Source organism: Oryx dammah, unplaced genomic scaffold, assembly GCF_014754425.2.
Source record: "Oryx dammah isolate SB20612 unplaced genomic scaffold, SCBI_Odam_1.1 HiC_scaffold_17, whole genome shotgun sequence".
NCBI classification, from domain to species: Eukaryota; Metazoa; Chordata; class Mammalia; order Artiodactyla; family Bovidae; genus Oryx; species Oryx dammah.
The window spans coordinates 17,425,066-17,713,423 of NW_024070201.1; the positions used below are offsets into that span (position 1 = coordinate 17,425,066).

Genomic DNA, 288,358 nt, shown 5'->3' on the forward strand with positions numbered 1-288,358 from the left:
GACAGAAAGTGAAGAGGAACTAAAAAGCCTCTTGATGAAAGTGAATGAGGAGAGTGAAAATGTTGGCTTAAAGGCCAACATTCAGAAAACGAAGATCATGGCATCCGGTCCCATCACTTCATGGCAAATAGATGGGGAAACAGAGGAAACAGTGTCAGACTTTATTTTGGGTGGCTCCAAAATCACTCCAGATGTTGACTGCAGCCATGAAATTAAAAGATGCTTACTCCTTGGAAGGAAAGTTATGACCAACCTAGATAGCATATTGAAATGCAGAGACATTACTTTGCCAACAAAGGTCCGTCTAGTCAAGGCTATGGTTTTTCCAGTAGTCATGTATGGATATGAGAGTTGGATTGTGAAGAAAGCTGAGTGCCAAAGAATTGATGCTTTTGAACTGTGGTGTTGGAGAAGACTCTTGAGAGTCCCTTGGACTGCAAGGAGATCCAACTAGTCCATTCTAAAGGATATCAGCCCTGGGTGTTCTTTGGAAGGAATGATGTTAAAGCTGAAACTCCAGTACTTTGGCCACCTCATGCGTAGAGTTGACTCATTGGAAAAGACTCTGATGCTGGGAGGGTTTGGGGGCAGGAGGAGAATGGAACGACAGAGGATGAGATGGCTGGCATCACCGATTCAATGGACATGAATTTGAGTGAACTCTGGGAGACGGTGATGGACAGGGAGGCCTGGCATGCTGCAATTCATGGGGTTGCAAAGAGTTGGACATGACTGAGCAACTTAACTGAACTCAACTGCCCTATGGGTATCCTTTAAAAAGAAATGATAGTCTTTAAATATAGTATTTTCCTGGGTTCTATGAGTTGTTTTAGAGAATTATTGAACCTGAGGGCTATCATGGGCACCTCTGAATTAGCAGCCAGTTGGTCAGAAGTGTGGGTAGCCTGGGAACCTAACTTGTGACTGGTGTCTATAAAGACAGTCTTGTGGAACAATGAGCCCTAAATCTGTAGGATTTGATGCTAAATATGGGTGGTTAGCATCAAACTATATTTAAGTGTATGTCCAGTTGGGGGTGAAACAAAACAAGTAGCTCATGAAAATATTTCTTCTAACTCTCTTTTCTCATTTCTGACAGTTGTAACTCCCTCTACATAAGTGCCCCTACCCTTCCTGTGCACACTTCCAGGATTTGTGATTTCTTTCCATAGAATAAACAAACTCCAGCTGTTGTTTTTTTCCCCTGTGTTTAAGAAATGTTGCAGTGTTGCTTACCAGAGTTTAGTGTGGCTTCCTCTTCCACATAGCTCTATAGATAGAACTTAGCTTAAAAAAGAAAACTTTGATCTCGGTAACTGGAATGGTTCCATGAGAGGTTGGCAAAGTTAGGGGCAGCAGTGGTTGGGATAGGATAAACTCTGATTCTGTGCATAGAAGATCTGGTTCTGTTCATAGCAGAGGGATTTTTACTGTTTGGTTAATTTTTTCTCAACTAATGGAAATCAAACATAACTCACCACCACAAGGATGGTTTCATACCCCTCGATATAAGAAACTGATATTTCTTCTTACCTTGGCCTTATGTCTGGAGGGAATGTTTCCTCTCTCTGCCTGCTATGGACTGAAAGCTTGCCTGTACCCGACCCCCCAAATTAATATGTTGAAACCCTCGTACCTAATGTGATGGTATTTGGAGACAGAGCCTTTGAGAGGTAATTAGGTCATGAGGGTGGAGTCCTTGTGATGCAGTTAGTGCTCTTATAAGAGAGACAGGAGAGAGTTGTTTCCTCTCTCTCTGCTTTGTGCCAGGTGAGGATACAATGAGAAGCTATCAGTCTGCAAACCAGGAAATGGGCTCTCACCAGACTTCAGTCTGCTGGCAGTTTGATTTTGGACTGACTGCCTCCAGAACTGTGAGAAACAAATAATTTCTGTCAAAGCCACCCAGTCTACGGTAAATTTTTTATAATGGTAGCATGAACTAAGACACTACACTTACTATATTTTCACCTGAAATAACAGAAAATAATGGCGTCAAGCCCAAATATCTTTTCCTTCAGTATTAATTTCTACTCACTAGGGATTTAATGTCGGTGATAGAAGTTTTAATTCATTCATTCATGAAGACATAATAGAATTAAAACTAGACCAACCCAGTTACAGAAATACCAAAACTATAGGTGGTTCAATCCTCTTTCTTAATAAACAAAATTTATCTTTTTCAATTTCTTTAGAAAGTATACTTTATTTAAAAAGTGTAAATAATATATCCCAGGATACAAAATTCTAGACATAGTAAATTTTCAAATAGCACAAAGGAAATATAAATATTCATTTTATCTTCTTATATATATCTTTTATGTATTTCTTTTCTTTTCCTAGGTTCATATTTTTCATTGTTGCCCAATCTGACTCATACTTACAGTAAAAACATTTTAAATATCATAGACAGGTTTAAGGGAAAAGTAAAAATTCCCTTCTCTCCATCCCCTCCTCAGATATTGGTGAATATCCTTTCAACCTTATGGATACATTTTGTTTTTTACATATATGTTATCACATTATACATGTTGTTCTTATAACTTTTTTCACTGAACACTGTCATGAAAAGCTTTCATGATAGTGCATTTAGAGCTAATTCATTCTTTTTAATGGTTAAACTGCATTCCTTGATGTATAGATATCTATTTAGCTAGCTCCCTCATGATGACTAACATGTTTCCAACATTTTATTGGGGTTTCTCTGGTGGTTCAAATGGTAAAGAATCCACCTGTAATGCAGGAGACCTGGGTTTGATCCCTGGGTTGGGAAGATCCCCTGGAGAAAGGAATGGTTACCCACTCCAGTATTCTTGCCTGTAACAAAATGTTGGTAGCTTATTTTTGATAAATGTAGTTATTATATTAACTTACATACAGTCCATGGGGTCGCAAAGAGTTGGACACAACTGAGCAACTAACACTCTCACATATCCTCACACCCGTCTCCTGCACAGGATCCAGTCACTGCAGAGCTTGCCCTTTATTTTATACTTGTGCACTGGCACTTTTGAGCAGCTGGTGTGTAGTAGTATTTTCCATAGACAGATGCTACAGGGGCTCAGTCATGTCCAGCTCTTTGCAACCCCATGGACTGTAGACTGCCAGGCTCCTCTGTCCATGGGATTTTCCAGGCAAGAATACTGGGGTGGGTCACCATTTTGTCCTCCAGGGCATCTTCCTGACCCAGGGATAGAACGCACATCTCCTATATCTTCTGTATTACAGGCGGATTCTTTATCCTGCTGAACACCAGGGAGGCCTTGGTTTTGATTACACCATTACAAAATGTGCTTTTGCTTTCATCTTGTTAAAAAAAAAATTCTGCATCCCTATTGATGTTCAGTAAAGAATAAATATGGCTAATTTAAAGTGGTCACACTGTTTTACAGGTTAAGTAAATATTTCAATTAGAAGAGTAAATATTTTTAAATTGGGAGTGTGGATATTTCCTGTTTGGGGAGTGTGTTCTTTAATGAACTGAGTTTCAGATTGGTGATATTACAAGGAGTGTGTCATGAATTTCTGGGCTGCAAGTCTTAAGACTACACCCTGTCCTAAAAGGCAAAGTAAATTTCCAAAGTTTTTATCTTAGTAATACAGCACAGTGAAATACAGAAGGGGTACAGTGAAGAATAGATGCTTGCTTTTGTCATTAGCTTGTTAGTGAATCCCAAGATATCAGGCTTCCTGGAGCTTGTTGCAGAGGTACTCAAGCATCCCTTTTAAAGATTAAAAAGAATTAAAGATCCCTACCTGACTACAGTTATCGTTTATCTATTCAAATATACAGATAATGAAGGTACCCATAGGATGCTCTCATCTATTTTAAAAAATTGGGTGGTCCTTGATGGGTGTCCAACTCAGATCAACTGGGAATTATTAGCTTAAGGCACTATCTCTGATTAATGTTGTCTTGGACCTTGAGTAAAGCTTAGTTAAAAGGATATGAATGAGCTTTAAAATAATTTCCCTCCACAGTATCCAAGCTACCTCTAATAACAGAGTCATTCTCATCTTCCTTAATTATTCATATCAGATCTTCCAAGAGGAAACTTGCTATTACTAAATGCCAAAAGCAGCTTGTAGCACCCTGCAAAATATATTTTCTTCATAACTGGAAGGGGAAGAGGGAAAGTGAACAAGGGATGGAAGCAAACCAATAAATACAATGTACATAGTTTCACAGAAAGTTATTTATATTTTGGCAAGCCTCTCTATCTACTATGATCCCCAAGTTTTCTTTTTAGAGAAACTATGATGATGATAATAGCAATTTTTACTGAAAAGATATTGATATACTAAGATATTTGGTAATACTTACTCTAATATTGCCCTGTCCATCCACATAGCATGAAACCATCAAGAGAAGCAGTCCCCTGCATCCAGCCTTCCAGGCTGTCTTCACAGCTTAGATTCCATCTGTATGCTGCCATGAAAGTTGTTGCTGGCACACATAGGAGCATGAGTCTGGACTAACTTAAAGCTCTTGTCTTAAAGGCCTTTTCCTGTGGCATTGGCACAAAGATGCACTGTCATCTGGCTGAGGAACAAGTTCCATTCCATCACGTATTTCAGGTTTGCTCAACTGGCGTTCAGCGTATTTCTGGAATGTGGAAAGATTAGTCCAAACTTCATTCCACTGAATCATCCCCACTCATGCTATTGTCTCTAGTTGCTGTGTATCTTCAGACTAAAACCAAAGGTCTGATTTATCTCACTCCTAAAGTGACATTTTAACTTTAGTTATGATAGGTACTAGTGTGCTATTTCATAATCTTACAAAGAACCCCAATCCACTATTTTATGCATAGGTAAGAACCCTCTTGGAAAGGGACATCAAACAAAGTGTCCCTACTTGAACAGCAGCACTTCTTGAATTCATCCTCCACATGTAATAAATAATTAACATTGTTGAGTATTCAAATCAGTGAACAAAGATGATAAGCATCTCAAAGTAAAGTCTGTAGTTTTTATACATCCTTCCCTTTAGGCCTGTAGACATACAAGTTTTGCAAATGGTGATGAGACAGTGAAATATCCCTCCACTTTGGCCACTGACTGAAATATTCCTTTACATTGGATTTTTCAGTTCTGTGGTTCCTCAGTATGCATGGTTCCATGTCCTCAGATCGTGCAGTACTGTAGTGAGCATGTACATGCTCAGTTGTGTCTGACTCTTGTGACCCCGTGGACTATAGCCCACCAAGCTCCTCTGTCCATGGGATTCTCCAGAACAGTGGAGCAGGTTGCCATTTCCTTCTCCAGGGGATCTTTCTGATCCAGGGATCAAACCCACATCTCTTGCATCTCCTACATTGGCAGACGGATTATCACTGAGATACAAGGGAAGCCTCAGTACTGTAATATTTACTACTGAAAAAAAAATCCACATATAAATGGACCTGCATGGTTCAAACCCATTTTGTTTAAGGGTCAACTGTACTTTTCATGTTTGTTTTATACAACAAATTAAATATTTGCTTTCCACCCTGTACTGACAGCAAAAGCATGAATCCTAATTAGTAAGGAGAATGAAGAGGTGGATATTTTGAGCAGAAAGAGATGTAAATGATCTCTAGTCTAACCCTCCTGTTTTCCATATGAGGAAAAATGTTCTCTGAGGTTTAGAGCTTTTAATCTATATTTGTAAGGTCTCTATAAACATTGTTCTTCTAAAAACTGAATGGAGATAAAAATCTGGTGGCCACAAAAGTATTTAGCACTATCTTTCTATAGGTTGGTGCCTCAGTATAGCCAGAGTTCCACAGGCTGACTCTTGAGCCCCTTCAGGAAGCAAGGACTCAGGCCATTTTTTGGCCTGAGGACATTCAACCAAGCAGGATGGATCCTCTGAACTGACCTGTAATACTCTGTAATAGTAGCAGTAAAGCCGGTGTGGCTGTAGCAGATCTCTAGCAGTCAACTGTCCTTCTTTTGCAATCTTCTGGGCTTCTTCATCATTTTCCTGAAAAGTTTAAAAAGAAACAATGAATGAAAATTACTCCTGCAACCCACAGAGAAAGCTAAGAGGGAGGACAGATGTAGGGCTGAATGTGAGCATCATGGGAGAGATGAAACGTGATGAAAATATAACTTCAGAATGAGGCTATGGGAACAGACGAAGTACTTTCCTGGACATCTCTGCTATATATGGAAATAATCGTGCATGGTTGGGATCCCCCTAGTGCAACAGTCCACATACAGCCCCTATTGTGACCGTCTTGGTACTTTCCAAGCTACTCAGGGAATCTGGGGCTCATCATCTGTTCCCTCAATCTAACTCTCTCTGCTTGATATTAAAATACAAACTAGAATAGAACGAATTAGTTTTTATGCTATAACATCTTATTTGAATATTTAGCTTGAACCAAAAAGTTGTTCTAAAAGGGTACTCATGAAAGACTGTGTTATTGTTGTAATAAAAAATTCAGTTATTAGTACTCACAGGCTATTCCTTCAATACCAGGAATAGTCAATATTCCTAATTATACTTTTATAAAATATCTGATATTATATGATGCTGCTCCCAGAAAAAGCCATTTGCAAGCAATTCTGACTCTTTATAAAGGGTCACAAAAATATTCTGTGTCAGGTATCCAGTTGTTTCCATAGCCACAGTACTTCTCAGAAACAGAATAGACTTACAATGGAAAGGTAAATTTTATAATTTCACAATAAAATACAAGAGCTTTTTAGTATTCTTCCTTTAAAAGAAAGAATTCTTATTTTATGGAAAGCTTGTGATTGTTGGGATGTTGTATAGCATGCATTCATTAAGAACGTGTTATCCCGAGAAAACCATACAAAAAGATACATGCATCCCAATGTTCATTGCAGCAGTATTTTTAACAGCCAAGACAGGGAAGCAACCTAAGTGTCCACTGACAGATAAATGGATGAAGATGTGGTACATATACACAATTATGGCTGGAATATTACTCAGCCATAAAAAGTAGGAAATAATGCCATTTGCAGCTGCTGATACTGAGTGAAGTTAAATACTGAGTGAAGTTAAGACTTAGAAAGACAAATATATGATAGCACTTACATGTGGAATCTAAAAAAAAATGACACAAATGAATCTATTTGCAAAACAGAAATAGAGTCACAGATATAAAAAACGAATTATGGTTTCCAAGGGGGAAAGGGAAGGGATAAATTGGGAGATTAGGATTGACATAATAGGCACTATTATATATAAAACAGATAACTAATAAGAAACTACTGTATAGCACAGGGGGCTCTACTCAGTCCTCTGTAATGACCTATATGGGAATAGAATCTAAAAAAGAATGGATATGTGTGTATGTATAACTGATTCACTTTGCTGTTCAGCAGAAACTAACAACACTGTAAATCAACTTTACTCCAATAAAAATTAATTTAAAAACTTGTGCCTTTTTTTCTCGCTGGGGAAAACAAAAGGGTACCATAATTGCTTTAAATATTTTCTTGTGCATAAAGCACTTTAACCCTGGTCTTTTTAATCTGTAATTTGCATTTGGTGTGTGTTACTTGTATTTGGTGTGTGTGCATGAATAGTGATCCTTTAGAAAAACCTATATTCTATGTAACACTGTACTTCAAATCTTCTAAAAATCTTCAAACATACTGATAGGGGACATTCAAAATGGTCCTGATATTGATTCTTCCTGATGTTGATTTCAGGGAAACAAAAATTTCACAAAATAAAATTTCATTTGCCTAAATTACGTCAAATTGATGAAACTTGTGTAACTAAAAATAATGGTGAACTTGTTATTGCCTAAAGAAATTAAAATTATGGAAAGCATACCTTGGCCCAATTAACTTTCTCTAGTAGATCACTAAGATTTCTTTTAATTGGAATATAATGTTTCCACGGCTTCAGTGCCATATAGAAATGTTCATAATATGGTGAGTCCTGCTTCAGAACCAAACTGTCACCAAGCATGAGATATGGATATCTATAAGCAGCCACGGTCCCATCCACATTCACCTGATACTTGTACTAAAAGATTAAAACAAACATAAAAGTTTTGGCAGTCATTTGTTTCACTTTTGTGTTTGGTCAACATTGTAATATTAAATATAAAGAAATTATTTTCCAACTTAATATTTAGAAGCTTTACATTTTATTTTGTAACACACATCTTCTCTTTGTATTAAAATCATAAGCAGCATTCGTCAGGTCAATTTTAAGAAATACAACATATTTAAAGATAAGGTGATAAATAATTTTAGGAAATAGGAATGCCTATTTTAACTATGTCTACATAATGGGGAATTCAGATTTCTGTAACCAGGTAAGAAAACTATTTCCAAAGCTCTATATTTATTAAAGCTTAATATTGATAATAATTTACACTTTTATTTATACATTATTTCATTTGTTCCTTACACCCACGTAAGTATGAAAAGGGAAGGCATTATCTCAAAGTTCGGTTTTGGAGCTGAGGAAACAGAAACCTGGAGAAGACTAAGGACTAGTGTGATGCTGGCAACACAGTACGTATACTGTTGACATGTTTGTTGGATTAATAAACTTTGATTTACATTTCAAAATCATTTTTCATTCAATTATAATAATGTGAAGCAGATATTATCATCTCCTTTCTTATAAATGATAAAACTCATTTCAGAGATCTTTATAAACCTCTACTGTATGAGCCCAAATCCCATGCTCTCTTCATTATACCACACTGAGAGGGAGAGGATATACAGATTTGTTAATTATTTTTTCTTAAATAATGGGTACCAAGGGCTTTAGATTTTGTCACAGACAGTTAGTTTTTGTCACGGTGTTCACATCTCTATCTCCTTGAGCCTCATATACGGTGCTCTGAGGGAGCTGAGCAGGCTCACATGTGTTAGAGGCGAGAGGTGCTAAAGAGATGACAGCCCCAAAGTTAGTAGCAGAGGCACGACTAGAGGTGGGACCTGAACATCATTTTTACTAGCATGAAATTCAAACTCTTTTTATTTACAAGATCATTTTATGTAAGAGACATTTATATTCCCAGTTTATTAAAAAAATACAAAAAAGAGAAAAACATGGAAATATACCAAAATCCTAAATTAATCCTTGTACTATATTTTGAGTACTAAATACAGTTCTGAGCTATTTATAGACAAAGTTAACAACAAACAAAAAAGAAACTGCATGAGTTTTGTAATTCCCTGTGTCTGAAAAGAACGTGTGTGCTGGGTCATAAAATCTAGGTAGAAATCTGCCCAATCCCAGCTGTTTGTTTGACTTTTAACACAAGTTCACTTCATATCTATCCAGGAAGACCTAATCGCATACCTTAAAGAAGTCAAAGAAACCTATCAATTTAGCTTTTCCAAGCTCCTTTTCTTTCTCTTGGAAGAAGAAGTATCCTGTGATTCCTGCATCTAGCAGCTGTGGATTTTCCTTGGACAGCTGCACCAACTGGAGCCTCTCCTCTCGGCTATCTCTACCTCTGAAGAAAGCTTTCTCAGTTTTGTTGATCCAGGAAGGCCCTAGATGTTTGAGAGCATAAAAAAATACTGATATGAATTTGACATTTTTGTATTATGTTAAGTATAATCTTCTTTGATCTACCTTTGTTATTTAAGATGCTAAAGCTCTTTTACCATCAACACATCTTCTAAAGTAAGTGTAACTTCTGAAAAATATGCTCTAATTTTTATCCGTTTGTGTACTAATGATAGCTCCCTCAAAAGGTTGAGTTCCTATGGTATGACTTTAGGAATTATCCAAAACAATGCTGGATCAAGTTCAAAGCAAAAAGAGATTCCATGACTTGGTTCACATTAGTTTCTTCCATCTTTTGTACTTCATACACACATACACACACACAGACTAGACTGTCATTCTTAGAGTGACTATAACAAACTATACAACTAAGTAACACCCACACAACATTAATTCTTAGGTCACTCAGAATTTTGAGCACATCAATTTGAATACACTGAAGAATTTTTCTAATATGCTGTTCAATGAAAATACATATGTATAACTAAACTATGTATATATATTTATATTCTCTCTTTCCTGGGAGGGAAATAATCAGAAAGAATTAATTTAGATATCTTTCTATCATTCTAAAAAGAAGTCATTAGTTAACACTTCTCAGTGTTCTAAGGGATAAATCATAAATCACAGAAACTAGGGGGGTGGTCAACCTCTTTACTATTTTAGCACACTTTTCAGGAATTTACCAATATCAAATAAAAAGTAGGTCAGTTTTCATTTCCCATTATCTTTAGAGACTTTACAAGGAGTCTCTAGTCTTGTCTACAAAATAAGTCCACTTGAACTGCTCTAAATAGAAATGAAGCCTTGTAAAGACAGGCAGTGTTTTTTTTTCTACTCAGGGAGTTCAGTTTAATAAAATGGTGTGTATTACCATAAACCTAAGGCCATTAAGTAGGAGGGAAGGAATTCAGACTGTAAAGGATCAAAAGAGACAGAAACAGGGAAGAGAATTTATTACTGGAGGTTGTAATACCCAAATTATATCATAGTTCTCTTACATATGATATAACTTTATATTTTTCAGAATTCTCCCTTATTTCATCCAGCAATGTAAAGGCACTGGAATCACCATTGAGTGAAAGTTTTACCAAATACGTATTTTTACGGGACTTCTCTGGTGGTCCAGTGGTTAAGGATCCATCTTGCAATGCAGGGGAGGCAGGTTTGATCCCTGGTTGGGGAACTAAGGTCTCATGTGCCACGGAGCAACTTAGGCCACGCACGACAACTACTGAGCCTGCACATCACAACTAGAGAGTCTGAGTGGCAACAAAAAATCCTGCATGATCCAACGAAGATTCCCCATGTTGCAACTAAGACCCAGTGCAGCCAAATAAATAAATAATACAATTTTTAAAAGAAAATGAATAAAAAAATTTTTTTAATATATTTTAAAATGGTATTTACATGTGACCAACTCAAAAGAGACTCAGTTATAGTAGGTTTTGGACATTTCTAGCCCAGCTCATTTATCTTTGATTTTTGAATTAAAAGAATCCTAAACAAAAACCACTTTAGAGTTCAGACTGCTGTTTTTCTCTTTTCCTGGTTAGAAAAGAACAATGGTTATTTAAATATATAGACGTACTCTCTCTGAGTGAACATTCCTTTCACTTTTTTTACTTTTAAGCTTTTTCTTAGAGAATGACTTTTACCTGTATTTCCCTGAATAGATAGGAGATCATTTGTAACACCCCTCAAAGCTTCAAGTGTAGAGTGGGTGATGTCATATGTTGGAAGGATAACATCTTGTGAATCCAGAGAGCCACACCATGAAATGATAGGTAAAGGGCCAGGGGTTTCATTGACTTTTCGATGCTCCAAAGGCCAGTCTCCAAGATTAACATAAAATTCTAAATCTGGGAGAAGGACCTAAATAAACAAAAGAATGTTTATCAGTGTTGGGAAGACCTCAGTCTTTGATACTAAATGCTTTGGTTCTTTGACTTTTAAAAAATTTCTGATAAAACAAATTTGAAAATAGAAGAGAGAAGGATGCTTCTCAGTCATCAGTAGTATCAGATAATCAAGGGGCTTCCCCGGTGGCTCAGTGGTAAAGAATCCACCTACCAGTGCAGGAGACACGGGTTCAATGCCTGGGTAGGGAAGATCCCACATGCTGCAGGGCGACTAAGCCCATGTGCCACAACTACTGAACCCACGTGCTGCAACTACTGAAGCCTGCGTGCCCTGCGGCCCATGTTCGGCAACAGGAGAACCCACAGCCATGAGAAGCCTGCACACCACAGCTGGAAAGTAGCCCCCACTCACAGCAAATAGAGAAAAGCTGTGCAGCAACAAAGACCCAGCACAGCCAAAAATAAACAAATAATTTTTTTTTTTAAGAAAGAAGAAAATCAAGGGTGAGGATGATGCACGACAATTCACTTAAGCAGGAATTAGCCACCTCTCTTCAGAGCTGGCATTTAAAACTGTTGTGTTTATGTAATTATAGGTATGGAAACTTTGCAGAAAGGCGTGAATGAATGGCTTCAAGCACCCTTTCTGCCAGCAGCCTAAGTGAGAATCTATAAAGTTAGACCCAAGCCCTTGTTTTTCCTTCACTATCAAAACTCTTTAAAACAACCATGTTTGTTTTTGGAATCTGCTATCCATTTCCGTTATCACGCTCAATGCCTTAGTTTAGGCCTTTATCATCTCTTCCCTAGATTGTTCCAATATTTGTCCCTTACTAGATGTTCTGATTCTAGCCTCTCCTGCTGTCCACATTGTTGTTCAAATTTCTAAAACCCAAATTAATGTTACTGCTAAGCTTAACAATACCTTAATCCTATAGGACAAGGTCTAAACCCCCTAGCTGGAATTCAGGCCCTCACTATCTTGCTCCAGCTTAGCTTTGAATTTCATCTTCCATCTGCCCAAATACCAGAAAACTTTACTCTCTGAAAATCCCACCCATCTTGACATGTAATTCTCTTTACTTGGAATGCCCTTCTCCTACTTATTCACTCAGCAATCTCTTTTCATCCTCCACACCCAGAGCAAATGTTACCTCCTCTATGACTCGCCTTCCTTGGGCACTTTAACTCTGGGTACATACTTTTCTTATGTGCCTATCATGTTGTGGTATAATGTTGCTTGTATTCATATGCCATCCTCACTTCCAAATAACAAAAACAAGTTCCCCTAGAGTGAGCTGTTCAAAAACCAGAGGTGAGTTTCATTTATCTTAAATCCATTTTTAGTCACTGGGCAAAGAACTTGGAACAAAAGGGAAGGGCAAAATATGATTCTTCACCCTAGTGCTCCCCTACTATCATTTAGTAGCGTATTTAATAAGGTATCCCTTGGTGGCTCAAACCATAAAGAGCCTGCCTGCAATGCAGGAGACCCAGGTTCGATCCCTGGGTTGGGGAGATCCCCTGGAGAAGGAAGGAAATGGCAGTCCACTCCAGTATTCTTCCCTGGAGAATCCCATGGATGGAGGAGCCAGGTGGGCTACAGTCCATAAGCTCCACATCAGAAGTTCTCACTGTAGAGGAAGATTTCTCAATCTTGGCACCACTGATATTTTGGTCTGAGTAATTCTATTCTGCGGGCGTTGTCCTGCACATTGCAGAATTAGCAGAATCCCTGGCCTCTACCTACCAGGTGCAGTAGCAAGTCCCCAGTTGCAACATTGCCAAATTCCTCTCAGAGGCAAATCACTCCTAGTTGAAAAACACATAAGCACAGAGATATAGAAACACAGGGCAGAGTGGACTGGTGGTAGTCCAGCAAGAAGGAACTGCCTTTAGGATCAGATGCCCATAATATGCTCATATGATGGGCTGATGGGGAGGCAGGAGGGAACTGTTATTCAAAATAAGAATTGATTGCAGTCCGATATTTCATGTGCTTGGGAATATATAACTCAGATCAGGAAAGGTGGCTTTTGGGTCAGAAAACTACCTTCATGGTCTTTCTAGATGAGAGAGGTTAAAAAAAATGCCTATTCTTCTTCCTTTATTCTGCACGATTGGGAATAAGGAATAACAAAAGGTAGTTTGAATTGCTCTGCTTAGGAGGATTTATAGAAGTTTTGTAAATATGGAAAGAGGGGCTGAATAGAGGGATAGAAGGAGGAGGTACTGGGGATGTGAAATCTTTTGGAAGACAGAAGCTCCAGTCATGTTTCATAAGAAGCCTAGACATGAAGATCAAGGTCAGCCAGTGAGAAATTCCCAGAGGTAAGGATGATTCAGAGTCTGATTTTACACGGGGATGTCTATTTTTACATGTTAGGATTTTTGTTTTGCCTATTCTACATTGGCACAAAATAACCTCTCTCTGGTACCTCAACATTCAACAAAGTGTGCCATGCACACGATCTTTTAGAAGCACTTAGGATTAAAACAACGAAAATGTGTCCTAAGTTCAATTTATTTTGAGGTGACAAGAAGAAAACTGCTGCAGGAAGTGAAATCTGAATGGAAGGAGTATTCAGCAGGAAAGGGGAAGCTGAAGAATTCACCTTGCAACTATAAATGCCTGGGAGTTCACAGAAGACTTGGGAGAGTACTATATGGCCTACCTACCTGAGATGGGGCTCAAACTATTTAACTTAAATATTAAAGGAAAAAGAAATCCAACTGATCCATACTTAGGTGGTAGACAGACATACATTTTCAAGCCTGGAATCCATTTTCATGCTTTACCATTATTATTCTAAGAATTAAATGTTACAAATAAATATTTAAACTATTTTGGTTTTGGAATCAATGAATTCATTCTCATACCTTTCTTGCCAGTGACAGCAAAATCTCATCTGAGAACATTTTGAAGTCTGTATATTTCCCTAAAGATCTTCGGTAGATGTGGTTATTGAGAATCGTGTAATGAACAATAGCACCCCTCTCATCCCCAAACCTTTTCGGAACTTCAATTAGCATCTGTTGGAGATTAATGCTGGGGAAAGAAGCAAAATCTTTTTCAATCTGTGGTTCCTTGTCTGGACAAGACAGAGTTTTCTGCCAGGCCTGAGGATCCTCTTCTGGACACTCACAGTACTCATGGTATACTGGTCCTAAGGAAAGCAAAACATGTGGAATGCCAAGTTCCATTAACAAGCAAAGCAACACAAGGAGTTGTTTCTGCCACTGATGTGAGCATGGGATGACTTCTCGGTAAACTCTAAGATTATCCAGACAGGGACAATCTACTGTAAACAAATCAGTGGTAAAAGTAATGTCAGAGTCTTGTGCTCTTACCTCTGTCCCCTTTTCACGCCACTCTAGATAACCTAGTATAGCATATACTCCCTCAATGTAACATATAGCATATTATCTCCCAATGTAACCTACTCATTCAATTCACTGATAAATTTATTTCCAATGAGCTATAAATGGCTGATGAGCATAAAACTTACCTTTCAACAAGGAAAAAGAGAATGTATTCCTTTTTAGGCATGATTATGTAGTAAGGCTGGTAATTTTTAAAGACAAGATGAGGTCTCTTCCTCTGAATCCCTAAAACTACCTCCATCAGCACATCTCCAAAAGGAAATATGAAACTCAGGGACATCTTGAAGTGTAAGCTTAACATGGTCAGACATAAGTATGAAACTATTCTGAAAACTCATTTAAAAAAGAATTTGTGCAAAATTTATCTTATTTCACAATATAGCCATATTTAATATAAAAATAATTTTAAAAGCTATTTAATTTTCTTGAGGATTTCTACTTCAGACCAGCATAAGAAATAGGGGTCAATTTAGCTTCCTACTGAAAACTACCAAAATATGGATAAAATATATGAAACAATAGTTTTTTAAGACATTGGACATCAGGCAATGAATAGAGTTTGAGAGATGACAAACAAATGATGTAAACTCTATAGTTCCTCAAGTTTACTGCCCAAGGGAGTTTCTAGGTTGTGCAACAGGGAGGAACAATCTGGGCAGAGCCCAGAAGTCTCACTGAGTTGAGACAGAGCTGAAAGTCCAAGGCAGCTAGAAGTTGTAGAACATACTGCACAGAGACAGAACTCCAGAGATCTGTACAAGATTCCCCTCAAATATTTAAGGCATACTGATCAATATATATGTTTGAATAAACTGTCCAAAACAAAGAAAGAACTATCCATAAGGCCATAAAGATTAGAGGCAACAGTACCTATGGTTCATACAGGGCTGGAAAAAGTGCCTATTCATACAACCAAACAGGAAAGCATCCTAATTCATAGAGGTTGGATAGAATATGCATAGACGTATTGCCTGAGTAGTAAGGAATAATTAGTCTTAGACTAAACATGGCTCTGGGCCTGCCTAATAAATTGTAAAAGAAAATTTGAAGGATCAACTTACTTCCAAACAACTTAATTGGATCCTAGAGAAAAGCTCAAGAAGATGAGAAAGCATTGAGCAATGAGAAATACACTAGATAGAATTAATGACAAATTAAACATAATAGAAAGATTGTAAACTTAAACATACAGAAACTACACAAAATGAAATGGAGAAAAATATAATTTTACATGAAAAGAGCATAATTGAGTCATGGGATAATTTAAAGTCTAATGTATGGGTAATTAGAATTCTTGGAGGAGAGCTGAGATAGAACAGAAAAAATATTTGAAGAACTTATGGCCACTTATATGCTGGATTTGATGAAAGCTATAAACCCAAAGATCCACAAATCTCAAGCATAAGAAATATGAAGAAAACTACACAAAAGCACATAATAATAAAAGTGTTCAAAAAACTGATAAAGAGAAAAATATTTAGCAGAGGATCAAGGATATAGAAAATGGAAGATTTGTAACTGGAAATAATGCAAGTGAGCAGATATAGAAGACAGCAGAACAATATACTTCAAGTACTCAAAGAGGGAAAAAAAACTGTCAATCAAAAGCAAAGGAGAAAAGGAAAGAATAACCCATTTGAATGCAGAGTTCCAAAGAATAGCAAGGAGAGATAATAAAGTCTTCCTCAGTGATCAATGCAAGAAAACAGAGGAAAACAATAGAATGAGAAAGACTAGAGATCTCTTCAAGAAAATTAGAGATACCAAGGGAACATTTCATGCCAAGATGGGCAAAATAAAGGACAGAAATGATACAGACCTAACAGAAGAAGAAGATATCAAGAAGAGGTGGTAGGAATACACAGAAGAACTATAAAAAAAAAAATCTTAATGACCCAGATAACCATGATGGTGTGATCACTCACCTAGAGCTAGACAGCCTGGAATGCAAAGTCAAGTGGGCCTTAGGAAGCATCACTAGGAACAAAGCTAGTGGAGGTGATGGAATTTCAGTTAAGCTATTTCAAATCCTAAAAGATGATGCTATGAAAGTGCTACAAATATGCCAGCTAGTCTGGAAAACTCAGCAGTGGTCACAGGACTGGAAAAGGTCAGTTTTCATTCCAATCCCAAAGAAAGGCAGTGCCAACGAATGTTCAAGCTATTGCACAATTGCATTCATCTCACATGCTAGCAAAGTAATGCTCAAAATTCTCCAAGTCAGGCTTCAACAGTATGTGAACCAAGAACTTCCAGATGTTCAAGCTGGATTTACAAAAGGCAGAGGAATTAGAGATAAAATTGCCAACATACATTGGATCTTAGTAAAAGCAAGAGAGTCCCAGAAAAACATCTACTTTTGCTTCATTGACTACACTAAAGCCTTTGACTGTGTGGATCACAACAAACTGAGGAAAATTCAAGAGATAGTACCAGACCACTTTACCTGCCTCCTGAGAAACCTGTATGCAGATCAAGAAGAAATAGTTAGAACCATACATGGAACAACAGACTGGTTCCATATTGGGAAAGGAGTATGTCAAGGCTGTATATTGTCCCCCTGCTTATTTAACTTATATGCAAAGTACATCATGAGAAACGCTGGGCTGGATGAAGCACAAGCTGGAATCAAGATTGCTGGGAGAAACATCAATAACCTCAGATACGCAGATGACACTACCCTTATGGCAGAAAGTGAAGAGAAACTAAAGAGCTTCTTGATGAAAGTGAAAGAGGAGAGTGAAAAGCTGGTTTAAAAACTCAACATTCAAAAAACAAAGATCATGACATCTGGTCCCACCACTTCAGGGCAAATAGATGGGGAAACAATGGAAACAGTGACAGACTTTATTTTCTTGGGCTCCAAAATCATTGCAGATGCTGACTGCAGCCATGAAATTGAAAGTTGCTTGCTCCTTGGAAGAAAAGCTATGACCAACCTAAACAGCACGTTCAAAAGCAGAAACATTACTTTGCCGACAAAGGTCTGTCTGGTCAAAGCTACAGTTTTTCAAGTAGTCATGTATGGATGTGATAGTTGGACCATAAAGAAAGCTGAGCACTGAAGAACTGATGCTTCTGAATTGTGGTGTTGGAGAAGACTCTTGGGAGTTCCTTGGACAGCCAAGAGATCCAACCAGTCAATCCTAAAGGAAATCAGTCCTGAATATTCATTGGAAGGACTGATGTTGAAGCTGAAACTGTCATACTTTGGCCATGTGATGCGAAGAACTGACTCTTTAGAAAAGACCCTCATGCTGGGAAAGATTGAAGGCATGAGGAGAAAGGAATGACAGAGGATGAGATGGTTGGATGGCATCACTGGCTCGATGGACATGAGTTTGAGCAACCTCCGGGAGATGGTGATGGACAGGGAAGCCTGGCATGCTGCAGTCCACGGGGTTGTAAATAGTCAGATATGACTGAGCAACTGAACTGAACTGATAATTCTACCTGGCAAAATATCTCTCAAAAATAAAGACAAAATAAAGATATTATCAGATATCTAAAAGCTGGAAGAACTAATCACCATCATCCTCATATTAAATGAAAAGTTAATAGGAATTCTTTAGGTAGAAGGCAAATAGTACTAACTGAAAACATGTATCTATGCAAAAGAATGAAGAGTACTAAATATGGTAACTTCTTGGGTAAATACACAAGAATATTTTTGCTTGTCATTTAAATCTGTTTAAATTACTTAGTTTTTCTCTCCCCTAAGACATCAAGAGAATTGAATTCCAGGAGGTACATATATCACATTTATCCTTTTGCACATGTCTTTAACATCATCATAATGCAATCTGAAAGCCATGGGTTCTACACATAAGGCTGGCTCTGGTTTATGTAATAATTACTTACCTTTCAAAATATAGGGAGACTGAGCAACATGTTCATCACCATAAAGGACTTCTATCTTCAGCCCTTTACTGACAGTTTCATACATCCTATATCGCATCAAAAATGTTCCATCGTTCCTGTCCAAAGGTTTAGGGACATGAATCCGAACTAACTCTTTAGGTGACAGAGATTTGATTACTACTCTGAATAGTGTTTGACCTGAAAAAAAAAAAAAGTATAAGTAATTCTATTTCATGGTTCTGTTTCACAGAAGTTTATTTTTTCTATTTAACTTTCACAGAAGTTTATTATTTTTACCATTTCATCAATGGTAAACAAAATTATTTTAGTTTTGTAGATCTTTGACACCAGGAACTATATTTGGTTTAGGTCTTCTAAACCAAGCAACTGAGGCCTGCAGCTCAAGATAGCAGAATAGAAGGACATGTGCTCATCTCCTGTGAGAGCACCAGAATTGCAACTAGCTATTGAAGAATCACTAACAGAATGCTGGTACGCAATAAAATAAGATACCCCACACCAAAAGACAAAGAAGAAGGTGGAGTGAGATGGTAGGAAAGGTACAATCACGAAAAAATCAAATCCTATACTGACCAGATGGGTGACCGACAAACTGGAGAAAGATAATACCAAAGAAGTTCTCCCACATTGTGAAGGTTCTGAATCCCATGTCAGTCTTCCCAGCCTGGGGATCTGACAAGGCAACTGGGAATCCCCAGGGAATCTGACCCTGAAAGCCAGCAGGACTTGATTATAGGACTTCCACAGGCCTGGGGAAAAAGACTCCAGTATTGCAGGGCACAAACAAAATCTTGTGCACACCAAGACCCTGAGGAAAGGAGCACTGACCCCACAGAAGACTGAACCAAAACTACCTGCCAGTGTTTGAGCGTCTCCTACAGAGGTGTGGTTGGCAGAGGCTCACCACAGGGGTGGGGGAACTGGCGGCAGCAGACCTGGAAGGTTCCTCTTGGCATAAGCCCTCTTGGAGGTGGCCATTAACCCAACCACAGACCCCAGGGTTGGGTCGTCTCAGGCCAAACAACTAATAGGGATGGAGCACAATCCTACCCATCAGCAGATAATTGGGTTAAAGCTTTACTGAGCAAGGCCTTGCCCACCAGAGCAGGACCCAGTTTCTCCCACCACTAGTCACTCCTATCAGGAAGTTTACACAAGCCTCTCAGGCTCCTCCATCAGAGGGCAGGCAGAAGCAGCAAGAAGTACCACAATACCACAGATGTGAGAAAAAACCATATCACAGAAAGTTAATCAGGATGAAAAAACAGAAAGCTCTCTGCCAAATGAAGGGACAAGATAAAAGCCCTGAGAAAACAACTAAATGAACTGGAGATAGGCAACCTTCCAGAAAAAGAATTCAGAATAATGATAATGAAGATGATCCAGGATCTTGGGAAAACAATGGAGGAGACGCAAGAAATGCACACCAAAGATGGAGAAGAACTAGAGAACAAAAGACAGAGACTGAATAATACACTAGAAGGAACCAAGAGCAGAATAACTGAGGCAAAGAACAGATAAACGACCTGGAGGGCACAGTGGTATAAATCAACGCCACAGAACAGAATATAGAAAAAAAATATTTTAAAAAAAGGAAGACAGCCAAAGAGACCTGTGACACATTAAATGCATCAACATTCACATTATAGGGGTCCCATAAGGAGCAGAAAGAGAGAAAGGACCTGAGAAAATATTTGAAGAGATAATAGCTAAAAACTTTCCTAACATGGGAAAGGAAAGAGTCAGCAAAGTTCAGGAAGCACAGAGTCCCAAGGAGGAACACACCAAGACACATAGTAATCAAACTGACAAAAATTAAAGACAGAGATAAAATATTTTAAAGCAACAAGGAAAAAATGACACATAACATACAAGGGAACTCCTTTCAGGTTGTCAGCTGCTTTCTCAACAGAAACTCTACAAGCCAGAAGGGAATGGCATGATATATTCCAAGTGATGAAAGGGAAGAGCCGACAACCAAAAATACTCTACCCAGCAAGTCTGTCCTTCAGATTTGATGGAGAAATCAAATGCTTTCCAGACAAGCAAAAGTTAAGAGAATTCAGCACCACCAAACCAGTTTTATCACAAATGTTAAAGGAACTTCCCTAGGCAGGAAACACAAGAGAAGGAAAAAACCTACACAAAATGAACCCCAAATAATTAAGAAAATGGTAACAGGTTCATACATATTGATAGTTATCATAATATAAATGAATTAAATGCACCAACCAAAAGACATAGACTGGCTGGACAGATGAAAACACGTGCATGTATGCACTTGCACTCACCACATCACTCTGCTTGACCCCCCTCCCCAAATTGTATGTAATTATTTTCTATTGTTAGGTTAATCATGTTCCCCATATGGCTTGCAATTGTAATTATCTTTTATTTTGTGTTTGGTTATTGATTATGACCAACCTAGAGAGCATATTCAAAAGTAGAGACATTACTTTGCCGACTAAGGTCCGTCTAGTCAAGGCTATGGTTTTTCCAGTGGTCATGTATGGATGTGAGAGTTGGACTGTGAAGAAGGCTGAGTGCTGAAGAATTGATGCTTTTGAACTGTGGTGTTGGAGAAGACTCTTGAGAGTCCCTTGGACTGCAAGGAGATCCAACCAGTCCATTCTGAAGGAGATCAGCCCTGGGTGTTCTTTGGAAGGAATGATGCTAAAGCTGAAACTCTAGTACTTTGGCCACCTCATGCGTAGAGTTGACTCATTGGAAAAGACTCTGATTCTGGGAGGGATTGGGGGCAGGAGGAGAAGGGGACGACAGAGAATGAGATGGCTGCATGGCATCACTGACTTGATGGACATGAGTCTGAGTGAACTCCAGGAGTTGGTGATGGACAGGGAGGCCTGGCGTGCTGCGATTCATGGGGTCACAAAGAGTCAGACACGACTGAGCCACTGAACTGAACTGAACTGAACTGATTGATTGTGAAAACTGGTAAGCATCTTTTACTATTGTGATTATGTAACTGTTGCTCACTTAATACCATTGTATCATGATTGATCAACAGAAAAATAATAGAACTCTATATCACCCCAAACTAGGAACTAATAGAAAAACCTGTAATCATTTTTTGAAATCCAGATGTGTATCAGAATTATCTTGGTATTTTTTTGAAAAATACAAGTGTTCAGGTATTGCTTTTTTTCTCTAAAGCTCCAGGTATGTTTCTATTGAGCAGCCATGTTTAAAAACAAATGGACTATATGATGATCCTTTACTTTTATCTAGTTTGTTTTACTTTTGTCATTTCATATTCAGTGCTCCCATTTCATTTACTTATGTTTCCCAATTTCTCCATCTCTTCTTTTTTTTTTTCTGAAGTTCTTTTCAAGCCTTTATAAAGCAAAGTAGAAAAGGTTTTGTATACATATAAATAGTATGTATTATATATATTTTAGAAAACATGAATTTTTACCTAATTAAAAACTGTATGACATTTTGATTTCACTTGTTTGACTTAGTGTGAATAGAATGCTTGATTTCTAATTTAAAAAATTAGATATGCAATAAGCAGCAAAAATTTACTGTATAGCACAGGAACCTATAGTCAATATCTTATAATAATCTACAGTGGAAAATAATCTGAAAAATAATATATCTGTGTATGTATAACTGAATCACCTTCCTGTGGGCCTGAAACATTGTAAGTTAACTGTGAGTTCAGTTCAGTTCAGTCGCTCAGTCATGTCAGATTCTTTGTGACTCCATGGACTGCAGCACGCCAGGCCTCCCTGTCCTTCACCATCTCCCAGAGCTTGCTCAAACTCATGTCCATTGAGCTGGTGATGCCATCCAACCACCTCATCCTCTGTCATCCCCTTCTCCTCCTGCCTTCAATCTTTCCCAGAATCAGGATCTTTTCTAATGAATCAGCTCTTTACATCAGGTGGCCAAAGTACTGGAGGTTCAGCTTCAGCATCAGTCAACCCAATGAATATTCAGGACTGATTTCCTTTAGGATTGACTGGTTTAATCTATTTGCAGTGCAAAGGACTCTGAAGAGTCTTCTCCAACACCACATTTCAAAAGCATCAATTGTTCAGTGCTCAGCCTTCTTTATGATCCAGTCTCACATCCAAACATGACTACTGGAAAAACCATGGCTTTGACCATACAGAAGTCTTTTGCAAAGTAATGTCTCTGCTCTTTAATATGCTGTCTAGGTTGATTACAGCTTTTCTTCCAAGGGGCAAGCAACTTTTAATTTCATGGCTGCAGTCACCATCTGCAGTAATTTTAGAGCCCAAGAAAATAAAGTCTGTCACTGTTTCCATTGTTACCCCATCTATTTGCCATGAAGTGATGGGACCGGATGCCATGATCTTTGTTTTTTGAATGTTGAGTTTTAAGTCAGCTTTTTCACTCTTTTCTCTCACTTTCATCAAGAGGCTCTTTAGTTCCTCTTTGCTTTATGCCATTAGGGTGGTGTCATCTGCATATAGAGGTTACTGATATTTCTCTGGCAATCTTGATTGCAGCTTGTGCTTCATCCAGCCTGGCATTTCACATAATGTACTCTGCATATAAGTTAAATAAGCAAGGTGACAATATACAGCCTTGCCATACTCCTTTCCCAATTTGGAATCAGTACGTTGTTTCATGTTCAGTTCTAACTGTTGCTTCTTGACCTGCAAACAGATCTCTCAGGAGGTAGATAAGGTGGTCTGGTATTCCCATCTCTTGAAGAATTTTTCACATTTTATTGTGATCCACACAGTCAAAGGCTCTAGTGTAGTCACTGAAGCAAAAGTAGATGTTTTTCTGGAACTCTCTTGCTTTTTCTATGATCCAGTGTATGTTGGCAATTTGATCTCTGATTCCTCTGCCTTTTGTAAATCCAGCTTGAATATCTGGAAGTTCTCGGTTCATGCACTGCTAAAACCTAGCTTGGAGAATTTTGAGCATTACTTTGCTAGCATTTGGAATGAGTATAATAGTGCATAGTTTGAACATTCTTTGGCATTGCCTTTCTTTGGGATTGGAATGAAGACTGACCTTTTCCAGTCCTGTGGCCACTGCTGAGATTTCCAGATTAGCTGGCATATTGAGTGCAGCACTTTCACAACATCATCTTTTAGAATTTGAAATAGCTGAACTGGAATTCCATCACCTCCACTAGCTTTGTTCCTAGTGATGCTTCCTAAGGCCCACTTGACTTCACACTCCAGGACATCTATCTGGCTTTAGGTGAGTGACCACACCGTCGTGATCACCTGGGTCATTAAATATTTTTTGTATAGTTCTTCTGTGTATTCTTGCCACCTCTTAATATCGTCTTCTAAATCCATGCCATTTCTGTCCTTTGTTGTGCACATCTTTGCATGAAATGTTTCCTTGGAATCTCCAATTACCTTGAAGAGATCTCTAGTCTTTCCCATTCTATTGTTTTCCCTCCATTTCTTTGCACTGGTCAGTTAAGAAGGCTTTCTTACCTCTTCTTATTCTTTGGAATTACATTCAGATGGGTATATCTTTCTTTTTCTTCTCTGCCTTCTATTCTTTTCTCAGCTATTTGTAAGGCCTCCTCAGACATCCATTTTGCCTTTTTGCATTTCTTTTTTTGGGGGATGATTTTGATCACTGCTTCCTTTATAATGTTACTAACTTGTCCATAGTTCTTCAGGCATTCTGTCATCAGATCTAATGTGTTGAATTTATTTGTCACTTGTACTGTATAATTGAAAGGGATTTGATTTAGGTCATATGTGAATGGTCACACGGTTTTCCCTACTTTCTTTAATTTAAGTCTGAATTTTCTCCTTTGGGTAGGTTTAAAAACCCACTTCAGTTCAGTTGCTCAGTTGTGTCTGATTGTGACCCCATGGACTGCAGCATGCCAGGCTTCCCTCTCCTTTACCATCTCCCGGAGCTTGCTCAAACTCATGTTCACTAAGTCAGTGATGCCATCCTACCATCTCATTCTCTGTCATCCCCTTCTCCTGCCTCAGTCTTTCCCAGCATCAGGGTCTTTTCCAATGAGTCAGTTCTTCACATCAGGTGGCCAAAGTATTGGAGTTTCAGCTTCAGCATCAGTCCTTCCAATGAATAATCAGGACTGATTTCCTTTAGGATTTACTAGTTTGATCTCCTTGCAGTCTGAGGAACTCTCAAGAGTCTTCTCTAACACCACAGTTTAAAAGCATCCATAAACTTTCAGGATAGTGTAGCTCTAAGGAAATTCCACTTTCTCCTTATAAAGTATGCACAAGTCTTCTTTGTAGTCCATTTTAATACCTAATAGCCCTCAATTCTGAAGAAATTTCCCTTCCATTTCCTTAAGTAGAGAGAGATTATAGTTATTTATAGATTTGCACAAATACAACACACTCACCTACACACAAACTCACACATCTTATAAATACTAGATGTACCCCTCTAAGCTTCTTTCCTAGAATTGAAATGAAAGTTACATTAGGTTACTCTATCATTCCTTTAAACTTCAAAATTCTGTGGGTTTTCTGTTCCAGGATAGACAATACCTACTTAGTAAACTTTCCCTTCTCTTTTTGCAGTGTATTAGCAGACTTTTTTAGGCTGTGAAACAATACTGTTGCAGGAATAAACATTGGTACTTCTTTCTTCAGAGAGTATAGTGGACATACCTGCACTCAGCGCAGATCTGATCCTCAAGCACTTTGACAACAAGGAGCAGTCAATATCCTAATCACAGTTTATTACCATATCAAAGAAAAATGTTTAAAGAAAAGTGGTGAATCTTCTGAAATACACAGTCTTGGTAAACAGCAAATTGTGATCAAAGAAATCTTTTATATCATATCTATATTTAATAATATTCAAATATTAAACATATTTAACATATATTTTTGAAATTACTGAAGAAAAAAGTTTATTTTTCTTATTCTTAGTTTCTAAATCTAGTGAGTGCTGTTTCTACTCTTTTTGATCTTCAAAGGTTTTATTTTTTTCTTATGGGTTAGAAAAAATGTTTCTTAGTCTCTTCAGTTTAGCAATAGTAATGTAGTGTCTGATATGTTGCTAGTAAATAATTAAGTACCAAACACATACATTTTAGGATTTTTTAATAAGTGTGATAAAATTATGAAAGACATCTGCCTAAATAAATGAAATGAGATAACTGTAAGGGATGTTGTAAAAATAATAATAATAATGTGAAATTATTATAAATGTTGGTCAATTACCTGAAATGCTTAATGAAACGTATAAATCATTGCTTTGTGTTACTTCCCACTTAGTTTCAGAAACGCAAAGTGGTGTGGCAGACTGAAAATCAGGAAGGCAGAGCCTTGGGACTAAAAAGCCATTTCCACCATTCTCTCCGCAGATTGGAAACAGGACAGAAAAGCTTCTTGTGACCTATCAAATAGTTCTATCCTCCATAAGTTTATGATTTTAACTAAAACACAGATAGGACAAGCATATTAATGACTATGTGACATTTTGAAAGAAGCTTAGCTTACAGAAGAAATCTCCAGAACACTTCATTAATTTAAAATTGATCAGGACTAAATTAGAAATAAGCAATCCTACCCGCATAAAAGAGAAAACAAGAAGAGTGTCATTTCAAATTGCTTCATATAGAAGGAATGTGAATTTTCATTTGCTTCGGAGGCTAATGTAATAGAACAGAAATGAAGTCAGCTTGAGCTTTTCTGTTCTACAAAGTCACACTTCTTTATGAAAGATAGCAAACTGAGTAAGAATGCAGTGACTAAAGGAGACAAAAGGAGGTTGGCAGTATCAAAACTTTATATCATTAGACTTAGAAATTTTGAAAACTTTTGATTGGGAAAGAAAGCATTTTTTTTAAAAAATTCACTTACTTAGTCAGGGGGACTGTGCCTGTCCCTGAGCTTGAGATTTTCATATCTCTTATTTATTTCCTCCAAGAACTTGTGAGAAAGGTATTTGTCATCCCATATTACAGATCAGGAAGCCAAAGGCTATCATGAAGAAGTTCAGTAACTTCACCAAGGTCTCATATATATGAGTAGCAGAACCAAAATTTGCACACAGCTTGACTCTTTCTTCCTTCAAAGCCCATTTTGAATCCAATTTGTCACACTGTGTAAAGTTGACATATAGATTCCCCTTCATGGATCACAGTACTGTCGTGGTGTAGGGGCTCGTATAACTCAGTGATGCTCTGAAGCTGTGCCGTACAGGGCCACCTAAGACAGATGGGTCACAGTGAAGAACCTGATAAAACGTAGTCCACTGGAGAAGGAAATGGCAACCCACTCCAGTATTCTTGCCTGGAGAACACTATAGACAGTATGAAAAGGCTAAAAGATATAACACCAGAAGATGAGCCTCCCAGGTAAGAAGCTGTCCAATTTGCTACTAGGGAAGAGCAGATGGCAATTACTAGTAGCTCTAGTAAAAATGAAATAGTTGGGTCAAAGCAGAAACGACACTCAGTTGTGGATTCGTCTAGTGTTGAAAGTAAAGTCTGATGCTATAAAGAATATTGCATACGAACCTGGAATGCTAGATTCATGAATCAAGGTAAATTGGACGTGGTCAAACAGGAGATGGCAAGAATGAATATCAACATCTTAGGAATCGGTGAACTAAAATGGACAGGAATGAAAGTGAAAGAAAGTGATGAGGGACTTCCCTGGTTCAGTCTCTGGGTCAGGAAGATCGCCTGGAAAAAGGAATGGCTACCCACTCACTCCAGTATTCTTTTCTAGAGAATTCCATGGACACAGGACCCTGGCAGGCTACAGAATGGGAGAATTTAATTCAGACGACCATGATATCTACTACTGTGGGTGAGAATCTTTAGAAAAAATGGAGTAGCCCTCATAGTCAACAAAAAAGTCCAAAAGGCAGTACTTGGTACCTGGATGCTATCTCAAAAATGACAGAATAATCTCAGTTCAGTTAAGGCAAAGCATTCAATATCATAGTAACCCAAGTCTATGTCCCAACCACTGACACGGAAGAAGCTGAAGCTGACCAGTTATGAAGACCTACAAAACCTTCTAGAATTAACATCAAAAAAGATATCCATTTCATCTTAGGGGATTAGAATGCATAAGTAGGAAGTCAAGACTTGCCTGGAATAACAGGCAAGTTCGGCCTTGGAGTACAAAATGAAGCAGGGCAAAGGCTAACAGAATTTTGTCAAGAGAACACACTGGTCATAGCAAATGCTCTTTTCCAACAACTCAAGAGATGACTACACATATGAACATAACCCAGATGGTCAATAATGAAATCAGACTGTTTATATTCTTTGCAGTCAAAGATGGAAACACTCTATACAGTCAGCAAAAACAAGACCTGTTGCTGACTGTGGCCCAGATCAGTAAAATTCAGGCTCAAATTGAAGAAAATAGGGAAAACCACTAGACCATTCAAGTATGACCTAAATCAAATCCCTTATGATTATATGGTGGATGACAAATATGGTCAAGTGTTTAGATCTGGTAGACAGAATGCCTGAAGAACTAAGGATGGTGGTTCCTAACATTGTATAGTAGGCACTGACTAAAACTATCCCAAAGAAAAAGAAATGCAAAAAGGCAAAATGGTTGTCTGAGGAGGCTTTACAAAGAGCTGAGGAAAGAAGAGAAAAGAAGGGCAAGGGAGAAAGGGAAAGATATACCCAATTGAATACAGGGTTCCAGAGAATAGCAAGGAGAGATAAGAAGGCGTTCTTATGTGGACAATGCAAAGAAATAGAGGAAAACAATAAAATGGGAAAGACTAGAGATCTTTTCAAGAAAATTGGTGATATCAAGGGAACAATTCATACAAGGATGGGCAAGAGAAAGGACATAAACAGCAAGCAGACCTAACAGAAGTAGAAGAGATTAAAAAGAGGTAGCAAAAATACACCAAAGAACTATACAAGAAAGGTCTTAATAACCCAAATAACCAATGGTGTGGTCACTCACCTAGAGCCGGACATTCTGGAGTGTGAACTCAAGCGGGCCTTAGAAAGCATTGCTACAAACAAAGTTAGTGGAGGTGACAGAATACCAGCTGAACTATTTAAAATATTAAAAGATGATGCTGTTAAAGTGCTGCACTCAATATATCAGCAAATTTGGAAAACTCAGCAGTGGCCACAGGACTGGAAAAGGTCATCTTTCATTCCAATTCCACAGAAGGGCAATGCCAAAGAATATTCAAACTAACGTACAATTGTGCTCTTTTCACATGCTAACAAGGTTATGCTCAAAATCCTTCAAGCTAGGCTTTAGCAATATGTGAAGCAAGAAATTCCAGAGGTACAAGCTGGATTTACAAAGGGCAGAGGAACCAGAGATCAAATTGCCAACATTCATTTTACCATAGAGAAAGCAAGGGAATTCCAGAAAAATGACTTCCGCTTCATCGACTATGTTAAAGCCTTTGACTATATGCATCACAACAAACTGTGGAAAATTCTTCAAGAGATGGGAATGCCAGACCACCTTACCTGCCTCCTGAGAAATCTGTATGCAGGTCAAGAAGGAACAGTTAGAACCAGAACAATAGACTGGTTCAATAGACTGGTTCAACATTGGGAAAGGAGTACGTCAAGGCTGTATACTGTCATTCTGCTTATTTAACTTATATGCAGAGTACATCATGCAAAATGTCATGCTGGATGAATCACAAGCTGGAATCGATTGCCTGGACAAATATCAATAACTTCATGGACAAATATCAATAACTTCAGATATGCAGATGATACCGCTGTAATGGCAGAAAGTGAAAAGGAACTAAAGAGCTTCTCAATGAGGGTGAAATAGGAGAGTGAAAAAGCTGGCTTGAAACTCAACATTTAAAAAGCTAAGATTATAGATCAGGTCCCATCACTTCATGGCAAATAGAAGGGGGAAAAAGCTGAAGCAGGGACAGATTTTACTTTCCTGGGCTCCAAAATCACTGGAGACAGTGACTACAGCGATAAAATTTAAAGATACTTGCTCCTTGGAAGAAACGCTATGATAAACCTAGACAGCATGTTAAAAAGCAGAGACATCACTTTGCAAACAAAGGTCCGTATAGTCAAAGCTATGGTTTTTCCAGTAGTCATGTATGCATGTGAGAGCTGGACCATAAAGAATGCTGAGCATCAAAGACTTGATGCTTTTGAATTGTGCTGGAGAAGATTCTTGAGAGTCTCTTGGACTGCAAGGAGATTAAACCAGTCAATTCTAACGGAAATCAACCCTGAATATTTAATGGAAGGATTGATGCTGAAGCTGAAGCTCCAATACTTTGTTTTTGTTTCGATGCTCCAATACTTTGGCCACCCAATGTGAGAAGCCAGCTCATTGGATAAGACCTTGATGCTGGGAAATATTGAAGGCAAAAGAAGCGGGCAATAGAGGATGAGATGGTTAGATAGCATCACTGACTCAATGGATATGAATTTGGGCATACTCTGCCAGATAGTGGAGGACAAAGGAGCCTGGCGAGCTGCAGTTCATGGTGTCACAAAGAGTTGGACATGACTTAGTGACTGAGTAAGAACAAGGTTCTCAAAATTCATAGTTGGAAAAATAACCTTTGTCATTCCTGTTACAATGGAGTCTTCATCTCCCTTTTTGTTTAGGAACTTTATTAATGTTCTCTACAGCTGCAACAAAAGGGCTGACTCCACCTGGCCAAGGGAACAGTCCTGAAGGCCAACTTGGTACAACTCGAGGCTAAATGGAAATCCTCCCAAATGTATGACTGCCTGCTAATTGGGAATATTCTACAAGAACCTATTGAAAACAGAGATCTTATTAACAATACCAGTGATTTGATAAAAGGGAAAGACCATTGAACTAGGTATTGAAAGTGTTGGGAATCTGGACATGACTTTGACATTTATCCACTGTGAAACCACAGGAAAAATATTTATTTTCACTAAGCTTGTTTCTTACAGGAATAGTGAAGAGAATAATACCAGTCCTTCCTATCCTAGTGACTCAGACAGTAAAGAATCTGTCTGCGATGAAGGAGACCTGGGTTCAAACCCTTGACTGGGAAGATCCCCTGGAGAAGGGAATGGCTACCCACTCCATAACCTTGCCTGGAGAATTCCATGGACAGAGGAGCCTGGTGGGCTACAGTCCATGGGGTCGCAAAGAGTTGGACACGACTGAGTGACTAACACTCTTACTAACTCACAAGATGATTAAGGAGAGCATATGAAACAGGACACAATTCAAAATACTGAAGTGCTATATAACTAGGAGGTAAGATAATTTTATGGAGGTATTACTGATGAAGGTAGAGGATGACTGATAGAAAAGAGTCCTGGTATCTTGCTATCTAGACATACTCCAAACACCCTCTCTCCATCTCTTCTTTCTTTTCTTCTACAATAATTACTGAGCAACTCTGCCAGGCATTGTGTTAGATGCTGGGAATATAACAATGTCAACAGGTTTTGCCTACAATCATAATAGAAGGAAACACTCAATTTAAGTCAGAGGTTACTGAAAATAAAGATATAGATTGGTTTCTTCCTCATCCAAAATCACAGACCCCCAAATTTCTGTCTGTGAACTCCTGTTTGAAATCCCCCTGTTTTAGACCATTCAAGTTCACATGTTTGCTATCTAGGTTCCTGGAGATATGCGGCATAATAATAGTACTCAGATAAGTGTAACATTGTTAAATGAGAGTGCTAATTAATAAGGGAATCTTGGTAAGTCATGTAAGATTACAGTCTGAGAAAATTTTCCGTATTTTTCATTTAGTTCTTGGAGAAAGAAAATTTTCAGGACTTGTAAGTGAACCATGTTAGCAGAAAATGTAAAGACTGGTTGGGTGAGACTTCAGAAATAAAGGGCAGGTTTTTAAATGGAAGCTAGGAATCGTATCCTGAAAGGAGAATCTAAAGGAATAAAAGTGAGGTTGTCTGAAAGAACTTGGTGAAAGTCTTTAGTTTGTTTCCTTATGACTTTTCTCTTGATTATTAAAACATTATGATCATTTGGGGGTAAAAAAGAAGAGTGAAAAAAAATGTGTTACTCTCTTGCTGTGACCACCAATAATCCTGATGTATGAGGTACAGGTTCATTTATTTATTATGACTTGGAATAAAACTATATAATTTGTTTCCTGTTCCATCCTTAAACTTGTATAAGAATTACTAAATAATATTTTAAAACATCAAAAATTTTATTGTGATTTGAAACACACAAAACTGACCATCTTAACCATTTTTAACTGTACATTTCAGTAGTGTTAAGTATATTCACATTTTTTGTGCACAAACTCTAGACCTTTTTCATTTTGCAAAACTTGAAACTCTGTACCATTCAACAACTTCTCATTTCCCTCTTCCATCAGCCCTTGGCAGCCACCATTTACTTTCTCTTTCTTTGAATTTGACTACTTTAGATACCTCATAGTGGAATTGAAAGTGCTACTTTAAATAGCTGTTAAATATTCTGTCACATGAATGTACCATGCTTTGTTTAACAACTACCTTATAGCTGCTCTTTAAACTTTTTGTAATAAATAATCATAATGGGGCAAGAATATCCTTGCTCATAAGTCTTTGACTACATGATGATCATTTTTTAAGAAGTCTGATTATCAGATTAAAAGACATGGACATTTTTCATAAATGACTTTTTTCACGTTTACATATTCATTTTCATTACATTTCATTTTTACATTTTCTAACTGTTGAGACATATGTTTTGCACATTAGGTTTGTAAATGTTTAAGATTCTTCATGGAAAATTACTTTCTAGAAACATTTGACCAATTTGCTCCCACCAGCAAAGGATGAAGGTCATTGTCTAAGAGTATTTCATTAACAGCTTTTGAGTATTTGCAGTTAAAAAAAATTGCCATTATTTTTAGATTAAAAATGGAACGAAAATAGAATTTTATTTGAATTTATTCATGTGTGCTAGCTAAGTCCAACACTCTGTGATCCTATGGACTGTAGCCTTCCAGGATCCTCTGTCCATGGGATTCTCCAGGCAAGAATACTGGAGTGGGTTCCTACCTCTCCTCCAGGCGATTTCACCACCCAGGGATGGAACCCACTGTTTCCTAAGTCTCCTGCATTACCAGGTGGGTTCTTTACGACTAGTGCCATCTGGGAAGCCTATTTGAATTTATAGTTCTTTCATTAAAAGTAAGATTAACAGTATTTCATTTTGGATCATATAACTTCCCTTTTTCATGTATAAATTAATTTTTTCCTTAGTTTTCCATCTTTTTTCTAAACCACCCCCCGCCCCCATTTATAACATTACAAAATTATTTTTAGAAAACAAAGAAAACTATAAAGAAGAAAATAAACTCCGTGGTGAAAGACTACATCTGGGTTTGAGGATCTTCTGATCCTTAGGGCCATGGAGACTTCTTAAAACCAAAGTACTCAGTTTTCCACTGGCGGTGGAAGGGGCGCTGGGTATTCGGATTGTCTCTTTGTTGACAAAACCGGGTGCCAGTTGACAGGACATAAATCAGCAAATTCTGACTGGCAACAACTCGAAACTAGCAGGACAAGCTGTTAAGAAGTTGCAAACTTAAGATACTAAGGAGAACCTGGGAGGACGACGGGGCAGAAGGGATTCAGGACAGGACCAGAGGGAAAACCTAGTAAGTTCCGAGTTTCACTAATTCCTGCGATCCGCTTTCAAGAACTCGAAACTCTAAGAAAACAAAAAATCTAGCCTGCAAAACTGCCTCCTAAATTGCCTGCTTCTCTGACATCTGCTTTTTGTAGGATCAGGCCTAAACAACGCACCCCGATCCGATTCTCGGGCTGGATGACTCAACACGTAAAGGCACTCCCTGCAAGCTGTAACAGATCAGACAACTCGTCAGGCGGAGAAAGACCACCTCCAACTTGTGACTCACACTGCTTTCGTTAACACCCTGGGCTCCATCCGTACGGATTATCAGTCCCCGCACGTTAACTGCGGAAGGGAGCTCGGAGTTCATTCAGGAGACTTGCGTTGCAACTCCCTCCCGCCTTTGGGTCTGGGAGGGGAGGAGAAGAGGAGGTGACCAGAGCCGAGGGAAGGACGCCGCGCGGGCGGCGGGCGGCGGGCGGCGGGCGGGTTCCCGGGGAGGGGCGCGCGGTCGAGGCCGGGACGCGCGGAGGGGACGCGCGGAGCGGCCGCAGGGCGGGGGAGGCCCGCGGTCGAACACTACCTGGGGGCGAGCGGGTGAGATTTTGGCCCTCCGGGCTGACAGCCTGCAGGTAGAAATAGCGGACCGGCAGAACGACGCCCGCCTGCAGCCCGGGGCCCCACACCAGGCTCCGCGGCGCGCTGAGCGGCGCCTCCGGGGCCCCCGAGGCCACGAGCAGGGCGAGTTGCAGCGCCAGCAGCCGGGCCCGCGGCAGATGGCGCATGGTCTCAGGGCCACGGCGCCCCAGCTCGGAGGCGGCGGCGGGGAGGTGCCGGGCGCGCGGCGGGCGGGAGCGGGGCCCACTCCGGGGCGGGCTTCGCTCCGCCGCCCGCGGCTCCGCCCCCGGTTCCCACCCGGCCGGAAGGCGAGGGCGAGCCCGTCGCAGAGGGGCCGGGCGCGGCCGCGGGGCCGCAGTGGACTCGGCTCTCCCGCTCCAGGCCCAGCAACCGGCGGCGCGCGTCTGAAGACCAGGGCGGAGGGGGCGCTGCTGAGACCAGCGTGCTTGAGGCTGTGCCCTGCTGCCGCCTCTGCTGCTGGAGTTTGGCAACTCTTCAGAGGAAACTTATCTTTTTTAAAGGACGCACAGGATGATTGCTGTAGAGAAAAGGCCCAGTGGCGAAGAGCTTACGCGAACGCCTTCAAACAACGAATTTCACTGGGTTTAAAAGAGAGCAAAATGTCATTCCCGATTCCCGTCCAAGGCCAACTCTCCCAGCCCTTCCGTTCACAACAGCACCCACCAAACTGTATTACCTGTCTTGTTTTCTGCTGAGCAGTCTCCCTCACTGAACTGTAACTCCCTCCAGTCTCCCAAATCCCCTAAACCCTATACTTCCCTTCTTTCAACAAATGTTTGTTCAACCTTCGCTGAGTTGGAGCCAAGCCTCAAGCGAGGAACCAAAAGTTGCGCTCAGTAGCAGGAGATGGAGTTGAGGCTGGTGGGTGAGCATCACCTCAGAGTCAGAAACTGCTGTCCCCTGTAACCGATGGGGGTTGATTGGTCTTGAATGCTCCTCGGTCCTCAGATGCTGGACGTTGGATCTGGGGAAAGACTGACAAGGACCCTGGTAGCGGGAAGTCACTGTCTACCTTTCTCTTCCCACCATTTTGATCTTGGATGGGCAACAGTAAGTTTCAGTGTCCCAAAGAGAGATCTTAGTTCCTTCCACAGGAAATGAACCAGGGTAACCTAGATGAAAACCAGGAATCCTAGCTACTAGACCACCAGGTAGAAATAGACTTAAGTGCTCGTGCTCATAGAGGTAGAAAGGAGAGAGGACCCATCCCCCTACCAGCACCTTCTGGACTTCTTGTTAGGTGAAAATGACAAACCTACTTAATTTAGTAAAGTCACTCAGTCATGAGGGATTCTTTGCGACCCCATGGACTGTAGCCTGCCAGGCTCCTCCGTCCATGGGATTTTCCAGGCAAAAATACTGGAGTGGGTTGCCATTTCCTTCTCCAGGGTAATCTTCCCAACCCAGGGATCGAACCCTGGTCTCTGGCACTGCAGGCAAACTCTTTACTGTCTGAGACACCAGGGAAGCCCAGGATCTAGAAGCTAAAAGCAAAGTGGCTCTTACCCTAATCCGAAAGTTTCAATGAGGTAAAAACTAAAAGAGGTACAAAGTTTATTATTAAAGACACAGCACAACAAGTGGGAGAGCACACAGAGAAGCAGTTTAAGTCAGAAACTAGGCAGAAATATACACCCAAAGAGAGAAGGTATGGGCATCTCTCTAATGAGTAAACAGGTAAAGTAAATCACATATATAAGACAGTCCTTCTGGGTCTTTGTTGTTTAGTAGCTAAGTCTGACTTTTTGCAACGCCATGGGCTGCAGCACATCAGGCTTCCCTGTCTTCACCATCTCCTGGAGTTTGCTCAAACTCATGTCCATTGAGTCAATGATGCCATCCAACCATCTCATCCTTTGTCATCCTGTTCTCCTCCTGAGCTCAATCTTTCCCACCATCAGGGTCTTTTCCAATGAGTTGTTTCTTCGCATCAGGTGGCCAAAGTATTGTAGCTTCAGCTTCAGCATCAGTCCTTCAAATGAATATTCAGGGTTGATTTCCTTTAGGATTGACTGGTTTGATCTCCTTGCAGTCCAAAGGACTCGTAAGTTTCTTCTCCAGCACCACAATGTGAAAGCATCAATTCTTTGGTGCTCAAGCCTTCTTTATGGTCCAATTCTCACATCTGTACATGACTACTGGAAAAATCATAGCTTTGACTATGGACCTTTTTTGAAGTAATATCTCTGCTTTTTAATATGCTGTCTGGGTTGGTCATAGCTTTTCTTCCAAGGAGCAAGAATCTTTTAATTTCATGGCTACAGTCATAATCCCCAGTGATTTTGTGGTCCAAGAAAATAAAGTCTGTCACTGTTTCTATTGTTTCTCCATCTATTTGCCATGAAGTAACAGGGAGACCTGGCATGCTGCAGTCCATGGGGTCACAAAGAGTCGGACACCAATGAGTGACTGAACAGAACTGAACTGATGGAACCAGATGCCATGATCTTAGTCTTTTGAATGTTGAGTGTTAAGCAAGCTTTTCACTCTCCTCTTTCACCTTCATCAAGAAGCCCTTTAGTTCCTCTTCGCTTTCTGCCATTACAGTGGTATTATCTGCATATCTGAGGTTGTTGATATTTCTCCTGGCAAACTTGATTCCAGCTTGTGATTCTTCTAACCTGACATTTTGCATGATGTACTCTACATACAAGTTAAACAAGCAGGGTGACAATATATAGCCTTGATTTACTCCTTTGTTCCATGTCTGGTTCTAACTGTTGCTTCTTGACCTACATGCACACAGGTTTCTCAGGGTCTTGGTTTACTTTTGGCCAATTATCTTGTTTCTTCTCTCCTAACTGGTCCTAGGATCCTCCCCAACATGTGTGTGCAACTTTTTACTGAGATGGATCCTACCTCAGAAGCCTATAGGTATATGTCCACGTACTATGGGGTGGTTCCGCCTCCCTTTTTGACCCCCAAAGAGCCTTCCTGCACATGTGCAGACAGGGAAGTTCTCCTTGACTTCAGGAGTAGGCACCTTATCTAGTCATTCTAGTAGCACTCTGCTTTTGCCATTAGCTTTGTCCTTGGAGTGTCTGAGTGCAAACAAATCTTTAATTTTACTTCACTTTATTAATCCCAGCTGACTGGCCCAGGGGCCCATCTATCTCCTACCGCAATTTTATCTATATTAGTTAATTATATGTTCTTCTTTTATCTGCTTGTGGTTTTAATCTATACAAAGGAAAGAAAGTTCTTCACAGGCTGTGTGAGCCTGGAGAAACTCATGTCCTGGTATGGACACAGGATTTCTGCACTCTGCTGGCAGTTTCTTAAGCCAGAGTTGCCAGAATCAGGCCCTGAGAAGCCATCTGTTCATCTCCTGGCTTTACTTGGGCTCAGCATTCTTGCTATGACCAAGGTTTACCAGGGCAAAATCCTTACTGTATTTTTCCCATTTCTCTTGACCTGCTTTAGGAATGCTGAGCAGAGTTTATAGACAGTGTTCTTTATACTTTAGAAAGATTTTTAGGAACTGGTGGTAAATCACTGATAAATTGTAGAGCTAAAGTGTAGCATTACTTGGCACTACTTTCACTGCTAAATTTTATTTTGTGGGAGTGTCTGGATACTTTAAATGGAAAGCTTTGCTCTGCTCTAGCTATCACTTAAAAAGTTGTTTGGAACACATTTTGTTTGCATTCTTTCAAAATATTAAAGTCTTTTTTTTTCAGAGAAATAATCTGAGAGTTAGCTGGTACTGGATGATAGTAAAATATAGCTTAATAAATTATATAACACATGATAACACCTGGTATTTTGAGCACAGATCAGAGAAGTCATATAATTGTATCTGAACACTTGTTTAGCTGTATTGAATCCCTACCAATCTGTTTTCTTTCTCATCCTAACTCATATCTTAAAAAGTATATTTCTTCACATCATCCAATTCCTTGACTAGATTCTTTATAATAAATCAAATTTCATTCACTCAACAAACATTTATTCAATGCCTACTATGTTATAGACATTATACTTTGACTTCACAGCTCCTGTGGTTCACTGGACACGGAGGCAATGGACAAAGACAAAGAGGCAATATAAATAGTGTTATAGGTGCTAAAATATGGGTGTCAAGGACTGTATAGTGTCTAGGATGTTCTTATGTGAGCTTCCCTAGTGGCTCAGTGGTAAAAAAAAAAAAATATCTGCCTATCAATGCAAGAGACACAGGTTTGATCCCTGGTTGGGAAGATCTCCTAGAGAAGGAAATGGCCACCCACTCCAGTATTCTTGCCTGGAGAATCCCATGGACAGAGGAGCCTGGTGGGCTACAGTCCATGGGGTTGCAAGAGCTGGACACAACTTAGTGGCTAAGCAACAACAGCATACTTCATACAGAGATGCTAACCCCAGTACCTCAGAATATTACTGTATTTGGGATGGGTGGGCCCTAAACCAATCTAACTGCTGTTCTAAGAGAAAATTTGGGCACACAGAGACACCAGCAATGCTTGGGTACAGAAGAAAGACCATGTGAGGATGCTGTGAGAAGGTAGCCATCTGCAGTCCAAGGAGAGAGGGGTCAGGAGAAGTCAAATTTGTCAACATACTGATCTTGGACTTCTAGCCTCCAAAACTGTGAGAAAATAAATTCTGATATCTAAGCCAATCAGTTTCTGGAATTTTGCTGATAGCCCTAGCAACGGAGAAGGCGATGGCACCCCACTTCAGTACTCTTGCCTGGAAAATCCCATGGATGGAGGAGCCTGGTAGGCTGCAGTCCATGGGGTCCCAAAGAGTTGGACACAACTGAGCGACTTCACTTTCACTTTTCACTTTCGTGCATTGGAGAAGGAAATGGCAACCAACTCCAGTGTTCTTGCCTGGAGGATCCCAGGGACGGGGGAGCCTGGAGGGCTGCCATCTATGGGGTCGCACAGAGTCGGACACGACTGAAGTGACTTAGCAGCAGCAGCAGCCCTAGCAAACAAATACGTCTCCCCCTACCCATGCCCCGCCCCCACCCCCCAACCCCAGACCCCAGCCACCCACAAAGGTCCTGTAGGGACGATGCAAAATGCCTATCATAGATGTCTGGAGTGAGTTGCATTACAAGAGGTACACTCTAAGTTTAAGGGCTTACCATTTTTAGGGTAGGGGTAATTAAGTCTGCCCTTTGTCAGTGGGGAGATGTTATTTCATCCCTCTTGTGTTTGATGGCTGCATACACACCCTGAAAAATGGCATGAGTAAACAATGATCGAGAACTTACATTCTTGGCATACCCAGCAACACATGTCCAGGTATGGCCAGGCCCTTGGCAGATTGCCTCTACCAATATAAGTACACTGTATGAGGTCCAGTTAACCTAACCTTGAGAGATGCTTTCTGAAAGAGATGACATCTGTGCTAATCATGAAGATGGTCATCTATGCTGATCTATTTTTATCATGAAGGTCAGATAAGAATCTGCTGCAAGAAGAAGGGGAGAAGGCCATTCCAGGTAGGAAAAGGATTATATTGTCTACAACTAAAAACCCTAGCTCATCTAATGTATTTTAAATTTTAATAAAGGACAGTAAAAATATTTTGAATAACATACTACTCATATTCAAGCTGACAACACTCTCTTGTCCTTGGTAGAAAGATGGCTTTGAGTTCCTTTTCTAGAAAAGGTAAAGATTAGTACAAATCTACTCATTTGTTTAGCAGGAATTAACATTTCAATATTAACAGATCAATGCATGTCTAACATTTCAACTGGAAAGATCTGCTTATAATACTACTGGGAAGCAGATGACCCAATGCCACTGGGCTTCCTCTTCCTTTATAAATATGACAACTCTCAGAGAAAAGTTCCAGACCGTCCTCATTCCTTCTCTCTTATGCAGCTTATACAGCCAGGGACACTGACCTCCGTTTGTTGGTTGATTGCTTTTTGATACAAATGCAAGGAGAAGAGAGGAGTCATTTTCCAAAATCACTCAAATGGGTGATCTTATTCAATATCCACCAGAAAAATTTGTTTGAATAATTTTGTCCATACCACTCCCCTTTTTGTATTTTTCTGGAAACTTTCACACTTAAAGACAATCATTTGAGAATGGGAATAAAACTCAAGTCAAACAACGCATCCATTTAAATCATTTATTTCAACACTATTGTTTTAAATTTGTACCTTGTCTTGTAACATATTTCATACCTGAAGAAGAAGTTTGATACAAGTACATAAAAAGATTTGACAACATTTTAAACAATAGTTTTTAAGGCTTATTATATGTTTCAGAAACACAGAAATGCCAGTCACAAAGAGCCTCAAAGTAAAATATTTACATATTTACACTATACATGTAAATTGGATATTCTGAAGCATTATTACTATTATTGACAATAAACTCTTAGCAATAAGGCCTCCTTAATCTTCTGGCATTCAGTGGACTATATAACTTTTATATAGGTGTGGATTTTCCAATTTGATACCTATCTTCACCATAAACTTCAATGGACTTTCACCAACCCTAGGACGGGCACAGGTACCCATGTACTTCCTATACAAAGTAGTTTTTATTAGCTTATCATCAGCCAAAACCTTATTAGTAGCTGTTGGAGTTTTATTAACAGTAATGTATTGACAATGTAAGGGTATAAATTATTTAAAGGGAAGTCCCTGAATATTAATCTCATTGAGCCTTATTTTAAATGGAGTTCACACATAAAATTTATGGTTGTATAAGTCTATTATTTAAATGAACTAGTAATTTACCAGGTAATTATTTGCATTGATTCCCTCCTTAGTGACTCCATTTATGTGAATATTTACTTTAATGGTGATTATATATTAGAAAGCAAGTTATGAGTATAAAAAATGACTAGTATAAATTACTATAGCTATACCAAAAATGAATTTTAAAAAGCAGCACTTTGTATGTTAAAATACATAGGTATTTGCTATACTTCTTTAATGAAGTGTTTTATAAAGGTATAAAACTTTATAGAAGGTGCTATTTTCATAAATTTTCTGTTTTCTTGATTCTTGAGCCACACCAACAAGCAAACATTACAAATGGTGCAAGTGAACACTGGCCATCAATTACCTTTAAATTCAGGTGGTAGTTTCTAGTACAGAGAATCAGGGCCTGAAAGTAGTTGTTTTGCCTGATCTTAACTTACCTAACTGCTGATAAAGGCTAAATTCAGTGAAAAATAAGCTAACTTCATTTCATCTTTTGTAACATACACGTAGGCTCAGACTGTTTACCGAAATAGAACTTGCAAGCTGATCGTTTAAAAAACCAAGAATCTTAATATTAAAATATTAACTTTGAATATTTTAAAATTAAGTAGAAAACATAGGTTATGATTTATGAAGTTTTAATTAAATAATCAGATAAATAGAAAAAGGAAGGTAGAATTTACAAACATACATGAACAAAGAATAAAATATTACCTATACGTTACCATACAAATTTAAATGGAAATATTTAGAACAGTTCATTTAAAATTCTACTATCAGTCTTTGAGAATTGGTCAGAATTGGTCAGAACTTGAAGTTTAAGACAATTTATAGGTTTAAGAAGTACCTTTCATGTAGTTACTTCATTTTCATCAGTTTTGAGTTTCATGGGAACACTATAAACTAGCTCTGGCATTTAGCTTCTAGACAAGGCAGTATTTGAGAGGATAATAACAATGTGGTCCTTTTTTGCATTTCTATCAGTTCCAGATCTCTGTACATTTCCCCAACTCCTATCATTATCCTTAAATGGATGAAACAGACTAGGTGAGAAAAATGGAAACAAAATAGGCCAGGAAGTAAATATAGACCAAACAAGATAAAATCCACTCATGTTGACCCTCACAATATCAGAGCTAGGATGGTGTGTTTTCTGTAGTTCTATCAGGTTAGCTTCACTGCTGCCTGTTTATTGGTCTTTCCTGATTAGGAGAAGAGAAATCTCCAGAAGTTCTGCACGGCAAATTAAAGAATTAGGAAAGCCAAGTTATCAATGGGTACGACAAGCTAGTTAGTCTTGATAAAATTATTGAAGGAATCATAGTGACAAGCCTTTAGAAGCTCTGCCTTCTGACTTCTAAGGGTTTGGTAAATCTGGCAAGGAAGGCTGTGAACCTCAAGGTGTCAGATCTAACATGATAGTACTTTAGGGACTTGACCACGGCTATCGCTTGTGACTAAAATGTCTCACATGGAAAAAAGTGTTTTATCCTGCAAATAAAGAAAATTTTTATGTGGATGGTTCTGGAGAAATGGGGAACAACAGAAACAAAGCAACACTAAGAAAAACAAAAACAAAAAACAGTTGCTGAAAGAGCTGCATTAAGGATGTCAGTCTCATGAAGGGATGTCTGCTTATCTCCACCCCGGAGATGTGCTCCCTTCCTAAGCACAAATTCTGTGGCTGAGCCACCCTCTGTACCATCCTAGAAACTATTTCAAATGAATTCCTTTGCCAATGGTCTGCATAATCAAAGCTATGGTTTTTCCAGTAGTCATATACGGATGTGAGAGTTGGACCATAAAGAAGGCTGAGTGCCAAAGAACTGATGCTTTCAAATTGTGGTGCTGGAGAAGATCCTTGAGAGTTCCTTGGACAGCAAGAAAATCAAACCAGTCAATCCTAAAGGAAATCAACCCTGAATATTCATTGGAAGGACTGATGCTGAAGCTGAAATTCCAATACTTTGGTCACCTGATGTGAAGAACTGACTCATTGGAAAAGATCCCGACACTAGGAAAGATTGAGGGCAAGAGGAGAAGGGGGTGACAGAGGATGAGACGGTTGGATAGAATCACTGATTCAATGGACATGAATTTGGGCAAACTCCAGGAGATAGTGAAGCACAGGGAAATCTGGCGTGCTGCAGTCCATGTGGTTGCAAAGAGTTGGAAATGACTGAATAACAACAATATTTTTTGGCTTACTAGAGATTCACCTCTTCATAATAAGCACTTCAAATATGTGCTTCCTTTCTCCACTATGGATAAAACAGGATATCCTTATGGAAATCCCCTTCTTTGTTCAAAGGAAAAAAAAAAAAAAAAAAAAACAAATCCCAAACTCTAAATCTTCTAAAGGTTGATGAGTCAAACAGGATAATAATACTTACTCCATTGTTATCATCCCTATATTTTATTTAACAATCATGAATATGGAGTATGGACTGGAAGATGCAATACAGAGATTTGCTGTTGTGCTGGGATAGGAAAGGTGAAAGAAAGTTAGGAGGAATATAGAGCAGACAACCAAAACTGGATCATGAATTAAGAGATGAATTTGGGGCCGAGTGGCAGAAGACCAAGCATATATACAGAGGAAGAAAACACTAAACAAGAATTCATTGCTCTAGGATTCAGGAAGTCTATACTTAGAGTGGGGAATGGGGTGGGGAGGGGAGAGAATTTGGATTGTTTCACAGCAGTTAGTGCCCAGACTGGAGAAGGCAATGGCACCCCACTCCAGGACTCTTGCCTGGAAAATCCCATGGGTGGAGGAGCCTGGTAGGCTGCAGTCCATGGGGTCGCGAAGAGTTGGACATGACTGAGCGACTTCACTTTCACTTTTCACTTTGGCAACCCACTCCAGTGTTCTTGCCTGGAGAATCCCAGGGACGGGGGAGCCTGGTGGGCTGCTGTCTATGGGGTTGCACAGAGTCGGACACGACTGAGCGACTTAGCAGCAGCAGCAGCAGTGCCCAGACTAGATTTTTTTAGTATCTGTCCTTTCTATAGATATACATATTTACACTTTATTTACATTATAAACTTTTGGTGAAAAGGCTATACATTTCATTGAAAAAGGCTCACAGTTCTGACTCTTTGTCATTTTCATCCAAGTAGTATTCGTCATCCGTGGTTGTATCTGTGTCACAATCTGAGTCTACTGGATCCTCCTCATAGATATTAAGTGGCGCACTTAGAGATAAGCCATCCTCTGGCCTCTGGTTACTAGGAGAATTTGAAGTCGATGACTCTGTTGGGTTAGCAGGGTTAATTACATCATCTTTCAGGAAGCCAGGGTTCTTAAGGAAACTTGGTTTCCATAATCTCCCTTGTGTGAGTGACCTCTTTACATTTTCCAAGAAAGCCAGCTGCTGTTCTTTCCCAAAAATCCCATAGTCAATCGGCCTGGATATAGATGTTGCGGACCTAGGACCCATTTTTGTCCTGCTGTTGTTCAAAGCCCAACTTTCATTTTCACCACAGGAGGGAAGTTCAGAAAAAGATTTAAATCTTCGACTGTACCCGCTGTTGTTAGAGAATTCATTCCCAAGGGTCAGTCGACTCAGGACATCATCAATAGTAGTGCTTTCAGAGAAATGGCGCTCTCTGACTTTTGGAGGATGACTTATTCGTAATATATCACCGTGTACATTGATGCTTTTTAAGCTCTCTGAACGATAGGGGTGTAGCTGACGTTCACACTCCAGAGATGAAGCACTGTTTTGTCCTTGCTGACAACTGGTCAGTGGGAAGCAAACCATAGATTTCTCTACAGGCTCCAGTTGAAAAGGGGGTTTCGACTTCCTCTGATGGTCAGGGAAGTCTGCTTCCCTGAGGCTGATCAATGTAGGTTGGGCCAGGGCTCCTGATTCTCTTTCCAAAATCTGAGCAACTGTTACATCCTCAGAATTCTCACACTTTGGTTGTGATTCTGAGATATTTTTAAACTCGTTTTGATGTAATTGTGAAATGTTGTTGGACTTCTGATTACTTAAGTGTGTAGAAGCTTCTCTATTGGGTATTGCAGTAAGCTGGAGAGGGTTCTCGGATTTCTCCACATTTATTCCATCATTACTTAACCTGCTTTCATCTGTGGTTTCTGTGGACTTTAAAGTAGGCTCAAGGGACGGTGGGTTGCACTCTGGTGTGCCAAGGGACAAACTGCTAAAGCCAGAACTGTTCCCACTTTGGGGAAAGATAGTAGCCACATGTCTTCTAGGGTAGAAATCTTTAGCTGGAAATTTTCTGCTGGGTTTGGACATAACTACCAATCTGTGTTTAACTGAAGATCCACTTTTCCCTTTTTCTAGGTCAGCCAAGATTTTTTTACTTTTATTACTTCCTTCAGGAAGTGAGCGCTGATTCCATGCCAACTTCTGCATTTCATCTTTAGCCTTGCTCTCTGTCGTATTTACCTCCTGTCTTCTTTCAGGTAGTTCTCTGGGTTCAGACTGTGAACTGTTTAAATCTTGTTCACTTGAACAAGTCTCCTCATCAAGCTGTAGTTTACTCAAGGCTGGAGTAAGAGCAAAGACTTGGCTTTCTGAGTCAGAAAGTGGTTTCTCAGAGTTTTGGGGGAAATCTGTTCTAATTTCCCCTCTAACTTCCCTAGGCTGCAATCCCCTGGAGCTCTCCTCTGTAACTATGCCTGTGATATCTTTTTGAAGACTTCCAGTAGTTGTAATGGCTGTTTTACTACCTGTTTGCTCCCCAGAACTTCTTATGATGTAGGAGTTTTCAATATTCTCTTCTGAATGGGCTGGGAGGTTAGAAAAACCACTGTCATCTGATTTAATGAATTGTGGACAGTTTTCAGATTTCTCTCTTGTAACTTTTTTTTCCTGAAGCATTGGTGAAGTAAACACAGTTTCACTTTGCAATTTTCTCTCTTTCTCTTTCCTGCTTTGTGAATCAGATGGAGGTGTTTTAGCTAAGTTGTATGGGGAAATTTCTCCAGTTTTAGGTTCTTGTTTATGCAGAGAAACATCTGCTTCAATAGAAGCCATTTCCTGTAATGTAGATTCTGAGGACTCAACACTTGGTAATTGTAAAACAGTCATATTTTCAGTGATGTGAGAAAGATGACTGGTCTCCTGAGCAGAGGTATCTTTAGACAAAGGTGTTCCTGACTGGTCTTGCGCAGAACAATTCAGTTGGTCTTTTTCTAAAGCGCTGGGAGATGTTTTAGTCCCCACTTTAGTTGATTCTGTAAGTGAATTGATGTTTTGTGTATACTTTTGAAGAAGGTCACAGAATTTTTTGCTGTGCTTCCTTGGTAGAGTATAATATATTGAAACCACCTCAAGACATTTCACATTATCTTCATCACCAGAAACAGAAAACATACTCGTAGTCTTAAATTTATGTAAAGTTTTCCCACTTTCTTGTCCTGACGTATCTGAAGAAAAAGGTAAAGGGTGTTCATTTGGATGGGAAAATATGCCTGTCTTGGAGGCAGAAATTTTACCATTCTTTTCAGTATATTCTTCTAAGTATTCCTCCTGGTGGTGTCTCTTGCTTAAAGAACACTCACAAACAGATGAGTCACTTCCCAGAGGGTTAATGAGTCTCTCCCTAGGCCTCAGTGTTATAGGAGAAGCATCTGTACTGGAAACCAAGCATTTATCTCTTTCATCTCTTCCAGTTGAGGCATAAAGCACTTCTGAAGGCCATGACACAGCCCTCTTGATGAGGACTGGAAGTGGCCCTTTTCTATCAGAAGTAGATCCAATGTTTGTCATATCTGTCATCCCTTCTGTGGCTTCAAGTGCTGCTGAGACTGAGTCTGAATCTACTTTGGAACATTCGCTCTCTGATTCACAAGAACTGGGACTGAATTTTTTTGATGTGTTCTTTCCTACTGGATCTTCCATATCAGTTTTGACTTGTAATGCAACTGGTTCGTTCCTGAACAAAGAAGGCGTTATCGTACTTTCAGGCTCCTTGTTATCGATGAGAAAAACAGCTGATTTTCTTGGTAAAGTACAATAAATTGTATGAAGCTCAGGAGACTTGGAATTGCTTTGAGTTCCCTCAGTGAGATTGCTGTTGTCACTTGGAGGCACTGATTTACTTTCTGTTTTGCTTAATTTTTCGATGTAGGATATGCGTTCTCTTATTTTTCCTTTTCCCTTTCCACCCCTGAAAAGAGGGTGTGACTGGCATTTGACAACATTAACCTCTTCGTTATGTACAGGTGTGTGATTATCATTACTCTTTTGGTTTTCTAAGTGGCTTAGGGAAAATTGACTATTTTGGTTCTTGTAATCAGTGTCTTCTCTTTCTCCCAGAGATGAGTCTTTGTTTGAAGGACACTTCCAGAACATCGTGGTAGAAGGAATTACCGGAGCATCAAGGCAAGAATCATTTGACGGTGAGGAATCTGGTAGTGCCCCTGAAGACAGATCTAAAGAATTACGAGGCAAGTTGTGATCAGCATCTAACTTGCTACAGCTGGTAGAGTAAGTCGTGATACATTGTTCTTCCTTGGTATCTAAACAAGCAGGCTTTTCTGGAGACTGTGAGTATTGATTATCAGTATGTTCAGAACTCCCGTGGTTCTTTTTAATAATGCTTGAAATATCTTCCTTCCTTACTGTTAATTCCTGGTGACACACTTGACTTGGGCTGAGAAAAAGTGCTGTTGTTCTGCTTTCCTGAATGAAAGGAAGGGAAGTTGCTGAGTCAAGTTTTCTGCTCCCAGTATAACTCTTACCTTTTTTTAGTTCATTGGCTTTATGAATTTTGCAGGTATCTCTCCTGGAAATGATTCCAGGCAACCTTTTTGAACTTACTGGGGTAGATGCATTAAAAACAAATCTGTTGCTCTTGTCTGAGTCCTGGGAAAGGGGATTTTGAACATCAGGTAAAGGGTTAGAAAGTACTGTCTGTGAAACAAGTTGGGGTATTTCACCTGTCACGTTTGTCTGGTCTATCTTGTTTATTTTTTCATCTTTTTCCAAAACAGATGCCTTCAAGTCTTTCTCATTATTTACTTCTGTGACCAAGATATTGGCTTGGCTTTCAGTCAGAGGTGGAGAACCAGCTGAAACATTGTTGATCACTGTGACTTCTGTATAGTTTCTGTTTGGAAGAGAGGCTGGCTTAATTTTCTGCAAAGTGACTGTGGGAGTCTGAAAGTTAGGACTCTGAGGATTCCCTCTGTCATCAGGAATGTGCGGGAAGGAACTTTTGAATGGGGATGCTAGAGTTTGAGCAATTCCAAATGAGTAAGGTTCTTTGTTTACATGTATTTCCATAGGAGAACATTCTAACCCACCAGATTTCATGTGATAGCTTGCACTAGTTATGGAACAAACATTTGCTGGGCTGAAATGAGTAGACTGGTTCCCATTACCTTGTGACACCTCCATGCTCTCCAGTGTGGATGTCTGAGAATCAAACTGCCAGGGATGTGGTATCTGTTGGTTTCTGGAAATATTTGTTCTATAACTAGAAGAAAATGACCCCCAGTGTTGAGAAGGAACACTATGGCCATGACCAGATAGTGCACTGTTTACTTCAGTGGAGATCATTTCAAAGTCTCTGTCAGAAGAAGTAAATGGTTTCCTGCTTTGATGAAAGTCAGAAGAATGTTCTTTCTGTTGGCCCCAAAAACGATTTTGTTCAAATCTCTGTCCCCTGCTCCGTCCAAAGGTATTGCTAAAGAAAGACCTAGTAAATGGGTTATCTTCATGGTAGAATGGCATATTTTCTGAGTTCTCAAGTGGGTCAGGACTCATTGCGTTATCTATGGGAGCATTTAAACCAACACTTTGGTAAACACTCTGTGAATGGTAAAATTCATATCTCCTATTTGCCTGGAAACACCTGGGATACATATACTGGTCAGCAGGGTCAATTTCCATTGGTGATGGTGCCTCCAGGAACTCTACCTGGTTCTGCCTATCTCTAGAAGAATCTGATCTATTCCATATGATAGATGATAAAGGAGTTCTCTTTGGGCTTTGTTGGTGGCTTGGTGATATAAACCCAGTCTTATTCTGAGTTGTGGCTGGAAAATATAAGCTTCTTGCTTTGAAATACCCTGTAGCTGATGAAGCTGATCGTTGCCTGCTGTCAAAACACAGAGAAGTACTACCAAAAGAATTGTTTTGCACACAATCTTCTTTTAAGATTCTGGGTTCCCTTGTCCTATACATATTGTAGATTGTCCTTGTTCTAGGAGAAAAGGTTTTAAAACCTTCCCTAGGGGTTCCTGGTCTTAAGACATCATAGATAGACATATTAGAAGTTTCATTATAGCAATTTTTGTGCCTTCCTGTGATATTATTGTATTTGCTCCCACTGGAGTAAAAACGACTGAACTGTGTTCTTGATCCAATGTTGAGAGGTGTTCTGGTATTCACTGAGCTTGGAGATTGTTCCTGAGCCAGTTTGCTATCCAAATCATCTAAAACTAAAAGGAGAATATATGTCACTTTTTTTTGTAAACGATTTTACAGTCTAATAATATTTTGAATTGTTGAAAGTCCTTCTTGAAGAAGCATAATCACTTATAATTTTTAGATCATATCATCATAAACATTATGACATTAACTGATTATGTCTTTAAGATAGTTTGACTCTTACAAGGCTGCAATGGAAGTTTCTTTTTCATACGTTTTCAAATTTAACCTTCCATAATGCCTTCAAAACATAAAGCTATATTGTTTTTCACCTAATAAGGATTGTAATCATGATTTCTTTCAGTGCATCTTTTGTGTCACTAGGTAGCTGTAATGTTTCCAACTGTGTTTAAATCAGGGGATTGTAAAAGAAATGAAAGTCTATAAATAATATGTGAGTTGTACTTAGCTGTACATTACTGTCAAAAATCTGGCACCCAATTTATAAACATACTTATTTGGATGAATTTGAGCAATATGTAAAAATTTAAGTTCTATGAAATACTATCAAATAATATACTAATGGTAGCTTGCTTCCCCTGAAAAAAATATGACCCAATAGACATTTATATGTGTCTATCAGGTATAGTTCCAAGCACTAAATAGATTAACTCATTAAATCCTCACATAATCTTATAAGTTTAATAGTTACTATTCTCATTTTATAAGTGAGGAAACTGAGGAATGAAGAAATTAAGTAAATTGCCCAGCTTATACAGCTAGGAAGTGGATCCAGGAAGCCTGTTTCCTGAGTCCATACATGCAACCACTGTGCCACAAAAGTTCACTTTTCATTTTTTCTTTTAATGAACTAAAGATGATTTCACTATGAGCTCATTATGTTACAAGGATGTTGCTGTTGTCAAACAATGTTTACTTTTTTCTTAGTAGCAAGGTCAGAGAGTGGTATGTAAGTCAGGCCCCAGTGACCTCCCTATAATTCCGAGGACCTAGGCCAACCCAAGACCCAGGACTCATGTTTACTAGGACCACTGTCTCTGTGATCTCAGGTAAGTCATAGGGTATTTTCACTTGGTTGGTTCTTCCTTGAATTGTTTATTGAATCATATTTGACATCTTTTCCTCAATAAAAACCTGTTAGAATTTAAACAGAATCAAAATCTTTTAAAGTTTTAAGATGCCTTAATACCTATCTTATATATTTCATCATATTCATGTTATGACAAATGAGTAGATGTGTATTTTGAAGAAATGTTCATTAAAAAATAAAATCTGACATGAGAGATAAGCTATGGAAATTATTTAAATTGTTGAAGAAGTTTTTCACTTACAGAATCTTTCCTTTTGATTTACATAAAATGTTTCACTCTATGTTGTTGTTAAAAATTTTAATTTTAATTCTTCAATAACAGAAAAAATTAGGTGTATCAGTATCTGAGTGAATGTAAGTGAGATGTACTTATAATATGCCAATTATTTTAGGACAGGTATTGAAGAAGTTTTTGATATCCACTCTGGATTTTCTCTACCCTATTTTATTTGTTAGTTGGTACTATTAAGTTTGCATAGCAGGCAAAAGAACTAGTCCTGAGCATTTAATATCTGTAACTAAGGAGTTCTTTAGGGAATCATCCTGTTAATGCTGTAATGAAAAAAATTAGTTTTCCCCTGTCCCTAAATAACTTACTCACTATATCTACAGATAAAATAAGCAATGCCAAAATATAAGGCAGGGCAAAAGAAAAAAAATCTTCATAAATCTGTCTTTAAAAAAATTATAATGAAATTTCTTTGATTTGTTTTATCTTTCAGCTTGTTCATAGTATTTTTTCCTCATTAAAGTCTTTTGCTGACTACAAAAATATGTTGTTATAATAGAAAATACAGGAGAGTATAACAAAAGAGGTAAAATCACCTAGAGTCCTTCTTCCTAGAGATAACCACTCTTAACACTTGAATCCCAATACTGCTGTTTGACTCACAACTCTGAAGGTGAAAAAGTCTGCTGTTCTTCTTCTCCTTTTTATTTTCAGAGCAGTCTTTTTTTTTTTTTTTCACTTCATGAAAAATAGCTCTCCTCTACTAGGCAAAACCTTTGTTTTGGAACAGAAATTTTCCTCTGGGTCTTTTTTCTTTGAAGCAAGTTCTCTGCCAGGAACCATTTTACTGAAAGGAGTGCCTAGATTGAACATCCAGCTGGAAGTCTCTCAGTGACCACACCACTTGTCCTAACTATAGGGCTGAGGTGATGTCATTGCCTGTGCAAACTGAATTTAGTTCCTCAAGGTGAAGCTTGTGAATGATTTCACGTTTCATATGGCCAGGTTTATTTTAATACAAAATAAACTATGTCAAGGTGAGTGATGCTTACATAATAAGATCCATGGGTATATAGTACTTTTGGAATCTGTTTTAGTCTTTATTGTTATCTATTGTACAAGGTTAATAGTTTAACAACAATTAGATTTCATCACTGTGCATTTAGGCCCTAATCAGGAACAATAAAAATCTATTAAGGATAGTAAACTTTATAAATATATGTCTAAAGATATATCCTTTTATCTTTTTACTTGAGTTTATATATTAACATTATTACCATTCCATAGATTTATCAGGCCTTGATCCAAGAATATTTACTTACATTATATTTAAATATAAGATTTTAAAAATATTTCTGTTAATAGAATATAACCCCATCCTCTTCAGGTGAGGATAACAAGAGGACTTCAAAAATAAAGTACAAGGGCTTGAGCATTTTAGTATAAACTGTAATCATTATTTGTTTTTCTTTAGTACCAGGAATTCCAAAGGAAATTCAATGCAGAGACTTACCTTGGAAGAACTCGTCCTCTAGCAGTGAACCATCCCACGGAGGGACAGTACTTCCCTCCCTCATGCTTGCTGGCCTGGGGACAGTTGCACTGTCAGTGGGTTGGCTTTCCAGAGGTGAACTGTATATATTTGCCTGCTAATTTTAAAATAGAAAATGTAATATTATTTTTGGACCTTCTTTAGCCAACATGTTCCCACAAAAACATCCCAAGCTTAAAAGTCCTAATCTAAGGACAGCAAATCAATTTTTCTACCATTTATTTATCTAGTTGTAATGTTTTGTTGTTTTTGCAGTTTGTAAGTGATCACAAATTTCCCCATACTTACATTAATTCCATTTTGTATAAGTTCAGGCAAGGTATCTAGGCTGTCTCTGCAAAACATGCGTACAAATTTATACAGCACTACAGAAATCTTACAGAGCTTCTTGGGAAATGGAAAGAAATCAACTTCTCTTGAGTGAGGAATGTTGTTTGTCTGGCCCAGTGGCTGTAATTTTAGGTTTCTTAACATTGTACCTATTTTCTATCAAGAGGCAGTTAGCTGAAACTTGTAGTGAATCATAAGATTTGTGAACTTGATGGATTTAGAAATTTAAATTTTTTTTAATTTTAAAATTTATTTAAATTAAAAAAAAATTTTTTTAATTCTAAATTTTTAAAAATTTTCCATCCACAGAAATCATGTAAAATGGTAGAACCTTCCAAACACACATAAGGAACTGATTAATAGTTCTGAAAAAAAAGGTGCTGAGAAGCATGACCTCGTATATATATTTTAAATCTTTGCTGGTTTTATAGGACTTAGGAGAATGACATAGAGATGGAGAGCTGTTTACCTTCTTTACTAGCAAATTTTATCTTGATTTCATTAAATCTATCACTCTGATGCTGGGAGGGATTGGGAGCAGGAGAAAGGGACGACCGAGGATGAGATGGCTGGATGGCATCATGGACTCGATGGACATGAGTCTGAGTGAACTCTGGGAGATGGTGATGGACAGGGAGGCCTGGCGGGCTGCGATTCATGGGGTTGCAAAGAGTCGGACACGACTGAGCAACTGAACTGAACTGAACTGATCATTGCTTTTAAGTTTTAATTTGTCTTTATAACCTTGGGGAATTATCCACTCCTACCCCTTCACTTCCTTTTGCCAAAATTCTATTTGCATTTCCTCTGTCACACTGGCTCTGCCACTCCTGACTTCACTTTAACTCATTCTGCATGGTATCCTCCACAAGGCCATTTCCCATTCCAGTTGCTTTATTTTTAGTTCATTTTCTTTTCTTTTTTTTTTTTGCCATTTTATTTTTTTAATTGAAGGATAATTGCTTTACAGAATTTTTTGGTGTTCTGTCGTATATCAATAAGAATCAGCCATTGGTACATCCATGTCCTCTCCCTCCCGAACCTCCCTTCCCTCCCACCCTTCTAGATTGTCACATAGCCCCTGATTGAATTCCCTGAGTCATACAGCAAATTCCCATTGGCTATCTATTTTACATATGGTAGTGTAAGTTTCCATGTTATTTTCTCCATGCATCTCACCCTCTCCCTCCTCCCATCCCCTTGTGTCCACAGGTCTGTCTATTCTTTATGTCTGTTTCACCATTGCTGCCCTGCAAATACATTCATCAGTACCATCTTTCTAGATTCCATATATATGCATCAGTACATGATACTTATATTTCTCTTTCTGACTTACTTTACTCTGTATAATAGGCTCTATTCGTTCACCTCATTAGAACCGACTCAAATGTGTTCCTTTTTATGGCTGAAAAGTATTCCACTGTAGATATGAACCACAGCTTCTTTATCCATTCATCTGTCGATGGACATCTAGGTTCTTCCATGTTTTAGCTATTGTAAATAGTGCTGCAGTGAACATTGGGGTACATATGTCATTTTCAATTTTGGTTTCCCCATGGTATATGCCTAGTAATGGGATTGCTGGGTCATAAGGAACCTCCATACTGTCTTCCATAGTGGCTGTATCAATTTACATTCCTACCAGCAATGCAAGAGAGTTCCCTTTTCTCCACAACTTCTCCAGCATTTATTGTTTGTAGACTTTTTGATGATGGCCATTCTGACTGGTGTAAGGTGGTATCTCATTGTAATTTTGATTTGCAGTTCTCTAATAATGAGTGATGTTGAGCATCTTTTCATGTGTTTGTTAGCCATCTGTATGTCTTCTTTGGAGAAATGTCTGTTTAGATCTTTTTCACACTTTTTGATTGGGTTGTTTATTTTTCTGGTATTGAGTTGTATGAACTGCTTATATATTTTGGAAATTAACTGTCAGTTGTTTGCTTTGCTTTATTTTCTCCCATTCTGAGGGCTGTCTTTGCACCTTGTTTGTAGTTTCCTTTGCTGTGCAAAAGCTTTTAAGTTTAATTAGGTCCCACTTGTTTATTTTTGTTTTTATTTCCATAACTCTAGGAGGTGGGTCATGGAAGATCTAGCTTTGATTTATGTCACTGAGTGTTCTGCCTATGTTTTCCTCTAGAGTTTTTATAGTTTCTGGTCTTACATTTAGGTCTTTAATCCATTTTTCTTTCTTTCTTTCTTTCTTTTTTTTAAAATTAATTAATTAATTAATTTTTTATTTTACTTTACAATTCTGTATTGGTTTTGCCATACTCTTTTTTTTTTTTAATTTATTTATTTATTTTTAATTTTTACTTTACAATTCTGTATTGGTTTTGGCATAGATTGACATGAATCCACCACAGGTGTACATGCGTTCCCAAACATGAACCCCCCTCCCACCCCCCTTCCCACAACATCTCTCTGGGTCATCCCCGCGCGTCAGCCCCAAGCGTGTCATATCCTGCATCAGACATAGACTGGCATTTCGATTCTTACATGTTATTATACATGTTTCAATGCCATTCTCCCAAATCATCACACCCTCTCCCTCTCCCTCTGAGTCCAAAAGTCCGCTATACACATCTGTGTCTCTTTTGCTGTCCTGCATACAGGGTCATCATTGCCATCTTCCTAAATTCCATATATATGTGTTAGTATACTGTATTGGTGTTTTTCTTTCTGGCTCACTTCACTCTGTATAATCGGCTCCAGTTTCATCCATCTCATCAGAACTGATTCAAATGTATTCTTTTTAATGGCTGAGTAATACTCCATTGTGTATATGTACCATAGCTTTCTTATCCATTCATCTACTGATGGACATCTAGGTTGTTTCCATGTCCTGGCTATTATAAACAGTGCTGCGATGAACATTGGGGTACATGTGTTTCTTTCAATTCTGGTTTCCTCTGTGTGTATGCCCAACAGTGGGATTGCTGGGTCATAAGGCATTTCTATTTGCAATTTTTTAAGGAATCTCCACACTGTTCTCCATAGTGGCTGTACTAGTTTGCATTCCCACCAACAGTGTAGGAGGGTTCCCTTCTCTCCACACCCTCTCCAGCATTTATTGCTTGCAGATTTTTGGATCGCAGACATTCTGACTGGTGTGAAGTGGTACCTCATTGTGGTTTTGATTTGCATTTCTCTTATAATGAGTGATGTTGAGCATCTTTTCATGTGTTTGTTAGCCATCCGTATGTCTTCTTTGGAGAAATGTCTATTTAGTTCTTTGGCCCATTTTTTGATTGGGTCGTTTATTTTTCTGGAATTGAGCTGCAGGAGTTGCTTGTATATTTTTGAGATTAGTTGTTTGTCAGTTGCTTCATTTGCTATTATTTTCTCCCATTCGGAAGGCTGTCTTTTCACTTTGCTTATGTTTTCCTTTGTTGTGCAGAAGCTTTTAATTTTAATTAGATCCCATTTGTTTATTTTTGCTTTTATTTCCAGAATTCTGGGAGGTGGATCATAGAGGATCCTGCTGTGGTTTATGTCAGAGAGTGTTTTGCCTATGTTCTCCTCTAAGAGTTTTATAGTTTCTGGTCTTACATTTAGATCTTTAATCCATTTTGAGTTTATCTTTGTGTGCGGTGTTAGAAAGTGATCTAGCTTCATTCTTTTACAAGTGGTTGACCAGTTTTCCCAGCACCACTTGTTAAAGAGATTGTCTTTACTCCATTGTATATTCTTGCCTCCTTTGTCAAAGATAAGGTGTCCATATGTATGTGGATTTATCTCTGGGCTTTCTATTTTGTTCCATTGATCTATATGTCTGTCTTTGTGCCAATACCATACTGTCTTGATGACTGTGGCTTTGTAGTAGAGCCTGAAGTCAGGCAAATTGATTCCTCCAGTTCCATCCTTCTTTCTCAAGATTGCTTTGGCTATTCGTGGTTTTTTGTATTTCCATACAAATCTTGAAATTATTTGTTCTAGTTCTGTGAAAAATATCGCCGGTATCTTGATAGGGATTGCATTGAATTTGTAAATTGCTTTGGGTAATATACTCATTTTCACTATATTGATTCTTCCGATCCATGAGCATGGTATATTTCTCCATCTATTAGTGTCCTCTTTGATTTCTTTCATCAGTGTTTTAAAGTTTTCTGTATATAGGTCTTTAGTTTCTTTAGGTAGATATATTCCTAAGTATTTTATTCTTTTTGTTGCAATGGTGAATGGAATTGTTTCCTTAATTTCTTCTTCTACTTTCTCATTATTAGTGTATAGGAATGCAAGGGATTTCTGTGTGTTGATTTTATATCCTGCAACTTTACTATATTCATTAATTAGCTCTAGTAATTTTCTGGTAGAGTCTTTAGTGTTTTCTATGTAGAGGATCATGTCATCTGCAAACAGTGAGAGTTTTACTTCTTCTTTTCCAGTTTGGATTCCTTTTATTTCTTTTTCTGCTCTGATTGCCCCTACTCTTTAATCCATTTTGAGTTTATATTTGTTTGTGGTGTTAAGTATTCTAATTTCATTCTTTTGCATGTAGCTATTATTCCCAGCACCATTTATTGAAGAGGCTATCTTTCCCCATTGTATATTCTTGCCTCCTTTGTCAAAAATAAGGTATCCATAGGTGTGTGGGTTTATCTCTGGGCTCTCTATCTTGTTCCATTGGTCTATATTTCTCTTTTTGTGCCAGTACCATACTGTCTTGACTGTAGCTTTGTAATATAGTCTGAAGTCAGGAAGGTTGATTCCTCCAGCTCCATTCTTCTTTCTCAAGACTGTTTTGGCTGTTTGCAGTCTTTTGTGTTTCCATATGAAATGTGAAATTTTTGTTCTAGTTCTGTGAAAAATGGCATTGGTAATTTGATAGGGATTGCATTGAATCTGTAGATTGCATTTGGTAGTATAGTCATTTTCACAGTATTGATTCTTCCTGCCAGGAAAATGGACTATCTCTCCATCTGTTTATGTCATCTTTGATTTCAGTTCACTTTCTACCCAGTCCCTGCCTCTTGAATCTTATTTGATATTTACTATCACATTTCATCTCATCTTGAATGCTTCAGACCAAATCTCTAATCTTTCCAAAGCTCCAGCTTTTTAACTTCTCCATCACAGGTCTGTCCAAATCTAAAGCCTAGGTTCTCTTAATCCTTGCATTTTCCATAATCTAGTATAATATTTTTATACTTGTCTGCTTTCTTTCTCAAAATCTAGGTGAGTTACTCCTTATAGAAGAAGCCCTGCTTAATTTCATTGACTTGCCCATTAAATTAGGGGCAATCCATAATTTAATACATACAAAGGAGATTTATTAATTAGAAAGAAATAATCCAATGATATTTTATTGGCTATTGGATATAATTTAAGACACTTACATTAAATTCAGAAGTAAACAAATATTAGAAGCACATTATAACTATAGGGATATACCAATTGGAGATAATAAAACCAGAAACTAATCAATTGAGAAATCAGATCAGTTACAGTTACACTTTTCTCTCTACAGTGCATCAAGGTGTTCTCTCTTGTACCCTACCTACTGTCTTTTTTCAAGATTTATTTATTTGGCTGCCTTGGATCTTAGTTGCAGCACGTGGTATCCTCATTGCATCACATGGGAATCTTCACTGAGCTGCATGGACTCTCTAGTTGGGGTTATGGGCTCTAGAGTTCCCAAGTTCAATAGTTGCAATGCCTGGGCTTGATTGTATCCCAGTATGCAGGATTTTAGTTCTGCAACCAGGGATTGAACCTGAGTTCCCTGCATCACAAGGCAGATTCTTAACCACTGGACCACCAGGGAAGTCCCATCCAAATCTTTATTTGTGCTAATAACATTAAGCCATGAACTTATAAGTCCATTCTTCCCAAACCTGCAGTTTTGGTACTTGTTGCAGAGTGGATATATTTGATTAAGAGACAGTAAGCAATGTTGTCTCCCAGTCATTTTAACATTCAAATGAACTTCAGATTTCCTTTAAGTGGACCGGAGTACATTCCTTCTGGCCTCCTGGATAACATTTTTTAATACTGAATTTATAATGAAATAAAAAATACATGAACTGAATAGTCAGGTGAAGAGACTAACTTCTTTAGGTGGGAAGTATTTCTACCACCTAAAGACCATGAATATAACCTCTTTTGGTTAGATTTCTGCCCAGATCCACTTCAATGTCAACCCTATTCATCCAAGGTACTAAAGATGTTTCCCACACAGTTTAGTTCAGTCACTCAGTTGTGTTTGACTCTTTGTGATCCCATGGACTGCAGCACACCAGGCTTTCCTGTCCATCACCAACTCCTGGAGCTTGCTCAAACTCATGTCCATCAAGTTGGTGATGCCATCCAGCCATCTCATCCTGTGTTGTCCCTTTCTCCTCCTGCCTTCACTCTTTCCCAGCATCAGGGTCTTTGCCAACGAGTCAGATCTTCACATCAGGTGGCCAAAGTATTGGAATTTCAGCTTCAGCATCAGTCCTTCCAATGAGTATTCAGGATTGATTTCCTTTACGATTGACTGGTTTGATCTCCTTGCAGTCCAAGGGACTCTCAAGAGTCTTCTCCGGCACCACAGTTCAAAAGCATCAGTTCTTCAGTGCTCCGCTTTCTTTATAGTCCAACTCTAACATCCATCATGACTACTGGAAAAAACCTTAGCTTTGACTAGATGGACGTTCATCAGTAAAGTAATGTCTCTGCTTTTAATATGCTATCTAGGTCTGTCATAGCTTTTCTTCCAAGGAGCAAGCATCTTTTAATTTCATGGCTGCAGTCACCATCTGCAGTGATTCTGGAGGCCAAGAAAATAGTCTGTCATTGCCTCCTTTGTTTCCACATCTATTGGCCATGAAGTGATGGTACCAGATGCCATGATCTTAATTTTTTGAATGCTGAGTTTTAAGCCAGCTTTTTCAGTTTTATCTTTCACTTTCATCAAGAGGCTCTTTAGTTACTCTTCATTTTCTGTCATAAGGGTGGTGTCATCTGCATATCTGAAGTTATTGATATTTCTTCCGGCAATCTTAATTCCAGCTTGTGATTCATCCAGTCTGGCATTTCACATGATGTACTTTGCATATAAGTTAAATAAGGAGGGTGAAGATATACAGCCTTGACATATTGCTTTCCCAATTTGGAACTAGTGAGTTGTTCCACCTCTGATTTTAACTGTTGCTTCTTGACTTGCATACAGATTTCTTAGCAGGCAGGTAATGTGGTCTGGTATTCCCATCTGTTTCAGAATTTTCCACAGTTTGTTGTGATCCAGACAGTCAAAGGTTTTAGTGTATTCAATGAAGCAGAAGTAGATGTTTTTCTGGAATTCTCTTATGTTTTCTATGATCCAACAGATGTTGGAAATTTGATCTCTGATTCCTCTGCCTTTTCTAAATCCATCTTGAACATCTGGAAGTTCTTGGTTCATGTAGTTGAACATGAAGTTGAAGCCTCACTTGGAGAATTTTCAGCATTACTTTGCTAGCATATAAAATGAGTGAAATTGTGCTGTTTGAACATTGCCTTTCTTTGGGATTGGAATGTAAACTGACCTTTTCCAGCCCTGTGGCCACTGCTGAGTTTTCCAAATTTGCTGGCATATTGAGTGCAGCACTTTAATAGCATCATCTTTTAGGATTTGAAATAGTTCAGCTGGAATTCATCACCACCACTAGCTTTATTCATAGTGATGCTTCCTAAGGCCCACTTGACTTCACATTCCAGGATGTCTGGCTCTAGGTGAGTGATCACACCATTGTAGTTATTATATGGCTGCGGCTGCTGCTGCTGCTTCTAAGTCGCTTCAGTCGTGTCCGACTCTGTGCGACCCCGTAGACGGCAGCACACCAGGCTCCACCATCCCTGGGATTCTCCAGGCAAGGACAGTGGAGTGGGTTCGTTTCCTTCTCCAATGCATGAAAGTGAAAAGTGAAAGTGAATCGCTCAGTCGTGTCCGACCCTCAGCGACCCCATGGACTGCAGCCTTCCAGGCTCCTCCATCCATGGGATTTTCCAGGCAAGAGTACTGGAGTGGGGTGCCATTGCCTTCTCTGATTATATGGCTAAGGAAGGTAAATCCTCTGGGGCTCACAGCACACACTGGTCTTCAATCAGGAATGTCTTGGACTCCAAATTTTCCTCCAAAGAGTGTTTCATGCCATGGAATTATCATAAAAGATGAAGCCTATTTCCCATACCTGGCCTAGAGGATGAGGCCTCTGAGTAGCAAAACACCTCCAAGTAGCAAAACAGTGTCAAAATCCTTTTCCAAATTTTGATTTAAGCTTTTTCTCCCCAATTATCTTTAACCCCCATGTTCCAAACTCTCTACACACAGTTCTACAAAATGTCAAACACTTTTCTTTTGTTTCTCTTGATTTTATTGTTCTTAAAAAAAAAATAAAAGTACACTTTTGACGACTCTGTGTCTCTGCTCCTGATCTTTGCTCTTGCTTCTCTTCTGCTGAAAATATCCTTCAGTCTAGTTCCTATATCACCCTCTCTGTGAGTCCTTCTCCAGTTCTCACAGGAAGAGTTAATTACCATAGTATTTTTAATATATCTCTGATATTATACATATTATTTCATATCAAAGTTGTTTACATTCTTTCTACTTTTACTTTATCACTAGATTTCTACCCTTCCTCCCTGAATCACACTTTTTAATTTCTACCCTGATCTAGGAAACCAGGAATTCACAGACATATAAATAATGACCCTGGAAGTGGTCCACTTTCTAAAATAACTAAGAAAGCATACTATTCTCCTTTGTATCCTGAGCACTTAACATAGCACCAGCATATAAGAGATTGATTCATATTTAGTGAACTGAATTCAAAGACTATGCTTCCCACAATAATATTTCCTACTTTTGAATTCCTCCAATACATTTTGTATTATCTTTTATCTGAACAAAATTACTCATTTTTTCAGTTTTCAATATATTTAAAAAATATTTTCTCTTGTTTGATCTTTAGAACAGACTTAGATAGGGATTATAGATAGGGATTATCATTCACTGTTTGCAGATGAAGAAACTGAGTCTCAGTTAAGAACCTTACTCAAGCCACAGGAATAACAAAAGGTGATGCTGACTACTGACACTCATATAGTCTGATTTCTAATTCTATTTTATCCACTACGTTGCTTTGTATTGTTACTTTATGAATGTAGATGTCTTCAGTTAGGTGGTAAACTCTCTGAAGCAGGAACTTTGCTTTAAACGTTCCATGCTGTCTATGCACAGTTATGGATTGATTTTTTTTTTCTATACCAAGGTAGAAAATTATATATATAAGATTTTTAGTGAAGATTATTACAGAAAGTGAGACACTGAGTGTTTAAAATATTAGGACTCAGTACAGCATGTCTGAGGTAGGAAAGCATAATGGTTAAACATATGGATTTTACAGAAGTCCAAATACTGACATGAGGCAAACAAATCTCTGTCATAGAGTAACCTCAAAAGCTGTACAACTTTGAGCAAGTTGCTTAACCTTTCTGTCCTGTGCCTTATTTTCTTTCTTGGAATAATGAGAAAAAAAGAGAATACAGCAACAATAATACCTCTCATATAATAATGTTGCTGTGAGAATTAAATGCATTAATACTTGTAAAACACTTTTGAATGGTGCGTGTGTGCATATTCAGTTGTGTCTGACTCTTGTGACCCTATGGATTGCAGCCCGCCAGGATCCTCTGTCCAGGCAATTTTCCAGGCAAGAATACTGCAGTGGGTTACCATTTCCTTTTCCAGGGGATCATCCCAACCCAGAGACCAAATCTGTGTTTCCCTTAGCTCCTGCACTGGCAGGCAAATTTTTTACAACTGAGCCACCAGGGAAGCCCAAAATGGTACTTAGCACTTAATATTAATAATTCCTTATCGTTAGCCATTACTAGTCTTCTGTTGTTACAGAGGATTTTCTGGTAGACTTTGGCTAGTGCTCTCAGCCTAACGAGTTAGAGAAGTATCCCAAAAGATTAGACTTAATATTCTGGCTTTAGGGTTTGTTAATAATCTTAAACATGGTACATAGAACATGCTGAGCAAAATAAGGCTGTTTTTCCAACCTCAATTCACTCTACTAATGTTTGCAGTGCTGACATGAGACAAACAAATCTCTGTCACAGAGTAACCTCAGATTACCTGACTAATTTTAGGGCAGCCAAACCTGTAGAACAGCTGTCAACACTGAAGCTTAAGGTCGTGGATGTTACCAAATGCCTTGGTAAAGTCAACAAATTAATTTTTCAAAGTGTTCTTGAATTTACTCTGCATCTGCTTTCCTGCAAGGTCAAATCCAGCATTGCACCTTGTGGCTTAAAAACCACATATTCATTTCTTTTTTCAGTTTTGGAGTACTCACATTATGCCAGGAAGTGGGGAGACACAGGTAAGCAGGCATAGTCCCAGCCTCAGGGAGCTCACACCAGCCTAGTGTGGATAGTGCCACACTGGAGGTATGTTTCTAGGGGTACAGAGTAGACATATCACCACCAGAATGTGTTCAGAAATGAGTATTGAATAAGTGGCCAGAGCCATATGGTTTGTCTGTGCTCAGAGATGGTGACTACTCAGATTTTGGATTCCTCACCTATAAGGAGATGGTTCTCAACTGGAGGCAAATTTGCTCCTCAAGGAACATTTGGAAAATTCTGGAGATATTTCTGATTGTCACAGTTGAGTGGAGGTGAACTACTGGCATCTAGTAGGTAGAGGCCAGGGATTGCCACTAAACATCCTATACTATATATAAGAATCCCCACAACAAAGAATTATCCAACCCGAAATGTCAGTAGTCCTGAGGTGAAGAGAATTCTGAGATAGAAGATTTCTAAGTTTCTCTTGTCATCCTAAATGAAGGCATAAGCTGAGGCAAGATTAAGAGATGAGTTTATTTGGCAATAGAAGAATTGCAATTTGGGACGTGCAAAACATAGTAAGCAACAAGCTAGTGTGCTGAGGATTTGGGGCAGGCTGTATCTGAACAGGGAATGAGTTCAGTTAGAATGTGAGGAGAGTCCAGTTAGAGTCTATTTAAACAAAAAACAAATGAAGACCAGCTTTAAAAATTTCCTAAGCAGACAAAACCAGGCCAGTCATACACACAAAACTCAATTCAGCTTATTTTGTAAGGCCAACCTGATCCAGGTCATTTCTTGTTTATGCCCCTGGAAACCATAAGTAAAACTTCCCATGGCTGATATGAGGCAATCCCTAACTAAGTGTCTATCATTTAAGAAAATTCTAATATTATTATCAGTTTTCCGTGTATCAAGCATTTATGGGGGCATGCATGAGATTTTCCACTTTATATCTCCTGGTTCCATTTTAGATTGAAATTTTTTCATACTCTAGCACTAAAAATTCTGTTTTTCTGAAACCCTTGGCTTCTTTTAAGCTGATGTAAATGTTTAAATAGCAGCTTCCTTCTCTTTGAACAGAGGATCATCCAAAACAGACTCCTATAAAATACTGGAATCCCCTCTGTACCATACCTGCTAGGCTGCCAACCAAATAAGAGGAAGTTCATTATCTTAAGTCTTGGCAAGAATCCCTGTGGCATCACTCGCCAACTTCTAGCTCTTTTCTGTTTAAGGGGATAGGACTTTTATGGATAAATAATGGAGATCTACATGTTATACTTATCTTCAAGTTTCATTATTTTTTCTTGCTTACTTTTTAAATAGTTATTAACTGGAAGCTACATCATTGGCTTGAGTTTAACTTATATTCCCAGTTCTTATCTTTTTAGATTGACGTGTTCTGAGGAGTGAAATCGTTATAGGCAAACAGCAATTATGAGTGTCAAAGAAGAGGGTATCTTACTAATCCTCAGACTGGACTTTGAAATCCCAAGAACTCCAGATTAGCTCTCCTGTTTTATAACTTCTAGGTGCTTGCATTCCTTTTTATGCCCCTCACCTGTTTCAGATACCACTGCTCTTAAATGGGAAAGGATGGTTAGCTCTGAGCACTTCTCTGAGGAAAAGCCAAGAGTACAGAAGCATCTTGGGATAGTGTTAGATGCTCAGTCGTGCCCGACTCTTTGCGACCCTGTGGACTGTAGGCCGCCAGGCTCCTCTGTTCATGGAATTCTCCAGGCAAGAGTACTAGCATGGGTAACCATTCCCTTCTCCAGGGGCTCGTCCCAACCCAGGGATTGAACCCGGGTCTCTTGCATTGCAGAAAGGCTCTTTACTATCTGAGCCACCAGGGACGCCATCCTGGCATTGGGTTCTATTCTTTTAGAGAACAAAGCTGTATGCATGCCACTTCTCAGTTACAGGCAAGTCTGCAGGTAGAGAGCAACAGGGGCTCATAAGCACACAGGGCTTTGGGACCGATGAAGCTGTAGGCATTTTTGACTTCTGGTGATAGAGTTACAGAAACCTGGGTTTTCTAATCCTGACTCTACCAAGTATCACTGTGACTTTGAGCATGATCTTTAAATTCTCTGAACCTCAGTTTTTTTTTAATCTTTAAGTGGGCATAATAATAATACCTGCTTCACAGATTGCTTCTGGATATTAAATGAAATGATCTGTGTCAGTGCCTGGATGATAACAAGCTCTCCATGAGAGTGTAACAGTTGGTTCTGGTGTCATGACTGGGGCTCAAGCATATAAAAGAGAGAGATAGGGTTCAGTGTTATTGAGAAAGAAGTAGCATTACTCTGAAGAAGAAAGGAGGCTCACTTTTGTTTGTGAAACCAATCACAATTGGGAAATTTGGAGCTCTGCAGGAGATTCTTTACTTGACAAACGAAAGTGAGATATATGCACGCCTCACCAGAATTCTATCCCATGCTTTTTGAAAGAAGAAGAGAGAGAAAGGTTTAAGTGTTAGTACTAAGGGCAAAACCTATTGAAAAATGCCTGTACCTTCCTCCTGCATTCTTAGGTACCTTCAAAACTCTTTCTTTCATCTCCAAACCATATATGAGTTGCACAGAAAGACACTGGTGTGTGTAGATCAAAATGTAAGAGGGCAAAAAAAGTAAGAAACAGAAAACAAAGCTTCTCAATCTTAAAGACATGTGAACACAGAGAAATTGTGGAGGTCCTGTTTGGTCAGTCCCCTCATGAGAACTTGTTCTGTCCAGATGCATTTCACCTATCGGTGGCTTCCTCTCTGACTACAAATGATGATCTTACCCAGAAGAGGTCTTATGCAGACCCACCTTGGTTTGCAAGTTTATTTGGAAATTTTCAAAGCTGGTCTCCAGATGCTTTTGATTTTGACAGAATCAAACTGAACTCTCCCCCTTTTACATTCCCTGCCCAAATACAGCCTGCCCCCTGGAGGAGAGGGGGACAACAGAAAATGAGGTGGTTGGATGGTATCACTGACTCAGTGGACATTGAGTTTGAGCAAACTCTGGGAGATGGTGAAGGACTGGGAAGCCTGGCGTGCTGCAGTCCATGGGGTTGCAGAGTCAGTCGGACATGATTGAACAACTGAAAAACAACAGTAGACCTTCAGCAGACTTGCCTACAGCTTGCTACAGTCTGAATGTCTCAAATTGCGATTCGTCTGCTACTTTCAAATAAACTCTTCCTCCGCCCAACATTTTAGGGCTGTATAGGACGGATAGGTGGTAAAATAGCAGAGACAGTGGCAAGGTCTCAGGCAGAGGCTGCTGTTTGAACATTTCAGTACCACAATCACAACTGGGAAACTTGGAGCTCTGCAAGAGAAATCTAAGCTTCTCAGGTAAATTTAAGACTGCACCAAGGAGAATTCTATTTAAATATGTAATCAACCAGGAATTACATTAATTCTGAATTACTATTCAGCATAACCTTTAGTTCTTTGGTTACTTACCAAAGTGGTTCCCCTCACAGACACAGAAGGTGTGTGGCCATCACATCTGTGGAAAAAAATTGAAATAACTTCTTTGAAGAAATGCCTAACTTTTGGAAAATTAATAGCACATTTTCTATTATATCTCCGTATCTTGAGAAGATAAGTTTCTGATTCTTAGTAGGGAGATCTTTCACTGTGCACTGCTGAAAAATCTCTCAGAAACATTTTCTTGTGCTTGCTTAGGATCAGTGTTTTACATCTTTGTCACTCAGGTAGCCAAGAAAAAATACATAATAGTGGCTTTTTACTTGAACATAGCATGAAGACTTAAGAACAGAAATAGTCACATTTGTTGAGTACTGTGTGCCAGGCAGTATTTGTATGCTCTATAGACAAGTTACCTCATTTAAATACATCACTCTTGTCAAGTGGATACTGTGACAGCTCTCATTTTACAGATCAGATGGTGGAGGTGCAGAGAAATTAGAAGACACTGTACAAGGTACATAGAGGCTGAACTCAGAGCTGGCCACAGGCTGACTGAATCTAGAACTCACCTTGATCAGTATGGCACATAGAATATTCTTGCAAATGGGAAACAGATTTTCTGTTTCTGTGTATTTTTATTTTAAAGAGATACTAAGTCAGAACCAGACAATAATAAGGGGATTTTTTTCAAAAGGCAAACCTTATAAAGATGACTTCAGGATGCTTATTTTTATAAGTTAGTCTTATTTATTATGAGAGCATCTTAGAGAAGAAAAATTATGCTTTTACTATTTATATGGCTTCTCCAAAATTCAGTAGAAGGTGAAAAATTTCAAAGACCTAGGTCCAAAATTGAGATAAATTTTGATTTTTAAAATCTATAATCCTAAGTAAGGGTGTGCAGCCTGAATTGCAGAGTAAGAGTTAATAGAAACTAGTAAAGTAATGCTCAAAATTCTCCAAACCAGGCTTCAGCAATACATGAACGATGAATTTCCAAATATTCAAGCTGGTTTTAGAAAAGGCAGAAGAACCAGAGATCAAATTGCCAACATTCGCTGGATCATTGAAAAAGGAAGACAGTTTCAGAAAAACATCTATTTCTGCTTTATTGACTATGCCAAAGCCTTTGACTGTGTGGATCACAATAAACTGTGGAAAATTCTGAAAGAGATGGAAATACCAGACCACCTGACCTGCCTCTTGAGAAATCTGTATACAGGTCAGGAAGCAATAGTTAGAACTGGACATGGAACAACAGACTGGTTCCAAATAGGTAAAGGAGTACGTCAAGGCTATATATTGTCACCCTGCTTATTTAACTTCTATGCAGAGTACATCATGAGAAACACTGGGCTGGAAGACGTACAAGCTGGAATCAAGATTGCCGGGAGAAATATCAATAACCTCAGATATGCAGATGATACCACTCTTATGGCAGAAAGTGAAGAGGAACTAAAAAGCCTCTTGATGAAAGTGAAAGAGGAGAGTGAAAAAGTTGGCTTAAAGCTCAACATTCAGAAAACAAAGATCTTGGCATCCAGTCCCATCACTTCATGGGAAATAGATGGGGCAACAGCGGAAACAGTGTCAGACTTTACTTTTGGGGGGCTCCAAAATCACTGCAGATGGTGACTTCAGCCATGAAATTAAAAGACGCTTACTTCTTGTAAGGAAAGTCATGACCAACCTAGACAGCATATTAACAAGCAGAGACATTACTTTGTCCACAAAGGTCCGTCTAGTCAAGGCTCTGGTTTTTCCAGTGGTCATGTATGGATGTGATGTGAGAGTTGGACTATAAAGAAAGCTAAGCGTCAAAGAATTGATGTGTTTGAACTGTGGTGTTGGAGAAGACTCTTGAGAGTCCCCTCGGACTGCAAGGAGATCCAACTAGTCCATCCTAAAGGAGATCAGTCCTGGGTGTTCATTAGAAGTGCTGATATTGAAGCTGAAATTCCAATACTTTGGCCACCTGATGTGAAGAGCTGACTCATTGGAAAAGACCCTGATGCTGGGAAAGATTGAGGGCAGGAAGAGAAGGGTACAACAGAGGATGAGATGGTTGGATGGCATCACCGATTCAATGGATATGGGTTTGGGTAGACTGCGGGAGTTGGTGATGGACAGGGAGGCCTGGCATGCTGCGGTTCATGGGGTTGCAAAGAGTTGGACACAACTGAGCGACTGAACTGAGCTGAACTCTTGTATGACTCAGAGCTCTTGTATGAACTCAAGTCCTCTCCTTCATTAAGAGCACAGCAAGAGGGAATTCAGAATTAAATAACCTCAGACTAGGTCAGATTAGTTAAAACTGTCAAGATGCAGTTTTCCTTCATTCAAACCCCTACCTGCTTCATGGTTCTTGAAAGCTGAGCATAAAACCTAGGAGGCCAAACAATTTTACATTTAAAAGATAACAACATGTATTAAACATGAAATTAAAAGATGCTTGCTCCTCAGAAGAAAAGCTATGACAAACTGAGACAATGTATTAAAATGCAGAGATATCACTTTGCCAACAAAGGTCCGTATAGTCAAAGCTATGGTTTTTCCAGTAGTTATGTAAGGAAGTTAGAGCTGGCCCATAAAGAAGGCTGAGCAGGGAAGAATTGATGCTTTTGAATTATGCTAGAGAAGACTCTTGAGAGTCCCTTGGACAGCAAGGAGATCAAACCAGTCGATCCTAAAGGAAATCAACCAAGAATTGATTGGAAGTATTGATTCTGAAGCTGAAGTTCCAATACTTTGGCCACCTGATGTGAAGAGCTGACAATGGGAAAGACCCTGATGCTGGGAAAGATTGAAAGCAACAGTAGAAGGGGGCAGCAGAGGATGAGATGGTTGGATGGCATCACCGACTCAACGGATATGAGTTTGAGCAAACTTAGGGAGATAGTGAAGGACAGGGAGCCCTGGTGTTCATGGCGAGTTCATGTGGTCGCAAAGAGTTGGACACTACTTAGTGACTGAACAACAAACAACAACATATATTTTATAGTTTAGTTCAAAATTTAAACAGAAATTAAAATTAATATGGATTTTTTCATATTATTCTGAAATACCAGCTCTATACTAATAATATTTAGAAGTTAAAATATTGCTTTTATTTGTTTCTTCCTTTTCATACATCTTTATTGAGCCTGCATGCCTTCTACATGCTAAATACTATTTTGAGTGCTTTGAAGGAAATAAATATGACTGAGATAGAGACTGTTCTCTAAGAGGCTTTATGACAGGAAAGATTAGGTACATAAAGAGACAAAAGGCAAGCCACAGTGTTATAAGGACAATATAGAGGCTTAAGTAAAATGAAATTGCAGAGAGGCTGGTGAGCACTTGCCGGGATGAACCGGGAAAGCAACAGGGAGAGAAGGTGCTGGCTGAACAGGTATGAGAGCCAAAGAACACCAGGAGCACAAGCCTGGAGACGTAAGACAGCAAGGAAGCTGGGAATTGACAAGTAATTCCATTTGTCTGCAGCCAAGAGAATGTGCCAGACTGTGAAGATTCTTCCCAAAGTCCTGCAGAGAGGTGGGCCTCTTGGTGTCCCTGTGCAGCTCAACATTCTCTATCAGCTGATCAGGGCCCTAGCCTGACTTGGAGTGAAGGGGAATTCCTAAGGATGGCAGGTGGCACACTGGGAAAGAGTGTCACTGAGAGTGAGGGTGTGCCGTGAGGGCAAGGATGCACGCTCCCTAACAGCGTGCGAGACCGTGGGAGCCACTGTGGGTCGAGGTAGCAGGCAGGGTGTAGGACTCAGGAGGCTTGGAGGCCCAGAGTCTCCACAGTCACTTCCAGACCTGCCATAAATGTATAACACTGTAACATATTCCAGTTAGTGCACGTTTCTGGTGTGAAGGGCTTCCACTTGGAGAGTGACTAAAACAACAGTGCCGTCACAAAAACCATGCTGGTTAAAGTCCTCTGGATTTGGGTGATTTCAAGAGACAGAAAGCTATCTGAGACGCATTTGCTCATAAGTCCTACTAGGCCATACCTTAAAGATCTCTCACGTATATTCCCACGTTGCTAGCTATAGACAGAGCAGTTTCTCAGCCTTGGTACTACTGGCATTTCTTCAGTGCGGTGGTTTATCCCATGTATTATATGATGTCTAGCAACATCCCTGACCCCTACCCACGAGATGCCAATAGCACCCACACTACAGCTGTGGAAACCAGAAATGTCTTCAGACATTGTCAAATGCCTTTTGGGGTGTAAAACTGCCCCTGACTGCAAACCACTGAGCTAAAGTGAGTATCTCATTATGTCACTTTTCTGTTTAATGAAAAACATAAATACAATATCCACATGCACACATGCATGAAATACACCAAAATATTAGTGCTTGTTCAGGTCAGTTGGTGAGAGGGGTGATTTTATCTGTTACATGTATAAAATATATATATGTATAAAATAAGGAACTATATATACATATACAGTAAATACAATAAGGAAAAGAATGGTATTCTTAGAAAGGGATGAATGTCTCCCTGCTGTCTACAGGATCAAGACCAAGCTCCTTAGCATGTATAAGATTTCCACGTTCTGGCCTCTGCCAAATACTCCCACCCCAACTCTTACCAGTCTTACCTTATACTGAGTCACTGAACCTCAGTGACCTAGATGGATTCTTGCTTTTTTCTAGTTTCTGAATCTTTGTTGTGTCATTTCTTTCTGCCTGGCACAACCTCCCAATTCTAAATTGCCTAGCTCAGTCCTATATGTCCTTCAGACACTGGCTCTCTTTTCCCAGGAATGCTTCTGATTCTCCAGTCTGAGTTAAGTGCTTCTCCTACAATAATCTCATGGCATGAATACCATGCACCCACCCCAGCACTCACCATATTACACCATAATCATCAGTGTATTCACTGATGTCACTCAGGTTGCAGCTAGGCCAGAAGGCATCTCTTCCTCAAGATCCTTACTGTCATTTGTCCAAAAATCACCATAATGAATATATGAATCCATGATGATTGGGATGTGATTGTCACTTCCTAGAGTTCTGCCCAACTGTACACAGTCATCTGGTGTTCCCTGCTAGATTTTAAAGCCCTCCAGCTGAGGACTTTGCCTTGTTTTCAGGGTTTTATCTCCAGAACTAAATGCAGTATCTAACCAACAGAGTGGGACTTTGATAAATAAAAGAAATTATCACATGCCAGGAATTCTGACGGCCCTTACTGTAGTGGGGGGTAGGAAGCTCTGCTGCTGTAGCTCCCAAACCTGGATAAACATCCAAATATCCTAGAGAAATAAAAATCAAGGGCCCCACTTCAGACCTGAATCAGAATCATGAGGCTGGGGCCTGGTAATCTGTCATTAGTTTTAAGTGCTGATGAAATTCTAATAATGATCAACCAGATCAACTGGGAACCACTCCCTTTGTCTTGCATCTCCCTCCTGTCACCACAATGGGTGCCACACCTGGGATCACTGAAGGAGCATTTCCAAAGAAGGATTTTGCTTACTCTGATTTCTCCTTTGGTCTAGGTGTCTTACATTCCTGTGTCCTCCAACTCAAACCTAGGTACTTGGTAGGAAGAAGGAAGATGGTGTAGTAGGACATTTGGAAAGAGAGAAGGAGGAAAAGAGAGAGACAGAAAACAGAATTCAGGGAGAAAAAGTTACCTGCTCTTTAAACTTTCCAAAATTGCATTTGAACTTTTTGCTTAGGTAAACAGAGGTTGCAGCTAGACTCCTGTGATAGATCAGACAAATTTGGGCATGTCTGAGAGCAGCTAGGGGGCCTGGATGGATCCACTGAAACACTTTGCATCCTCAGGTAAAAACAACCATCCTAAAGGGACGGGGTAGTCAGCATGTACACCCTCACTCCAGGAGAGCAGCTGTCGCTCTCTAATCACAGCATTGTGCTGAGTACTTGCTGTATGCTACACACTGTGAAGGTCCTCAAAGGAAAGAGCTCAACTTGAATTTGATCGCACATGTTACTCATGAGCCTTATGAGCTATTTCTCTTGTACTTCCTCTTTGCTCTAGTCCTTGGGACTACAACAAAGGGAAGACTAGAGGGGAAAATAATGCACTGCCCTAAAATCACCATAATGAACTGAGGGCATGTGGCTTCACAGCTTCGAGAATTTATAGGCACAAAGATAAGGGGCCCCCTTGCAGGATGACTTCATGGTGGAGTGTGTTGGCTCATAGAGCAGAGGGTGGCACACCACCTATTCACGGAGGGGAGTAATCAGTGGGATAATGGGCGATCTGAAACAAGAAAAAATAACTGGAGATACTACTGGGCTGCCAGGGAAGCTGCATTTATAAGTTTAGGACATACACTGTTAGGTACTTACTGAACTAAGTAGAAGGCATTTGTGAGGCAACGGAGTTACTGAAATTCTGTGGTGGCAGCTGAGTACCATATGTCTCAGATAATAAATGCCCCCAAACAAGATGCGAGAAAACATAACTTACAGGAAAATGTTAAGAGAAAGATATGCAATCCTGTCAGCCCTCGGTATCCGTGGGTTCTGCAGACTCAACTAGCCATGGATGGAGCACCTGTTGGCTGAATCTGTGGATAGAGGGTGCTATCTGTATATTTTTTTAATTTTTTTAATTAATTTATTTTTTATTTTACTTTACAATTCTGTATTGGTACATTTTTAATAAGATACTCGAGCATCTGTGGGGTTTGGTATCTGCAGGAGGTCCCAGAACCAATCCCCCGTAGATACCAAGCTACAATTGTATATGTATACTTTTTTTTAATTTACTGGCTAGCAATAAATGATTAAAGCACTAGTGGAAATTATTTCTTTATTCCTGGGGTTGTGGTAGAGTCACAGAGAGTACAGTTCAATTATTTACAAATAGGATTAAAATAATAGTGGGATAATTAGGAAGTACATAAATTTGGGAGGAGAAACTTCAGTAGTCATATTTGAATCAGAAATGGCAAAAGTTTTTGCCTTTTTGTTAATTAATGAAGTCACTATGTTCCTACAGCTTTTGGGGGGTTGGCCTTCTTTCTGTGATTTGTAGAAGATCCTCTAAAACTGCTTGGCTAACTTGTTCTCCAGAGGACCGAATGTGACAATGTGAGTTTTGATGGCTTCAGCAAGTAGAAACCTGACTACTTCCCAGCGCAGGATGACTGTGCTTCCCCCGGGGGCCTTTGTCAGTTCCTCCCACTGTGCTTATAGGCGAGGAGCCGCTCCTGTCTGATTCTGAAGCTTGCTTCTGTATTTTGAAAAAGATCAGAACTGCTGAATGAAAAAAGCTCCACTTCATAATAAAGAGCCCCTCAGAATGTAGGACACACCATTTACTGTCCTACCATAGGGCCACACACCCTTAAAAACAACCTCTTTCCCAATACACACATTCAAATTCAGGATTTAGATCCAAATATTTAGGTCACACTCATATTTAAAAATAAAAAGGGTATATTTTTATGCTTTATCTTCTGAAACCTACTAGGAGCAAAAAACAGTGTATTTGTTACATTTTAAACCAGCACAATTACAGTTTGAAAATAAAATGTATTTAAAGACGGAAAATCTGAAAACTGTGAAACATAAACATATGCTTAGAGGATAAAATTTGTTTCCTTTTTATATACTGTGTTTGTCTGGTTAAAAGAGAGCTACATGTCATTTTGGTATTTAAGAAGAACAGTTGCTAAACAGAATTTTGTAAGAGTATCATTTTTTTAAAATTTGGTCTATAACCAAAATCCATGATGCCCAGAATGAAGACTATTGTTTTTTTACCTTCTTTGTTCCACTTTTGCAGCAACTTACAATATGAGCTTGAAATTAACTTGTTGGTTACCTCAACTTTTCCTAGTTTACTAATGTTACATTGCTCAGCTACAATAAAACTCTGCTTTAAAGAAAATTCCCTGAAACACAAACTACATCATAAGCCCCAGCCACTCCTCATATTAAAAATATTTCTTTTCTCTTTAAAAGAAATATTTCTTATAAAGGAAATACTCCTCAATTTTAAATTGTCAAATGAGAGAATTACTAGTGTTTTAAACATTTTTTTACAAAGAAAAGCAACTCACCGGTTTGAAGAGTATTTCCTTGTAATCAACTCTCGTAGAAACAGTCACATAAATCTACATTTTGTTCAGCTCTTCATTATTTCGTCAAGGACAAAAACAGCCTCAGCTGAAAGCTGAAAGTGAAAACCTTCCATTCCCCTAAGAGGGGAGGACAGAGCTGAGTGAGTCTCAGAGACTCATCACATACCTTGCCAGCTGCTTGCTGCCTACTGTTTTTCAGCAAGAGTGACCTCCAACACCTCTTACTTAGCACTGCAGTGCACACTTAATGGCACACAAGGAACATATCACGTGCCAAGCCAACACCTTAAGAGGGTGGGAAGCTTTTCAACCAGGAAGACACGCTGAAAATACTTAGCAGTCAGCTCAATTGCACGTAAGCAAAGACTTGCTTGTTTTTCACAAAACAATCCAACAGCATAATGAGTCAAGACGAACGGATTTACACAGTTTTCAACTGGGAATCAACTGGAACAATACCTCCATTGCTCTCAAAGCTTCCCTTTCTTCCCTTTAAGTTTAAATTCCAGGCAACTACAGAAAAATGGCTGCTCTGAATATTTTTAATGATGGTAATATATTTTTCTCTGCTTCAAAATTCAGATTTTCTCTACTCTTTGTTCATCTGATTTACGTTCATTTACTCTTTATGCCCCAACTCTCCTGACACACATACTCCTCCAGTAAGGAGTAGTTTTGATTTAAATGTATTTTCATGACCAGGGGATAGACCAGGCTCTTGGAGCAGTGGAAAAACTGTCAATAATTATTTCTCAACATTTAACCCATTATTCACCATGTCCACCTCCTGGGACTTGTGCCATTGGTTAGAAGTTGGATTTCAGATAAGCTCGGTTTCAAAGTTTCGTAAGGACTTTGTCCCTTACAGAGCTCAGCCCTGTTTCCTTTGTTACTATCTGGAATTAAATGCTAAAAACAAACATTAAACATTCTGAACACAAAACAAGCTGCTGGCCTCTGGGATCTGGTAACTAATGAACTATCACATGATCTGAGTTTACTCACCCTGTCTGTCCCAGCGACTGAAGCTTTGAAGTCTCCTTTCTGGATTTTCTGAATGAGAACAAGGAAGCAAATGATGATCTGAAGCTCAGCCGAGAAGGAACGGATTTTGGGTTTCTTTGATTGAGTATATTTTTAGATCTTGATGTTTGTAATTCCACAGGATCTAAATGAAAATTATAAAAATTTTGCATGACTAAAATATTTCCAGGTAAGTATATTGGAGAACTAATCTCTCTTCACCCCCCACGCAGTCTAGAAATGCAGGCATCCCTATATGAACAGGGTTGGGGGTGGGGGGCGGTGGCGGGGTTCATCCGTATATGAACCTCAGGAACTAGGGGCACTCCTGTGCCATGAACGGTTCTGCTCATTGGGAAAAAAACCTCGCAAAAAGCAGGGAGTCTTTCAATATGTATTGTGGACTGCAGTTCTATAGAATGTCCCTCCCCCTATTCCAGCTTCAAGGCTTTCTCAATGTATCTTCACCCTGGTGAACCAAAACCAAAACTTTGTTAGGGACCTCATTCAATTCTCATGCCACTCTTAACTACCATGTCCTTTAGAAATCTTTATTTTGGTGCTTTAAAACTATCGTGAAACACTACATAACTTTTCATATCAAAGAAAGTAAAGGAAAAGCATATTAAACCCTTCAGAGTATTTCTTATTCCCATCAAAAATCTATCTCTGTGTATATGTATTTGCTACATATATGCTTTATATGTGGGTAAACATGTAACATAAATATGTATAATATATGTACAGATAATATGTAGTATTATTTATGAGTATTAAAAATTCTAAGGCAAGAGCTCAGTTCAGTCAGTTCAGCCGCTGAGTTGTGTCCAACTCTTTGCGACCCCATAAACCGCAGCACGCCAGGTTTCCCTGTCCATCACCAACTCTTGGAGCTTGCTCAGATTCACATCCATCAAGTCAGTGATGCCATCCAACCATCTCATCCTCTGTCATCCATTTCTCCTCCTGCCTTCAACCTTTCCCAGCATCAGCGGGTTTTCTAACGTGTCAGTTCTTCACATCAGGTACCCAAACTATTGGACCTGCAGCTTCAGCATCAGTCCTTCCAATGAATATTCAGGACTGATTTCCTTTAGGATGGATTGGTTTGATCTCCTTGCAGTCCAAGGGACTCTCAAGAGCCTCCTCTAACACCGCAGTTCAAAAGCATCAATTCTTCAGTGATCAGCTTTCTTTATGGTTCCAACTCTCACATCCATACATGACTACGGGAAAAACCATAGCTTTGACTAGACAGACCTTTGTCAGCAAAGTAATGTCTTTGCTTTTTAATATGCTATCTAGATTGGTCATAACTTTTCTTGCAAGGAGTAAGCGTCTTTTAATTTCATGGCTGCAGTCACCATCTGCAGTGATTTTGGAGCCCAAGAAAACAAATTCTGTCACTGTTTCCATTGTTTCCCCACCTATTTGTCATGAAGTGATGAGACCACAAGCCATGATCTTTGTTTTTTTAATGTTGAGTTTTAAGCCAGGTTTTTCACTTTCCTCTTTCACTTTCATCAAGAGGCTCTTTGCTTTCTGCCATACGGGTGGTGTCATCTGCATATCTGAGATTACTGATATTTCTCCTAGAAATCTTGATTCTAGCTTGTGATTCATCCAGCCCAGCATTTCACATGATGTACTTTGCATATAAGTGAAATAAGCTGGCTGACAATATACAGCCTTGACATACTCCTTTCCCAATTTGGAACCAGTGCATTGTTCCATGTCTGGTTCTAACTGTTGCTTCTTGTCTTGTGTACAGATTTCTCAAGAGGCAGGTAAGGTGGTCTGGTATTCCCATCTGTTTCAGAATTTTCCACAATTGGTTGTGATCCACACAATCAAAGGCTTTAGCATAGTCAATGAAGCAGATGTTTTTCTGGAATTCTCTTGCTTTTTCTATAATCCAACAGATGTTGGCAATTTGATCTCTGGTTCCTGAACCTTTTCTAAATCCAGCTTGAACATCTGGAAGTTCTCGGTTCACGTACTGTTGAAGCCTAGTTTGGAGAATTTTCAGCATTACTTTGCTCGTGTGTGAAATGAGTGCAATTGTGTGGTAGTTTGAACATTCGTTGGCATTGCCTTTCTTTGGAATTGGAATAAAAACTGACCTTTTCCAGCCCTGTGGCCACTGTTGAGTTTTCCCAATTTGCTGGCATATTGAGTACAGCACTTTAATAGCATCATCTTTTAGGATTTGAAATAGTTCAGCTAGAATTCCATCACCTCCACTAGCTTTGTTCATAGTGATGCTTCCCAAGGCCCACTTGACTTCACATTCCAGGATGTCTGGCTCTAGGTGAGTGATCACATGAGCGTAGTTATCTGGGTCATGAAGCTCTTTTTTCATATGGTTCTTCTGTGTATTCTTGCCACCTCTTCTTAATACCTTCTGCTTCTGTTAGGTCCATACTGTTTCTGTCCTTTATTGTGCCCATCTTTTTTTTTTTTTTTTTAAGTGTTTATTTATTTCTGGCTGTGCTGGGTCTTTGTTGGTGCTTGGACTACTCTCTAGTTGTGGTGAGCAGGGGCTGCTTTCTTGTGGTGGTGCACGAGTTTCCCACTGTAGTGGCTTTTCTTGCAGAGCACAGGCTCTTGAGTGATCAGGCTTCAGTAGTTGCAGCGCACGGGCTCAGTAGTTGTGGTGCATGGGCTTTAGATGCCCTGCTGCATACGGAGTCTTCCTGGACCAAGGATCAAACCTGCGTCCCCTGCACTGACAGGCAGATTTTTAACCTCTGGACCACCAGGGAACTCCTCTTGTGCCCATCTTTGCATTAAATCTTCCCTTGGTATCTCTAAGTTTTTTGAAGAGATCTCTAGTCTTCCTCACTCTATTGTTTTTCTCTATTTCTTTTCAATGATAACTTAGGAAGGCTTTCTTGTCTATGCTTGTTATTCTTTGGAACTCCTCATTCAAATGGATATATCTTTCCTTTTCTCCAGAGCTACATATATCAGGTCCATCATACTGTAATACTTTAGACATGCTGACATGCTGGTAGTTACAAAGTTAGAATGTCTACGGAAGACATTTGTTTGCACTCATTTATGGCGTTTAAGTTACCAAAGTACCAAAAGGGTGGAAGCGTCTCTACCATCTGTTCTCCTCATTTTCTGTTCTCCTTTTCCTCCCCTCCTTTGTCTCCCTCTCCTTCTGCACCATCATTCCATTTATTTAAGTGCTTACCATGTTAGGACTCAGTACTTTATACATGTTATTTTATTTAATTCTCAACAACCACCATATGATGATCATACCCATTTAAAGATGTGAAAATTGAGGCTTAAAGAGAGTCACATGAATTCTGATAGAATAGAGAGTAGAGAGAGAGTGGATATTTGAATCTAGCCCTTTTTGATATTGATGTCTGTGTTCTTAACCACTGTGCTCTCTTGCATGACTATAAACCGCTCCCCCCAAGACATCACAGTACATTTTCAGTTCACTCTTTTTATTGCGAACTTTTTGTCCCTTATAATTTTAAAATAGTCCTAAACACAGATTGGTTAAATTGGAGATCCAATTGAACCCTTATCTACAACGAAGAGCCATAAGTTCTCACCATTTTCTGCCATCCCCTTTCTCAGCCTATGTGTAAGCGGTTGTTTTAACATTTGGCTAACATCTGTTTCATTACAAAACTTTTTCCTTTGAATTTCTTCAAACCATTCACCAGTCACTCCTTGAAGCCATCTGATATCCCTCTTTGTCTTCTGGAGTTTGCTGAAATAAAACAAAAATACACATGCTTTAAATCTCTTCACGTGAAGTGCAAACTCATGTGATGGGTCAAATTTTACCTGGTGGAGGAGTTGCATAACCTATAAGTCCAGGGGAAAATTGGCTCTAGTTGGAGTTTCCTTTTCACTACCCTACCATGTATATAGTTTGACTGTAATCATCTAAACACAATGACAATCTAAAAGTTTTTCCTAGTAGTTGAAATAATCAAGTTGCTGAGGACATTGTGGGTTGAGCATTGTGCAAACCTGACCTAATAATGCAACTGATTGATGCATATTTTAATGACATGGAGAAACTAGAATATTCTAGTTCTGTTTACTCATTCATTTATTTGTTAACAATCATGTTTATTGAGCAATGTTTACACAACAGGTCCTATAACAGATGTAAGCAGCAGTTCTTGATCGCTTAGTCATGTTCAACTCTTTGCAGTCCCATGGACTAGAGCCCATCAGGCTCCTCTATCCATGGAATTTTCCAGGCAAGATTACTAGAGTGGATTGCCATTTGGGTCCTTATTTGCCCATCCAGTGGTCAAGAAGAAAAGCTTACATAGAGAAAAGCTTACATTGCTAAATGTGATGGTCTTAGATAATGGAATTCTTTAAACACAAAATCACAAAAGCCTGTGATGAGGGCATGGCTAATGCTCAGTAGTAAGGGGAAAGTGTGATTTGAGCTTAATAGGAAAAGTCATCCAAAGCACAAATGTGTCTGACCCATACTTCCAGAATGTCAGAACTAAAATTCTGCTATTATTTCTTTTTCCTTCTCTCCTGTCCTTATCTACTTAGTCTTCTTTCAAATGAAAATGCTGCTCTAAGTTCTTAGTTAAATCATCAGTTGTGACTTAAAAAAAAAAAAAAAAGCAGATCATTTGTTCCATTTGAGGAGGACCCTAGAACTGTTTGGAAATGAGAGATGTTTAACCCAGAGGGAGACTGCCCTGGACAGAGGTAAATAAAGCAGGAAGGGGAGTCAGAAGAACCTAATGACAAATTTCATCAAAGGGTCAGGTTGACAAACTTCTGAAGAAAAAGCCAGGCTTCTTGTTGGGCTCCAAGCTTGGGAAATTCTGCTGCTTTGGAAAGAATTTCTTATGACTCCAGAGTTGCCCCTTATCCAGGGTCCTCTGTGAAGCACAAATGTTAGAGACTCTGTACTCTAAGAAAGCGGTGTGCAAGACAGCTGCAGAATAGCTAATTTGGGGTTAAAGGCAGTGAACTGTAATGGTTGCAAGTCAGGTTCCTGCTTAGGGCTATGATACTGTCATCTTATAAAATAATCAAGAGGGAAGTCAGAGGCCATCCTGCCCAGACTTGTATTTTGAAAAGCATTAAGCAGCAATCATCACATCCAGTCCACATAATTTGCATTAGTCCCTTCCATTTTGCCATTGCCACCCCTCTGACACATAGTCACTCCTGTCACTCTTACAGACTAAGAGACCACAAGTACCTGCTTCTAACCAGTACTGACTGCCGTCAACTTATCAATACCTTATTTATTAATGTCTCACTTTTTAAAATTTTTTTGGCCATGCCACACCACTTGCAGGATCTTAGTTTCCCAACCAGGGACTGAACCCTGGATCCAGGGAAGTGAAAGTGCTGAGCCCTAACCACTGGACTCCCAGAGAATTCCCCAATATTCCATGTTTATACCTGACCTTTAGTGTCTCAACGCCCTCCCAAGTGATCAGACCACAACAGTCAGCAGCACTCCTGCCCATTTCTCAACACATCCTTCTCATTTCAGAAGACAGTTAAGCTACCTGACTTAGGAACTTTCTAGTCTTTATTTTCTTGAGCCTCAAAATCACTGCAGATGGTGACTGCAGCCATGAAATTAAAAGACGCTTGCTCCTTGAAAGGAAAGCTATGACAAACCTAGACTCCATATTAAAAAGCAGAGACATCACTTTGCCAACAAAGGTCTGTATAGTCAAAACTATAGTTTTTCCCAGTAGTCATGTATGGATGTGAGAGTTGGACCATAAAGGATGTTGAGCGCTGAAGAATTGATGCTTTTGAAATATGGTGCTGGAGAAGACTCTTGAGAGTCCTCTGGACTGCAAAGAGATCAAACCAGTTAATCCTAAAGGAAATCAGTCCTGAATATTCATTGGAATGACTGATGCTGAAGCTGAAGCTTCAATACTATGGATTGCATTGCTAACTCAATGGACATGAACCTGAGCAAACTCCAGGAGATGGTGGAGGACAGGGAAGCCTGGCGTGTTGCTGTCCATGGGGTCACAAAGAATTGGACATGTCTTAGTGACTGAACTGAACTGAGCTCAATAAATATAACTTTCTTGTTTTTTCTAAAGCCTCCATATAACACTGACTCTCTTTTAAAATAGTCACACTTCATTTAATTTCATCTCAAGCATTCATTCCACACTCGCACTCAAATCCATCACTGCCTGTTTCTTTTTAACATCTGGCCAGTGAAGTCAGAAATCTATACTTCTATGTGAATACTCTGTGTGAGTTTTACTCCAGGAAACAGATCTTAAAGAAATGGCCCTTCCCCAAAGTACATTAATTTAACTCAACATTATGCAGTTGCTAAAAATTACTCGGGCAATGTAGTGTCCTGCAAAAATGCATGTGACATAGCATGAAGCAGAAAAAACAAAGTACAACATTTTATCCATACTTATAGCTATGTGAAAAATAATGCACCTATTTGGACACACTAGAGAAAGAAAAATAAACTCCTGATTTCTTAGAATAGAATAATTACATGTATCAATTCCACTTTGAACTTCTATAAAATTATGTTTATTCAATAAATACATTTTTCTTTAATTGTGAATTTTAATTTATATGATCATTTTCCATTATAATTTTTCTTGTAGATACAGAAAAATCAATCATATTTTCACAATCCTAATGCAATCAGTATTGCCCTTTTGATGTGAGTTTTTTTCCTCTGCATTTCTCATATGGTTGTAATAAAATGTATTAAATATGCACTTGTGGAAAGCCTCCTAGAGAGAAGATACAGAGATACAATGGTGAGCAGAGCAGATATAGCTACTACTCTAGAGAGCTTATTGTTTAATGGGAGAGACAGATATGAGTCCAATAATGATACAAACATAAGATAACAGTAGTATGATTTCTTCATTCAACACATGTCTGAACTCTGGGCAAAGATCAATGAATAAGTCAAGTCCTTGCCCTCATGGAATTTACAGTCTGCTGGGGTAGGAGTGGAGGCAAACAATAAAAAATTAAGCAGATGTTATGAGAGCATATAACAAGGGGACCTGGTTATGTGAGGCGGAAGCAAAGATTTCCTTAAGAAGATGACATATAGCCTGAAGGATGAAGCAAAAAGGTAGTGGGTGGACGGTTCTGGGAGAGAGCTTTCCAGGCAAAAGAGTAATAGCTGTAGAGGAAATGCCCCCAAGGAAAGAAGCCAGGAACTGAAACAAGGCTGGCCTTGCTGGAATGTGGAGGTGGAAAATAAGACTAACTAAAGGGGAGAGCTATGATCAGTGCGTGTTAACTTATATGCAAAGTACATCATGAGATATGCTGGGCTGGAAGAAGCACAGGCTGGAATCAAGATTGCCGGGAGAAATATCAATAACCTCAGATATGCAGATGACACCACCCTTATCGCAGAAAGTGAAGAGGAGCTAAAGGGCCTTTTGATGAAAGTGAAAGAGGAGAGTCAAAAAGTTGGCTTAAAGCTCAACATTCAGAAAACTAAGATCATGCATCTGGTCCCATCACTTCATAGGAAATAGATGTGCAAACAGTGGAAACAGTGTCAGACTTTATTTTTCTGGGCTCCAAAATCACTGCAGATGGTGATTGCAGCCATGAACTTAAAAGACACTTACTCCTTGGAAGGAAAGTTATGACCAACCTAGATAGCATATTCAAAAGCAGAGACGTTACTTTGCCAACAAAGGTCCGTCTAGTCAAGGCTATGGTTTTTCCAGTGGTCATATATGAATGTGAAAGTTGGACTGTGAAGAAAGCTGAGCACTGAAGAATTGATGCTTTTGAACTGTGGTGTTAGAGAAGACTCTTGAGAGTCCCTTGGACTGCAAGGAGATCCAACCAGTCCATCCTAAAGAAGATCAGTCCTGGGTGTTCTTTGGAAGGACTGATGCTAAAGCTGAAACTCCAATACTTTGGCTACCTCATGCGAAGAGCTGACTCATTGGAAAAGACTCTGATGCTGGGAGGGATTGGGGGCAGGAGGAGAAGGGGACGACAGAGGATGAGATGGTTGGATGACATCACTGACTCAATGGACATGAGTTTGGGTGAACTCCGGGAGTTGGTGATGGACAGGGAGGCCTGGCATGCTTGCAGTTCATGGGGTTGCAAAGAGTTGGACACGACTGAGTGACTGAACTGAACTGAACTGAACTGAACTGAAAGGGGAGAGCAGAAAGGTAGCTGCTAGATCATGCAAACTTGAGGGTTGGGTTAATCAGTTTGACCATTAGTCCTGGAGCAGTGATAAAGCATCAGTGACAAGGAAGGAGCATGACACATCAGATTTGTACTTTAGTTTTATTTTATTGACTGCTTGACTTTTTGCTGTGCTGGGTCATTGTTGCTGGACAGGCTTTTTTCTCGACTAGTGGAGAGTGGGGGCTATTCTTTAGTTGCAGCACATGGGCTCAGCAGTTGCAGCGCTCGGGCTTACTTGCTCTGGGGCACATGGGATCTTCCTGGGTCAGGGATTGAACCTGTGTCTTCTGCATTGGCAGGCAGATTCTTTACCACTGAGCCACTAGGGAAGTCCCCAGATTTATACTTTAAAAAGATTTACCTGGTGGTCTGGTGGTTGGGAGTCTGCCCTCCAGTGCAGGGGACACAGGTTCAATCCTGGTTGGGGGCCTAAGATCTCACATGCCACAGAGCAACAAAGCCTGTGAGCAGCAGCCAGAGGGCTCTCATGCCACCACTACTGAGCCTGTGTGCTCTAGGCTGTGCTCTGCAACAAGAGAAGTCTGTGCACTGCAACTAGATAAAGTTCACATGGCACAATGAAGAGTCCACACACCACAGTGAAAACTCAGTGCAGCCAAAAAAAAAAGATCATCCTAGACTAAAAAGGAATCCAACAAAATAAAGAGGCAACCTACAGGATGGGGGTGGGGGTGGGATATTTGCAAATCATATTATCTGATAGGGGTTAATTATCAAAATATACAAACCATGCATAAAACCCAATAGCAAAAAAAGCAAAGTATATGATTTGGGCAGAGGATCTGAACAGATATTTTTCCAAAAAAGACATACAGATGGCCAACAGGCACATGAAGAGATACTCAATACCACAAATTATCAGGGAAATGCAAATAAAACCACTTCTTACCTGTCCGAATGGCTATTATCAAAATAAGAAATGATATGTTGGCGAAGATATAGAGAAAAGGGAACCCTCAATGCACTACGTGTGGGAACACAGTTGGTGCAGCCACTCTGGAGACAATATAGAGGTTCCTCAAAAAATTAAAAATAGAACTACTATGTGATCCAGCAATTCCACTTCTGGGAAAGTGAGGACACTAATTTGAAAAGATATATGCATTCCTGTATTCATTGCAGCATTATTTTCAATAACTAAGATAGGGAACAACCTAAGTGTCCGTCTATGAATGGATAAAGAAGATGTGACTTTATATACACAGCCATAAAAAGAATGAAGTCTTGATGAAATCTCGCCATTTACTATGACATGGATGGACCCTGAGGGCATTATGCTAAGTGAAATAAGTCAGAGAAAGACTAATACTCTATCACCTCACTTGTGTGTGAAATTTAAACAACAAAACCAAGTTGATAGATTCAGAGAACAGATTGGTGATTGTCAGAGGTCGGGGGAGGATGCCAGGGTGGGACAAATGGATGAAAGAGGTCAAAAGTTACAAAATTCCAGTTATAAAATAATTATGTCATGGGGATGTAATATACAGTATGATGACAATAGTTATTAATACTGTACTGAATATTTCGAAGTTGCTAAGAGTAGAGATCTTAAAAATCCTCATCAAAAGAAAAAAAAGCTTATAACTATGTGTAGTGATGGTTGTTAACTAGATTTATTGTGATGATCATTTCACAATTTATACAAATATTGAATCATTATTTGTATACCTGAAATTAATGCTGTAAAATAATTTTAAAGGCTTTTTACATTAATGAATAATGTCAATTACACCTCAATAAATTTTTTTTAAAAAATATCATTCTAGCAGCAGGTGGAGAAAAGATTCCAGTGGGGAACAGGAGAGAGTGGTCAGGGTAGTTACAGGGGCAAGGAGAGAGAGATCCTGTTTACTTGGACAAGGAGAGTGGTGGTGAAGTGGAATAAAAGTAGAAAGTACTCAGAGCTACTAAGTGGGTGAAACTGTCAGCCAATGATTAAGTGACCTTGGAAGGTTATGGACATAGACATATCAAGAAAGATTCCTCAATTTCTAATTTCCATAGGAGCATAGAAGAAGTCATTCTTCAGATAATACATATATAATCTTCAAAAATTATATATAAAATACCTTTAACATTACTTATTTTTGGAGCAATCATTAAATATTTGCATAATATTCAAACTACTATGATTTCCATAATTTATTTTCTGTTCCTCTGGTATAGAACATTATTATTTTCCTTATAAATACTGCTTAATGAACATCACTGCACATTTTCTATTTTCATAGTGCCCTGACAGGTGCTGAAGTAGAATTCTCGGATCAAAAAGTCAAAGTGTGTTTGTGACTCTTTATTTTTATTTTTTTCAAAATGGCTGCAGCAATATTACTCATGCCAGCAACATGTAAGACTACTAGTGGTCATCCTTGGAAGACTCAGTTCAGTTCAGTTCAGTTCAGTTGCTCAGTCGTGTCCGATTCTTTGTGACCCCATCAATTGCAGCACACCAGGCCTCCCTGTCCATCACCATCTCCCGAAGTTCACTCAAACTCACGTCCATCGAGTCGGTGATGCCATCCAGCCATCTCATCCTCTGTCGTCCCCTTTTCCTCCTGCCTCCAATCCCTCCCAGCATCAGTCTTTTCCAATGAGTCAACTCTTCACATGAGGTGGCCAAAGTACTGGAGTTTCAGCTTTAGCATCATTCCTTCCAAAGAACACCCAGGGCTGATCTCCTATTTTGATTATTTTTACTTCCTAAATTTCATACTTTCAAGGTACTACATTTATAATGTGGGCAGCTATTTTTTCTTTTAAGAATTTTTTTCTCATCTTAAAAAAAGCTACATTTTGAACCCTTTCCCATATGTCTGTTTACTAATTATATTTTGGCAATTGTACATTTCATCAATTTCTAAATCAATGTCTCAGAGTTTTTCACTGTAATGAGAGAAACTAGTTATTTCCCCCAGGTTTTTAAAATTCTAATTAAAATTTGAATGTTGAGCCATATAAACCTCATTCTCTCTCAAGGTTTAGAGTAGGTTAAAACATAATTAATCTGTAAGTTTCTGCTAATATTTGTCTCTAAAAGAATAAGAAATGAAATGTGGATAGTGGTTACATGTAGATAAATGAAAGGGCAAGATTTTGAAGAAATCCAGTGGCTTTTAAATCAGAAGTATTCCTACGTTGTCAGGAAAGTGGGTGAACATGTACAACCAAGAGTGAGAAAATTCAAGGGTAAGATAGTAGTTTTATTCTGAATTAATTAATTCTTAATTAACTGAATTCTGCCAAGAGAATGCACCGGTCATAACAAAGACCCTTTTTCAACAACACAAGAGACAACTTTACACATGGACATCACCAAATGGTCAATACCAAAATCAAATTGATTGCATTCTTTGTACTTGGAGAAGCTGCATCTAGACAGCAAAAGCAAGACCTGGAGTTGACTATGGTTCAGATGATCATCTTCTCATGGCCAAATTCAGGCTTAAACTAAAGAAAGCGGGGGAAACCACTAGACCAGCCAGGTATAACTTGAATCAAATCCCTTATGAATATGCAGTGGAGGTGATGAACAGAGTCAAGGGATTAGATCTAGAAAACAGTGTGCCTGAAGAACTATGGACAGAGGTCGTAATATTGTACAGGAGGCAGTGAACAAAACCATGCCAAAGAAAATGAAAAGCAAGAAGGCAAAGTGGTTATCTGAAGAGGCTTGACAAATAGTTGAAGAAAGATGAGAAGTGAAAAGGAAGGGAGAAAGGGAAAGGTTTAGTTCAGTTCAGTTCAGTCGCTCAGTAGTGTCCAACTCTTTGTGACCCCATGAACCTCAGGAAGCCAGGCCTCCCTGTCCATCACCAACTCCTGGAGTCTACCCAAACTCATGTCCGTTGAGTTGGTGATGCCATCCAACCATCTCATCCTCTGTCGTCCCCTTCTCTTCCTGCCCTAAATCTTTCCCAGCATCAGGATCTTTTCCAATGAGTCAGCTCTTCACATCAGGGGGCCAAAGTATTGGAGTTTCAGCTTCAACATCAGCACTTCCAATGAACACCCAGGACTGATCTCCTTTAGGATGGACTGGTTGGATCTCCTTGCAGTCCAGGGGACTCTCAAGAGTCTTCTCCAACACCACAGTTCAAACACATCAATTCTTCAGTGCTCATCTTTCTTTATAGTCCAACTCTCACATCCATACATGACCACTGGAAAGACCATAGCCTTGACTAGATAGACCTTTGTTGGCAAAGTAATGCCTCTGCTTTTTAATATGCTGTCTAGGTTGGTCATAACTTTCCTTCCAAGGAGTAAGCGTCTTTTAATTTCATGGCTGCAGTCATCATCTGCAGTGATTTTGGAGTCCAGAAAAATAAAATCAGCCACTGTTTCCACATCTATTTCCTATGAAGTGATGGGGCCAGATGCCATGATCTTAGTTTTCTGAATGTTGAGTTTTAAGCCAACTTTTTCACTCTCCTCTTTCACTTTCATCAAGAGGCTTTTTAGCTCTTCTTCACTTTCTGCCATAAGGGTGGTATCATCTGCATATCTGAGGTTATTGATATTTCTCCTGGCAATCTTGATTCCAGCTTGTGCTTCTTCCAGCCCAGTGTTTCTCATGATGTACTCTACATATAAGTTAAATAAGCAGGGTGACAACATACAGCCTTTATGTACTCCTTTTCCTAATTGGAACCAGTCTGTTGTTCCATGTCCAGTTCTAACTGTTGCTTCCTGACCTGCATACAGATTTCTCAAGAGGCAGGCCAGGTAGTCTGGTATTCTCATCTCTTTCAGAATTTTCCACAGTTGATTGTGATCCACACAGTCAAAGGCTTTGGCATAGTCAATAAAGCAGAAATAGATATTTTTCTGGAATTCTCTTGCTTTTTCAATGATCCAGTGGATATTGGCAATTTGATCTCTTGTTCCTCTGCCTTTCCTAAAACCAATTACACCCAACTAAATACAGAGTTCCAAAGAATAATGAAGAGAGACAAGAAGGCCTTCATCATTGAACAATGCTTAAAAATAGAGGAAAACAACAGAAGGGGAAAGACTAGGGACCTATTCAGGAAAATTGGAAATACTGAGGGAACATTTTGCCCCAAAATGGGCAAAAAGGACAGAAACAGTGGAGACTTAGTAGAAGCAGAAAAAATCAAGAAGATATGGAAAGAATACACAGAAGAACTGTACAAAAATGATATTAATGACCTGGATAACCACAATGCTGTGGTCATCACCCAGAGCCAGACATTCTGGAGTGTGAATTCAGGTGGCCCTTAGGAAGCACTGCTGTCAATAAACCTAGTGGGTGTGATGGGATTCCATTAAAGCTATTCAAAACCTTAAAAAATGATGCTATCAAAGTGTTGCAGTCAATATGTCAGCAAATCTGGAAGACCCAGCACTGGCCACAGGTCTGGAAAAGGTCAATCCTCATTCCAGTTCCCAAGAAGGGCAATATTAAAGAATGTTCAAAATATTGAACAATTGCACTCATCTCCCATGCTAGTAAGGTCATGCTTAAAATCTTACATGCTAGGCATCAGCATTACTTGAGTCAAGAACTTCCAAATCATCTTACCCGTCTCCTAAGAAACCTGTATGGGAGTCAAGAAGTAACAGAACCCTGTATGGAACAACTGATTGGGTCAGGATTGAGAAAGGAGTATGACAGGGCTGTCTGTTGTCACCCTGTTTCTTTAACTTATATGCTGAGCACATTATGAGAAATGCTGGACTGGATGAGTTACAAGCTGGAATCAAGATAGGTGGGAGAAACATCAACAACCTCAGACATGCAGATGATACCACTCTAATGACAGAAAGTGAAGAGGAACTAAAGAACCTCTTGAAGAGGGTGAAGGAGGAGAGTGAAAAAGCCAGCTTAAACTAAATATTAAAAAAACTAAGATCATGACATCTGGCCATTACTTCAAAAGGTAGAAGCAGTGACAGATTTCATTTTCTTGGGCTTTAAATCATTGCAGATGGTGACTACAGCCATGAAGTCAGAAGATGATTGCTTCTTGGCAGGAAAGCTATGACAAGACAAAGCTATGACCTAGACAGTCTGTTGAAAAGCACTCTGCTGACAAAGGTTCATATAGTCAAGGCTATGGTCTTCCCACTGGTCACATACAGTTGTGAGAGCTGGACCATAAAGAAGGCAGAATGCCAAAGAATTGATGCCTTTGAACTGTGGTGCTGGAGAAGACTCCTTAGAGTCTCTTGGACAGTGAGGAGATCAAACCAGTCAATCTTAAATCAACCCTGAATGCTCATTGGAAGAATTGATGCTCAAGATGAAGTGCCAGTATTTTGCCACCTGATGATGAGAACAGCCAACTAGTTGGAAAAGTCCCTGATGCTGGGAAAGATTGGAAGCAGGAGAGGGTGTCAGAAGATGAGATGGCTGGATGGCATCACTGATGTAATGGACATGAACTTGGGCAAACTCCAGGAGATGGTGAGAGGCAGGGAGGCCTGATGTGCTGTAGTCCACGGGGTTGCAAAAAGTCGGACATGACTGGGCGACTGAACAACAACAATGGCATTTTGTTTACATATTACTAAATAAGTAAACATAAGTAGCTCTGGCCCTTGAAGTAAAGATAAACCAGTAAGGGAAACTATGAATGAGATAAAAGTCTAAATACTTTGCTGCTGCTAAGTCGCTTCAGTCATGTCCAACTCTGTGCGACCCCACAGACGGCAGCCCACCAGGCTCCCCTGTCCCTGGGATTCTCCAGGCAAGGACACTGGAGTGGGTTGCCATTTCTTTCTCCAAGTTATCAGTAATTTAACTCCTTAATGTTATATACCCACAAGCCCTATGCTCTATAAAATAAATACAATCTGTACACTTATAGAGGTTGACTGAGCTTCTTACATTAAAAAGGGCACACCAATTATAAACTCATTCATTTACTTAAAAAATAAAATATCAAATTAGCTCAACACTAGCAAAAAAAAAAAAAATCTGAACATAAAGCAGGGGTACCTTGATGTGTGAAACTTAAAAAGACACTGTTTTAAGTTTTCGCTGGCCTCAGTCTAAGAGATGATATTTGCTTGCAAGTAGAATTCAACCAATTTCATGGCCAGCCTGCACAGGGCTCTTCCTCATCTATTTTGGTTTGTTATATTTTCAGCCAGTCATTTCAAGCACACAGTCCACCTTATGCCCAAGAAAATAACCTCAAGGTTACAAAGGACAGGCATATAGACAAATCACCAGCATACAGCTTTTTTGTTCATTAGCCCAGCTTGACTAAGCATGTTACAAGGGACTGCTGTCTACACATGAAATTTGTCTACCTCCAGGCTGATTAAGTTGACTAAATGAAATCAGGTCTTTTCTTGCAGTCCCAGCCTTCTGTTCCAAGTCCAAATGCTTTTCCTTCATTCATAGGAATCAGTCTGCCATGTGCTGCCTTCAATTCCATTCTAGAACCTGCAATGAGTCTATCCTCTGAGGTTCCTCCTTCTATGTTAAATTTCTTTCACTTTTTCATCTTTGAGTAATAAATCCATCTCCCCTGTCCTCTTCCTTGTACTCCCCCACTGTGCCCCTGCTGACCTTTGCCACTTACTGTTCTTTGCCCATGTTTTTCTGAGCAGATATCTGTCCTCATCTCTATTTTCATGACTAACTATGTACTAACCACTGAGAATGTGTTCTTCATCTTGCAGTCTTTGGCCCCACTTGTCTGCTCCCTGAGAACCAAACCCTGGCCTGTTCTTGAGCTGCGCTCAGATAGTAGAAAGAGCACGGAATGAGGGTTAGGTTCTAGCCTAATGGGTGATATTGGCCAAATATCCAACTTTCTTGGCTTTGTTTTTCTCGCCTGTGAAAGATTCAATGACACTGTAGGTTGTTTACAAAGCAGGCCTGCACAGTTCCTTTCATGGCATACTCCTTTGTGGACTAACTTTGTCCCTCATCTGCCTTCTTGAATCTGGGCTGGCCTTATGCTTGCTTAGACCAACTGAATGTAGTAAAACGAAATTTGAGACTTTTGAGTCTAGGCCTCAAGAAGCCTTGCAGCTTCTGCCTTCTCCCTCTAGGAATCTTGATTCTCTGGTCTGAAGAAGGCCCAGGCTAACCTCTCCTGGAGGATGCATTCATGTGTAGAGAAGGGCCCAGCCAGAGATGTGAGCAAAACTTTCTTAGACTATCTGGACACTGTGAAATGAAATATTTCCTGCTATATTGGTGGGCAAGAAATGTCACAGCCATCCATGATTCTGGCCCTCCAAATGTGAGTGAGGGCTCCCAAAAGGGAACACAATGCCTGAGATCTAGCAGATGTCACCACCCCCCCACGGTGATTGCTGAGGAATTGGGGGAATGCCAGAGCAGTCATTCACCACATTTGCCACTCCTTGTGGTGAACAAGGAATTAGGATGCAAACAATCAAGAAACAGGATTTGGCCCCAGATAGTTGAGGTACATACAAAAGGAATGAATTCAGTGAGCTCAGAGGTTTGCATCTTCTTATACAAAGAAGATAGGATGCTAAATTCCTGGTTTTCCTTACTTAACAATAGTCTTTGATGTTCAGACTGCCTGCCTCCTTTGTTACAAACTAAGCCTGCTCCCTCACCTGACTACTAGGAACAGTATCCTCAGGGTTACTGAGATGCTTCCTCCAGGGCTCAGAGTCCTTAACATTCCCCCCCAAATAAAATAACTCTACTTCCAGGTTGTGACTAATTTTTTAGTCAGCAACACCATCTAGCTGCCAGATGAATGAAGCCAAATGAGTGATCCCAGGCCAGACCAGGAGAAGCACCTAGCTGAGCCCAGAACAAAGGGCTGTCCCTTAGAATAATAAATGAATAGAAGTTAAAATTTTAAGTCTTTAAGCTTTGGGATAGTTTGTACACAATATTTTTTTAAAGGACACAGACAAGATTATTTGGAAGATATCTTTTGGCCTGAAATGTATAGTCAAACAACTCATCATTCTCACATCTAATTAAATCATTGAGAAATCATATAAGAACTGAAAAGGGGCTTAAAGCATAATCAGGTCAAGCTCCTTGTCTTTAGGTGAAACAGCAATAAGAAGCAATAAGGGAAGATATTGTGTACTGAACACCCACCATCTCCCAGGATTCAGCAGTCATCCTCAGAAAGCTGCACAGGTATCATTTACAGAGACCAGCAGGCTGGGGCGGAAGAACTGGGATGGGAGCTCACGCCTCACTGGAAAGCTGGTGGCAGCCTGACCTAGCTCTCTGTCTCTGGGTACTATGAACCCCATTAATGAATGAGGCAACCAATACAAGCTCAAAGGGTCTTTTGCCAATTAAGAAGGTGAAAATGTATATTCAAATGTGATTGAGCAGAGAGCAGTTAGATAAATGTTGAAAGCAAACAGGTCCCCAAAGCCAGAAAACAGGAATTACAATGGCCATTTCCTAGTCAGAAAAATCTCCAATTTCTCAAAATAGTTCCCTTATCATTACCTCTTGCCAAGGGCATCAATTCCTCTTTTGGCTGTTTTCACCTCCCTTTTCATCTCCTCAGCACACATCTTGTTCCTCTACTTGTCTTATTTCCTTGGTTTATATGGGTGTCCTTTCACAGCTGACCTATCTATCTTCTTACATCTTTTTTGCCTTCTGGGCAGCTAAGCATCCTGATCTCTATCAAGCCTCAACTTATTCACAGGGACCTGTTACAACATCCTCCCAAAACCCCCCACCTTATCATAGTCTCACTGGCTCAGTTATCAGTAAACCCTAGAATAAATTGCTCAATTACACTGAATCCTGTAAAAGTGTATTTGTCACTTGAATTAGAGGAGATCAAAGAAGCATTAAAGTTTTCCTCTCACAGAGGAATTCAAATACATTTTTGTCTTATATTGCCTAGCAACCACAACACAGAGAAAAGAAAAACCACAACATATGAGTGCAGGGGGTGGGAACTCTGTTCAAGACAAAGCCTAAACATTGAATTAGTATAATAGCAGACATAGGATCAGTCTGTCCAAGCAAGGGCTTTTCCAACCCTGAAACCCCAAGGAAACTCACGATTTGGGGAGAATGTTGCCTTTTGTTTTCCTGCCCCAAAGATACTTCCAGGTCTAGATTTCTCATCACTTCTGCTCTAGGGAAAGCTTTAGGACAACTACTGTGAGTTCTCAGCCAAGAAGAGGCAGAATAAAGGATGCAAAAGCCCTTGTTCAGTGGCTGTAACTGCAGCTTTACATTTCAGGGCCTGGCCACTCTTCTTTTTGTTTGCTCTTTTGAAAAGATTTTTTTTTAACAGCCACTGCCCCTGATATCAGAGTCTATTTTTTGGCTCAGCCCAAGGCCAAGACTCAGAAAGGGACAGGGATTAGGTAAAAACGGGCAGGTGTATTGGAAAAATGTGTCCTTTTGATCACAGTAAAGTTAAATCATAGAAGGAAGTCTGAAGAAGGAAGCTCACATAAGGAAAAGTGATAAACAAAAGCAAGCAAGAGATGACAAAAACAATAAACATTTAGAACTCTAAGAGTGGTAGGAAATAATGGCACCAGCATTCAAGCCAAGCTAGATAATAAAGCCCATTTAATATCCCTGAATGCCTGTGATTGATCCAACCTAGAATAAAAGACAACCTTCTCTATATTTTAAAAATTAACCTGTGTAAATCTTCTTGAATGCTTATTTTCATGTGATACAAAGTCACAACAAAAGATAAAAATGATCTAAGTAATACGAAGGATGTGTAATTCCTTTACTGGTTCAGATCACAGCAAGTCATTTCTTATTGATTAGTCACCCTAAGGAAGGTGCCTAGAAAAAACCAGCTGTCCACACCAAGGCCTAACTAAGAGTTTAAGTGCCATCCCCTCATCTGGCCTCATGGCTTTCTGTCTTTCTAGTTTTGTCCTATCTCTTTCTTAACCTATGTATGGAGTAGGAAATGGCAATCCACTCCAGCATTCTTGCCTGAAAAATTCCATGGACAGAAGAGCCCTGGTGGGTTGCAGTTCATGGGGGTCACACAGAGTCAGATACGACTGAGTGGCTGAGCACACACACACAGTCCATTTATACCTTTTACCTGAATCATCTGGGAAAGCATCCAGCGTCACCCCTATAATTGCCAAATCGTATTGAATCGCTTGTCTTGCTCATGTTTGTTTCACTAGCTATTAGCTCCTTGAGGACAAGTATTGTGTCTTATTTCTCTTAATGGATGCAGGGCCTAGCATGGTCTTGTAACCAAGCAGGACCCTGTGGGTACCTCTGTCAATGATTAACCTTCTCACCTGAACCTTTATTCATTTTCTTATTCAACACGTGTTCTCCTCAAGATTGAGGAGTATCAAAGAAAAAGAGGATAATTATAACCAGGCAGGACACCATGGGACATTCCAAGGACAAGCCTTCTCTCATATCCTCTGCTTTAGCTCCTCTCTGAAGTACCTAGATAATAGTATTTGATGCACAGTCCCTAAGCTGTTTTGCAGATATTAAAAAAAAAAAACAACTCCCCCTTTCCAATAAACCAGTCAATCCTAAAGGAAATCAATGCTGAATATTCATTGGAAGGATTAATGCCGAAGCTGAAGTTCTAATACTTTGGCTACCTGATGGGAAGAGCTGACTCATTGGAAAAGACCCTTTTTCTGGGAAAGATTGGAAGCAAAAGGAAAAGGGAGTGGCAGAGGATGAGATGCTCAGATAACATCACTGACTCAATGAACATAAATCTGAGCAAACTCCAGGAGACTTGAGTTAAAGTAGGACATGATTTAGCGACTGAACAACAAAAACAACTCTAACAAATGGAAGATGTTAACTACTTGAAAACCATTAAGAACTGATCATGTTAACCCCTGTGACACCAACTTGCTACCTCACCATCAGCTAATCAAGAGAATTGTGCACAAGCTGATCACAGACCCTGAGACATCTTTTTCCTCACCTGGCTTTTTAAATTGCATTGTGGAAACCCTTTGGGGACTTTGGCAGTTTTAGGGCATGAGCCACCTGTCTCCTTGCCTGGCCTTGCTCTAAACTCTGACATTTCAGCTTGTTTGGCCTCACTGTGCATTGGACACACAAACTTCCATTAACAGGCTCTTAGCTGGGATCAATCAATACATATTTGTTCAACATTTGGAGTAGGGAATGAGTTCTACACTCATCATTGTGAAGCAACTCAGTCAGTATTTGACATAAGTGAGAGATGTGAACCTACACACACAAAACGTCATGTATGCAGGAGACTGGTTCAAGACAGCAGAGTAGAAGGATGTGTGCTCATCTTCTACCAGAGTCCCCAAATCACAATTAACTGTTGAACAACCATCAACCATTGAAGAAGTGAAGTCGTTCAGTCATGTGCGACTCTTTGAGACCCCCACAGACTGTAGCCTACCAGGTTCCTCCATCCATGAGATTTTCCAGGCAAGAATACTGGAGGGGGTTGCCATTTCCTTCTCCAGGAAATCTTCTCGACCTAGGGATTGAACCCAGGTCTCCCACATTGTAGGCAGACACTTTACCGTTTGAGCCACCAGGGAAGCTCTTATCAACCACTTGGACCCACCAAAAAAAGATACCCCACATCCAGGGACAAAGGAGAAGCCGCAACAAAATGGTAGGAGGGGTAACAGTCACCATAAAATCAAATCCAGTACCCACCGAGTGAGTGACCCACAAACTTGAGAACAATAATACCAAGGAAGTTCTTGCACTGTTGTGAAGGTTCTAGGCCTCACATCAGGCTCCCAAGCCCAGGGATCTGTCCAAGGAACTGGGAATCCCCAGGGAATCTGACTTTGAAGACTAGCAGGATTTGATTACAGGACCTCCACAGGACTGGGGAGAACAAAGCCTCCACTCTTAACGTAACAGAAATAAAACATTGCGTGCACTAGGATCCAGGAGAAAAGAATACCGACTCCACAAGAGACTGAGCCAGACCTACCTGTGAGTGTTTGAGGGTCTTCAACAAAGGCGTGGGTTGACAGTGGCCCAACACAGGGACAGGGGCACTGGTACAGCAGTTCTGGGAGATGTGTCTTGGCATGAGCCCTCTTTTAGGTCACCAATAGCCCTACCATAGAGCCTGTAGACTCCAAACAACTAACAGGGAGAGAGACAGCCCCACCCTTCAGCTGACAATTGTGTTAAAGTTTTACTGAGCAAGGCCCTGCCCACCAGAGCAAGACCCAGTTTTCCGCACAGCCAGTCCCTAACAGCAGGAAGCTTGCACAAGCCTCTTATTCTCATCCACCAAAGGGCAGACTGAAGAAATAACTACAATTCCAGCAGCCTCTAGAACGAATACCACACTTACAGAAAGCTAACCAAGATGAAAACAAAGGAGTATGTCCCAGATGAAGGAATAAGACAAATCCCCAGGCAAACAACTAAATGAAATGGAGATAGGCAATCTCCCAGAAAAAGAATTCAGAATAACCATAGTGAAGATGATCCAGGATCTTAGAAAACGAATGGAGAAGATGCAAAATATATTTTCCAAAGACCTAGAACAACTAAAGAACAAACAAATAGAGATGAATGATACATTAGAAGGAATCAATAGCAGAATAACTGAGGCAGAAGAATGGATAAGTGACCTGGAAGACAAAATGGTGGAAATCAATGCTGCAAAACAGAATACAGAAAAAAGAACAAAAAGAAATGAGGACAGCCTAAGAGACCTCTGGGGAAACATTCAAGACACCAATATTTGCATTATAGGGGTCCCAGAAGAAGAAGAAGAAGAGAAAGAAAGGACATGAGAAAATATTTGAAGAGATAATAGCTGAAAACTTCCTGAACATGGGGATGGAAATAGTCAACCAAGTCCAGGAAGCACAGAGAGTCCCAGGCAGAATAAACCCATGGAGGAACACTCTGAGACAAATAATAATCAAACTGACAAAAATTAACAACAGAGATAAAATAGTAAAAGCAACAAGGGAAAAAAGACAACATACAATGAAAGTCTCATAAGGTTATTAGCCAATTTCTCAACAGAAACTCTACAGGACAGAAGGGAATGGCATAATATATTCCAAGTGATGAAAAGGAAGAACTTACAACCAAGAATAGTCTACCCAGCAAGACTGTCCTTCAGGTTTGATGGTGAAATCAAAAGCTTTCCAGACAAGCAAAAGTTAAGAGAATTCAGCACCACTAAACCAGTCTTACAACATATGCTAAATGAACTTTTCTAGGCAAGAAACATAAGAGAAGGAAAAGATCTACAAAAATAAACCCAAAACAATTAACAAAATGGTGAGAGGATCATGAGGTTCAGTCACCCAGTCACGTCCATCTCTTTGTGACCCCATGGACTGCAGCATGCCCTGACTCTCTGGCCCTCACCATCTCCCGAAATTTGCCTAAGTTCATGTCCATTGCATCAGTGATACCATCCAGCCATCTCATCCTCTGACACCCTCTTCTTCTGCCATCAATCTTTCCCAGCATCAGGGGCTTTTCCAATGAGTCAGCTGTTCACATCAAATGACCAAAATACTGGAGTTTCAGCTTCAGCATCAGTTCTTTCAGTGAGTATTCAGGGTTGATTTCCCTTAAGATTGAATGCTTTCATCTCTCTGCTGTTCAAAGGGACTCTCAGGAGTCTTTTCCAGAACCTCCGTAGTTCGAAGGCATGAATTCTTCAGTGATCTGCCTTCTTTACAGTCCAGCTCTCACAACCATACATGACCACTGGGAAGACCATAGCCTTGACTGTATGGACCTTTGTTGGCAGAGTAATGTCTCTGCTTTTCAACACACTGTCTAGGTTTGTCATAGCTTTCCTGCCAAGAAGCAAGCATTTTCTGATTTCATGGCTGCAGTCACCATCTGCAGTGATTTTAGAGCCCAAGAAAATGAAATCTGTCATTACTTCTACCTTTTACCCCTCTATTTGACATGAAGTAATGGGGCAAGATGCCATGATCTTAGTTTTTTTTAATATTTAGCTTTAAGCCAGCTCTTTCACTCTCCTCCTTCACCCTCATCAAGAGGCTCTTCAGTTCCTCTTCCTTTCCTGCCATTAGAGTGGTATTATATGCATATCTGAGGTTGTTGATGTTTCTCCCACCTATCTTGATTCCAGCCTGTAACTCATTAAGCCTGGCATTTCTCATGATGTGATCAGTGTACAGCTTGAACCAACAGGGTGACAGCAGACAGCCCTGTCATATTCCTTCTCAATCTCGAACCAATCAGTTGTTCCATACAGAGTTTTAACTATTACTTCTTTTTTTTTTTAACTGTTTTTTTTTTCATTACTGTAATTTACTTCTTCTTTACTTCTTGACCCAGGTACAGGTTTCTCATGAGACAGATAAAATTGTCTGGTATTCCCATCTCTTTAAGAGCTTTCCACAGTTTATTACTATCCACACAGTCATAATAAGTCATTATGATCTGCACAAGAGGATCATACACATCAATAATTACCTTAAATGTAAGTGGATTAAATGCACCAACCAAAAGACATAGACTGGCCAGGTGGATACAAAAACAAGACCTATATATATGTTGTCTACAAAAGACCCACTTCAGACCTATGGACACTTTCAGACTGAAAGTAAGGGAATGGGAGAAGGTATTTCATAGAAATGGAAATCATAAGAAAGCTGGAGTAGCAACACTCCTATCAGACAAAAAAGACTTTAAAACAAATACTGTTATAAGAGACAGAAGGACACAACATAATGATCAAGGGTTCAATTCAAGAAGATATAACAATTATAAATATATATGCACCCAACATAGGAGCATCTCAATATGTAAGGCAAATATTAACACATATAAAGGTAGAAATTGACAGTAACACAATAATAGTAGGGTACTTTGATACCCCACTTTCATCAATGAACAGATCATCCTTACATAAAATCAACAGGGAAATGTAGACTTTAAATGACAGTTTAGATGAGTTGGACTTAACTGATATTTATAGAGCATTCCATGCAAAAGTTGGGCTTCCCCAGAGGCTCAATTGGTAAAAAATCCACCTGCCTGGAAAATCCCATGGATGGAGGAGCCTTGTAGGCTGCAGTCCATGGGGTTGCTAAGAGTCAGACACGACTGAGTGACTTCACTTTCACTTTTCACTTTCATGCACTGGAGAAGGAAATGGCAACCCACTCCAGTGTTCTTGCCTGGAGAATCCCAGGGACAGGGGAGCCTGGTGGGCTGCCATCTATGGGGTTGCACAGGGTTGGACATGACTGAAGCGACTTAGCAGCAGCAGCAGCAGCAGCAGCAAAGCAGAAGATCCTGGTTCAATTCATGGGTCAGGAAGATCCCCTGGAGAAGGGAGAGTCTACCCACTCCAGTATTCTTAGTCTTTCCTCATGCCTCAGTTGGCAAAGAATCTGCCTGAAATGTGGAGACCTGAGTTTGATCCCTGGATTGGGAAGATTCCCTGGAGGAGGGCATGGCAACCCACTCCAGTATCCTTGCCTGGAGAACCCCCATGGACAGAGGAGCCAGGCAGGCTATAGTCCATGCGATTACAAAGAGTTGGACACAACTGAGTAACTTTCACTTCACTTCCATACAAAAGCAGCAGACTACACATTCTTCTCAAGTGCACCAGTAATATTCTCCAGGATTGACCACAAGCTGGGCCACAAGGTGAGCCTTGGTAAATTATGAAAATGGAAATCATCTCAACTTTTCTGATCACAATACTATGAGATTAGAAATAAACTACAAGAAAAAAACTCTAAGAAACACACTCATGGTAGCTAAACAATATGCTATTAAACAACCATTGAATCACTGAAGAAATCACAGAAGAAATTTTTTAAAAATCTAGAGACAAATGAAAATGAAAGCACAATAGTCCAAAACTTATGGGATGCAGCTAAAGTCGTTCCAAGATGAAACTTTATAGCAATACAATCTCACCTCAAGAAACATGAAAAATCTCAACAAACAACCTAGCCTTATACCTGAAACAAGTAGAGAAAGAACAAACAAAACCCAAAGTTAGTAGAAGGAAGGAAATCATAAAAATCAGAGCAGAAATAAATGAAACAGAGACAAATAAAACAATTGCAAAGATCAATGAAACTAAAAGCTGGTTCTTTGTGAAAATAAACAAAATTGATAAACCTTTAGCTAGATTCATCAAGAAAAAAAGGGAGAGGACTCAAGTCAGTAAAATTAGAAATGAAAATGGAGAATTTACAACTGACCCCACAGAATTCCAAGGATCACAAGAGACTACTATGAACAAGTGTATGCCAATAAAATGGACAACCTGGAAGAAATGGACAAATTCTTAGAAGGTACATTCTCCCTAGACTGAACCAGGAAGAAATAGAAAATACAAACAGACTGATCACAAGCACTGAAATTGAAGCTGTGATTGAAAACCTCCCAACAAACAAAAATCCAGGACCTGATGGCTTCACAGGTGAATCTTATCAAACATTAGAGAAGAGGTAACACCTATACTTCTGAAACTTTTTCCAAAAAGTCACAGAGGGAAGAAACTTCCCAATTCATTTTATGAGGCCACCATCGACCAGATACCAAAGCCAAAGATACCACAAAAAAGAAAATTACATGCCAATATCACTGATGAATAGATGCAAAAATCCTCAACAAAATACTAGCAATCCATATCCAACAATACATTAAAAAGATCATATACCATGATTAAGTGGGATTCATCCCAGGGATGCAAGGATTTTTCAACATCTACAAATCAATCAATGTGATACAGTACATCAAAACACTGAAGAATAAAAACCATATGATCATCTCAATAGATGCAGAAAAAGCTTTTGACAAAATCCAGCACCCATTTATAATAAAAAAAAAAACTCTCCAGAAAGTGGGCATAGAGTCTACATACCTCAACACAATAAAGACCATACATGACAAACCTACATCTAGCATCATACTCTATGGTGAAAAGCTGGAAGCATTCCCTCTAAGATCTGGAACAAGACAAGGATGTCCACTCTCACCACTTTTATTCAACATAGTTTTGGAAGTCCTAGCTACAGTAATAAGAGGAGAAAAAGAAATAAAGGTAATCCAAATTGAAAAAGAAGAAGTTAAACTGTCACTGTTTGCAGATAACATGATATTATACATAGAAGAGAAGGCGATGGCACCCCACTCCAGCACTCTTGCCTGGAAAATCCCATGGACAGAGGAGCCTTGTAGGCTGCGGTCCATGGGGTCGCGAAGAGTCAGACACAACTGAACAACTTCCCTTTCACTTTTCACTTTCATGCATTGGAGAAGGAAATGGCAACTCACTCCAGTGTTCTTGCCTGGAGAATCCCAGGGATGGGGGAGCCTGGTGGGCTGCCGTCTATGGGGTCACACAGAGTCGGACACGACTGAAGTGACTTAGCAGCAGCAGCATACATAGAAGATCCTAAAGACACTACCAGGAAACTACTAGAACTCATCAATGACTTTGGTAAAGTTGCAGGTTACAAACTTAATACACAGAAATCTGTTGCATCTCTATACACTAACAACAAAAGATCAGGAAGAGAAATTCAAGAAGCAATTCCATTTACCATTGCTTCAAAAAGAATAATATACCCTGGAATAAACCTACCGTAAGGAGACAAAATACCTGTACTCTGAAAACTATATGATGCTGATGAAAGAAATCAAAGAAGACATAGAAAAATGGAAAGATATACCATGTTTGCGGATTGGAAGAATCAATATTGTCAAAATGACTATACTACCCAAGGCAATCTACAGATTCAACGCAATCCCTATAAAATTACCAGTGGCATTTTTCACAGAAATAGAACAAAAAGTCTCAAAATTTGTATGGAAACACAAAAGACCCTGAATAGCCAAAGCAAAGAAAAAACAGAGCTGGAGCAATCAGGCTTCCTGACTTCAGACTATATTACAAAGCTACAGTCATGAAATCAGTATGTTTCTGGCACAAAAATAGAAATATAGATCAATAGAACAGGATAGAGAACCCAGAAATAAGTCCATGCACTTATGATCAATTAATCTATGATAGAGGAGACAAGACTATACAATACTGGAAAGACAGTCTCTTCAAGAAATGGGAAATGCTGGGAAAACTGGACAGTCATGTGTAAAAAAAAAAAAAAAGAAATTAGATCATTTCTTACTCCACACACAAAAATAATCTCAAAATGGATTAAAGACCTAAATGTGAGACCAGACACTATAAAACTCCTAGAGGAAAATATAGGGAGAACACTGACATAAATCACAGCAACATCTTTTTCAATCCTCTCTCAGAATAATGGAAATAAAAGCAATAAACAAATGGAACCTACTTAAACTCAAAAGCTTTTGCACAGCAAAGGAAATAATAAACAAAAAGGAAAGACAACTCACAGATATGTAGAAAAAATTTTCAAATGATGTGACTGATAAGGGATTAGTCTCCAAATTTTACAAACAGGTTATGATGTTTAATAGCATAAAAAAATAAACACTCAAAAAATGGGTAGAAGATCTGAATAGACATTTCTCCAAAGAGGACATACAGATGGACAACAGGCACATGAAAAGATGCTCAACATCGCTAGTTATCAGAGAAATGCAAATCAAAACTAAAACAAGATATCATCTCACACCAGTCAGAATGGCTATAACAAAAAAATCCACAAACAACAAATGCTGGAGAGGGTGTGGAGAGAAGGAAACCCTCCTGTACTGTTGGTCAGAATGTAAATTGGTACAACCACTATGGAGAATAGTATGGAGGTTCCTTAAAAAACTAAAAACAGAACTACCATATGACCCTGTGATCACACTCCTGGGCATATATCCAGAGAAAAGCTTGACCGCAAAAGATACATGCACCCAAATGTCCTTTGCAGCACTGTTTTCAATAGCCAAGACATGGAAACAGCCAAAATGTCCATCAACAGAGGAATGGATAAAGATTTGGTACATAAACACAATGGAATATTACTCAGCCATTAAAAAGACTGAAATAATGCCATGTGCAGCAACATGGATGGACGTAGACAGTGTCATACTGAGTGAAGTAAGTCAGACAGAAAAGGAGAAATTATCATGATATTTCTTGTAAGTGCAATCTAAAAAGAAATGATACAAATGAACTTATTTACAAAACAAAAAGAGAATCACAGACTTAGAAAATGAACTTATGGTTGCTGGGGAGAAGGATAGTTAGGGACTTTCAGAAAGTTATGTACACACTTCTATATTTAAAACGAATAACCAATGAGAACCTACTGTATAACACATGGGACTCTGCTCAATGGTATGAGATAGCCTGCATGGAAGCAGGGTTTGGGGGAGAATGGATACACGTATGGCTGAACCCTTTGCTGTTCTCCTGAAATTATCAGAACATTCTTAATTAGCTATACCAAATACAAAATGTTTTTGGTGTTAAAAAAAGAAATTAAAAAAAAAACCATAAAAACCAAAAAGTCCTATAAGCAAAAAGTAATTTTTCCATAGGGATAACACTAGAAACTTAGTCACAGGTAAGATTTGTGCAATACTGATTCTAGGCTAGGCATGATTACTTATATTAACTTATATTACCTATATTATATAATATATATTACTATATGATTCTAGGCCAGGCATGATTACTTAATTTAATCTTTACAAGAACTCTATGAGAAAGATACTTTTATTTCATTCTGGAAACGAGGAAATTAAAATACGAAGAGGCTAAATAAAAGTCAGACTGACTGGTTGGAATGCAGTCCCTGATCTTTATTAATGTGTGATTTAAACCTTTTTCTACCTCTGTTTTCCCATCTGTAAAGAAGGGGTAAAAGCAATAACAATACCTCAGGGGGTTTTCCTGAGGATTAAGAGAGTTAATGCATGTAAGGCCCATATACCTGATCTGGCACAAATGAAATGCTGAGTGAGGGTGATCTGCAAAATGAGGGAACAGGCAGTGAAGGGGTGGATGGATGGAGACTGGGGAGCAGAACTTGGGTTATCGCCTTCCTCAACAGAGGTGGATGGCCGGCAGTAAAGAGAATTTCCCTTAGGCTTTTCCTTTCCCTATAGAGAAACTCAAAAGCATCAAGTTTATTGTGGGCCACCCGCCCCTCTTGAATCTCCAAGTTGCACTTAAATTTATAGTAGGATTGTAAGAAAACCAAACCTTGCATTGCAGATTTCACAAAAAGCCTAAATACCATGCTCAAGATAGCAGTGGGGGAATAGGGTGTGAGGGGCCCTGGGGAAGACTCACTGATGTCACTGCACTAGCCCTCACACTGCACTGAATGCACTGGCTGAAGCTAGGATTTGGGCACACGATTTGCTAAGCACGCTGCGTCAATTTTAGTAGAAGGTTTATTGTTTTAAACTCTATTAAGGCAAACATACATGAACTAAGAAGAACCTACATTTTTAGTTCTCTTAAACCTGATTCCAGTCTAACTGCAGAAAGTGATTATTCATTCAATGATTCAACTAATATTTTTAAAGTACATATTATGCTCCAGGTACTGTTCAGGAAGCCTGGGATACATAAGTGCACAAAAGAGACAGCTCCCAGCCTTCCTGAACTTTGTAGTCTTTCTAGCAGTATTTCCATGGCCACCTCCTTGGCCCAAGCCACCACCATCACTCACCAGGACAAACATAAGAACCCCCTATTTCTCTGTGTGCTTCCACTCTGACTCTCCATCCAGCTTCCACACAGCAGCCAGAGTGACGTTTTAAAAATGCTAGTTAAATCATGCATTCCACTTCCCTGCTTCAGTCTCTCCAGGACCTTTCAATCATGCTTAGAATTCCAAACTCCATGGTCTTCAAGTCTGTACAGTATCTGGCCCTTTGCCTTTTCTTCAATTTTCTCATACTCCTCGCCTCACCACTCAGTACTTGGCCTTCTTTCTGTTCCTCCAGCAAGCCACTTGCCATTTCCTCCACATGGTATACTACTCTTCCCTATTTTGTCTCCTGGTGGTTCCTTTGTGTCATTTAGGCCTTAGTTAAAATGTCACAACCTTAGAGAGGCCTTCCATGACCCTCTAAAACTATAATCATTTTCTATCAAATTAATTGGCTTACATTTCTTAATCTCATTTATCATCATATGAAATCATCTTCTTCATTTATTTATTTTTTTATTGATGAGAATATAATCCATAAAAGGAAAGACCTTGCCTGTCCTGTCTTCTGGAATGATGTCTTATATAGAGCAGGGGCTCAGTAAGCCCTTAGTGAACAAACGAACATGAATGTTTCTTCTCTATGGACCAAAATATCTTCTGTTATATTAGGGGTTTGAACTAGATGTTCTCAAGGATGCTTTCTAGTATTTTATCATGCTAAGGCTGCATGAAAAATCTTGCCTGTGGTTATACAGTGGTAAGTGAAAGAGCTAGGCTTCCACCTAGGCTCAGGTCCTACTACCTAGCATAACATGTGTTGAGCGAATACAGTTATTTCCAGATTGTTTTCCAGAGTCTGAATTATCAATGCTCACTTGTCTCTGAACTTTTTTTCCACAATGGGTGTCTTATCACTGAATCGCCATCTCCCTAAGCAGAGTGCCAGATATTCTGAACACACAACAAACAATGATGAAGTACTTGTTGAATAACCCAACAAAGGAACACAAGAGAATTAAAAACTAGAGCTTATAGCCTTTGCTTCTCCCTTTTCTCTTTACATAGATGCTCAGACATCTTCCACTGGAACTTGTAAGGCAATTGTTAATTAATTCAAGTTGACCGTTATGGTTTTACAAGTATAGGAAAGTTGCTCAGAGCTACAGAATCAGATATGAATGCCTCTTGTAAGGCTGTTGTGTTACTAGGACAACTGCAAGGCAGGTTAGAGCCAATAAATTCTGATCAATAGATAAAGTATGTAATCTCAACATCTAGATTTGTTTCTTATATTATTCGTGGCTTCTTCCTGAAAACAACTAATCCTAAATTCTGACCACACTCTCTACACTGCTAGTTATGTAGCAAGACAACTGTACTCATGCAAATCTGGTGCATCCTTCCTCCATTTTCATGAGTGAAAACGCAGAGCATGTTTTTTCTCATATTCAGACAATTTAATGCTAATTCTTATCATGTGTCCTGACAGAAAAAAATACAGAAAGAGAAACAGTCTCAGAGGAGCCTAGGTAGGTCTGAGAGGAGCTTAGGCAGGAGCCTAGGCAGTTATTTCTTTCCATGAAAGAAAATGATGCCCTCATAGTTTCATTCTGGGTCCAGACAGAACTGGTCGCAAGACTATATTGCCTTCACTGTAATTAATACCCACAATTATCATACTTGACTAATTCATTCTCTGTATCATAAAAGCTTAAAGATGTTAGAAAATCAACTCAAATCCAGTATTTTGGAAGTAGCTTTAACTTTAAGGAACTTAATGTTACTATATGAGACTCTCTCCCCTAGACCCCTTCCTACATACTGACCAAATAAGTAAGTGAAGGGGGAAAGAAAGATAGTTTTACAAATGGTTATTCAGTTTTTGCTTTGGGATACAGAACTTAAAGAAAATGCTTGAGGTTTCCTAAATGCCATCACCATGAATGGCCCCTGGGTTCTCACCAGGTATAATGGAGGTTCAGAAAATCCATGACTTGCAAACCATTATCCACTGGAGGATTCAAAGAAAGTTTGACACGGACATCAGTTAAAGTTCATTGGTTTGGATTACAATTTGTAATACAGTCTGAAGTAACCCTTATTCAAAGGGCTGCTGCTTTTCCAAGTCCTCCCTAGCAAACTTGCCTTACAATGAACAGCTTGGGTTTAAAGGGCTTTCCTCCATCTACTCACTTGACTAACCAACATTCCATTTCATCAGAAATTACTGCAGAATCACATCCCAAAGGGCTTTACTTTGAGCATTTCCCCTTGAATCATTGTGCTGAATATTATTAATGATAATAATTACTATTATTATGATCAGTTATGTCTGCTTTCATATGGTATTATTCAGAAGATCTTATTAAGTTTTGTCTTTAGATTTAGTTTCACTTATTTACCCAAACATACTCCTGAGAAGCACTCCTAGAATTAGTCCATAATAAAATCAGTACTTGGGGTGAAATGAAGCAATGCCAGCAGTACAAATATTTGTCTCTACTCCAAATTATGTAACTTATTTATGGAAACTTAACACTTAGGTAAAAGGAATTTTATTGGCAATACTGTTATTATGCATTATTTACTATCATTTTAACTCAGATTCTAATGTCTGAAATTTTTCTTTCTTGTAACAAAAAAACTGTGATCATTCTTTATAATGTATTAAATGCTTTATCATAAAATCTCAATGGTCTTTGGAGAAAAGGCCTAAATGAAGCTTTGTTCCACAATAAAAATGACTTTGTACATCAGAGGCTGAAGTGAAGTGAAGTGAAAGTTGCTCAGTCGTGTCCAAATCTTCACAACCCTGTGAACTGTAGCTTGCCAGGCTCCTCTGTCCATGGAATTCTCCAGGCCAGACTACTGGATTGGGTAGCCATCCCCTTCTCCAGGGTATCTTCCCAACCCAGGGATCGAACCCAGGTCTCCCACATTGTAGGCGGATTCTTTACCATCTGAGCCACCAGGGAAACCCGTCATAGGAAGCTATTATGTACTTTACATGAATTATGTCTCAGTGTATCAAGAAGAGGTACAGAATTATCTCAATCTGTAAACAATCAGTGGTCAAAAATGAAAAGAAATCTAAGTCATAATGAAGCAGTAATGCCAGATGTATTTTACAGAAAAGTAGAAATGAAAAGAACTTTTTACTTGGTATTGTAGATGGGTATGGCCTATTCTTTATTAACAATTACCTTAGCTTTTAAAAGTTATTCTCTGTTTGGTTTTGAATCACTTTGACTTTGCAAAAATGCTTGTTTTCTTTTAGGTAGGATATGATGAAATAATGTATAGCATAGAAAAAGAAATCTAGATATCTGGTTTCCTCCCTCTTGTTTTGCTTTGTAAATTGTGGAATGGATGTTTTACTGATATCCAAAAATAGGACTCAAGCCATAGAGGCAATGAATTAAACATGGTGGTAGATATGTCTGAGAGACATAGACTGCTCTTCTAGCATAGAGGCAGTCCATGATGTGTTGGGAGCCTGTTCCACTTATAGCAAAATAGTCATGGGTAGTTGCTGTGCTTTGGGTCATGTGATTCAAAATTCTTCACATTCCTGGCCCTAATCAACTAAACCAGGGATTTATGCTTAACCCCACAGCTAAACATTAGCAAGAATGCTGTCTAACTGATGTGTTCTATTTTGGAAAGTGATTAATCACATCCTTCTTCTTGATATGTCTTGAAATCATTACAAGTAAAACAAACTAAAGTGACACAAAGACTGAGATACACAGTGAGAAGGTGTTAAGCAATACCATGAGTAGAAGACAGGAGGCAACAGAATATGGAATAGGCAGAAGCCATGCAGCAGAAAGGAAAGTGGCAAGAAGAAAAGCAGCTGTGGCCAAGGATGTGATCAGGGAAAAGCAGAGCAAAGGAGCTGAGCCACAAGTCTGGTAGCTTTTCAGCTTGGTGGATTGGCACCAGCATGTTGCTATGCTGTAATCACTGTGTCCATTCCCAAGGACTGGTTGTACAGGGTGAGCCAGTTTTTTCCTTACTTCCCCACTGCAGACTTACAATAGAGTGTCACTCATCACTTAAGATAAATTACAGCAAGCTCCTTGTCATCTGAAAGAGTATAGTGAAAACAGCCAGCCATAGCAACATGTAGGAAACTGTTTACAAGGGTGGGGGCAGGAAATTTCAAATGTCAACAAAACTGACTTTGATTTGCTATTATATAATTTTTAAGTTCAGTTTTTTTCTAATTACTGAAGTGAAATTACACTCAGTTCAGAAGACTTGAAAATTTCAGAAAAGCTTGGGGGGAAAAAAGTCACTCAATTTCCACAACCAGAGATACTGCTGTGTGTGCATACGTCCATTGAGCATTTTAAAGCAGGGGTAATAGGATGTTACACTGGGCCTTGGCCTGTCTTAGTTTTAGCTGAGCCATGAAAGCAACAGATTCCACATACCCAAGTGAACTGTGAGAAGACTTAGGAGAATTTGCTTGGTAGGATTTATAATAACAAAGCAAAAACAGCAAAAAAAGCCAAAGACTTTATCTTATGTTTTCTTCTACTTTTATAGTTTCCAGTCTTATGTGTAAGCCATTTGAGTTGATTTTGAGTTGATTTTTGTGTATGCAGTAGGGCAAGGGTTCAATTTCATTCTTTTGCATGTGGATATCCAGTTTTCCCAATATCATTTATTAAACAGACTATCTATGCTTTATACTTTGTGTATTCTTGACACTCTTGTTGACATATATGCATAGATTTATTTCTGGGCTCTTTGTTCTGTTCTATTGGTCTATATGTATACCTTTACACCAGTATCATTCTATTCTAATTACTGTAGCTTTGTAATATATTTGACAACAGGACGTGTGATATGATTTCATGGATATGGCACCAAAAGCCAACAAAATATAAATATAGCCAACAAAAGCAAAAGTAGACAAGAAAGACTTTATCAAAATAAAAATCTTCTGCACAGCAAAGAAAACACTCAGTAGGTTGATAAAGTAACCTATGGAATAGGAGAAAATATGTTCAAATTATATTTCTGATAAAGGATTAAAATTTCTAAGATATATTGTTGTTGGCTGAAGGTCATGTCCCTGGTAGTTAGGGCCTGACAAAACGTGGTCCACTGGAGAAAGGCATAGCAAACTACTTCAGTATTCTTGCCTTGAGAACCCCATGAACAGAATGAAAAGATATATAAGGAACTCCTAAAACTCAATAGCAAAACCCCTAATAATCTAATTTTTAAATGGGCTAATGTCTTGAATAGACATTTCTCCAAATAAGGCATACAAGTAAATTATAGGTATATAAAAAGAATCTCAACGTCAACAATCATTCAGTTCAGTTCAGTTCAGTCACTCAGTCATGTCTGACTCTTTGCCACCCCATGAATCACAGCATGCCAGGCCTCCCTGTCCATCATCAACTCCTGGAGTTCACTCAAACTCATGTCCATCAAGTCGGTGATGCCTTCCAGCCATCTCATCCTCTGTCATCCCCTTCTCCACCTGCCCCCAATGCCTCCCAGCATCAGGGTCTTTTCCAATGAGTCAGCTCTTCGCATGAGGTGGCCAAAGTATTGGAGTTTCAGCTTCAACATCAGTCCTTCCAATGAACACTCAGGACTGATCTCCTTTAGGAAGGACTGGTTGGCTCTCCTTGCAGTCTAAGGGACTCATTAGGCAAATGCAAATTGAAACCACATTGAGATATCGCCTCACACCTGTTAGGATGGCCTTTGTAGTAGTGGTGGTGGTGGTGGTGGTGGTGGTAATAGTAGAGATAGTGGTAGTAGTAGCAATAGACAAGTGTTGGCAAAGATGTAGAGACATTACAACCCTTGTGCACTATTGATGGGACTCCAAAATGGTGCAGTTACTATGGAAAACAGCATGGAGTTTCCTCAAAAAAATTAAAAAAATAGAATTATCATATGATCTAGCAATCTCACCGTCACTGAGGCAAGCTGTGGCTGTGCCGAGGGAAACAGCTGCTCTCTGAAAGACACTGGAATTCATCAGGGACTGGACAATCTAACCACCGTATTGAATTGAGGCTGTGTTTTGTGTCCTCAAGTGACCAAAGGATGCTTATCAACTGAGAGTGGGCAGAAAAGTCATGGGACAGCCCAGGTTGTTATTCAGTGGCAATTCAAGGCAAAACTAAAGGTGTTTTCTGATTATATTCTGTGAGTCTTGATTGCTCAACATGCTTGTTATACATGTATGCATTTTTTAAAAATGTTTTTAAGCTACAAATACTTTTTTTTTTTTGCAGCCAGCACATCCCACTTAGCATTATCTTAAGAATGCTGCACTACGTCAGTATCCCTTTACCATTGTGACTTTGTGCCATAGGGTATGTACCAACTTCCCTAATATTATACATGTGAGTTATTTCTAAGTTTTCATAGCCATAATGTTGAAGTGAACAGAATTCCAACCTAGCATTGTGCACCTCTCTGATGAATGTCTTAGGATAAATTTCCTTGAAGTAGAATTGCCAGAAAGGATAAGCACCCTTTAATGACTAATGAAACATATTGACAAATTGCTCTGTGGAAAGCTTATACCAAATTTTTCTCCAATCAGCAGATTCTATATCTGTATCAATTATCCCAAGTTCTTGCCAACAGTAGTTATTATTATTAGTCTTGATAATCTGATATCTAATAAGGAAAAAGAATTTTTTCACGAAAATTTTTCTTTGATTATTGGAGAGGGTTGAACTTAATTTCATATGTTTATAGGCTCTGTGTCATTTTTTAATGACTTACCTGCTTAACACCTTTGCTTATTATTTGTAATTAACAGGTGTCATTGAAAATATTAGTTCTTTCAAACTCAAGGCAAAGACCAAAAGAATGGCAGAGCTGGTAATTCTTGGTGTTTGCTTCCAAGTGTAGCTCACAGACCAGTCTTTGTATCATAAGTGGAGCTCAAGTTGGCCACTACGACATGCCACAGAGCAATGCAAGCTGTTGTCTTCGGTGCACCTAATTTTCTTGGTTGTTGCCTGCTATTGCTCCTGCTTCAGTGGAAGTACAAAGAGAACATCATGTGGCCCAATGCCCAGACATTATTGCCATAGATACTCTCCAGTGCTATCTTCATCTTTTCCCAGCCACTCACCTCAGACTGGCATGGTTGCATAACATCACTGTCTGTGCTTACATAAAAGTGCTGGGTTTGGATGGTGGGGACAATCAGATGATGGGTTCTGATCCCTTTGTTGCTGGGGCTGATCAAATAACATCTCTGTGTCTCATTCTCCTCATCTGTAAAACTTTATGATCAGATCGCACGATTACCTATCTGGACTAGTTTTTCATTACACTCTCATTTAAATCCTATGTGCCAGCCATCCAAAACTTTTTATCATGCTCTGTGGGCCGTTTTCCAAGTTTCTCTTCTATTTGCAATGCCCTTGCTTACATATTTTTTCTTTGGTCGCGTGACCAAAAAACTGGGTTGGCTCTTAGCTAAATGTTTGAAAGAACCAGGGCTGGCTGTTAGCTAAATATTTGAAAAATATTCTTTGAGTGGAGAAAAAAAAGAATTCAATTAAACTATGATGAGAATCTAAATTTGTAAGAATGATTTGAAGACACTAGGAAATTTAAGATCTAACAGTGGGAAAAGATACACACAAAATAGCTGTGATATAGACCCAATAGATTCTCTATTCACAGCACTTCTGATAATAACCACCTTGAGTTAGTGCAGACCCCACAAGTCAAGGGCTCAGTCCCACAAAACTAACTCCACTTCAGACACCAACTTCATGTCCAGACTTCCAGTACTTCTGACTGACTGGCTGTAAATTGGGGGTTCCCCAAATCCCCTCTTAATGATTGACAATTTATTAGAACAGCTTACAGAACACAGGTAAATAGTTTACTTGAGTGAATGAGTGAAGTCGCTCAGTCGTGTCCGACTCTTTGCGACCCCATGAACTGTAGCACACCAGGCTCCTCCATCCATGGGGTTTTCCAGGCAAGAATACTGGATTGGGTTGCCATTTCCTTCTCCAAAATAGTTTACTTACTATCATTAATTTATTACAAAGGATATTTTAAAGGATACAAATAAATAGCCAGATGAAGAGACATGTATGACAAGATGCAGAAGGGTCCTGAGCACAGAAGCTTCTGTCCCCATGGAGTTTAGAATATGCCACCCTTCTAGCATGCAAAGGCATTCTTGTTCACCAACCCAGAGGCTCTCTGAACTTTGCTGTTTATTGTTTTTATGGAGGCTTCATTATGTAGGCATAACTAATTAAATCACCAGCCATGGTGATTAAGGGGGGGCCACCTAGGGGGATGGCTAAAATTTCCAGCCCTGTTATCACATGATTGGTGCCTCTCACAACTAACTCCCATCCTCCAAGAGTTACCGCACTGTGTAAACTCAGGTGGTTGAAAGGGGCTCATAATGAATAACAAGAAATACTCCTCTCACCCCTCCCACCCAGGAAATGTCAAGGGTTTTAGACTTTCAGTGCCAGGAACTTTGGATGAAGACCAAATACATATATATTTCTTACTATAGCACAATCACATAGTAGAAAACCAAGACTCTTGGTTTGGGATCATAAAGAAAGATAAGATTAATTCTGACTACAGGCTGGAAAAACATTCCTGAAAGTGGGTCTTAAAAGACAGGTAGAATACAGATTGGAGAATAAGCCCTGTTAGGGCAGAGTCTGAATCCATGGTTGTTCCTTACTAGTGAAGCTCATTCCCCAGTGAATGATGGAATGGTTTGGACAGTAGGTACAGAGTGTGTGTGTGTGCGTCTGTGTGTAGAGCTGAGGAAGGAGGATGCATGCAGACCATCATTGGCAGAAAGTAATCTGAGCAAAGGACACGAAGTAGGAAAGTAAAGAACTTTGGGTTTTTTTGTTTGTTTTATTTTAAATGGTCATAGGGAGTTTACATTTGCTGGTCTTACATCAAGAAAGATTATCCAAATTTACTCATGGAGATCAACCATTATCTATTAATATTTTTAATACTGTCCTGGTCATTGGATTATAAAGAAGAATTACCTGAAATTCTCTCAATTCTTTTGTACATATACACATAAATGTTAATACTAAGATCATGCAAGTCTTGTGGAGACTCCTATGCTCTCATTTAAAGAACACGCCTTGGAGGAGAAGCTAAAGATTTCTTTTTGTGGCCTCCAGCCTATCACTTACACAGCTAGTGACTGCTCCCTGATGCAGCAGATTCAGCTGAAAGCCTGAGGTATGGAGAAAGTGTAATGCTTTCTCCGTATCTTCTGATAAGACAAGTTTTATCAGAAGTGATTTTGTGCTGCTCTGGTATTTATCACACACAGAAAAAATAAAAACAGTTAACCTAAATCTCATTTTCCATGCAAAAGATTGCTAAAAATTAGCAAACATTCAGCAGAAGTTACCAACGATGAATAGATCTCTGGGGAGGAGGAGGAAAGGAATTCAATTGACAGAATGCCCTAGCAAGCCAGCGGTTTCCCACAATACATAAACATCAGCCTTTTTCCTTAGGACTTTTGTTTCTAATATTGACATGAATAGCTTTCCTGAATTGAAGATTTACATATTCCAGCTAGAAATTAAAGTTCAAGTAGTTTGTTATGTAGGTTTGATTCAATGGAAGCATTAGCAAGTCATAATTGAAAATTATTCTCCCTTTATACAGCTTCCATTTATCCACATCCAACCACCCTTCAAGGCCAGTTTCTTTATTAAGTCTTCAGCTACTATCCATCTTTCTCTCATGCTAAAATCCTACTGTCTGTACCACCCATCAGGTACTTAGTCATGTGTAACCTTATAATATTATTGAAGTGTTCACAACTTGTCTGCCCAAATGATAGGTTATAAATTTCTCGGGTTCTGCACTTTGCATTTACCAAAGAAGTTTGCATAACCCATACAAATAGTAGGTCTTCAAAATATTTGTCAACGATTTCTTATTTTAATAAAAATATCACTAATCTTGATCCTAAAACATGTTGGGATTTATTAAAATAAACTACTGTTATGATAAACTTGGAAAGGGGTATACTTTTTATCATCTTTCTTGCTGAAGACACCATTCTCAGTCTTGCTGCTTTGAACCGAGAAGCGTGCGTTCAACATATTCAAGCAAACTCTGAAAGACCCAGGGTCAAATGGTCTGCCAGGGCCTTCAGCCTCGTGTACAGCAGCTTACCTGATGGGTGCTGAGTAGCACAAGGCAGAATGCTGCTTTGCCTCTCTCTTCAGTGACTCTAGACAGCTTCTGGACAAGATTTCCAATGCCTTAGGCTGGTGGGCAGGACACATGGAAGACAGAGGACCATCCCCCACTTGCTGAAGGTGAAATACACTTCTGCTGAATCCAGAATGAAGAGAATGGTGCTGCTGAATTTCTCAGAGGGAAACAGACACTTGAAATAAAATGTCTTGCTTCTTTTTGGAAGGAGAGGAGAAGGTATTTTAACGATCAGTCAGTCTTAATTAGTTTTACTTGCAATTGGAGAGAAATAAACCTCCTGACAGAAGTCCAGAGCTGAAGGGGAGGAAATGAAACCCCTTGCAGCTTCCTCTGCTGGCTGAGCACCTGCTGTCGGGCAGGCTGTTCACCCTGGCTTGGCCATGGGGTGGCTCCTGTAGGCCAGTCAGTCCCCTCCTCTCCTGCTTTCTCCTTCTCCCCAGATTCCTATACAGGCCATCTGGAGCAGGGGAATAAGTTTCAATCTCCCTTGTTCAAAACAGAATTCTGTTTTGAAATCTGCTTACTCCTCCCTTCACCCCAATCCTGGTCACAGGTCCAAAATGAATTTAACTGTTAGGAGATAATACTCATCGAGAGATAATGTATCTTTTGTTTCTTTAGGTAAATTTACTCCTAAGTATTTTATTCTTTTCCTTGCAGTGCAATGGTGAATGGGACCATTCTTAATTTCCTTAATTTCTCTTTCTGTTTTTGCATTGTTAGTATATAGGAATGCAAGGGATTTCTGTGTATTAATTTTATAGCCTGCAACTTTACTATACTCACTGATTAGCTCTAGTAGTTTCCTGGTGGTGTCTTTAGGGTTTTCTATGTAAAGGATCATGCCATCTGCCAACAGTGAGAGTTTTACTTCATTTTCAATCTGGATTCCTTTTATTTCTTTTTCTTCTCTGATTACTGTGGCGAGGACTTCCAAAACTATTTTGAATAGTAGTGGTGAGAGTGGGCACCCTTGTCTTGTTCCTTATTTTAGAGGAAATGCTTTCAATTTTTCACCATTGAGCATAATGTTTGCTGTGGATTTGTCATATATGGCTTTTATTATGTTGAGGTATGTTCCTTTTATGCCTGTTTTCTGGAGATTTTTTTAAAATCATAAATGGGTGTTGAATTTTGTCAAAGACTTTCTCTGCATCTATTGAGATGATAATACAGTTTTTATCTTTCAATTTGTTAATATGGTGTATCACATTGATTTGTGAATATTGAAGAATCCTTGCACCCCTGGAATGAAGCCCACTAACGAAGCAACTGACAAAGAATTAATCTCCAAAATATACAAGCAGCTCATGTAACTCAGTACCAGGAAAATAAACAACCCAACCAAAAGGTGGGCCAAAGAACTAAACAGACATTTCTCCAAAGAAGATATACAGATGGATAATAAACACATGAAAAGATGCTCAACATCACTCATTATCAGAGAAATACAAATCAAAACCACAATGAGGTACCATCTCACGCCAGTCAGAATGGCTGCCATCAAAAAGTCTACAAACAATAAATGCCGGAGAGAATGTGGAGAAAAGGGAACCCTCTTACACTGTTGGTGGGAATGCAAACTGAAATGAAGGAAAGCCACTATGGAGAACAGTGTGGAGATTCATTTAAAAACAAATTAAAACTGCCATATGATGCAGCAATCCCATGTCTGGGCATACACACCAAGGAAACCAGAACTGAAAGAGACACACGTATCCCAGTGTTCATTGCAGCACTGTTTACAATAGCTAGGACATGGAAGCAACCAGATGTCCATCAGCAGATGAATGGATAAGGGAGTTGTGGTAGATATACACATGGAATATTACTCAGCTATAAAAAAGAATGCGTTTGAGTCAGTTTTAATGAGGGGGATGAAACTGGAGCCTATTATACAGAGTGAAGTAAGTCAGAAAGAGAAACACCAATACAGCATATTAATGCATATATATGGAATTTAGAAAGATGGTAATGAAGATCCTAAATTCAAGACAGCAAAAGAGACACAGATGTAAAGAACAGACTTTTGGACTCTGTGGGAGAAGGTGAGGGTGGGATGATAAGAGAGAATAGCATTGAAACATGTATATTACCATATGTGAAACAGAGGACCAGTGCAAGTTCTATGCATGAAGCAGGGCACTCAAAGCCAGTGCTCTGAGACAACCCAGAGGGTGCAATGGGGAGGGAGGTAGGAGTGGGCTTCAGGATAGGCAGACACATGTGCACCTGTGGCTGATTCATGTTGCTATATGGTAAAAACCACCACAATATTGTAAAATAATTGTCCTCCAATTAAGATAAATTAATTTTAAAAATCCACAAGAATCTAAATAGCATAGTGATTTGGTACCCATGTCCAACTGTTTAAAAATAAGTCTTCCCTGAGACCACACATAGGGTTAAATGACCTCTTTGTCCCTGTGTGAAAGTGTCTTATTATTTACCATATATATGGTATATAATGGAATATACTGTTATATATGGAATATACTGCTTTCAAATCCATCTCCTTCACAACATTAAGAGATTGTAGAGAGAACTTTAGTACGTTTGGTACTAAGCCCATGGTAGGACCTTAATTAAATACTGTTGTTCAATCACTAAATCATGTCTGACTCTTTGCAACCCAATGGACTGCAGCACACCAGGCTTCCCTGTCCTTCACTATCTCCTGAAACTTGCTCAAACTCATGTCCATTATGTCAGTGATGCCATCTAATCATCTCATCCTCTGTTGTCCCCTTCTCCTCCTGCTCTCAATCTTTTCCAGCATCAGGATCTTTTCCAAGGAGTCAGCTGTTCACATCAGGTGGCCAAAGTATTAGAGCTTCAGCTTCAGCAGAAGTCCTTCCAGTGAATATTCAGGGTTGATTTCCTTTACGATTGACTGGTTTGATCTCCTTGCAGTCCAAGGGACTCTCAAGAGTCTTCTCTAGCACCATAGTTCAAAAGCATCAATTCTTCTGGGCTCAGTCTCCTTTATGGTCCAACTCTCACATCCATACAGGACTACTGGAAAAATCATAGCTTTGACTACATGGATCTTTGTTGGCAAAGTGATGTCTCTGCTTTTTAATATGCAATGGTTTGTCACAGCTTTACTTCCAAGGAGCTTTTAATTTCATGACAGAGGTCACTGTCTGCAGTGACTTTTGGAGCCCAAGAAAATAAAGTCTGTCACTGTTTCCACTGTTTCCCCATCTATTTGCCATGAAGTGATGGGACCTGATGATATGATCTGAGTTTTTTGAATGTTGAGTTTTAAGCCAGCTTTTTCACTCACCTCTTTCACCCTCATCAAGAAGAGCTTTAGTTCCCCTTCACTTTTTGCCATTACAGTGGTATCATCTGTATATCTGAGGTTGATATTTTTCCTGGCCATCTTGATTCCAGCTTGTGATTCATCCAGCCTGGCATTTCACATGAGGTACCCTGTATATGATTTAATAAGCAGGGTGACAATACACGGCCTTGACGTACTCCTTTTCCAATTTTGAACGAGTCTGTTCCATGTCTGGTTCTAACTGTTGCTTCTTGACCTGCATACAGGTTTCTCAGGAGGCAGGTAAGGTAGTTCAGTATTCCCACCTCTTCAAGAATTTTCCAGAGTTTGTTGTGATCCACACAGTCAAAGGCTTTAGGGTAGTCAATGAGGCAGAAGTAGATGTTTTTCTGGAATTCCCTTGCTTTTTCTACGATCCAGTGGATGTTGACAATCTGATCTCTGGTTTCTCTATCTTTTCTAATCTAACTTGTACATCTAGAAGTTCTCGGTTCATATACTGTTGAAGCCTAGCTTGAAGGATTTTGAGCATTACCTTGCTAGCATTTGAAAGGAGCATATTTGTATGGTAGTTTGAATATTCTTTGGCATTGCCTTTCTTTGGGATTGGAACAAAAATGCCTTTTCCAGTCTGGTGGCCACTGATGAGTTTTCCAAATCTACTGGTATACTGAGTGCAGAACTTAAGCAGCATCCTTTTTTAGGATTTGAAATAGCTCAGCTCGAAGTCCATCACCTCCATTGCCTTTGTTCATATGAATGCTTCCTAAAGGCCCATTTGACTTCACACTCCAGGATGTCTAGCCTAGGTTAGTGACCATATGGTTATCCAGGTCATTAAGGCCTTTTCTTGTATAGTCCTTTTGTGTATTCTTGCCACCTCTTTTTATTTTTTACTCCTTCTGTTAAGTCCTTGCTGTTCTGTCCTTTATTGTGCCCATTTTTGCATGAAATGTTCCCTTGGTATCTCTAATTTTCTTACAGAGATCTCTATTCTTTCCCATTCTATTGCTTTCCTTTATTTTTCTGCATTATTCACTTAAGAAGGCTTTCTTATTTCTCCTTGCTATTCTTTGGAGATCTGCATTCAGCTGGGTATATCTTTCCCTTTCTTCTTTGCCTTCTGATTCTCTTCTTTTCTCAGGTATTTGTAAGGCCTCCTCAGACAACCACTTTACCTTCTTGCATTTCTTTTTTTTTGGCATGGTTTTGTACAATGTTACAAACCTCCATCCATAGTTCTTCAGGCACTCTTTCTACCAGATCTAATCCCTTGAATCTATAAATGACTGTGCTACCTAACAGACATGTTGTTGAGTCAACACACTGGAAAAAAATTCTATTCTATGGGGCTTTCACTCTTGAAAGGATCACAGAAGACCTGACTCTGAGTTCCAATGCTGTGAGGTGCTATGAGAAGAGTCCTGAGGCAGCAACATATTCCCAAGACTGTTGACGTAATGTTGCAAACGGAGAAGCTTGTCATATCTGGCAGGTCCAAGAGAAAGAGGTGAAATTGCAATGCTACCCTCAACACTTAACTTTGACAGTTGACTGCTCTACAATAATAAAAAGAAAACCCTGATGGCAACCAATCTCCTAAGAAAGACAGATCCAAATGAATTGCGAGGATCTGGCTTACCTGCCCAGGAGACTTAGGCTCCTGGAGGTGTAGAATCTTCTGTCTTTAGGGACTGCTACCTGTAAGCATCTATAGCATATCAGAGATAAGCTCGGATGAGGTAAGGAGAGAAAAGCACTTTAATCACTTTGATGATAAAACTGTAATTGTTTTGCATCACTGTTTGGAAATTGTGATACACTTTGTTGGCTTTTAGACAACTTAAAATTGCTTATAATTTTTTAAAAATGTACATTAACGTATCATTTTGTTCCCCCTGACTCTCCTTAAGGACCTGGGAGGCCCAGAACAAGATGTTACAAGTTGATAGAAGAAGTGAAAACAGCTGGGGTAGCAGCTGGAGCCAGGGCTCAGGGGAACTGGCTGTACAAAGTGCAAAGTAGAGCTAGGTAAGGGTGGGGACTGTGTGGCTTTGAAGGTGGAGACAGCTACCCTGGAGGGAATGTGTTACTCATAAACCTTTTAAAGAGTTTTGCCTGGATGGCAGCGGCAGAGCAATTAAACAGCTGTGGGCAGACAGACATGACCTAATTTATTGGCCTTTCCTGTTGTCTTTGGTGCGGTCGGTGCTATAGCCTAACCTGCGACTAAGAGTGTTTAGTGGGGTGCAAGGTTGGGGGTTGCTGAGAATAGGGGAGAAACTGATGTCCTTGAGGAAGAAGAGGCACTGTACCCAAGCAGGACCCCATGGGGCCTTCCCAGGACATGGGGCCTTCTTTAGCTCCTCTCTCAAGTACCTAGATAGTATTTGACACACATTTCCTAGTTTGTTTTGCAGATATATATATAAAAAACCTTCCCCCTCTCCAACAAACAAGATGTTAACTACTTGACAACCATCAGCACATAGCCCCAGGTCTCCTGGAGCATAAGGACTGACAATGTTAACCTTTGTGATACCACCCTGCTACCTGTCCATCAGTCAGAGAACTGTGCATAAGCTGATCACAGACCCTGCTCCCTCACCTGGCTTTTAAAAGTGCTTTGCCTAAGCCCTTCGTGGAGTTTGGGGTTTTTAGGGCATGAGCCACCCGTCTCCTTGCCTGGTTTTGCAATAAACCATTCTCTGCTCCAAACTCCAAAGTCTGCTTAGCCTCACTGTGCATTGGGCACACAAACCTGCATTAACAGCACAAGCAAGCAGGCCCAGTGCAGGGATGGCCAGACCCTCCTAACCTACTCCCTCGCTGAGAAGGCCATTGTCACCAGTCCCTTTGCCAAGCCCCAGCGATTCTTCTGCTCTGAGGAGTGAAGGACCCAACACCAGCTACTGAGGTCACAACGTTCAGCAGGCAGTCTTCTCACTTGGCCTTCAGTGATCCTGAAGGGGGCTGCAAAGTGTAGGCTCAAGTGCAAATGCAGTGATTTAGCAACTCAAGTGTGGATGATCCAAAAGTCATGAGAATCTACCTTATGGCATCAGGAAGAAACGAAGAGGACCACATGTAAAATACATGACAGAAATTTTAAAACAGACTGCAAAAAGTTCTGCAGTTTAAAAACTGACAAATGAAAAGAAAAACCTTTGCTGCTATCTGGGCTCTGACACTGTTTAAATCAAAATGCTGGCTGTTTAGAGGATTTAATGGTGACCCCTTGGATGTTCCTCAGGCCACTCCAGACCCTTTGGGGGTTCTGACTGCTGTACTCCTTGGTCCCACGGTCACTCCTGCCTGTCTCAGAGCCCCACCTCTGGGAAGCTCACTGAGGGGCTGAAGAGCAGCAAGCCATTGGCAGCAGAAAAGGGGGTGGGGGGTCTTGTCAAGAAGCTGTGTCACGTGGACTTCACTTGGGTCTCACCTAGACTGTGGGTTTATTTGGTGTGGCTGTAGAGGTGGGGGTGAGGGGGATCACAGGGGTCCCATACTGACCCCCACACATCATTGCAGTCTAGGATCACAACCCACACATTCTTCAGTGTCTATTTAACTCCCTCAAAGCTAAGGCATTAACTTCCCTTTGAATCCACACATCTCCACTGTTCAGTGTCTGGGTCAGTTCACCTGTAAAGCCACAGGATATGTTGCACAGCTGCCACAGGGCACAGAGTCTTGTGTTCCAGTCTCACATCCACCCCTGGTGGTTCTATGGTCTTAAGATATTTTGAGAAAAGAGAAAAATAAGGACAATAATATCTCACCTGGGAAAATAAGGAAATAATATCTGCTCTTTCTACTTTGTGCTCAGTCACTCAGTCATGTCCAACTCTTTGTGACCCCATGAACTTTAGCCCACCAGGCTCCTCTGTCCATGGGATTTTCCAGACAAGAATACTGGAGTGGGTTGCCATTTCCTTCTCCATTTTTTTACTTTAAAGGATATTTGAGAGAATCCAGTGAGTATGGGAAGCTTTAAAGTACTGCACACATTTAAAATATTACCGATCACATATTCCTGAATAATCACAGAATCAGCAAAGAAAGAGATCTAATTCCTTCCTCTTTCTTTTGACCAACTTGTAGTGAAAGCAGGATGCTTTACCTTTTCAGAAACTCTTTGGACTTCCGTGTTGTCCTTCTTTAACTATGTCCTATTTTCTCATATTGAACATAACCACTCAACAGTCAATGTGAAGTATGACCAGGGCTCGGTTCAGGGAAGGGAGTTCATAGCCAGGAGCTAGCTAATCAGCTCCTGAATATTACAGCATTTGTATTTGTGTAACCACACAGTGGGCAGTAAAAGAAAACAAAAACAGCAGAAAGTGAAAAAGAAATTCTTCCAACTGTCAGACTAAACAGCTTTAGGGGCAGAAGGTCCTTTTGATCTTGCCAAGTAATTTTTAAGTACTAGAAATGAGGCTTTTTACATTTGTGTCAGGCATAGCCCTCCAAGACTCCAGGCTTCCCCTTCCCAAACCACAGGATTTTCTGAGAAATCAACAGTCCCTCAATTTATGTAAAGGAGTGGCCTGTAGGTGAAGTCACAACCTAATGTCCTGGCAACCAAGATAGGATCTCTTATGCATATTAGAGTCATTTGGAAGCTCTGAAAAACATCTATGCTTCCCCCATCACAGACCAATTTGGCTGGAAGGTCAGGGTGGGACATGGCATCAGACGTTTTGAGAGTTCCCCAGGTGGCTGTCATTTCAGCCAGGGTTGAGAATCTCTGCCTTGGCAGAGCCTGCAGTCAAGACTTGTCATCACAAAAGCCAAGCAGACACATCAAATGTATCTTACCGCCCAGGTAGGCACACAGAGAGGAGACACAGAGTGAGTACAGAGAACCCAGGTGCAACCCCTCCAGACAGGTGAATCTTAGTACCTACCAAGTCAACATTTTATCACCGTGAGCTGAACTGGAATGGTCTACAGCTCCCACTTAGGAAATCCAGCAATAAGTTTTCCCTAGGAGGTACCACAGGTTGGATTCTGATCCTAGGGCAACCCATTCACAGGCAGGCTAGAAGTGCATCACGTGACCTGCCATAATGGCCATGAACATCAGAATCTGGACCAGAGAATGTACAGTCAGCCAGTTGAAAATGCACAGCATGAAGTGAGAGAATCAAAGACATCCTAGAAGGACAGGCTAGGCTCTGACAGGCAAGCAGTGTAGCTGGTCCCTGGAGTTGCCTTGGTTTCCCAAATCCTTCAAGTTCCAGATTCAGCCCACATGTAACCTTTGGGCAAAGCCCTCTCTATCTAAGGGGCCCTGACTGACTCCTCCTTTCCATCCAAAGACCCTGACTAACCTGAGCGTATTGGAGACTGACCACGACACCCAGAAGGATGGGGAGAAGCAGCATCACAGAGAAGCAAGAGAAGAACAGGGCAACTCTCAAAAGATGCTGAAGCAAGAGACAGAAACTGTGAAAGGGCAGACAGGGCATGAACAGTGAGTGCAGGATAATCAGAAAGAAAACTGAAGAGAATTTTCTGGCAGGGAAACAGAGCCTTAGCAATATAAGGCTGGGAAGTGAGACAAAGCAGAATTTACAGGATGATAGAAGAGGGCAACTGGGATGGAGGAGGAAGAAGAGGACGAGAAACTTCTTTCCCTGCTCTGTGCTGTTGGAAGATGACTACTGTAAGTACACTTCTCAGGCTCAACTAGAAGTTTGAGGCTTCCAGCTGGCTTAAGCCAGACACTGGCAGGAACTGGAGGTCTAGAAGGGAAAAGTCAGGGTATTTCTCCTCCCTTTGCCTTATGAGGAACTTCCAGTACCAACTGTCTCTCCCAGGTTTCCAAATCCCTGAACAGGTCTGCCAAGGTCCCAGTTTCTCTTGAAGGATCCTAATCTGTAGGGCTTGGCTAACCCTGCCTGCTTCTAAAAAAACAAAAAGAAAAAAATTTAAACTTAATTGTTCTTCAGTCACTCAGTCCTGTCCATCCCCATGAACTTCAGCATGCCAGGCTTCCCTGTCTTTCACTATCTGCCAAAGTTTGCTCAAACTCATGTCCATTGAGTCAATGATGCCATCCAGCCATTTCATCCTCTGTTGCCCACTTCTCCTGCCTTCAATCTTTCCCAGCATCAGGCTCTTTTCCAATGAGTTGGCTCTTCGCATCAGGTGGCCAAAGTATTGGAGCTTCAGTTTCAGCACCAGTCCTTCAAATGAATATTCAGGGTTGATTTCCTCTAGGACTGACTGGTTACATTTTATTATATAAAATATTTTAAAAATCCTTTTCTTAGATAAGTAGAAGTGCAATGAAATCTGTGAAATATATTTGTTATGCTGCTGCTGCTGCTGCTAAGTCACTTTAGTTGTGTTCGACTCTGTGCAACCCCATAGATGGCAGCCCACCAGGCTCCTCTGTCCCTGGGATTCTCCAGGCAAGAAAACTGGAGTGGGTTGCCATTTATTTCTCCATATTTGTCATAAATAGGACAAAAGTCAATTTCCTTCATGTATAGAGAAACATATAAAGCAGTAAGAAAAAACCCCATTAAGACTCTGTGTCATAGTGGTGTTTGCTTTCTAGAATCCATTCCCCTAGTTTCCCCCCTTTTTGATTTTGTTGTGGGCATCAAAATATGCAGTCCCAGAGGATGGATCACAAATGATTTGTCTAACATTTAAATCCGACTCCTTGATTTTCAATTCCCTTGCAGCAACGGGTGGCTTTATGACCTGGATTTAGTCAATGAGAGTTAAGGGGAGGTGTGCCGGGATAGCATTCAGCAAAGCTTTCACTTTCATAATCAAATGGACAGATGTAGTTGGCTGCACCCTTATCCCCTCTCTCCTGCCTTGAATATGGATGTGGTGTTTGGAGCAGTTGTAGCCATCTTTCATTGCAAAGGGACCAACCTGGCATCCTAAACCATTAAACCAGCTAGCAGACCTATTTCCAGATACCTTGTTATTTCCAAAAAATTTATTCCCAATGTATTAAAGCCATGATTAGATTTGTTATTTGTGAAAAGAAGCTTTCTGAATATAAATTCTGAAATACAAATAGGCAAAGGTATAAATAGATAATTCATAAATTATGAAATGTAAATTAATAGTAAACATATGAAAAAAGTTCAAATTCATAATAACCACAGTTTCAGAAATTAAATCTAGTATAAGAATTTTTAGCCTACAAAATTAGCAAAGATTAAAAATAATAGTACAATTCAGTCCCAGGAAGGACAGTTTCTGCTGCAAGTCAAAGTACAATTTGGTAGAACTTTTTGGAAATCACTTCCCAACATAAAACAAGAATTTAGAAAATATTTATATTATAGAATAATGATTCTACGCTGGAATTTACCTAGCTGTGCTTAGTCCCTCAGTTGTGTCCGACTCTTTGCGACCGCACAGACAGTAGCCCGCCAGTCTCCTCTGGTGATTCTCCAGGCAAGAATACAAGACCCAGGTCTCCCGCATTGCAGGCAGATTATTTACCATTTGAGCTACCAGGGAAGCCCAAGAATACTGGAGTGGGTAGCCTATCCCTTCTCCAGGGGAACTTCCCAACCCAGGAATTGAACCATGGTCTCCTGTATTGCAGGCGGATTTTTCACCAGCTGAGCCACCAGGGAAGCCCAGAATTTATCTGAAAGACACTTTTAATTGAATTAAGGATGTAAGCACAAATATTTATAATGACATTATTTAACATAGTGTAACACAGCATAACAAACCTGATTCCATATTGAATCTATTCCTTTATCCCTAATCTTTGTGCTCTGTTGCTTGTGCTTAGTCATGCTGGTTCTGAACCATTTGTAAAATAATGTTGCCTGTAACTTGAAATATACAGGATAGCCCGTTCTCAAGGCTCTTATCTTTAAAGGCATAACACTTTCCCCACTCATATAGAGATAAAAAGTTGCAGAACAGAGAATAATATTTGTCTTGTTGGAGGTTTGTAAGAACACTGTGACCACACCTAAATGTATAGATGCAAAAAAACAAAGAATTCTGGCATCAAGAAGTTTGCAACAACCAGCCACATCCCCTCCCCTCCAGGTATAAAAGAAGCCCAAATTCTAACTCAGGTAAGATGATTCTTTGGGATACTAGTTCATCATCTTCTTGATCTGCTGGCTTTCTAAGTAAAGTAGCCCCAACAACTCATCTCTCAGTTTATAGGCGTGTAGTATAGTAAGCAGTATGACCTTGAATTTGTTAACAATAGCAATGAGAAACAAAAAAGAATAAGAGAAAATTGAAGTACCTAAAATATTGGAATGATTAATTATAAAATACACATAGAAGAATAGTATACAGCCACAAAAAATGTTGACTAAGAGTCTTTAATTTGAAGGGGTTATTTTTATGTCAGATATTACACATAAAAATATACATAATACTATTACAATTATATGAAAGTGAGTGTGGATGAAAATAGTTTTGATGGTTCCTAAAAAGTTAAACCCAGAATTAGCAAATGTCACAGTAATTCCACTCCTGGGTATACACCCAAAAGAAAGGAGAACAGGTACTCAAAATCCTTGTAGATAAATGTTCATAGCAGCACTATTCACAATAGACAAAAGGTGGAAACAACCCAAATGTTTATGAAGAATGAATAAACAAATTGTGGTATAAACATATAATGAAATATCATTCAGAACAATTTTTTAAAAAGAACGAAGTACAGATAGATGCTACAAGGTAGACAGACGTCAAAACACACTGAGTAAAGTGGGTACAAAAGGTTACATATCACATGGAAGGTTCAATTATATGAAATGTCCAGTAGAGGTAGATACATATAGACAGAAAGCTGATTGGTGGCTGCCAGCAATTGGAGGGAGCATGAATAAGGAATAACTTTAAAAAAAATTAATTTCACTGAAGTATAGTTGATTTACAATGTTGTGTTAATCCTGTTGTTAATATACCAAAGTGACTCATTGGTTTTCATATTCTTTTCCATTGTGGTTTATCACAGTTTATTGAATACAGTTGCCTGTGCTATACAGTAGGACCTTGCTGTTTATCCATTCCGTATATATAAATTTGCATATGCTAATCTGAAACTCCCAATCCATCCCTCCCCCTTCCTTCTCCCCCATGGCAACACAATCACAAGTCTGTTCTTTATGTCTGTGAGTCTGTTTCATAGATAAGTTTACTTGTGTCATATTTTAGATTCTACATATACATGATAGCATATGGTATTTATCTTTCAAAGAGTAACTATTTAATGAGTTTAATTTTGAGGTGATGAGATTTTTTTGGCCTTGTGTCCAAGTATTCCAACACCATTTGTTGAAAAAGACTATCCGTCATTGAATTGCTTTCATACCTTTGTGAAAAAAATCAATTGGCTATATTTTGGGGCTCTGTTTCTGGACTATATTCTGTTCCATTAAATCACATAAATTTTCCCCTTCACAAATACTATGATATCTTGATTACTATGACTTTATAGTAAGTCTTAAAATCAATTAGTGTGATTCTTTCAATTTTCTTTTTTTCAAAATTGCTTTGTCTATTCAGTTCCTTTGTTCTTCCATAAAAATTAGATTTCTAATTGTTCATTATTAGTATATGGTAATACAATAGGTTTTTATATATTAATCTTGTATCCTACCACCTTGTTAAAGTCACTTATTAGTTCTAGGATTTTTTTCTTTTGCTAGATTTTTTTCTTTGTAAACAATCATGTCATTAGCAAATATGGATAGTTTTATTTCTTCCTTTCTGATATGTGTATCTTTTTCTTCTCTGCCTGTCTAGGACCTCAAGCATGATGTTAAATAGGAATGGTAAGATTGATTGTACATCTTGTCTTGTTTTCAATCTTAAGGGGGAAAGCAGTCTTATACCATTAGGTATTATGTTAGCTAAAAGATTTTTTTAGATGCCTTTTTTCAGGGTCTATTTCTTCCTTGCCATGAGTTTTTATCAAGGCCTTTTCTGCATCAATTGATATGATCACATGTATTTCTTTTTTAGATTGTTAATATAGTGGTTTACAGTAATTTATTTTAAAATAGAGAACGAGCCTTACTGTTATGTATTAAATTGTGTCCTCCAAAAAAGATATGCTGGAGTCCTAACCCTTAGTACCTTATTTGGAGACAGGGTCTTTACAAAGGTAATCAAGCTAAAATGAGGTGTTTAGTGTGGGCTCTAATTCAGTATGATTGGTGTCCTTATGGAGAGGGCAAAATTTAGACGGCAGAGGCAGATACACACATAGGGAGAATGCCATGTGAAGACCGGAGTTACACTGCCACCAGCCCAGGAACCAGCAGAGTTCCTGGGAGAGCCCTGGAACAGAGTCTACTCAAGTGCCTTCAGAGGGTGCGCCCTTCCTGACACCTGGAGGCCAGCTCTTTACCACAGATCTGCAGAACAGACCAGTGGTTGCCAGGTTACCCTCTCCCAGCTCAGCTCAGACTGCTCCCTCCTTAACTACCATTACATGTGTTGTTTTAAAGTTGAAACCAAGGCAAACTTGATATAAATATAAAACACCACAACCTTTCTTTGGAAAGTGGGAGTTTGGTGTCGCTGTAGCCCCCAATTTCCTCTTTCATCACTAGAAAGTCTAACACACAGAGGAATGAGGAAGCTGGCTCCTGTGGTATGCCAAGCTGGTGTTTTGAGTACAGCCTTTAGATAGGGCCATTGGCAATGCCAATAAGGAAACATTCCTGAGGAGAGTGAGGTGAGCCTAAGGTTCTCAATATTATGGCCTGTGCAGTAACTAACTGCAGAAAAACAGACCCGAGTTGCTTCAGCAAGGCTCTTAGCCAACTGGTTCTCAGTTTTAAAACTCAAATGTGTTAATAGGAAGAAAAATATTTTCTGACTAACCTTAACTTGACCTTCTTTGTCCTTTATGTCATATCCCCAGATCTATCCTTCCCTTACTTGTGTTCCCTCACAGGAGTAGTTAAGGTTCCCTTAATTAGGAATTGAGTACCTACTAGGTGTATGAGGCTCTCCATCCCTGAGACAATCCTTGACCACAGGAACTCCAGACTGATGTATAGAAATGAACTTACCCATGAATATATTAACATTACAAAATGTATAAAACATTATCAAGTAAAGGGCAGAAAAATATTCAGATATTTAAAGTCATATTTATGAAGGACAATATAGTTATTTTATATCTCTTGCATTTCTTTATTATCAAAAGAATTAAAAAATCTATAATAATTTTAAGGAATAAAATAATAATAAAATGGTTAGAGTTCCTATAAATATCACACCCAAGAGATAACCATCTTAGTAGTTTACAGTATATCCTTACAAAATGCATATATACTTTTTAAAAAAACAGTGATAAGAGAAAATTTCACATATTGAGGTACGAGGAAGTCATTCTGGCTTATACACAAGTAAACCTGAACTTTGTGCTAACTAAAACAGTCTGTGTGTACAGACATTGTATATCTGCTTTAATTATTAAAGAAAAGGGCAGAATGTAAAAAAGTAAAGAATGTGCATGTTAAAAATAAAGATTAAATGCTTCCCTTCCTCGGATACCAATACTAGTACTATTTAAATGATAAGACTCCTTTCCCAGGTGCTAAGGCTGTACTGACTTGGTATGTACATGCTGAACTGTTTTCTTTTTTTTTTTTTTAATTTGAAGGAATGTATCCTTGACTTGTTTGATGTTCTTTGCTCTGAAAATATACAAAACTGTGTTGAAAACCATGCTTCTCCAGAGAAGTTCTTCAGAGTTATCTGAAAGGCTGTTTGGGGGGCTATAAGTCCTTATTGGCTCAGGTAAAACTCCTTTCTATTCCTATTATATTGTTTATTGATTATTTCCCTTGACAACAGTTGCTGGCAATTTTCCTGTATATATGGCAAATACCATTAGTGGCCCTCCAATATCCATTATGTTCTTTTCCTTAGTAATAACCTAGAATTGTATGTTCTCTATTTTTATGGTCAGTGAATAGCAAGATCTATAAGTGCAAAGATCTCAGTGCTGGTTCTGTTACAAGCTACATGACAATGTGAGGATAATCACTTCAACTTCATTGTAGAAAGCAGTACCGCACAGTGATTTAAGTGCTGATGGAGTCCACAAATCCAGTGCTTCTTAGCAATATTATCTCAATCAAGTTACTTATCCTCCCTAAACTTCTTCTGAATGGAGACTAAAAATATCCTTCAATTCATCAGATTGTTGTAAAAATAAAGGAGATAATGGATATGAAGAGTTTAGCACAGAGCAAGTAATCAATAAATAAGAGCTATTATTACTGTTGCCGCTGTTGTTAACTTTTGAAAAAAAAATACCTGCTTTATTAGATTAGGATGAGGATAAAAACTAACTTTAAGAGTTAAAATGTCACAAAACCTAACTAGGGCACTAATCATCAACCTTGGGATTTGTTGTTGTTTAGTTGCCAAGTCATGTCTGATTCTTTTGCGACCCCATGGACTGTAGCCCACCAGGCTCCTCTGCCCATGGGATTTTCCAGGCAAGAATACTAGAGTGGGTTACCATTTCCTTCTCTAGAGGATCTTCCTGACCCAGGGATTGAAACCATGTCTTCTACACTGGCAGGCAGATTCTTTACTGCTGAGCCACCAGGAAAGCCCTTATTTACCAGGCTCCTGTCATTATCTGCCAACACCACTCTCTCAAGCAGACTTCCCACATGGCTGCATTTCAGCCCTCTTCATTGTAAGAACAAAATGCAGCCAAGCATATTTCTTCATCTAAGTGTCTCAACCTTTTTTCCACTCTTAGCTGAAAAGACCCACATCTAACTTCTGATCTACTTAATATATTTTCAGTTTGCCTATATTTAAAAAAAACTCAAAAAGTAAAAATTATGAAAGGTCAATAATTCCTAAGGTCACTAAAACAAACTCACTTGTACAATAAGCTGTAAACGCACCTTATTTGGTTATTCTGAGCCTTAACTCTTTTATTTATTTCTACAGATTAGATGTGGAACTATAATAGTATAGTAGTTCCACATGTATTGCCCACAGAGACCAATTTAAGGAGCAATTAGACAGGAGAATTTGTCTGAGAGAAAGCTTTCCCCTCAATTTAAAGGAATTAACTCAACTGGATGTTATTGAAAAGTGCAGACACATCACAGATCCATGATGTTGACCCCATTCTTTGTTACATTATCAGAACACTCCAGCCTATAGGGCATCCCGATGACCTCCAGGCAGTTCTCACAGTCCCTTCCTCAGCCATGCAGGGCTCCATGAGAGCACGCTACATATATATGAACTCTTCATCTTACAGGGTTTACCATCAACCAAAAACTTTCATAGATTGAAGCCATTTGCAGCAGAATTTCTTTGCTGTATCCTCAAGGTCAGCACAGGGTCTGGCACATAACAGATGCCCCATTAATAGGTATCCAATGTTTCTTGAGTCTGTCCTTGCCAGAGGCAGATTTCACCTGCTGGGAGAGGAGAAAGCAGGCAGAAAGCCTAAGAGAGAAAGGAGACCTGTGTATCTGGCTTTTAATCTCTGCAGAATGCTGCAGTTGCCACCAGCTATCAATTACTTCACCACTTTGATATATACAGACCTCCTCAAGACTGAGCCACAGCTCAGGTACACTAGTGTAAATCAACTGAAACAGCTAAGCATGGGAAAACCATCCTGGGCTGCAATCTTGCCACTGAGCAAAGAGTCTAAATCTAGACGTGCCATTTTTTTAACTTAATTACATCAGGTGCTATAACATCTTATACTTTATAAGTTTTCTGCAATAGAAAAAAACACACATTTTGATTTATTGTTGTCTCTTCAATGAGCTGACTACTTGATATAATCTCTTAGTACTTTCAGTCACACTTATGAGATGGGCGTGGTGAGGGTGATAGGTAGTTGGGTTTTCCAAAGACTTTTGTAAAATGGAAGATGCTTTTCACATTTTATTCTATTTATCATATTTATACACATGATATATACACACAGATGTATATTTTCTCCAAGGTGTGAGAGCAGTAAGGGGAAATTTTTCACTTGCCGATCGTGATTTAAACTTTCTGCCATTTCTCTTCACTGCAGCTAGAACCACAGACTGTACCAGGCCCAAAAAGTCATACCCAAGTTAACACTTCCAGGAAAAAAACCTTTCCACAATCCAAAATGAAGTATAACTGATGGACTGGAATTTCAGTTGTAGTTTTTCACTTCTGTTACGGGATCTCAGAGAATTTCTGTAGCTCAGATCCCAAACTCACAGGATTGAAGAGGACACATGTAACAGGGTGATTATAGTCCATGACAGGGTTCAGGAGGGAGAAATCCCATCCTTCAGAGGTTACTGGGCAATGAAAAGGTGAAACAGAGACTGAGAAATGGGAAGAAAAGCAAGGGACTGCAGAAACCTCTGACTCTAGCCAGTGCAGACCATTAATTCCTTCATCAACTATTTACAAGGGGCTATACAATCCATTCTGAAGGAGATCAGCCCTGGGATTTCTTTGGAAGGAATGATGCTAAAGCTGAAACTCCAGTACTTTGGCCACCTCATGTGAAGAGTTGACTCATTGGAAAAGACTTTGACGCTGGGAGGGACTGGGGGCAGGAGGAAAAGGGGATGACAGAGGATGAGATGGCTGGATGGCATCACTGACTTGATGGACGTGAGTCTGAGTGAACTCCAGGAGTTGGTGATGGACAGGGAGGCCTGGCGTGCTGCGATTCATGGGGTCGCAGAGTCGGACACGACTGAGCGACTGAACTGAACTGAACTGATACAGACAGGAACCTTGAGAATAGGGCCTCCCTCTCCTTTAAGCCATGAAATCCTACACCCTTCCCCTCATCTGCCTTCCCAGAGCCAGGTGGCATGTGCCCAGGATTCCTGCCTTCCCATCTTGGCAGTGTTGGGCTTGAGGGCAGCGGAGCCCAGCCCCCAGCTGTCAGGGCAAGCCCACACCTTTCAGAAAACATTTACTGAATGTTCCTCATAGGCCAGGAGTTATGGGAGGCCCTAGAGAGTCACAGAAAGGAGATGAACAAATTTTTACTTATTTTCTTCTAGTTGCTAAGCATGTGCCCAGATGCTCGGAAGAAACTGAAATAACTTAAGCAGTATTTTGTGTTCTGCTTTTTCACAGAACAATGCCTCAAACATATTTTTCCACCGCTCCATCCATGAAAAGCTTGAGGTGCATACAAAACAACCAAGGTAGTCAGAAATATGGAACTAAAATATCACACTGGATGGAACATAATGATATCTTCATAACTGTCCTTTGTAATGACTGCACTCTTACTTAGATTTGAAAATTCCCACTCTTTTGCTTACAGGTAAAACTGCAATATCTGAGAGTATATGTTTTGTTTTTCCTCTGACATAACATATGCTATGTTTTGTTTCTAAGTTGTTTCCAGCTTTGTGAAATGGAATTAAAGTGTGTACCTAAGGTTATTGAGAGGTTAATTAAATATATATAACATGTTTAATACAGTACCTAGTATATAGTAAGAGACCAATAAATGTTAGCTATTATTATTATTATCACAATAATAACTATTATTACCTAAAAGGCAGCACTTAATAAATGTTCGTGTGGTCATCTTCTCCACCTCAATCTCCTACTAATGAGAAACATCCAAGAATTGGATGACTAGGTCAACAGCAAGTCATGTCTTCATAGGTATTGGCATATTGTTCACCAAAAAGATAGTATTCAATTTAAAATGCCACTAACAACATGCAGAATGTATCCATTTCACTTCACGAAGTCTTTCTGTTATTTTTAAAGGTGCAACACGGTATCCTGAGATTACTTCAATTTTCTTTTTAAAAAATTACTGTTAGGGTGAACATTTTCCCATATGTTTTGTTTACTGTTTGTATATAGTAGTATAAATGACTTATTTCTATGTTTTGCCTATTTAACAACTTGAATCTTCATATTTTCTTAAAAATTTGAATAAACTCTTCATATATTTGAAACATTATAATATTTAATGCAAATACTTCCTCAGTAAGGTGGAGTCAGAGAGTTCTGGTACCAATGAAGGAAGATCAGGGGAAGCTCACTCCTATAGGTGAGGCTACAATCTCCTGCACAGTGAAGTCAGCTAGTTCTATGCCATTAAGATCCACCTCTGGATACCTCTGGCCTTGCATGATACTGTAGTCCTATATTTCTAACTGTAGGATACTTCTTAGTTGTCTTGTAGACAGCTCAATGCTATCATAGACAGGCCTTAACCAGCAAACATCCCAAGCTTCCACATTTAACCCCTTCTCTTTTTGTCCCGGTCAAGAGACCTGGAGACTGTTTCTCAGTATAGTTAAAAAGGCCTCTGAGCATCTCTTGGGAATGTTGTATTTTCTTCCAAATAATACCCTTGATTTATATGTCATGCGTCTTGACTTTTGATTAGGAAAATATGATGATAAAAAATTGAGCAGAAGAACCAAGTTGATATGTCATTGCAGGCCTTTTCTGCATGCCAGTGTCTGCTACTAAAACTGATGCGTGTGAGCTCATTAGCAGAGCAATCCCATGGAGACCGCTATCCAGTGATAGGTATTTGACAATGGAACTCAGGAATCAACCAGGGGAAAATAAAATAGTAGAAATAATTGCCTCGAGCATTGGGCTCAAGTGTCTGCTTTCCTTAAATTAGTTTCCTGTTTTAATGGTGTCATTTAATTATTTATTATTATTATTTTTCAAAGTTCGTTTAGCAGTTAACAGTATTGATTTTGTCTTTGCATTATGGCTTTTTATGCTGATACTCCAGTTAGGATATGAGTGTGTTAGGATATGAGTGTGTTTTAGGCTTCCTTCTAAAGCCTAGCCTAAGGGCCTTTGCCACCCAAGTGTAATTCCACTTCCCTCTAAGGTCAGCTGCCATGAGCATCATAGGCTGCTATAGAGAAAATACAACAAGGCAAGCATCAGGTCAAATACAAAAAGTCAAAATTTCCTTGAATTTTAAAATAAATGACATTACTATTTCTAAAAACTATACTTCATGAACAGTTAGCAGGATCTTGATAACATCTTCAGTGGAAGCTACCCTCCACATTATTTCCTAATTCTACCCTCACTTTCCTCCCAAATATACTGGGTTCACTTAAGAAGTCCAATCCTCTCCAGAAACAACAAACACTTCCAAGAACACACACTGAGAGCAACCAGTTTCTTAGTCCTTTTGGAGTATGTGTTGAAGACAAACTGCAAAGCTCTCCTTTCCAAGGTTGGGTGTGCCTGTGTATATTGCATGTGACCACATGTGGGTACAAGCGTGTGTGTGTGTGTGTGTGTGTGTGTGTATGGATATACTGGGCTCAGTAGGGCACACTTCTGCAGTTTGAGGAAATGATAGAGCCTGTTTTTCTAATGGCAGATTATGATGGTATGAAATACACATCCTCAAACTTCAAATATTCATTTCTCCCCACAGGAGTCATTTCTGGGGGCTGGAGATGGGCTTAGCCATATCTGGTGAAGACAGGGCTTTGGGCCCAGTGTATTCTAATTGCTTCTAAAAAACCAGCAAGGGTTTCCCTATGTGCAGAGTATCTTTGGAGGTTTTTTTGTTGGGGTATTGGCGGGTGGGTAAGTGTGATGCCTGGAAGAAAGTCACAACACAGAACTTAGATCACCAACAAGTTGATCACAAACAAAACGGCTTTCTAAATTCCAATCAATGCCACACTTTCTGGTCCGAGACTGATACTTTGAATTTTCTTCCACAGTCCACTGGAGAAGGCCTTGGGTGGGTTTAATCCAAGACAGATAAAGTCTTTAATTCAGTCCAGGACTTATCCCACACTTCCCCAGCAGAAAAAAATTGGTTACTTTACATCTCAGGCAATTATCTCCGGATTTCATTTCCTGGTAACTTAATCCCTCACCTGTAACACCGCACAATAAGGTCAAGGGTGAAGGTCTGCAGCAACTCATCTTTCCCAAGCACCACATACGAGGGGATCAAACCATTCTAGCGACCCCAAGCGTCCCCAGTTTCAGCTAAATTCACTCCACACCGTTTGGCTAGTTCCTCGAACTCCAGCTCTTGAGGCGGGAAACACTTGACCTTCAGTGAGGTGCCAGCTCTCCTGGGCCTTGCTGACTGGCCCCGTGGGTGGAGAGGGGGAGGTTTCTCCAAGAGTGTGTGCGGCGAGAGTGGACGACCCGGAGGACTCTGCAAACACGTGGGTCCGCGCCGGCCAAGACCGCGCTCCCCGCCCCGTCTCACGGGTCCGCCCGGCCCACGCCACGCGGCGGCTTGGAGGACACCTGAGCGACCTGCCACCCCGCTCGGACGGACCGCAAGCAGCGACTGCGGCCCACGCGTCGCGGTCGAGGGGCGGGGCAGCCGCGCGGGAACCACGCGGAGAGAAACGCGCCGAGGCGCCCGCCCGCGCGCCGAGGGCAGGGGCGCGCCCCGCGCGGCGGGAGCGGAGCTCGCCGAGCAGCCTGCCTGGGAGGCGGCGTCTGCAAAGAGCACCCGCCAGGCCTCCCAGGTTCTTCAGATTTCCCCCTGCCGCGCCGCGCGCCCGGGGCGGAGGCTGCACGTCCCCGAGCCTCGGACAGCTGCCCGGCGACAGCTCCGCGCCCGCCGGGCTCGGTGGACGCCGCGGGCGCCCCCCTCAACTGTGCACCAGACCCGGGGGAACAAAGAGTTAGCTCGGTACCTGATCCTCTCCTTCTCTGCTCTCTGGAGCTCCTCATTTCTTTCCAGCACCTGAAGGATCTTCCTGGCTTCTTCATCGTTTAGGAAACTGCAATCAAACCCCTGAGGAACTTTCGTCATTTTCTCTACTGTGTGTGCATTACCCTTAAGCTCCTTGGCGCCTCCTGTTACAGTGACATTTCTCAAGCTACAAAAGACCAGTTTCAGCTACTTGATTCCAGAGCCAATGAAGCCCGTCCCTTTGAAAATCTAAAACCTAGGGAGCAGCCCACACCTACAGGACTAATTTTGATGACACCTTAATGACATATTTCTCTCGGGGTATCCAACCGAGATGCAAAATGAACCGCTGAGGGAGAGAGGGAACCAATCCCATCCCGAAGGGGCGGGCCGTTCCGCGCTCCTCCCTTTCCCTCCTCCACCCGGTATCAAACTTGTTTAACTAACAAGCCTACACATAATTTAGCCCCGAAGTGGGGCGGAGGCTTGAGTGTTGGCTCCAGCGTATTTATTTTGGCTGTTGTTGTTTGCCCACAAAACTTGAACTTGACTAGTAGGCGTGAAAAAGAGAGTTTCACGACTAATTCTCGTTTCTAATAAAGAGCCCATAGGAAATAGAATTGCGCTTAGGAGCTTTAGAACTGGCAGGAGGGTTATTCCTTTTAGAAAGACCCAGAAGGATTGAACTTATATAGCCACAAGGCTGAATTTAGTTTATCCTTGGAAATTAATTCTGTGCCGAGTCTCCCACCTCTCGGATACCTGCAACTCATTGTTTCACAGTCATTCTCAGACTTTAGAAAAATCAAAACCGTTTATGGTATTTCAGGAGAGGACATACCCAAAGGATGGTTAAAAAGCACCTATTTGTAGTTTTCTGTAAGATTTGATAATCTTAATAAACAGTTTCAGGGAAGTAATAAAAGTGCCGCTTTAAAACATCTTAATCCTCTGACTAAAGTAAAATGTAATCCTATGAAACCACAGAAATAGCTTTCCCTAGAAAGCATTATTCCAAGATCTGATGGAAATTTCTAATATATTCAAAAATATACATTTTTAAAATTATCAAGTCTGTTTCAGAAAACATTTTGTTTCTTTGGCTTCACTTTGCACACAATAACTTCATCAGATCAACTTTATTGCCCCAAAGCCTTAATTTGGTCACTTCTTATGTAGTGGTGATGGTTACTAACATTTAAAATTTGCTTCCATGCGCATCATCCCTTTTCACAGCAAAAACCATAATAAAGATTTTGTATCTGTAACAAAAACATGTCAAAAATGGTTATTTATGTTTTGGCCTCAAGATCCTCTATTCACCTTATTTAAGATATGTCTAGGCAAGTAACCATTTAAATAAATTTCCGTGGGTGTCTATTTGTTACTTCTATGAAGCAGGAACTAATTCAGTTCACTAATGTTGTACAGCTCACAGAACTCCTTTATAAATAATCTCTGCGTTAATGATGGTTTAGGAATGTGTCTCCTTCATGATGTCTGTATTTTTTCCTCTTTAGTGTGTTCATTTATTCAGCATAATTATGGAACTTTGAAAATGTGGACACAGGCTCTTTGTTCCTGGTATAGCAATTAATTGATTTCCACCTACTATAAGGAAGCACCATACACTTTGAATTTTGCAATAAGGAGATCCTTATTTCGAATTTGCAGTCAATTTGAATTTCATTTTTACTTAAATTGAAAGTAGGGAAAACTATCATTCACATATGACTTAAATCCCTTATGATTATACAGTGGAAGTGACAAATAGATTCAAGGGATTAGATCTGATAGAGTGCCTGAAGAACTGTGGAGAGAGGCTGTGATCAAAACCATCCCCAAGGGAAAAAAATGCAACAAGGTAAAATGTTTGTCTTAGGAGGCCTTACAAATAGATGAGAAGAGAAGCAAAAAGCAAAGGAGAAAAGGAAAGATATACCCATCTGAATGTAGAGTTCCAAAGAATAGCAAGATGAGTGAAAAAGGCCTTTTTAGGTAAACAATGTTTAAGAGGAATGAAATGGAAGAAAACAATAGAATGGGAAAAATAGCCATCTCTTCAAGAAAATTAGAGATACCAAGGGATCATTTCATGCAAAGATGGGCAGAATAAAAAACAGAAAAGGCAAGGACTTAACAGAAGCAGAAGAAATTAAGAAGAGGTGGCAAGAATATACAGAATAACTATACAAAAAAGGTCTTAATGACTTGGACAACAACGATGGTGTCGTCACTGACCTAGAGCCAGACATCCTGGAGTATGAAGTCAAGTGAGACTTAGGAAGCATTGCTAATGAACAAAGCTAGTGAAGGTGATAGAATAGAATTCCAGCTGGGCAGGAGAAGAAGGGGGCTACAGAGGATGAGATGGTTGGATGGCATTGTCAACAATGGATATGAGTTTGAGCAGACTCTGGGAGATAGTGAAGGGTAGGGAAGCCTGGCGTGCTGCTGCAGTCCATGGGATTGCAATGAGTTGTACATGACTGAGCGACTGAACAACAGCATACACTGTGAAGAAGATAATCCTTGTCTTTAGGAAGTTTATAATACAGTGAAGTCAATAACACAAATGGAAAAATGACTCCATAACAAAGAAGAACATAATAGATGTATAAAGTAAGTCCTATTACAGCACAGAAGGAAGAAGTTTGTTCCAACTGAATGCTTCAGGGGGAGGAAATGGTATTTGAGTTACAACATGAAGGGTCATATTTCAGTAAGAAGAAATGGAGGGTAGCAGGGGAGATGTGTGACTCTGTTCCAGGCTAGGGGAGCAGGGCACTGAACACCAGAAGTAGATTCTAGGAATCTGCTCATAGTCCCTCAACTCCTTTGGCTAATGGCTAAAGTGAGTAAAAATTTGGAAGCTAGAGAAAATAGGGGCATATCCAGAGATTGGTAAATGATGTATTTTGGTTAGAGTATGCATTCTAAATAGGAACAATATTGTCCCTGCTGCTGCTGCTGCTGCTAAGTCACTTCAGTCGTGTCCAACTCTGTGTGACCACATAGACGGCAGCCCACCAGGCTCCCCAGTCCCTGGGATTCTCCAGGCAAGAACACTGGAGTGGGTTGCCATTTCCTTCTCTAGTGGAGCAATAATTGGTTCTTAGAGAGCAGAAACATCTTACTTTTAAAATGTAAAGTACAGAGACACACCCAGTTCATAAACAGACAGTACAGCTATAGCATTAAAATGTCATGAAAGGGAAGATTAAGAAAAAAAAAAAAAAACTTTAAAAGACCCCTTGTGGGACAATAATTGAAAAGGTTGAAAAATGCCTGAGGTAGGACATGGGACATAGAGTAAACAAGGCTGAAGCCTGATGATGACTGCCATGCTGAAAAATCTGGACTCTACTGTGCAAGCAATGAGTAGACAATGCAGGTTTTAAGGATGACAATGATAAAGTTGAAAGTGAACCTGGGGATGATGATTCTGGCAGCAGTTGGTAAGAAAAAGTGGAGGGAGGGTGGTGGCAAGAGGTCCTGTTGGATCTGAATGCGGATGCAGATGAAAGCGGAAGGAGGATCAGAGCTAAGCGGTGGAAGTAGGGATAGGAAGAAGGATGGGAGTCCAAAGATAATGGTTGGACTTGGTAACTCATTAGATATTGGAGTTAAGAAAGAAAGAGGCCAAAGATGATGCAAGGTGTCACGAGAAGTATCTTAAAGGAGAGTAGTCTTTTTGATTATGGAAACATAAGGCTTGTGAAAAAGATCAGGAGTTCAGTTTTAGACATAGAGTTTGAGCTACTTGCAACTTATCCATGTGGAGATACTGAGCAAAAGTGAAAAATGTGGGATTGGAAATTCTTGACACAGGGGTGGAGAAGTAGATTTGGCAGTCAGCTGCTTAAAGATGATTGCCAAAATCCTGAGACTAGATAAGATAGCCAGAGCAAAGCGTAGACAGAGAGTAGGAGTTGTGTTCAGAACCTCGAATGGCCATTGTGGATATCAACAACCAGGCATGTTTCAGCCCTGGGTTATGGCATAAGGAGGCATATGATGGAGAAATTTTTATATTGAGGTTTTATACTGAGAAATTTATAGGGCATTGAGGTTGCCTTGGAAACCATACAGGCAGTTTCTGTGGAACTATAAATTTAGCGCTTAGTAAATATTGTATAGTAAAGTAAAAGTAATTCTCAATGGGTTGTTTTATGGGCTCAGCCAGCTCCAAACAGCTGTTTTCATCCTTAGTATCTGGTAAACCTGACAACCTCCTGCCCAGCCTCTCAGCTAGAGAGGCCGATCAGTTTGGTTTTTTAATAGTAGCAGCTAGATAAATAGCAATGATCTTGAAATCTCTCATTGTCTCCTGTTTTCTCCAATCTCTTGGCCAAATCTCCATCAGAAGGCTTGGTTTTATTTGTTTTTTCTCTTCACTGACACTTACTTCATCCAGCCAAGAGAAGTACTGATCACATATTTGCTTGAATTTCTGAATTTTTGATACCTAAAGTCACTTATGCCTGCAGTAAGCCATTTAAAATCATCTCTGTAGATATTAGATAGGTTTTTCTCAGAGGTATCTTCTCTTTCAACAGACAGGCCTTTATTAGTAAACAAGAGATGGAAAACTCTGAGAAGGGAGTTACCAGGAGCTCACACAATTGTTCATTTCAGTTTTCACTATACAAATTGTCCAGTGAATAGTGTTGCAAATCTAGGTAAGAAATTCCCTTTTGGTTCATCCTGAATACACAATTACAGAATATAAATTAGAACAGTCACTTAAATTCTCTGAATGCTAGTTTTTGTTGTTGTTGTTGTTTTTATAAAAACAAGGATAGTAATAGATCCAGCCTTATATGATTATCTAAAAAATTGCTGCGAAAATACATATAAAGCAGGTAACAAGGTTGATGCTCAATAAATGGTATCTATTAACAATGTTCATGCACAGAACTGCCTACAACTTTAAAAGTAACATTTTCTCTGACAACAAAAGTACTATCTATTTATTGAGGTTTGGGGAAAACTGAAAAATAAAAATAAGAATACAACAAAATTTGAGCTTTTTTACTGCTAAGTTGATGGAATGTTGCTTAGTTCTGCAGCCACATGGGCTCACTAGTACCAATATTTCCAAGTCTTGTCCTTAAGGCAGAGTGACAGAGGGAGATTTGGAGCTGCGGAAAATATATAATTGGTGCTAGAAAAGTTGTAGGGAGAATGCCCACCAAATGCTTAAGGCTTTCTAATGAAATAGTTTCATCGAGTCAAAAAGCATGGATCAAGGAATTCTAGACATTACCATACCTTCATGGATCACAGCCTTGTCAAGGCAAAGGGGCTTGCATAAGTTAATATAGCTATGAGCCATGCCTTGCAGGGCCACCAAGACAGATGGGTTATAGTGAAGAGTTCTGACAAAATGTGGTCCACTGGAGGAGTGAATGACAAACCAATTCAAGTATTCTTGCCATGAGAAGCGCATGAACAGTATGAAAAGGCAAAAAGATAGGACACTGAAGATAAAAGATAGGACACTGAAGATATGCCATCCAGGTTGGAAGATGTCCAATATGCTACTGGGGAAGAGCAGAAGGCAAGTAATAGTAACTCCAGAAAGACTGAAGTGACTAGGTCAGAGCAGGAATGACACTCAGCTATGAATGTGTCCATGGTAAAACTAAAGTCCAATCCTGTAATGAACAATATTGCATAGGAACCTGGAATGTTAGGTAGGTAAATCAAGGTAAATTGGACGTGGTCAAGCAGGAGATGACAAGAGTGAGTATCAGCATCTTAGGAATCAGTAATCTAAAATGGACGGGAATGGGCAAATTTAAGTCAGATGACCATTATATATACTACTGTGGACAAGAATCCCTTAGAAGAAATGGAATAGTCCTCATAGTGAACAGCAGAGTACAAAATGCAGTACTTGGGTGCAACCTCAAAAATGACAGAATGATAGCAGTTTGTTTCTCAGGCAAACCATTCAAAATCACAGCAATCCAAGTCTATGCCCCAGCCACTGATCCTGAAGTTGAAGTTGAACGGTTCTCTGAAGACCTGCAAGGCTTTCTAGAACTAACAGTCAACAAGATGTCCTTTTCATCATCACAGATTGGAATGCAAAAGTAGGAAATCAAGAGATACCCAGAATAACAGGCAAGTTCAATCTTGGAGTACAAAGTGAAGCAGGGCAAAAGCAAGCAGAGTTTTGCTAAGAGAACGCTGGTCACAGCAAACACCCCAACAACACAAGAGATGATTCTACACATGGATGTCACCAAATGGTCAATACCAAAATAGAATTGATTATATTCTTTGCAGCTGAAGATGGAGAAGCTCTATACAGTCAGCAGAAACAAGACCTGGAGCTGACTGTGGTTTGGATCATCAGCTCCTTATTGCGAAATTCAGGCTTAAATTGAAGAAAGTAGGGAAAACCACTAGGCCATTCAGATAAGAATAAATCAAATCCTTTATAATTATACACTGCAGGTGACGAATAGATTCAAGGATTAGATCTGATAGACAGAGTGCCCGAAGAACTATGTTCAGAGGTTCCTAACAATGTATAAGAGTCAGTGACCAAAACCATCCCCACAAAAAAGAAATGCAAGAAGGCAAAGTGGTTGTCTGAGGAGGCTTTACAAATAGCTGTAAAAAAGAAGAAAGGTGAAAGGCAGGGGAGAAAGGGAAAGATATACCCAACTGAATGCAGAGTTCTAGAAAAAAGCAAGGAGAGATAAGAAGGCTTTCTTAAATGAACAATGCAAAGAAATAGAGGAAAGCAATAGAATGGAAAAGACTAGAGATCTCTTGAAGAAAACTGGAAATATCAAGGGAACTTGTTCTGCAAAGATGTGCCTAATAAGGACGGAAACAGTAAGGGCCAAAGAAAAGCAAAAGAGATTAAGGAGAGGTGGCAAGAATACACAGAACTACACAAAAAAAGGTCTTAATGACCTGGATAACCACGATGGTGTGATCATTGATTTAGAGCTAGACATTCTGGAGTGTGAAGTCAAGTGGCCCTTAGGAAGCATTGCTACAAACAAAGCTAGTGGAGGTGATGGAATTCCAGCTGAGTTATTGCAAATCCTAAAAGATGAAGCTGTTAAAGTGTTGCACTCATTATGCCAGCGAATTTGGAAAACTCAGCAGTGGTCACAGGACTGGAAAAGTTCAGTTTTCAATCCAATCCCAAAGAAAGGCAATGCCAAAGAATGTTCAAACTACCACACAATTGCACTCATTTCACATGCTAGTGAGGTAATGCTCAAAATCCTTCAAGCTAGGTTTCAACAGTACATGAACCAAGAACTTCCAGATGTACAAAATGGGTTTAGAATAGGCAATCGTGTGCTTAGTTAGTTCCTCAGTTGTGTCAGACTCTTTGCGACCCTGTGAACTGCAGCCTGCCAGGCCCCTCTGTCCATGGGGATTCTCCAAGCAAGAATACTGGAGTGGGTTGCCATGCCCTCCTCCAGAGAATCTTCCCAACCCAGGGATCAAACTCAGGTCTCCTGTACTGCAGGTGATTCTTTACCATCTGAGCCACAGGAAGCCAGGGAAGAATAGGCAGAGGAGAGATTAAATTGCCAACATTTGTTGGATCACAGAGAAAATAATCGAATTCCAGAAAAACTACTTCTGCTTCATTGACTATGCTAAACCCCTGACTGTGTGGATCACAATAACTGCTGAAAATTCTTAACTGTTGATAGTTCATCATTGATGAACTGTCCTTTGAGAAACTTGTATGCAGGTCAAAAAGAAGTTAGAACAGGACATGGAGCAAAATGACTGGTTCAAAAATGGGAAAGAAGTATGTAAAGGCTGCATATTGTCACTTGTTTAACTTATATGCAGAGTTGTTGTTGTCCAGTATCTAAGTCACATCTGACTCTTTGCAACCCCATGAACTGCAGCACACCAGGCTTTCCTGTCCTTCACTATCCCCCTGAGTTTGTTCAAAACCCATGTCCACAGAGTCAGTAATGCCATGCAACCATCTTATCCTCTGCTGCCCCCTTCTCCTCTTGCGCTCAATCGTACTCAGTCTTCTTTATGGTCCAACTCTCACATCCATACCTGACTACGGGAAAAACTGGAGCTTTGACTATATGGATCTTTGTTGGCAAAGTGATGTCTCTGCTTTTTAATACACTGTCTAGATTTGTCATAGCAGAGTACATCATGTGAAATGCCAGGCTGGAAGAATCACAAGCTGGAATCAAGATTACTGGGAGATATACCAACACCTCAGATATGTACATGATAACTACTCTAATGGCAGAAAGTGAAGAGAAAATAAAGGGCCTATTGATGAAGGTGAAAAGGGAGAGTGAAAAAGCTGGTTTGAAACTCAATATGAAAAAAAAATAAGGTCATGGCACTGGGTCCTATCACTTCATGGAAAACAGATAGGTAAAAAGTGGAAGCAGTGACAGATTTTATTTTCTTGTGCTCCAAAATCACTGCAGATGGTGACTGTAGCCATGAAATTCAAAGACACTTGCTTCTTGGAAGAAAAGCTATGACAAACCTAGACAGCATATTAAAAAGCAGAAACATCTCTTTGCCAACAAAGGTCCATATAGTCAAAGCTATGGTTTTTCCAGTAGTCATTTATGGGTGTGAGAGTTGGACCAGAAAGAAGGCTGAGTGCCAAAGAGCTGATGCTTTTGAACTGTGATGCTGGAGAAGACTCTGAGAGTCCCTTGGACTTCAGGGAGATCAAACCAGTCAATCCTAAAGAAAATCAACCCTGAATATTCATTGGAAGGACTCATGCTGAAGCTGAAGCTCCAACACTTTGGCCACCTGATGTGAAGAGCTGACCCATTGGAAAAGACCCTGATGCTGGGAAAGATTGAGGGCAGGAGGAGAAGGTTAGATAGCATCACTGATTGAATGAACATGAATTTAAGTAAACTCTAGGAGACAGTGAAGGACAGGGAAGCCTGGCACGTTGCAGTCCATGGGGTGGCAAACTGTGGGATGCGACTTAGTGACTGAACGGTAACAACAGTGTCTGTGCATGCTCAGTTGCTCAGTCATGCCCAACTCTCTGTGACCCTGTGGTCCGTAGCCTGCCAGACTTCTCTGTCCTTGGAATTATCCAGGCAAAAATACTGGAGTGGGTTGCCATGCTCTCCTCCAGGGGTTTTTCCTTTCCAGGGATGGAACCCATATCCTCTGCATTGCAGGCAAATTCTTTTAACCCCTGGACCACTGGGTAAGCTCAGCAACAACAACCATCTTCTCACCAGACGATTTTCTTCTCCATCTACCCTAAGAAGGGGTAAACAAATATCAAGTAGAGAGGCTGGGAAGTTATTTCAGTCATGGAATTTCCCTCATAGAAAAGAGAAGGAATGACTGTTCCCTCAAATATTGTTCATTGTGTAAGAATATAAGAGTATGGAAAAGTGAAAAAAGAGTATAATTATCTATAGTCCAACTACTATTATTTTTAAAATATTATTTATTTATTTTTATTGGAGGATAAATGCTTCACAATGTTTTAGTAGTCTCTGCTGTACATCGGTGTGAATCAGTCACAACTATATATTTAATATTTTTGTTTATATGTTTATATATTCCCTCTTCATATATTTGTATGTTCACTTAGTTGGTGATGGACAGGGAAGCCTGGTGTGCTACAGTCCATGGGATCGCAAAGAGTTGGACATGACTGAGCAACTGAAAATAACTGATATTCCCCCTTTCCATTTATATCTAATGTATGACACTGTATTGAATAGTCTTCTATAATGTCCCTTTACATGGCTGCATATAGCTACCTAGGATAATGTGGTATTATGGTTGTTGGGGTAATAGAAACACAATCCAAAATTTATAAAGACTCCTGGAGTATTTAAACAAGCCACTGAGATCTGCTGGGACTGATAGCAGAAGTATGGTCCTGATTCCAAAGTATCATATAAGGCAAAGGGACAAGAACCTCCTGTTCTTTCATGTCAGAATTCAATATATGTGAGACCTAGATCTCAAACTCTAGGTGATAAAACTCAAAAGACCTGCCAAATTAAGACACGGATCAACACACACACTTATTATTCATCCTAGTCCTAAACATTCTGCCTCACCCCACATCTTTATGGAAGGGGCTTTCGTTGTTCCCATCCCACCTGAAGGACAATGGAGGGGAGCAATGGGCTCTGAGATTTGTACAAACAGCTGCAACTCTGCCCAAAACTCAAAAGAGGTAAAACACATACCAGGACGTTATATAGATCTACTGTGATCCTGATAGTAATATCTGAGACATCTAGGTCAACAAACGAAAAAACAAGACTGGACAATTTCCCTTGTGACTATAGAAGTAGAAAAAATTCCAAAGAAAAATGCCAGTAAATCAAACATAGCAATATATTAAAGGATTAAGTAGAATTTATTCCAGATGCTGGTGCTGCTGCTGCTAAGTCGCTTCAGTCGTGTCTGACTCTGTGTGACCCCATAGATGGCAGCCCACCAGGCTCCTCCATCCATGGGATTTTCCAGGCAAGAGTACTGCAGTGGGGTGCCATTGCCTTTTCCGATTCCAGATTCAAGAATAATTTAATATTATCATAGTTTATTAGGAGTTCAAAGTAAGTATCGATATAACGTTTGATCAAAAGTTCTCTGATAAAATTCAAGACTGCTTTTTGTTAGAACTAAGCTAATTATTTAAAATAAATTTTAAATCCTTATTCTTAGGATTAGGAGTCTGTTCCTTTGCTGTGGTAAGGAATGTCTGTCCCCAATAATAGCAGTGTCATAATCAGTGGTGAGTAACCAAAGCAAAAACAACTCAAAGGTACCTACAATTACCTATATCAGATAACATTATTCTGGTAGTTCTAGCCAAATACAACAAAGGAAGAAAAAGTAAAACATTCAGAAGCAAAAACTGACTATAAGTGATGATTGTCTATTTAGAAAGAATCCACAGGAAATCCACTTAAAAACTTTAAGAATTAAAACCAGAATACATGTCAGTGTACTTATTCATTCAACAAATATTTATGGGAAGTCTAGTATGTGTTAAGAAATGTTCTAGAAACTACATGTACAGTGTTAAGATAAAGATGTTCCTGCCCTCAAGAACATTACATTCTAATGAGCAGAAGGGAAAAATAAGAAACAAATCAACATAAATTTAGAGTGTGATTTTTGTTGTTGTTCAGTTGCCAAGTCATGTCTGACTCTTTGCGACCCCATGAACTGCAGCACGCCAGGCCTCTCTGTCCCTCATCATCTCCCCAAGCCTGCTCAAACTCATGTCCACCAAGTCAGTGATGCCATCTCATCCTCTGTTGCCCCCTTCTCCTCTTGCCCTCAATCTTTCCCAGCAGCAAGGTCTTTTCCAATGAGTTGGCCCTTCGCCTTAGGTGGTGACAGTATTGGTGCTTCAGTTTCAGCATCAGTCCTTCCAATAAGTATTCAGGGTTGATTTCCTCTAGGACTGACTGGTTTAATCTCCTTGTTGTCCAAGGGATTATCAAGAGTCTTCTCCAACACCACAACTTGAAAGCATCAATTCTTTGGCTCTCAGCCTTCTTTATGGTCCAACTCTTACTCCCATATACAACTACTGGAAAAACTATAGCTTTGACTATATGGACCTTTGTCAGCAAAGTGACGTCTCTACTTTTTAATATGCTGTCTAGGTTTCTCATAACTTTTCTTCCAAGAAGCAAGTGTCTTTGAATTTCATGGCTGCAGTGATTTTTGGAGCCCAAGAAAATAAAATCTGTCACTGCTTCCACTTTTTCCCCATCTCTTTACCATAAAGTGATGGGACCAGATACCATGATCTTAGTTTTTTGAATGTTGAGCTTTAAGCCAGCTTTTTCACTCTCTTCTTTCACCTTCATTAAGAGGCTCTTTAGTGCCTCTTCACTTTCTGCCATTAGAGTGGTATCATCTGCATATCTGAGGTTGTTGATTTTTTTTTGATATTTTTCCTACTTTGATTCCAGCTCATGGGTCATCCAGCTCAGCATTTCCCATGAGGTACTCTGCATATAAGTTAAATAAGCAGGGTGACAATATACAGCCTTTTGAACCAGTCCATTGCTCCATGTCTGGTATAAACTGTTGCTTCTTGTCCTACATACAGGTTTCTCAGAGGACAGGTAAGGTGGTCTGGTATTCCCATCTCTTGAAGAATTTTCCATAGTTTGTTGTGATCGACACAATCAAATGTTTTTGTGTAGTTGATGAAGCAGAAGTAGATGTTTTTTGGGGGAATTCCCTTGCTTTTTCTATGAGCCAGTGGATGTTGGCAATTTGATCTCTGCTTCCTCTGCCTTTTCTAAACACAGCTTGTCTATCTGGAAGTTCTTGGTTCACATACTACAGAACCCTAGCTTGAAGGATTTTGAGCATAATCAAAGTCAAGAGGTACATGCCAGTAACAGGCAACTTTAACCTTGGATTACAAAATGAAGCAGGGCAAAAGCTAACAGAGTTTTGCCAAGAGAATGCACTGGTCATAGCAAACACCCTTTTCCAACAACACAAGAGATGACTCTATACATGACTCTATACAGATAGTCAATACTGAAATCAGATTGATTATATTCTTAGCAGCCAAAGATGGAGAAGCTCTATATAATCAACAAAGAAAAAGACCTGGAGTTGACAGTGACTCAGATCATCAGCTTCCTATTGCAAAATTCAGGCTCAAATTGAAGAAAGTAGGGAAAACCACTAGGCCATTCAGATATGATCTTAATCACATCCCTTATGATTATAAAGTAGAGATAACAAATAGATTCAAAGGATTAGATCTGGAAGACAGAGTGCCTGAAGAACTGTGCAGAGAGGTTTATAACATTGTACAGGAGGTGGTGACCAAAATCATCTTCAAGGAAAAAAAAACTACAAGAAAGCAAAATGGTTTTCTGAGGAGGCCTTACAAATAGCTGAGAAAAGAAGAGAATCAAAAGGCAAAGGAGAAAAGGAAAGAGATACTCCACTGAAGGCAGAGTTCCAGAGAATAGCATTGGTCACTTAAGGTGACCAATGCAAAGAAATAGAGGAAATCAGTAGAATGGGAAACACTAGAGATTTCAAGAAAATTAGATATTCCAAAGAAATATTTCATGCAAAGATGTGTACAATAAAGGACAGGAAGAACAGAAAGGACTTAACAGAAGAAGAGATTAAGAAGAGAATACACAGAAGAACTGTATGAAAAAGATCTTAATGACCTAGATAACCATGATGGTGTGGTCATTCACCTACAGCAGACATCATGGAGTGTGAAGTCAAGTGGGCCTTGGGGAGTATTTCTATGAACAAAGCTAGTGGAGGTGAAGAAATTCCGAGTGAGCTATTTCAAATTCTAAAAGAGTATTCTGTTAAAGTGTTGCACTCAATACACCAGCAAATTTAGAACACCCATCAGTGACCACAGGACTGGAAAAAGTCAGTTTTCATACCAATCCCAAGGAAGGGCAATGCAAATAATGTTCAAGTTACCATACAATAGAGTGTGTTATTAGAAAGACTGATGCTGAAGCCAAAGCTCCAATACTTTGGCCACTTGATGCGAAGAACTGACTCATTGGAAAAGATCCTGATGCTGGGAAAGGTTGAAGGCAGGAGGAGAAGGGGACAACAGACGATGAGATGGTTGGATGGCATCACTGACTCGATGGATATGAGTTTGAGCAAGCTCTGGGAGTTGGTGATGGGCAGGGAAGCCTGGTGTGCTGCAGTCCATAGGATCACAAAGAGTTGGACACGACTGAGTGACTGAACTGAACTGAGAGTGATAAGTGATCCAAAATAATAGTGTGGTTATGGATGGACAGATATCCTGGCTCCAGTGAGAATGATCAGGAAAAGCTTGAGTGAGGTACCATTTGAGCTGAAGTCTGAAGTCTTAGAAGCCATATTTGGAAAGAACTGGGGAAATAAATATACAGATGTCCTCAAAGTAGTTTAAAGTTGAATAAAATGTTGGTAAAATGTAGATTTACTAGCTATTTACAAAATTTTTTGAACCTATGTCATCTTCATGCTAGAAATAATCTATTAGATTCCCTGGCCCGGGTAGTGTGACTTGGTGGTTAAGCATTTGCTTAATTGTATTTGCTCAACTGCTGTGTCAGGCCCAGCACCAGGTACTGGAAACAAAGAGGACAGACAAGAACTCTGTCCTCATGGAGGTTGCGTTTCTGAGAGAAGAGACAGACAATACATACATATATAAATAAAAGAGTAACCAAATGTGGTAAGTACTATGAAGAAAATGAACAGGGTGATGCGATGGAGAGCAGTTTGGGGAGGGGGAGGTGCTCTGGAGGGCCAACCTGAAGTTGCACATAATGGAGGTCTGAAGGCGACATGAATCCACCCTTGGAGAGGAGCAGGGAGGAGAGCTTTACACGCAGCGGCAAATGCAGAGTGCTGAGGCAGGAGAGTGATTGACACCCCCTGGCTGATGTCTCTGAATTGAAGGAAATATGGGAGGAGCACGGGGAGGAGAGTAGGGAAAAGGGACATAAAATGAGGTTAGAGTGATAGGTATGGGCCTGATAACAAGAAAGTTCAAGGCAAGGGATTTTAAATCTTATTCTCAGGGAATCAGCTGGGAGACCTTGGTTCAGGCTCTGGCTACATAGTCTGCTAGATATGTGATCTTGCAAAATAAGAGTAATAATAGTGCCCACCTTGTAAAGTTGTGGAATTAAATGCAATGATGTATGTGACATGCTTAACACTTCGTTCAGTTCAGTTCAGTGGCTCAGTCGTGTTCTACTCTTTGCGACCCCATGAATAGCAGCACGCCAGGCCTCCCTGTCCATCACCAACTCTCGGAGTTCACTCAGGCTCATGTCCATCGAGTCGGTGATGCCATCCAGCCATCTCATCCTCTGTTGTCCCCTTCTCCTCCTGCCCCCAATCCCTCTCAGCACTTAGGTAGCTCTAATGAAATAATGTATGAAACAGAAAAGGTCAGAAAGAGAGAAAGTGACAGAGTATGTTCCTCAGACAGGTGGCCTGTTGCATTCCACTCTGATTTCTCTTTGCACCTGGCTGGCTTCTGGAATAAGAAAGGATTTTCAGATGCCATCTCTTCCTATCTCCAAGATGAAGGAAATCTTACTTGTGGGTAGAATTTATCTCAAAATATTTATGATGTAAGAATTAAAGTTGTTTTTAATTGAAAATAAAGCAAGAAGACATTGAAGTAGTAAAAAGAAAGAAAGACTTACAATCTTACTATCACAATTCAAAGACTATTTTCCCACATTTGATTATTATTCTAAAGCTCTTTCTCATATGCATATATATATAGTTAGATATAGTTATAATCACAACTGTGTGTACATATATATTCACACTCTTAACTCAGTGGTAATCACAATATGCATATTTGGATAAAATCTTTAAATATTGTTACTGAAAGACTTCTATGGAAGATGGTTTCACAATCTAGAGGAATCAAAGAACCAATTTTGAAGGTTCTTCAAGAACTTTAAAAGTGTTTCATAAAAATAAGGCCACTGATGTTTCTTATATCAGTAACCAGTTTTGACACTTTTCAATATTCATTCTTTGGAAATTCTTCTGAATAGTGATTCTGCCTACTTCCATCATGGTTGCTTTTTAAAAGACAGTGCCCTTTCTGTAACAATCCTTGTGCATGTATCAAGGGACAACTCAAAAATAAATCATTTTTGTTTGTTCTCAGAGCATCTTCTCATCCGTAAATAAATCAGGGTAAGTGAGAGCACCCACAATGATCGTGGGATGGAGACTTTGATAAGCACTGCCAATCCAGGGGGAAATAATGCTATCCCAACTCTCAGCAGATTTTTTAAAAGCTCTCAATAATCAACTTCTTCAAAATCAAAGACTTATACTTGTTGGCTTCCATGGTGCTAATCCATCAATAATTATATTGCTCTTTGAGTTCAGGAGATTGTTCACTAGGTAATTCGGAAAGTACAGGAAGGTGAGAAGATAAGAGAACACATTTCTATTTAACCCCAGCTTGATTTCATGGACAGGTGGGGAAAGTAAAACAGAAAGAATAAAGGAAAATTCTAATATAGAAAAGACAGAGTTCAGTTCCTTCCAAGCTGGGAAGAAATGTCCACTCAGAGTGAAATGAGCAAGATTGAGAACTGCATATTCCTTTCCCCATTAGCTGCTACACTATAGCCTCTTGCAACCTCTAATTAACCGAACCATTATAGTTAATTAATACATGCTTAAATCAAATGGTGGCTCAGACTAAACTGAAGGTTGTTTTCTTTTGTACATTTTAAAGAAAGTTTATTAGTATATTTGAATTTTTTTTCCTTTTTTGATTCAAAAATCCTAGGTTTTACTAGGAATAAAACCACCATATGACCCAGTAACCCCACTCGTAGGCATACACCCTGAGGAAACCAAAATTGAAAGAGACACATGTATCCCATTGTTCATTGCAGCACTATTTACAATAGCTAGAACATGGAAGCAACCTAGATGTCCATCAACAGATGAATGGATAAAGACATTGTGGCATGTATACACAATCGACTATTACTCAGCCATAAAAAAGAATGCATTTGAGTCAGTTCTAATGAGGTAGATGAACCTAGAACCTATTATACAGAGTGAAACGAGTCAGAAAGAGAAAGATAAATACCGTATTCTAACACATATAAACAGAATGTAGAAAAATGGTACTGAAGAATTTATTTACAGGGCAGTAATGGAGAAACTTCCCTGGTAGCTTAGATGGTAAAGCGTCTGCCCACAGTGTGGGAGACCTGGATTCAATCCCTGGGTTAGGAAGATCCGCTGGAGAATGAAATGGCAACCCACTCCAGTACTCTTGCCTGGAAAATACCATGGACGGAGGAGCATAGTAGGCTAGAGTCCATGGCGTTGCAAAGAGTTGGACATGACTGAGCGACTTCATTTCACTTCAGTGGAGAAACAGACATAGAGAATAGACTTATGGACATGGGGAGAGGGGAGGAGAGGGTGAGATGTGTGGAAAGAGTAACATGGAAACTTACATTACCACATGTAAGATACGTAGCCAACGGGAATTTGCTGTATGGCTCAGGAAACTCAAACAGGGGCTCTGTATCAATCTAGAGGGGTGGGATGGGGAGGGAGATGGGAAGGAGCTTCAAAAGGGAGGGGATATATGTATACCTATGGCTGATTCATGTTGAGGTTTGACAGAAAACAGAAAAATTCTGTAAAGCAATTATCCTTCAATAAAAAATAATTTAAAAAATAACAACAACAAAAAGTCCAGTTTTAAACTAGACAAAATCATTATCTGTTCAGTGGAACTAGCACAATACCAAGACTGTGTGGGTGTTTCTGTGTCTTAGTCACTCAGTCATGTCCAACTCCTACCCCATGGACTGTAGCCCGCCAGGCTCCTCTGTCTATGGAACTCTCCAGGCAAGAATACTGGAGTGGGTTGCCATTTTCTCCTCCAGGAGATGGTACCGACCCAGGGGTTGAACCCGGGTCTCCCACATTACAGGCAGTTTCTTTATCATATTAGAGACCAGGGTTCTTTAAAACTTGTATTGTGATTTAAGAAGGCAAATTTCTATGACACAAAGTTTGGTAATTTCATTTCTTGTTTCTAAATTCATTACCAGGACCAAGCTAATGTCTGGTTGTAAGATTTTTAGGGAAATCTAAATAATAAAGTCCCCTACCCCATCTGCAACCTAACCTCCTTAACTTAATTTGGATGTATTTTAAGTATATTTTGATCCTTCCTGCCTTTACTCATCATTTGCTCTAATTTATAGGACAGAATTCAAATAGTATATAAACTACACAAATTTCAGGATTTGACCCACCTTAACTATGCCAAAGCCTTTGGCTGTGTGGATCACAATAAACTGTGGAAAATTCTGAAAGAGATGGGAATACCAGACCACCTGACCTGCCTCTTGAGAAACCTATATGGAGGTCAGGAAGCAACAGTTAGAACTGGACATGGAACAACAGACTGGTTCCAAATAGGAAAAGGAGTACGTCAAGGCTGTATATGGTCACCCTGCTTATTTAACTTATATACAGAGTACATCATGAGAAACGCTGGGCTGGAAGAAGCACAAGCTGGAATCAAGATTGCTGGGAGAAATATCGATAACCTCAGATATGCAGATGACACCACCCTTATGGCAGAAAGTGAAGAAGAGCTAAAGAGCCTCTTGATGAAAGTGAAAGAGGAGAGTGAAACAGTTGGCTTAAAGCTCAACATTCAGAAAATGAAGATCATGGCATCTGGTCCCATCACTTCATGGGAAATAGATGGGGAAACAGTGGAAACAGTGGCTGACTTTATTTTTCTGGGCTCCCAAATCACTGCAGATGGTGACTGCAGACTGCAGCCATGAAATTAAAAGACGCTTACTCCTTGGAAGGAAAGTTACGACCAACCTAGAGAGCATATTCAAAAGCAGAGACATTACTTTGCCAACAAAGGTCTGTCTAGTCAAGGCTATGGTTTTTCCAGTGGTCATGTATGGATGTGAGAGTTGGACCATAAAGAAAGCTGAGCGCAGAAGGATTGATGCTTTTGAACTGTGGTGCTGGAGAAGACTCTTGAGAGTCCATCCTAAAGGAGATCAGTCCTGGGTGTTCATTGGAAGGACTGATGCTGAAGCCAAAACTCCAATATTTTGGTCACCTCATGTGAAGAGCTAACTCATTGGAAAAGACCCTGATGCTGGGAAGGATTGAGGGCAGGAGGAGAAGGGGACGACAGAGGATGAGATGGTTGGATGGCATCACCGACTCAATGGACATGGGATTGAGTAAACTCTGGGAGTTGGTGATGGACAGGGAGGCCTGGCATGCTGTGGTTCATGGGGTTGCAAAGAGTCGGACATGACTGAGCGACTAAACTGAACTGAACTTTTATGTGGCACCTGATTGTTTCCCTTGGTTTTATTTATTATTTCATGTGGTTTAAGAGGGCTATTGTTGCTACAAACCTAATGTTTATGTCCCCCCAAAATTTATATTTTGAAATTAAATCCCCAGTGTGATGGTATTAAAAGGTAGGAACATGGGGAGGTGATTAGGTCCTCATGAATGGGATTAGTACACAGGGAAAGAACCCCCAGAGAGCTCCTTGGAGCCTTCCACTCTGTGGGGGCAGAAAGAATATGGCAGTCTATGAACCAAGAAGTGGTCCTCACTAGACATGGAAAATCTGTTGACATCTTGAGCTGGGACTCCCCAGCCTCCAAAACTGTGAGAAGTCAATTTCTGTTGTTTTAGGGCTCTCAGTATTTTGTTATAACAGCCTGAACAGGCTAGGACAATTGTCAAGTCACAAGTTGGATGTTACTTTGTGCAAGTAGAATGTTATCAAGTACCTTCAAGCAGGATAATGATACATAAGCTTCTAAATATGAGCTGTTGAAAGAACATAGCTAAGAAGCATGCTGAATCCTTTAGCTAAGACTGTGGATAGGTAAGAATTGTCTTCAATAGAGGACCTCCCTGTAGTTAATAGCATCTTCCTGCAGTTGTTAAAAATATGCCGTATATACTGATTGTCCTGGAGTTGGAATTCTAAATTGAGTATAATGGAGCTGAAATGAGTACTCTTTTGGAATAGAGTAACTTCTAGGTCATGTGAAATCCTATTAAACTAATTACTGTGTAGATGAAAATGTGCCAGTGCTTTAATTAAGTCTATGTTATAATACCAATAATCACATGATGGTATGTATCACATTAGATTTTCTTCTAGTCAAGGGGTTTACTAGATAATTTTTTTTGGATAGACAACTCTAAAAAATTAATAGCATACTTCAACTAACAGTCATAGGAGAGAAAAATGACTCAACACACAAAGAAATATACAAACTAGGAATAGTATCACAAGGCTGACTAAGAAATGGTCATGTAAATTTAAGACTGCGTGAGGAGCAATATACGCTTATAAACAATAATGTATATAATAATAGATGCCATTCTACTTCTCGGACCTTTTTTAAGACCTTAAATACTGGAATTCAATCAATATTTTTTTCCTTGAAACTGTTTTCTCTAGGTATAAAGTGTCCCTCTACTTTTTAAAGTTTTAAATATGATAACAGCAAAAGCTATGGAAACTTTGATCTTTTGCCTACAGTGTAAATATTTGAATACAAAATGATAGATTCTTTACATCTCTTTCCTATTTGTTTTTAAGGCTGGTCCAACTGCAGTGACACAGTAAGCATTTACTACGCTTTTCCTCATGTCTTATCAAATTGTGTGCTTGAAACACTCCTCCTTGCATCCTGCATCTGTTTCCAGGGCATGCATGCATCCATTCATTCTGACTTATTTCACGTATTCATTCAACAACTATTTATTGAGTCAGGCACAGTTCTTAACATCTTAATTTTAGTTTCTTTTTTTCGTTTAATTTCCTCCAAAATCCTACTATGGTCATTTTAAGCACTTATTTGCCCCAAGATCCTACACTTCTCTTTTTGAAGAGTGTATTCTATATGGATCTATGTTCCTATCAATTTTCCAAAGAGGCAGGTTACCTCAGCTAGATGGGGTTCCTCTCATTACTCATTGTCATCTTTGTACTCCCACTTCACTAAAGCCATCCGATGTTATCAAGTGAGTTACAAGATACTAGTAGGATGAGAAAAGAAAATTGAGACTGAATGCCTACTGCAACGGAGAAGGCAGTGGTACCCCAGTCCAGTTCTCTTGCCTGGAAAATCCCATGGATGGAGGAGCCTGGTGGGCTGCAGTCCGTGGGGTCGCTGAGTCGGGCACGACTGAACGACTTCACTTTCGCTTTTCACTTTCATGCACTGGAGAAGGAAATGGCAACCCACTCCAGTTCTTGTCTGGAGAATCCCAGGGACGGGGGAGCCTAGTAGGCTGCCGTCTGTGGGGTCGCACAGAGTCGGACACGACTGAAGCGACTTAGCAGCAGCAGCAGCAGCCGCAGCCTACTGCAAATACTGTGCAAACCATGTATAGTTTCCCAGGTTGATTTAAAAGTCATATTTCAATGGAGTGCTAAAAATGTTTTAGAACTAGACATAGGTGGTATTTGTACAGCATGGTGTGTACTAATTGTCACTGAATTATTTAATTTAAAATGGTTAACTTTATGTTATGTAAATTTCAACTCAATAAAAAATTTTTATTTGTCCATGTTGATAAAATTGTGAACCTCCTCATCTTCACCTCAATAGTCTAGAGAATGATCCAAATATAAACTCAGTGTATCAAACATAATGTCATTGTTAACTCAGTTTTTTCAAAATATGAGGCTTAAGTTTAGTCCAGCAGGTTAGCCTTAAGTCAGAGGAGCTGTAAATACTTACAAGGCACACCTGCTCTAGTCTGATTTTATAGCCTGTTCCTTCCACATGACTCTGAATGCTGGAACACATAAGATCTCCACCTGTGGGTGAAGATAGCTGTATGGACTGATATGGAGGAAACAAAGGCTGTTTCTAGACAAAGCAAGACTGATCTAAGAGATGTAAGGGAAAAGGTGGTTGGGATTCTGGAATGATGTTGGGGAAACATAACAATGCTATAAGTAAATATGCACTTGAGATGTGCCTTATGGTCTAGGACAGAAAATAAGATGTTCTGTTGGGTTGATCTGCTTTAGACTAATTTTTGAAGGTAGGCAGTTATTTTTGCTGCATTAAATTGGGGTAAGGGATGAATTTTTTTTTTTTTTTTACTGATTAAAGAGAATCTATTTTCCTTTCAATTCAATCTTCCCTCATATCCTACCCAACCTTTTGATATTTTCTGTATTTCTTTCAGGTGTATCATTATTGCAAGTTAGAATTCAGAGAGATTTTTCTACTGAGGAGGTTTGGCCCAATCCCTTTTCTATAAGCAAGTGTCCTGGTTTATAGATGATGAGAAGGGAAGACAGTGTGAACCTCCAGAAGAGGACCTTTAAAGTAGAGGGTACTGAAGAGAGGCAGCCAGAAAAGTGGTCTGGAAGTGGATATAGAGGTCAATTGAATGCCAATGCCTGAGGGTCCTGAGACCCCAGAGTCAAAGGGAAGAAGTGGCTACTACCTCTGGTCAAAGAGGAAATTTGGGTCATGAGGACAAAAATCAGTTTTTGATTAAAGAGGAAGGAAGACTCAAAGTTCATAATTGTATAAGAAATTTTGATAAAGTTAATTAATCAGGGTTTCAGAGGTCATATAGTCAAGTTAGAGAAATAAGGCTATCATATGAAGCTAAGTTGAATGAATCTGACTTAGAAGGGATTGGGAATAAAAAAGAGATCATAAAGAAGATAAACAGGATAAAGAAAGAAGATAAGGATCACAAATAAAGAAGTGAATAAGAAGGATATGCCTCAAGAGCAAGATCACAGGGACTGAGATGGGGTCTCAGGGAGCAAAAACAAAAACAAAAACAAAAACTTTCTAGGACAAGAGTATCAAACTAATCATCCCCACAATTCCAGACAGAACTAGTGCGTCGAGGTGAGACACCTTGAAATGATGCTTCAAGGAAGAGAAACTTTCACTGGTAATGAATTTTAGCCATCCTTTCCAAAATGAATTGATCACAAAAGCAGTGACCGTGCTGTCTAGGTTCTTTCCATCCTTTGAAGACTCAGTGTCTGAGCGGCACTTGCTGAAGGTTTACAAGCAAAAGTAATGGAAAGTATCTGCCTAGTTAAAGCATAGGAGGAGATGTTATTTTTATAAAAATTGAACTGTAGGATATATTAGAGCAGTGGTTCTCAACCATTTTGCTGCCCCCAGGTACCTTTGGCACAGTCTCGAGACATTTTTCATTGTAACAACTGGGGATAGGGGTGCTGCTGGCAACTACTATAGGGTCAGAGATGCTGCTGAAATCCCTACAATGTACAGGACAGCTCCCCACAACAGAGAATTATTTGGTCCCAAACTCAGTCAATAGGGCTGAGGTTGAGAAACCCTGTATTAAAGTGATGTGGACCTGGGTTCTGGAACATGCTGCACTCATTGCTAATTCTCTGTTCTTTGAGAAAGTGAAGTCGCTCAGTCCTGTCTGACTCTTTTCAGCCCTATGGACTGCCTAGCCCGCTAGGCTCCTCTGCCTATGGGACCCTCCAGGCAAGAACACTGGAGGGGGTTGCCATTTCCTTCTCCAGTCCTTTGAGAAACTACTTGGCTTTTCTGATGGATCAGATAAAGTTGCTTGACATGTATATTGTGTTGGCCAAAAAATTAGTTCAGATGTTTCTGTAACATCTTATAGATGACATGAATCTCGATGCATCATTCTGAAAAGTATGAGGAGAAATAGGGATGTAATTATTCACCACCAGAGGCAGTGACTGACGGTTCCCTCCTACCCAGGTCTTTGCTGCCACCCCTTCTCAGGCCCTCAACTGCTCCCTTTTGGAGGATTGCAGCAGCCTCTCTGCTGGCCTCCCAGATTCCATTCCAGGCTCTTTTGAGTCCATTTTCAAAGTGGAAACTAGACTTGTTTTCTTGAAGTGTTCCTTTTAACATATGATTTCCTGGATCAGGAATCTGTTCTACGTCAGTTCCCAAACTGCCTACTTCTAAAGCCCCATCTTGATCTGATCTTGCTATTCCTCCAAATGTGCTCTAGTCACTTGTTTCCTCATGGTCCCTGTCTTTGCTCAGTCGCTTTCCCTGCCTGTGTGCCTCCGTCTCCTCCACTGTTAATATATATCCTGCTCATCGTAAGGTTTGGCTCAACTTTCCTTTATACCTTCCGTTTGCACCTTCTCCAACCTACCTGTCCTTCTTCTCCAAAAGCTTTGAGATCTATTAACCGGTCCCACACAACTTAATGCCATATTACTCACTACTTTTTCATATATTTAAAATTTTGATCTCTGATGAGATTATAAACTTGATGATTACTTGATGATTTTAAACCTTTTAAAAATAGAGTTTCGTTTTAAAGAATCAGCTCACTTTGCACAGGAAGACTTCCTGAGCTTCCCCAAGTGATTCATCCCTGCCTGATGACACCCTCCCTCAAGCCTCACTCTACCCGTACAGACCTTTACCATAGCCCTGGAATTAATTTTCTACTGTACTTTTTGTTTACATACCTTTCTCCCTTAGCTAGATGGCAAACTATTTTGGTAAATCTTGTGGAACAGCAACTGTATCTTAATTATTTTTATTTTTTTAAACTCATACATTCTTCTCTAGGTTCAATTTTTTCACATAAAAATGTATTGATTTTTAAAATTATAAACAGTTGAGAGCATGAGCACTTCCATTTAACTTTACAGACAAAGATCTTAGATGATGACTTTTCATTATGGCCATCTAAGAGTTACCATATTAAAGCTCAAGAGAAATAGGAGAGATTAGAAGCTCTAAAAATAGAAGCTCTTCTCCTGAAATACATTGAACTATGAATCTAAGAATGAACAGAAGCTGTTCTAGACAGTGGACGAATACAACACAAATACAAAACATTGTTAATGACAATATCACTAACATAAGATTTTTTAAAAAGGGAAGAAAAGTTTCATAATCTGTCTGTTCCCTTTATCATATACTTGTTACTTATATGCCTTGAAAAGTGGAAAAACTGGAAGAAAGATAGAAGGAAGAATTCTAGAATTCCTGCTTAATATTAACACTGATAATGAGAATTAGTTTAAAAACTTCCTTAGGCCTGTATTTATTAAATGTCATATTGTTTTGTGTGGGGAGACTATGAAGTCAACTGGAAAAGACTCCATCATAATTTTTCTTTTTTCAAAATACTCTCTAAATGAAACATTCTTGCCTCCCCACATGACTGTCAGAGCATCAGACGGTTGGAAACCATGTCATTACTGGTACTTACATCTTAGCAGCTGTAAATGATGGTGTGACTGGCATGGTGGCTCAAGAATGTGCTAACAATTTTCTTTGTTTTGTTGGCTCTTATATATATACACATATACTCTTCTAATTTGCATGCATAATTGCCTAAATGCTAAGCAATTACCCAGTTTCCTAAGTGGTGATTTATGCATGTGAAGAATCCCTCCCCTTTAGTAACCTTTCATACCTCCACCCACAGGTACATCAAACAAGGTCCCATGTGTGTCTACCTATTGCCTTCTCTTAGATCAAATATAGAGTCATTTTTGTAGCCCTGGAGGTCTGTCCTATTATTTTTCAGAGCTTTCTCCCTATGAACCAAATTTTAATCGTGTCTCTACTGAAGGAGTTGTATTTTGGCATTTCTGGCAAATCATACATTTCTAACTGGCCTCAGTGCATCCTTATAGTTATCTCCTTTATAAACTAGTGTTTCACAAAGAATAATCTGAAGATTATTCTGAAGATCAGAATCAGATCTTGAGTTGCTTATTAAAAATGCAAATTTATGGACCATTCAGAATCAGAATCACTAGTTGTAACCAGGAATCTGATTTTTTTAATTTAGTTTTTAAAATTATTTTAAAATTGTGGTGAAATGCACATAGTATAAATGTATCACTTTAACTATTTTAAAGTGTAGAGTTCAGTGGCATTAAGAATATTTGCATTGTTGTGCAATCATCATCACCAACCATTTCCAGAACATTTTCCATTTTGCAAAACTGAATGCTATAACTTCCCTTTCCACTTAACACCAGTCCTGACAAGCACCATTTAACTTTCTGTCTCTTTGAGTTTGGCTATTCTAGGTATCTCATTTAGGTAGAATCATACAGTACTTGTTTTAATATAGTTTTTGATATGAACTATTTTTAAAGTACATATTGAACTTATTACAATATTGTTTCTGTTTCATATTTTGATCTTTTGGCAGTGAGGCATGAGGCATCTCCAACCAGGGATAGAACGCACACTTCCTCCATTGGAAGGCAAAGTACTAACCACTGGACTGCCAGGGAAATCCCCAATGCTTGCCTTTTTGTGTCTAGCTTATTTCACTAGCATAATGTCCTCAAGGTTCATTCAGGTTATAGCATCTGTCAGAATTTCCTTATTTTTTTCAAACTGAATAATATTTTATTGGATGTTTCTAATGAATCTGCATTTTAAACAGGCACTGTAAGGTAATACTTATGCACACTAAAGTTTGTAACCACCACCAAGTTTTGTGATGTTCAAATTTCACTTCCCTAAAGATTCCCAAGTTTCTGGTCATCACCTCACAACAGTGTAGTACAAAAGAAAGGTACTTTTGTGTTTATAGAATTCTCAAAATAGACAGTCAGGATAGGCTAATAATATTCTAGAAATAGAAAAAGCTTCCAATATACCACTATTAAACTCAGTTCTTCTGATTCATGTCAATCTATGCCAAAACCAGTACAGAATTGTAAAGTAAAAATTAAAAATAAATAAATAAATTAAAAAAAAATAAATAAACTCAGTTCTTCTTAAAAGTCGCTTTCCCCCCTGATGAATGCACATTCCTGGAGTACAGAAGGAAGATGCCCTGTGTGCTTTTCTGCAGTTCCTTCCCAGCAGCTAGGAGAATTGGCCAATGCGTAAATTTGGTGGGATAGGAAAGTGCTTTACAGAGATTGCAAAGACGTCTGTCTTGGAGGGCTGCTCCCTTGAGACCAAAGTTCCATTCTCAATGCCAGAGAGAATGAGGGAACCAGTGAGTCTAGGGTTGAAGGCTGAAACAAGTAACCACTGTCCCTGAGAATTATTCCTGTGTGAATTAGTCATCCACACTCAGAGTTGTTTTGGGCTGCTGTTATCTCACAAAGATCTATGAACTGATTTATTAGTGTTATCCTATGTAAATGGTTCTTAGCTAGGGTTGTTTTGCCTCCCAGGGGACACTGGCAGTGATGGGAGACATTTTTAATAGTCACAGCTCAGGGACAGGAGTGGGAGATGAGGGGCATGGGTGATACTGGCTTCTAATGGGTAGAAACCAGTGATGATGCCAATCACCCTTAAAGCACAGCATAGCCTCTGGAAAAAAAAAAAAAAAAAAGAATGATTTAGCCCCAAATAGCCATTCCAGTATTCTTGCCTGGAGAATCCCCGGAACAGAGGAGCCTGGTGGGCTGCCGTCTACGGGGTCGCACAGAGTCGGACATGACCGAAGCGACTTAGCAGCAGCAGCAGCAGCAATAAAGAAAACCAATGAGCTTTGTTCTATGCGATGTTACCCTAGGTAGTATCAGAAAGACAGGAGGAATAATAACTGTTGTCATTGTGAGCAAACTTGATTGTTACTCCTGGTGGCGTGAAAGTGGCACAGAGTCATCAAAGCATGACTTGGGAGAAAATTCTGAAAGCCATAGTGGAGGCATCGTTTAAAAAATAACCATCTTCAAGGCTTATGATGGCATAGAGGCCAATATTGTATAGAAAAAGGAGACGTCTATGACTTGGAGTCAAAGGTGATTCAGAAGGTTCTCACTATATAAAATTTGAAGAATATTTTAAATTTATTTTGCTAAGTTTTTCTTTTTATCTCTGTATCAGGGTGGCATATGGTTAAAATTGCCCAATTTAAAGAAACATTTTCAATAAGCTTGAAATAAAATTTCTACATTACTGCTAGAAAGCATTGTGTATAGTTGGCAATGTTTTCTTACATTACGGAAAGAATGTCTCACAATATACAGAATGATCTAATGAAATATATTATCATTTTCCTGTCAATAAAGAAAAAGAGCCTTAAAGATGTTAAGTGTCTTGCCTAAGGTCACACAGCTAAGCAGCAGAATGAGGATGTGACCCTAGTTGTCTCTAACTCCAAAACCTGTTCTTTTTTCCCACTACATTTTGTCACTCCTCTACTGAATTTTTCTTAAACATCATAGGCGTGTTTGTTTTCACAAACATTTCCTTTATTTCTTTACATGAATTAAATTTATTTTTTGGCTGCACTGGGCCTTTGCTGCTTTCAAGCGGGCCTCCTCTAGTTGTGGTGAGTGGGAGCTTTCTTGGTTGCAGGCGCAGGCTTTTCATTGCAGTGGCTTCTCTTGTTGCAGAGAACAGGCTCTAGAGTTCGGGCTCTGTCGTTTTGCCCACAGGTGTAGTTGCTCTGTGACAGGTGGAATCTTCCTGGACCGGGAACTGAAACCATGTCCTCTGCATGGGCAGGTGGATTCTTATCCACTGCGCCAGCAGGGAAGTCGTGTTTTCACTAATATTTTGTGGCTCTAGAACTAGGACATTTACTTCTTAAAAAAAATTTTTTTTTTAATTTTTTGGCCACACCATATGTATGTGGGATCTTAGTTACCCAACCAGTGATCAAAGCCAACCCCCCTGCATTGGAAGTGCAGAGTCTTAACCACTGGATGCCAAGTTCCATGCTGTGCTGTGCTGTGCTTTGTCGCTTAGTCGTGTCCGACTCTTTCTGTCCATGGGGATTCTCCAGGCAAGAATACTGGGGTGGATAGCCTATCCCTTCTCCAGGGGATCTTCCCTACCCAGGAATCCAGCCGGGGTCTCCTGCATTGCAGGCAGCTTCTTTACCAGCTGAGCTACCAGGGGAGCCCAGGGAAGTTCTGTACTTCTTTTTAAATCTTTCTTATTTCTTTTACAATGTGATGCATAGATTTATTAAAGACTTTTGACTTTGTGGGAGCAAAATCTGACTCTGTGTCTATTTTTACTAGAGCTTGTCAAAACAGTTTACAATTTAAAAGAAAGAATAAACATTTACTGAGCTCCATCTACACTAGGCACCGTGTTGTTAGGATAAATATTATTATTCCCATTTTGAAGAGGAGGAAACTGATTCTCACAGAAATTAAGTAACTCATCAAAGGACAAACCAAGTAAGTTGGCAAAGCTTAGACTTTAAGTTCTTTTTGAGTATGGGTGTGGATTTCTCTTCCCAATGCACAAAAACAATAAATTGTATTACTGCACCATTATTAGATACTATTGAATAAAGTTATATTTGTCTAGTGAGGAGGCATTAAATAATGCACATCTATCCCTTATATGAGCTCCTCAGGTGATGCCAGTGGTAAAGAACCCACCTGCCAATGCAGGTTAGACATAAGAGACAAGGGTTCAATCCCTGGGTTGGGAAGATCCCCTGAAAGAGGCAGGCTATTAATTCTTATACTTGTTATTATCATAATCAACTTTAAAAGTCTATATATTTCTGGATTAAAAACTTGAAAGAATATTTACCCAAGTAACAGGAAGATCAAGATGATCATATACAGAGTTTTGTTAGTAAATTTAAAGTAAATAGTAAAATTTAAGAAGTTCCTGTGGTCAGTTTTCCCTACGGTACTGATGCCCATCAAAACATGCCAGATGAATTACTATAGGGTTTCCCAACAGTAGTAAAGAACCAACCTCCCAATGCAGGTAGACATAAAAGACACTGGTTCGATCACCACGTTGGGAAGATCCCCTGGAGAGGCCATAGCAACCCACTCCAGTATTCTTGCCTGGAGAATCCCATGGCCAGTGGAGCCTGGCAGGCTGTAGTCCATAAGGTAGCACAGAATCAGACATGACTGAAGCGACTTAGCATGAACAAGTTAACTTACAACAGAATATGTCAGTCTAATTGTGTTGATGGGTCATACTTTTTCAGTTTCCATTTATATTAAAGCATATCAATCAGACATTCTGTGACCACTGAATTAAAACCGATGAAAACCATTACAGCTATAACTGAGAGGGAAGAATTATGGTTTGTGCTCTATGCTTACACTGCATAGATCATGACAGAGCCAGATGACCAGAGAGCAATGTAAGAGTCTAGTCTGGGACATACCCGCAGGGCTGTGTTGCTTATCTGGCAACTCTCAAGATCAACAGGTGGCATGAGGAGAAGCTGCTTCTGATAGAGGTTTTGAGAATCACATCAAAGCAGTTTCAGAAGTTTATATGGAAGGCTTACCATAAATCCAGACCATGTCAAAGTCGAGAGATGCATTAATTAACTCATCTACTTGCTCATCAAATGTATACTGGATACTCATTGCGTGGAAGAGACTCTGTGGGAAACCAAATTTCTTAAGGATGTTAGCTGGCAGAGGAAGTTTGGTCATGCCAAGGGCGACATACACACAGAAGCTGAAATGCTTGAGAGAGAGAAGTAGCAGATTTCTTTCTTGCCAAAAGCCAGGAGAGAAAGCTTTCTTTATCAACCACAGTAGCGGCCAAGAATCTCTTTTAATATTGTGACAATGCTTTATCAGTTATATTGCTTAACACATAACATAAGTCATGTTATCTCAAGAGTAACTGTTAACGCCAGTTATGATAGTAAAGGCTTTCCTGGGGGAAAAACTGTATTCTCCCATCCTCACTTCAAATAGCTATTCATGACAATTTAGGATGTGTTGCGTGAGTATTTAATTTGTAAATAAATCTAATTCCTAGGACTGCATACTAAATGTTTATAAAATTGAAGAAAATATTTATGATTCATTTCATTTCTTCCATAGTTAAAAAATCAAAATACATTTTTGTATAAAGAGTATTTAGATAAACAAATAATCAGTATCTTTTTTGTCAATACTTGAGGTGCATTGCTCATTTTCTAACTGATGAGCAAAACAGTCAGGACATTCAAGCTTAAGACATGACTCTTATGATTCAATTGCTGCTTGACTTGTCTAATGGTTGCCTCATTGGGATTTTATGAATCAGCTTGTCTTCCGTGTGTTGACTAACTAGAAGAAGGCCTTCTGGTTTCTCCTGAGAGACAGTTTCCCTTTGCTGTGGTCAACATCACCATGATGCTTGGAAAGGATGATCACATTCCAGGGTACTGGGTGGTGTCCCAAGTCAGAGGCTGTATTAGGAACGGCACAGTTCTGTCCTATCCCTTAAATATTTCATGAGCATCCACTTAGTGTAGTGCTTAATACTGTAGTCCTTGGCCTTTAAGACTTTACAGCCCAGTAGAAGAGTAGAAAATATAAGAGCACAGCTAAGTAAAGTGGGCCAGAATAGACGGTTTATCATAAGCAAACTTGGAAAATTCAATGTTAATTAAGATCCCTCTTAAATTGACACCTGATGACTGACATAAACCAAAATACTCTCCCATTTGGGAGTAGGAAATCCTTAAATAGCTCCTAGGGCTTCTGTTTTTTTCTTTTTTTCTTTAATGAATATTCTACAAGTATTGCTTGTTAATGGATCATCATGTTTGGGGACAAAGAGAGATAGAGGGAAGAGGAAAGGGAAGAGAAGGAAGATGACCAAGGTCTAATCCAGGAATACTCCAGTGGTTCAGAAAGAGGCAGAAGATTTACCTCTTTACTGTGACCTTGTTTGTCTAGGAGATGCAGATGCTGTTTGTGGGTGTGAAAAGCTGAGTCACCTTACAAAGGTGCAGATGAGGCAAGACCTTTCCTCTGTATCCTTTCTGCATTTTCTACTAACACCAGATGTACACCAGAGTAGATCGAGACAGTAGTTAACCATGGGATTGTATTTGATTAGTGGGTAAGTCAGGAATTTATGGCAGATTTGGGGAAAATTGAAAAAAAGACAGTATTTCTAAGTACAAGCAACCTAGAGCACTTAAGGATGATGCTTCAGACATGGTCTAACCTGTCAGAGACTCCTATGACTTGTAACCCACCCTATCTCTTTCCTCAATCTTATAAGTTCATGTGGCAGAAGAAGACTTAGTTTTTATTTTTAGTATATATGTTTGTTAGAGTTATTATTAAAATAAAAATCAAAACAGAACACTTTTTTTTAAAAAAAAAAATGCAGATGTGGGCACAGTTCTTGAGGTGCTAGTGTGTTCCCCCTTTGCCTGGCAAAGTAGCAAAGCCATTCTTTCCTTCTCCACCATAAAAAATGCAGATGTGTTTGAACAGACAAAATAAGGAAGCATTTGCTTAGGGATTTAGTGGTGAGGTGGTGTGTGTGTCTGTGTGTGTGCATGTGTGTTCCCACACACTCATTTTCTGAATTTGTGATCCATTTTTGAGGGGGATAGGTGCTCAAAACATTGAGAAATATTTCTGCCAGTCACACGTATTTTCCTAGAGTATTCCAGGAAGAATATTCTCAGACAGAAGTCTACATTTGTGGCTGCTTCCACTTAGCTACTGAAATATACAAATTCTAAATGGAAAAAAAACCTCACATAATATAGTCTTCACAAGAGAAATAATCACATTCAGTTTTCACTGTAGTTTCTGGGAAATCTGGAAATCTCATACTTACATCTCTAGTTTTATCCAGAATTAAACAGAAAAACTTTATAAAAAGACCTGAATTTTAAAAGGTAACTATCTATACTTTGTTCTCTCTTCTACTCCTTACTTCCCTCTCACCTTATATAAATAAAATTGATAGCCTCACAAATAGTAGTCATCTTCTTGTGGTAAATATGATTCATGTCCACAGCAACCCCTTGTGAAATCTCATTTCATGCTCCCTGTTTCTCATGGCTGTCCAAAGTTGGTACTTGAGATATTATTATCCCTGTACCTCAACTTTAGATCTGAATCTGGTGTCATCCTGGCCACAAATATAAATGTATACTGAAAATGACAAGCTAACCTCATCTGGTAATTCTTAATTCCTCATGTTCAGGTACACCTTATTGTTTCCTCCAATGTGTGTCTGTAAACATTTTCTTTGTCTTTGCTCTGTCAAAGGTTATATAATTTTTACATTTATATCCATGTCTTAATGTACAGATCTTGTATATCTGTGCACATATGCAGATGTATACTTTTTTCATCCCAAATCCTTGCAATTTGCATCTAATATTTAGGAATCTTGTCTGATAACTTCTTATTATCTGTCCATTTTTATTTTCTATTGAGCACAGACTGTTTTCCTTTTCCACCAAATTAAGATCTTACAAATACATCAGTTGCTTATAAAAATGCTAGTCCTTGCTATTAAAAATTAGTTTATCCTGGAGATAGTGATAGTGTAAGTGTCAGCTTCACTCTCTCTGACCGAAAAGTGGGCTGGATCTTTGTGGTCTTTCCATGTGGGTATCTGTCTTGCTTTCTTGCACTTTGTAGTACTGCTAATACTTTGGCTTTGATTAGACTGGTGTTTGGTAGCTCAGTCTAGAAAGAATCTGCCTACAGTGCAGGAGACCCAGGTTAGACACCTGGGTTGGAAGATCTCCTGGAGAAGGAAATGGGACTCATTCCTGTATTCTTGCCTGGGAAATCCCATGGACAGAGGAGCCTGGAAGGCTATAGTCCTTGGGGCTGGACATGACTTAGTGACTAATCCACCACCACCACAGTGGCACTTATAATACTGATAGAAACATTTAGTCCAGCAATGAGTTAAGAATAGAAGGAACGGAAACTCTAAAGCCTGGAAAAGCTGTCTTTGAGGTTTGTGCTGGGGAGCAGCTGGAACCTCCACTCTTCTTGGGAAAGTTTCACTTTCAGTTAGTTCTGCTCTCCTCTCTTGCCTAGTGGTTGGGGGCACCAAGACATCTCATTTGTTCAGAGGAAACACAGCAATGGTCTGATTAGAAAAGCCTCAGATTCCTAGGAATATACCCCTAAGGGAGAAAAAGTGACTTGATCTATATGAAACTATAAAAGAAATCCTATTCCAATATATAAACAACTACTTTTTGAGGCAAATCAGATCTATTTTCTCTATTCTACAGATGAGAAAGGAGGTACTCAAAGAGGCTAAATTTCTTCCTCAATGTTAAAAAGCTACTGTGTGTCATTGCAATTTTTGTAAGTAAAAAAAAAAAAAAACAAAAAACAAAAAACCCACATGTGAATTTCGTATGGTTCAGCCTAACAGAAAACCCAAGCTTGCATGCAGGGATTCTGTCTCCCACTCCAGAGTCCAATTTGATACATCACTGTTTCTTACTTGGATCCTCAATGATGACTTCAAGTGTCTTTATTTAAAGCTCACTTCAATATGTACAAACATAAGGCTAAGCATAAACCTCGGAGTCATGTAGCTTTATTAAACTACATGAGCAACAATTAAAGGAAACATTCAATTAAATAGTGTTTTCCCTTAACACAATACTAAGGAATAAAAATCACTCTTTAAATTTTTTTTCATTGCATATTACCACTACACTTAATGGCCCTGAACTCTTGAAAGCATCTATGTAAGAAGATGGAATTTATGTAACACAACTGCTGTTTTATGAAGACATGTACTTTATAGCACTTGCTGTGTGATGACTCAGCTCAATTCTTCTACCACTTGTCTCTATTTGCACTACTTGTAAAACTTTATCTCACTTAAACAATAAGCTTCCACTTGGATTGAACCTATCATTGATGCATTATATTTGCTTCCTGTGTTTTTTTCTCTCATTGGCCTATAACAGTTTAAGAATTTAGTTCATAACTCCTCTGCAGCACATCATTTTCATACAAAACAAATGAGAGTCTCAGTGGATTGACTTTTCTGTGAAACCAAAGTTGTTTTTCTATGAAATGTCTTTTAATTTTGAATTATCATTCTATAAAAAGAAGTTTGACTCTGGTAAAAGAATTAAGCATGAGTTTAATTGAATGAGCTATTTGAACATGAGCTTGAACACATAGCTATTTGAGCTCTTTGAACACAGCTCTGCCTGCAGTGGCACTGTAAACAGGTAATTTTTAGACTTGGTAATTAACTCTAATAATTAGGGACATGGATTTTAAACCTGTGCAGGGACACTGAAAAGGATGTATCACTGTGAAAGGACTAGAAAAAGTCCCCACTGTCTCAGGGAGACTCAAAGGGAATTGTCAATGCCTAGGTCTTTGGGAATTAACAAAATAAACAAGAAATCAAAAATCCCAAGTTTACTCCGCGCATAGATTTGGAACTTCTAGAATGGCCTAGGAAAACCTGCCTTGCCTCCACTCCTCAAATGGAAAAGTTAATGTAAAAACTGCAGTCCGTGGGGTAGTGAAGAGTCGGACACGACTGCGTGACTGAACTGAACTGAATGTAAAAACTTGTCCCCAATTGTGGTACCACTCAGTAGTCTGGAAAAAGCAAAAATTAAATGAACAAATAAGCTACTTTGGAGGGTACTTCCAAATCCAAGTCTTCACCAAAAAAATAAAAATCTCCACTGAAGATAAACCCTAATTTTTAAAATTATTAAACAAAGGAGAAAACAACTCACCATTTGTGAAAGTTATAGATTCAATAAACAGCAGATTGAAACACTGTCAAAACTTCCCTTCCCCAAATTTCAGCTTGTAGCACTACAAAATACAAATGTTTAAAATAGTTTAAGAGATAAGACAAAATAGAAAGCATAGGGAAATGAGATACTATAAAAGGCAAGCTTTAAAAATAGAACTTCTAAAAGTAAAAATAGAAAAATATAGTTGTAACTTGAAAACTGAATTCCCTAAATAGAGATTTTATGCCCTAAGATATAGATCCAAGGAAATATATACAGAATATAGATCTAAGGCAATAGGATAGAAAGTCTGAGAGACATGGAAGAGAGAAAGGAGATATCCAGTGTCTAATAGAAATTTCCAAGGAGATACTGGAGAGTGAAAAGGAGGCAGTATTTCAAAAGATAATGACAAAAACTTCCTTGAATTAATGAAAGACATGAATGCTCAGGATAAAGAATTACAGCACACTTAAAAAAAGAAAATATTAAAACAGCCAGAAAATTTTTAAAAATTACATGGAAAGTGAACATAAGTTAAAAATGACAACAGATTCCAACAGAACAAGGTCAGAGTTAATGGAGTAATAGTTTCAAAACTGTCAACTTAGAATTCTATCCACATCTAAATTATCATTCACTTGGAAGCCTTAAATAAGGTAAAAATCAATATATTTTAAGACAAAGTGACTAAATTTACCACTCATAAAAGAACTCCTAAAACATTTATTCCAGGAGGAAGCAATTTGAACGGAGAAGAAAGGAACAAAGAGGAATGAGGTTTGGGAGACCAGTGAGAAGGACACAATGGTTTCTGACCTCTTGCCTCATTTCTTCCACCTCCTTCCCTTTCCAGAGGTTTCTGCTTCCCTTCTTAATCTTGAAGTAAGTGGCCTGCCAGACTCTTCTGTCCATGGGCTTCTCCAGGCAAGAGTACCAGAATGGGCAGTCATGCCCTCCTCCAGGGAATCTTCCAGACACAGGGTTCAGACCTGTGTCTCCTACTTTCCTGCAGCGCAGGCAGGTTCTTTATTACTAGCACCAGCTGGGAAACCTGCCGTCTATCATATCCTCTCTATTTTACAGAATTTTCTTCTAGTTTGTACCTTCTTTCCCGGGGGGCCATGCGGCTTAGCATGAATATCGTACTATTGTAAGGTACTGGGAAACATGATTAATTAGGAAAACAAAAATATAACCTGGTAGATATTTTCAAAATATTATCCCTATAGTGTTTATATTAATTTTTAGTCTATCACTGAAATGAAAATATGAAAACTTTTAAATAATGTTTACTTATCTATTGATTTTTGAACTATCTTGCTGCAGTGAGCCGGCTTCTCATTGTGGTGGCTTCTCTTGTTGCAGAGCGTGGACTCTAGGCATGTGGGCTTCATGTTGCGGCTCCCAGGCTCTAGAGCTCAATAGTTGTGGTGCACAGGCTTAGCTGCTCCTTAGCAAGCGGGATCTTCCTGGACCAGGGATTGAACCCTTGTCTCCTGCATTGGCAAGTGGATTCTTTACCACTGAGCCACCAGGGAAGCCCCAAAATATGCAGATTTAAAGACCTGTGTTCAAGGTCCCCAAGGGTTCAAGGATGCCAGCTTGAAAGATCTGTTTGATAACATCTGTCTTCTTAACTCATGAAAGTGTCCAAAGTGTTAGTTGCTCAGTTGTGTCTGACTCGGCGACCCCATGGACTCTAGCCCTCCAGGCTTCTCTGTCCATGAAATCTTCCAGGCAAGAATACTGGAGTGGGTAGCCATTCCTGTCTCCAAGGGATATTCCCAACCCCGGAATCAAACCCTAGTCTCCTGCACTGCAGGCAGATTCTTTACCATCTGAGCCACCAAGGAAAACCTCTTAACTCATGAGTGTTCTAATTTTTTCTTAGCAGCAGGCTCATTTTCATTGTGATTATAGGCTTTTCCCAAGCAAACAATGCAATGTGTAATTGTCTCTTCATAAAGTTTTTCATTTGAGGTGGAGTTTCTATATTAGGGGCTTCCCTGGGGAGGCTCAGACAGTAAAGCATCTGCCTGCAATGTGGGAGACCTGGGTTCAATCCCTGGTTCGGGAAGATCCCCTGGAGAAGGAAATGGCAACCCACTCCAGTATTCTTGCCTGGAAAATCCCATGGATGGAGCCTGGTAAGCTAAAGTCCATGGGGTCGCAAAGAGTCAAACACGACTGAGCAACTTCACTTCACTTCACTTCACTTTGTATATTAGAGATATTGTCATGGTGTAATTGAGATTATTATGAAAGACAAACTTCAAGAATCAACACAATTTTACCTAGCATGCCTTCTGGGTGCAGGGTTTACATGGCATATAAATCCATGGAAAGCTTAGGTTCCATGTCCTTCTTGTTCAGTCATATTATAATCACAAATGTTTGATTAGCAATAAAGTTGTTTTATGGCTAAATAGCAGCTTTTATGCTTTAAGAATTATGCATTTTACTGGTTCTTTTAGATTCATTCAAAATGTTCAAGAAGAAAAGGGTTCATCTTTTGAATCTCTGCTTCTGTGAGGTGGGTAAGGACATAAATTTAAACTTAAATGACATTTAAGATTTTTCGGTTTCAAAACCTTTGTCTTCTTTTAAGTTGCCTCTGCTTTGACACCGTGGGTGGGAAACCGGCAATTCAACTTAACCCACAGTGAGCAATGAAATAATTACGTCAGTATAAAGAACTGGAAACACTGTCATCTATGTAAGCCTTAAGGTTAGTTACCCAGTTGTCAATACTTTGTTGTTTCTATAGAAAGCCTTTTCTCAAAAGGCCTCTTTTCACAAGGTAGCATAGATTCCTTGACCTGATCTGATAAAACATATTCAGTGAGATAAACGTTATGGTTCCTGTTTTACAAAACAGAAGACAGGCACAGAGAAATTAGGGGCAGCAATAGCATTGGTAAAGTGAACTGTCATCTATTTCGTGGGTAATCTGAAGTATCCTGGCCTGTGATTTCTTCTCCAGTGGCCCTGCTGCAGTGGTAGGTGAGGACATGCAGAAAGACCAGTTCACAAGGGTGTCCCATGACATGACGCATGAGAAGCTTGACCTTAACTCAGAGAATTACAGAAGGAGGTCAGGGACTATTTTTTATTTTCAACTAAATAGGTTTTTCTTCATAAAACATATTTTCTTCATAAAAATGATATGCAGCTCATATTCAGCAATACAGTTTCATTAAAGAGTGGACTGAACACATTCCTTTTACCATTCAGTTCAGTTCAGTTCAGTCGCTCAGTCGTGTCTGACCCTGTGATCCCATGAATTCCAGCATGCCAGGCCTCCCTGTCCATCACCAACTCCCAGAGTTTACCCAAACTCTTGTAAATCGAGTTGGTGATGCCATCCAGCTATCTCATCCTCTGTTGTCCCCTTTCCCTCCTGTCCCCAATCTCTCCCAGCATTAGAGTCTTTTCCAGTGAGTCAACTCTTCGCATGAGGTGGCCACAGTACTGGAGTTTCAGCTTTAGCATCATTCCTTCCAAAAAAATCCCAGGACCAATCTCCATTAGGATGGACTGGTTGGATCTCCTTGCAGTCCAAGGGACTCTCAAGAGTCTTCTCCAACACCACAGTTCAAAAGCATCAATTCTTCAGCACTCAGCTTTCTTCACACACAGTCCAACTCTCACACATCCATACATGACCACTGGAAAAACCAGAGCCTTGACTAGATGGACCTTTGTTGGCAAAGTAATGTCTCTGCTTTTCAATATGCTATCTAGGTTGGTCATGACTTTCCTTCCAAGGAGTAAGCATCTTTTAATTTCATGGCTGCAGTCACCATCTGCAGTGATTTGGGAGCCCAGAAAAGTAAAGTCAGCCACTGTTTCCACTGTTTCCCCATCTATTTCCCATGAAGTGATGGGACTGGATGCCACGATCTTCGTTTTCTGAATGTTGAACTTTAAGCCAACTTTTTCACTCTCCTCTTTCACTTTCATCAAGAGGCTTTTTAGTTCTTCTTCACTTTCTGCCATAAGGGTGGTGTCACCTGCATATCTGAGGTTATTGATATTTCTCCTGGCAATCTTGATTCCAGCTTGTGCTTCTTCCAGCCCAGTGTTTCTCATGATGTACTCTGCATATAAGTTAAATAAGCAGGGTGACAATATACAGCCTTGACGTACTCCTTTTCCTATTTGGAACCAGTCTGTTGTTTCATGTCCAGTTCTAACTATTGCTTCCTGACCTGCATACAGGTTTCTCAAGAGGCAGGTCAGGTGGTCTGATTCCCATCTCTTTCAGAATTTTCCACAGTTTATTGTGATCCACACAGTCAAAGGCTTTGGCATAGTCAATAAAGCAGAAATAGATGTTTTTCTGGAACTCTCTTGCATTTTCCATGATCCAGCAGATGTTGGCAATTTGATCTCTGGTTCCTCTGCCTTTTCTAAAACCAGCTTGAACATCTGGAAGTTCACGGTTCACATATTGCTGAAGCCTGGCTTGGAGAATTTTGAGCATTAATTTACTAGTGCTTCTCTCCTAAATATTATTTAACATAGCCCCAAATCTACAGGACAAAAAAAAAAAATCAAGAAACAGAAATTAGGTGAAAATTCTGGAGGCTGGAAAGCAAACAGACCAGTGTTAATTGTTTTCACAGAAGCAAGAAAAGTAAAACCTATGAAGTTGAGGAAGCCAAGAAGCAAGTTGCTTCACACTGTAGAACCACAGAAAAGCTGCAATTGGAGTTGGTGGGTACCCTTAGCTGAAAATCAATGTAAGAAAAAGCCCAGTTATTAACTTAAGGGAAAAGAGAAAGTTATACCAGAAAGATAATACTCATGGCTTATCTGTGAATTATATTTGCATGGACATAATATTACACAGAATATTGACCTAACAAAGTCATATGCATTGTTAAAGTGGCAGCAGCTTTAAAGATATTCATCTTCCACAGCAGAAATTAAAGAGATAGCAACTAAAACTGAAAATTAAGAATTAGCTATATAAGCATGTTTGAGAGGGAAAGAAATACAAGGTGAAGGTGGTGAGGTGAAGTCGCTCAGTCATGTCTGACTCTTTCCCGTGGACTGTAACCTACTAAGCTTCTCCGTCCATGGGATTCTCCAGGCAAGAATACTGGAGTGGATTGCCATTTCCTTCTCCAGGGGATCTTCCCGACCCAGGGATTGAACCCTGGTCTCCCGCATTGGAGGCAGATGCTTTAATCTCTGAGCCACCTGGGAAGCCCCAAGAAATACAAGGTAAATACTAATAGAAACAGCTATGAGTTTAAAATGGCTGTTCCTGGGAAGTGAAAAAATTAGAAATGTATGTGGGAAGACAAGACTCCTCTTCTCAGTACACCTTGTAGAACTCTGACTTTCACTACTATAATATGTTTAAGCGGTAGGAGGTAAAAATCTAATACTAAAACATTAGCCACACTCATCTCATGGGTTATTGTGAGGATTGAGAGTAAGGTATGAAATTCTAATCCCAGAAGTTCTAGCTCATAGTAAGTGTGCACTACATGCTAGTGTTTCTATTATGGACTTTTTTTTTTTTTTAATGGACTTCACTTTTTAAGTTTTTGTACTTAAAAACATAATTTTATTTATTTTTGACTGTTCTGGATCTTTGTTGCTGTGCAGGCTTTTCTCTAGTTGCAGCAAGCGGGGGCTACTCTCTAGCTGTGGTGCTCGGGCTTTTCACTCCTGTGGCTTGCAGAGCTCAGGCTCTAGGGCATGGGATTCAGCAGTTACGGCACGTGGACTCAGTAGTGGCAGCTTCTGCACTCTAGAGCACAGGCTCAATTGTTGTGGCACACGGGCTTAGTTGCTCCTTGGCATGTGGGATCTTCCTGGATCAGGGATTGAACTCATGTCTCCTATGCTGGAACGCAGATTCTTTACCACTGAGCCACCAGAGAAGGCCTCTCTTGTGGTTGACCAAAAATAATTTTAAATATTAAGCAGTAAGGAAAAGTACAAAGAAAAAGTAATGACTAAAAATTCCACTGTCCAATAATAAGCAGTGTTTCACTGGGTGATCAATGTATATTTCAAATAAAAGTATCTTTTCATCTGTATATAAAAATTTGTGTTTAGCCGCTAAATCTTGTCTGACTCTTTTGTGACCCCATGGACTGTAGCCTGCCAGGCTCCTCTTGTCCATGGAGTTTTCCAGATAAGAATACTTGAGTGGATTGCCATTGCCTACTCCAGGGGATCTTCCCAACCCAGGGATCAAACCTGCATCACCTGTGTCTCCTGGATTGGCAGGCAGATTACCACCTTGCCACCTGGGAGGCCCACCTCTTAACTTCATAGAGTTACCTGGGGGAAAGTATAACCAAGTAGGATCCTCTGGGCCTTCTCAGGACAGATCCCCAATCCATCAGTATCCTCTGCCTGCCTGTAGTTTGTAGAATAGCTTTAGTCTCCAGGCCTCCCGTGAATCACAAAATCCTGGCTCAAGAATTAATGACTGAAAGAATGTGAACATGTAGTAACAAAAATTAGCAACTGGGCTAGGGAAACTGGTAACAGTTTAAACAATAGAGCAGCCATATAGCAGTCATGGAACCTTTGTTCCAACCTGAAGGACATACGGTCTGATGTACATTCCTGTTTGGAGCTTTTGAGCATTAGCTGTCTGCCTGGACTCCTTGCTTGGCGGCTGCAATAAGCGTTGTACCTTTCTTCACCACAACCCCAGAGTCAATAGATTGGCTTTACTGAATTGGTTTCGTAATAAAAGGTCAAGTGAAAAAAATGAACAATAAGCGCAACAATTGAGTACATTTTGTAGTGTGTTATAGGGTGGGAGGAAAAGAAACACAGTGGGAAAATTGGAGCAGGCTAAAAGGATTCAAGAATGGAAGTTGGAAGCTGTTGCTATCTTAAGCAGTATGATCAGAATAGGTCTCATAGCTGGGGTCTGATAGAATGTTCCAGGTGGAGGAAGCAGTCAGTGACAAAATACTAAGTCAGGTGTGACAGTTGATTTTATGTGTCAACTTGGCTGGTCCACAGTCATCCGGCCAGTTGCTGACCTCCCCCAGGCAAGAGGTAAGTCTGCAGCAGATGGCCTTTAGACTTCACCTGCAGCATCAGCTCTTCCCTAGAGTTCTAGCCTCACAGTTCTAAACTCACAGTTTCCATAATTGGTTTTGCTTCTCTGGAAACTCTAATAGAACAAGTTTAAAAACAAAAAGATAAGATGGCCAAAGGGCTGAAGCAGTACTAAGACATGAGGTTCAGGGGTAGCAGGACTTGCTAAACATGCCAAGAAATCTATATTTTTCCTGAGTCCTGCGTGAAATGGTGAGCTTTTGAAAGGCTTTGAGGAGAGAGTAATTTACCATTTACTTCTTCCTATGACTGTTGATGTGATTTGTACCCTCACACTTCTTTCAATGTTCTATTCTCCAAACCTCTAATTTTTGTTTTTGTTTGTTTTTGGCTACACTTTGAGGCATGTGGGATCTAGTTCCCTAACCAGAGATGGAATCCATGCCCTCTGCATTGGAAGTGCAGAGTCTTAACCACGGGACTGTCAGGGAAGTCCCAAACCCCTAATTTTCATGGCTGATGATGTTTACTTTTCCTACAATCATGGTTCCTCAGTTTTTAGTTTTAGTCTTTGTATAAGTTGATCAATATCAATATCAGTTTTTTTTTTTTTTTAACAATGATTTCTTCCTCTAAGTATCTTCCATTTAACTCGTGCTTTGGTTGAAGGTATTTTATTGTCCCCTTTATAAGAACAATTCAGGGATATTCTCCATTTTCCTGGAATTCTCTCATATTTGAGAATGTCTACCTCTTGACTTTAAATTGAACAAAAAATATGTATTACAGTAGTCCGGATCTTCCCAAGGAAGAATACCTCAGAATGTTGTTAAAAATTTTCCAGCCTCTAGCATAGGTATTGATAGGAGAAATCTGAGGCAGTCTTTGTTCTCATCTTTGTGAGTTGGTTTTCCTTCCTGATGGCCCAAAGAATTAATTCTTAATCCCTTAAATTTAGCAATCTGACAAAGGTAGGAGTTAACATTAACAGGTCTGTGCTAGTCTTTCCTGTATATTCATCTCAATAAATTTTCCTGTATTAAACCTCTGAAAACATTTTTGTTGTTGTTTTATTTGTTGGTTTCTCTACTTGAGGAGCAACAATTATTTTGATCATTCTTACACTCTATATCAATCATCATATTTCAAATTGTTTTCATCTTCTATTTTGTCTGAATTCACTGTAATTATCTCAACTGTTCCTGCTATGCCATTAATTAAATTTTCAACCAGATATATTTTATTCCAGTCAAGTTCTAACTTGTCTATTATTTCAGTAACAGTGCTACTTGGTGTTGGGAGAGAGCAAATTAGCAAAGATGGCGTGGTCAGGCTCTCTGGCTCCACGTTTTGTAAATAATGACTATGTAACAGCTGAGCTCACTTAGAGCACTGTGCATGCCTGTCACGGGGTTTATGTAACAGCTGAGCTCACTTATGGCACGGTGCATGCCCGGCACGAGGTGCTTGCTCGGTCACGGGGTAATTTGTGCCGTATGCCGGTATGAGCTCCACCTAGAAAGCGGCGGCCCTACTGCTGTGACACGGCTGTGTCCGTTGGGTCAGCTGCGAAAGGAGAGAATATAGCGTGTTTATTGCTACGGCTGCTGCACCAGCCAGGAGAGAATAAACGTGTCTGCAGTTCCTACAGCTCCTTGAATCTCCTTCCAGCCTCTGATCTCGCGCTTTGCCTACCCTGGGTTCAACAAACAGTGTGCACAGTGAGATACAGCAAGACAATTGGCACAGTGAACAGGATCAGCAATACCATTGGTGTAGTCAGCAGAACGAAGCGTCATACATTTGGCTTCTTAACCTTTTCCCTTATCTTGGCAGTCTCTCATTTCATCTCAAGCTGTTGTTTTATCACCCTCCCCTTTTCAAGTTCTTGCTCATTGAGTTTGTGTTTTTAAGTTCTTCTGCAACACAAAGTTCACCCACAGAATATGCTTCTGTGGCTTTTCCTCAGTTGTTTTATTATTAGATTTCATCTGTCTTTTGAATGTCACCTTTCATTATTGCTTTCCCCTGCTCCTTTATTGGAGTGCATTGTATTTGTGTGGTTGCCAGGCAGTTTCTTTTTAACACTGATGATGTTTAACATAGGCAGCTATGTCTTGACCTCTTATTTACTCTGACAGAGTGTGAGTGAATTGTCTTTCCACCTAAAGGAATCCGTTTGTTTTCGTCCATCCAGGCTTCAGTTTGGGATCTGGATGTTGCTTTTAAGCTATGTTTCTCTGGCCTGAGGTCATGCTGATGGGCGAGGAGAATGCTTAGCTGGGGCTAAGAGCCTCCTGTTTTATGGACCTAAGCTCTGCCTTCTCCTTCTGGAGATTAAAAGCTTTATACCAACTAGGGGTATCTCTAACTCTTGGGATCCTTAGTACAGCCAGGGACTCTCCAGTTTTTTTCAGTCCCCACCTAGCCACTTGAAGATTTATCTTACCAGTTTGTTACCTATAGGTATTTGAGTGTGACATTCCTGCTTCCATGAATTCCTATGTGGCAAAAATACTTATTATCTCTTGAAATATCTCATGTTTTCTCACCAACAGGCCTTCTTGCCCATACCTTGCCCCTTCACATGGAATGCTTCCATCCTCTTCTCTCTCATCTTTTCTGCCCCTAACCATTTCAAGCCTATTCCTTCCTCAAATATTCAGATAAAAATCCTAAATTTTTAATAAAATTTTCCCAAAGCTGGAGCACATCTTTCACAAGACTTTGTTGCTTGTGTGATATATTTGAAATACATCAGATTATAAATTATATAGTTTTCTTTCAGTGTACATATGTTGTTACTCCTTGCTTGACTGAAGGTCATTAAAAGCAATTATTACATCTTAAAACTTTTTGCATTTCCTCATTTCAATTGAGAGAACAAGAACTAGGGAGAGCACAGATAACCAAATTATTAATTTTACTTAATGACATCAACCTTCTATTATACAAAAATGGAAAGAGAAAAAGAAATGAATATGAATAATTAGTTTATCAGATTATTATAGATGTCTATTGTGTAATCTTAGAATCTTTGAATTTTTTTTCCTTTGTTATTGTTGCTGTTTAGTCGCTAAGTTGTGTCCAACTTTTTTTAAAACCCCATGGACAGTAGCCCTACAAGCTCCTCTGTCCCAGGCAAGAATACTGGAGTGAGTTGCAGTTTCCTTCTCCAGAGGATCTTGCTGACCCAGGGATCGAACCTGCATCTCCTGCCTTAGCAGGTGGATTCGTTATCACTGAGACACCAGGGAAGCCTATCTGTATTATTATATAAGGATAAAAAATCAATTTAGACAAAATCAGAAGCCAAATGTATTGGTATATTTGGACACTTCTTTTGAAAGTTGACTTTAAACATTGTTTTTTCCTTCTCTTTCTAAGGATGTTAGAAATGTTCCTTTCTAAACATTTTCTTTCTTTTTCTTTCCTTAAAGCAGAGCAGATTTTCCAAGTAAAAGAAAATGATAACAGAGACATAGACTAGGTCAGCAAACCTTTTCTATAAAGAGTCAGATAGTGAAGATTTTTGGCTTAGATGGCTCCTCTTACAATTTTAAGTTTTGTCTTTATATAGGCCATATACAAACAACCACAATTATTCCCCCAAATTTTATTTATGGACACCAAAACCTGTATTTCATGTAATATTTTTGTGTCACGAAATCTGATTCTTTGATTTTTTAAAAATGTAAAAACCTTAGGTGGGTTGGATCTGGTCCAAGGACTGTGGTTTGCCAAGTCCTGGTATAAACTGTTTCTTGCACAGGGTCTTCTTGCCAGCAGTAGAGTTTGGAATAGTTATTCACAAAAATATATTGTGCCTATATCCTCTGAACTAAACCAGCTGCTATAATAAACAAAGAATTTTAAAATTTACATGAACAAAGAGAGCGAATAAACGAAAGACGAACAAGTGGGTGAGAAAAATGAAGTTTTTGTGAGATATATGGCCATTATAATAAAGTCTCTGAAAACAATTGTTTTTGGATAACATTACATAAATTTTCACTTCCAGATAATTTTTCTATTTAATGATATAAAATTCATAGGATTTTTAGCAGTTAAATGGGTAAAAATCTCTTTAAGGAGTTCATACCTGAACATGACAAGCCAGTTTCTATTTTAGGAATAAATAAACTCCTCTTCCGGAGAAGGCAATGGCACCCCACTCCAGTACTCTTGCCTGGAAAATCCCATGCGCGGAGGAGCCTGGTAGGCTGCAGTCCATGGGGTCGCTAAGAGTCGGACACGACTGAGCGATTTCACTTTCACGCACTGGAGAAGGAAATGGCAACCCACTCCAGTATTCTTGCCTGGAGAATCCCAGGGACAGGGGAGTCTGGTAGGAGGCAGACTATGGGGTCGCACAGAGTTGGACACAACTGAAGTGACTTAGCAACAGCAAGCAGCAGCAACAAACTCCTCTTCCCCTTGGAAAGTAAACCCAGGCCTCTTCGGATAAGATTCCTGCAGTTTTGCTGAGCACTGGTGGAGTGGCAGGGATCCTCCTCCGGGAGGAGGGCCCACAGGAGCCTGAACCCTTCTACTAACCTCCCTTTTCTCCTTTCCTGGGGCAGCTAATTATTCTAGGAAGCTGAGAGAAGCGACCCTGACTCTCTGTGGCCTCTCCGAACATCTCTGGACATTTGTTTTGGAAATTCAAAATCCAGAATGTAACTCTTTTTTGTGTGTTCTGAGGCACCGGCTTTCCATGTAGATAGTAAATGCAGAATGCTCTAGTTGCCTATGCTGCATACAGGGTTGAAGTGCAAGAAATGAAAGGCAGGGTTGGTATCTCAAAATATTATTCTATTTCTTGCATACTTGAATTCGAGGGCTGAAATTGGTAGCTATGCATATCTCTTAAATGTTACTTTTTCTTAAGGATATCTTTCTCCAACAGTGCTTCTCTGTGTGCCCTCCTCTGACAATCCCACCACTCTCTGATAGCTTCCAGATCCTTCCTCCAGTCTTTGACTTTAGACAGAACCACTGACTTCTGGATATAGCCTTTGGATGGCCCATTGGGCACCTCTGATTCAGTGTGACCAAGACTGAACCTATGATCATCATCCACAAACATTTTCCTTAGTGTTTCCTACTTAGTTGGTGACACCATCATTTTACACAGTCACTCACATTGGAACTCTGAGCTTCATCCTTTTTTCTCAAATTCCATATCAAATTCATCTCCAAGTCTGCAGATTTTATATCCAAAAGGCTTCCTTACAGCCACTGTTCTTGCTCATAGCCTTTTTATGTCATGTCTGGTTTTTATTTCAATGTGAAGTGAAGTCGCTCAGTTGTGTCCGACTCTTTGCAACCCCATGGACTGTAGCCTACTAGGCTCCTCTGTCCATGGGATTTTCCAGGCAATAGTACTGGAGTGAATTGCCATTTCCTTCTCCAGGGGATCTTCCCGACCCAGAGATCGAACCTGGGTCTCCTGCATTGTAGACAGACGCTTTACCATCTGAGCCTATTTCAATAACCTCCATTAAAAGATAAACTGAGGCATATTAAAATTTTGAGTTTATTTGAGCAAAATCAGAGTTGAATTGGGGCAGCATCAAATCTATGAGATAGAAAGGCACTCCAAGAAGAGGTATGAAATGAAAAACTTTCATAGGCAGGAGAGAGAAGGAACAAGGAAGTTACACTGAGAAATAAGTAGGTTGGTTGTTGTAAAGTTACTTTCCTTTAGGGAATACCAGGATTCCATGGGGCTTCCAGGTGGCACTAGTGGTAAAGAATCCACCTGCCAATGCTGGAGACTTAAGAGACACAGGTTCCATCCCTGGGTCAGGAAGATTCCCTGGAGGAGGGCATAGCAACTCACTACAGTATTCTTGCCTGGAGAAACCCACAGACAGAGGAGCCTGGCAGGCTACAGTCCATAGCGTTGCAAAGAGGACATGACTGAAGCAACTTAGCATGCATGCAGGGTTCTATGAGGCAGATTAACTAGTGCTGATCAGATGGTTCCTGATTGACTGGTTTAAATTTCCATTTCTTGGAGGTCCAAAATTGTAATTAAATCAGTTTGTTGACATTTGACTTAGCATAATTAACTCCATTTTGGGCCTATTGTCTAGTTTTTAACGGCTCCAAGCCATGACCCTACTTCTGGTCCTGCTCACCCAGAATCTACTCTCCACATTGCAGATAAAGTGACCTTTCTGACACGTAAAAGCCCCATCTCCTCCAATTTTTACCACTTGCAGTTAAGCAGCTTGGTGTTGGTCTACCAGGCTTGCTGTCTGGCTTGTCTTTCTAAGCAGTGTGAGATACTGCTCCGGCTGGAACCTCAATGGAGAGCTTGAAGCCCAGATGAAAGTGAAACTGGAAACAAGTTCCAAACAGTAGGCAGAAAGCAGAAATGAGATCAAATTTGGAGGGAGAAACAGATGACCATGTGGCTGTGAGAGACAAAGATGGGAAGAATCCCTCTAGGCAACTGTACCCAGGAGAAGGGAGATGTTTATGCAGTGGAAATAGTCCCAAGGGAGCAAAGAGGTTAACAGAAGTGCCATGGAGATGTAGGGAGTTGGGGCCTTTTCTCATACATTTCCTCCTGTGTTTAAATTCCAGTCTTCATTTAAGACTTAGATAAAATAATACTTCTTAGGGAAACCTTCTGTGACCCTACTTGTTGATATTGACACATCAAAGCTTCCAAGAAAATCTACAAACTTTTAGAGTTACTATTGAGTATTCAACAGAGTTACTGGGCTCAAGATCTACAGAGAAAAACCTTCTTTACAACAGAAGAAACCTTGTGAAGTATCTTACAGTGAGGTATACAATACAGCGATCAAAATTGTTTAAAAAAGTTTATGTTTATCATATATCACTTTTATTTAAAAGTATCTCACAAAATAACAATGTCAATATTCAGAAGACAGGAAAGCATTAATAACCGTACTCATGTTTGAAGCACACACGCTAAGAGGCTTTAGGCATTATCTAAGTTAATGTTCACGAAATCCCCAGGTATTAGAACCTGTGTCCCCATTTCACAGATGACGAAAAGGTTTAGAGAGATTAGATCACTCTGGTAATTACACGGCAAAGTCTTATCTGACAACGAGATACAGAGTGTAGTGATTAAAACAGTGGAGCTAGACTGGGTATGTGGTCTGGACTGCAGCTCTGCTGGCAGGTTTTGATAGCTGTTGGCTTTCCTACTCAGACATAGTAAATGTTTGTGTTTATGCTGAAGCAATTCTTACTAAAGTCTTTGTCAGTTAAAGTGATTTTGGGAAGGTTACATTGTCTTTCATGCTTTTATCCTTAAATAATTTCATCTCTTCATAAATATGAGACAGTCCTTTTGAGCTACTTAAATTCTCCTTCCCCCAGGGTTTACATTTCATCGAAGTCCATCTGAAATTATTTTTTGTTTGTCTTTCCAAATATTTCTGGTTCATCTCCAACATCTTAAGTTTCATCATATATAAATGGAGACTCCAAAACAAAGTCACCTGTTTTGCTTTCAATATTACCACACTCATATTTTGCTTGTTTACAACATCTTTGAAGGAGGATGAGATTTATATTTTTTCAGCATGTCTCTGACCCCTTACATGTACACTGGACTGAAGTACAAGCACTATTTGTTTAAAGGGCTTGTTATGTGTGACTATTTCAAAGACCTTGTGTTTGATGACCTCGCGGTGCGCTGTGCACTCAGATGGTAAAGAATCTGCCTGCAATGCAGGAGGCCTGGGTTCAATCCCTGAGTTGGGAAGATCCCCTGGAGAAGGGAATGGCAACCCATGCCAGTATTCTTGCCTGGAGAATTCCAAGGACAGTCCATGGGGTCGCAAAGAATCAGACACGACTGAGCAACTAACACTTTCACTTAAACGTGTATTCATTTTTTCTGTTTTATAGAAAAAAAATTACCTTTCACCATTTCAAGTAAATTGATGCAATGGGTGAATCAAAATACTAATATTTTTGATTAAAACTATTATTTATGTAGCTTTCGTACTCACCTTTGATAAAAATGAAGCTGACTCAATTGATGCCTTGAGTCAGTTCCCCATGGGCTGTGAGGTGCATGTCCAAGGTATAAGGCTACTAGCCAAAGTTTTTCAACTGTTACTCTTCTTCTCAGCATTCCTCCTCTCTCCAGGAGAGCATTCCCAGAGAAGAGATACTTGAGAGAGAAGGTAAAAAGGAAGTAAAGTGAAAGTTGCTTAGTTGTGTCTGACACTTTGCAACCCTGTGGACTATACAGTCCATGGAATTCTCCAGGCCAGAATATTGCAGTAGGTAGCCGTTCCTGTCTGTCTATGATGTGGGGAGACACAAATTCAGTTTCTCAGCTGCCTTGTCTCCAAGGAGGGTCCTAAGGTGGCATGCAGGGTAAAGGAAATAATTACACATGGAAGCATCCACTTTCTTTTCCTTCTCTATTCTCAGTTTCAGCAGAGAAGCAGACAGCTGACACCCTCCCAAAGGCCCTCCCTCTCTCAACAAAACAAAACAAAACTCTTCATAGCTTAATCAAGCTCATTTCCTCTTCTCTCAAAAGAAAGTAGTGCTCCATTTTTTCTATTATATTCAGAAGGGTTCACATTAGATTTAGCATAAGTGATTAATTTGATTTATTGACCTCTGATTTCTATCACTTCTCTCATTAAAATCCTAAACCCCATGAAGTAGTTTTTAGGGTTTCTATCAGACTCAGAGAAGTTAAGTGCTCAGCTAAAGTCATATAAACATTGAACAAAAAAGGCAGAACTCAGACTCCCATCATCTTCAGCTGCAATTATAACAGTCCCTAATTCCTAAGAGAGCACTTTGGGTAAATTCGTAACCTTTCCTGTAGCCATTCTCTTCCAGGATCATGAGTATCTTGGACATGGACTCCTAGTAGCAGAAGACAGTTATTCCTCTAGGTTTCTGCACTTTCCTGGGGTTACAGAGAACGTGTACTTGGATGTGAGCCATTCTACATACTCGAGCATATGTTGAGGCAACTTTCTCATTATTTTGGAAAACATTCTTTCAAAAATATGATAGGATATATATTTTTTTGCATTATAGATACATTCTAAATAGAATCTATATTCATCTGGTGGTCCTTCATAAGACTGTTATAAGGTATTGCAGTGGCCCCAATATCCAGACGTCTGTTATCCTGGGCTCTCTAAATAAGAATCTGACTCAAGGCATCACTTTCATGTCAATGACAAAAATAACTTGATATCACATGATTTAAACTGTTATGATGGTTCTTAGGTGTCATTATCTTTGAAGGTGACTCTCTTGAAGAATCAGTGCTCCTCATCTTTGACTCCCTGTAAGAACCTTGAAGTAAGCCTCCACAGCCCAAGCAAGATTTTAAATGATGTTCAGATTATCAAGGGCTAGCAATTCTCATGTTCTAGAAGGTCAGGGAGTAAGAGTCAAGAGGGAGTCCTTGTCTTCTGACTGCATTGAATGCAAGAGGAAAGCAAGCAGTGCCATTCTTTGTCTGGAACATCATCATCAGTGGCTCAACAAAGTTCATGTCCAGTAAGAGAAAAATCTAGAAAATCTAGACTGTGCCAGCAATGATTTCAGTCAGTCACTCAGTCGTGTCTGACTCTTTGTGACCCCATGGACTGCAACACACCAGACTTCCTTCTCCTTCACCAACTCCCAGAGCTTGCTCAAACTTATGTCCATCGAGTCGGTGATGTCATCCAACCATCTCATCCTCTGTCACCCACCTTCTCCTCCTGCCTTCAATCTTTCCCAGCAACAGGATCTTTTCCAATGAATCAGTTCTTCACATCAGGTGGCCAGAGTATTGGAGCTTCAGCTTCAGCATCAGTCCTTCCAATGAATATTCAAGATTGATTTCCTTTAGGATGGACTGGTTTGATCTCTTAGCAGTCCAAGGGACTCTCAAGAATCTTCTCCAATACCACAGTTTAAAAACATCAATTCTTTGGTGCTCTACTTTCTTTATGGTCCACCTCTCACAACCATACATGACTACTGGAAAAACCATAGCTTTGACTAGATGGAACTTTGTTGCTAAAGTAATGTCTCTGCTTTTAAATATGCTATCTAGGTTGGTCACAGCTTTTCTTCCAAGGAGCAAGCATTCTTTTAATTTCATGGCTGCAGTCACCATCTGTTTTTGGAGCCCGGAGCCCAAGAAAATAACTAATGATAGCTTCTGTCTGTCTGTATTGCAGATGACTAGCAGTACAACAATGCAGAAACTAATAATGCAGGCATGCAAACTTTTGCTCACATGCATCTTTGCATGTAGAATGAGTCCTTTTCTATGCAACTTAAAAATTCAATCTCAAAGGTTCAGTTGTCTTGAGATATTTAGGATAATTTACTGATGCACATGCAAATTCTGATAAAGACTTTAAAAATAAACTTTTACCTTTAGACCAGCTTTAGATTTACAGGATTAATGTGAAGTAGTACACAGAGTTCTTACATATACCACACTCAATTTCCCCTATTATTAGCATATTGCGATATATTTGTCACAATTAATAAAACAACATAAACTAAACTACAAATTATTCAAATTTCTTCAGTATATGTCTGTTAAAGGATCCTATCTAGGATACCACATTGCAATTAGTTGGGATGTCTCTTTGTGTTCCTCATGGCTGTAACAATGTCTCAGACTTTCCTTATTTTTGATGACTTTGACAGCTTTGAGGAGACCTGGTCAAATATTTTACAGAATATTCCTCAGTGGGAGTTTTACTGATATTTTCTCATGCTGCTAAGTCACTTCAGTCATGTCCGACTCTGTGCGACCCCATAGACAGCAGCCCACCAGGCTCCCCTGTCCCTGGGATTCTCCAGGCGAGAACACTGGAGTGGGTTGCCATTTCCTTCTTCAATGCATGAAAAGAAAAGTGAAAGGGAAGTCGCTCAGTCGTGGCCGACTCTTAGCGACCCAATGGACTGCAGCCCACCAGGCTCCTCCGCCCATGGCGGAGTAGTACTGGAGTGGGTCGCCATTGCCCTCTCATGGACTGAAATTATGCATTTTTAGGAGGAAGAGTATACAGTAAAGTGCCATTCTCTTTACGTGACATCAAGTGTGAGTTTGTGCCTAGTAGCTCAGTTGTGTCCAACTCTTTGGAACCCTTGGGACTGTAGCCCACAAGGCTCCTCGGTCCGTGGGATCCTCCAGGCAAGAATACTGGAGTGGGTTTCAGTGCCTTGCTCCAGGGGATCTTCTGGGTCCAGGGATCGAAACTGTGTCTCCTGCATGGCAGGTGCATACTTTACCCACTGAGCCTGAGAGAAGACCCACATCAAGAGTATCTACTATGAATGTGACTTATCACTGTTGCTGTTAATCCTGATCACCTGGCTAAGGCAGGGGTTATCAGGTTTCTTTACTGTAAAATTACTCTTTTCTCTCCTTTTCCATGCTATACTCTTTGGAAAAAAGTCACCATGCACAGTGCAGATTTGAGTGGAGAATTATGCTACATCTCCTTAAGAGTAAGTACCTACTTAAATTGTTTAATATTCTTCTGCATGGAAGATTTGTCTATTCTCCTCCATTTATTTATTTATTCCATCAAGCAATCATTTATATATATCAGAAAGGACTTGTGGATATTTATTTTATGCTTTGGGTTACTATCCAATGCAACTTTATTTTTGCTCAAAATTTTCCAGGTTTGACTGTTAATAAGTCTTTCAGTTGACTCCTGTAACCCTTTGATATACCCCATCATTTGGGGGTTTTGTGTTTTGTGCACTTGCTTACTTTCTGATCCTATAAGATGCTCCAGGCTCATCTTGCCTATTTCTTGCCTCACTCCTAGAATAGGCCATTTCTCCAAGGGCCCTAGTTTCTTTTACTGTGATATCTTCAAAATTACTTGACACTTTTAAAATTCACAAATTTTCTGATTGTCAAGTTTTGTCTCTATTCAGTTCAGCACGGAGAGTTTTTATTGACTTATCTTCAAGTTTTTATTGACCTATCTTCTTCCCGTGGCTGTCAAATCTGCTGGTAAACCCATCAAAGACATTTTTTTTTTTTAAGTTTCTTTTACAATGTTTTTTATTTCTAGCATTTCCTTCTGAGTCTTTCTTAAAATTTCTCTCTGTCTGCTTACATTATTCATCTGCTCTTGCATGTTGTCTGCTTTTTCGATTAGAGACTTTAACATATTAGTCATAGTTATTTTAAATTCCTTTTCTGATACTTGGAACATCTGATTCATATCTAAGTTTGGTTCTGATACTTGCTTTGCCTCCTTGGACTTTTTTTTTTTCTTGAATATTGGCATTTCTTTTCATTTTTTTGTTGAAAACCTAGTGTGTTGTAGTAGGTAACAGGAACTGAGGTGTGTGAGAATTTATGGTCATCTGGCTAGGAGTTGAGCTTTGTTTAATGTTTGCTGTAGCTATAGGTGCCAAAGGCATCAGATTCCTCTAGTGTTCTTGATTTTATATCTTCGCTTGACCTTGGTCTTCCCTGAGTTCTCTCAGAGAAGAACTTATGTCTTGCAGTTTTTGTTTTTTTTTTTTCAGTTATAACCCATTATTATTACATCAGAGCCTTGCTGGAGTAGTGGTAAGGTGTAAGGAAGGGGGTGTGGTCTACAATCTTCCAATTCATTGCCAACCTTTTGTTGGGCCTATGTCTCTTGCCCATGATTTTCACAAGTATTTATTCTTAGATGGTCTTTATCTCACTTTAGGTGAGACAGGAAGATGAGAAGGCTGGAGTGAGAGGAATGTCCTTCCCTCATGAACCTGGGACAAGGCTCTGGTAAAGTTGTTATAATAATTATGCTTCCCCTAACCCTGGCTAGACTCACAAGGGCATTTTCCTCAGATCTTTACTTTGAGAACCCAGTGGGATTGGCTACCTCCCCTGTTCCCCACCCTCCCTTCTGCCCCTCACCCCCAGGCCTTTTGCCCTGAGACTGTGGCTCCTACTCATGCTAGTCTGCATTCAGATTCCAACAGTTCACCAAAATCATGATCTAAGTTTACCTACCAGTTTTTATGACTTTAGCAGCTTCTGCTTCAGATAGGCAAATCTTGGCTATGAGTCTTGGATTTGTCTGTTTTTCCATATTTCAGGCTGCCGGTTTGTTCTGCAAACTCAGTTTTCTCATGGGTCCAGGAAATGTAATAGATTTCACTTTGTTCAGCCTTTTTGTCAGTGTTGTAGTAAACCTGTCCAAGCTCTCTACATGTCAGAGCTGAACTGGTAATTTCCTGATAAAGATTCTTATTTAGCCTGTACAAAATGTAGATAGATGTAGAAATAGTACATAAGTAGTACAAAGTGGATCCAACCAGTCCATCTGAAAGGAGATCAGTCCTGAATATTCATTGGAAGGACTGATGCTGAAGCTGCAGCTCCAATACTTTGGCCACCTGATGAAGAACTGACTCATTGGAAAAGCCCCGATGCTGGGAAAGATTGAAGGAAGGAGGAGAAGGGGATGACAGAGGATGAGATAGTTGGATGGCACCACCGACTCAATGGACATGAGTTTGAGTAGACTCCAGGAGTTGGTGATGGACAGGGAGGCCTGGTGTGCTGGTCTATGGGGTCACAAAGAGTCAGACACGACTGAGCGACTGAACTGAACTGAAGATAAACTACTTGTTGTGAAGCTCTTAATTCTTCCTAGAACAGGTTAGATTAAAGGAGTTCAGTGATAACACAGATAGAAATTAGAAATATTTTTCAGTGCCAAACTGGAATACAATACCAGTGGTCGGTGACCCTGGACATGTCATTTAATCCTTCTTAGCTTCAGTTATTGGAGAAGGCACTGGCGACCCACTCCAGTACTCTTGCCTGGAAAATCCTGTGGACAGAGGAGTCTGGTAGGTTGCAGTCCAAGGGGTTGCTAAGAGTCAGACATGACTAAGCAACTTCACTTTCACTTTTCACTTTCATATTTTGGAGAAGGAAATGGCAACCCACTCCAGTGTTCTTGCCTGGAGAATCCAGGGACGGGGGAGCCTGGTGGGCTGCCGTCTATGGGGTTGCACAGAGTCAGACACGACTGACATGACTTAGCAGCAGCAGCAGGGGCAGCAGCTTCAGTAATCTCATCTGAAAAATGGGTTGTTGTAGGGTTTAGAAATAATGTATGTAATGAATCTAGCAATGCATAGCACTTATTAGATGTTCAATAAATGTTGGCAGCTACTTTTAAATGAAAATAATGTGATAGAAGAAATAATTCAAAAGTATTTCAGATAATTTGAGGAGTACTAATTGTAGGCCATGTTCTAAAAGCTTATTGTTACAAAGGCAGATAAACTCACAGGAAAACCAACTATGTGTTGGCTGTAAAAACTCAGATTAGGGCATCCCTGGTGATCCAGTGGTTAAGAATCCATCTGCCAATACAGAGGACACGAGTTCAATCCCTGGTTCAGGAAGATTCTATTTGTGGCTGGACAACTAGCCAGTACACTGCAACTACTGAGCCAGCATGCCTAGAGCAATGAGAAGCCTACACACTGCAGTGAAGAGTAGCCCCTGCGTGCTGCAACTGGAGAAAAGCTAAAAGCTAAGTACAGCAAGCAAGACTTCCCACTCCCTGGCCTCAGCGGCCACAAACCAGAAAAAAGCTCAGATTTTATTTAGTATAACCCTAATCAGTTCAGTTCGGTTCAGTTCAGTCGCTCAGTCGTGTCCGACTCTTTGCGACCCCATGAATCCTAGCACGCCAGGCCTCCCTGTCCATCACCAACTCCCGGAGTTCACTCAAACTCACGTCCAACGAGTCGGTGATGCCATCCAGCCATCTCATCTCTGTTGTTCTCTTTTCTCCTGCCCCCAATCCCTCCCGGCATCAGAGTCTTTTCCAGTGAGTCAACTCTTCGCATGAGGTGGCCAAAGCATTGGAGTTTCAGCTTTAGCATCATTCCTTCCAAAGAAATCCCAGGGCTGATCTCCTTTAGCATGGACTGGTTGGATCTCCTTGCAGTCCAAGGGACTCTCAAGAGTCTTCTCCAACGTCACAGTTCAAAAGCATCAGTTATTCGGCACTCAGCCTTCTTCACAGTCCAACTTTCACATCCATACATGACCACTGGAAAAACCATAGCCTTGACTAGACATACCTTTGTTGGCAAAGTAATGTCTCTGCTTTTGAATATGCTATCTAGGTTGGACATAATAAGTGTCTTAATTTCATGGCTGCAGTCACCATCTGCAGTGATTTTGGAGCCCCCCAGAATAAAGTCTGACACTGTTTCCACTGTTTCCCTATCTACTTCCCATGAAATGATGGGACCAGATGCCATGATCTTCATTTTCTGAATGTTGAGCTTTAAGCCAACTTTTTCACTCTCTTCTTTCACTTTCTAGTCTAACCCTAATGGCGTGCGGCAAATTCATGGGGTCGCAGAGTCGGACACGGCTGAGCGACTGAACTGAAACTGAACTGAAACCCTAAGAGAAAGATAGCACGTGGTCCTAGACTGCCACCTGCTGGCCATGACCAACTAGCTGCTGCTGCCGCCAAGTCGCTTCAGTCGTCAGACTCTGTGCGACCCCATAGACCAACTGCCGCCGCCGCTGCTGCTAAGTCGGGTCAGTCGTGCCTGACTCTCTGCGACCCCATAGACGGCAGCCCACCAGGCTCCTCCGTCCCTGGGATTCTCCAGGCAAGAATACTGGAGTGGGTAGCCATTGCCTTCTCCAGTGCGTGAAAGTGAAAAATGAAAGTGAAGTCGCTCAGTCGTGTCCGACTCTTAGCGACCCCATAGACTGCGGCCCACCACGCTCCTCCGTCCACGAGCTTCTCCAGGCAAGAGTACTGGAGTGGGTTGCCATTGCCTTCTCCCCATAGACCAACTAAAAAGACCTAAATTCCAATTTCTCACTAAAGTGAAAAATGTGATAGAGGATTACTTCCTTTCAGACAAACGATTAGAGCATGAGTGCTCAAGTATTTTTTTTAGTAGACTTCTTTATCAGAACCCCTATGTGTGAGAGCTAGTAAGTTTTATTGATAACATCCATGAGTGGAGATGGTTTTGTTAGTCTGTTAGCATTTTCTATGGCTCAAATGTGATTCAAGGGCATATGGAAACTATTCATTACTATTTTCTTTTCATGTGTTACTCTTTCCAAGTTTTATTATGGTGCAACCTCAGTGGCATTAAACTGGAATTGATTCAAATTATATATATAATTATAATCAGCTTCAATTATTATGAAGTGAAGTGAAATTTGCAGAGTTGCATCCAACTCTTTGTGACGCCATGGACTGCAGCCTGTCAGGCTCCTCTGTCCGTGGAAATATGCAGGCGAGAATAATGGAATAGGTTGCCATGCCCTCCTCCAGGGGGTCATCCTGACTCATGGTTAAAACCCGGGTGTCCCGCATTGCAGGCAGATTCTTTACCATTTGAGCCATCAGGAAAGTCCCGGTTGTTATGATTAATTATAATCTATTAGACCAGAGGTTCACAAAAAGCAATGTGCAGACTGGTTGATATGGCTGATCACATCAGATTGTTCAGTTTCTACTTCATACTTGCAGAATTAGAATACTTTTTAGTGTTATTTATTTATTTAACACCAAAACTATTTTGTGTTGGGGGGTAGCTAATTAACAATGTTGTGATAGTCTCAGATGATCAGTGAAGGAACTCAGTCATACATATACATGTATCCATTCTGCCCCAAACCCCTCTCCCATCCAGTCTGGCACATAACCTCTCCCATCCAGTCTGGCACATAACCTTCCATGTGCTATACAATAGGTTTTCATTGGTTATCCATTTTAAATATAGGAGTGTGGATATGACCTTCCCAAAGTCCCTAGCTATTCCTTCCACCTGGCAACCATGAATTTGTTTTCTAAGTCTGTGAGTCTCTTTCTGTTTCATAAGTAAGTTCATCTGTATCATTTCTTTTTAGATTCCACACAAAAGGGATGCCATATTTCTCCTTCACTTAGTATGACACTCTCTAGGCCCATCCATGTTGCTGTAAATGGCCTTATTTCATTCTTTTTATGGCTGAGTAATATTCCATTGGGTACATGTACCACATCTTCCTTATCCATTCCTCTGTCAATGGACATTTAGGTTGTTTCCATGTCTTGGCTATTGTAAACAGTGGTGCAATGAACAGTGAGGTGAATGTATCACTTCCGGCCATGTTTTTCTCTGGATATATGCCCAGGAGTGGGATTGCAGGGTCATATGGTAGCTCAATATTTAGTCTATTTAGACCCTCCATACTGTTTTACACAGTGGCTGTACCAGTTTACATTCCCACCAACAGTGGAGGAGGGTTCCCTCCTCTTCACACCCTCTCCAGCATTTGTTTTTTGTGGATTGTTTGATGATAGCCATTCTGACTTGTGTGAGGTGATATCTCATTGTAGTTTTGATTTGCATTTCTCTAATAACTAGCGATGTTGAACATTTCATGTGCCTATTGTCCATCTGTATGTCCTCTTTGGAGAAATGTCCATTCAGGTCTTTTGTCCATTTATTGAGTGGGTTGTTTATTTTGATGCTATTAAGTATCATAATCTGTAAATTTTGGAGACTAATCTCTTATCAGTCACATCTTTTGCAAATATTTTCTCCCAACCTGTGGGTTCCTTTCCTTTTTATTTATTGTTTCCTTTGTTGCACAAAAGTTTTTGAGTTTAAGTAGGTCCCATTTGATTATTTTTGCTTTTATTTCCATTATTCTGGGAGATGGATTGAAAAAGATGTTGCTGTGATTTATGTCAGAGTGTTATGTCTATGTTTTCCTCTAGGAGTTTTATACTGTCTGGTCTCACACTTAGATCTTTAATTCATTTTGAGCTTATTTTTGTGTATTGAGTTAAGAATGATTTAATTTCATTTTTTATACATATAACTGTCTAGTTTTCCCAGCACCATTTGTTGAAGAGACTGTCTTTCCTGTATTGTGTAGTCTTGCCTCCTTCCTCGTAGATTAATTGACCACAGGTGCATGGGCTTATTTCTGGATTTTCTATCCTGCTCCATTGATCTATATTTTTATTTTTGTGCCAGTACCAAATTGTTTTGATGACTCGAGCTTTGCAGTATAGTCTGAAGTCAGGAAGCCTGATTCCTCCAGCTCTGTTTTTCTTTTTCAAGACTGTTTTGGCTGTTTGGAGTCTTTTGTGTCTCTATACAAAATTTGAGGTTTTTTTTGTTCTATTTCTGTGAAAAATGCCACTGATAATTTGATAGGGATTGCACTGAATCTGTAGATTGCCTTGGGTAGTATAGTTATTTTGATTGAGAAATAACTTAATAATCAGTATTAAGAATAATACTGATTCTTCCAATCCATGAACATGGTATATCTTTCCATCTGTTTATGTCTTCTTTGATTTCTTTTACCAGCATCTGATAGTTTTCAGAGTACAGGCATTTCTCTCCTTACGAACAAATGTGTGCATAGACAAGCTAATTGATTCGACTCCTGACTGTGGCTTGCAACAGAGCAGCTGTGGTGGGCCAGAATTTCTTGGTCTTCTATTAAATAGTTTATGTGTTCTAGCCAATTAGGCAGATATATTTTTGTTGTTGAAAATATCAGAGAGGTTTCATAACCTCTGGCTCTCTGGGATTAAGGTGGTTGCAGGTTGGCTCTGCCAAGTTTTACAGGAAATGAATTAAAGAAGATGGAACCAACTTAAGATGCAATTTCTGAAATTCCAAAGAAGTATTGTGCCCTAAGAATGACTTCAGACTGATGATGTTGATAAGATACAAAGAAGCAGAGGGATTTCTTTTTCTGAACAAACATGTGCTTTGTTAATTTCCTTTTCAGTAAAAAGCTGACATATAATTGAATTGATTTACCATAAATTGTTTGCTATTTTTACATGATAAGACGACTTAGATGGAATCATCTTTTAGCTTCCTAGGCCAGGTTATTCAGCTGTTGTGGGACTCTCTTGAAATTAAGTAATATTTAATTTCAGTAACAATGTAAAGAAGCAGTTATATTATAGACAGCAGAAAAACTTAAACAAAGAATTACTATTAAAGAGATTCTGTGCCTGGAAAAAAAATTGACTGGTAGCAGTTAACTCTGAAATATATTTTAGTAAAACTATCAAGTTTTTAAAATTGAAGTATCATTGATGTACAATATTATATAAATTAAAGGTGTACAATATAATGAGTCACAATTTTAAAGGTCACACTCCATTTATAGTTATTATAGCATATTGGCTATATTTCCTATGTTGTACTTGTGGCTTATTTTAAACCTAAATAGTTGGTGCCTCTTAATCACCTACCCCTATGTTGCCCCTCCTCACTTCCTTCTCCCCACTGGTGACCACTAGTTTGTCATCTATATCTGTGAGCCTGCTTCTTTTTTATTTTATCCACTAGTTTGTTGTGCTTTTTAGATTTCGCATATAAGTTATATCATACAGTATTTGTCTTTCTCTGTCTGACTTATTTCACTTAGCTTAATGTGCTCCAAGTCCATACACGTTGCTGCAAATGGCAAAATTTCATTCTTTCTTTATGGCTAAGTAATATTCCATTTTATATGAATGGGATATACATTGTATATGTATATTCCATCATATAACCATATGTTTGTGTGTATATATATATATGTATATGTATGCACACTACCACTTGTTTATTCATTCATCTCTTGATGGATGTTTAGGTTGCTGCCATATCTGGCACCCCACTCCAGTACTCTTGCCTGGAGAATCCCATGCGTGGAGGAGCCTGGTAGGCTGTGGTCCATGGGGTCGCTAAAAGTCGGACACTGAGCAACTTCACTTTCACTTGTCACTTTCATGCATTGGAGAAGGAAATGGCAACCCACTCCAGTATTCTTGCCTGGAGAATCCCAGGGACAGAAGAGCCTGTTGGGCTGCCGTCTGTGGGGTCGCACAGAGTCAGACACGACTGATCCGACTTAGCAGCAGCAGCAGTAGCAGCAGCAGCCATATCTTGACAGTTGTGAATGATGTTGCTATGAACATTGGGGTGCATGTATCTTTTTGAACTAATGTTTTTTCTTTTTTCCAGATACATACCCAGAAGTGGAATTGCTGGGTCCTATGATAGTTCCATTTTTAGTTTTTAGAGAAACCTCCATAATGTTTCCCAGCTGCACCAATTTACATTCCCACCAACACTGTATGAGGGTTCCCTTTTTCCTACATTCTTACCAACATTTGTTATTTGTTAAAACTCAGATTTGTTTTTTTAAAAAAAAGGGGGGGGGAATCCTCTGATTCTGCAGTCAAAATAAGATCCCCAAAGTACATATTTTATCACAATAATTTAGCAATTAGATGATTATGTAACAGTGCCTGTTTCTTTGTTCTCATAAAATGTCATTAGGCAAAAATAGTCAATGTTGAAATTTAGTAGTTTTTTTGGGTATATATTCTTTCAAACTTTTACACATTTGAGATAAAATACAAAGCTCTTATGTTATTTCTTGCAATGAAGACCCAACACAGTCAAATAAATAAATACATATTAAAAAATACAAATAAAAAGCAGCACAGGTGGAAGTTTTGGAAACTTTTTTAAAAATAGAAACTTTCTTTTTTTTTTTTTAAATTTATTTTTTTTACTTTACAATTCTGTATTGGTTTTGGCATACATTGACATGAATCCACCACGGGTGTACATGCGTTCCCAAACATGAAACTTTCTAAAACAGTGAAAACGTACTAGATTCTGTTTATTGTACCCCGAAGGAATTTGTTATTAAAAACTATCAATGAATGAAAAAAATGCAAATAGGTGCAAAGATTGGTATTTATCACGTTTCAAGAAATGATAAAAAGAATGAAAATGTATGTCAGCAAAATGTTAAACATTCAAAATTGAAGTTGGATTTCAAAAGCATACAAGCAACTATTAGTGCTATGGAATAAGGACTATGTACGTGCACCCAGGGAATGAACTTGCGTTGCCTAGGTGTATTCTTTACCATTGAGCCACCTGGAAACCCCATAGACTCTATACTTAAGAGGGTAAAATATTAAAAAACAACAACAACAAATAACACAACAGCAAATCATTCCGCTCCCTGGGCTGAAACGTGCAAAACGAGAATCATAATTCTAATACACAGATTTTGTGTGCGTGTATACTGGGGTTTGGGGGATGTGTGTTAGCCCGCGGTTTGCCAAGGAAAAGGCAGGGCAAAGTAACAGCCTTTTAAGAGTTAAGTTGTATGACGTCACCATAGTAACAGCAAGCTGGGCTCGTGCGCCTATTTAAAGCGACCTCGTGCTTTAGGAGCCACTCAGCCCCGTTCTCTTCCTCAGATTGCCCCGCCTCTACTTCCACCCGAGACTGATTCGCTCCGCCCCGCGAATTCCAAGTCGCCAATCACCATCTAGTTTTCCCGGGCCGTGGACCGCGCGTGCCCCGGTTTTAAAAGCCCGGGGGTGGGCTTCTGGTTTTGCGCCTGCGCAGTCGTGCTCTCGCCCCACGCCGGTTCCGCGTCCTCTCAGTGCGTTATCTCCGCGCCTGGCCCGAGCCGTCTCAAGTCTCACCGAGGTGTGGGCCGTCGCCGTCGCCGTCGCCGCCGCCGCCGCGATGGGAAAAACCGCGGACTCTCGGGCTACGGGAGCCCGGCCCGACCCGGTGCGGAGCTTCAATCGTTGGAAGAAGAAACACAGCCACAAGCAGAGCCAAAAGAAGCAGTTGAGGAAGCAGCTGAAGAAACCCGAGTGGCAGGTCGAGCGCGAGGTTATCAGCCGCCTCATGCAGAATTACGAGAAGGTGAGCCCGGCGCCGGGGAGGGGGCGCGGGGCTGCATGTCCTTGCCGCACTGGGCCGCATGGGCGAGCGGGCCGACCGGTCACTGGGACCTTGCCTGGGGAGCAGGAGAAGGGGGTGGGATAAGAGGTGTCTCCGGGGGCCCCGTTGAGGCCACAGGTGGTCTGCTGGGTGCCAAGCCCAGGCCTCCTGACCGACCAGGCCGTCCTCTGGCTCACTACAATGGTTTTGATAAAATGGGGAAAATGTAGTAGTGCTTAAGCATAAGGAGATTAATTGCTATTATAGTTATCAGTTCAGTTCAGTCGCTCAGTCGTGTCCGACTCTTTGTGACCCCATGGACTACTGCAGCACGCCAGACCTCCCTGCCCATCACCAACTCCCGGAGTTTATTCAAACTCTTGGCCATTGAGTCGGTGATGCCATCCAACCATTTTATCCTCTGTCGTCCCCTTCTCCTCCTGCCTTCAATCTTTCCCAGCATCAGGGTCTTTTCAGATGAGTCAGTTCTTCGCATCAGGTGGCCAAAGTATTGGAGTTTCAGCTTCAGCATCAGTCCTTCAAATGAATATTCAGGATTGATTTCCTTTAGGATGGACTGGTTGGCTCTCCTTGCAGTTCAAGGGACTCTCAAGAGTCTTCTCTAACACCACAGTTCAAAAGCATCAATTCTTCAGCGCTCAGCTTTCTTTATAGTCCAACTCTCACATCCATACGTGAGTACTGGAAAAACCATAGCTTTGACTAGACGGACCTTGGTTGGTAAAGTAATGTCTCTGCTTTTTAATATGCTGTCTAGGATGGTCATAACTTTCCTTCCAAGGAGCAAGCATCTTTTAATTTCAAGACTTCAGTCCCCATCTGCAGTGATTTTGTAATGTTCGTAAAAATAATACAACCTAATGGTAAATAATGACACATTGTAAGCCACTTTTTGACTTGATCTGAGGTATTAGGTCTTATTTCCCTTTTACAGCTGAGAACCTTGAGGATCCAGGAGAATAAGAAACTTGTCTTTAGCTCTCACATGTATTAAGTGGTGTGGAATTGGAACCAAGACTCATATCTCTGATTCCAAAGCCTTTGCTTTTAACCATTATGCCAGAATTGCATCTCTGAACATCACCCATCCTTAATATACTTATTTCATTTTCTCAACTGAAGGACACAGCTTGTTTCATGTCCCCATCTGAGAATTGCCATAGAAAAGCTGGATTCCTGGTCCATTTCTGATACTTTACCATCCTACAATGTAGCTGATGTTCCCAGATGAACATCCCTGTAGTTATCATTTTGACTTCTTGACTTCTCTTACCTGCTCAGGCTCCTTGGGACTGCCACTACCCTTTCTTTCCTTCCCTGTAAATTCTGTGTCTGTTGGCCTTCACCCACCTCACTCAGCCTTTCAGTAATTGCTTCTTTTTCGTGCAGTGTAATCAGGGATTTAACATGTGGGACATATCTGGAAAGTCATCATGTGTCATGCTGGTATAGCTTTTGTTTAAATAACGTTAGATCAAAAGTAAGGACTCGATGGACATGAGTTTGGGTAAACTCCGGGAATTAGTGATGGACAGGGAGGCCTGGTGTGCTGCGATTCATGGGGTTGCAAAGAGTTGGACACGGTTGAACGACTGAACTGAACTGAAGGTTAGATAAAGCTTAGAGTTTGTTTTGGGGTTATGTATATATATACACACACACACATATACACACACACACATTTGTGGGGGTGTGATTGGGGGTTTTAAGTTATGATGATGATTTGGTTCTGGCTTTCGCTTACCTGTGGGGTTGCAAAGAGTTGGACATGACTGAACGTGCACGTGCATCTCACCTTTGCTCACCTGATGAGTGACTCTGGGCAAGTTACTCTGCTTCTCTTTTCTTGTCTGTAAAAGGAATAGTTGTATCTACCTTCATTAGTTATGGTTATTCTTGTTATTCAATCTCTAAGTCGTGTCTGACTCTTTGTGACCCCATGGACTGTAGCCCATCAGGCTCCTTTGTCTATGGGATTCTCTAGGCAAGAATACTGGAGTGGGTTGCCATGCCCTCCTCCAGGGGATCTTCCCAGGTCAAACCCAGGTCTGCCACATTGCAGGCGGATTCTTTACCATCTGAACCACCTTGGAAGCTCACTATCGTCTGGGGTTTCCTCAAATTCATGTCCATTGAGTTGATAATGCTATCTAACCATCCTCTGCCTCTCCCTTCTCTTTTGCCTTTAATTTTCTCAGCATCAAGGTCTTTTCCAATGAGTTGGCTCTTCACATCAGGTGGCCAAAGTATCGGAGCTTCAGCAGCAGTCATTCCAGTGAATATTCAGGGTTGACTGCCGTTAGGGCTGACTGGTTTGATCTCCTTGCAGTCCTAGGGACTCTCAACAGTCTTCTCCAGCACCACAATTCGAAAGCATCAGTTCTTTGGTGCTTAATCTTCTTTATGGTCCAACTTTCACATCTGTACATGGTACTGGAAAAACTATAGCTTTAACTAGATGGACGTTTGTTGGCAAAATGATGTCTCTACTTTTTAATATGCTGTCTAGGTTGGTCATAGCTTTCCTTCCAAGGAGCAGGTGTCTTTTAAATTCATGATTACAGTCACTGTCCACAGTGATTTTGGAGCCCAAGAAAATAAAATCTGTCACTGTTTCCACTTTTTCTCCTCCTTCATGTTTGCCATGAAGTGATGGTGCTGGATGCCATGATTTTAGTTTTTTGAATGTTGAGTTTTAAGTCGGTTTTTCCACTCTCCATTTTTCACCCTCATCAGGAGGCTTTTTAGTTCCTCTTCATTTTCTACCGTTAGAGTGGTATGATCTATGTATCTGAGGTTGTTGATATTTCTCCTGGCATTCTTGATTCCAGCTTGGGGTTCATCTAGTCTGGCGTTTCGCGTGATGTACTCTGCATAAGTTAAATAGGCAGGGTGACAATATATGGCCTTGCTGTACTGCTTTCCCAAGTTTGAAAGTTATGAGTGGTTAGTATGCATGTAAAGTGTGCTGCACAATGTCTGACACATAAATTTTCCACATATTACCTGTTATATTTTTATTACTTCCACTGTATACGCAGCATCTCAAGAAGCCATTGTAAGGTAAATTACTCTTAGATTACATTTTGGGCCCTTCTTCATCTGACTGAAATTGCTTCTAGAGGAGAGCCTCAACCATTACTTCTTCTCTCTCTGTTCTGTTCTCTTATGTAATTCCAAAGCTTATTTCTGTGACTCCTTGTATTCTACCCAGAGGTATTCTGACTTCATATCATTTTTCCCCTCCTCTGATGCTACTGGACATCTTTATTTAACTGTGTCATAAAATACCTTAAATGCCACCAATCTAAAACTGAGTTCATTATCTCTTTCTCCTAAATTCGCAGTCTGTATATTATTTCCATATTGCCACCATGGCAAATTAACCACAAACATGGTAACTTAAAACAGCAGAAATTTATTCTGTCACAGTTCTGGAAGCTAGAAGTCTGAAATAGTTTAACTGGGTTGAAATCAAGGTGTCAGTGGGGACACACTCCGTCTAGAGGCTGTAGGAGAACTTCTGTTTCTTGCCTTTAGTAGCTTCTGGTGGCTGTTTTCCTTGGCCTGTGGCTGCGTAAGTCCAATTTCTGCCTCCACAGACCCACTGCCTTCTGTTCTGTGTCACATGTACCTATGTTCTTTTTTTGTAAGGGTGCTTTGATCACATTTAGGGTCTACTCAGATAATTGAGGATAATCTCCCATGACAAGATCTTAATCACTGTGCAAAGTCACTTTTGTCATGTAAGATACATATTTGGGGACTATTATTTAGGCTGCCACATTCGGTGTGCTAAGTTGCTTCAGTCCTGTCTGACTCTTTGCAGCCCTGTGGACTGTAGCCTGCCATACTCCTCGGTCCATCGGATTCTCCAGTCAGGAGTACTGGAATTGGTTGCCATGCCCTCCTCCAGGGAATCTTCCTGACCCGGGGATCTAACCTGAGTCTCTTATGTCTCCTGTATTGGCAGGTGGATTCTTTACCACTACTGCCACCTGGGAAGCTACCACATGCCGGCCCCAGTCTAAGCAGACTGCTGAGCTGGAAACCTAGGATTAATCCCGGAGGCTTCCATCTTACCGCTCACATTCCGTTAGTCACGCTGGTGATCAGCCCTGCTTCTTCAGTTTCTCAGATACTTCTCCATCCACACTGCTTGCCTTAGTTCAGGCTCCGTCATCCCTTGCCTGGGTTACCACAGGAGCTATTGCTTGTAATGGGGGTCAGCAGACAGGACAGAATAGTCAGTGGTTTTAGTTTTGCAGGTTGTAAGGGTGAAACTAGTCAACTCTGCCATAGTAACACAAAAGCTTGCCTTGTAAATACTTAAACGGGCATAGCAAACCTTCAGTTACTAAAGTAGGTGGTGGGGTTTGTCCCTTAGGTCTTACTGCTTTCTAATCTAGTCTCCATATTGCTGCTAGAATGATTCTTTCCAAGATGAAATCCCAGTCCATTATTACTCTCGATTAAAGTCCTTCTTGGCTCACAATTATTTTTAGTCAAACACTTCAACATGTCAGCATATTCTAGTCCAGTGAAAGGGTAAGTTCCTTATGATCAGGCAGACATGGTTTAAATCTCACTCAGTTTAAGTGTTTACTAGCCAAATTTCTTAATGTTCCTCTGTCTCAATTTCTTTATTCAGCAGAGATTATTAACCACTGAGAATGTTGTAGGGCTCAAATGAGGTAACGTATATAAGCCAAGTGATATGTTGTAGGCACACATGAAAGAGCAACCTGCACTATTGCGAGTTGGCTAGACTCCTTGATGTTTCCACTGCTTGCAGTGAGGAGTCCCATATCTCCCGCCCTGAGGACACCTAGTTGTCCTCCAAGATTTACCACCAAGTTTTCTTCCTGACCTCCGCAGGTAGGGTTAGGGCTGCTGTGTGTCTGTAGCTTTTTGTGTATGCCTTTATTATATCATCAGCAGGCTGTGATGACTGCCTTTAACTTCTTTGTCAGCTCTTCCACTGGGCCACTGATATACTCCCTGTGCTCTCCCCAAAGATGGGTCCCACAGTGCTTGTCCTTAAGAAGGCCCTTAGTGTTTAGATGTTTGGTGCACTCTGGCCTTTTCCAGGTGACTTAATTCTGCTTGGTAACATGGATCCACTCATTGATCTCTTGTTTTAATAATATTTACTAACATTTATCAAGCTTTTATACATGTTGACTTGCCATATCCTCACAGCAAACAACCCTATGAGATTGTTCCCATATGTTATGAAACTTTAAGACACAGCAATAATTGGCACAATATTAAACAGTAAATGAAAAAGTTCTAATCCAGGAGACATAGGTCTGATGCCAGGGCTCCAAATCACCGTGTTTTACTGCTTTGCACACAAATGTTTAAATCCCAGTCTTTTCACTAAGTTGAAGGAGCAGTTTTTTCCCACCAAGTATTGTTTTTATTTTTTTTTTAATTTTAGAAATATTTTTTTAAGAAATAAATGCAGTATGAAATCAGTTGCCTGGGTTAGCAGTCCTGGGATACAGTCAGAGCAGATTGTAGGTAAAAAGGGGCAAACCCTCAGCATATGGCTTCTCAGATGGTAGAATTTGTGCATTACAGTTTTATTACATTGGACAGTACACAGGTGTTTAGTAGCCTCTCTGGTGAAATACTGAACAATTTGATTCAGAGATATTTTAAACAATTTGACAAGTAGTTGTTGAAGCATAGGTGAAAGTAGGTGGGGAAAAAAAATACCATCTGTATCCCTCGGAGGTGGGGTGGGGTTGATACATTTTGACAAATGTAATGATAGTAAATATGTACAGTGCTGTGGAGTAAGGGGATAGTATAATTAGGGGAAAGGTTCAGTTTTTCTGTGCAGAGCCCATTTTGGCCCTATGATTGAGAGAAAGGTGTTTCCTCTGGGCATGCTACCCTTCCTTTTGGTGGTTGCAGCCTCAGGCCTGGCCTGTGGAGCTGAAAATGGGCTGAATTTCAGCTTCCACGCCTCAGCCTTACCAGATGCCTTTGTGTAGGGCACGGACTGTATAGCAGTTTGTGGTAGCCATGAGTGGAGCTGGTTCTTGAATGATGTGTTCTCCAGGTAGAAAAGATTGGCCACGGACATCGTAGGTGGAGAGAGCAACATGAAGAAATACAAAAAAATGTGAAGATGTGTGGTGTTCTTTGAGGGGGCTTACTCCTTGGAATATGATATATGTTTCAGAATTGGCCTCAGATGAGGTTGAAGAAGGGAGTTGCGAGTAGACTGAATGGCTTCGAAGGCTGTAGTAGGTAGAATAATGACCTAGAGATATCAGCATCCTACCCCCAGACCTGTGACTAAGTTATATGGGAAGGATTGCTGACTTAAAATGTGTTGACTGATCTGGATTATCCAAGTGGACCCAGTGTAACCATCGAGGGGTCCTTAAACATGCAGGAGGGAGGCAGAAGAATCAGTGTCTGGAGGCTGTGAAGTGAGGGACTTGACTGCCATGCTGGCTGGGTTTTCAAAACTACAAAGGGGACCAAAAGCCAAGAGATGTGGGCAGCCTCTAGGAGCTGGAAAAAGCAAGGAAATGGATTCTTTCCTAAAGTTGCCCAAAAGAATGCAGCCCTGCCAACACATTAATTTTAGCTGAGTGAGACTGGTTTTGGCCTTCTGACTTGCAGAATTGTAAGTTAACAAATAAATGTTGTTTTAAGTCACTGTTTTTGTTAATTTGTTACACCGACAGTAGGAATAATATACAGAAGCTATGTTTAAAACTATCTGGAAGCAGTGATGAGTTTCTGGGAGGCAATTAGGGACCATATCTAAATTTTAAAGGATCTAGAGGCTAGGCTGTTGGTATAATCTCGATCTTGGATCCTTTGAGAGGCAGATACCAAGATGGGATTAAGTGAGTTGGAATTTATTGGGGGAAAGTGTAAAGGTAAAGGAGAAGGGATAGGAATAGGGAGGGAAAGGAGAGAGGAGAGAAGGGTGGGTAGGAAGCACTCAGGCTACAGCACTGTTTCTAGAAAGCTTCTCCTGACAGGATGTCCTCGAACCAAAGTTGCCCTTCAGAGGGACCCCCTGTCCTGTGGGAATGGGTACCTCTGTGGTGCTTGGTCATTAACTGGGCACAGGCCAGGCAGGCATGACTTTTTCAGTGGTGGCTCTAGAGGGGTGACAGCTGGCATTTATGAGTTAGCTCTGCTTCCACAGTGGGAACGCTGGGGGGCTTATTTCTAAGGCCACCATGTAGGGCCTATGTTTTCAAGGGACTGATACAGAGCTGAGGATTGAAGCTTATTGAGAAATGTTGAACTGTTTATTTTAGTTCAGCAACTGTTCTCACTTGTTTTCACTTGCTGAATGACTCAAGCTCTCTGCACCTGGGATTCGTTTATATTTTTATTGTAATCAGCTATGCTGTATAGGAACTTTGCTTTCTAATCTGTTTTTTTTTTCTTAATCAAAGTTTGGTCAGGTGTGATTTGAGGTAGATTGCTTTTTTCCTCTTAATTGCAGTAGGTGGAGCATTCTGCTGCTGCTGCTAAGTCGCTCCAGTCATATCTGACTCTGTGCGACCCCATAGATGGCAGCCCACCAGGCTCTGCCGTCTAGGAAGTTTTACATACTTTCTTCTCTCATGCTTTGGGATGTAAAAGCATCATTCACTTGTGTGAGAAGTGAGACAGTTGGAAGAAGTAAAGGAGAGGGGTTAAGTGATACCCGCTTCCACCCTGGTCTCCCTCCCTCTGCCCCCTCTAACTTTTCCACCAGTGCCGAGAAGTTCTTAACGGGTACCATCACTGAAACATCTGTTCTTTGTTTTCAAAAGAATGATTATACAGATTTTAGAGGGTGTATGATTTTTCTGGACATAGCCAGAATGTCAATACCGAAATGAGATTGATTATATTCTTTGCAGCCAAAGATGGAGAAGCTCTATACAGTCAGCAAAAACAAGACCAGAAGCTGACTGTGACTCAGCTCATGTACTCCTTATTGCCAAATTCAGACTTAAATTGAAAAAAGTAGGGAAAACCACTACACCATTCAGGTATGATCTAAATCATATCCCTTACTATTATACAGTGGAAGTGGGAAATAGATTCAAGGGATTAGATTTGAAAGACAGAGTGCCTGGAGAACTGGACTATAAGGAGAGCTGAGTGCCAAAGAATTGATGCTTTTGAACTGTGGTGTTGGAGAAGACTCTTGAGAGTCCCTTGGACTGCAAGGAGATCCAACCAGTCCATCCTAAAGGAGATCAGTCCTGAATGTTCATTGGAAGGACTGATGCTGAAGCTGAATCTCCAGTACTTTGGCCACCTGATGCGAAGAACTGACTCATCTGAAAAGACCCTGATGCTGGGAAAGATTGAAGGCGGGAGGAGAAGGGGACGACAGAGGATAAGATGGTTGGATGGTATCATTGACTCAATGGACATGAGTTTGAGTAAACTCTGGGAGTTGGTGATGGACAAGGAGGCCTGGCGTGCTGCAGTCTATGGGATTGAAAAGAGCTGGATGTGACTGAGTGACTGAACAGACTGATGATTTTTCTAAGAGTGTTCCCCCCCCCCCCCCCCCCAAAAGAAAGGGATGAAGGTAAAGGGAAAGAGAGTTTTTTTTTTTTTTTATCGGTAGGAACCATAGCCATCTTTTGCTGTAGCCTCCAAGTGTTCTTTGGACTGTAAGTGACAGTTTTCTAGAACAGGGCTTCCCTGTTAGCTTCCCTGATAGCTCAGTTGGTAAAGAATCTGCCTGCAATGCAGGAGACCTGGATTTGATCCCTGTGTTTGGAAGATCCCCTGAAGAAGGGAACGACTACCCACTCCAGTATTCTGGCCTAGAGAATTCCATGGACTGTGTAGTCCATGGGGTCACAAAAGAGTTGGACACGACTGAGAGACTTTTACTTTCACTTTTAGAACGGGGGGCTGTTGGGGGGGGGTGGGGGAGACTTTCTGTAAAGGGCCAAATAGTGAATATTAAGTTTTATGGGCCATAGTATATAAATGAATGGTTGTAGTTGTGCTCCAGTATAACTGTATTTACAAAATAAGAAAGGAATTGGATTTGGTCTTTGGGCCATGGTTTGCTGACCGTTGTTCCAGAGTATCAGTGAAGTAAAAACTTTTTGTTTCTTTGGTGACTTCTTTCTAAGTGTATAGTGTACAGCTTTGTGCGTGTATGTGTGTTTGTGTATAGCTTTGTGTTGTAATGGTTGGTAGAGTGCTGGAAGAGCTTGTTTCTTCCAGACTTTCCCTCTAGGAGGTTGATAAACTTGAGAAAGATGTGCACCACGGTGTATCACTTTGTGCATTACAAAGAGTAGCCCACTTTGCCTGTGGACTATACCTTTGATGGGGATTAAAGAGTGTGTTACCCATCTAGCTTCTATAACCATTCCACTTGCTGTGAAAACAGATTTTTAGCTAATGTCCAGTTTGGGAAATTACCTCCTAATTTAGGTTCCTTGAGAGGACGGGATATTATTTGAATAAACTTTTCTCCTTTTATTGCTCATACACTGATTCTGCCTCCTCTCCAATGTTATCCAAAATGATTTTTAGGGATTAAGGCAATGTTTTAATATTTGTCTTACATCATTTGAGGCCAGAGAATAACCCTGTCTGGACTGTATTAAGAATCTTGGAAAAGATGATATGTGGACTAAAATGAAATACAAGGTGTCATTCCTTTACTTCCTGGAGTGTAATTTAAATAAATGAACCTTAGAAATGCAGCCTTCTCCTTTTGTGGATCATGTAATTTGGCACCATATTCCCATATCTGAGAAGTTCCTGCTTTCAGCATCTGCAGTAAAATGAAATCCAGAAAATTGGGTTTATGTTAATAAAACAATGTCAGTGATGAACATTAGATAATGTAAAGTTAAAGGGCAAAATGTCACTTACTGTGGCTTCAGATCACTAGACACTTCCACTGATTATTGTTAAATAATACTCCTCTCTCAGTATACCCCCAAATGAGTAGTTGTCAGGTTGGATTTGAGAGGTTTGTGCTAGCAATATATATTTCTGCACCTAATTTCAGTTTATTCTCCAAAGTATGTAAAGAGACCTATTCTCCTCATGGTCTTTGGTTTATAGTCATTTTGCCCCTTACTTCCTAAACTGATATTCTTTGAAGAATGGGCTGACAGTAAATTTTCTTCCTAAAATTGACGTGATGATGACTTATTGTGTTGTTAACATTTTAGAGGTTTTTGAGGATATTGAAGGTAGCAGTGTGTAGTAGTAGTGTGTATGTTCAGTGAAGTTTTCTTTTTTTTTTAAAGTAGAAATGATTACAAAGTTATATTTTTGATGATAGCTTCCTCAAGGCATATTTTTTCCAGAGGGAATGATGGTTTTTAACTAGAGTGATATTTGAATTTATTCCTGTAGTACAAATGATGAGCTAAGCAGCACAGTTTAGACAGAAATTAGTTTTGTTGCAAACCAAATGAATGATGCAATATGTTATTTTGTCTTGTCTAATATAGTCCCCTTTTACTTTTCAGATAAATGTAAATGAAATTACAAGATTTTCAGATTTTCCCTTGTCCAAAAAAACACTGAAAGGTAAGTTTATAGTGATCTTGGGATATATTGTTGGACTTCTTGATGCCTTTTTATAAATGGAAAAAAGTTTAGAGAAAGTTTAACCTGGAAAAAAAAATCTTACTTTGGCAAGTAATTTTGATATCATGAAAGCCTGTAACAAGAAACAATGTTAATAAGTTTTACCTATTTGTCATTCTCATTCTTTCTGGACTGGTTAAGAGACAGTAGTAAAAATCCAAGGTGCCAGGGCCTCCAAGTAATTAAAATGTTAATTAAAATAAGCAAGAGAACAAACAAAAGTGTGATACCTTTTTTTAATATTGATTTGCTAGTGCCTCCAGAACAAAAATAACAGACTGGGTGGCTTAAACAATAGAAATTTGTTTTATCATAGTTCTGGAGGTTGGAAGTCTGTGATCAATTGCTGGCAGAGGTGGTTTCCTCCGAGGGCCATAATAGAGGCGTCTGTTCCAGGCCTTTCTCCTTGCTTTACGCATGGTCAGCCCCCTGGTGCTTCGTAAAGTAGTTGTCTCTCTGTGTACTCACACCCCTAGTGTTTGTTTTTGTGTCCAAAATTTCCCTTTTTGTAAGGACATCAGTCAGATTGGATTGGCTTCCCTGGTAGCTCAGAGAATAAAACATCTGCCTGCAATGCGGGAGACCCAGGTTCGATCTCTGGGTCAGGAAGATCCCCTGGAGCAGGAAATGGCAACCCACTCCAGTATTCTTGCCTGGAGAATCCTATGGACAGAGGAGCCTGGTAGGCTACAATCCACAGGGTCCCAAAGAGTTGGACACTGAGCGACTTCACTTTCTTCCTTTCTTTCAGATTGGATTAAGGCCCACTCTAATGGACCCATTTTAACTTAATCACCTCTTTAATCAACTGTCTCCAAATATGGTTGCAGTCTAAATACTGGCGGTTGGGATTCTACATGTGAATTCTGGGAGTGAGGGGTGCACAGCTCAGCGCCCCTGAACTGTGGATGCCCACGTGCATCAGGGATGCTCTGAAGTGTTATTTTCTTCCCGTCTGTACTGGCAGGTTTGCAAGAAGCCCAGTACCGTTTGGTAACTGAGATACAGAAGCAGACCATTGGGTTGGCTTTGCAAGGTAAAGATGTCCTCGGGGCTGCCAAGACTGGATCTGGCAAGACTTTGGCCTTTCTTGTTCCAGTAAGTGGTTTTTTCATGTTGGGTCAGGTCCTTTGTTACATGATTTTAAAGCATTCTGTGCTTAGATAGAAATAGATAATTACGTGAAGAGTTGTTTGGTAGAAATAGATAATTATGTGAGGAGTTGTTTGGTGTTGGGTTTCCTTGGCTAGAATGCTGGCTTTATCAGGTAAGTGCCACATCTCTCTTGTTATCTGTTGTATTCCCCATGTCCTAATATAGCACCTTGCACATGGTGGGCACTCCATCACTTACTGAAGGAATAAATTGTTATATGTGTTCACAAGCCTGAATTCCTGAAGGTTATGGAGTGTTCCAGGGTGGCAAGTCAGAGTGGTTCTGCTCTGCAGTGAGCCTGATGGGGTGGCGGGAAGGGCTGTTCCTGTTCTCTTGCAAACCTGCGAGTCACATTTATGCTTGCCACTTGTTTAGAATAAAGCCGAAACATGCTCACTCTAAAGTCATTCATTGAGATTTTTCCGGGACATTGTCTTTTATAGCAGTAAAACAATAGAGCCTCTGAGGAATTCACTTATATCTGTTATGTGGTTGGTCTCATAGTTTTTAATTTCTGCTGAATAATCACATTTGGTTTTTGGTTCTGAGTGTTACAAAATCATTTTGCTCTTAAATCTTAATTTTTTATAGCAATATTTGAAAATTCTAGTCACTGTATAACTATAGCAGTTATACAGAGTTTATTTTAATGTGGTTTCTGTTCAGAAAATGATGACAAATATTATTCTGGAATATGTTTTAATGGCCTGTGGGCTGTACAGACCTTCCACTGATCTCCAGTCTCCTCATGGCTTGTCTCCGGTAGCAGCTGAGCTTCCATGGGGCTTCTGTTCCTTCCCTCTGTGACTTGGGGAAGGATGCTCTGATGGATAGAAGGAAAAGAAGAAGCAAAGCAAACAGTTTCTTCTGATTGAGACTCATGACGGTATGCTTTCTGCTTGGAAGGTGGCTCTGATTTGGAGTGGCAAGGCAGTCAAAAAGCTGGCTCCCTGAAGGACTTATTGAATGTGGATTTTTTTCTTTTTTGAGGTGCTGGAAGCCTTGTATCGCCTGCAGTGGACCTCAGCAGATGGGCTGGGGGTTCTGATTATATCACCTACAAGAGAACTGGCCTATCAGACATTTGAGGTTCTCCGAAAAGTAGGGAAGAATCATGACTTTTCAGCTGGCCTCATCATCGGTGGAAAGGTTTATCTTTTTATCCTTGTCCTTCTTTCTTTCCTTCCGTTCCTTTTGTTGGAGCACTATGGCAGTGGAGAAAGTACAGAGGAAGCAGTGGAGATTTCATCTAAACAGACAGGCTGGCCCCCTAGACAGTAGGTGGTAGCATCCTGGTGTGGTCACTATCATCTAGAATCTTTGAGTTTTGCAGGTCCAGAAAGTTTGTTTTGTCAGGATATCTGGACTGTTCAGATTCTCTGAGTTAATTAATTCCAACTAACATGAAAAATCTATTAGTATTCATTGGGAAAGGTATAATTTCAGTATGTGGATTAGTTCCTTTCAATAAAGTATCTGAGAGGTTGAATAATTCAGAACATTGCTGGGTCAGCAGCAGAAGATAGGAAGGTGAATAGAAGGTAGTTTTGAGGAGTGTTTACTTTAGGTCCGGGCAGAGCCTGCTGCTTCACTTCTTTTTCTTTTAGTTTACCTGGACTGCTTGTTTCTGCTCAAGTCTCTTCTAGGTTGTGAGGATAAATACTTGAATTCTTGAATTTATATGTAGACATGCCTAAGAAAAGAATCAGTATCACAAGTCCTCACATACTCATGTACCTGTCACCCGGCTTTAACAAATAACATTCTGTGGCTCTTCTTTCGAGGAGAGATTTTCTAGAAATTGGAGAACTCAACCCTTTTTTTTTTTTGCAGTCCAGGAAATTCAGTGAGTGATATCACAGAGCCTGTTCATTGTCCCTGGATTCTGACTTAAAGAATGGGTTTAATTATAGTTTTTAAGTCGATTCTGGCAGACACAGGAGGAGGTATAGACTTAGAGCATTCATGTATATCTCATGGCTTCAAAATCCTGCATATGATTAAGGATCTAGAGGAACTCTGAGTTCTTTAGTTCTTAACTAAGGGCTTGTAATTGGCCCAGAAATTTGGATAGGCTGTAAAAACATAAGGGGGAAGCTACATTTATTTCTAGAGTATCTACATTGCTATAATGAAATGCCACATGTAGATGGCTTGTATAGTTTTGGTACACAGGCTGCTCAGTGATGTGTCTGTAATCAAAGGAAACAACTGTTTTCAGGATCTGAAGCATGAAGCTGAGAGGATCAATAACATAAATATACTTGTTTGCACACCGGGTCGGCTTCTTCAACACATGGATGAAACAATATGTTTTCATGCTACCAATCTCCAAATGTTAGGTAAGTCTAATGAATCTTTATGAAAATAATCTCAGTCTTAGGAGCCAGCTCTAATAAATTTTAGTGATAGAAATGTTTTATTGAATAAATACTGTGATTAAAAATCTTAAAAAGAACTCGAAGCAATTTTTTGACATATAGTTCTAAATCCAGAGAGTACAACTGAGACCTTTTTAAGTCAGAAGAGTCAGAAAGAGATAAGCACTCCACTGCATATGAAATTAGATTCCTCAGTGGTTGACACTGCTAAGAGTTATCTTTTAAGGTGAAAGATAAAAATTATCTACTTATGATGTTACCTATTGTGTATTTTTTAAATCACCTTTTTGTCTCGGAATAATTTTAGCTTTATAGAATAGTTGCAGTGGTAGTACAGACAGTTCCTCTATACCCTTCCTTCCCTCAGTTTCCCCATTGTAACATATTCTGTAACTTTGGTACCTTTGCCAAGTAAGTTACTAACATTGGCATGTGTGTGTGCCCCTGCTGAGTTTCTCAGTCATGTCTGACTCTCTGTGGCCCCATAGACTGTAGCCAGCCTGCCTCTTCTGTCCATGGAGTTTTTCAGGCGAGAATACTGGAATGGGTTACCGTTTCCTCCTTCAGAGGATTTCCCCAACCCTGCCCCTCCACCAGGGGTTGAACCCAAGTCTCCTGCATTGGCAGGCGGATTCTTTACCACTGAGCCACCTGGGAAGCCCTAACATTAGTGCATTTATTTAATAATCCCAAACTTCTTTTTTTATTTTACCAGTTTTTCAACTAAATCCCTTTTTCTGTTCTAGAATCCTATCCAGAATACCATATTGCTTTTAGCCTAATGTATATGTTAAATATTGTAGTTGAGTGTGCATTTTTCCTTTTTAGTTCTTGATGAAGCAGATAGAATCTTGGATATGGGCTTTGCTGACACCATGAATGCTATTATTGAAAACCTTCCCAAGAAACGTCAGACTTTGCTTTTCTCAGCTACACAAACCAAATCTGTAAAGGACCTTGCACGCTTGAGTTTGAAAAATCCTGAGTATGTTTGGGTTCATGAAAAAGCAAAATATAGGTATGTATTATTTAAATTGTATTTGATTGAATCAAAATCAGGGTTCTCTTTTTAATTGAGAATTTAATATTTCAAATTAATATGCTTTTCTAGGAAAGCATATTAATGTTACTGATTAAATATGCAAAGCATAGTGAATATAGTGGTAAAAATTATTTAAATTTTCAATACACCTTTAAATGTGAGACAACTCTAATGTAGTAGTTCCCAAATTGTGGTGTGGGAAACAAATTCCCCTCATAAAATGGGAACAAGGTGGGAAAACCTGTACCTGGATAGTTAAATAGCAAATGTTGAGTTAAGGTAAAGCAGTTTTTTCTTAAGACTTCTCAGAACCTTTGATATTTTTATGAATATTGTGATTCTTAAAAGCAGTGGAAGATGAATAAAGCTTTCTGCATTTATCAAAATTGTTTTGGTTTAGAATCTTTTTTTTTTTAGCTGTATTATGCAGGGCAGTAGAAACAGTGTCAGATTTATTTTTTTGGGCTCCAAAATCACTGCAGATGGTGATTGCAGCCATGAAATAAAAAGGCGCTTACTCCTTGGAAGGAAAGTTATGACCAACCTAGATGACATATTCAAAAGCAGGGACATTACTTTGCCAACAAAGGTCTGTCTAGTCAAGGCTATGGTTTTTCCAGTAGTCATGTATGAATGTGAGAGTTGGACTGTGAAGAAAGCTGAGTGCTGAAGAATTGATGCTTTTGAACTGTGGTATTGGAAAAGACTCTTGAAGTTCCTTGGACTGCAAGGAGATCCAACCAGTCCATTCTGAAGGAGATCAGTCCTGGGTGTTCTTTGGAAGGAATGATGCTGAAGCTGAAACTCCAGTACTTTGGCCACCTCATGCGAAGAGTTGACTCACTGGAAAAGACTCTGATGCTGGGAGAGGTTGGGGGCAGGAGGAGAAGGGGACAACAGAGGATGAGATGGCTGGATGGCATCACTGACTCGATGGATGTGAGTTTGAGTGAACTCCAGGAGTTGGTGTTGGACAGGGAGGCCTGGCGTGCTGCAATTCATGGGGTCGCAAAGAGTCGGATACGACTGAGTGACTGAACTGAATTGAATGTGCTATGGAGCACATTTTATCAAATGCATTAATATTTAGCAAAATACCTTTCTATTCAAAACATTCCAGCAATGGCTGTTTTGTTTGGTCTCATTAAAACTGGAAAGTAAAATATGTGTCTGTGTCAGCCATCTCCTACTTTTTTGATACCAGGGACCGATTTTGTGGAAGACAAATTTTCTACTGACATTGGGGGTGGGGTGGGGTGGGGTGGGGTGCACTGGTTTCTGAATGATTCAAGCTTAGTAGGTTTCACGCTCCTTTGAGAACCTAATGCTGCCGATCTGACAGGAGACAGAGGTCAGGTGGTAATGAGATGGGCAGTAGCAGTAAATGCAGTTGAAGCTTTGCTCGCTCACTTCCTGCTGTGGGGCCTGATTCCTACCAGGCCACAACTGCTACCAAGGTTGGGGACTCCTGGTCTTTGTGGTAGTAGAAGGGGTGTGTGTATGTGTGTGTGAGAGAGAGATATGTAAATGGATTGGGGGAAATATGTTTTAAACTATATTTTAATATTATGACAGCTGAAAATGTATGTATATTTGGTATGAATCATACATACATATATATATACATGCAGGCCGTGGACAGATATGACTTTGAGAAACGTTTTCCAGTGACTTTAAATTAAATCTGTGTTGATGATCTCAAAGTGGGCTCACCCCTACCATTATCTCTGTCTTTCATTTCTTACTATGAAATGCTAGCATGAAAAGAAATATATTGGGAAAATGAATTGAGTTATCCTCTTGGAAAATCTTTAAATGCAGGGAATATGGGCATTCAGGGCCACCTTGACTTTGTTCAACCAATAGATGTCTAGGATTAAAAAAAGCCTGAGAAGAGGCTAAATTCTATACTTCCTGATAATCCTAATGAATGAACTTTGGAAAATCTGAGTTCTGGTAGCTTTGGTTATCAAGAACTCCTCAGGAATGGGATAGCAGGAGATATATGAGGTATAGTTACCTCCTTGGCTTACCATTGAGTAGACATTGGTTTTGTTTGTAAAGTTGTGTTGAGATAGCTATTGAAATTCTTAGTACAATTAATTGATAGTCTAAAGACTGTTTAGGTCTTTCGATTTTCTTTCTTTCTTTTTTTTTTTTTTGTCTGTTTGCTTTCTTCCTGTTTTGACTTCCCTGGTGGCTCAGACGGTAAAGCATCTGTCTACAATGTGGGAGACCTGGGTTCGATCCCTGGGTTGGGAAGTTCCCTGGAGAAGGAAAAGGCAACCCACTCCAGTACTCTTGCCTTGAAAATCCCATGGACGGAGGAGCCTGGTGTCCATGGGGTTGCAGAGTCAGACACGACTGAGCGACTTCACTTTCACTTTCTCTTCCTGTTTTAAAAACTCACTAGTATCTTTACTAGACACTCATTTTTCAATATTAGATGGTCTCTAAATTGCAAATTAATTGTACATATTATCCCTGTCCCCAGTTTCTGTAGATAATAGTTGGTCTTTATCTGTAGATCATAGAGTTAGTTAGAAAAAACTGAGTGTAAAAATTGTTTACTTCATAAATAATTCTTGAAAGCAGTTCCATCATTTGTAAAAGATGTGACTTTCAGAAAACATTTTAGAAGGTAGAAGGCAGATATTTAGCAACATAATTTACAAAACTGCAGCTTATCTGGTAATGACTGCAATATTCTGTAATTTCAAATTCACCAGAAGCACTATAAAAAGCAGCTGCTGTTGAATTTTGTTTAATATTGTTATTGAATTTTCCCCTTTACCAGCTTAACAGTTTGGTTCATAAACCCTGAGAGATTATGGTTGAGAATATTTTAAGGCATAAAAGAATATTTACTCTCAAATTGTAGAGGATCAGAAAAATCAGAATTGAATCTTTCTGAGTTGTGTATCAGATTATACGCAGAAGTACACCAGTGTGTTTCTTTTATATTGCTGTCAGTTCAGTCATGTGACCCCATGGACTGCAGCATGCCAGGCTTCCCTGTCCACCAACTCCCGGAGCTTGCTCAAACTCATGTCCATCGAGTCACTGATGCCATCCAACCATCTCATCCTCTGACTTCCCCTTCTCCTCTTGTCATCAGTCTTTCCCAGCATCAGGGTCTTCTCCAGTGAGTCAGTTGTTTGCATCAGGTGGCCAAAGTATTGGAGATTCAGCTTCAGCATCAGTCCTTCCAATGAATATTCAGGACTGATTTCCTTTAGGATAGATTGATTTGATCTCCTTGCAGTTCAAGGGGCTGTCAAGAGTCTTCTCCAACACCACAGCTCAAAAGCATCAAGTCTTCGGTGCTCAGCTTTCTTTATAGTCCAACTCTTCACTTCCATACATGACCACTGGAGAAACCATAGCTTTGACTAGACGGACCTTTGTTGGCAAAGTAATGTCTCTGCTTTTTAATATGCTGTCTAGGTTGGTCGTAACTTTTCTTTCAAGGAGCAGGCGTCTTTTAATTTCACGGCTGCAGTCACCATCTGCAGTGATTTTGGAGCCCAAGAAAATAAAGTTAGCCACTGTTTCCACTGTTTCCCCATCTATTTGCCATGATGTGATGGGACTGGATACCATGATCTTAGTTTTCTGAATTTTGAGTTTTAAGCCAGCTTTTTCATCCTCCTCTTTCACTTTCATCAAGAGGCTTCTCTTTTTTCCCTTTATATAAACACACACCCAAGGGATGCCTGTATGTGCATGAATGTATATATACCTTCAGTCCCATAAATGGTATCAAATTTTGCTTCTTTCAGTTAACAATATTCCTTAGTGATCACATCATAGCACTATATAGATTCCTCATTCCTTTTTTATAGTTGTATGTTACGTAATTGTGTGGATGTACAGTGGTTCATTCCACAAGTTTTTTACTGATGGACATATGGGTTGATTTCCATCTTTTCTTTTTTTTTTTGCTGTGTAAATTAAATGATAGTATATCTTTTTTGTGTTTTTACCAGATTATTTTTTGGAACAGAATCCTAAAAGTAGGTTTATTAGTTCAAAGAGTAAATGCATGTATATTTCTCTATAACATTTTTATTATAAGAGATTTCAAACGTGTACAGTTGAAAGAAGTTTACAGTTAAAACCCTATACCCACCACCTGGGTGCTACTTGATGGTAGCATCCATTTACTGTCCATTTATCCATCCCTCTGTATATCAACCCATCTTATTTTTGATGCATTTCAAAGAAATTGGCAGACATCTGTACACTTCCTTTAAACATTTCAGTATGTATATCAGTAGCTAGAGTTAAATATTTGTATAGAGATTTTCTTTCTGGATATAAGATTTACATATAATGCTATGAACAAATTGAGTAAATTTGCTCAGTTTTGATAAATGTGTATGTCTCTGTAACCCAAGGCCCCACTAAGAGGTGGAACCTTAGTATCAGCCCAGCAAGTTCCCTTATATCCTTCAATTGATCCTTGACCCTACCATTATAGAGGTGACCCCTGTTTGCATGTGTATATTTATATATATGTATATATCTATATATGTTTAAACTTTTTACTTTATATTGGAGTATAGTGGATTAACAATGTTGTGATGGTTTCAGGTGGATAGCAAAGGGATTCAGCCATACGTATACACGTATCCATTCTCCCCCAAACTCCCCTCCCATCTAGGCGGCCACATAACATTGAGCAGTGTTCCCTATGCTGTACAGTAGGTCCTTGTTGGTTATCCAGTTTAAATATAGCAGTGTGTACATGGCAATCCCAAACTACCTAACTATTCCTTTCCCCATTCTTCCCCCTTGGAGATCAAGTATATTTTTGATATTTAATCTGTAAATGATTTTGAGTGTATTTTGGACATAATGCTGTATTCATTTCCTAAGGGGCAATAGAGAAGGTTGTTTTTGGGATATGTATGTATGTGTGTATGAAAGATTTGCTTGGGAGGCATACCATTATTAACATTTGTTTTATTTTTCGGTCTGGATTTCAAAGTTACCAATGTAACATATTTTTAATATTTTCCCTCTTATTTGCATAAGCACCCCTGCTACTTTGGAACAGAACTACATAGTTTGTGAGCTGCAGAAAAAAATAAGTGTGCTGTATTCCTTTTTGAGAAGCCACCTGAAGAAGAAAAGTATTGTATTTTTCTCCAGTTGTAAAGAGGTACCTAGTGTTTATTGTTCTTAAGTTATTCATGTTGAATTATCACGTATAAATTTCAAATTTCAGTTATAAAATGCTACTTTTCTTTTTTAATAATGCAGTGCTAAATGTGAAGAAATTTGTAGATAATGAGAATCTTGTGTCTTCATTTTTAAAGGAACCCATGGATGAGACTTCAAGCTTAATAAGGAAAGGCAAAAACTGTTTTTACCTCAGTGTTGTTAGCATCTAGCACAATACTTAAATATGGTAGTCCTCAGTAAATGTTGGTAGAACAACAGTTGAATGGCTAGGCTAACTAGAGGTCTTTATGACCTAATGTCTACCTTACCCTCTGTGAATACGCCATTTATTTCCCTGCCTCTTTGTCTTTGTTCATGCTGATCTGCTTGTCTCCCTGTGTTCCTCTATCTGGAGGGATGATTACTATCCTTTAAGGCTAAGCTCAAGCTCAAGTTTTATGCCTGAAAGTCCTTTTGTGACACTCCCCAACCCTCTTTTGACAATGAATTGCACCTTGTTTTGTCCTTTGGTAGTGTTTTCATTATATCTGCCTTTATCAGCATTCCTTGAACACTAGTCATGTGCTTGTAAGTAAAGGATTCAGTGATGTATAAGAAAACTTGGTCTTTTCTCTTTAAGAGAAGAAACTATGGTTTGTTTTTGTATGTTACTTTCTTTTACTATATTTCAGATTTCCTGAGAACATATAGTTGTTGGTATATAGTAGATTGATTTTTAGATTTATAGCTTTTGCAGTAGCTTAGCATGATGAATATGCAGTGAGTTTTCCTTCAATTTATGGGGAAGATAAGTAGTGTTCTGTCTCTATTTTGAGGAAAGCACAGAACTTCATTATTTTTCCATGTAAGGAATGACTTCAGATTTTTTAGGACTTCTTTTAGATTTTTAGAATTTTATATTTTCCTAAAGAATGGATGTTTTTCATATTTACATATAAGAAAATAATTTTAAGGGTTAATGTTTAAAGTTTTTACTCTGTAATACTCTGCTTTGCCTCTTCACAGTGGAAAAAGTGTATTCTGCCCTTTTTTGATCCTATATTCTTTCTATACCTCTTCAGTTCTGTGACTTTAAATGCTGTCTGTATTCGAACAATTGCCAAATCCACATCTTAAGCCTTGACTTCTTTCCTGAGCCCCTGACTTGTGTATCCATTTGACTTCTAGATATTTCCATTTGGGTAAGCAATTTAAGATTGCCTATTTCTGAGATCTGCTCCCTCCAACTCTTCCCCATCTCATTAAATGATCAAATCTTAAATTCTTGCCTGTCTTTAACTCATATTCAATCTGTTGACAGTTGTTAGTTTTACCACCTCTCACCACCCTTCTTGCTACCATGCAGTTTAAACCATGCTTAACTTTTTCTTAGTCTCTTGGTTTGTCTTCCGTTTCTGTAGTTCTTCCATTTCCATGTGTGCTTTCCTGAGATTGGTTGCCTAAGAGTGTATCTGCGGTCTTGTCTGGGTTCGTTCTCATCTCCGCTTTCACAGTAGCCTTTTAAAAAACCTTAGAAAAGGAAAGGAGGAGTCCCTTATGCCTAGTCTTACTGGTGTATTGTCTCAGGATCAGAGAATCTTCCTAGCACTAGAGTATTATATGAGAAAATGAATAACTTTAATGCTGGGGTAGTGAGTCAGTTTTGTAATTCGGTGGTTTCCCATTCTTTCAACAAAATTTGAAGGAAGACTTAATGGAGTTACTAGCTGATAGATGTGGAGAAGGAAATGGCAGCCCACTCCAGTGTTACTGCCTGGAGAATCCTGTAAATGGAGGAGCCTGGTGGGCTGCTGTCCATGGGGTCGCACAGAGTCAGACATGACTGAAGCGACTTAGCAGCAGCAGCTGATAGATGAAATTATTTGTAATATATCATTGTGACATATTTTATAGGAACTCAAAAGTTAAGGTTCTTTTTAGTCCATTTTCTGTATTTTCATGAAAAAGATGTTCTTAACACCTATATTAGAGAAATGGAATAAAATGATGCTGGACTCTGCCTCAGTTTAGCAATCACTGGTATTCATTTGTAAGTATGTAAACTAAAGAAAAATAAAACTAAAGCAACAGCTTCATCTAGTCTCATATATTGAGAATGATAATAGAATTTTATTTTTTAAATCAAATTCTAACATCTCTTTTTTTGGCCAGTTCTAGGCAATAGCAACCCACTCCAGTATTCTTGCCTGGAAAATCCCATGGACGGAGGAGCCTGGTAGGCTGCAGTCCATGGGGTCGCAAAGAGTCGGACACGACTGAGCGACTTCACTTTCACTTTTCCCTTTGATGCATTGGAGAAGGAAATGACAACCCACTCCAGTGTTCTTGCCTGGAGAATCCCAGGGATGGGGGAGCCTGGTGGGCTGCCATCTGTGGGGTCGCACAGAGTCGGACACGACTGAAGCGACTTAGCAGCAGCAGCAGCAGCAGCATACTAATAATTGTAATAGTAACTGAGTCTGAGAACTTTTAATGCAGCTTTATGGCTACAGAAAATTAAAATTAAAACATATATACATAGTTTTGTTGTTGAAAGTGATGAAATTGTGATAAAGTAATCAATAAGAGACTTTGCATAAAACAAGATAAAATTCTGTGAGGTCAGGAATAGAAATATGAGTTCAAGGAGGAAAAGAAATGATGTAAAATTTTTCTGTTAAAGAAGATGTCCTTCACGTTTCGTTAGCAATTTTCCTTTTTTAAAGACTACTCTAGAGCAATCTTAGGTTTGCCGCAAAATTGAGGGGCCCTGCCCCACACATGTGTAGTCTCCCCTATTATTTTTTATATATTTTGAAATAACTGGTGATGGATATCAAATTGTGCTATTTAGAATCTGTTAGATACATTTATGAGAGGTAAGTATTTACTTTAAAATATATTTAAATTTACCAGAAATGACATTCTTTGCAACCGCTTAGAAATGTCAGATACTAAACTTAACAATTTGGGGAGAGCATATTTATTTCAAAATTCTTTTAGGAAAAATAATATGAGCAAAAATAATATGAGCAAAAATGTTTGAAGACCACAGCTCCAGACTACATTTCCTTTTCTCTATTCTGTACTTTAATTAAACGTGTGCTCCATAATGCATTTTTCTGTTCATCTTGTAAGCTTACTTCCTGCTGTTATCCAGAAGTACCAAATCATTTTTCGGTTAACGCCTAGGTTCAGTATCTGTACCGAGTGTTCTGCCGGCTGCGTCCTGGTGTTTCCCTCCTTGCCCTGCATGGGCGACAGCAGCAGATGAGAAGAATGGAAGTCTATAACGAATTTGTTCGCAAGAGAGCTGCAGTGCTCTTTGCTACTGATATTGCAGCCAGAGGGCTGGGTAAGAAAACTTCTTTTGAGAGAATTTTCTGTGATCAGGGGCTTATAAAGGGTATATTTTGGTAATTCAAATAGTTTGACTCAAATAATTGAGCTTTCTTATTTTATAGAAGAAAAATAAGTAAATTAACAACTGAGATGACTAAACTAAGGATATGTCAGTGAAAAGTTTTGTATTAGTTTCACTTTTTGTGCTCTTATTTTCTCATGATAGTAATTGCATCACAGAATCTGAAGCAGCCTACAGAATCAAAGGAAAGTTAAAAATTTAAAGATACGAAAAAAATTGTTTCTGTTGGAAACTTGACAAATACTGTTACAAGAAAATCAATGGAATCCATCTTTTCTTCAAACATTTTACTTTTAAAGATCACTACATTTAATGTGTTTAAACTTTGAAAAAGCCACTATAATATACAACTGATGGCTTTGTGGGAGTGGGATGGGATATGGAAGTAATTACAGAGGAAAACTAGAGGTAAGAAAAAGGATGAAGAGAAATAAGTGGTAATTTGAATTCTTCTATCAATCTTATTACATTAATTATTGTGGCAGGTTTTAAACATACATGAAGAAATTGAGCCTAAAGTACCCTTGTTATACATAGTACCCAGTTGGAGTGGTTATCTTTTTCTTGATCTCCCTTAGTGCCTGTGTCCTGTCCCTCTGGGAATGTTTTAAAGTATATCTCAGTCATTGTATTAGTCCATTCGAATGTGAGTGGCAGCAGTAGTCAAGTATGCATATTTTTAAAGATCTCTAGGCTGTTTCTCAGCCCCAACAACTCATTCCGACTGCCTTCTCCTACTCCCTAATCCCTCATTACTGTTTTGAATATGTAGTTTTGAAACATTTTAGTTATGTTTATATCTCCTTGTATTACACTCTGATTCTACCTGACCTTCCTGATTTTTGAACCTTAAATAGTTTAGGTCAATGTAAGCAATTAATTCAGCCCTGGGATTTCTTTGGAAGGAATGATGCTAAAGCTGAAACTCCAGTACTTTGACCACCTCATGCGAAGAGTTGAGTCATTGGAAAAGACTCTGATGCTGGGAGGGATTGGGGGCAGGAGGAGAAGGGGACGACAGAGGATGAGATGGCTGGATGGCATCACTGACTCGATGGACGTGAGTCTGAGTGAACTCTGGGCGTTGGTGATGGACAGGGAGGCCTGGCGTGCTACGATTCATGGGGTCGCAAAGAGTCGGACACGACTGAGCAGCTGAACTGAACTGAACTGAAGCAATTAATTATATTGCACATGTAATATGTATTCTCTATATATCACAGTGAACAGATATAACTATTTTGTTATATTTTCCTTGGAGTTTGTTAAAGAAGCCAACTATTTACTAGATGTAGTTGGAATTCTTTTTGTCCCCTTTCTCAGTCTTTGAATGAAGGCTGTTCACCTCTTGTCTGTGATAGAATTCAGGAGGTCTGTGAACTTAGATGGAGAAAAAAATGATATATATATATATTTACTAACCTTTAACTGAATTTAATATTTTCTTCAATTATAGATGGAAGCACTGAATTGTTGTGTTAGTATCTGTAACCTTGTCATCAATTGAAATCGTGTTGTTAAGTTGCTCAGTTGTTTCTGACTCTTTGTGATCCATAGACTGCAGCACAACATGCTTCTCGGTCCTTCACTATCTCCTGGAGTTTTCTCAAAATCAGGTCTGTTGGGTCGATGATGCCATCCAAACATCTCATCCTCTGTCACCCTCTTCTCCTCCTGCCCTCAGTCTTTCCCAGCTTCAGGGTCTTTTCCAGTGAGTCAGCTCTTCACATCAGGTGGCCAAAATATTGGGGCTTCAGCTTCTGTATCAGTCCTTCCAGTGAAAATTCTGGGTTGATTTCCTTTAGTGTTGACTGGATTGAATCCTAGGATTGAATCAAATCCTTTAGGATTTGATCTCTTTGCAGTCCTAGGGACTCTCAAGAGTCTTCTCCAGCACCGCAGTTCGAAAGCATCAATTCTTTGGTGCTCAGCCTTCTTTATGGTCCAACTTTCACATCTATGGATTATTGCAAAAACCATAGCTTTGACTGTGTACCATGTACCTTTGTTGGCAAAGTGATGTCTCTGCTTTTTAATACACTGTCTAAGTTTATCATAGCTGTTCTTTCAAGGAGCAAGCGTCTTTTAATTTCATGGCTGCAGTCACCATCTGCAGTGATATGGAAGCCCAAGAAAATAAAGTCTGTCACTGTTTCCATTGTTTCCCCATCTATTTGCCATGAAGTGATGGGACCAGATGCCATGATCTGAGTTTTTTGAATGTTGAATTTTAAGCCAGGTTTTTCACTCTCCTCTTTCACCTTCATCATGAGGCTCTTTAGTCCCTCTTTGCTTTCTGCCATTAGGGTTGTGTCATCTGCATATCTGAGGTCATTGACATTTCTCCTGGCAGTCTTGATTCCAGCTTGTGATTCATCCAGCCTGGCATTTTGCATGATGTACATTGCATAGAAGTTAAACAGGCTGAGTGACAATATATAGTCTTGACGTATTCCTTTTCCAATTTGAACCAGTTCCTTGTTCCATGTTTGGTTCTAACTGTTACTTCTTGACCTGGAATTCCATCAACTCCACTAGCTTTGTTCGTAGTAATGCTTCCTAAGGCCTCTTGACTTTACACTCCAGGATGTCTGGCTCTAGGTGAGTGACCACACCAGCATGGTTGTCTGGGTCACTAAGACCTTTTTTGTACAGTTCTGTGTATTCTTGCCACCTCTTCTTAATCTCTTCTACTTCTGTTAGGTCCTTGGCATTTCTGTCCTTTGTTGTGTCTTTTTTTGCATGAAATATTCCTTTGGTATCTCTTAATATCTCTTGAAGAGATTCTAATCTTTCTCATAGATATTTTCATTTTATATTGTAGTTTCTGTAGATATCTTGCAGTATTGTTTATACTTAATACAATTTTAATATTATGGTGGTCGATACATAAGTAAGTTGTGTTATTTAATATGTCAGTGAATAAGCATATATATTGCTATATAAACAATTCAATAGAATGCTTATTTCATTATAATTATTTTCTCTTATAATCCTGTATGTTTTACTTTATGCACTTAAAAATACTCTGAAAAGGGGTTTGTAGGTTTTAACTATGGCACAAAAAATGTCAAGAAACTCTTTTTTAATTTTAAAAATCTTATATGATTGTATTCATGAGCAATATATAGTATTATCTTAGGTTTTTATGAAGTTTTATAAAACAATATTGTACATCCCAGTTTATGACTTGCTTTTCAGTCTTTCATGTTGACGTGTAAATTTCCAGTGTATTTGTGTTGTGTGTCTCATGGTATGGGCAGGAATATCTTTAGAGTATACCAGTATCTTTTTTAAACCTTATTTTATTCTTAATTTTTTCCAGTTTTATTTCTTAATGAATAATATGGGTAAAAATGAGCTATGAGACATAGTAGTCCCTGCTTTACCCACTCCTCACTCTCCAGAAGCAATGATTTCTCTTAGTATTTAGCTTCATATTTCTAAGCAGTTTTCTTATACTAATGATTGAGTTAAAATTAGTTCAGTTTTGTGTTTTCCATTCTATTTTCTCAAAAGTTCCAGCAGATGTCACCTGTTTAGTTTCCTAACAGTTCAAACATAGTCTGTTTCTTTTTCCCCGGGGACCTTCTCATTGCAGCCTTTTGTCTCCAGCTTTAATCTGAACTGGTTGCTCCATAAGCTTGATGCACATGATACTTTGCTTTCCAGATATCTCTCTTCCTTTTTTTTTTTTTGATTTATTAATCTGTTATTTTTTAAATGAAAACTCATCCTTTAATAGCTTCTTAAGTAAAAGTGTATGGGAGGTACATTTTTTGAATTATTACTTGTGTTATGATGTCTAATTCTTAAATGACAATTGACTGAGAATTGAAATCTAGTTTGAAACAATTTTCTCTTAAAACTTTGCAGATAGTGTTCCATTATCTTATAGTAGTCAGTATTATGTTGACAAGACCTTCGCTTTTCTGATTTTGGTTTTTGTAGCCTCTTTTTCTTATTCTGGCTTTTCTTAGGGTTTTCTTTTTATCTACACAGCCCTGAAATTATATGATAATGTGCTTTCATGTGAGGTCCCATTTGATGTATAGACACTGAGTATGTTTTTTCAATTTAGACCAGCACTATTCAATAGAATTTTCTATGATCAGTGAAATGGTCTGTGTTTGCACTAATACTGTAGATACTAGCTAAACATGACAGTTGTCTACTTGAAATGTGTCCAGTGCAATGAGGAAAGAATTAGTTTATTAAATTTTAATTTAAACTTGACTAAAGTTTCTGTATTGAGCAGCACATGATAGAGACTCATGTCTTTCCTTTGCAAGAAATATGCTTCTGAACTCCTCTTTGGTGATTTGGTTAACTAAAGTTTCAGTATTTATTTTCACTATGCAATTATTGCTTACTAATGGGGAATTTGTGTACTTTGATTCTTTCTTTCTCATATCTTTCTTATAGTATTTTTCCCCTTCCCGGGGGAAAAATACTCTTATTTACTCTTTCTGGAAGAATATTTGACCTCTTTGATCAATCCTCTAGTTTTCCTGTTTTCTTTTGTTGCCATCTTATTGTGTCTTTCCTGTTATTTCTGGGAGATTTCTTGATTTTATATTTCAACTTTTCTGATTAAAATTTTAGTAAAGTACCAGATGTTTCTCTTTTATAGCCTCTTATTCTCATCTGACGGATGCAGTGTTTTATTTCTCTGAAGGTAGTGGGTTAAAGTTCTCTTCACATTGTTTCTGCTTCTGCCGGTTTCATTTTTACTCCTCCGTCTGTCTTTTCACTTTTTGAGACTTTTCCCGATTGTCCTCAGTTGGTTGTGTTTTGTTATATTTAGCAGTGAAACATCAGAAAAGATTATTTGAAGTGATTAGTATGTGGATGATAGCTATTGACTAATGGCCTTCATTGCGAAGGGATTTTGGATGGAGTCGATCATCTTGTGGAGGACTCAAGACGTCAAACTCTATTCAGTATTTTTTGAACATTGAGTCTCTCCAGATAAGAATATGTCACTTTCATGAGTAGAACATTAAGCTTGCTACTGGCTCTATAGACACCTGGCTAGGAAGTAGACATAGAGGGCTCCCACTCCGGCTTCACTCAGTACCCTGTTTTCAAGGGCTCTGTTGCCTCTTTCTTCCGGTCTCTCTGGTGTCTTGGTTTGAAGCCTTTCTCCAGAATAAGACGAACTTTTCTTCAGGAGACCCAGTGTATAGGACCAGGAGGGGACCTGCGGGTCTGAGTGTTGCTTTCAACCTGTCTTCTTATGCATAGCCCTGAAACATGCTCTTGCCTTCTGAGGTACTTGGTACTTCAAGGCCCAAGAGGAGAGTTGTTTTAAATATCTTTTCTCTTGTTTCTGTTGGGTTTTGCCCATTTAAATAGATTCACTCCTTTTGAATAGCTTATATAACTTTATGATAGTTCGATAGTTTTTATACTTTCAGGTACCCGTAGGTGCCATTAGATGTGACGAAAGATCTTCACATCTTTCTTTTTTTATTTTTCCTCCCTCCCTCTCTTCCTCCTTCCTTTCCTCCTGCCTCCCTCAGCTTTTCAGTCTGTGATAGAAATTGTTCTGAAATCCTTACAGCAGAATCCGTAAATGACTAAAGGTAATTCTCTTAAATTGTTGAGACCAGGATCTCTGGAAATGAATGGAAACTTTTGCAACCAGAAATACATATGAAATAATTACTGCTAGGAAATGGGTAGAGGGATTTAAAAAGTTTCTTTAGGAGATGGAAATAGCAGGAAAAGTAAATTTTCATTGACATTTTTAAATCAGTTTCATAGTTCACTGGGAGCTTATGAGAAGTGGTTCTTTTAGGTTATTAACTATCCGAGTATTTCATTATTTTATGTGACACAAAGCAATCTGTCTCCTCTATCAGATACAAAATAATCTTCACATTCAAACACTGTCATTAATTTTAGTTCAATTGATCAAAAAAGAGAAGTGTGTATTATCTCTTGGTTCATGCAATTAATTTTGTTTTTAATAGTGTTCACAGATAATATCTATTAGTTTGATGTGATGGGAAGCCCTGGCAAGCATTATTATAAAATAAAAAATAGTACAGCAGGGCAGATCTTGGAACTGGTTTTTCAACTTGATGTTTCTTCTATATAGATTTCCCGGCTGTAAATTGGGTTCTTCAGTTTGATTGCCCAGAAGATGCCAACACATATATTCACAGAGCAGGTAGAACTGCCAGGTAGGTGTGCTGACCTGTATCTTTGCTTTTGGTTTTACCTAAGTAAAAAAATGTGCTTTCTTAATTGTGTACAAATAAAGAATGGAGGAATTCAGGTGAGTGCTGGTCTGACATTTTTGTGATGTAGGTTGCTATCATGTAGACAGCTCTTACACATCTCTTGGCTGAGACTTGACGATGATGGCTGAGAAAAATCCACAAAAACTTATTTTAGTGTCTTGTTCTAACTTTCTTCCCTTACTGAGCTTTTCATTAGAATTACTCACTGAGCATCATCTCTTTGATGAGTTATAAGACTGTTTATTCAGTCTTTGTTTTCAGATGACAAAACTTGAGTGTTTTGAGCAGTTAAACATTTTGTTTGAAAATCTGTAGAGCCAGAATTTGAACCCAGGCAGTCTGACTCCTATAGTCTAGATCTGTGCTCTTACCTTCTCTGGTACAGGTTCTAATAAGCAAGAAGGTGGTTTTGAATAATAGGTTGCTCTTTTCCTTTTTTCGTGTTGGAATTATAGGCAATGCTGGGGACCACTCCCAGATATGCTCTTTTCACCACCCCCACACACCCCATCACCCAATAAATTACCCTGTGTTGGCTCACAAATGTGGGGGAACTCTCTGGAAAAGAATATAGCAAAGTCAGTTATTTGGGGATTAAAGGCAAAGAAAGGTATATGAATAAATCAGAAGGATAGCATGTTATGTCATTACTGTTCTGGTTTCAGTAAAGTTGGGAGATGTGTGCTACAGGTAGAATTATAAATTAAAAATAATATATAAATGTTTCTGGATAGTATTTGGTGGTATGGTGGTTCAGTTTCTAAGTCGTGTCCAACTCTCGACCCCATAGATTGTAGCCCACCAGGCTTTTCTGTCCATGCGGTTCTCCAGGCAAGAATACTGGAGTGGGTTGCCATTTCCTTCTCCAGGGGATCTTCCCAACTGAGGGATCAAATCCGAGTCTCCTGTATTGCAGGCAGGTGTCCTGCATTGCAAGCGGTCTTCTGCCTTGCAGGTGGTCTCTTTACTGACTTTTTGGTAGTACTTAGAGTTCTTCCTTTTACCTCAGTAATTTCATATCCAGAAATTAATCTTAAAATAAAGTTTCTATAAAGATGTTCATCTTACTGACATTGGTAATAAGAATTGGGAATAAACAATTAAGTGTTAGACCCAAGATCACTAAACATATGGCAGAAACAGAACTAGAACTCAGATTTTTTTGACCCCAGATTTCATTCTTTTTTCACTAAGTAACCATGCATGAAAGACCAGCCATGTGTGAGGTAGCTTCTGCACAAAAATAAGGTATAGTGTGCATTCCATTAAGGAAGCTTGTTACCTTAAAACAGACCTTAAAACAGTCTATAGTAGAGGCATATACAGTATTAGATGTATTGACAGAAGTTTTGTGGAGCTCCGGAGGAAGTAGAGAAGGAAAACTTCACTGAGGAGAAACAGCTGGGTTCAGTCTTGATTGGCAGATACAGGTTCTTGGGAGGCAACTTGATAAGAGATATTCTTTTCTCTGTTAACTACATGTATCTCTCTGTATTTTAACTCAGACTCAAATACCATCTAATCTTGATAATTTTTTTGAAGGTGGGACTACTAGAAAATTCAAGAATTCTACATGTCCATATTCTAAAATGTGGTTCTTCCCCTACACATCTCCAAACACTGAGCCCCTAGTCTGTAATTAAATATTGTTCCCCAAACTTAATGAATGGTCTGTGTGCTGTGCAGTATTGCAGCCCCTTGCAACCTGTGACTTTTAAAGTTTAAATTTAGTAAAATTAAAAATTCAGTTTCTTATTCACACTAGTTACATTTAAACTGCTTATAACCACATGTAGTTAGTACCATATTGAACAGAGCAGGTATAGAACCTTTTTATCATTGTGGAAAGTTCTATCAAATATTATTGGTATATGTTTAAAACACATTTTGTTTAAAATTGTTGAATCAAAGAACCATCGGTTCATATAATAGAACCATAAAATAGACATTAGAACTGAGAGTAATCTAGATTCACTCACTCATTTATTCTATCTGGATTTAACAGATACACATTAAGTGCCAGGCATTGTACCAAGCAGGCAATATAATGAGCAAAACAGATACAATTCTGACATCTTTCATCTTTCATCTTGAAACCTAGAGGGAATACAAACAGTAAAATATGTAATTTCAGTAGAATGTGATTGATTATTTGCTTCTATCTCTAATTTTGTTCCAGTCATGAGAGCAAATGACAATTTTCTTGGGTTTAAGTGTACAAAGAGAAGTAGACATTTTTGTCTACTGAGAGGTTATAATCTTTCTGAGTCACTAATGAAAGTTTTCTTTCAGGGAATTCTGTAGGATTTTGAGGTGTGAGCTTATTGATAGGCATTTTTACCTCATTTAGATACAAATATGAGATTCTTTAAATGTGATTACATTTTGCTCTTTAAAAATTTGGCAACAACCTAAATAGTAATCACAATAAGGTTATGATTGGTTATGATTAACCACAAATTGGTTATGATTAACTGTCTCTTTTGTTTTGCGTTTTCTTTCCTCAGAACTGCATGAGTATTTATAATGCAGGTGTCAATGAGACATTATTGCTTAATGATGGAAGAGACTTCAACTATTGGTTTAAATGGACCAGTTATTTCTGATTTTTAAAACACTAACTTCAGTTTCATGAGTTCCCAGGGGTGTCAGGATCCTTAAGACCCAAGATTTAAATCCTCATCTAAGAAAGTCCATCATTTGCCAGCAGGCTTGCTCTTCTACCTGTTCTGTACCCATTTCAACAAATGGACTCAAGTTTGAAAGTGTCCACTATCCTTTGCTAATCTAGGAAGTCTCTTTGGAGTTCTCTTAAAATTTTCTTTGTATCCACTGTTCGCATCCCATTCCAGTATTCTTGCCTAGAGAATCCCATGGGCAGAGGAGCCTGGCAGGCTGTAGTCCAAAGGGTTGCAAAGAGTCAGACATGACTGAGTGACTGAGCATGCATGTACTCACCATTTTTGGATGATTTTAAAGGGGAAAAGTCTTTTGTTTGTGTTTGGTGAGTTTTGTTGTTTCAGCTGAAGTGGAAGTTTTTCCTATTCTATACCTTAACAAGGTATAGAGTTTCTTCTTCCTATCTATTTTCTAATTTTCATGAACTGTTTTTTAAAACTAATTTATTTTAATTGGAGGCTAATTACTTTACAATATTGTGGTGGTTTTTGCCATACATCGACATGAATCAGCCATGGGTGTACATGTGTCCCACCATCCTGAACCCCCTTCCCACCTCCCTCCCCACCCCACCCCTCCGGGTTGTCCCACAGCACCAGCTTTGGGTGCCCTGCTTCCTGCATCGAATTTGCACTGGTCATCAGTTTTACACTTGGTAATATGTTTCAGTGCTGTTCTCTGATACCGTCACACCCTCGCCTTCGCCCACATCCAAAAGTCAGTTCTTTACATCTGTGTCTCTTTTACTGTCTCGCATATAGGGTTGTCGTTACTGTCTTTCTAAATTTCATATATATGCATTAATATATTATATTGGTGTTTCTCTTTCTGTGTCACTTCACTCTGTGTAATGGGCTCCAGTTTCATCCACCTCATTAGAACTGACTCAAATGTGTTCTTTTTTTTATAGCTGAGTAATATTGCATTGTGTATATGTACCACAGCTTCCTTATCCATTCATCTGTTGCAGGACATCTAGGTTGCTTCCATGTCCTAGCTATTGTATAATTTTCATGAACTGTTTTAATGTTTAAACATTTTTCAGTTGATTCAAGTTTACCCTGTGGGTTGAAGGAAAGGAGAGAATAATATAATAGTGAAAGATAAAACTATTTAACAATAGGATCATACTAGAGGATTCAAAAGTAAATCTTTTTATTGTAATTAATTATATAATTTGAGCAAGTTATAGAGTTAGAACTAGGCTTTGTGTATGATTTCATTGTGCATTCGGACAGATTTGCCTTTAGACTGTTAACCTTTTATTTTCTAGTTGGATCTAAGTAAATGGGACATGGGTAGAACAGCAACTTTGTTTTTCATTTTATAAGAAGGTACCTGGTGCATAAGTGGTCTTTGTGTTGGGTACATTTTTGGATTATCTTTTGTAGTGAGTTATTTAGAGAAATCATTAGTAGTGGCTGATGGAGTTAATATTTCACCACTGTTTTATTCACCTCAGTATGAATTTTTACATGTACCCATGCACACATTTCATTTTGTGGCCTTGTGGGCCTCTGGTTAGGTGGATATCATCTATCATTACTGTATTGGACAAGGCCAGACAGACTTTTTAGATGTGCCAGTTGTGTGGGCATGAACAGGGTAAACTGATTACTTTGTAGAATACATTTAGCAGTGTTTTAAAATTATCCATCCTGTATGAAGATTATTGGATATCTCAGTATATCAGAAAAAGATCCAAGAAGGGGAGATATTTCAGGGTGCTTGTGTTCCTGGAGAGTTGTTAAAAATCTTACATAGTTGAACATGCCATGGTGAGCATTAAATTGGTTTTAACTGTGGAGATGAAGAGGTGGTACAACGTCACAATGATTGTGTTTGGAGAGAGAATATCAATTTGAAAAACTATTGTAATGTAGTTTCTGTTATGGTCATTAATTTTGAAAGTACAAGCCTGTTTGACCCTTTGTAACCAATTAAAAATATTTTCAGTTGATTGTTTTAGATGTATAATTAGTGGAAAAGTTCATCATATATGATGCTTATTTTCCCTTAGGCAGTCTAATAAAAAAAAAAAATAACCAAACTGCAAAAAGTTAAAAGTTGTTAATGGACTTAGAGATAATTAGAAAGTTTCATGGGCCATCAGACTGGATAATTGAATTGAATAAAGGCTAAATTAAAATTTGAAACTAATTAAAATCCTGTGTATATGCTGTAATTAAAGTTAGGTTGCCATATAGTGCTTGCTTTTGAAAGTGAACTATAATATATGAAAACAGGTAAATGCATTCAGTGTGGCAAAATAGCTACAGTTTGGGGGAATCCTTTTTTGACCTTTCTGTATTTTAGCTAAAAATAAATGGTGATTTAGGTACTTGCTGCCTTAAGAGCTTTTTCTGTTTTAATTTATTCACCTATTTAAAATTCTTTTGATCTTTAGTAATTTAGAGAAATTTCTATTTTTCTTAACTGTCCACACCCCTTTTAACAAAATGGTTTCATTTAGAGGCAAGAGAGGCAAGGAAATGAATGCAGTTTTATAAAGCTCTGTCCTGCAATACATTCTACCGCTTAAAAGCAAATGTCTTTAGGGCTTGTAGGTTTTGGTACTCATAAAACAAAGCTCTTCTCTTTCTTATAAAAATGCTCAGTTGAAAATAAAAAGATTTGGGAATGAAAATCCTTACACATCATATACTCCTAATTTTTAAAATGCTTTTTCAGAAGTAGGGGTCTGTGGGTGTAAGATGGGAATTTATATATATGTAACTGTGTGTATATATAAACAGTTTAGAATTTGTAGGTAAAAGATACTGTTTGGTTTTTCAGAGTAGTGGTAAAATTCCAGCAATATTTCAGCTGAGTCTTACTTGTCTGGCTGTGTCTAGTGAATCTCAGATTTTATTTGTTGGGAGTGTTAGGTAGCAAAATGTGGTTCCAGTAGGGGGCAGCAGAAGCTAGTTCTTTGCATTGCATACTCAGCCACAGCAAATACGAAGATGGGAAGTAGTTAAAATTTCTGATGTGATAACTGGTGAAGAGTTCATGGTTTATTTGTGGAAAATACTAGTATTTTATGGAATAGATAATGAGAATTTTTAAAATAGTGTTTTTAATTGGTTTGTAAATTGAAATAATAAAAGTGAAAAGACAATTTGCATGAGCATTAATTTATTGAAGCATACTGTGTTTATCTTAGGAATAATCTTTGCTAGGCTGCAGTCCATGGGGTCTCTAAGAGTCGGATACGATTGAACGACTTCACTTTCTCTTTTCACTTTCATGCATTTATCGGAGAAGGAAATGGCAACCCACTCCAGTGTTCTTGCCTGGAGAATCTCAGGGATGGGGGAGCCTGGTGGGCTGCCGTCTATGGGAGTCGCACAGAGTCGGACACAACTGAAGTGACTTAGTAGCAGCAGCAGCAGTGAAAATTCCTACTGCTTTGATTCCTCCCTTGACTGAAGATCCTAACTTTAGACCACTCCTCCTAGAGACTGGTGCTTCTTCAAATGGCCTTCTGCCTTTTTTGTTGTTATCTACAATTTAAAGCTTTAAAAAAGGGCAAGACAGATCCTTTATTTTGCATCAAAAAGCATTGAGCTGGGTTAGGCTATGACCACTATAGCTATAGAGATAGATAAAGGGGCTGATATTTCTTGTTGTTTACTCACTCAGTGATGTCCAACTCCTTGTGACCCCATGCACTGCAGCGTGCCAGGCTTTACTGTCCTTCACCATCTCACAGAGCTTGCTCAGACTTATGTCTAATGAGTCAGTGATGCCATCCAATCATGTCATACTTTGTCATCCCCTCCTGCTTAATCTTTCCTAGCATCAGGTCTTTTCCCATGAGTCAATTCTTCGCATCAGGTGGCCGATATATTGAAGCTTCAGTTTCAGCATCAGTCCTTCTAATGAATATTCAGAATTGATTTCCTTTAGGATTGACTGGTTTGATATCCTTGCAGTCCAAGGGACTCTCAGGAGTTTTCTTCAGCATCACAGTTCAAAAGCATCAATTCCTGGTGCTCAGCCTTCTTTATGGTCCAACCATCTATTTATGACTACTGGGAAAAGCATAGCTTAGACTAGACAGACCTTTGTTGGCAAAGTGATGACTCTGCTTTTTAGTATGCTCTCTGGGTTGGTCATAGCTTTTCTCCTAAGGAGCAAGCATCTTTTAATTTCATGGCTGAAGCCACCATCTGCAGTGATATTGAAGTCCAAGAAAATAAGGTCTGTCACTATTTCCATTGTTTCCCCATCTATTTGCCATGACGTGATGGGACTGGATGCCATGATCTTCGTTTTTTGAATGTTGAGTTTTAAGCCAACTTTTTCACTCTCCTCTTTGACCTTCATCAAGAGGTTCTTTAGATCCTCTTTTCTTTCTGCCATAAAGATGGTGTCATCTGTGTATCTGAGGTTATTGATATTTCTCCCAGCAATCTTGATTCCAGCTTGTGCTTCATCCAGCCCAGCATTTCGCATGATGACTCTGCATAAAGTTAAATAAGCAGGGTGACAGTGTACAGCCTTGATGTACTCCTTTCCCAATTTTGAACCAGTCTGTTGTTTCACGTCCAGTTCTAACTTTTGCTTTTTGACCTGCATACAGGTTTCTCAGGAGGCAGGTTAGGTGGACTGGTATTCCCATCTCTTTAAGAATTTTCCACAGTTTGTTGTGATCCACACAGTCAAAGGCTTTAGTGTAGTTAGTGAAGCAGAAGTAGATGTTTTTTCTGGAATTCTCTTGCTGTTTCTGTGATCCAACAGATGTTGGCAATTTGATCTCTGGTTCCTTTGCCTTTTCTAAAACCAGCTTGTACATCTGGAAGTTCTCAGTTCATGTACTGTTGAAGCCTGACTTGGAGAATTTTGAGCATAACCTTGCTAGTATGTGAAATGACTGCAATTGTGCAGTAGTTTGAACATTCTTTGTCATTGCCTTTCTTTGGGATTGAATGAAAACTGATCTTTTCCAGTTCTGTGACCACTGCTGAGTTTTCCATATTTGCTGGCATATTGAGCAGAGCACTTTAATGGCATCATCTTTAAGGATTTGAAATAGCTCACGTGGAATTCTGTCACCTTTACTAACTTTGTTCCTTGTAATGCTTCCCAAGGCCCACTTGTCTTCACACTCCAAGATGTCTGGCTCTAAGTGAGTGATCACACTGTTGTGGTTATCTGGGTCATTAAGATCTTTTTGTGTATAGTTCTTCTGTATATATTTGTCACCTCTTCTCAGTATCTTCTGCTTCTGTTAGGTCCCTACCATTTCTGTCCTTTATTGAGCCCATCTTTGCATGAAATGTTCCCATGGTATCTCTGATATTCTTGAAGAGATCGCTAGTCTTTCCCATTTTATTATTTTCCTTTATTTCTCTGCATTGTTGACTTAGGAAGGCTTTCTTAGCTCTCCTTGCTATTTATTGGATATTTCTTAGGAGTCTTTTATTTCCTAGCACTTCCTCCTTGTTTTCCTGCTTTCTGTTCTCAACACAGCAGACAGAGTGATCCGTTAAAAACACAAGTAAGTTGTATTTCAGAAAAGGGTATTGGTGGCAACATAGAGGGTGAACACACACGCAAAAAGTGAAAATACAAGTCAGGTCTTGTCATTCCTTTCATGGCTTCCTTTTTCACTCAGAGCAGAAGTTTAATGGGTCTATACTCCTGAACCCCTCTACAATCTTGATTCTTATTAGCCTCCTCTTGTTCCCTTGTTTTTCACTGGTCTTGCTGTTTAGAAACCAGGCATGTTTTTGCTTCAGAACCTTTATATTCTGTTTCTTCCACAGGAGTGCTTTTTCCTCAAGTATCCACGTGGCTGTCTTTCTTTATACTGCCCCAACACTCCTCTTTACCATGCTCTTATATTTTCTTTTTTCCATAACACTTCAGTTCAGTTCAGTTCAGTCGCTCAGTCGTGTCTGACTCTTTGCGACCCCATGAATCGTAGCACGCCAGGCCTCCCTGTCCATCACCAGCTCCCAGAGTTCACTCAGACTCACATCCATCGAGTCCGTGATGCCATCCAGCCATCTCATCCTCTGTCGTCCCCTTCTCCTCCTGCCCCCAATCCCTCCCAGCATCAGAGTCTTTTCCAATGACTCAACTCTTCGCATGAGGTGGCCAAAGTACTGGAGTTTCAGCTTTAGCATCATTCCTTCCAAAGAAATCCCAGGGCTGATCTCCTTCAGAATGGACTGGTTGGATCTCCTTGCAGTCCAAGGAACTCTCAAGAGTCTTCTCCAACACCACAATTCAAAAGCATCAATTCTTCGGCGCTCAGCCTTCTTCACAGTCCAACTCTCACATCCATACATGACTACTGGAAAAACCATAGCCTTGACTAGACGGACCTTAGTTGGCAAAGTAATGTCTCTGCTTTTGAATATGCTATCTAGGTTGGTCATAACTTTTCTTCCAAGGAGTAAGGTTCTTTTAATTTCATGGCTGCAGTCACCATCTGCAGTGATTTTGGAGCCCAAAAAAAGTCCGTAACACTTAACACCTTCAAATATCCTAGAGCATTAATTGATCATTTTTATTGTTTTTTCTCTTTCTTTTTACTAGAATGCAAGCTCCACAAAGGCAAAAGAGCTTTTCTACTTGTTCTCAGAGAGCTTAGAACAAAGCCTGGAATGGAGTAGGCACTTGAGATAACACAATTAGCTCCTCAAATCAGCCTCATGAACCAGAGATGACATATTAATTATCTATTGTGGTGTAATGAACTACCCCACAACATAGTGACCTGAAGCAAGAATCGTATATTATCCCATGGTTTCTGTAGTTTAGGAATACAGGTGTGGCTCATCTGGGCCCTTTGGCTCTTGGTCTGTCATAAGGCTGAAGTCAAGGTATAACATGTACCTTGAGACTCAACTGGGGGTCTGTTTCTTTCCAAGCTCATGTGCTTGTTGACAAGATTTGTTCTCTTGATGGCTGTTGGTCAGAGGTGTCTTCCAGTTCCTTTCCACGTGGCCCTCCTCTTCAGATGGCATCTCACTATATGTCTGCTGGCCTCATCAGAGAGAGCGCATGAGAGGGGAAGAACGAGTAAGGTGTAAACAGCAGTGTCTTTTATGACCCAGACTCAGACGTCACACTCCATCTTTATTTAATTATTGAATACAACATATTAGTTTAGGCATACAACATAACAATTCAATATTGGTATATTTTGTAAAATAACCATCAAAATATGTCTAACATCTGTTACCATATATACTTACAAAAATTTTTTTCTTGTAAAGAAAACTTGTAATATCTACTCTCTTGTTGTTATTCGATCCCTAAGTTGTGTGCGATTCCTTGTGACCTCACGAGCTGCAGCATTCCAGCTCCCTCATCCTTCACTGTCTCCCAAGTTTGCTCAGGCTTATTGTGTTGGTGATAGCGTCCAACCGTCTGTTGCCCTCGTCTCTCCTGCCCTTAATCATTCCCAGCATCAGGGTCTTTTTCAGCGAGTCCACTGTTTGCATCAGGTGGCCAAATATTGGAGCATCAGCTTCGGCAGCAGTCCTTCCAGTGAATATTGAGGGTTGATTTTTTACAGAACTGACTGGTTTGGTCTCATTGCTGTCCAAGGGACTTATAGGAGTCTTCTCCAGCACTGTGATTTGAAAGCATCACTTCTTTGGTGCTTAGCCTTCTTTGTGGTCAAACTCTCAAATCCATACATGGTGGTGTGGTGATTTAGTTGCCAAGTTGTGTTTGACTCTTGTGATCCCATGGACTGTAGCCTGCCAGGCTCCTCTGTCCATGGGATTCTCCAGGCGAGAATACTGGAGTGGGTTGCCATTTCCTTCTCCAGAGGATCTTTCTGAGCCAGGAAAAACCATAGCTTTGACTGTATGGACCTTTGTTGGCAAAGTGATGTCTCTGTTTTTTAATACACTGTCTAGGTTTGTTGATAGCTTTTCTTCCAAGGAGCAAGCATCTTTTAATTGCAGTCACCTTCTGCAATGATACTGGAGCCAAGAAAATAAAGTCTGTCACTGTTTCCATTGTTTTCCCATCTGTTTGCCATGAAGTGATGGGACTGGATGCCATGATCATAGTTTTTTTGAATGTTGAGTTTGATGCCAGCTTTTTCACTTTCCTCTTTCACCCTTGTCAAAAGGCTCTTTAGTTCTTCTTCACTTTCTGCTGTTAAAGTGGTATCATCTGCATATCTGAGGTTGTTGATATTTCTACTGGCAGTCTTGATGCCAGCTTATGAGTCATCCAACCCACCATTTTGCATGATGTACTCTGCATAGAAATTAAATAAACAGGGTGACAGTATACAGCCTTGCCGTACTACTTTCCCAATTTTGAACCAGTTCCTTGTTCCATGTCCAGTTCTAACTTTTGCTTTTTGACCTGCATATAGGTTTCTCAGGACAGGTAAGGTGGTCTGGTGTTCCCATCTGTTTAAGAATTTTCCACAGTTTATTATGGTCCACACAGTCAAAGGCTTTAGCATAGTCAATGAAGCAGAAATAGTTGTTTTTTTCTGGAATTCTCTTCTTTTATCTGTGATCCAACAGATGTTGGCAATTTCATCTCTGGTTCCTCTACCTTTTCTACACCCAGTTTGTATATCTGGAAGTTCTCAGTTGATATACTGTTGAAGCCCAGCTTGAAGGATTTTGAGCATGACCTTGCTCGCATGTGAAATAAGCACAGTTGTGTGGTAGTTTGAACATTCTTTGGCATTGCTTTTCTTTGGGATTGGAATAATAACTGACCTTTTCCAGTCCTTTGGCCATTGCTGCATTTTCCAAATTTGCTGGCATATTAAGTGCAGCACCTTAACGGCATCATCTTTTAGGATTTGAAGTAGCTCAGCTGGAATTCCATCACCCCTACCAGCTTTGTTTGAAGTAATGCTTCCGCCCACTTGACTTCACACTCCAGACTGTCTGGCTCTAGGTGAGTGGCCACACCGTTGTGGTTGTCTGGGTCACTCAGACCTTTTTGTATAGTTCTTTTGTGTATCCTTGCCAATTCCTCTGCTTCTGCTAGGGCTTTGCTGTTTCTTTCCTTTATTGTGTTCATCTCTACATGAAATGTTCCCTTGGTATCTCCAGTTTTCTTGAGCAGATCTGTTTTCTTTCCCATTCTATTGTTTTTCTCTATTCCTTTGCACTGTTCACTTAAGAAGGCTGCTTATCTCTCCTTGCTATTCTCTGGAACTCTGCATTCAGTTGGGTATACCTTTCCTTTTCTCCTTAGCCTTTCACTTCTCTTCTTTCCTCAGCTATCTGTAAGGCCTCCTCAGCCAACCGCTTTGCCTTCTTGCATTTTTGGGGGGCATGGTTTTAGTCACTGACTCCTGTACAATGTTGTGAAGCTCCATCCATAGTTCTTCACACATTCTGTCTACCAGATCTAACTCCTTGAATCTATTTGTCACTTCTACTGTGTAATCATAAGGTATTTGATTTTGGTCTTATCTGAATGGCTGAAGTGGTTTTCCCTGCTTTCCTCAATTTGAGCCTGAATTTTGCTATAAGGAGTTCATGATCTGAGCCACAGTCAGGTCCAGGTCTTGCTTTTGCTGACTTTAAAGAACTTCTCCATCTTTGGCTGCAAAGAATATAATCAATCTGATTTCAGTATTGACTGTCTGGTGATGTCCATGTATAGCATCATCTCTTGTTTTGTTGAAAGAAGGTATTTGCTATTTCCAGTGTGTTCTCTTGGCAGAGCTTTGTTAGCCTTCGCCCTGTTTAATTTTGCAGTCTAAGGCCAAAAGTGAAAGTAAAAAGTGAAGTGAAAGTGAAAATCGCTCGGTTGTGTCTGACTCTTTGAGACCCCATGGACTATACCCTCCATGGAATTCTCTAGGCCAGGATACTGGAGTGGGTAGCCATTCCTTTCTCCAGGGGATCTTCCCAACCCAGAGATCGAACCCAGGCCTCCCACATTGCAGGCGGATTCTTTACCTGCTGAGCCACCAGGGAAGCCCAAGAATACTGGAATGGGTAGCCTATCCTTTCTCCGGTGGATCTTCCTGATCCAGGAATTGAACCGGGTCTCCTGCATTGCTGGTGGATTCTTTACCAGCTGAGCTAGTCAACTGATACCTGGAGTAATAGGGTAGTTGGCAATTCTAAAGGCCAGACTTGCCTATTAACTCCAGGTATCTCTTGACTTCCTACTTTTGCATTCTAGTCCCATATGATGAAAAGGACATCTTTTTTTGGTGTTAGTCCTAGAAGGTCTTGTTTGTCTTCATAGAACTGTTCACCTTCAGCTTCTTTGGCATTAGTGGTTGGGGCATAAATGTGGGCTACGCTGATGTAGAATGTTTTGCCAGGGAAACAAACTGAGATCATCCTGTCATTTGGGGATTGCAGCCAAGTAGAGCATTTCTGACTCTCTTGTTGACTGTGAAGGCTACTCCATTTCTTCTAAGGGATTCTTGCCCACAGTAATGGATATAATGGTTGTCTGAATTAAATTTGCCCATTCCTATCCATTTTAGTTCACTGAATCCTAAAATGTTGATGTTTAGTTACCCTTGCCATTATCTGCTTCACCACTTCCAATTTACCTTTATTTGTGGACTTAACAGTCCAGGTTCCTGTGTAATATTGTTTTTTACAGCATGGACTTTACTTTCACTACCAGACATATCCATGTCTGAGTGTCGTTTCCACCGTGGCCCAGCCACTTCACTCTTTTTGGAGCTATTTCCCCACTCTTCTGCAGTAGTGTGTTGGACACCTTCCGACCTGCGGACTCATCTTCCAGTGTCATGTCTTTTTGCCTTTTCATACTATTCATGGGATTCTTGAGGCAAGAATACTGAAGTAATTTGCCATTCCACGTTCTGTCAGAACTCTCCACCATGACCCGTCCGTCTTGGGTGGCCCTGCACTGCATGGCTCATAGCTTCATTGAGTTACACAAGCCTGCGATCCGTGGGATCAATTCAGTTAGCTTTCTGTTATTGTGGTTTTCGTTTTGGAGTCTGTGGGATTGTAGTTCTTGCCTCCTCTGTCTGCCCTATAATGGATGAGAATAAGAGGCTTGTGCAGGATTCCTGATGGGAGAGACTGTTGTGGGGACAACTGGATCTTGCTCTGGTACGCAGCACTGTGCTCAGTAAATTTTCAATACAGTTGTCTGCTTGCTCCCTCCCTGTTAGTTGTTTGACCTGAGGCAACCAGTCCTGAAATCTACAGCTCTATGATAGGGCTGCTGGCTGTCTCGAAAAGGGCTTATGCCAGTATTCGCCTCCCTAGGCTTCTGCTGCCAGTCCCCCTGTCCCTGTGCTAGGCCAGTGCCCACCCACACCTCTGCAGGAGATCCTCAGACCTGAGGCGAGTCTGGCTGAGTCTCTTGTGAGGTCACTGCTCTTTTCCCTTGGGTTCTGGTGCACACACGGTTTTGTTTGTGCCCTCCAAGAGTCTCTGTTTCCCCCAGTCCTGTGAAAGTTCTGTAATTATATCCTGCTGTCCTTCAAAGTCAGATTCCCGGGGATTCCCAGTCCCTTTGCCGGATCCTCAGGTTGGAAAGTGATGTGGTGCCTAGAATCTTTGCAACAGTGTGAGAACTTGTTTGGTATTATTGTTCTCCAGTTTGTGGGGCATCCACCTGGCAGGTGTGGGATTTGATTTTAACGTGATTGTACCACTCTTGCTGTCTCTTTGTAGCTTCTCCTTTGTGCTTGGACATTGGTATGTTTTTTTTGGTGGGTTCCAGCATCATCCTGTTGATGGTTGTTCAACAGCTAGGTGCGATTTGGGTGTTCTTGTAGGAGAAGGAATAGATGTCCTTCTATTCTTCCATCTTAGCAACTTTCAAATACAGCGTTCTCGAACCTTTTTGGTAGCAGGAACTGGTTTTGTGAAAGACAGTTTTTCTGCAAACCTGGACAGGGGGCGGGGGTGGTTTTGGGATGATTCTAACACATTATTTTTATTGTGCACTTTTTTTGTATTATTATTATTACATCAGCTTCACCTCGGATCATCAGGCATTAGATCCTGGAGGTTGGGGACCCCTACAATGCAGTATTATTAGCTGTAGTTGCATTGTTTATATTAAATCCACATAACTTATTTTAAAACTGGAAGTTTGTTCCCCTTTACCCATTTTTTCTACCCCCTACACCCTGCCTCTGGCAACCAATGGTATGTTCTCTGTATCTGTGAACTTGGTATTTTGTTTGCTTTTAGATTTTACATATAAGTGAGATCATACACTATTTGTCTTTCTTTGGCATATTTCACTTACTGTTTTTTGAATCTATTTTTGTTCCACCTGCTTCTAACTTATTTTCTCTACTGTAATGCCCTCGAGGTCATTGTTGTTGCAGATGCAAATTTTCTTTTTTTATTTTAATGCTGAGTAGTATTCCATTGTGAGTACACACACATGCACGCACGCCTTCCGTGGTGGCTCAGATGGTAAAGAATCTTGCCTGCAATACAGGAGACCTAGGTTTCTCTCTGAGTTGGGAAGATCCCCTGGCGAAGGGAATGGCTACCCACTCTGGTATTCTTGCCTGGAGAGTTCCATGGACAGAGGAGCCTGGTGGGCTACAGTCCATGGGGTTGCAAAGAATCAGACACAACTGAGAGACTAACACTGACTAACTAATAGACGCACACACCCATCTTCTTTATCTGTGTATCCATTGGTGGACACTAAGGTTGTTTCCATATCTTGGCTATTGTAAATAATGCTGCAGTGAACATGGGGGTGCATGTATCTTTTTGAGTTAATATTTTTAAAAAATTTATTTATTTTTAATTGAAGGATAATTGCTTCAGAATATAGGTTTGATTTCTGCCATACATCAACATGAATTAGCCATAGGTGTATAAATGTCTCCTTCCTCTTGAACCTTCATCCCACCTCCCACCCTTTCCCACCCCTCTAAATTGTTATATGTACCCCCAGTGTTCATTGCAGCACCATTTTCTATAACTAAGACATTGAAGCAACCTAAATGTCCTTTGACAGATGAATGGCTAAAGAAACTGTGGTACATATATACAATGGAATACTACTTAGCCATTAAAAGGAACACATTTGATTCAGTTCTAATGGGGTGGATGAACCTAGAGCCTATTATACAGAGCGAAGTAATTCAGAAAGAGATAAACAAATACCGTGTTTTAGCACATATATGTGGAATCTGGAAAGATGGTACTGATGAACTTATTTTCAGGGCAGCAATGGAGACGCAGACATAGAGAACAGATTCTATAGGTTAGTGTTTTTGTTTTTTTTTTTTGGATAAATACCCAGAAGTGGAATTGCTGGATCGTATGATGGTAGTTTTCTGTAGTGACTGCACCAATTTACATTTCCACCAGCAGTGCACAAGGGTTCGCTTCTCCAGATTCTTGCCAATACTTGTCATTTCCAATGTTTTGTATAATAGCCATTGTGACAGATGTGAGGTGATATCTTATAGTAGTTTTGATTTACATTTCTCTAATTACTAGTATGTTGAGAACCTTTTCGTGTCCCTTTTGGCCGTTTGTATGTCTTCTTTGAAAAAGATGTCTACTCAAGTTCTTTGCCCATTTTTTGAGTTAGATTGTTTGGTTTTTGCTATTGTGTGAGTTTCTTGAACATTTTGGTTGTTATAAACCTTATCAGATATGTGGTTTGCAAATATTTTTCCCATTTAATAGGTTACATTTTTGTTTTGTTGATGGTTTTCTTTTCTCGTTTGTTTTCGCTTTTGTTGCCTTTGCAACTGTCAAACCTAAGACCAATGTCAACACTTCATCTTGGCCAGGAGGCCCAGATTATAGTAAGTCCCCTATATACGAATGAGTTCTGTTCTGAAAGCACATTCATAAGTCTGGTTTGTTCGTGAGTCCATCAAAGTTAGCCTAGGTACCCAACTAATGCAATCAGCTATACAGAACTGTACTATAATAGGTTTATATTACATTTCACATGAATAATACTTAAGAAAGAAACACAAAAAACAAAGAAAACGTTTTAAATCCTGTAGTATTGTACCTTAAAAAGTACAGTAGTATGGTATAACAGCTGGCATACCGGGGCTGGCATCAAGTAAACAGGTAAGAAGAGTTACTAGCTGGAGAAGGGAGAGGCAGTGGGAGATGGTAGAGCTGAGGGATCTTCAGCAATAGGAGATGGAGGGCGAGCTGCAGTGTCACGCCTGCCTGACCTTGATGGTCCAGGTTCTGGCTCCTTGCGGGATTCAGTTCTGTCTATCTTCTTGAAACATATGATCCAGTGATGTCTAGGTAGTAGCACTTTTTTGTTGCTGTTGTCATAGATGACATGGTAACAAAGGATTGCATTCTGAACAGCTGCTGCAACCTTTGTGTACTGTTCTACATTTGGGTCGTGTGCTTCAAAAACTAACAGTGTTTCCTCAAATAAAGGAAATGTCCTTGCCATTTCCTGCATTGTAAATCTCTTTGGTCTTCAGTTACTTCTTCCTGTTGTCTCTCTTCATCCTTTCTCTTAGCCTCCAGTTCCATCAGGCCTTCATTAGTAAGCTCCTTGTGTTCCACAGCAAGGAATACAGTGAAGATGTCCTCTTGCAGATCTGGTTTGAAATAAAGATACTATACAGTACTGTACAGCAAAATACACTGTAAAGTGCAACCATTGGTAGAGGATGCCTGCACATGAGAGTGTGCACCAGACACATGAACTGACTTTTGTGATTGGACATGCAAATGTATTTTCACTTTGAAAATTTACAACTAGAATGTTCAGATGTAGGGAACTTACTGGATTTGTTGTTGTTCAGTCAGTCAGTCATGTCTGACTCTTTGCGACCCCATGGACTGCACACATCAGACATTCCTGTCCTTCACCATCTCCTGGAGCTTGCTCAGACTCATGTCCATCGAGTCAGCGATGCCAGTCTAACCAGCTCATCCTCTGTTGTCTCCTTCTCCTCTTGCTTTTAATCTTTCCCAGCATCAGGGTCTTTTCTAATGAATCAGCTCTATGCATCAGGTGGCCAAGTATTGGAGCTTCAGCTTCAGCATCAGGCCTTCCAGTGAATATTCAGGATTGATTTTCTTTAGGATGGACTGGTTGGATCTCCTTGCAGTCCAAGGGACTCTCAGGAGTCTTCTCCAACACCACAGTTCAAAAGCATCAATTCTTCAGTGCCCAGCTTTCTTTATAGTCCAACTCCCACATCCATACATGACTACTGGAAAAACTATTGCTTTGATTGTATGGACCTTGGTCGGCGAAATGATGTCTCTGCTTTTTAATATGCTCTCTAGGTTGGTCATAGCTTTCCTTCCAAGGAGCAAGCATCTTTTAATTTCCTGACTACAGTCACTATCTGCAGTGATTTTGGAGCCCAAGAAAATGAAGTCTGTCACTGTTTCCATGGTTTCCCCATCTGTTTGCCATGAAGTGATGGGACTGGAAAACATAAGCTGAGTTTTTTAAATGTTGAGTTTTAAGCCAGCTTTTTCACTCTCCTCTCCCTTCTTCAGGAGGCCCTTTAAGTTTTTGCTTTCTGCCATAAGGGTGATATCATCTGTATTTCTGAGGTTATTGATAATCTCCCAGCAATATTACTGTATTGGGAGCCAGTAATTTAGAAGCTGCCTCCCACACCTAATATCAAGCTTCACTGATATGTAATTTCAAGTACAAAGGTAATTACAAGGTATAGGTGAAGTGGGAAAAGGTCTGGGACCTCCATCACTCTCCACAGATGCACTTTTGATACATCAGGTTGTGCTCTGGCTCAGATTAACCTCAAAGTCTCTAAGTGATATATAAGGTTTATCACTTACACATATAGACCATTGGTTTAGTTATAAAGCTGACCTCAGAGACCAACCTCTTAAATTCATAGACTGTAAACAAACCTAGTATATCATATTAGCATCTCATAGATGAGGCCTCTCATTGTAGCAGATTTACCTTTCTTGTTTCCCGGCAAACTTGTGATTAGTATGTTTATGAGGAAAAGATTAAACTGTATCCCTTGTTTTTTTGGCCAGGATAGCTTTTTCCCTACCCTCTTCTCCTGCACCCTCACAGTGAACAAAGGGTTGTGGCTTAGCCATTCACTTCTTAACACATAGCTGGGTGAATATGAATGAAATCATTTAGCCTTTATAGTAGCTTTATGAAAGAAGTCATTGTACTAGAAAACTGTTTCTCAGAGATCCTGAGGTAAAGATGTGTCTTACGATCACTCATGAAGAATTGTTGCTTTTGAACTGCGATGTTGAGAAGACTCTTGAGAGTCTCTTGGACTGCAAGAAGATCCAACTAGTCCATCCTAAAGGAAATCAGTCCTGAATATTCATTGGAAGGACTGATGCTGAAACTGAAACTACGGTACTTTGGCCTCCTGATGTGAAGAACTGACTCATTTGAAAAGACCCTGATGCTGGGGAAGACTGAAAGCTGGAGGAGAAGGGGATGACAGAGGATGGGATGGTTGGATGGCATCACCAACTCAATGGACATGAGTTTGAGTAAACTCTGGGGTTTACTCAAATGGAGTTTGCAAAGAATTGGACACGACTGAGCGACTGAACTGAACTGAACTGAAGATCACTCTGGGAGTACTGTGACTGGGATTTATACTTGAGTCTTACTGACTCTACAACTCATGGTCTTGCCAGTGTGCCCCAAACTAGCTCTTTGCATTTAATAAAGTGTAGTAGCCATTCCTCCCTTGCAGAGCTTCTAGAATGTTCCAAAGTCAGCTTCTAGAATGTTCCAAGTCAGGTTCTTAGAGAAGGAAAGTATATATTTTTATTTGTTTGCTGCCACTTGTGGTCATGAGGATGTCAGGCGAGTGTACGCTCCACGGTTCTGTCTCATCACAACAAAGATTTGGAGTGATGGACATTAAAGCCCTCGGTGTTGTCACAGCTCAGCACATGGGGCGGGGGGCAGAGGGGGAGAGCCAGCCCTTTGGCTCCTCTTTTTATATGTTTTTTTCTCCCCCTGGGCCTGCCCTATGTAAATTGGGCTAGCCAGGAGTGCTGTTTGTTCTGCCTGAGGTCCTCACTCTGGTCCTTAGACCTTCCTTTGTTCTATTTTCACGGGCTTTTCCCTTCCTTATCTTTTAGCCACTGCCATTCTGGACTCCTGTTTCCTATTTTAACTACCTAACAAGGATAAACTTAAATATATGAATTTACCTTCTTTATTTGAACTGTGAGAGACAAATATCCCATAGTTGATTGAACACTATCCTTACAAGTCAAGAAATTTAGGTATAGATACAGCTGTGTCACCTGATAGCTATGTGTGTCAAACTGTTGAGCATATGTGGTTATACCCGTTTGTATTTCTAACATCTTAGGCTGCAGATGACTTAGGCTGCAGGATATTTTCCAGTCTTTTTTTTTTTTTTTTCTTTTTTGAATCTAGTGTAGGGTCTTTTTATTTTTTATTTTACTTTACAATACTGTATTGGTTTTGCCATACATTGACATGAATCTGCCACGGGTGTACATGAGTTCCCAACCCTGAACCCCCCTCCCACCTCTTTCCCCATATCATCTCTCTGGGCCATCCCTGTGCACCAGCCCCAAGCATCCTGTATCCTGTATCAAACCTAGACTGGCAATTTGTTTCTTACCTGATAGTATACATGTTTCAATGCCATTCTCCCAAATCATCCCACCCTTTCCCTCTCTCACAGAGTCCAGAAGTCTGTTCTGTACATCTGTGTCTCTTTTGCTGTCTCGCATACAGTGTAGGGTCTTTAGATACTCTGTGACTCAGAGATACCCTTTTTCCTGGAATAAGCTCTCCTTTGTACCATGTTGTGCAGGAGGAACAGTTGAACTTTGATTCTTATACTGTCTGTCTGCATCTGCATGGCTGACTGTACTGTTTTCCCTCAGTGACAGGAACTCCTGGGGCTTGTTGCCACAGGTAAGGCCTAGGGAGGATAGAAGCAGACACAGGGAGGGGACAAAAAAGAGAAGCACTGTGGAATAGCGGAGTGTGACCAACGGTGGCCCCCATTTCTACACCTCTTGATCACCCTTATATTGTGAACAGTGACTAGTATATTGATACTAGAATTTAGATCCTGAAGGAATAAAGATCATATAATTCAAACTGTAATTTATAAATAAGAAAATACAATATGTAGAGATAAAATGATTCATTATTCAAGATTATAAAGCTAATGAATAGTAGGGCTGGGACTTGAAATCAGCTCTCTTAGCTCCAAATTCAGTATTTCATCTGCTAGTGCAACTTCTAGTGGTTTTTTTGCATTTTTTCACCAAATATTTAGTGACGAGCTTTTAGGTACATACGGTGTATGTTAGATATGAAAGGCAAATTCATACGTGTCAGTTTAATCATCAAGAGAATACACTAATATTTGTAGTACTCAGATATGTGTTAAATGAGTTAAAATTATATAATAGATGTAGATTTTTAAAAATATTTCAATTTTTTGTTTTTTACTTGTTTCCCTTGTAGCATGTAGAGGTTAAGTTTCCTGATATCAGGTAATCATGATCAGTCTATTGAGGCTTCTACTTTGTGGAGGGAATCCTGGTAGAGTTGAAAAAAAAATATTGAATTGAAAGTTTAAAGTCTCCTATATGTAGTCATCAGCTGCTTATTTATTTGGGCCAACTTCTTGGAGTTTCAGGAACTTTTTATTTGCTTCCTCTATTGGTTGCTTGTTTTTAAGATTGGCCAGTCAGTGTAAAATGAAGCTCATCATAAATTCTGAAGAGTTATATAAAAGTAACATGGTACTAACACTGATGATAAAAATGAGATTTTTTGTTGTATTTCAGATGCAGGGTTTTTTTTTTTTCGTGTGTGTGGGTGCCTACAATGTTTCTTAAAATATCTAAATATAAAGAAATTTAAAATGTAGGTCTTATGAAGAACATTTATTTCTCTTTATGCATATATTTAGCTTTGGGCCTTGGATATTGCTTCAGAAATAAAAAAAGCTCATGGGTAAATAGGATTATTCTTATAAGCATTTTTAAAAAAGAGGGAAATGTTCTTATGCTTTTTTAAAAGGGCTTTTCTTTTTGAAATAAAAGCTTACTGGAAAATTTTAAGTGTTGGTATGTGGGAGATAATTTGTGTCTTACATTATTACTGGGAAAAGATGTGTGTGATGTAAAATAGCCAGTGATAATCTTTATTAAAAGATACTTGCTTTGTGGGATTTGACTTTGACTTGTTTTTCCTTTGGGAATCTTTTTCTTCTAAATTTCAGTGTTGTAATCCACCTTAACCTTACCGTTTCATGTGTGTATTCTGTTAGGTATAGTTTCAAATGTTTGAATATGGCTCCTTTGTGACTTTACTCATGACTCATCCTCCTAGATTATCCCTGAATGGGTGAATGGGTAGATAAGATAGATGTAGATGGTTAGACTTATTATTTTTGCTTATGAGTCAGTCTAAAGATTGAGATCTTCTTTGGATGCCTTTTTGATATTCTTGAGATTTCTCTTTATCCCTTTTGCTGCAGTTCTGGCCTAGACTTTGGGAGCCTTTTTAGGTCCTCTCTCCATCTCTGAATTTGGATATAGAATGTTAAAAGAGTTTCTTATCCTTCAGCTTTTTAAAAAATGCTATCTTTCTCCCATCTTTAGTTTACTCTTGTGTTTATTTCCTGGTTCCCATTCCTTTGTTCATGCCATTCTTCCTCTCTGGATTATTGTAGCCTTTCCCTTTCTATGTGACTTCCCTGGTGGTTCAGACGGTAAAGCATCTGTCTACAATGCAGGAGACGTGGGTTCGATCCCTGGGTGGGGAAGATCTCCTGGAGAAGGAAATGCAACCCACTCCAGTATTCTTGCCTGGAAAATCCCATGGACAGAGGAGCCTGATAGGCTACAGTCCATGGGGTCGAAAAGAGTCGGACACAACTGAGCGACTTCACTTCCCTTTCTATACATTTTTAGGGCCACCGCACACTTCATTTGCTGTGACATATTTCTCTTTTTCTTTGGCTAACCTTGAGTGTCTTCCTTTCAATTCTGAGTTCTTGGCATTTATTGCCAGTGGCTGTCCTTTCACACTGCTTTACCATTCTGGGGTTGTTTTTTGAATCTCTTGCTTTTGTGTGTGTTTGTCTTTTCTGGTAATCATATTTTTAGATCACTGAAGACAGGGATATTCATCTTGTTTTTGTTCTTCCCAGTTTATACCTGGCACAGAGTTTCTCAGTAAATAGTTTATTTGATTAACTATAAAAATTTATTTTCCCCTCATATTTAAAATACAAAGCCTTAAGAGAATGTTTTGAGATTATCTTTTTTTGTGTGTCCTTACTAGGAGTTGTAGTACAAAATCATTAGGAGGTGTAAGTAGTGGTGAATATTTGAAAAAGGTGTTCAAGAAGCCCTAGTTTTCTGTTGTCACAGATGTTAAAGAACATGGTATTCCTAATGTTTACTAATTTGGTGAATTTGCTTTCCTGTTACCTATTCATCAAGCTGTTAAAATGTAAAATGCAGATTATGGAAGAGAAATGCTAATGTGGAAGAGATTTTGTTTTTTTGTTTAGGTACAAAGAGGATGGTGAAGCTTTATTAATTTTGCTTCCCTCAGAAGAAAAAGGGATGGTGCAGCAGCTTCTTCAGAAGAAAGTGCCTGTGAAGGAAATCAAGTAAGAATGACTTGCTGTCTTGATGTTACTGTTAGAAAAATGAAAGCATGAAATTATTGTGCCTAATTATGTCTCCTCCCTCTAATCTTTTCTCCTGTCTGATTTTGGCCTTTTTGTTTAACAACTCTTTTAGAAAATGGTCAGAGGAGAATACAAGATGAAAAACAGACCTTGTTGGCATCAGGAGGCATTGATGGTTGAAAGCATTAAACCTCTTAGATGAACTTATTTTTAGGATTGTTTGTCCTTTTCAGAAGATTGTGCTCTCCTGTCATTAAAGACGTTTAGATTGAGTGTCAGCAGAATTGGTTGTAGGCTAATTTATATTGTGTTGTATGAAAGGAGAGAAGGTTAGCACTCCCCTTGACTAGGATGGAAGAGTCTTTCAGGGCTGACAACATGCATACAGTTAAGGCATTGCCACCTACTTTGTGGCATCTAACCAGTTTTGTGGGGGGGGGGTTTCCCTGATAGCTCACTTGGGAAAGAATCCACCTGCAATGCAGGAGACCTTGGTTTGATTCCTGGGTGGGGAAGATCCCCTGGAGAAGGGAAAGGCTACCCACTCCAGTATTCTGGCCTGGAGATTTTCATGGACAGAACAGTCCATGGGGTCACAAAGAGTCGTACATGACTGAGTGACTTTCACTTTCACTTATATTGGGGCCCTTGAAACATTGACTTGATGGACATGAGTTTGAGTGAACTCTGGGAGTTGGTGATGGACAGAGTGGCCTGGGATGCTGCAATTCATGGGGTTGCAAAGAGTCGGCCATGACTGAGCGACTTCACTTTCACTTTTCACTTTCATGCACTGGAGAAGGAAATGGCAACCCACTCCAGTATTCTTGCCTGGAGAATTCCAGGGACGGGGGAGCCAGGTGGGCTGCCATCTATGGGGTCACACAGAGTTGGACACGACTGGGTTGACTTAGCAGCAGCAGCAGCAGGTTAGATTTGGTGGAGGAGTGGATAAGGGTTTAGGTAAAACAAAGTTGGGTGTGAGCTCTGTAATTGTTGAGGCTGCGTTAAGGTTTTTATGTATATGTATTTTGATATTTTCTGTAATTAAAGAAAAACCTCATCTGCTACCACCTATCACCACTGCAACTTTTCAGGAACAAAATTGTTTAGTCTAAAATCAGGGAAAACAAGTGGGATTTCCTTTGTGAAATATAGAATAGATGCTTGTAAGAATTTCATTGTTTTCCCATAATTTTCATTCTAAACCTGGGCAAATTTAAGTAACAATTCTGTTATATTATGCCTAATTTCCAGATAAGGAAAATAATGTTTATATCCTTGACTACTTGTTTATTATTTGAATTTGATTTTTTTGATATTTGACTGAAATGGAAATCTTATAAAAAATGACATTTGCTTTCATTTGTTCCATTTCATTGATGATCCACCTCCCATGAGAGGCTACTTTCTATCTTTAAAGATTTAAGAGGAACATTGCTAATTGTGGTGTTAACCTAATCTTTCACTCAGCATGGATTGTTTAGAGAAAATGTCTGATTTTTTTTTCCTGCATTATTTGAAATATACAGAGTCAACTTTAGGTCTAGTGTAATTTCTATCTAATCTGGGTCATAGATGAGAAAAAATGTTATGGATTTTAAAAATACGGAGGAAAATAGAAAGTAATGTATACTATTTTCAGCTTCTAAAATCGAGATGTCTTAGTTTAACTTTTATCTTTTTGTTATAAAAGAATCAATCCAGAAAAACTTATAGATGTTCAGAAAAAATTGGAATCATTTTTAGCTCAAGATCAAGATTTAAAAGAAAGAGCTCAAAGGGTAAGTTATTTTAGAATTGGATACCTTCCTTGGACTAGAGCATGTAATAAAGTTCAATTGTATCATTTTCTGCCACTTCAGATATTCAGGTAGTATACTTTTAAGATAGCTTTACCTTATTCTTTAACTTTGAAAAAGTTACATGTTTCTTTCTTTCTTTAAAAAGATTTTTCTTTGGCCATGCCAGATCTTAGTTCCCCAACCAGGGATTGAACTTGTGCCCCTTGTGGTGGAAGCTCACAGTCTTAAACACTGACTGCCAGGGAAGTCCAAAAATTATATATTTCTTATAGTAACTTGGAAAAATGTCTATTACTTGTCTATAATTTTGTCAGACATATAGAAAATCTACTTAATGATTGTTAAGTATATAAGATAACTTGATAAAGATATCAACTTGGTTTCTTCAGTAAAGTTGTTATTAACGTCTGACTATACTCTCTTGACTGTAAAATTAATATGTTAGGTTAAATTTCCAGAAAGCATAGCATTCTTGCTAAATTGTCTTTAGAAATGAGGTTTTAATCTATAAATGTGGCGTAATGTTCCCAAACTGCTTTTTTGGACTTATAAGTCCTCTTGATTAGCAAATACCCAAGGAAATGTCACTTTTAGTTATACTTATTATTTTGTTCTTAGAGTACCCAGCAGTAGATTCTTTAGAAAAGGAAGGTGTGAAATTATTTTCCATTGTGCTTACAGCAGTTTAGTATTTGAATTGACAAATATTTGAATCCCTGTTATGAAGCTCTTCATTTTCAGCACTCTTTTACTTACACTTGAGTTATGAGATCTACATAGGAAATCTGTATCTGCATTTCCTGTAACACATCAACAATGAGTTAGATAGTAGGGATTCAGAGATTGGGAAGAAGAAAATAAAGAGGAGGTACGGAAAGGCCATCCTGAGTAGATAGAAGAGCCTGAGCAGAAAAAGTCAGGAGTTAGTCTTTTTTTATCAAATTATTTATCGCTATGCTTATGATGAAAGTTAAATTCAGATGCTTAGTATGTGATAGGCCCTTAGCCATGGCATAACCCTATATGTGTATTATTATTTAATCTTCCCAACAACCTGTGAGGTAGGTGATAATTGATTTGATTTTATAGATGGGATAACAGGAGCTTGAGAAAATTAAAAATTGTCCAGGGTGATGTATCTATTAAGTGATAGACCTAAGATTTAAATCCAGATCTGAGTTTCTTCAGAACTTTCACCATACATCAGGAGAAATTAATTCTAAAATATAAGAGAACGGCATGAAATTCATCCTGAAATATATAAATAAAACATATTCAAACTTACATAAGCTCACTTTACCTGAAATCTAATGAAAATAGATTTTAAACAGATTATTTTTCTTAAAACATTTGGCCATGAAAACATTTATGTGCATGTTTCATCTAGCAGCATACTTTAAGCTCGGAGTTAAATCTTTTAGTAGCTTTGGAAATAGCATGCACAATTCCAAATAGTGTATGTGAATTCTGATGTTGTGACTTACTACATACCTGGCTCATTCAGTTATGAATCAGGAAATATGAAAAACTGGAAGGATGTTGTTTCTGTGGTTTCTGCATACAGCAAATGAGTCTTCTAGAACAAGATTATAGAAAAGCACATTGAAATAAATGATGTGATTTATTGGGTGTCATGTTTAGCAGCATGGCTAACTGTTGGCAGCTGCAGCCAGCTGTCTGATTTCATAGAAGTGATTTCCTAGCTTTTGATTATAATCTGGATAGAACAAAAACGATAAGCAACTGGAGTGATTTCTTGTGGGTGATTGTAGGTGGAAAATTATCCTTGAATTATTCATTTTAACGCCTATGGAGACAGGGAAAATGGTTTGGAAATTAGTGTAAATGGTTTGAAGAAAGGATTAGGGTAAAGTTAGAAAAAATGTGAAGTTTAGGAAATATAGAAATGGGAATTAAATATACTTTACAAAGCTTAATTTTAAAATAGATAAAGCTTCTGCTTTGATGTATTTCACCATCTTTGCTGCTTGTTTGTTTTTCAGACTGACAGAGCATTCAGGACCACGTTTACTTTTTAGTTTGCAAAGGTTCTTGGCATAAAGATAGTTTACTTTTTTTAAAAACACACACAGAGTAAAATATTGCAAGCTAATGACAAACTACTTGAAATTATAATGATGAATTACTTGAAATTTCAGTAAAGAATTTATTAAACTTTATAAAAGTTTATCCCTAAACTTTTCCTGTTATGATTAAGCTTAGGTACAGTAAAATTTTATTTTGTTGTGATAGTCTTATTACAAGGATGTTTTCCAGTAATAATTATTATTAATAACTGGTATTCATTGATATTTAATGTATTTCAGAAGAAATGCTCAAGTAGTCTACATGCATTTTTCTCATTTAGTTCTCATTACACTCAAAGTAGAAGTTACTTTTATATTATCTTGATAGATGAGGAAACTGACAGAGAAATAATAAACTTGCTCAGCTTGTAAGATGTGAAACTCAGATTTCAACTGTATTATTCCAAAAACTATATTTTTTTCCTGTTAATTTGCCTGAATGATTTTAACTTATAGAATAGCTTTTTGAAAAGTTTATATTTTATGTTCAGTTGGCTTGATGAAACCAAATTTTATAGTCTTTTCTCAGATTACAATTCTAAAAAGGTAGATTTTTTTTTGTTTGTTTTTATGGAATGGAGATACTCTCAGCTATTTTTGAGAGTTTTCACTACCGTTGAATTTATTCCTTTGATTACTTTCTTTTATCTCAGTTAAAATTCATTTTCCATTTCTGACTGTTATGTCATATACCTCAACCTTTTTTGTTTACAGTGTTTTGTCTCCTACATACGTTCAGTGTATCTGATGAAGGATAAAGAAATATTTGATGTGAGCAAGTTACCTATACCTGACTATGCCCTGTAAGTATTCATATTATAGATTTGATTGTGAGTCCTCAGAGTTAAAGGGAATTCGTTTGAAACCTGGTTCTGAGAATCCTAGTTTAAACCTCTTTATGTTACCTTAAAAGAATCTGTTGAAGATTTGCAGAGAAAAAGACTAAGCTGTAGGAAACTTGTTGAATGTTCAGTTCAGTCAGGAACTTCAGTCAGAAAGAAATTTCTTATTTGTGAGTATAAATTCCAGAAGGCTGGCAGTTTCCTGTAAATTGGTCTTAAAGGAGATGGAGAGCAGTTGACCGGCATTCTTTGAAATCTTGAGATGTCTTGTTTTCTAAAAAGCTGACCTGGTTTACCACACACGGTTTTTCTTATGCTTTGGATGCAGGTCTCTTCGTTGGTTCTTCCCTTATTTTAGATTGGTATCCCATGCTGCTTGTTGCCTGGGTATTCTTTGTGTCTTGGTGTTTCTTACAGGTGCTCACAGTTACCATGGTAAAACGTCTGTCTTTAGTAATTGCATTTGCTGTTCTACGAAAATGGAACTCTTGGTCTTGTTTTGGCTAGTATTTGAAGGATATTTTCCCCCTAATCTTTTCCGGAGTGTCCATTTTTCAGTGGGGTTCTGCCTGTGGGAAAGGCAGTGACAAACTCCTAGAGAAGCACCCTTGGGGTTACTCATACCTTGAATGTCAGCTTGAAATCTAATCTGGGATGAAATACGTACTTTCACAGCAAAGTCTTTGTATTTGGTCTGCTTTCCAGGAATTTGAGTGCCTTTACCTTTAAGTTGAGTCTAATAAAAGCTTATATTTGGGTGAGCTGCTATTTTCTGTTCTTCATGTTAGATTGCAAGTTCAGTATAACAGGTAATTTGTCAGTTATTTTCGAACCACTTAATTTGCAAGATAACAAAGTAAGGTCATTGACTTTTTGTTTAGTTAATGGATAACAAATCAGATGCCATGGAAACGTGTTTCTGTTCGTTTATCTCTTTACCAGTTACTAATTTTACAATTTCTGAATATGATTCATGGTTTAGATTATTAGCTGATTTTTTTGTGCTTTATGATGTTCTATCCTGGTTTTCTCTTTGACATAGCTGAGATATTAGCAAACAGGAGAGACACGGGTCTTTAATGTTTCCCTCCTCCAGGGAATTTTCCTGACCCAGGGATTGAACCCACATCTCTTAAGTCTCCTGCATTAGCAGGCAATTCTTTACCACTAGTGCCACCTGGGAAACCTGGTACAGCTTAAGTTGGTGTTTTAATTTCTGATGGATGCTGAATTTGTGATCCTAACTGTATCCCTATAACAGTAATAATGACAAGTGCTCAGAAGTGGCTGCATATGTGCTAGGCATTATTTTAGATGCATTGTATCTATGAACTCATTTTTACAACAGTCTTATAATGTAGGTACTCTTGTCATGCCATCTTGCAAATAAGAGAGCTGAGGTATAGAGAAGTTTAATTATGTCCTTGATTGCACAGCTAGTAGCTGACAGAGCCAGGGTTTGAACTTCAATAGTTCTGTTTCTGAATCCAGGTTTTACAACTACACCCATCAGTTTCTGTGAATCATGTCTTAGAAAAAAGGCAGTGGATCCATTTTGTAATGTTAGCTTTTTATTAAAAGCTTATTTCCAATGCATCTGTGGGAACTTAGAAGCTGGGAAAGACCTCATCATAAAGTAAGTCTTGATCTTGGAAGGAGAAAATAAGATTTTTTTTTTTCTTTATTTGGTCTCGGGTTTAAATATCCTTCTTTTGTAGAGGTTATTATGCCATGTTAAATGTCTTAGAAGAGAGGATGATAATACTTGAATTCATTCCTTGCAGAGAACATGTGTTCTTTCATGGCCAGGTCTTTTCCAGCTTTAATGTTATTTATTTATTTATTTTTAAAATATAAATTTATTTATTTTAATTGGAGGCTAATTACTTTACAGTATTGTACTGGTTTTGCATACATCAACATGAATCCGCCACGGGTAATATTATTTATTTTTAATGGGAGTGTTAATGCTTTACATTGTTGTGTTAGTTTCTGCTGTAAACAGTGGGAATCAGCTGTATGTATACATGTATCTGCTCCCTCTTGAGTCTCCCTCCCACCTCCTCCCCTGAGCTTTAGTATTTATATTTTTATATAAATAAAAACATATTTTAAACAAAGTATTTTCATATAGTTAGTGCATCAGATATTTACAACAACTGAGATAGGCCTGGTAGATATTTTTGTCTTGTGTTAATATCGGAGAAAGCTGAGGCTGAGAGAGTTATACTGGAAATAGACAGATCTAGTAGTTGTTTTTTTCTGGTCGTATGCTCTTTATTTTGTTAATCATGTTAACCACCTAATGGAAAACAGACATCTCCAATATTTTGTGACAAGTATTCAGTATCTTTTGGATCACCTGACCTGTCAAGATGGAGTTATATCTCAGAAGGACATTTTCTTTTTAAAAAAAGCTCTAAAACATCTGAACTCCTGAGGAAGCATTTCATAATAAAGTCATAAACACAACCATCAGTGTGTTGAGATAACTCTTCCTTTGCTCATATTTAAGGTCTCTTGGTCTTGCTGTGGCACCACGGATAAGATTTCTTCAGAGAATGCAAAAGCAACCCAGCAAGGAACTGGTAGTGAGTGAAGATAATAAAGTAATTGAGCCAAGGGCTCCTTCCCTCACCAATGATGAAGTAGAAGAATTTAGAGCCTACTTCAATGAAAAAATGTCTATTCTTCAGAAAGGTGGGAAGACACCAGAAGGGACAAGTTACAGACTGGCTAGTGGCATTAGTGATAAAGAGGAAGAAGAGAAAGAAGATGAAGAAGAAATGGTCGAGAAACTGAGAAGAGCAAAAGGATCTCCACTTGAGCCTGTCCCTAGCAGTGAAGAGTCCCAGAAGGACAGGGAAGCCTCTGTGCAGTTCTTGGACAGAGATGACGAGGAGGACGACGATGGCCTCGAGACTGACTTCTTTAAAGTGAAGCGGCACAACGTGTTTGGGTTGGATCTCAAAGAGAATAAAACACTGCAGGTAAGCTTACCTCCACTGGAGGGGCTTTTATTTCCTTACCACTCTTATGATGTGCTGCTTTTTGCCTTTAAGGAAGTATGGGAAAATAACCAGGAGAAATTTGTAGAATGACTTTATTTGCTGTAAACTATCCCTCCGTCTACATCTTTAGAGATGGAATAGGTGCCAAAGAATTCTCATTTTTCCAAACTTCGGGAACTCTTAAGAGATTGACAGCTGTAATCTTCTCATTTATTGGCTTCCTGATGCATATTTTAAAAGTAGCCAGAGTCATGATTATAATATTAAGTAAGATGATAGGGTTCTGTGGTTTATGATGTGAGGCTCCTTCATTGTGATTCTTAACACACTGCTTTCTGAGTTAAATAATTACAAATATCCCTTATAACAATTCAGTCTCTCTAAACTTTTAATGAGAGATTTTGTTTTGGGCACCAATCCATAATTTGAAATAGAATGCCAGCACTTCTATTTAAAGACCACTTATGAAGGTTTATTAAAAGTTTCTTGTTTCTCAAGAAACTTTTTAGGAGGAATTTTAGGAGGAATAAAAAAGATAATCCAGGTAAAGCACCTGTTTCCTGGGATACGTGAAGGTGCACAGTAAATATGTTTCTCTGCCATTCCCTTATTTTTCTTTTAATTTTGTATTCCTTATTCTTGATTGTTTCTTTAGACAGCATTTAAATGAAAAATGAACCTGAACTCTTATTCTTTATACATTTCTAAGACTCACAATAGGGAACACTAAATTTTGAACTATGAAACTTGGATAGGTATTTTTTTAAGTATTAAATGGCAATTTAAAAAGTAGCAAACATGCTTACTGAGTATTTAATATGTATCAGGCGTTTTCTAAGCATTAACTCATATGGTCCTTGTATAATTCCTGTGAGGTGGGTATCCTATCGGGTTCAAGTAAGAGGAAAAAAACTGAGATATAGAGATAGTAAAATAGTGAGTTGCATAGTTAGTTATTAAATTGGAGTTTGGATCTAGGTATCTAACTCCAGTATTCAGGTCTTGACCAATAATCTGATTTTTGAAGTTTGATTTGAATTTTCACTTATGTTTTCTTTTGGATGTTTTATGGTTTTAGCACTTGAATTTAGGCTAGTATTCATTTCAGTTTAATTTTTGTATCTGGTGTGAGGTAAGAGCTGAGATTCCAGCTGCCTCCCTCCTTGCTGTATAGTTGTCTAGTTGAACCAGAACTCTGCTTGAAGTTACTGCACTTTTTCCATCCTAGTTACCTTGACTCTGTGTTGAAAATTAGTTGACCACGTCTGTGTAGGTCTGTACGTTGACTTGCTTTGGCTCTATACAGCTGTCCTTTCAGCAGTAACACCATTGTCAGTTAGTACAGCTTTATAGTAAGTCTCAGATCAGTATTAGTCTTCCAGCTTCATATTTTAAAAATTTGTTTTGTCTATTTTTTAGACCATTGCATTTCCATATAAATTTTTGAATCAGCTAGTAAGATTTTACAAAAAGTCTTGTAGCATCTTCATTGAGATTACATTGAACCTTGAAATCTATTTGGGGAGAATTGACATCTTAACAGTGTTGACTCTTCTGGTTCATGAATACAGCATATCTTACCATTTATTTAGGCCCTCTTTAAGTGTCTTTTAGCATTTTAAAATTATTTTAAGCATGTGCATCTTAAAACATATTTTGTTAGATTCATCTCTTCCTATTTTATAGTTTTCAGTGCAATCATAAATGATACTTTAAAAATTTCGGGTTCCATTTTTTCTTGCCAGAATGTAGAAGTGCAGTTTTTGTATACCAGTCATTCTAAACTGTCCTATTAAGTTATTGTGGCTGCTTTTTGAGATTCTTTGGATGTTTTTTGGATTTTCTCTGTAGCTGGTCATGGTATTTGTGAATAAAGATGGTTTCATTTCTTCCTTTCCAATCCATATGTTGTTATTACATTTTCTTATTTGATTACACTGCATGTTGAATAGCAGTGAGACTGGGCATCATTGTCTTGTGCTTAGGGAGGGAAAACATTCAGTCCTTTACCATGACATCTGATGTTAGCCATAGATTTTTTTTGTAAATGCTTTTAACAGATTGAGAAAGTTCATTCTGTTTCTGGCTGATTTATTGTTTTTATTAGATATGGATGGTGAAGTTTGTCAGATGCATTTTATGCAACATTAGGGTGAACATAGAATTGTTGTTATTTATTCTGTTGGCTAAGAGAATACATTGGTCATAGCAAGCACCCTCTTCCAACAACATAAGAGACAACTCTACACATAGATATCACCAGATAGTCAATACCAAGATCAAGTTGATTGTATTCTTTGCAGTCGAATATGGATAAGCTCTATACAGTCAGCAAAAACAAGACCAGGAGCTGACTGCAGCTCAGATCATGAACTCCTTATTGCCAAATTCAGATTGAAATTGAAGAAAGTAGGGAAAACCACTAGATCATTCAGGTATGACCTAGATCAAATCACTTACGATTATACAGTGGAAGTGACAAATAGATTCAAGGGATTAGATTACAGAGTGCCTGAAGAACTATGGAATGGATGTTTGTAACATTGTACAGGAGGTGGTGATCAAAACCATCCCCAAGAAAAATAAATGCAAGAAGGCAAATGGCAGTCTGAGGAGGCCTTACAAATAGCTGAGAAAAGAAGAGAAGTGAAAGGCAAAGGAGAAAAGGAATGACATACCCATCTGAATGCAGAGTTCCAAAGAATAGTAAGTAGAGACACAAAAGCCTTCCTAAGTGAACAATGCAAAGAAATAGAGGAAAACTATAAAATGGGAAAGACTGGAGATCTCTTCAAGAAAACTAGAGATACCAAGGGAACATTTCATGCAAAGATGGGCACAATAAAGGACAGAAATGGTACGAACCTATCAGAAGCAGAAGATATTAAGAATAGGTGGCAAGAATACACAGAATGACTATACAAAAAAGATCTTAATGACCCAGATAACCATGATGGTGTGATCACTTACCTAGAGCCAGACATCTTAGAGTGTGAAGTCAAGTGGGTCTTGATTTATTCCAACATATGGGAGCTGGGATTTTTCTGACTCTTGTCCTGACCCCTTTCCCCTTTCTCTTCCTCCTTGCTTTTTTTGTTCTGTCCTCCTGGCAGTGATTACTGAGTGCTTACGAGATGCCAGGGACTGAGCTAGGTTCTTAGTAAGTTTCAGAGGCGTATACTTTAACAGATTATTAAACTGAAATTTCAGTACAAAATTTTGGATTTCTTTATTGATTCTTGAAACCAAATTTTTTTAAATGTTAACATTGGCACTGTAGTAGAGAAGATATCATGAGAGAAGTTGAGCCTTAAAGAATGGATATGAGTTTAACATATTGGCCTAGAGGTCTCTGAGACTATCCTCAGTTCTTTCTGTTCTTTTTACTTTATTCTGCTCTTCAGCAGTTATTTCCACCATTTTATCTTCTAGCTCACTAATCTGTTCTTCTGCTTCGTATATTCTGCTATTGCTAGAGCCTATATTATACAGAGTGAAGTAAGTCAGAAAGAGAAAGATAAATATCGTATACTAACACATATCTATGGAATCTAGAAAGATGGTACCGAAGAATTTATTTGCAGGGCAGCCATGGAAAAACAGACATAGAGAACAAACTGTGCACATGGGGAGAGGGGAGGAGAGGGTGAGATGTATGGAAAGAGTAACATGGAAACCTACATTACCATATGTAAAATAGATAGCCAACGGAATTTGCTGTAGGTCTCAGGGAACTCAGACAGGGGCTGTGTATCAACCTAGAGGGGTGGGATGGGGAGGAAGATGGGAGGGAGATTCAAGAGGGAGAGGACATATGTGTACCTATGGCTGATTCATACTGAGGTTAGACAGAAAACAACAAAATTGTATAAAGCAGTTATCCTTCAATTAAAAAATTAAAAAAAGAATGGATATAAATTAATAGGAAGGGGAAAAAGAACATTCTAAGCAGAGAGTACAGAATGAGCAAAACCACGGCCACAGGAAAGTGTGTTTAATGTGGGGAGCTGTTTCTGATATGTTCAGTTTCAATACTGCGGCCTAGTGACCATCTCTGTGAAGTTACTCCCTGTCAGAGTTATTGAGGTGGCTAGAGATAGAAAGTAACCAGAACAGTTTGTGTATGTAGAAGGAGTATAGTTAAAGTTAGCTGTTATTTCCACTTGAGGAAGTATAATAGGAAAATAAAAGTAAAGAGTTGATAGAGGTTTGCCAGTGCAGTGGCTAGGCAGTGTCTGAGGTAGTACTGAAAATAAAGCGTTTTTTGAGTCAGGATGCATTATAGAAAGAAAAAGTGATGCATTTTATTTATTCTAGATGTAATAGTATCAGAAAACAAGACAACTTTTTTGATTTTAACATAGTTGATAGACCAGTTTTCACATTTTCTGGGTCCTGCATTGATCTGGATAGTACTAAGCCGTATTCTGATACCACAGGTCCAGCTGATGTTTTAGCCAGATATTTAAGGAGTTTATAATTTGATATATTTAGACTGTAACTAGGCAAGTACAGTGCCCTTTAGAAATGAATCGTTTGGTTATAAATAAAATTAAAAATGATGTTGAGAGTAGATATATCATGTGGAATCATTAAATGAAATTCATTATTATAGGAATATTTTTCAGGGTGGAGTTCTCTGTCCAGTTAACTGGCAGTGTTCTTGTGGATATTTATACTGTACAGTATACCTCTCAAAAATACTATATAGAAGATATTAGGTTATGAATATTGTTTATATGTTTTAAGACTGTTCATTTAAAAATGGACATTTTTAAATGGACTGTTGACAAAGGAATGATAAAGAAGATGTGGTACATATATACAATGGAATATTATTCATAAAAAAGAATGAAATAATGCCATTTGCAGCATCATGGATGAATCTAGATATTGTCATACTGAATGAAGGAAGTCAGGCAGGGAAAGACTAATGTCATATGATATTGCTTATATGTGGAATCTAAAAAAAATGTTACAAATAAACTTATTTACAAGATGGAAATAGAGTCACAGATATAGAAAACAACCTTATGGGGTTACTGTGGGGGAAGGCAGGGGAAGGGATAAATCAAGATATTGGGATTGACATATACACACTGCTATGCATAAAATGGGCTTCCCTGGTTAGCTTAGCTGGTAAAGAATCTGCCTGCACTGCAGGAGACCCTGGTTCAATTCCTAGGTTGGAACGGTCCCCTGGAGAAGGGATAGACTCCACTCCAGTATTCTGGTCTGGAGAATTCCATGGACTGTTTAGTCCATGGGGTCACAAAGTACTGGACACGACTGAGTGACTTTCACTTTCACATATAAAATAGCTAACTAATGAGGACCTGGACTTTCCAGGTGGTGCTAGTGGTGAAGAACCTACCTGCCAATACAGGAGACTCAAGAAATGTGGGTTTGATCCCTGGGTCCGGAAAATCCCTTGGAGGATGGCCTGGCACCCACTCCAGTATTCTTGCCTGGAGAATCCTATGGACAGAGGAGCCTGGTGGGCTATAGTCCTTAGGATCATGAAGAGCTGGACACAAATGAAGTAACTTAGCATGCAATAAGGACCTACTGAATAGCATCAGGAACTCTACTCAATATCTGTAATGACCTATATGGGAAAATAATCTTTAAAACAGTGAATATATGTGTATGTGTCTGCCCTCTTAGTGCAATAGGCAGCATGTCAGTCTCATAATCTGAAGGTCCTCAATGAGAACCTCAGAGAGGGCAGATCATTCATTCTTTGTGCTGCTCTCGTGGCTCATCTGGTAAAGAATCCTCCTGCAATGCGGGAGACCTTGGGTTAGGAAGATGCCCTGGAGAAGGGAATAGCTACCCACTCCAGTATGCTGGCCTGTAGAATTCCATGGACGATATAGACTGTGAGGTCCCCATGAGTCGGACACAACTGAGTGACTTTCACATTCAGATGTATATAGGGCTTCCCTGATACAGTGGAAACTTAGTATCAAATTTTTAATCAGCTATACTCTGATAAAATTTTTTAAAAATGGACTTTAGAGAAAGTAATGCCCTTGTTTGAGGAGTGATTGGGTATGGTGATGAACTGCTTTAGCAGAGTGCTGATTTAGCTGTTTTTTTTTTTTTAATCCTCATAATTATTTGATTTAAAAATGGGAATGAACCATGTTAACTTATTTTCAGAAATTTCTTGCAGATAACTATGTTTTTGTAGAAGATCAGGAAGTAATGAACATTTCTTGGTTTTCTGTAATCTGCTATGCCTTTGAATATCTCTTCTCATTGCTTAAACTCTTACCACAACCTTGTACAGTATTACCCCCATTTTGTGGGTTAAGAAACAGAGGCTTTGAAAAGTTTGATTGCTTGCCTAATGTTTCACAATTAGTAAAGTGGCAAAAGTGGAATTTGCTGTGCCTGGGCCCATCTGATTCTTTTATTGTGCTTTTTTTGATTCCTGTCATTTCTGCATTTTAGCAGGTGTCCTTTAGTTTAATAGTCTTTACTTGTTGTGTTCTTCTTTACTTCCCACTAGCACTACCACTACTCTTCCCCCAGACCATTTTCACTTCAGGCTTGGCTTGTGGGATAAGCCTCATAATTGGTCCCAAATATTGTTCTTCTGAATCATCTTCCCGTGAACCTCTCTCAAGTCTATGTTTTTTTCAAGTGGTTGGCCTTCAGTTCATCCTTGTCATTTGGGCTCTGTAAGCTGTTCACTTAGCAGCCGGCCCATTCTTCCCAGAGCGCGTTTCCACTGGCACTGAAGGGATTCCTTCTTCCGAGAGTCTCTCCAGTCCATGCTTTCATGGCTTTATCTTTCATGATTCATTGCTGATCTTGCTTCTTCCTCGAAAGTCTTTCTTTACTTATTTACTCCACTGGCCTCTGGATTCCAGTTATCTGTTTTGCTAGTACTTTTCTTCTTGGCTGTTAGTAATATACCTAAATGACTGTCTTAATTTCCATTTCTTGGTGATTCCTGGGATTGTCATAACCTTTGTATGCAACAATCTTATATATTGCTGTTGAATTAAACAGAAGGGAAAACTCTTCAAAATATTAATAAAACCTGAGAGAGTCAAGAAACTTTATTCTCAATTTTTGATACCATGAAGTAGAAACAGTCTTAAATGTTTGGTAGCTCAGAGTTGGTATATATGATGTTATTTTTTTTTCTTACAGGTGCCCCCCCTCCCTTTTTGGCATTCTGTGCTTAATTCTTAAGAGCTTCATTTCAATTCAAAAGGAAGAGTTACTGTGTGACTTGAAGTTTAAATGTACATACCCAGTTGGTGTGTGCATATGTGTGTGTATCTTTTCTTCTCTATTTGATTTTTTTTTATTAGCAAATGGTTTCCTCAGGATGTAAATTCTCAATGGAAAGCTAAAAGTTTTTGGATTGATGTTTATTCTTTCATATGCTGCATTATTATTGTATCAAAAGTATTTCATCTTGTTTTTTTTTTTCATTTCCTAGTTTTATACATATTCAGTGTTTAAAGGAACTGCTGACTAGTACTGGATTTTCTCATGACCTACTTTTATAGCCTAAATTTCAGTAACTACATTTATCAGGATATTCTTGATTTTAACATAAAATAGAGATAAGGAAACAAGTTTGAAATAGGACAGGCTGCTGAAATTGGTCATAGAAGTTGACCTTGAACTTGACTCTTAGGATAATTAGAAATAAGGATCTTTCCAAAGTCATTGACAAGTACTTGTATCCATATAACAAATATAACTATAAATAATTTAGACTACTATGCCAGGTTTTCTGCTTTTAAACAGGTTAGTTCCAACATGCCTTTTTTGAGATCCTTTGTTCTTGAGTCTAAACTGTCAGTATGTGTATATTTACCTAAAGCTTTTTAATGGAAAAACTGTCTTTGTGGCGACTCTGGATTTAACTGTTCAAGTTTCTTAAATTTGTCTAAATGTATTTCACTTTTGACTTTGTTCATTTCGGTGTGTGCTTTTGAAATGCAGCTTCAAAAATCTGTGCCATGCCATGTCTAAGTCCAAGGCAGCAGTTTAAGCTAGTGCCATCTGGTGGTGATGGGCAGAGTTAAATCACCTTTTCTTTGATGTGAAGCTTTTTTCCTATCATGAAAGTTTCTATTTTAGATGAAATGAAAGCTTATTAAATGAAGGATTAATGAAATTAAGAAAAAAAATTCTCTCCTTCAGCAGATATTTATTGCACACTTGCTTTTTGCCTGGTGTTGAAAGATCACGTTCCCGCTCCTCATGGAGCTTACGTTCTAGTAAGGGGAGATGGACAAAAAATATAAACATTTGCTGTGGGAAAAATGAGGCAAGGTAAGGGGGAGACAGTGTTCAGGTGATGGGGTGTAGCGTTTCAAGTAGCAGGATGGTCAGAGGTACATCCCTGAGAAGGCATTCTTCTACCATTGCTGGTTTAAGACATTAGATGTTTTAAGCACTGAAGATTATGGTGTTTCCTCTGGTCATATGTAATTTGAAACAAAAAGTACATTTTAAAACAGTAAAAGTCCTGAAGTTATATTTTCCATGATGATTACTTTATTGCTTTTGTTGAAATATGTTATTTCAAAAACATTTTTTCTTAAAATACCCCAGTTTTACTGATGCTCTGAGCATGTGTTGTGAATGGCCGGTTGTTTAATTGCACTTGAAAGCTAGGCTTGGTAGGGGGACTGGAAAGAGAATTCAGACCCTCTTGGAAGTAGGCACCAGCAAGTAAATTGGTCAGAGCAGTGGCACTGTAGTGAAGTTCAGTGGGAAAAGGGATGCTTGTATATTAAGAAAGGCCTATTTTTCAGTCATAGTAAAGTCTAAGTATAAACTTATTTACTCATGAAATAAGTATAAGATTAGTATAGTGATTTTATGATTATAAGATTAGTATAGTGATTTTATGATTTAAAATTTGCTTCTCAAGTTATGTTTGCTGAAGGGCTAGCATTTTAATCTCCAATTTATCACAGACCAATAATGTTATAAAATATATTAAAGAAAATAGTTAAAATTGTTTTAATACATGAGCCTCTCTTTGTTTTCTTAGTTTTTTACCTTTTCTGCTGCCTTCTGTTTTTCTCTCTGCGTTACATGAGTATTTTTCTCTTTTACTATTTGGTCATAAAACCTCTTTCTGTATTCTTTTTTTTCCCTCCCCATCTCTTTTGTTTGTATGGCCATAGTAGAATACAGTGTTGCGGGGTGTGTTTATGTATGTAATGAATGATGTTTGTCATTTAGAAAATCATGTGGTTTCTCTTTAACCCTCCTATGGCTTTTGGGTTATTTTTGATGAATAGGATTTGGCCCTGTGAGGAATACCACCACAGTTGGGATATGCGGGTTCCTTGGCCCTTGTTGGTATCGGTTCCTTGTTCAGCACTTAAGCAAGGAGCGATTCAGAGGAAGAACTGGTTGGTAAATGGGCTTTTGGTAAAACATTGACTATACTGAGGAATATGTAGACAGATGAATCTTCTTGAGAGCAGATAACAATACTTCTTGCTTATAACTGCGTTCTCTGCAACATTGTTTATGTGATAGACACTGATTGCTTGTTTCTAGTGTCGGGTCATTTCCTTCAATGAGCCTTTCCTTGGCAGTCATTGATGCAGTTTCATACTTGGTATCAAAAGAAAAGAAAGCAATGATAGAACTCTTCCTAAACAAAGCATAATTAGAAACATCTATGGTGCATTTTTAATAAACTGAATTTTAAAATTTTATTATTTTTCAAACTGGGAGTGTTTTGCTATGGAATAAAAGGTATATCTCTCTTAAGCAAGAGGCAGACCATCTTAATCTCTGGACATTTTCTCCCCAAGAACACTGTTGCTGTTTTCGGTTTGTTTTCCGTTCTTTTCTTCTTTTAGCTTGCCTGCTGGCTGTTAAGAGTAGAGGTGGCAGACGGTCCTGATATACTGTTGGGCAGAGAATCTGCTGGTTTTTATTTGGCATAGTAAATGATTGAAAACAGAGTGATATTTTGTTATAGTTCTAATAAAGCCAATGCAGTGCTGATTCTTACAGTGCATTAATTTTAAGCTCCAGAAACAACTGCCTTAGTATACTGGGTACTGTAAATATTCCTGGAATATATGAAGAAAATCCCAAGCATTAGGCAAACGTGAAATCACATATTGCAACTTTTCTGAAAGCACATAAAAGTATGGGGCTCATATTTTCAGGGATAATCTCTCGATAAAATTTTCTTACTGTTGGTCTGTTCTCTCCCTATCCCTCACATTGGTGGAATAAGCAAATCAATTAATTTCTCAGTGGCAATCACTATAGAGCTTGCCTCCTAGTAATAATTCCTACCTGAGTTTGTTTTCTAAATTAAAATGGCATATTCCCTATTAGTTTTTTTGTTTATGATTACAGGTTAGAATAATTCTTCCACCTGCACACATTTTCATATCTGCTAGTTTTTGTCATGGGAAGCAATGGAGCAGAGGAATGCTTTCTTCCTTGCTGTGATACCTAATTTTGGAAGATGTACTAATTGGAGAATGTTTGATGTAGGGTATGGTTGCATAGTCCAAAAACACTTAGTAAGAACTTGCTGAATAACATTCTTTCTTGTGGATTGGGATTTTTTGTTTGTTTGTTTGTTTTGCATCTTTTGATCTATCTGGACTATTTTTCCTATCTTTTGGCATTCCATAAAGTAGAACTTTACAAATCAAATAATAGGTAACTTTTTATTAGGGTCTGTTTCTACTCCTTATCCAAATCTTCTCAGACTGAGCTTTTTTTTTTTTTTTTAAGAAATCTGAAAAGCTATCTTTTAGTGAATGTTATTTTCTCCTTACTATTTCCATTAAAGGTTCTTAGGTTGACTCAATTTCAAGCATACTTAGTAATACATGGGTTAATAGCTGTTGAACCTTTTTATTTAATAACGAACAAAGTAGTGGTGTTCAGGGAGTATTTTTAGAGATAATAATCTATTTCTAACTTGCCTTTCCACATCAAGGAGGGAACACAGATATTTTTTGCCCAAGAATATTCCATCAGTGTCCTGGAGCCTGCCTGCCTATCTTGTTTCCAGCCTGTCTGTTAACACTGCTAACCAGATTTATAATGGATTTATAGTTACAGGATTAGATGTGGTATACTGGGTTTTTCTTCCTCTTTTCCTTTTCCCACCTTCCATTAACTAGTGCTGTTCTGTGTTAGAAATTGCAGATTACTTTGGCTTTTTGTATTCATCTATATTTTGAAAAGAGAAAAAATGTTTCTAGGTTTCAAGAACCATGAAGTCTGAGATTCTGCTCTACTTGCCATGAGTTAGCCTGCCACATTTTGATATATGTTGCTAGGTAACTCATGGCACAGCAAGCTGCCTGTACTTCAAGTTTGCATTGGTTCCCTTGCCTTTAAGGTTCCACAGGGGCTGCGTGGGGGTGTCCCCAGGTTGGAGCTATCCACAGAGTAGATATGTGTCAGAGCTAGGAAACCTGCAGTCTTGCTAGGAAATCTGTCCAGCTATTATCCAAAGAGAGACTTTATTAACCTGTTCAGGAGCAAATCTGTTCACTGCCCGCTCTCCCCAAGAGAGGTAGTATCTCTGCCTTCTATAGCTGTATGCTATATTGATATCCTTGAAAAGATAACCTGGAAGAGTAACTGATTTAAGATTCACAGAAACATGAGAGACCCATGGATGATTGTCTCTTAATACTTGGTTGTAGCAGAGTCAGAACTGTGTCCTTCTGGTTCTGTTCCGGTGTGTTTCTCTCAAATCAGAATGTAGAAAAACTAGTTAAAGTGATCAGCATGAAGGAGGCACAGATTCATCTGTGTGAGAACTGTTGCTTTTATTTGGTAAGGCCTAAAGTAGTGGGTATTCATTGGGAGGACTGATGCTAAAGCTGAAACTCCAGTACTTTGGCCACCTCATGTGAAGAGTTGAGTCATTGGAAAAGACTCTGATGCTGGGAGGGATTGGGGGCAGGAGGAGAAGGGGACGACAGAGGATGAGATGGCTGGATGCCATCACCAACTCGATCGACGTGAGACTGAGTGAACTCCGGCAGTTGGTGATGGACAGGGAGGCCTGGCGTGCTGCGATTCATGGGGTCGCAAAGAGTTGGACACGACTGAGCGACTGAACTGAACTGAAAATAGTGGGTAGGTAACGTTTGCTGGAATCACAACAGCTGCTCCGGAGTATGTGTCCTGAGCAGCCTGTCCTCATGCTCCCATAGTCCTGAGCACACGGCACTGTCCTGCTACTGTCTTCCCCACCAGATGATGTGCTGTTACCGAGGTAGGGAATATACACTATTCATTTTTGTGTCTTTATATCTGTCTGGGTTGCCTGTCATTATAATAGGGTTCTAGTAGCTGTTTGTTGAATGGGATTAATGAATAAATAAATGAGTAGAGACTCTAATTCAAATCTAGTTGATGTTTTGTCTGTTTAATCAGATTCCTTCTCCCAATTTGAGACTGTACCATTTGATAAAAAGTGTACTGAGAGTGAGTCAAAGATTTGTTGCCTGAATGGGTTAATCTTAATCCTACTCTTGTGTTGGATTAGAAAAGCTGGGTTAGATACAGAATAAATAGCTTGTGTGAAATCTTTCCTAAGCCTTACTTAATTCATCCATTATCCTTTTCTCTGCATATTGATTATTTTGATCTCTAGGACCTGTTTTCTTCTGATCCTCTGTGTTTTCAGGAAAAATAAAAATTTAAGTGACATTTTGGCTAATCACCTTTTTCTAAAGATGGTTGAGAAAACTCTATAGCAAAGTTAACAACCTGTGTTGTGTCAGTTGCTCAGTTGTGACTGAGTCTTTGCAATACTTTGGACTGGAGCCCACCAGGCTCCTCCATCCATGGAATTTTCCAGGCAAGAATACTGGGTTGCCATTTCCTTCTCCTCTTATATTGAATCACCAGTAATTTCATTTTATGATGAGTTTACTTGTAGAGGTTAGTTCGATCCTAATGCTGCCCATCAGTGGCTTGTTTTAGGTCTAGATGGGGTTATAGTTTTGAGTAGAATGTGAGTTTGGATCTCTGTTTCTAGGAGCCTGGGAGACTTTCCCAGGTGTGTATTTCTGCTTCAGCCAAGACTTAACCTTAGTAGGCAAATGGAGGCCGGCTTCCTGTTCTTAGTGCTGGCCCAGATGCTTCTCCATATGCGGCCCCCTTTGAATCCTGGCGTCCCCATACTTCAGAATCTTGGAGAAGCAATCTAAGAACTGCTAGGCAGTACGTGCACTGTCTCTTTTGAGAGATGAGTAACGTGATAAATTATTTTAAACCAGAAATGACAGAATTGTTTTGGCAGGTCTGTGTATTCACATCTGTGTTGGATTTATAAGTTCTTGCAAAAAGTGTATTTAGTAGTATAAAGGGGAATAATGATTCATAAGCTTTTTCAGATTCAGATCTACAATTCATTTATACTTAGTTATGTCCTGATTAATATCATGGTTTTCTAGGAACTCCGCAGATCAGAAGTTTAGGGAAAGAGTAGTTTCATTGCAGTTGGGGAAGCATTTTTCTAAGAGTGTCTGTGTGTATTGAGTTGCATACATTGTGTGAAATGTAAAGCCTTAGCAGGTGGAAACTGATGATTATTTAATGAGGTTATTTTTATCTGAGGTTTTCTCAGGTTGAAAGACCCTGCTGGACTACTGAGAACACCAGCTTCTTTTTCTGTTGAGGTCTCTGTAAAAACACCCACAGCCACTTTGGGACTTATTTATTCCTACTTTCACTGAAATAATTCATAGTTCCAGGATCCAGAAGTCTGTTGAAAGAATACAAGTGCTGAACCTTTAGGGATAGTGGGTTAGCCTGAGCACTTGGGATTGTTTTTGTCAGTTGGCCTTAAATATCTTCTGTCACGTTTTCCCCTACTGTAGTTAATCAAGTATTTGTTTGTTTTACTCACTTAATGTGGATATGTTACTGTACCAAATATGAAAAAATTAGACTTGTCCACTCTTAGGAAAGCTGTATAGTTGAAATAGGACATTTATGTGGAAATGTTAGGTGAAAAAACAGTATAAGATAGCTAAAAAGAAGATAAGGTAAAATATTTACCTATAGTAATAAAATAATTTGAATTTGGGCTAGAGTCTTAGAGATCTTTCTAGAGTAGTTGGTTCTTGACTAGTACTAAAGGCTGTGTTGGATCTAATAGATGGAGAAAGAGGGAAAGGGTATGAGCAGGGTTGGGGGCAATAGTTTGAATCAGTTAGTTCTGGAAGAGTAGAAGAGCTTTACAGGAAGTGTGAACAACCATGGAGCAGGTAAAAGGTGATTCTGATTCTATGTTTTCGTATTATTCACGTTCACTACAAAGACTACTGCTACAGCTTAAATATAAACCTGATCATAATTATCTAGTAAAGGAAAGCTGATACAGATTCATCTTAAAATATGACTTCTAAAAGTTAGTCTTCCTTTTTACAGTTGTCTGAGTAATTCTCTGAATAGCCTTAATTATTATACAGTTAGCATTTATAATTGTGATTTTATCAGCAAGAAGAAAATAATTCAGATAGTGAACTCTTCTAGACCTTGAAGACCTGAAATATCGTTAGATATGTTGGAAATTAGTGCATTGTGTTATTCCGTTCTCAGTAGAAGACTTTCAGCATGTCCCCCCAGTCCTCTCTTTCTTGATAACAACTTTATTGAGATATAATTCATGTATTATAAAATTCATCTGTTTAAATTGTACAACTGAAAAGCTTTAATATGTTTGCAGAGTTGTCCACCCGTCACCACAATTATGGAATGCTTCATTACCTCTGAAAGGAAATCCCACACCCTTTAGCTGTTACTCCTCAAGCCCCCATTTTTCCTCAGTCATAAGCAACTGGTAAAATATTTTCTGTCTCTACAGGTTTGCTTATTTTGGATATTTCACATAAATGGAATCATATATGTGGTCTCTTGTGACTAGCGTCTTTAACTTAGGATAATGTTTTTAAGCTTCATTCATATTGTTGCTTGTATCAGTACTTTATTTCTTTCTGTGGCTGAATAATATTCCACTGTATAGATACACCACAATTTGTTTATCCATTAATCAATGTCCATCTTTTGGCAGTGATGAATGATGCTGCTATGAACATTCATGTACAAATTTTTGTGTGAACCTAAGTATTCATTTCTGTTGGGTAAATACTGAGGATTGCCGTTGCTAGGTCTGTAGTAAGAATGTTTAGCTTTTTGCAAGTTTTCCAGAGTGATTGTACCACTCACTAGCGGTGTATGAGAGCTTCAGTCCTCCCATATCTCCATTATCACTTGTTACCGTGTATCTTTTTGATTATAGCCATCCTTCTGGATGTGAAAAGATATCGTGGATTTGGTTTGCGTTTGCCTGATGACCAATAAGTTGCTTTTTCTCATGTTTGTAGTTTGGTTGAGTATATAGAGCATAAACATTAAAAGATGCTTAACAGTACCTGTTAGCTTAGATATGTTATAAAAATGTTTTGGAGGGAGGTAGTGGCGACCCACTCCAGTGTTCTTGCCTGGAGAATGCCAGGGACGGGGGAGCCTGGTGGGTTGCCGTCTATGGGGTTGCACAGAGTTGGACATGACTCAAGTGACTTGGCAGCAGCAGCAGTGAGAGAATGCCGTGTGAGAATGCGACTTGAATTGAGCTTTGAAGAAAGGAATTTAGCTAAAATTGTGATTAAAAGGTTTTTTAGCAAGGTGATAGCATAAACAAAGACTTGCAGATAGAAATATACATATCGTGCTGGGAAAGGGGACTGGATGGAGCTGTGAAGGTATAGAGAAGGGAACCGTAGCTAAATTTGGATAGGTAGGTTGTGCTAGATTACGAGACTCAGGATATGAATTTGCTCTTGGAAGTATAAATATTTATTTATTTAACATATATATATTTTTTAGTCTGTTGTGTTCTAGTCACTAAGCTGTGTCCAACTCTTTTGTGACCCTATGGACTATAACCCACCAGGCTCCTCTGTCCATGGGATTTCCCAGGCAAGAGTACTGGAGTGGGTTGCCATTTCCTTCTCCAGGGGATCTTCCCAATCCCGGGATTGAACCTGTGTCCCCAGTGTTTATTTAGTCTGATTAAATATAAACCATTTTCGGTGTATCAGTCTGATCAAAATATAAATCAAGGTTAGCAAGTAGGTTTCCTGTTGAATGCTAACTGATTAGTTGGTGGTGGCAGCCTAGATCTCTATATTGAAAAGAATGATATATTCAGTTGGGCCAGAGTGTGATGATTGAATAGTGAGGCCCACTTTTAATATGGTATGGAAGAGTTTTCACAGGAACAATAATTTCCCATTTCTAAGTAGACTGAGGTGATAGCAGTGGATGTAAGAAACATGAAAAGAAGTTAATGGCATAATATTGTAGGGGCAAAATGTTTGTGAATTCTACTCTGACATTCCTTTTGATTTCTGGGGAATTTACTTAATTACCTATATATTTCTAATATCTTTGACTCAGTCCTCATTCTCTTTCGGCCTACCACCTTCCCTTATTCTTTCCTTTGGGCTGTTACTTTAGTCCCCTAACTGATCTCCTTTCTCAAATCCAGCCTGTAACATAGCCCATCAGAATTGTCTTGATTAAATGCATATCTAATCGGTACTATCAGTGATCCAACTCTTGCTATATATACTGTGATGCCAAATTTATTGAGTCATGGAATTTGTCCTATCAAAGTTTATGGATTTTGGCCTTCCTGAGACCTTGGGGTATACTGAGTATTATTAGGTTTCAGACAGAAATACACCCATGCATGTGCTTGCATGTGCACGCGCATACACACACAAACACTAAGTAACATTGAAAACAAATTTAAGTCTGCCTAGAGGCTTCTGTGATGTGAGTATAGTAAGTGCCTAACAGACTGACCCTCCTGCAATTAAGAATCATAAGTTTTGGGCAAAACAAATTTACAGGACTCCAGAAAGCAAAAGTAAACAGACTTTAGAGGGGAGTCAAAACTTGCAAGAAAGGACTGGCTGGCACAGGATGAATTTTCTGTTGCAGTCCCTCTGTCCTAAGGATGGGTCAGACTTAGAGATTGGGAGTCTGTGGAGGACAGTGGGGGTCCATCTGTCCTAAGGATGGGTCAGACTTACATACTCTCATGGAAAGTATGCAGTCTTTCTGGTCTGAGGAGGAGAGTTGGATTAGGGCTTCCCTCGTGGCTCAGTCAGTAGAGAATCTACCTGCAGTGCAGGAGATGCGGATTTGATCCCTGGATCGAGAAAGTGCCCTGGAGAAGGAAATGGAAACCCACTCCTGTATGCTTGCCTGCAAAATCCCACGAACACTTGACTGGGAAATTCCTTGAGCACAAGAACCTGGTGGGCTACAGTCCATGGGGTTGCAAGAGCCAGACATGACTTAGAGACTAAACCATCAGCAGGGCAATTATGGCCCTCAGAAAGAGGAGAGACCTCTGGAAGAAAGAGCAGGAGAAGAGCTCCAAATCATGTTAGGACCAGTTAGCTCTCCTTTGTCAGCAAATGATAGAGCAAGTTGATTTTAAAAAACCAATAGACATATGAAGATGTTGAGAACCTGGATATTATTATCAACCACCTAAGCCTAATTAATACTTTAGAGCAATATATCCAACAACTGCAGAGTTTTTGTTCTTTTCCAGTTCACATGGAGTATTCATAATACATCATATACCAGGTCATAAAATAAGCATGAATATACCTAAAAGATTTGAATTCCTACTGAATATGTGCTTTAATTACAACCAAATTAAATAAAAAAGGAATCAATAAAAGTTCTAGGAAGACCTCAGATACTGGGAAACCCAGTCCATTCAAAACCTGAAGATTATTCTTGCTGCTGCTGCTGCTGCTGCTAAGTTGCTTCAGTCCTGTCTGACACTGTGCGACCACGTAGGCAGCAGCCCACTAGGTTCCCCCGTCCCTGGGATTCTCCAGGCAGGAACACTGGAGTGGGTTGCCATTTCCTTCTCCAATGCATGAAAGTGAAAAGTGAAAGTGAAGTTGCTCAGTCGTGTCCGACTCTTTGCAACCCCAAGGACTGCAGCCTACCAGGCTCCTCCATCCATGGGATTTTCCAGGCAAGAGTACTGGAGTGGGGTGCCATTGCCTTCTCCGTTATTCTTGCTAATTACATGTTTTTGACTTCTCATTGCTAATATTGACACGAATATGCATTTTTAAATAGTGAGATAGAAATACAGAGGAACACAGAATGGGTTACATATGAATATTGAAATCTGTGTTTGGATTTTTTCCTTAGCTTTATTGAGGGGTAATCATGTGGAAATTTTTAAAGGCCAGAGTGATGAAGAAAGTAGAATTCCATTATTATACACACTTTGTGAAATACAAATTTGTTACAGGGTACTATAATTCTTCCTAATTGGTGTTTACATTGTTAGTGATGGGAATCTTTATTCCAGGAATAGGAGATTACTGCCATATTTATTTCACTCTTCAAGTTTGTTAGCTTACTGAAAGGTTGCATGTTTTATCAGGCTGAGTTTACAAGTTCTTTTGATGCTTAAAAGTCAAAGAACTGATTCTCTTTTGTTATTCTGAAGGAGAGAAACCATGTAATTTTCTTATTAAATGCTTCCTTTAAATGCTTGGCTTTTTTCCTCATGCTTCTTAGAGTTGTCACTGCTATAATTTTTTTTTCCTTTTCCAGTAAATGTCAGTATATAGAGAGTATATACTACATTAAGAGTAAATTGTGGCTGAATCACATTTAATGTATAAAATTTTATTAATAAAATTGAGTTATCATGAAACTGTTTAATGATCTTTTAGAGAGTCTAGAATTTCAACCAGGGGTTTATTTTGATTTAAGTAGAATTACTCCTACATGCACATAGGTTATGTAATTTGTCATTTACAGCTTATCATTATGGAAGTTTTTGCTTGTTAAGAAAATTAGGTTAAAACAACTGTTTTATTGTTGTTCAGTCACTCAGTTGTGTCCAACTTTTGCTATCCCATGGACTGCAGCACACCAGGCTTCCCTCTCCTTCACTATCTCCCTGAGTTTGCTCCAACTCATGTTCATTGAGTTGATGATGCCATCCAACTGTCTGATTCTCCGTCGTCCCCTTCTCCTCATGCCCTCAATCTTTCCCGGCATCAGGGTCTTTTTCAATGAGTTGGCTGTTTGTATCAGGTGGCCAGAGTATTAATAGTTTCAACTTTACATCAGTCCTTCCAGTGAATATTCAGGGTTGATTTCCTTTAGGATTGACTGGTTGGATCTCTTTGCTGTCCATTGGACTCTCGAGTCTTCTCCAGCACCACAGTTCGAAGCATCAATTCTTTGGCACTCAGCATTTTTTATGGTCCAACACTCACATCCGTTCATGACTAACGGAAAAACCGTAGTTTTGACTAGATAGATCTTTGTCAGCAACATAATGTCTCTCTCTTTTTTAATATGCTGTCTGGCTTCATCATAGCTTTTCTTCCAGGGAGCAAGCGTCTTTTACTTGTGTGGCTGTGGTGATTTTGGAGCCGAAGAAAATAAAGTCTGTCACTGTTTCCTTTTTCCCTGATCTATTTGCCATGAATTGATGGGACCGGATGCCATGATCTTAGTTGTTTGAATGTTCAGTTGTAAGCCAGCTTTTTCATTCTTCTCTTTTACTCTCATCAAGAGGCCCTTTAGTTCCTCTTTGCTTTCTGCCATTAGGGTGGTGTTATTTGCATATATGAGGTTATTGATATCTTTCTTGGCAGTCATGATTCCAGCTTGAGCTTCACCCAGCCCAACTTTTTACATGATATACTCTGCATTTAAGTTCAATAAGCAGGAGGACAGTATTCAACCTTATTGTACTTCTTTCCCAGTTTTGAACCAGTCCGACTAAACCTGTATACTCTGCATTGCAAGGCAGATTCTTAATTGCTGGATCATCAGGGACATCCCTGTAAAAATTATTTTTATCTTGATCTTGTAATTTCCTTTCTTAAAGAAGAAAATTCATGATCAATATGGTCAAAGCTAAAATAAAGTTGTAGAATCTGTATGAAGTTTAGCTGCTGCTTTGAATGTTGTAGTTGATGGAAATGAGAAGCCATATTAAGATTCTGTTAGGAAAGATTCACTTAAGAAATTAGCTTTTGAAGAGTATCATTGTTTTCTTCTTTGGGAAACAATGAGACTGGCTGATCTCAAAGAGATATTTTATTTTAGCATATTTAGCAGTGAATGATATTAAAGTATTGCTACCAGCTTGGTTTGTCTTTCATTTAGTACTAGGTAGGTGAGACTCAGACTGAAAGGCAGTCACATAGTTTATTTAAATTTTTTAAGGTTCATTTGCCTTTTGTGATAATGTAAAATAGGAGACTTGAATCTTTTAAGTTTTCTGCTAACAAGTTATAAGATATTTAACTACTTACACAGCTGTGCTGCAAATCAGTTGCTTTCATGTACAGGGGTTCCTAACACTGTGCTTCAGTTTCTGTCTTCTCTTTTGTAGTGGGCTCTTTAGCAGTCTGATAATGTGTACAGTGGGTGTCCCTGGTGGCTCAGTGGTAAGGAATCCAGTCTGCCTGCCAGTGCAGGAGACACAGGTTCGATCCCTGGGTTGGGAAGATTCCCTTCAAGAAGGAAATGGCAAACTACTCCAGTATTCTTGTGTGGAAAATCCCGCAGACAGAAGAGCCTGGCAGGCTCTGGTCCTTGGGGTCGCAAAAGAGTTGGCTGTGACTTAGCAACTAAACAACAAGAAATGCCTACAGTCTCATTCTCAGAGTGGTGTTTCAAATGCATAAATAAAATACATAGGATTACTTGCTACCAAGTTACCCCTGCTTTACACCCTGACCTCACATTTATCATTTATTGACTATGGATTAAGAGGTTTTGTTATAGAAGGAATTAAATTAGAACTCTACTTCTTAAAATACTTGATTCTAAACAAAGGTCTCCTTTGATGATGAAATATCTTAAACTAATATAAAATTCCTTACATTATAATTTATTTGACTCTTTAGTTATTCTGTATCTACCCTACCAAACACTCTTTAATTTTTAATGTTAAAATACATGACCTAGAGTAATAGGTTTACTTACCTACTTATTTACAACTATTGAAAGATTTGTAACAGCCAGAAACATATTAAACTTTTTTTTTTGAGTATCCATTTGAACAAAGAATGATGGTAGGAATATGAAACAAAACAAAAGGTTCTTTCCTTCATTGGACTTTAAAACGTAGTTAGGGAGACTTCTGCATCTTAAACAACATCACACGGCTTAAGGAGATTAAGAAGCCAGTGAAAACACACAATTTTAAACCAGAATGTATGCTAGGACTATTTTACTGGAAGACTTAATAGTATTCTTTTCACCACAGCACAAAGCCTTAATCTATGGTAAAGTTTCCAATGAGTGTTACAGATTTTAAGTTTTAGAGCCCTCACATCATGAAATGGATGGAGAGGGACAACTTCAGAAATAGAATTATATGTCCCAGAGAATGGGACAGCTGGTCAGAACACGGGGCTGACAGCATGACTTTGTTTTCAGGGTTGGTTATGGTAGTTCAACTGCAGTGACGGTGCTCCCCACCCCCCACCCCCCCAGCTTTGTTGAGGAATAATTGACAAAGTTGTAAGATGTTTAAGATATATAGTGTCAATGGAATATAGTGTAATAGGAAGAGAAAAGAGTTTTATTTGAGCCAAACTGAAGACTGTAGCCTGGGAGACATCCTCTCATATAGTCTGAGGAACTGCTCTGGAGAAGCATGGTTTCCAACATAAAGAACATCAAACAAGTCAGAGATACATTCTTTCAGGGTTTCAAAAAAAACACATAAGTTTGTACATAGCCAGTCAATATGGTCTTGACCTGAGAAGGGAGTCTTATCATCAGAGGAGCACCTACCTGCATTGGCCTTCCAAAAAGGGAGGAATTTAATCTTTATTTTTAACATGGACATTCTTTACTTTTGGTCAGTATACCCATTTCTTTAATAATAAAACAAAAGTAAAATGTATGCTTGATAGGCCACAGATTGATTCTTTTAGTTATTATAAAATTCAAATTAAATCATGAGTTAAGTCATCATAGTGACTTCCCTGTATGTAAACGTTTCTTTCATCAATAGTGTGATGATTTGATATACATACATATTGTGAAAGGATTCCTCTAATAGAGTTAATTAGCACATCTATCACCTCACCTGTGTGTGTAAGCATTTAAATTCTGCTCTCAGGAAATTTCACTTATATAGTGTATCAGCTCTAGTCACCATGTTATACATTAGATCCTTAGGCCATATATAACTGAATGTTTTGTATCTTTTTATCAGCCTCTCTCTTTTTTTTTTTTTTATCTTCCAGCTCCTGGAAACAACTTTTATGTTTTCTTATAGTGACTAGTTTTTACATGGAAATGTTAGAAGTACATTTGTGCAGGGTCTTAAAGTTTAAGATTAAACCTGCTGATTTGCTTCTTGATTTTGATGTGTACTCAACACGAGAAGGGGATGACAGAGGATGAGATGGTTGGATGGCATCACTGACTCAGTGGATATGAGTTTGAGCAGGTTCTGGGAGATGGTGAAGGACATGGAACCCTGGCATGCTGCAGTCCATGGAGTCCCAAAGAGTCGGACACAACTGAGCAATTGAACAAGAACAACACGAGATAGAAAAAACAAGTTTAGGTGTCCTAATACTGCCTTCAGCATGTCAGTGTTTTGGGTTTCTGCCACCTGTTCCTGCTGCTCTCTTTACTTTCTCTCTTATGGCATGAATTGGGTAGAGGTGGCTCACATAGTAATTTATGTAGAGCTTTGGTTAAATTCACAGCTGTCACCACCTGATAGCGTGAATATCCAGAAGTGTTTTATCGAATAACCCAGCGATGCATGTTTCGCATTGCATCACTAGTATCTATCAGCCTTGGTATGCTTATGAATGAGTAGTTAGTGAATATCATGACTCAGTCGGAACAGTTTTGTTGTTCTGGTCAAACAGCCAAATTGGATTATCACAGGCCATTTAATAGTAATTCATGGAATGATCACAGTGGAGAAAACTTGTGCTAGCTATTTGAAATGGTTTTGTATTTGTCATATTCATATTACATATACTTCTAAAATAAAATTGGTAGACAATTACAAAGCAGTATTTTTCCCAGTACCAAACTATAAGCATAGCCTAACATTTTGCTGTTTTGAACAGTAGTACCTTAGTTTTTATATTCCTTAGGCATTTCAGTGTTGTTTTTTGATGCTAGATTTTGAGTCATGGCTAGACATTAAATGTCACAAAAGTTTCATTTTTGTCCCTTGTGGCCTAGCATAGTGATACTAAATAAATATTTACTGTATTGAATTCTGGTTGTGGTTGTTTAGTTGTTGTCTAGTTGTTAAGTTTGGCCTGATTCTTTGTGACCTCATGGACTGTAGCCCACCAGGTTCCTTTGTCCATCAGATTTCCCAGGCAAGAATACTCCATTTCCTTCTTGGAAGGAAGGAATTTTCCTGATCCAGAGATCGAACCTGTGTCTCCTGCACTGCAGATGGATTCTTTACCACTGAGCCACCTGGGAAGCCCTGTTGAATTCTGGTAGCCAAACAATAATGTCAGAAAATATATAGCTCTTTATCATAAACTAGGAATGTGTTTCATATCAATTACCAGTGACTATTAGCCGTCTTTATTTCAGAAGGGAGACTTTATAATGTGTAATAATTTATACAACCAAATACATTTAATTTTTTTTTAGTTGTTGAATTAACATCACAACTAGACTGCTCATTAAAAATTTATGTCTTAATCATAAGGCACAAAGCCTACATAATTATTTAAGCACTTATCCTTGGTTGAAAAAAGTCTAAGTAAAGTCACTGTTTTTTAATTTGCTATATGCTTCAGTTCAGTTCAGTTGCTCAGTTGTATCCAACTCTTTGTGACCCCATGAACCGCAGCACGCCAGGCCTCCCTGTCCATCACCAGCTCCCAGACTTTACCCAAACTCATGTCCATTGAGTTGGTGACGCCATCCAGCCATCTCATCCTTTGTCGTCCCCTTCTCCTCCTGCCTTCAGTCTTTCCCAGCATCAGGGTCTTTTCCAGTGAGTCAGCTCTTCGCATCAGGTGGCCAAAGTATTGGAGTTTCAGCTTCAACATCAGTCCTTCTAGTGAACACCCAGGACTGATCTCCTTTAGGATGGACTGGTTGGATCTCCTTGCAGTCCAAGGGACTCTCAAGATTATTCTTAGATTAAAAGAAAAAACAGAGGCATCCTAAAATTTAGTTTGTTCATAGACATACAAGTAAAACCTACAAAATGAGTCATCCACTCCAACATGGATAAATATTTCAGAAGGAAGCAACAGTGCTGCTTTATTACGTATTTCCCTTGCAAGTGTTAAAGCTACTTCCAAATGCCCAACCATTCCCCATCTATCACGTTTTTAGTGGTTACACTTTTTATTTATCATGAGTACAAAGGATTCTCTGTGCATTGATTTGTGTAAATAACTGGTTCAGAACAAAATTGGAAACTAGAGTATGCATTTAAGTTGTGTAGTTCATGTGGTATATTCTCATTTGAAAAGTGAAAAGCATTATGAAAAATTGGAAGTATTGAACACATGACAAGTAAGCAAAAGTATTCTGGAGTTAATTTGGAAATATTTAGTAAAGTTTTATATTGAGTTATCAAATGAATGAACTAAACTTTAAATTTAGTATTATGCTGAGGACCATTACACTTGCTTTTATAGGAGTATTAAGAGATTTAGTGAATTAAAATTTTTTAGACTTTTCTTCAGATGTCTTTTTTTTTTGTTTTTCAGTCAACTTTTTTTTTTTTTACTTTATTTTACTTTACAATACTGTATTGGTTTTGCCATACATAGATGTCTTATGACTGTAAAGTGCTGAATGCAGAATGGGGCTGTGTGTGTACATATAAAGTAACATTTATTATCGGCTGCCTTTTCCCTAAAAGTTAATCCAAGACAGTCTCCCAGTTTATCTTTTAAATTCAGTGTTGACAACTGTTCACATTCATTAAAAATTTTGTTTCTAACAGAGTTAGGTTTGATGGTGATTTATGTTGCAGTGCAGTAATGGACTCTCTGTAGTCCATCCGTATTTTTTTGTTCACATTTGATGCTGCTGTTCTTGCTGGGATGTATCATATCACCGAACTATTTATTGTTCCCAGTTCATAGTATGACTTTAAAGGTCCAGTATGACCTTCAGTATACTCGTTTTCCTGGTGGGTTGTCCAAGCTGAATGAACCTAAGTTCGATCCCTGGGTTGGAAAGATCCTCTGGAGAAGGGAGTGGCCACACACTCTAGTATTCTTGCCTGGAGAATTCCATGGACAGAGGAGCCTGGCGGGCTACAGTCCATGGGATCACAAAGAGTTGGATATGACTGAGACTGAGCAACTAACAACATAAATTCATACTCAAATTTTAAACGTTAAAATGTGTATTGGGTGCATATTTAAAATGTTTTTAAAACATATAAGTGATTAAAAACATTTGGAAACCAAGTATTAATAAATAGCAGGTGGGTTAAAGTCAAATTAGAGTTGGAATCAGAGAGGAAGGAGAATAATTTAACATATATTGCACGTTTAGTTTTGAGAGGTAAGATAAGAATAAGTTGAGAGATAGAAGAATCACAGAAGGTTCCATTTTTTTGTTTATAACTTCAGTTAGCCTGGGGAATCTATGAGAACAAAGGGCAGACCTTTGCTCACTGTTCTATTCCCTGTACCTAACTGTGTGAGTGGCCAGAGGGAGAACAGTCAAGAGTCAGCATCAGAAACAGCTGAATTTTCAGTGATGCATTTATATCTGTTTAATTTACACACTGCTGAAATTCACTTCCATGCTTCTTGCCTTTACTGTTCTGGGAAATCAGGTTTTGTTGGCTGAATGTTATGACCCTCCCCCTCGCCTCCATCCCATCCTCCACCCCAGCAGAACAGGTGCTGTTGATGGGGAGGAAATGTGGGCAGGGAACAGATGTAGGCTGGGCAGCAGCCCTGGTGCAGCTGGCTGTGGCTTTATTAAACCTGTTCTTGGGAAGAAGTGCTACCTGTGCTACCTCCCCTGGGGATTTGGAGACACCTAGAGGTGTCCCTGGGAGGCTGCAAAAAGCTTCTCTGGACAGTGAAGCAGTGCATTATAGCAGTGTATTTAAAAATAAAAATCTTTATGCAAATAAAACCACTTGCCCTTGAGAAGGTTCTTGGTGTTACTTCTTAGAGCTTCTGTGTGATTTTTTTCTGTAACTGATTTGTATAGGAGGCATGAGTCTACTGAAACTTGTAAAATCACCTGCTTATGAAGTAGTTTGGTTGGCAAACTATGGCCCTTGAGACAAATCTGGCCTATTACTTGCGTTTGTAAATAAAGTTTACCTTTTTGAATAAAGTTTCATTGGAACACAGCTGTGCTCATTTGTTTATGGTTGTTTTTGGCTGCAGTAGCAGAGTTGAGTAGTTGTGACAGAGACTATGTGGGCCATAACACCTGAAATGTTTATTATCTGACCCCTCAGAAAAAGTTTGCCTACC

At 39.3% G+C, this 288,358-nt stretch overlaps 3 protein-coding genes and 1 non-coding gene across 7 annotated transcripts in view; 2 read left to right on the forward strand and 2 right to left on the reverse strand.

Annotated features, from left to right (window-relative positions):
- Positions 1-2,186: 2,186 nt before the first annotated feature.
- On the reverse strand, positions 2,187-34,003 carry POGLUT3 (protein O-glucosyltransferase 3). 3 transcript variants are annotated; one of them, XM_040257921.1, is made up of 9 exons: positions 33,754-34,003; positions 33,344-33,397; positions 18,610-18,807; positions 14,245-14,531; positions 11,161-11,377; positions 9,290-9,486; positions 7,799-7,993; positions 5,864-5,968; positions 2,187-4,606 (listed from the first exon to the last, which is right to left on the reverse strand). In XM_040257921.1, exons 1-9 carry the CDS (start codon positions 33,953-33,955, stop codon positions 4,481-4,483), a joined length of 1,581 nt encoding a protein of 526 aa, XP_040113855.1. In that variant the 5' UTR covers positions 33,956-34,003; the 3' UTR covers positions 2,187-4,480. The 3 variants fall into 3 exon arrangements, with proteins under 3 accessions (XP_040113855.1, XP_040113857.1, XP_040113856.1); XM_040257922.1 differs by lacking the exon at positions 33,344-33,397 and having other exon boundaries at positions 3,648-4,606; positions 33,754-34,001; XM_040257923.1 differs by lacking the exons at positions 33,344-33,397; positions 33,754-34,003 and having other exon boundaries at positions 14,245-14,413; positions 18,610-18,698.
- A 9,424-nt stretch (positions 34,004-43,427) lies between these two features.
- On the reverse strand, positions 43,428-137,158 carry EXPH5 (exophilin 5). Of its 2 annotated transcripts, XM_040257928.1 has the most exons (6): positions 136,891-137,158; positions 78,495-78,655; positions 74,899-75,061; positions 65,857-65,902; positions 51,699-51,834; positions 43,428-48,916 (listed from the first exon to the last, which is right to left on the reverse strand). In XM_040257928.1, the coding sequence occupies exons 1-6, from the start codon at positions 137,007-137,009 to the stop codon at positions 43,578-43,580; spliced, it is 5,964 nt and encodes a 1,987-aa protein (XP_040113862.1). In that variant the 5' UTR covers positions 137,010-137,158; the 3' UTR covers positions 43,428-43,577. The 2 variants fall into 2 exon arrangements, with proteins under 2 accessions (XP_040113862.1, XP_040113863.1); XM_040257929.1 differs by lacking the exons at positions 74,899-75,061; positions 78,495-78,655; positions 136,891-137,158 and adding an exon at positions 73,873-74,133.
- A 63,216-nt stretch (positions 137,159-200,374) lies between these two features.
- DDX10 (DEAD-box helicase 10) overlaps positions 200,375-288,358 on the forward strand; it is a 313,368-nt gene continuing 225,384 nt past the window's right edge. Inside the window, exons 1-13 of the mRNA XM_040257930.1 lie at positions 200,375-200,711; positions 211,247-211,307; positions 212,335-212,465; positions 213,513-213,671; positions 214,744-214,864; positions 215,732-215,921; positions 220,986-221,112; positions 224,307-224,469; positions 230,645-230,729; positions 253,945-254,046; positions 255,764-255,851; positions 258,674-258,762; positions 261,317-261,791. Coding sequence (XP_040113864.1) covers positions 200,526-200,711; positions 211,247-211,307; positions 212,335-212,465; positions 213,513-213,671; positions 214,744-214,864; positions 215,732-215,921; positions 220,986-221,112; positions 224,307-224,469; positions 230,645-230,729; positions 253,945-254,046; positions 255,764-255,851; positions 258,674-258,762; positions 261,317-261,791 — 1,977 coding nt within the window. The 5' untranslated portion in view covers positions 200,375-200,525. The remainder of the gene's footprint in view (positions 200,712-211,246; positions 211,308-212,334; positions 212,466-213,512; positions 213,672-214,743; positions 214,865-215,731; positions 215,922-220,985; positions 221,113-224,306; positions 224,470-230,644; positions 230,730-253,944; positions 254,047-255,763; positions 255,852-258,673; positions 258,763-261,316; positions 261,792-288,358) is intronic.
- LOC120877179 lies at positions 254,375-254,498 on the forward strand. Its single transcript, XR_005724300.1, has one exon. It is a non-coding gene; the product is annotated as a U6atac minor spliceosomal RNA (small nuclear RNA).

Coding starts and splice junctions, on each gene's coding strand:
- POGLUT3 (XM_040257921.1), bottom strand. CDS start 33,955: ATGCGCCATCTGCCGCGGGCCCGGCTGCTGGCGCTGCAACTCGCCCTG. Junction 14,532..18,609: donor GTCTCCCTATATTTTGAAAG/GTAAGTAATTAT, acceptor TGCTTTCCTTAG/GACCAGTATACCATGAGTAC. Junction 9,487..11,160: donor ATCTATTCAGGGAAATACAG/GTAAAAGTCATT, acceptor TCAAACATCTAG/GGCCTTCCTGGATCAACAAA.
- EXPH5 (XM_040257928.1), bottom strand. CDS start 137,009: ATGACGAAAGTTCCTCAGGGGTTTGATTGCAGTTTCCTAAACGATGAA. Junction 78,656..136,890: donor GCAGAGAAGGAGAGGATCAG/GTACCGAGCTAA, acceptor GTTTTATTTCAG/CAAACTCCAGAAGACAAAGA. Junction 51,835..65,856: donor CTGTGAGGGGAACCACTTTG/GTAAGTAACCAA, acceptor TTTTAAAATTAG/CAGGCAAATATATACAGTTC.